The sequence below is a fragment of the Ochotona curzoniae genome, unplaced genomic scaffold (genome assembly GCF_017591425.1).
Source record: "Ochotona curzoniae isolate NIBS_2020 unplaced genomic scaffold, NIBS_Ocur_1.0 contig_3498, whole genome shotgun sequence".
Classification (NCBI taxonomy): domain Eukaryota; kingdom Metazoa; phylum Chordata; class Mammalia; order Lagomorpha; family Ochotonidae; genus Ochotona; species Ochotona curzoniae.
In genome coordinates this window covers 35,487,811-35,776,168 of record NW_024465885.1, presented here as the reverse complement: position 1 = coordinate 35,776,168, position 288,358 = coordinate 35,487,811, and positions in this window count along the sequence as shown.

Genomic DNA, 288,358 nt, shown 5'->3' with positions numbered 1-288,358 from the left:
TTTAATGTGAAATTCTCAAAAAATAACAAGGAATTAAGAACTACATAGATAGAGTTCAAAAATTTGCGAGAGATTTAACAGACGTAGTATTGGTTAATAAACATACTGACAGACAACTCATTGTAAAGGAATATTTGGTATCACAGGACTCATTGACAAGAAAAGCAATTTTGGAAGTTAATAGCACACTTAGCCCCATGGAGAAGAGTTAGGAACAGGAATGCAACTACTTTGCCATTTGTTTGAATTTCAGTTTCTTAAGTCCAAAGAACCAAACTTTAAGAGAGATATTGACAAAATGGAGAACATTGAAAGTTTAGGATGCCAACTTTGTGAGCAGAATTGGCAACATGACAGATGGAGCCTCCTTAAAGGAATTGTGGATATTGAATCTGCAGAAGAAAATACTCGAGGGGAATTTGAGAGCTCCTCTTAAACAGACCAGGAGCTTTCATGTGCAAGAGGCATTTGATTTGTTCCATAAGGCCCTGCAGTTTCAAACTGGAATGAAAAAGTGAAAACTCCAGAGAGCATGATTTTAGCTAAATATAAAGAGGGATTTGTTGCTGCTCACAGCTGTCCAAAGATATCTCAGGCTGACTCTGGAGAGGCAGAACCTCAGGCTGTTAGATTTTCTGAGTGACTGGAATTTTTCAGACATTGCTTAGGTGAGTGTATTTTGGGCAGGTTGTTACGGGAAATTGAGCTCGAAGATCCTGGACATCTCCATCTTTCAGCACCCGAGAGCCATTACAAAATGTGCTTTTATTCTTGTGAGCAGTAAACAAGACCATTTATCCTCTTAAGTAAGTTCCTTTAGTAGTGACATCCTGTGTTTTTTTTTCTCTTTAGACTTAGGGTTTGTAATATTCATTTTTAAAATTTTCCAAGGTAGCATAAGAAAAACGTTACAGTTTATGTGTGAAATACATATATAATATATTTTATGAAAGTTAATGACTTTTAAATATTGCTCTCTAGTTGTTAACAAGTTTGTGTTTCACTGGTATTAGCCAAAAGAAAAAGCTGAGGGCTTGCACTGTAGTGTAGCAGATAAAGGTGCCAGCAGCGATGCCTGAGTTTTGTTGGGATGGTGGTTTGTGTTCCCACAGCTTCATTCCCAATCCTCCTGCTGATAATAACTTGAGAAAAGAGGCGAAAGGTGACCCAAGTGTTTGGGCCCCTGCCACACCTACAGGAGACCCGAATCAGACGCTTAGATCTCACTTCATCCTTGCATAACCTTGATCACTGTGGCCATCTGGAGAAAGATCCAGAATACAAAAGAACTTTCTGTTTCTCCCAATGTCTCTCCTCTCTCTCACTGCAACTTGGATTTTAAAATATATAGATACTGAAAGAGTATCAATGACCAGTTTTCATAGTGAGTCTTGGTGATTGGACCAGCTGCTATGCATGTTCTCAGGTTCCTCCTGCACAGGCACCACCAGGGACTCCGGCACCATTCTCAAGGTCATGGTAGAAGCTCTGCTTTTTAGCTAGAACAGTTCACCTGCCTATAGGTAGTGACATGGTCTCCTTTAGCATCTAGGCATAATCAACTCTCCTACAGGATGCTCCTGTAAAAAGAAAAACTAATAAGTCACTTGGCATTCACTCCATCAGGCAACTCAATTATCCTATCTCCTTTTGCCTTTATATGCCAACAAGTTAACATTCAACAATAACTTTCTGTATAATGTTGAAGTTGTAAAGCAGACATTCTCTTTTGTGTCATTTGCTCTACATTTTTATTTTGTTTTCAATTGCCTCCTTTTTTACCTCTTAGTTTACCAATGTCTCTAAAGGTGTTTCAGCATTTTCTATTTTTCTTTTTAAAGATTGATTTCATTTGTATTGGAAAGGCAGATATACAGAGAGGAGGAGAGACAGAAAGGAAGATCTTCCGTCCGATGATTCACTCCCCAAGTGGCCGCAACTGCTGGAGCTGAGCCAGTCTGAAGCCAGGGGCCAGCATCTTCTTCCAGGTTTCCCACGCGGGTGCAGGGTTCTAAAGATTTGTGCTATCCTCCACTGTTTTCAAAAGCCACAGGCAGGGAGCTGGATGGGAATTGGGGCTTCTGGGATTAAAACTGGTGCCCATAAGGGATCAAGGCATACAAGGTGAGGACTTTAACTACTACGCTATCTCGCCAGGCGACAGCATTTTCTTTAGAAAGTAGGCAGATGCAGTATTTAGAGTTCATTCAGAGGAAAGATGAAATATAGTTTGAGTCTATTTATCTCATTAAATATATGGTATATTCTATTTATTGCCAATTTAGATCACCTTGGGCATTTAGTAAGCTAAATAAAATTCAATGGAGACTACACTAGGAAAATCCTGAGTGACAAAGCCAGTCAGCTTTTGCAGCTGACATTAACTTTGATTTGCAAACATAATGTGAAATTTCATTTGGACTATTTGATTTGATATTTATACTTGAAAAAAAGAAATGTAAGCATAAAATGTCAGATGCTACTAATTTATAATTATGTAACCAGGAATTTTTTAATTGGACACCAAGTAACCTTAATCTATCTTCTGTTTCTCCCACACTCATGTCATTGTAGATATAAAGCAACAAGGAACCCTTCCTTCAGTCATTCAAATTTGGTTGGGAAGTAAAGAACGTAACAATTACCATTCAAATAAACACTTTAAAATATTATTGTGATTCATTCTGTATTTCAGTAGAATAAAATTTCGTATTCTTGTATGTGTGTTATAAGACTTAAATGAAAATTGTATGCTATCAAAATGTCTAAAAAGTGAACTGTGATAGTTCAACAGGCAGAAATGATTTCTGTAGATGCATACAAAATTTAAATCTTTTTAGTTTAATAATAAATTTGCCACTACGACTTAATAAAAGCAAATGTGTAAAGTCTGCAAAAAAGATAATTAGAATCAGTAAGGCTAAAACAGAAAGTTTGAGAAAAATAACTCGTGGTACAAGCAGCATGTGGGAGTCTGTTTCACATTTTTTTGTTAATCTAAATTATTTACTGGATAATGAAATATTAAATTTTGAGCTATCAAATATTCATATTATGTGATCTTCAACTGCTTCTCCTTCACATACCTCTTGTCACATAGGTATAGAATGCATATTGTCAAAACGTGGGATGGGAGTTTCAAAGGTGAGTTGTAATTGGCGTGTATGATATGGATAGGAAAGAAGACAACTTGGGGATAACAAGCTGCAAGATACAACTCAAGTGCCCCATGCAATCGATCTCCCAGCTTTCCTGTTAAGTGATCCCTTCTCAGGGGAATGCTTGGAATATGTCAGGTAACCACTTTCCTTCCGAATCCCCAAAATGTCCATAGAAGCAGGGCACTCTGTCTCTTTCTTTCCCCCAAAACATGATGGACACAGAGGAGCCTTGGTCCTGTTCTAGGCCTTGTCATTTTAGGCATTTGGGGAGGAAATTAGTGAATGAAAGACCTTTCTCTCTATCTCTATCTCTCATTGCTTCTCAAATAAATAAAATGAATCTGCACATGTGTGTATGTGTGTACATGTATTTTCATACACATGTCTGAAAATGTAAACAAATGCATACATGTAAAAGATGATACATTTAAAAGTGTGATTTTTAAATTCTATGATAATCTTTCTTTATATGTGCTTCATAATTCTGTGAACTTTCTGCCAACTCTTGAAAGTTTAAAATTTAGCTAACTTATTTATTTATTTTCAAGCATTACAACTATGTGTAAATTCACTTCTCTGTTAGCCTAGATTCCTACAATGGCACATTTTCATATATTTAGGATATGGTATTGGTTTCCTTTTCCGGTCCATTTTGCTATGTGAGTTTTTTCTTTTTCTGAATTTCTGACTAATATTATTTCCATATTATTTCAGCATAAGTTACGATATTCAAATTTATATTTCACACTATCAATAAAATCTCTACCACAAGCAATATAAATTACTTATAAATAAGCCTCTTGTAAGTTCAAAAATTTGAATGAAGCAAGATCCTACTACTTACTCAAAACTTGAGTCCTTGCCTTGTCTTTCATGTCAAAGCTGATCTCATTTTAAAAAACATGAAAATATATAAGTAGGGCCCAGCGCGGTGGCGCAAGTGGTTAAAGGTCCTCGCCTTGCACGCCCAGGATCCCATATGGGCGCAGGTTCTAATCCCGGCAGCCCCGCTTCCCTTCCAGCTCCTTGCCTGTGGCCCAGGAAAGCAGTCAAGGACTGCCCAAAGCTTTGGGACCCTGCACCCGCGTGGGAGACCCAGAAGAGGCTCCTGGCTTCGGATCAGCATAGTATGGGCCCGTTGCGCTCACTTGGGGAGTGAATCATCGGATGGAAGATTTTCCTCTCTGTCTCTCCTCTCTGTATATCTGCCTTTCCAATAAAAAAAAATAATAAAAATAAATCTTTAAAAAAAAAGAAAATATATAAGTATATGCATATGTAATTACTTATATATGTGGACATAATTGCATATTTGCATACATGCATACATGTTGATATGATTTTTTGACATGCAGAAAAATGCTATAAAGCGGGATTCATATTAAAAATCTAGAACTTCTAAAATTACGTAATATGCTGCAAAAATCCTTTGACAATGTGACAAAGGCTGTCCATTAAGAGAAAGGGAGGGGCCTGGCACGATAGAGTAGTGGTTAAAGTCCTTGCCTTGCACGCGTCAGGATCCCACATGGGTGCCATTTCTAATTACGGTGACCCCCTTCCCATCCAGCTCCCTGCCTGTGACCTGGGAAAGCAGTCGAAGATGGCCCAAAGCCTTGGGACCCTGTACCCACATGAGAGACCCGTAAGAGCTCCTGGATCCTGGCTCCTGGCTTTGGGTCACCACAGGACCGTCCATTGCAGCTACTTGGGGAATGAATCAATGGACGGAAGATCTTCCTCTCATTCTCTCCTCCTCTCTGCAGAATTAGGAAAGATGGAAAACCTTCAGACTGTGAGATATTTTATCTGATATTGTGGGCTTTCAGAATCAAGAAAATTAGCTATAAACAAAGATTCTGAGTACTCACCAAAGAAATAGTGACCATGACCACAAGAAACTGAATATTAACAATGTGTAAATATTGAATTCCATCCATAGCCTCTAGAAAAAAAATGTCGGATTTTTAAAGGTTAAGTTTAGACAAGAAGACCTCACCAGCATTCTAGAATCCTGTAAGACAAAGTCATGTTAATTTAGGTGGAGAAAAAAAAAAGAGAGAGAGTAGAGAATTGAGGCACAGATTATACTTCAAAGGTGATGGATTGTGTATTTTCTTATTCTGAATACAATGTTAATCATGTGATTTTCCTCCAAGTGTTCCATAAAACTTTGTTTTACAGTAATAATAACTTTGGAATAATATTTCAGCAGAGAAGCACAAATACCACCATGCATGAGAACCTATAACAATTAGTGTCTGGTTTATTCAAAAATTAAGAAATATGATTCTTAGGAAAATTAAGCAAAACATCCAGAGACCTTCGCATAATCTGTATTCCCACAGAGCAGGGGCAAATCCTTAACTGGCACCAAGGTTATAAAGAAGTTTAATACATGGATCACAACTGTTGACCCCATGCATAAAAGGAAACTTGATGCTGTCAATTCTATGGATTTAGATAAATATGCAGTGACTTTTGTTTCTCATTTTAAGGTATTAGAGAATTTTATATTACTCTTTTTCGTTTTAAAATCTTTTATTTATTTTATTTCATGATAAAGTTCCATAGTCTGGGGTTTCTCTTCTGCTCTCCCCAAATTTCCACTCTTCCTACTGATTTCCCGCTTAACAATACAATAATATAATCCTTCATAATCAGTAATAAATTCATCAATCTGCTATTTAAGTGTATCCTGATATTGTATGTATGGGCAGTAGCAGAGTCCTGCATCCTATGTGTCTAGAGAGAGAGAGAGAAGGACAGAGTGAAAAAGAAATCTTTCATCTTTTGTTTCCCAAGACAAATGCCCCAATGGTCAGGGATGCAGCAGGGCACAGCCAGGAGAATGTTGCTCTGCAACAATCCACAACGTGAGCAGGACAGATTCAGCTGTTTAGGTGATCTGCTTCCTTCCCAGGCACGTGACCAGGAAACTGGATCGGGATCGGAACAATCAGTGCTGGAATCAGTCTTCTGAAAAGGGATGTGGGCATTGCAGTAGCAAGCCTAACACATTATATTGCAATGCCAGTGAAAGTCTGAGTAGCTGAGTAGCTCTTCATATCTCCTATGTTCTCTATAATCCATCCTACATTTTTTAAACTAAGTGACAGTGAGTCCTTAGAGATATGACATCTGTCAAAATTCAATCTCTAAACTTCCAGGCACCAAGACACTTATCCTTAAATTTTATAGTGTATAGATATCTAGCCTTTTGTAGAGCAGCCAGAAAGGACCAGTTCTGCAATAATAATAATAATAATAATAATAATAATAATAATAATAAATAAAAAAATTAGCACACTAATCCTCTGCCTGCAGTCCTAATGGTGCCAGTCTGCATATTGGCTGCTTCACTTCTGATCCAGTTCCCTGCTTAGATGTGAGAAAGCAACAGAGAATGCTTCAAGCTTCAAATCCTTGGTCCCTTGCAATCACTTGGGTGACCTGGAGGAAACAAATGTCCTCGCTCCTGGCTCTGTATCAACTAAGCATGGCCTTTGCAGCCATTTGGGAAGATCTTTCTCTCTCTCTCTCCATCTTTCCCTCTCCATCTATTTTTCCTTTTCTTTATAAATCTGCTTGTAAATAAAAATGAAATCAATCTTTAAATAAAAACAAAATGGCTTTCAGGGCCAAGGTAATGGTTCAATTGGCTAATTTCCCAGCTTCATCTCCTGGAATCTGCGAAGGTACGGGCTCACTCTGGTGCTCAACTTCCCATCCAGCTCCTGCCTGTGACCTTGGAAAGCAGTTGAGGATGACTCAAGGCCAAGAGACCCTGCACCAACGTAGGAGACCTGGAAGAATCTCCAGACTCCTGGGTTTGGATCAGCTCGGTTCTGGTTGTTTCGGCCATTTGGGGAGTAAATCGGTAGATGGAAGATCTTCCTCTGTTTCTCCTTCTCTCTGTAAAATCTGCTTATGCAATTAATTAAAAATTTAAAAATAAAAAGTTTTTAAAGTTTTTTTTCTGTAATGTGCTAGCTTGATTTCCATTAAGTGTGTGTATGAGTAAACATTTTGAGTATGTAAAGTGTAGCTTTCTGACTATTCAAAACATGTACATACATTTAAACATATAATTTACAATTCTAAAGTCACATTCTTTATTTGTTAATAAGCTGTATCATTCTTTATTAGATAGGTAGCTAGCATGATTTTTCTCTTTGAATTAGATTTAGCTGTGTAGTTACATTTTATAAGATTAACATAAAGCATTGCTATTTCTTATCAACTCATGTTTAATATCGAAGAAGGTATTTACAAAGAGTATAGTATTTTTGACAAGATTTGTGCATTCATTTGTTTGAAAGGCAGTGTTACAAGACAGGCAGAGATAAAGACACACACACATACACTCTCTCTCACACACATGCGCACACACACACACACACGCACGCAGTGGGAGGGGACCTGCACCTACTGATTTTCTTCCCCACACACAGCAGTGGCTGAAGCTAGGCCAGGCATAACAGGAGCTTATTTTAGGTCTACCATTTGCGAAGCAGGGGCCCAAGAACTTAAAACATCTTCCACAACCTTGCCAGTGACATTAACAGGAAGCTGGATGGGAAGTGAAGAGACTGAGACACAAACTAGTGCACATATGTGATTCTGGTGTCCCATGCTATAGCTTGCAGTTTAATCCAATATGCAGTTCTGGTCTTCGATGTTAATGTTAATTCTTATGCTTCAAGATGTAAAGGCAATATAGTAATTAGTACAAGTTATGTGGTTTCTGCAGCACATATTCACACACACACACACACACACATACTCACACACACAGTTCCTCATCAAAATCTAAAGCAAACGATAAGGAAATTAACTTGATTCTATTGATAAATTAATGTCTGCAATCAATACTTTTTTTTTTACTATGGAAGATGATCATAGATAGCCAATAAAATTCTCATTTCTGAACTTACATTGGAATGACATGGCAACTTCTAATATTTTTCTTTAGTACTTAGCTTAATTATTTGCAAGATAGATCTACACAGATAGCAGGAGACAGAACAAGTAAGCTTGCTTTCCCTGATCATTTTCCATTTGATCACCATGGTCACTGCTGTGCCCGGATGAAACCAGGAGCCTGGAATTGCTTCTAGGTCTCAAAAAGTGAGGGCCCCAATCTTCAAATCAAATCAACCAGGTGCTGGTGATTTAATCTTCTGAGCCACAGCACCACTCTTAAGCTCATATATTCTCACATTGATTTTTTAATAGTGATTGTTTTGAAAACACTGTTGTCATATACCATGAATTTTCCCACTAATATCATATTTTTCATATGTCACATAAATATCTAATTTCATATAAAGCAAACTTGGAGAATCAATCTTTCTATTTGAGTGATCATTTGCCCAAAATTATATTCTGACTTCATGTTCTTATAAATGATCCTCTTTACATGTTGAAGTGAATCTGAAGTTAGGAGGTGACAGAGAAAATGATATTGTCTGGAAAATTTTTATGTAATATGTACAAATGAAGTTGTGTGTTTTGATACTTTGAACTATAACTGCATTTTATTATTAGAATATTTTTCTAGAAACTTCTTATGAATCATCTAGAATAAGAAAAATATTTACTTTTATTCAGCCACAAACAGAAAAACAAATCATCTTTTAATGCAAGAAAAAATGGGGAAAAAATGTTAGTAGAACAATTTCTTTTTATTTTGGCTCATGAGACACATATTTTCTAAACAAAAGGATAAAATACTTGCTGATGTTTACAGGAACTTTTTGTAAAAAAAAATATTAAGGATATTTTCAAATATTCAAAGTGATCTTGAGAAGATAATGAATTCATGTGATGCGCAGCAGCTTAAATGGAAGCACACAATGGAAATGACTGTGGGGAGAGAAGGTGTTTCACCAAATTGGAGTGTAATGTTAATAGCAGTGGATATTAAAGAGATAAAAAACAGTATGAGGGGAAGAGTGGTAAGAACAGTAACTTCTATACTGTTGTGTATTTTATGTGTAAGAGAAGCAGAACTACATGAGGACCACTTAGTGCGACAGGGAAAGTGTGGAAACGGAAATGGTAAGCCATCTTAACCTAGCAACCAATAGTGTGACTCTACAAACTGAAGAGGAAGAAGGGATTATGTGCCAAGGTGCATGTAGACAACCAGAAACCCTTTAATACGAATAGAATGATCCCTTAAGGTAACTTTTGGCCAAGGTACAGGCATGCTGTGTGTCACATGAGGCAGTTAGAAAACACAGTCTTCTGACAAAACATGTCCTCCCATTGTCTTCCGTCAGACATGCCTGATATGTTAGGATGCATGCCCGTCATCAGGCTTGAGAGCCTAGCCATTACGGACATGGTAATTGTATACACTTGAAATTTTAACTTTTATTTTCATACAGAGTATAATTAGATATATTAAAATTTCCTTCCAGTACTAATTTTGTATGTGGCAAATTGAATTATAATTCTATTAATCTATTCTTTCTCAAATTATAGCTACATAACATACATGCAAAAAAAAAAAACAATAAAAAGCATCAGTGCATCGCTTCAAAGCCTGAGTGCAGATAATATAGCAGAATCCCTTCAATTAAATATTTAGCAATAGTGCTTGCAATAAAATTCTAGGCAAATGAGCTAAATGACTAAGGAAAATTAATATTAGTCTTATAATGCCCATGCTGTCTTAAAGATATATAGAAAGTCAATTTTTAGGGAACTCTCCTGAAATAAATGTTTATTATATTATTGGTATAAATCTCTGTAATTATAGTAGCATGGGATCCCCATTATCATTTGGTCATGTTAAATGGTCATTAGAGTGCCATGAAAACTTCAAACAGATAAAGCAATAGCAGTGACCTGAAAAGAAATCAATACAAACACAAATGTATTTTACCTAGTTGAAAAAAGTGTTAATTTTTGCACAAAACACCAATCTGTCAGGGGATAAAAAAGATTTTGAAATATTTAAGCCAATTTTGTTAACAGAAGACTCACACTTGCACACACGCACACACACACCCCACACACACAGCTCACTGCAAAATCACCGTCTGTCTGAATGGGAAACAGTCACCATCTGGATTCTCCTACAGTAAATATTGTAATTTCCATTTCAAAACCCTCTCTTTGTTTTGCTCTCCCATTCTGTAGTTTCACAATAATAAATTACCTACTATCATGGTCAAAATAAATCCCCCCACCTACTGATAATGATTGGAGAAAATAATGCTAAAAAAACATCACAGTAGATTGATTGCCCTCCGCTGTTTTGTGTATATGTGTTGCAAAAGAAATAATGGTATTCTAAAACAGAGAAAGATCAACATTTGGTTTTATTCACATCCAGGACATATTACTGCCAATTCTGCTATAACAGCAACTCGACTTCTGTGATGGTTATTCCATTATTGTACTGTTGCTCCAACCACAAGTATGTTAGATTTTAGAATTGAATTCTAGGTCAGCATATTACCAATACATAATAAGAAAAGCATCTTATTCACTTAAGAGTGATTTATTTTTTCCAAGGTATGTATTGGATAATAAAATGGCATTGATTTCTCTGCTATAACAGTTTCAGAGATTTAATGCAACAATATTTGGAAACAGTGTGAGCTTCTCAGCTAAGGCAAATAGAACCTTATATGGTCTATGGACATGTCTATGCAATTATTTTATTCATTTATCTTTAGTTTTATTTGCTTATTTGAAAATCAGTTCTGCAGACACAGTGTGAATTAGAGATGGAGAGGAAGAGACAGAGAGAGAGAATTTTCCATTCATTGGTTCATTTCCCAGATGGCCTGCCTCATAGGCTAGGGCCAGGCCAAAATGATTCCAGAACCCAGAAACCAGGAGCCCCACCTATTTAACTGAGTCACTGACAGAGATACAAGACAACAAAGTATTTAAAAAATCCTTGCTGATTTTTGGAAGGTATTAGCAGGAAGCTGGATAAGCAGCTGTGACATGAACTTACATTCGTTTGGATAATGTCACTGTACATGGCTGTTTTAGCTGCTACATGAAAATATTGGTCTATATGCAAAACAAAAAAGTGTACTCACTATACCACTTAAATATAAACAGAGTCAGTTACCTGAACTTTATTTATCATATAATTTCATTCTGCATTTATAAGCAATGTTCATTATAAAGATGTACAGGATTGGTTCAAGGTCAAGGATTTTCTTGTAAGACTTCCAACCGTAAATCCACCCATCAAGTATTAAACAGAAAAGCACACTGATTCCCTATTTATGACTAGATCATGTTTTGCTTACTTACAACCATAATTTCTCTAGAGTTAACACATGCAGGAACTTACTTCCTGAATTCGATAAAATCCATTGGCAGAAATTTAGATACATACACACAATTCCAGGCAGTCTTTTTTCAGCAAAGGAAGGGAAATAACTGTGTTTTAGAACAATTTTAGAAGTACTAAAAACAATACAAAAATATGAGAACATTTTCCTTTATTACTCTGTTATATTAGCTACAGTACGTGTGATTTTTAACAAACCTTGTTTTTTTTTTTTTTGTCAGTTTTATTTACTAGCTAAAGCCCATAGTTTATTTATTAGGTACAGTTAGCTTTTTTTCAGTGTTTTGCTTTGTATTTGTTTTTTTGTTTTTTTTTTTGTTCATTTGTTTTTTGCTTTGTGTTCTAGAATCCTACTCAGTAGATCACAACACGTAATTGTAATATCTACGGTAGGAAGTCTTACACTGCTTCTCTCATTATCCTTCAAAAGATTTTTTTTTTTTTTGCTAGCTATTTTTAAGTATTTTTTACATTTTTCTTTTAAAGAGATTTTTTTGAAGCAGAATGAGAGAAGCAGAGGGATGGGGAAAAAAGAGAGAGAGAGATCTTTTATCAACTGGTTTACTCCCTAAGAGGCTGCACTTACCAGAGCTGGACAAAGCTGAAGCCAGGAGCATCAAGCAGCATCCAGGTCTCCCACGTAAGTTGCAAGTGCTCATCAACTGGGCCATTGTCTTTAGGTTTCCATGGCATTTCAGTGGGGTGCTGGATTGTAGGGCAGCATCCAACAGTTGAAGAAGCACCCGTTTCGATGCCTATAGGAAACATGCAACAGCCCAACCGATAGTGCCACAAAACCAGCTTCTTTTGTTATCCGCTAGAGTTTGAACGATTTCTGTGTAAATGTGTTATATACTTTTCCATTGACATTTTTTTGATCTTTTTCTTATACTTAAGCAGAAGTTACAAATTTAGATGAGGAAAAATCACCAAGTACTATACCATCGATATCATCTAAAATTACTAATCATGATCACCTTCCGGAGGTAATAAAGTCATAATCTCTCACAGTATTGGTTTGGGCTGAAGGCCAGCCAGGAAAAGCCACTGTTCCTGCTAGGACAGGAGGTGAGCTGAGCAGGGCTGGCTCATGAACCGCCTGGTATGCGCAAAATCTGGCATTGGGAGAGGTTCTGATGGAGGAGCCTGGGCAACTCCTCTGGCATGATACAGACTCTGCAGGTAAGCGCAAGAAGCATGATAGGAAACAGCCCAGACAGGCCATGAAAAGTGTCCCACGGGCATACATTTGGCATGGGTCGGGGCAGACCAGGCTGAATCAGTTCATGTCATCCACTGGTAAATCTGAGCACCAGAAAAGAGTGTGGGTTGAACTAGGTTCAGTCTTGACAAAAAACAGTGCATGATATGGAATGCCAAGGTGAGGTTGCCTGTGCCAGATGGCCTGCAGTGCCCAACCAGCACATGTGAGAACAAGGAAGGGAGGAGGCGAACCAGCAGGGGGAATATGGCGGGGTTCCCTTACTGGACAGTTACTCCCACCAGAGAGTGTGAGCTGAGATGGGGGCAGACCAGACTAAGCAGAGCTACAACACCTGTGTGCCTCATATAGACCAGATAAGGGAAAAGCCAGGCTGGGCAGACTATTCCTACTGGTGCAAGCATAAATTAGAGTGGGTGAGGGTTGTTTGGGCTTAGCCACAGCATCAGCTGGCAGAAGCTGGCACTGGGGTCTAATTCTGTAAAGTCAAACCACAGAACCACCTGGAGAGTGCATAATCCGGGAGTTGGAGAGGCCTGGGTGGGAAATAGTGGTCTCCTCCCTCTTGGGTTACCACTCCCATGGGAGGGCACCAAAACCAGGACAGGGTTTGGGGTGGATGGACAGAAAGACACCCAACAGCATCTGTATGGGCTGCTAGTGGGGCTGATTAGATGGAACTAAACTAATACCTATTGACATGTATGATAGCTGAATGGGATGTGGGACAGACTGGACTAGTCTGTGACACATACTGGCAGACCAGGGTAGGGGGAGGTCCTGGTGGGGGTAATTGTGGGTCAATCTGACTGGGCTGCAGCTCCCACTGGTTTATGCGAGGGCTGAGTATGTGCTGGGCAGAACCAGGCTTGACTGCAACACCCATTGGTTGCAGTGGAAGTCGGAGCTGAAAACAGAACCAGCCCAGCAATTGCAACCTCCAGCTGATTGGGGCAATGCACTGTGCCAGGCCCTGTACTTGCTAGTACATACAAGAATCTGGTCTGGGAACACCTCAGACAAAGTTTCTTTTGAGATCTCCCCAATCGAAAGTCTGGACTCAGAACCCTAACCAAGAAAAACAGAAGACAGAACAAGTCAATTAACCACCTCAGTTATAAGTTGGCAGCGAAATACTGGGCAAACAGAGAGGCTCTATGATGGACTATGTCAATCAGTGGATTCTTTAACAACCTCATCATGCTTGGAGTGGTAATATTGACGGCGATTCATAACTTGTGAATTATTAAAACTACTTGAGCAAGAATGTCAGAGCATGCCCCTCTTTGGGGACCTAGGGTGGGAGAATGGGTCGGGCTTCTCCCTCAATACTCCCTTTACCTCAGATATATGAAGGAAACAATATGGAAATGATAGTCTTACCCATTTTCCTATAGCCCTTGAACCTTTTTACCCTGATTAACTATGTAAAGATTGCCAAAAATATAATTTAAAAAATGGAAAAAAAAAAGTCCCTCACAGTAGCATTGCTCACCACTGTGGTACCCCAATCTTACTTTACCAAACTGAACTATTGGGATGCTTGTCACAACGAACAGCCTGTGGTTCATATGCAGAAAGTAACAGTCTGCCTCTTGAAGGATACGGTAAATGTGCAGACTGTCCAACTACACTGTTCTCGAAATTTCTCTTCATACCTTATCCCTTGTTTATTTTTTTATTCAGTAATATCTTTATAATAATGTAAGAAAATATTTGTTGTAAACTTTATGCTACAATACTACAATTTTATTCATTTTATTTCTCAGATAATTTCTGTTCATAAAATCAGGAGCATTTTGAATTAATTTCTGGCTATTCCCCCTTTTACAGGAGAGTTTTAAAATCTTTTATATATATATATATATATATATATATATATATATATATAATGAAAAAAAAAGCCTCTATTTTTGTTGGTTTCATGTGTGCTTAGGTATAACATTGTTAATTTTCCAAGCAGAAAACACAGTTGGTCCCTCCTGCACTACACACTTGCTCACTGGTCCGTACAATTTTGTAGTTAGACTTCAATGATAATAACTTGATTGTCTGATCATCAGATCCTTTTCCAAAGTATTTTGCACTTGCTTAGAGTAAGCATACACCTCAAATGTGAAGAAGGGCCAGGCACTTCTCAAGTAAATTATCTTCTTCAGATTCTTTCTCAGAAATGTCCATGATTTTCACCTGTCAGTTACTCAGGTGTTCGAGGTTCTTTGTCATTTCCTTCTTCCCAGCCTTGTGAGAGTCTTTCTTCTCTGATGGTTAGTACTGGGGGCTGATGCTCTTACTAAAGATGCTGGAAGGTCACAGTAAGGTAGGAGCACTGATCCTTTTCATTCTCTAGACAGAAGGTTCACCATGTTGCCTGTACCTTGCCACGCTTTCTGCCCTGCCATCCTCACTGCTGGCCAGAATGTGACTTTTCTGTCATCCTCCCTCTTCAGGATCTTGAAATGGCTACAACAGATGCGCTGGCCATCTGATGGCTGTGTGGGGCTGGAAGCTCTTCCAGCAGTGTCTATCAGTAAATCACAAGGGCCTTCTGAATGAATTCTCATTTTGCAAAACAGCAAGTTTATGTTCATTACACTCTTTGAATCACATCTACCATTCTGATACAATATTTTATTTCCCTTTTTTTTCCTTCTTTATTTTCCCTTTTCTTTCCCTGATTTCTGTGTCTTTATATGCACATTTGAATATGTGAGAGTGCGTACAATGACACCTCGAGATAGTTTGATCAAATTAAAAGATAGGCTCATTCGGGCTAAAAGTGTGGCTCAACAATAATACCCCCTCCTGCAGCCAGGGCATCCCATAAGGATGCAAGATCTACTCCCAGTTGTTTCACTTCCTATCTAGATCTATGCTTATGGACTTGAAACACAGCAGAATATAGCCCAAATTCTTGGGTCTCTGCACTCAGATGGGCGTCTGGATCCTGGTTTCAGATCAGCTCAGCTCTGGCCATAATGACCATCTGGGAGTGAAACAGAGGATGGTAGATTTTTTTCTCTGTCTTTCCTTGTCTCTGTAAAATCTGCCCATTTTCATGAAGAAAATTCTCTGTATAGAGATCGATGGAGATAGATAGAGGTATGGATACACACTGATTTGCTGCAAAGTAAAATAAAATGAAATCTATGTGCAAAAAACACAAAGGTTGGCATTGTGGCTTTGTTTTGACTTTAGCATCCAAAACCAGATTGTTGCATTAAATCCCAGCCACTACACTCATGATTCAGCTTTCTGCTAATTTATCTAGTAACAAATGAGAAGATAATAAGTTAAGGGACCTTGGCATTCAAATGGAACATTCGATAGAGTTCCCATTTTCTGTATGCACCCAGGTCTAGACCTGGCTATTAAGGCAAGTTGGGGAATGAACAGACAAAAGTGGTCTCCTCTCCTTGTTTGCTCTTTCTTCTTGTGTTACTTTGTCTCTCTAACTTTCAAGAGACTAATTTTTTTTCTTTTCTTGCCAAAGATTAGTTGACTGTGTATGTGTGATTTCCCTTTTCTGAGGATTCTATTCTATTCCGTTGATCTTCTCTATTTCTGTACCAGTTAGAGACTGTTCCGATGACCACTGCTCTTTAGTATAGCTTGAGATCTGGAATCGTGATTGTTCCAGCTTGATTTTTATCCTTCAGGATATCTTTGTTATTAGTGATCTCTTGTGTTTGCTGAAGAACTTTCATATGTCATTTTCTATTTCTGAGAAGAATGTTGTTGGGATTTTGATTGGAATCATATTGAAGCTGTATATTTCTTTTGGTATGTGGACATTGCCTGCTGATCCAGGAACATGGTAAGCGTCTCCATTCTTTAAGGAGAAAAGTCTGGTATCTTCAACAAATGCTGTTTGGACAATTGGATAGCAGTCTACAGAGGCAAGAAAGGAAAACCCAACCTGTCAGCTTAAACTAAACTCAGCTCTAAATAGATCAAGAACATAAATCTGCACCCAGAAACCTTCAGACTGTTTAGAGGAAAATATAGGAAAAATTCCCCGAGAAAAGTCTTCTTTAAAAAGTCACTAAAAGCACTGACATTCAAAACCAAATGAACTATTGGGACTACATCCAACTAAAAAGCTTCTGTACAGTAAAGGAAATTATCAACACAACTAAGAAGCAACCAACAGAATGGGAGAAAAAATCGCACACTACACAGCTGATATGGAAATAATATCTGGGATTTAGAAAAAGCTTCATAAAGTCACTGATAGTAAAACAAACAACCCAGTGAAGAAATGGTGTGAAGGAAATGAACAGACATTTCTCAAAAGAACAAATTCAAATGGCTAATAGACGTGAATTAAATCTTCATGCTCTCTAGCTGTCAAGGAAATACAGATGAAAACAACATAGCTGTTCTATCAAACTAGTGTAAGGCTGGCCTACATTCAGAACTCCATAAACAGCCATCTCTGGCATGGATGTGGGAAGAAAAGTATGCTCCTTCAGTGCTGGTAGAAGTGTAGAGTAGTACAACCACTGTGGAAGTCCGCATGGAGAGAATTAAGAGAACTGAAAATTGTTCTACACTATGACCCAGCTATTCACTTCTGGGAATAATCGAAAGCCAATGAAATCTACATTTGACAAAGGGATCTGTAATCCTGTTTCTACAGCAGCATGGCCCATAGTAACAATGACATTTAAACAATCCAATGCCTGTCCAAAGAAAAGTAAAGGACCTGTGCTGTATCAACTCCATGGAATACTACTCAGCCATTGAAAAGAAAACAATTCTGCTATTTGCAACCAAAGGTTCCAATCAGATACCATTGTGCTTAGTAAAATAAGACAATAACAGCAATGTCAGGATACATTAAAGTAGCAGAATGTTGGACTTATCACTGTTTTCAAAGGAATATTCTGTCACAATAATATAGGGGGAAATTAATGCTGAGGAGCAAATTGGGGAAAACAGTAAGGAGAATCGCAGAGCCATGGAACTGCATCATAAAATCATTTAAAAAAAAGAAAAAAATAAGGAAACATAATAAAAATGTGCATGTCCAAAAGGAAATTATAGTTAAAAAATGGAAAACAATGCTTGTGAAAAATGCACGTTTTGAACAATTTATGCTTGCATTTCAAAATTTTGCATCCAATCATATTTACTTTCAAGTCATGGTCGATGAACTTGCTGAAGTTCTTTTCTAAGTTTGTGTTCTTGTATGTGTATATGTCTTTATGTGTCTGTATGTGTGTGCATTTACCCAGAATAATCCTTTACTTTCTTGTAAACAATGAAAAGAAAACATGATGAAATTCATTGGCATTGAAAAGCAGAAAATACAATGTCTGTTGTGCAAAGTAACCTACATCAATAAACAAAGAAAATAATCATAGATTTAAGAAAGATGAAGTCAGAATTATATTCACCAATTGTATGTCACACAATAAATTTTAAGCACCATTAGTGTAATGGTAAAATTAATGGAAGGGGAAAAGAAGGAAAATTTAAAAAGGAAAATTTCTAATGACCAAACCATGGTATTTTAGCAGGATGCTACACCCAATGCTAGAAATGGTGCATTTTCTGTATGTGTTTCCTTTTATGCTCCAACCAAGTTGGGGTATTTCTGGTTTAATTTGAAAATTCAAGAATAACATAAATTGTATAATCTATCCTTATTTAATTCCAGGAAATGAATTACAGTTCAAGAAGGTATGCCTTTCTCAGGATAAAGCTGGACGTGAGTAACCACTTAGCAAATTTTAAATCTCTGAGTATTTGCCGTATAAAATTCATACCATATTTCTCTTTTCCTTTGAGAGGGTTTGCTTAGGAAATCTGAAATGATTTGGCAGCATGGAATCCTTGAGGGAAGTAAAATATACAATAAAAAGGAAAATAATAAATAAGTGAAACCAGTGATTATATTTAATTTACAAAGTTCAGAATTAAAGTAGCAAAATACCCTAACCACTACTGACTAGACATGGGTACCAAAATAAAGTTGATCTTTCCTAGAGTTCCTTCAATATTTTATAATGCAAATATTTATAGATATTAGATGCTAATGTGCTAGTTTATTTTACTATGCATGAATAATTAGCAGAATTTTGAAGAATATTGAAAAATAGTTATTTTTAATGTATTTTAAAATATATTTAAACTTAGCAATTTATAATATTCAAGCAAGATTTTACAGAACTTTGTGTATTCTAGGGCAATCAAAACAGTCTTATAACTCTACCAAGCCATGTATTAACAATTGAAGAGTAGAATAGTCTTAGGCGGGTAAGCAGAGAAATTCCCAATAACTTAGCAAGTGGGGAATAACTAAACTCTACATCCTACTTAGTGAGATCTAGGAAGAGCGAAAATAGCCATTTATGGAGTTATGCAGAATAATTTTTCAACTTATCTCTGTATTATATTTTGGTAGACTTTCTTATCAAAAAAAAAAAAAAAAACAGAGTTCACACTATTCCCAGCAGCTATAGTCCATTATCAATGGATTGGAATTATAGATTGTTACGTAAATTATCTATATTGTGGCAAAATCAAATATAAATCCTACAATAAAAACCCTTGACCTTATACAAAGTAGAAGATACAGCGTGTTCAAGATGATGTAAAAAGGATTTGGTATATTTCATTAACTCAATGAAAATAACTATAGTGTGTAAAAATATAGATTTATTTAGTTTTGCTTTATTTCTTTTAATAGAGAAGCTGGATCATGTCAGCACCAAACCAGTTCACCACGATACTTAATTGATTATATATGAATATACACACATATATGTGTGTATGTGCATATGTGTGTGTGTGCTATTTAGCAAAATAGTGCCTCTTGTAATTGAGTTCATCAATGTTTTTGAAAACAATTAAAACAGCATTTAAAAACTCACAGCTGACACTAAACCCTACAAATGAGTTTCCTAGTAAACTCTTAGTTCATCTTACATTTATTTGCTCTTACCTCCCATTTCCATTCCTTTTTAATGTTTTGCTATTGATTTGACTTAATTATCTGAAGGGAACAATGAGAGTGAGTGAGAGAGAGAGTGAGAGCAAGTAAAGGAAAAAACAAAAATATTTCCATGTGCTATTTCACTCCCTACAAAAGTTTTATCTGGAAGCTCAGTTCCAGTGGCCAGGGATTTTCTTTTAGTCTCCAATGTAGATGATGTGGATCCAAAAACTTGAGAAGAACAGGAAGCATGGCAGCCTGAGCTTGAGCCAGGAATTCCAGTATTAAATGAGGATATCCCATCTAAGAAATTTCTGTTGAGCAAACAAAATGATCAACAAAGACAAGATGGAATCAACAGAATGGGAGAGGATATTTCCCCACTATACAACACACAGGGGACTGATATCCAGAATTCACTAAGAGTTTAGAGTTTCAGTGACAGCAAAGCACACAACCTTGTTAATAAATGGACTAAGGCAATGAGCAGGCAGGCTTCAAAAGAACAAATATAAATATGTCTTATGTAATAAATATTTATGACCTCCCAACATTTACAGACTTTCCAAATGATACTTCTTGGAGGTTGTCACCTTTTGAGTTATAGACGTAGTCACAAAAAATGTTTTATTAAAAACAAATAAAAAGCAAAAGACCGGAACACAGTTTTCTCTGTCATGTCAGAATGAAATCAGAGGTTTCTCCAGCTCCTGCATGTTGCACAAAGTAGCCAGAAGTCTAAAAAATAAAATTCTTGTGCCACCTTGCTTGTGGTATGCAGTAATAACAGCATAAGCTGAGCATTGGCATGTAAAAACTAAAGCAAATATTGAATGTGATTTTAGTTATATAAAGATTAATTTTCAGGCTTTGTATTAGCAAGATGAACCTTCAAACACAGTAAAGAGCATATTCTGAGATAGAACTTTTAAAAAGATAAAGAGAAATAAGAAAGAATGTCTAATAAATTAGATCTAAAGGTCACCAGAAAATTATGGCCAACATTTCACCAAGAATTAACATTTAAAATGGTAATAATGAAAGGGTAAAAATAAAACAGTTTTGCATATGACCATTTTCTTATCTAAGTGTCTTAAAACAGGAAATAAAAGAGCTGAATCATATTAAACTAAGTTTTAATGATCCTTCTAGAACAAAGTAGGTAGGTTTGAAATGTAAAATACCTCACCATGTTACTAGGACAGTCTTTTTTCATTCTCTTTATCGCTGTTACCCTATCTTTTGATCAGTCTCTGTCTCTTTCTTGCATCTCTCTTACATATAACCAATATTCACACATAGATATACTCTTTGTTTTTAAGCTTAGAATAGTTAGTATTATGTGACCAAGGATTTATACTTTAGCTTGAAAGACAGAATTAAGCAACTCATTGATTCAAGTATGTTGATTCAATACATACACATTTGCTATCAAATGTCAAGGCTAATTTAAGTCTTTAACAATGGTATGGGGTGAGCAGTTGGGGTAATAATTAAGAGGTCCTTCTGGGATACAAGTATTCTTAAAAAGAATATCTGCATTTGAGTACCAAGTGTCACATTGTAGAGGCAGCAACTAACGGTTCAAGTGGCTTGATCTCTATCATTCATATGGGAGATCAATATTAATATTCTGATTTCTGGCAAGCCCCTACAATAGAGGGCATTTGGGGAGTAAAAACTCCCAGTGAATGGAGGTCCCTTTTTTCCTCTGGCCAGTTCTGCTCCTCACATGAAGACAATTAATTAAATTTTAAGTATAATATTAAATGTGTGGGAAAATTTAATTACTATTTTTGAATTACTATTTCTGTTATTTAAATGAAGCAAAATTAATATTATCTGAAGGTTTCAATAGAGGAACAGGAGCAAAAAGGCAAAAAACAGGTCCAAATTATAGCAATGACTAATGATAAAGAGTGAAATGATGGTGCGATTTGAATTGTGGAATGACAAGGCTGAGTTTTATTGTGAGTGTCTTCTGAAGCAGAGATGTAGCTTATAAATAGCTTTTAGGAAAGGCTTGGTGGAAGAAAGGGGCACTCCCATTTGTCTAGAGCTTTCTAAGTTGAAATTAGAAGGGAAAAAAATTAGACTTTGATAGAGATGGAAAAGGTTAAAAAGTCTGCTGAGCTAGTAAATTAGGATGCAAATTGGGCACAGAACAAGATTGCAAAAAGAATATTGACCTGAAAGGGCAGAGGAGAGAGCTAAAATAAATATGGGCATAGTGGATGCAGAACATTAGTGGCACATGAACTCAGTGGACTTACTCAGGACAAAGACACATTCAATAGTGTTATGCCCCATAAAAATGCATATACAATCATTCCGTACAATTTCAAGTGCTGAATGGAATACCGAATTCCATAAAATCAATAAAAAAATCTCATTTAGGAAAAGGCTTACTCAGGTGCTTTGAATGGAGGAAATTGTGGGTTGAAGTACTTGCAGGTGGGAGTCTCCTTGAATACAGACTTCTTTGTTCTCTCTGTATTATCATATGACAGAATTTAGTAGAGGCAAGAGTCCCGTTTTGAACAAAATGTACCAGAAGTACAGCAGACTGAAGAATTTAGAAAGTCCATGACTCTGTGTTGGCCTTTTTCACCTTTTCTCTCTGAGAGAAATCCCCCATAAGCATTGTACATGGTTTTCACACTGTTACCAAACTTGACATTATGTTAACTGATTTGGCAGTATGTCATTCCATCCAGTTGGCTATGTCAATTGGCACCATGAGGAAAAAGCCAGCTTGTCCCTCATAGTTGCCTCCACATTACATGAATATAAAAACAACAAAAAACAAAAAATAAAATCTTTCTTCTCAGGCTCATTATGATTTTCAGCCTGTTTTAATATACAAAAGATACTTGTAATAAGTAGCTAGCGTCACAAATGGACTGCTGCCATAACACAATACTAACCACGTGATAATGATTTTTGTAAACAAGCAATAAACAATTGCCAAAAAAAACATAGGATCATGACAAATGAACAGATCACTTTCAGTAAACTATGATTCAAAGTGGAAAACATAATTTATTCGAAGCTTCAGAATTATGCAAGATCAATCAAGATCAATTGCTAAGAGTCTAAAGGACATTTTCTACTGTCACCATCATATAAAATAAAAACAAAGGAATAAACACACACACACATTACAGAAGGCCTGGAAAGCAAAGGGGTTGTACTCTTTGTCTATAGATTTAATTATGAATTGGTACATTCATTACTCAGGAGCTCTTTTAATATTGCATACGAGAATTAAAGAGGGAAAAATGATGCAAAATGAAAAGCAAAGTTTTGAGTTCCAATGCTCTACTGTCATGAAGACACTTGAGAAAGTTTCCTGCTGCACATGTATATAATTTCTGTTTCACAAACTAGTAAGGAGCATAGATGATAAATATAAAGTGTGCTCTCCTCTCTCTCTCTCTCTATATATATATATATACATATATATACACACACATATATATATTCATATGTGTGTAATATAATATTTAAGCTTTGATACTTGTGAATAACTTATATATACAAGGTAAAAGAAAAGTGAGGTAAAGGGAAAGAGAATTTACATACCCTTGGTGTGCTCCAAGAGGAGGTCAGAAATTTCCAAAGAGGGAAAACTTTTATGCAAAGAATTGAATGAGGGAGCAGGGGAGCTTTGACAAAAACATCAAGCAGATGGAGTGTTCTATACCCACGCACAAGGGCAACTTAAATTGTTGACTCAACGTACAGTACTATATGGCATCAGGTGTTCAGCCTGACAGTAGCAGATAAGCCTAGCCATGACAATCACAGGCTTTTGAGAACAGATTTTTTTTCCTTCCTTTTTCTTTGCTGTGAAACAAAAATGGAACAGACAAGGAAGATCTATAGAAACAGGAATGCAGCTAAGATCCTTCTGTTATGAAAGTAAAGACAGGGACCACACCGGGGGCTTTAGAGTGTTTGTAAAGAGAGGTAGAAAGTCATGAGGGGATTTGGATAAAGAGTTGTATGATGTACTAAGTATTTAAGAAAGACCATTTTGACTTCTCTGCGTAATGTCAAGCTAGCGCATTTGGAAGGAGAGCAAGTATGGAGCTAACAGAGCAGGTAAATGAGTATTCAGCTCTGAGGAAGTTGTCTGCCTTAGTGTCAAACCACAACAGACTTATTCAAATAAAACTTGGGCATATTTTAAAAGCATATCCATGTTTCGGTTGCATTGATTGTGACACAGCAGTAATAACATTATTTTTTCTGTTGTTTCTTTTTGTTGACCACATTCATCTGGATGAATGTTACCTTCTATTTATTGAAGTGGAAAATAGTGCTGTAAGAGAATCTTTATTTATTGTTTGATGGCTTATTTATTATTTAATATTTGATGGCTGGTGTTGGAAAGAATACAGTGTTAGCCTCAAGACGTGTTAAAGTTAAAATACAAATCTTTTATTGAAGTTGCAATTTGAGTTACAGTTCTCTGGGTAACCAGATGGAGAGTTGCATTAATTTAATCACAGAATATAGTAAGAAAGGTGCAGTGAAAATAATGCGTGCATGGAAAGAGACATTTATGGTTGGGTCTCAATCAGTATTGTTGAGTTGCAAAAATTAATACTATATAAAGGTGGAAATACAGTTTTTTATTGTTTTGGCTATTTGCACACAAAAGGCTCTTGAACAATGAAATCAATCAGAAAATAAGCTTGGTTTCTTTCTAATAACCAATATCTCAAGTATCAGAAATGAAGACATTCTTTTTCTTTTTACCTCAAACTGTAATGATAGTTATAAAAATAAAATTTAGATGACTTCTAGTAGTGCCAGCAAATGCAATAAGCACTATTTCAAAGGTAAAAGGTGAGGTTTTTTTTTCTTGCTATTACACTATTGATCTAGAATTAATAAAATGATCCTATTTTGTTTTGAAATATGAGTGTGTGAATCTGCGTGGTCATTCCCCATAATGTATTAGCAATGATTGAAGACCCGGCTGTTCTTCCCAATCATCCTGCTAATGGTGCCTGGGAAAAGAGTACATGACAGTGCCAGAGTTTCAGTCACCCACATGGAAGATACAGACAAGAGTTCCAGGCCCCTGGCTTCAGCCTTGCCCAGCCCTGCTCATGGCATTCATTTGGCCAAGACCAATTGATAGAGATTTTCTCCCTCTGTGTGACTCTATCATTCTGTCTCACTTTCTTCCTGTCTGCAATGATACCTTTCAAAAATGAATAACTCTGAATAGAAATAGAGAGAAATTATATTTAATTTATCAAATTTAATACTTTGACATGTGTAACTCCTACTCAACCACTGTTTTGACAGTGTATATAAAATGCTCACTTGATTTTAGTTCTTTTTGTTTATTCTCCTTTTGACTGAAATGAACAATGGAAATTGATTTTTAGCTATTTTTAAATTTTCCTTTTAATATCATTTACATAGCTTAGAGGAATATACAATCATATAAGCTTCCAATTAGGATGTAGAGAGTTGACATACAGAAGGTGGGTGAGACAAGACTTTGAGTTTTTTCTTTTTTCTTTTCTTTTGTTTTTTTCTTGGGTCCTCAGGAAGGAAAGGAGGGGGGGTCTCTCCTCACTAAGCGCTAGCCCACCCTGGTCTGCCCCCACACCCAGTTCACATGCGTTGCAATGGGTGCTGCAGTCTTGCCTGGCCTGGTCAGCCCTCATCCCTGGCTTTCATGCTTAGCAGCTGCAGCTAAAAACTAACAGAGAAGCTCCCCTACCAGATCTACTTCCAGCCCCAGATAACACCTGTACCAGCAGATGCCTCATCAAACCACAGCCCCAACTTTTCCCCTGCCAGTTGGTGCTGTAGCCTGGGCTGGCCTGGCCTGGCATCCTTTAGAGCTGGCTCCTATGAAAAGTGGTCCATCCTGTCTGGGCCATTCACCAACTCCAACCCTTGCACAAACAGATGGATTCTGCAGGCCAACATAGGTGACCCCACAATCCCTCTACAAAATCTGTCCCCAGATTAGGTCATCTCGCCTTCTGGTTCTTGTGTGGTCCAGTATGACATGGTCTAATTCCTGTTCCATCACAGGCAGGCAGAGATTATGCCTAGTCCAGCCAGACTTTGTCCCCAATTTGACTTTCATAGTGATTGATGTAGCCCAGCCCAGGTCTTCCATATAGGCAGATTCCTTGGCCTGACTTAGATACACCATCCTCCCTACACCCCCAAACTACCCTGTCTCAGTTCCTCCTTCCACCCACACGTACAGTGGCTCATCTTTGAAGCCCCTTGAAGTCACTCCTCCTCTTACAAACAGGTCTTTAGCAGCCTGCAATTCAATACCTTCCAAAACCCTCTTGCCTGGGCGATCTGTTGCTCCCCAACATTGTGACAGCAGTCCTGGGGATCAGGGTGACATGTCTCAGCCTACTGTCCTCCATTGTCTCTGCATATTGTAAATATACATACATATGTATATATATATATTAGGCAATTATTCTAGGTACATAACAGCCTAGGCAGTTTCCTACAGGTGGAGGTGAAAGTTAAATTCTAAAAAACATGCACTTCTGCATGTTTCCTCAAAAACCTTTTTCAACAGTGGATTCTGCTTAATGTTTGACATTCTAATATGTGTAATGTTGAAGGGTAACAGTTGCTGAGTTTGCGCTGGTGATCAATATGTATGGATAGAAACTGCATGATGATATTTTTTAAATAATCTTTTATGATTGGTGTGATCATTTTTTGACATTTCTTAACTGTGCCATTGTAATAATTATGCTCTTTTTGAGTCTCTTTTAAGAGACCAACAGCAGGATTTTTTTTAACAATATCTACATAGCTGTGATTCAAAAATTTATTTCAATATTGGAATTCCTGGAGTGATAAAGTAATGATTTCTGCTCACTTATATTGTTGTAAGTTTCTGTCAAATAAAATTGTTGTCATTACTTTATAGAGGAAGTCCTGAGAGTATTGACTTTCTATTACTTTCCCTGAGCAGAGTAATATTTTGCAATTTATAGATATAAACACAGTGAGTAAAATCACATGTATATTTCATAGGAAGTTAAAACTGTGTATTAATATAATGTACTTGGCGTGTGTTATTTAAGAATTTGCATACAATGACATCTTAGAGCCCACGATAGTCTAGTGGTTAGAACTTTGCTTTGTGTGCACCAGGGTGCTATGTGGACACTGGTTCCTGTTCCAGCACTCTATTTCCCATCTAATTCCCTGTTTATGGCTTGGGAGAGCAGAAAAGGATGGCCCAAAGCCTTGGGACCCTGTACCCACGTGATAGAAATGGAAACAACTCCTGGCTCCTGGCTTCAGAGCAGCTCAGCTCCTGAAGCTGCAGCTAAATGGGGAGTGAATCAGTGGAAAAGATCTTTTTAGTCTGTCTCTCCTTCCCTTGATAAATCTGCCTTTTCAGTAAAAATAAATATTTTTAAAGTGTTTTACAAAACATTGTTATTTTTAAAAATGGCATGCTTAATCTAGCCGTTGGGCAACAATGAAGAAATAGTTTGGGGATGAAAACCCATTTTCCTGCTTTTAGCATCTGTACTTTGTTAGTGTTTAAGCTGCTTTATTAAATAGAATCCATACTACTTCTTTGCTTGCCATTAATTTTATGTTCTTAGTGTAACAAATTTGGTGTTGAAGTTAAAAAAAAATCTAATAGGTGTACGATTATTTCTTCTGCAGCACCAAATAATCTTCTAAACTAGTGAATCAAATAAAGTTAATTGATTAACTGTTCACTTAAATTTATGGGCCTGTTTAGGCAATGAGATTCTGTATACAAATCACTTTGTAGTGCTTGGTTTCATACTAAGCTTCTCAGAGAATTTTATAAATGGATATTGATATTTCAATATTGTAGCAGTTTGCTAACACAATATCTGAAAACAACAAAACTAAGAAAAGGAATTTAGAAAGAGAAGAAAATTTAATTTCACAAATAAAAGAACATACACCCCTATTATGAGTGATTAAAGAGATCACTGTTTGGTCAGCAGCTTATGAAGAGCATCGTGACAGAACAGGAAAGCTAGGGAGGAATTTAGGGTTATCTATAGCTATCAAAGGCAGGTTTCTTTACCTCTCTAACTAATACAGCTGTGGTTGAATCCTGATACTCAATTTGTCATGAGCAAATCATTAAATATGGTGCCTCAGTACCAGCTGTGCAATTAGTGATCAAGAAAGGAGTACCTATTTTATATTTAATATGATATTTTATTTACATAGTATTTCATATTAATGGTCTAGTTTGTTGCAAAAACGATGCTGAGTTGTTGGTGTTATGAGTATTTCCGCATGCCTCCCTGCCTTCTTTTCTCTGCTTTCTCTTGGACTCCTTTTCCATTTCGTTAGTCGCAGTCGGTGATTCTGGGACTCCTGCACATCCGAGCTGATATTCATCCTATAGCAATTTGATTCCAGTGAAGAGGAAATCCAGTCACTTGTCAGCTTCTTAGTTCCACAGAATTCTATCAATATCAAGATTGGGAATGCAAATTTGATGGATCAGGAACTAAAGATAAACAAAACCAATATAATCCAGGGATAAAAAGCTATTTCACAACACAGCATGCAACACACCTGCTAAAGTCCTTACCTTGCACATACTAGGATCCAGATGAGCATCGGTTCTAATCCAAGAGGCCCCGTTTCCCATCCAGCTCCCTGATTGTGGCCTGTGAAAGCAGACAAGGATGGCTGAAAGCCTTGGGACCCTGAGAATCAGAAGAGACTCTTGACTGCTGGCTACTCATTGGTGCAGCTCTGGTTGTTGTGGCTGCTTGGGAAGTGAATCAGTGGACGGACGATCTCCATCTCTGTCATTCCTCTTCTCTATATATCTGACCTTCAAATAAAAATAAAATAATATATCTTTTTTCAAAAGCTAATTCAGCAAGTAAAAGGCAAATCTATAGATGCACGCAAAGTAACATAAACCCTAAGAATCCATGATTTGTGAGTTGTCCTTCTTTTTATAGTTTCAATTTTTCTCAAATAACATTTCATAAATCAGTTTGAAAACTTAGTAGTGTAGAAATTGTTCTCAACTTAATAATCATTCATTGCTGTTCCTCAAGCAATTCAAGCACATATAAATTTCATATAAATACATTTTATAGGTAAAAATTTGCTCTGCTGTATGGGTTAGCTTTCACATCTCCCAATGAACTAGGTGTTAAATGTTTGGTCTCTGAGTATAGACTTATTGCAATGGTTTTATCTATGAAATTAGCTATTCTGTATGGACATGATTCTAATAAATTAACTCTATGTCATTGTCTGGCACCCAAGCTAAATTCAGAAACATAAAAATGTATAAAATGTTGCAACATATCTTCTTCAAAAGAGGTGGAAGCGAATTTACATACATACACATATGAGCATCAGTTGACCCACACAGGGAGGTATTGATTGTGATTGCGTAATGGGCTCAGAAAAATGTCCAAAATGAGGACTTGGGGAAAGAAACAGAGAGGGCTCCTGGAAACACTTGCAGGTATAACCAGCTAAAGACGTTATGGAAAGAGAGCTTCTCCCTGGTAGTGGTTCTTCTCCAGGGATTCAACCAACTGGGAATTTTCTGATACTTAAATAATTACTTTTTTAAAGATTGTTTTTTGTAAAAGCAGATAAAATTTACAGACTGAAGAAGACACAGAGAGAAAAATCCTTGATCCAATGATGCATTCCCCTATATGCAACAACCAGTGGAGATGAACTGATCTGGAGCCAGGTGCTAGGAGCCAGTAGGTAGGATGTAGGGTCTAGGAGGTTTTTCTGTGTCTGTCACACAGGTGCAGGATCCCAAACCATTGGGCCATCCTCTACTGCTTTCCCATGTCCTAAGCAGGGAATTGACTTGGAAGTGGAACAGCCAGGACATGAACAGGTATCCTTATGGGAACTTGGCTTTTGCAAGTTAGCTTTAGCCATTGAACAATCAGATCCACTCATACAAATTTTATGCCAAAGTCAATATGAGTCTTTTTGCAACCTTTTCTCTTTAAATCCCAGAAGAAACATACATCCATGGGAAAAAAGATATTCTCATTGCCAAATAAGAGCATAGAAATACATGAGGAAGGAAGAGGTTTGTAGTTTCACCTCAGCAAGCCTGACCAGTTGTCTATCAACATCATAGTGAGAGGTAATGTTTTTTTCTTCGGAGATTTTCTGTACTGGGTTGCTTTTAACAGCCAGAGTGGAATTCAGTTCTCAAACTCTGATCTTGACTCAACACTTGATCCATGGTCTCTCTGCACTTTGGCATTGCAACCCTCAGGCCTCATGCTATGATCAAATAGGTGGCCATGTCCATAACAGACCTGTGAACCTCCAAATCCATGATTTAAAATGCATTTTGTTCATGTATAAGGACTTGTGCTGGTGTGGTTTTGATAGTGATGAAAATATGACTACTACAAGATTATCAGTCAGTAGGGAAACCAAAGGGAACTTCAATCAGCTATTTTAATGTGATCTTTAGTAGTGCATAGTTGGAAACTATTTTATTATTTTTGAGGCAGCATTTGGTTCCCAAAGAATCAAGATGGTGGAATAAGGTAAGGGCATGTTTAAAGGGACAGAGAAGTATTAAACAGCATGAATTAAAGAGGGCACATTCCAGGATATAGGAGAGAACAGAACTACAGCAGAGTTGAACTTGGAGACTGACAGACACAGAAAAGCTGCAAAAACAATGGTGTGCTGATGCAGTGACTGATACCCCAGCAGCATTCAGTGATCAGGTGGGAAGAGACTTTCACTGAGAGTTTGGGAGGTTGGGAGGTGAACCCAGACAAAGAACTGCCCGTCCTGTTGGTTTGTTTGATTTGACCATGAGCAGACAGAGGGGCAGCTCCCAGACAGGCAGTGCAGGGACAGTCTGCCCGCTAGAGCCAAATTGGGCACCATTATGTGCAAGGATTAAAAGGCAAGGATAGGACTGAGCATATGTTGAACTGAGAGTGAACTCATTTCTGACTAAGTTAACTGCAACAATGTAGAATCCTATAGGTTCATCCTAAGATTGGTCCAGGTAACCCTCAGACCTGATGGCCAGCAGACCCAGCACTCTAAAAGTGGCATGTTAGGTGCCATTTTGTACCGTGTGGCAAACATTTTAAGACTGCAGCAGATGCTGAACTCAGCAGAATTCACTGAGCTCAGTGCATTGCACTGGTCCCACACGAAAATAATACCAACTATGGAATCATACAGGTCAAAATAGGTCCATGTGGCCCTCAGTCCAGTCAACAGATTCTGGCAAGATTGCCACCAACAACAACCTAGCTAAATAGGACTCCTGATGTCTCCCTAATCCTGGAATCTGCTCCAGGATTAGCAGAATCCTGGAAGGGGGAGAAAGGTTGTACAACAATGGTGCAGCCACAGTAGTGTCCCAAGTGGTGGAGAGTGGTGAGCAAAGAGCTGGAGCTATGAGACAATGGTTGAAATCTAATATAGGAACCCAGACCTGGAACTTGCTGGGTAGAGTGACAAAAGTGACTGAAAAAAAAAAAAAAAGCTGTGCACCAACTGCAATAAATAAAATCAAACAATAGACCTGTGGGCGAAACAGCTTAGAAACCTGCCCCAAGGAGAAGACTCCGCTAACCAGAAGTACAATGGCCAAGAGCAACAGTAGAGACAAAGGCACAATGAATATTACCAAAAACTCCCAGGGAAAGGAGCAAAACCCTATGTCATCTGAGGAAGACAATGAGGAAATGGGGGATATAGAATTCAAAATACTTGTTAAAAAACTTCTTACCAGGCCCGGCGCGGTGACACAGTGGTTAAGGTCCTCGCCTTGCACGCCCGGGATCCCATATGGGCGCCGGTTCTATTCCAGCAGCCCCGCTTCCCATCCAGCTCCCTGCCTGTGGCCCGGGAAAGCAGTCAAGGACGACCCAAAGCTTTGGGACCCTGCACCCTCATGGGAGACCCAGAGGAGGCTCCTGGCTTCGGATTGGCATAGTATCGGCCGTTGCACTCACTTGGGGAGTGAATCATCGAACGGAAGATCTTCCTCTCTGTCTCTCCTCTCTGTATATCCGACTTTCCAATAAAAAAATAATAAAAATAAAATCTTAAAAAAAAAAAAACTTCTTACCAACAGCAAGAATCACATAAAGCAGGCATTCAAGGAATTTAAGGAATATATCACTGTGCGAATGAATCAAATGAAAGCTGATACACTAGAAATGAAGAACATAGTAAAAACAAATTAAAAGTGCAGTGGAAAGTCTCCAAAATAGAATAAAACAAGCAGAAGAAAGAATCTCAGGTTTGGAAGATATTTCCTGTCACCAAGGGGAAACAAACAAAAAACTGAAAGATGAGCTGGATCAGAACAAATAAAATATTCAAAAATTGAAAGACACTATTAAGAGGCCTGATATGAGTTATGGGAGTCTCAGAAGGTGCAGAAAGAAGTAGTGGGGTTAAATGTGTATTCAAAGAAATAATAAGGGAAAAATTCCCTAATCTGGAGAAAGAATTGGGAAACAAGATCCAGGAGTGGCACAGAACTCCCAACAGGCTTGATCAAAAGTGATCTTCATTACGACACATGATAATCGAGCTCTCTTCAATCGAGCATAAGGAAAAAATCCTTAAATGTGCACATGAAAAAATCAAGTGACATCTAAAGGAATGCCAATTAAATTCACAGGAGACCTCTCACAGGAAACTCTACAGGCAAGAAGAGAATGGAGTGACATATTCCAAATTCTAAAAGCAAAAACAAGTCAGCCCAGGATAACATATCCAGCAAAGCTTTCCTTTGTCTTTGAAAATGAAATAAAACTCTTCCACAGTAAAGAAAAGCTAAAAGAATTTGCTTCTTCCAACCCTGCCCTACAACTGATACTTCAAGATGTTCTCTTGACAGAGAAGAGCAATAACACCAACCAAAACCGAAGGCGAAGGTGAAGCACATCCCAGTAAAATGACAACAGAAGACTAAATCAACAAAGAACCCATTGCTAAAATGAGAGGATCAAACTAGCACGCATACATATTAACCCTGAATGTAAATGGCTTAAGTTCAATCAAACTTAACAGATTAGTAGATTAGTAGACTCTATAAGGGGTATTCCAGGGCATGTCCTGTTATGTTTGTGAGATGTTTCATATGTGCATATTCAGGAAACTGGCAAAAAGAGTGCTGTTGTTCAAATACTCCACCAAATGCCTCCAATCTAAGAAAAGTAGTAATTCTTCAATAAAATGGAGGCACTCTTTTCCCAATTCATAGCCCTAACTGAAAACTGGAGTGTCTAAGGACTCTGATGGTTCCTGAGGTAATCAACATCTCACCCTAAGAGTTTTAGACGCTATTAAGGATGCAGTAAGTGTGTTCCTGTTAGCTGGCATTGCAGCCACCTTCACGGACAACTTCTCGTGTTGTCACACTTTAATGTTACGGGACTTGATGCCGATCCTCGTTCTCCACGATTTATTTTACCATTAAAGTAATATATTATTATTATTATATCATATATTATATCATATATAATTATATCATATATTATTATCACTCAACCAATTTTTAGTTATGTCTGTTTTTAATTCAATTGATTGGAATGGATTTGTTATCATTCCTAGGTGTTTCCCTGAAAATAACTTCTCCTCTGTTGAAATAATTTACATATGAGATTAGCAAGTACTGAGTACTGTTGCTTTCTCATGTACAGGGTGCTGGATCAGAGGTGGCATTTACAGAATTTACACTGACATCCATATGGGGTGCTTGAACTCCTGTCTTACAAGGCCCTTGCCCTAGATAGATTGTGCACTAAAAGCTTGCCCCTATTTCTGAGAGAAAGAAAGAAAAAGGATAGAGAAGAAGAGAGAAGAAAAGAAATAACAAATAATCCAGTGCTTGTTTTCTTAAAAATATTATAATATGAGAAAAATGTTTTTGGGAATATGTGGGTACTTAGCATTAACAAAGAAAATCTCTGCTTATCTTAAATTACTATGGATCTACAAATGCAAATGATGATTTGAAGGGTCGGTATTGTGCTGTAATAGCCATATTGCTCTTTCTTTGCTACAAGAAATATGGCAGATTTAAAGGTATGTAACTTTGAACCATGCTCTGCTGTATCCCAACCCATAACCTTCTTGTAAGTATGCAATAGTGTTTGTGATAAACAATTGAAAATATTTTGTCATCCATCAGGTTTATTCACAGTCAACATATTGTCTGTTCATAATTCAAATCATTTTTAAAACTTTCACTCTGAAGAATGCTTTCAGAAGCTTCTTAGAAATACTTATTCTATTCTTGTTATATACTTTAGGAGAGTTTTCTCTCTAAAAGTGTGATTGGTTCATGGGGAAATTGCTTTTTTTCACTTTGAGTTGTTAATATCAACTCTTACTGCCAAGAAATTCCTCTTAGTGCCACGGATCCTGATTGTTTCCTAACAAATAAAGTGTGTGAAATAAATGGTGGCATTACATTTACATTGTATATTGGCCAAATGCAACCTTACCCATAGTGGTTTTAAAGCATTAACTTTGTACTTTCAAATGATGTGAGCAGTTTTCCTTGGAGTCTCATATAATTCAAAATCTACTAAGAACAAGAAGGCATATTTTCTATTTAAGGCAATTTGGTCATTCCTTTTTATAAGAGAGCATTCAACTTTCTATAATATCCTTTGGTAAGATGTACTGCTCTATTGTTTAAAAGATGACACTGGAAGCTAAAATCCCCATTTCCATTGGGAATTTCAAGTTAAAAATAATATATAAGCGTATATACGTATTTAGTTATAGCTCACTGATGCACATAACATTTTCTCCTTTACTAAGGTTTAGGTGCCTGACTCTTATTATTTCTATCCAAAATATTATTTTAATAGACATGATTTTGTCTCTAAGGATGAAAATGAGAATGGCAAATATAGGGACACATTTATTGTTACACGATTATTAAATTGCTGAGAAACATTTGAAAGCTAGTCAAGTTTTTTTTTTTTTTTAATTATTTATTTTTATGGGAAAGTCAGATTTACAGAGAGAAGGAGAGACAAAAACATTTCCCATCCACGGGTTAAGTGGCCACAATGGCTTGAGCTGAGCCAATTCAAAGTCAGGCACTTCTTCTGGGTCTCCCACATGGGTGCAGGGCCCCAAGGCTTTGTGTGGTTCTCCATTGCTTTCCCAGGCCATAGGCAGTGAACTTCATGGAAAACAAAATAAACGCAAAATGAATACCAAACTAAACCCATATGGGACCCAGGCACACGAAAATTGAGGATATAGCCACTGAGCTATCACACTGGGCCTGATCTGTCAGGTTTTCAAATAGAGCATTAATTAATTAATTAATTAATTTTCCATTTTCACTGAATCATTCCTGCTATTGCAGTTATCTTTTGACTATATTTTAAAAATTTTACATTTTTTTCTTTTCTTTAATGCCTCAGAGTTGGATGGAATAGTTAGATGTGTGTATGTGTGCCTCTGTGTGTGTGTGTGTGAGAGAGAAACCTTGATTTTATTGTGAACATGACTTTTACAAATTACACTACACAGCACAGCTTATTTACAGAAAAAAGAAAATGAGGTATGAAAGGAAAGTTTTCTATGCTTTAAGTAACAAAATGTTACATTATTCCAATAAGGCCACTTTCACAGTGCTGAAGTTCAGAGACACTGCAATAAGATTGTGTTAAGGCCTGCCAAATGAAATACTAGCTAAATAGTCTTAAGAAAGTCATTTCATTTTCCATTATTTAATTTTTCTACATATTAAAACACTACGTAAATATGTTCTGATTCATTGGGCCATGGTAGAGATTAAGTGGATACTTGTATGTAAGTAATTATATAGACACATACACACAAATACACATATTTATGAAAACACACTATTGCAATGTAATCCAAAAGCTCAACACTCAGTTGTTGTAGTGCTCTCTGGACTGACTTCAGTAGTGGCTGCATTAGTCTACACTCCTGCTGAGAGTGAAACACTGTACTGCATCACATCCATGCAGCAGGTGTTATTAGCAGAGTTCCAAATGTAGCTCAACCTCACTGGAGTTAGGTGGACTCTCAATGTCATTTTCAGTTGTATTTCCTTGATCGGTAGGGGGCCTGAACATTTTTCATATGTCTATTAGTCATTTGAATTTGTTCCTTGGGAAATGCTTACTCATTTTCTTGTTCATTTTTTCAGACTGCTGTTTGTTATACTGTCATTGAGTCTCTGAAGGTCCTTATATAACCTAGAGCAGTTCATTATACCCAAAGCAAATGAAATCCACACAGGAAAAAGTGGCTTGTAACCCTATTTTACAGTAACGCAATTTACAATAACAAAGACATGAAAACAACTTATATGCCTTTCGAAAGAGGAGTGGCTGAAGAGACTGCTACATCTATTCCATGGGATACTACTTTGCTGATAAGAAGAAGAGAATTCCAGCATTTGCAACAAAATTATTCCAACCGGAACCATTCTGAAATAATCCAATTCCAAATCATGTAAAACACAAGATCAATAGATATAGAGAAAATTTGCATATGCATGTATCACCTATAGGAACTGTATAATGCTGACTAACATATTGAAAATTGAAGATGCCAGATTCTAGGACCCATCTCTTCTTCTGAATAAAAGATGGAATTCCAATGAAAATATATTTAACTGTCAAATTAAACATATCTTGACAATCGGATGCTGGATATAGTATCCTTTTCTATAACTGGAATGTCATCAAATACTTAAATAGAAGAATGATGGATGGGTGACTGTTGTTGAAGGACTACGCTGTTGTGATATTATAGGGGAAATTGGGGAAGAGGGGGTGGGAAGGAAATTCATGAATATATATCATGAAAATAAAAAATATATGAAAGTATAATAAAAGATATTTTTATCATCATGCAAAACTGTTTTGAAATACAGTACATGGGGAATATTCAAAATGTTTATTGAAATAAATAAGAAAAATGAAAAATAATGGTAACATAGAAATTATAGATTGATAACTGAGGGACATTAATGATTAAATGCGGCATATAAGAGTGTGATTTTAATAGACTTGGATTCAACCTTGTTTGATTATGTTGATGGCCTTCTATGTTGTTACTTCTGTATAACTGTCAAAAGCTCTACATTATAGCTTCTGTTGAAATACATTGGGTTACACCACACAATACATCCAATCTGTTTCTGACACTTAATAAACACAAATTTGCTAGCTTTTGCACTGATAATTTACAACGATATTATATACAATTAGAAAAGTAATGTTACAGATGATTATGGAAACTGTCACATAAAATACCTACTAAGACAAAAAGCAGAATATGTTTTAAGCTTTAAAAAACAAATTAGGGCCTGGCGCCATGGTCTAGTGGCTAAAGTCCTTGCCTTGAACGTGCCCAGGATCTCATTTGGGCGCTGGTTCTAATCCCGGCAGCTCTACTTCCCATCCAGCTCTCTGCTTGTGGCCTGGGAAAGCAGTCGAGGAAGGCCCGAAGCCTGGGACACCTGGAAGAAGTTCCTGGATCCTGGCTTCAGATCAGCATAGCATTGGCCATTGAGCTCACTTGGGGAGTCAATCATCGGACAGAAGATCTTTCTCACTATCTCTCCTCCTCTCTGTATAACTGCCTTTCCAATAAAAACAAATAAATCTAATTATTATAAATTATTTACACTCATATAAGATAGTTTTTAAATAGTCCTACAACATCTGTGTCTCATCAATGCTTTAACATCATTATTAAAACTTTGCCAAATTCATACAAAAATTAAATCACTAAAGTCTTAATGATCTGCAACTATTTTATAGTTTACTGGAAATGACTAAATATTAATATTATTTTATGTGATCATTGTTATATATAAAACCACATGTTATATAATATAGATTATATATAATGTAACTCTATGTCAGCTAATCTATGTTCATTTATATTGTATTTGTTGAATTATTTATTCAGTAAATAAGTAAGCCTTTGAGTATATGCTGAAATTAAAACATCATTTCAAAAACTTAAATATTACATTGAAAAAATGTTTTTTAGATATTGGTCTTAACAACATGACAACATGTATCCAACATTCACATTAACAGAAATTACTCTTATTCACCGCTTTCTTTCTTATTATACTGCATGCTATCTTTGGAAACAACACAATTTTCTATAGGACATATAACATAATAGGCAATTAAAGGGCTAATCTGACACCAATCAGGCTGAAATTATAGCTGCATTCAACTAATATTATGATGACAAATCATAGTTAAAGAATTATTGCACATCAAGCTAATTGTCTTGCTCCACAACCAATTATGTCTTAATTATTAATATTGTCCTTAGGCAATTGTTAGTTTTCAATAGCAGGAAATCCTAAGCCCAGTGTTTTCTTGTGTCAGCTCATTATTCATCATAATAAATAACAAAATAATTTATGCTATGGCTTTTCATCCAGTCAGATGTTAGATGATTAATCATGAAGGTATTTACACTTCCTAAAAAAGACATTTTAACAATCTTAAATCTCTTTTGTGAGTTCTGCTGACTTACATTCATCTGAGTTCTTGCATATATCTTAGTTATTAGTTCTTATATTGTCTTAGTTCTTAGACTTATGTCTTCTAAGTTCTCATCACTTTTTTGCACACTCAGCAGTTTAACTTGTAATTTGAAGTTTGCTGATATTTCTGAATGCAACACAGTGCTTGTAATCAAGCTCCATATATTAAACAAAACCTAACAGCAAAAACAAAACAAGCAAATAAAACAAACAAAAAAGAACAACCTGGGAGAGAAGCTCAGTCTAGTACCAGCTACAGTCTTGAGTTGGCAAACACAACTTGCTGACAATGTTATTTCTTTCAAAACCACAGATAGGGCCCAGCACGGTGGCGCAAGTGGTTAAGGTCCTCACCTAGCACGCCCAGGATCCCATATGGGCGCAGGTTCTAATCCCGGCAGCCCCGCTTCCCTTCCAGCTCCCTGCCTGTGGCCCTGGAAAGCAGTCGAGGACGGCCCAAAGCTTTGGGACCCTGCACCTGCGTGGGAGACCCGGAAGAGGCTCCTGGCTTCGGATTGGCATAGTATCTGCTGTTGTGCTCACTTGGGGAGTGAATCATCGGATGGAAGATCTTCCTCTCTGTCTCTCCTCCTCTCTGTATATCCGCCTTTCCAATAAAAACATAATAAAAATAAATCTTTAAAAAAAAAAAGAAAAAAAAACACAGATAGCCTTTAAACTTCTCTTAATAAATAGCGAAGAGTTTTCAGAGTGAGATTGTTCTGAATATCATAGCAAAAATTACTTCTTTTAAATAACTCCGTGGTAAAGTACTTCTTGACAGTTTTTGTATAAAATGAGGCGTCTCTTTACTAAGTATTTATTAATTTGTATTCAAGGTTTTACCTGTTAGAAATGGGGCACTTCGGTGGTTTTCTTTCTTAAGATGGATGACTACAGGGACAAATTTACCGTGACTACCACACACCTGTGTATTTCAGAATTATGTAGAATTACATTTCTTTTGTTTTTTTTTTCCCATGCAGTAAAACAGTGACAAATGAGATAATTATTTTGCTTTCTATACCCCTGACTAAAAATGGCTAAATTTTATCCTGATAAGCTTAATTAGATATACCAATATCTATGTTTGTTTACTGGAGAATATATACATGAGGCAGCTTAAACTATCAACTATGTTCCACTGAGTTGAGAGGATCACATTCTAAGCTATTGTAGTAACTCCCAATCTTCATCAGACCTCATATTCATAATTGATACATGAGTTTAATAGCAATATTCCATGTGGATATGGACCATTTTGAGAGACATGAGAGTAGAAATGTTGCTTGGCCTGTCTTTATATATATATATATATTTATTAAGATTTATTTTGTTCTTATTGCAATGTCACATATACAGAGAGGAGGAGAGACAGAAAGGAAGATCTTCTGTCTGCTGATTCACTCCCCAAGTGACCTCAATGGCTGGTGCTGTGCCTTTTCAAATCTGGGAGCCAGGAACTTCCTCCAGGTCTCCCATGCAGGTCCTGGGTCCCAATGCCTTTGACTATCCTTGGTTGCTTTCCTAAGCCACAAGCAGGGAGCTGTATGGGAAGTGTTGCTGCTGGGATTAGAACCAGTGCCCATATGGGATCCTGTCATGTTCAAGGAGAGGACTTCAGCTGCTAGGCTATTGGGCTGGGACCTTGCTCGGCCTGTCTTTAACTGTCATTCTGTCCAATTCTCTCTCTAGACAGATAGATAGGTAGAGAGATATGGATATTTATATCCATATAGCTATATGCCTAGATATATAGATATGTATCTAGATATATAGATATGTTTATCCATATACATGTGTATATATACATATATGCTTAGTTTAGAAACCATAATTGTTATCATACATGAACAGGTGGACACATCAATAAAGTTTTCATGCCTAAGAGTGAGAAAGGCACCACATCCTTTACAGGAAGTACTATGATGAAATGAGCAAGGAGCAGGTGAGGGGAAGCCATCTAGAGGACTTAGTTTTAACCTGAGATCCATGAACAGAAATCAAAGAGTTGTGTTCATGAGAGCACTAAATATGTGTTTTCCCGAATAATCTCTTAAAAAATACTATTTCTTTCAATTTGTTTATCCAGACCATAAATCACAATAAAAACAAAAATGGCTCTATTTTGTCACACACCTAAATTTCAGATAAACTACTTGGTTTTACATAAAGTTGCATTTGCTTATACAAATTCCTTTATTGGTTTTGGCTAAAGACTTCCTATCTGTTGAAGGTCAGACTATTAATATTCCTAATGAAAATATGACTAGGAGTCCAATATATTTTATTATGAATATTTAGGCTTAATATACTTTGTAGAGAATATGCTCTTAAAATACAAATGCCAAGACACGTTAAATTTGTTGTTATTTTTCTATTAGTTTGAATTAGCTTATATCATTTTTTTCATGGAAGATAACAGAATAGAAATACCAGTAGCTGTCTTGATATCAACTGAATTTATAAACAAAATATTTTAAGGTGAGAAAATACAGGGAAATGTCTTCAACTTTGTGGTATATATCATGAATACCTTTAATATTAAAGACAAAGTTAAAGTCTCAGTGAAGCTATCAGATTCTACTCCAAGTTCTAGGAACTTGTTATTATAGATCTTGGTGGTGATTTTAAAAAAAAAGAAATTATGGGGCCCAGCATGGTGGTCTGGCGGCTAAAGTTGTTGCCTTGCGCTCACCGGGATCCCATATGGGCACTGGTTCTAATCCCGGCAGCTCCACTTCCCATCCAGCTCCCTGCTTCTGGCTTGGGAAAGAAATCAAGGAAGGCCCAAAGTCTTGGGACCCTGCACCCACTTGGAAGACCCAGAAAAGCCTCTTGACTCCTGGCTTCGGAACGTAGCATCACCGGCCATTGAGGTCACTTGAGTGAATCATTGGACAGAAGATGTTCCTCTCTCTCTTTTCCTCTTTGTATATTTGCCTTTCCAATAAGAATAAGTAAATCTTCAAAAATAAAAAAAAAAACAGAAATTATATTCCTCCAATCTTTCTGGAATAGCTCTTGCAATTCCAAGTGTGTGATACTGGCTCAACTTATCCCTCACTATTGTAAGCAATTGAGAGATGAAATATCAAATGAGATCATACTTCATTGTCTCCCTCCTAAAAAAATAAATTCAGGAATTAAGCTTGAGTATATGAGAGATTAAAATTATGACTATGCAAATGATGTTATAGAGAGGGAAGACTAATAGGACATTGGGGAAAAGCTAGGGAGTAAGTCAAATGTGATTGCCTTTTTTAAGCTGTACATAAGTAATATATAGAATATGTCCTGTATGTGTTAATAATATTGAAAATGTAAAAGAACACTAATAGAGTTACTGAATATCATTAAAACATCCATATAGAACAATCAAAATTAAAATAAAAATGATATGTAAGATTAGTGAATGAAGAGTTTTGGTTCAATTAACAAAATGTATACATCCTTTTGTATCCATGGTAATAATACATCCTAATAGAGCTGCCTATATTGGTTAAATAAACACATTTATGTATCAAGAAATGATGAATGAATAAACTGACAATTTTTCTTTAAAATATATTATGAAATTTTCAGGGATATATTTATTAAATTTCTATAAAATCCCAAGCAGAAAAATGTGCTTATATCCATCAAGAATATATTAAACTAATAGGGACAAGGTGGGTAATGCAGACAGAACATAAAGGATCAAGAAGGATTCCCCTGTGCCCCAAGTGGGTTTCACTTCAAGACATCTAAGAGACTAAAATAAGCACAGCAGCATGGTTCTGCATGATTCCTCAAATGCTTTCTCAGCCTGTGATGAATGGCTATCAACTATGCAGAAAAGCTCTACTCCAGAATGTGTGAGTGCAAAAAAGAGGATTTTACAATAATGAGGTGTAGAGAAACAAACGCATCTAAGGAACTGGAAATAATGAAAGCATACTTCTAAAATGTCAGATAGTGTGGAGTTTCATTAGCATATTATAATCTTTGTTATCCAAGATAGACTTTTACGTTTTTCCTGGAAAATAAAAGAGAATACACTTCTTTAAGGTTTGAAGAAATCATTAATTTCTGATTTCCCACTGAAGTATTTTTCTTGGTGTCAGAGCTATCATTTTTTAAGATACAAACAATTAATTCGAGTGCTTGTGATGTTCTGATAGGTCCCTGCTCTTTTTGTTATTGCTCTGTGTTTGCAAAATGAACAATGCTAGGAAAATATCAATATTTGGATTGGACTTAGGAGTTAACACAATCTCAAATGCTGATATAAAGAAATTGACACGAGAGCTCAGTTCTCCACAGGGCTCGAAACAATCTCAGAACATGCTTTGAACTTGGTTGTTGTATCTATCAGGGATGTGTAAAATCCACAGAAAAGAAAAGGTAGAAATTCTATCAACTCATTACAAAAAAAAATCATTGGTTATCACAACATTCTTTTCATTGCAGGCATACAGGAACCGTGTCTTTTTGTGTCTTTCAGCCTTTTGTACAATTGAAAGAGAGATGACAAGCTAATGTACCAGAATAATAATATTACAATATTATAAAATATTTGTATACAGTATTTTGTTTTAAAAAGTAGGGGTCTATGCTATTGACTTGAGACCCATTATATCTTTACATATATTTATTGTTATACCATCTTTTCAGAAATGATTTCAAAGGCAGGCCGAGTTACACAGCAACAGGGGCAGACACAAAAAGAAGGGAAGATCTCAAGTCTACTGGTTCACTCTCAAGATAGCTTTGGGGCAGGCTGCAGGGAGGACCTTCACCCGATCTCTTACACATGTGGCAGAGGATGGCAGAGGCCCAAACAGTTGGTGCATCCTTGCTGCTTTTATCAGCCCTGGATTAGGGATCTGGGCTGGAAAAGGTGCAGCTGGGGCATGAACGAGCACATAGTCGGGATGCTGGCATCTCAAGGAGTGGGTTTTATGCTTTGCCATGACACTGTCCTGAAATTATTTTCTGTGATTAAAAAACACTTAATTCAATCATTTTCGCCTATTCATCAAAGTGAATCCAGAATCAGGGACCCCATGCCTCTTTCATGTCCTCATTGAGCAGGCTATTTCATTGACTCCTCATGTGCAGCCTTAGCTAACATCGAGATCAAGCACAACTGCCTGTAATGCTGCTCAAGCCTAAGTGCATTGATACTCGCCTTTCTCCTTTCCTGTTGGACTTTTATAGGCTTCCGTTGCCGTTATCTGGGAATTTTATTTTTTCAAGGATCCTAAATGACAGGGGGTGGAGGAAGAAAAGGAGAGGGGGAGAAAGAGAGATTCAATCCCTTTTAAATGTTGTAGAACGTGGAATCAGAAAGGAATTTTTCAGTCTTATAGGACTAGCTTACAGAATTGGATTTCAACTTGACATAATTTTAAGGAAATTATTTGATTTTATTCTAAGCGGGTCACTTTGTGAAGTCAAATTTGGTTACTACAAGTGAGTAGCCATGGATGCAGATGCAAAAGTGCTTATGCTTGTCAGCCTCTCTAGTGCTGACTTAACCAAACTGGTGTGCGTGTGTGTGTGTGTGTGTGTGTGTGTGTGTGTGTGAAAAAGAGAGAGAGAGAGTGAGAGAGAGACAGTGAGAGAGAGAGAGAGATGAGAGAGAGATCATTCAGAAGAATGATTCTGCGATTATTTAGTTGATCTTGTATCAAATAGTTTGATTTACATAAAGATAAATGTATTGAAAGAAAATGAGGCATTCTGTAAAATAGACAAAATGGCTAGACTAGTCCCCTGTACTCATTGCTATAAGTGCCATATACTTCTGCTCAGGAAATGCATACAAAAGACGTCTCGCAGTCCCATAGATTAGTGGGTCTAATTTAAATTTGCACTGCTACCCACTACTACCACTTTTCTTGTTATGTTGCATGCTGTGTAGAGATGACATTTAGAAAAGCTTAACAACACTCTAAGGGAAAAAAAATGATATTTTTTTTGGTAATTGCTTTTGTCATTTTTGTTATTAAAAATAAAGCCATCAAAATCAAAGAAACAAGGATTGCATTAACCAAGACACTAAGAAGGGAATAAAACAGCTGTGTGAGTGTAAACTGTAACTCTATTAGGTTCTAATTTCTAGAGTTGGTAATAGGCAATCAAAATTTCATGAATATTCTTTGATTAGAGTTCCACCATTGTATATAGAACCATCTACACTCCTGAACAACCTTGTTGACTTTCAAGTACTTGGAATTATTTGCAATTATATAAGTGCCTAGAATTCTTTGTAATTACGTAAGGTATGGCAACCAATTTAACAGATTATCATTGTCAATAGCATTATAATTTTATTTGATGGATTTTCCCTCTTGAAGAGACTATCTATACTACAAACACAATTTATACAATTTATATGTATAGGATGCATAAAATAATCAGATTTTAATTTAGGTTTCATCATACCATGGATGCTGAAAGCTCTCAAATTAGGCAGAACAAAGAACAAATGCTTCAAATCAACCATCACTGAATAACAGGTTATTTTACCTTATCAACCTTCAAAATGATGACTTACGTCTTTTATGCTACTTGGAAACGATATAAAACATTTGCTCATATGTTCTCCAATGAACAATGTGATAAGTTGGCAGCTCATTAATTAATTTAGAATTTGACACCTCCATTTATCTAATGTTTGTGATTGCTTCTGCACTAATGCAGTCTCTTACATGCATTGCTTGTTAACTTTGCATTCTCCAGATACCTTGACAGGAGGAAATTAAAAATAGAATTTTCCAAAGGTTAGTTAATTACAGATAATAAATTTTGTTATGCAAATATAGGTTACCCTAAATAATTTAATTTTCAACAACCTGTAATAAACTGGCAGATTAAAACTTACCTTTTATTGATGATGTTAAATTTTCAATCAAACTGAAGGTTAAAGACTTATAAGAGCTTCTATCTGTATTTGATTTTTTTTTCAATTAGAGAGAAACTATCAAATTTTACATTCTTCTGGGTATCTTATTAGAGCTTTGATTCAAATACAAACTATAATATTGCCTTGAATAAAATTATTCCAATGCTTAAACTTTCTCTCAAGAGTAGATTTTATAATGAAGTATGTTTTTCTAAGTTTATTACTACCAAAATCTGCCTTCTTGTTGTCTACATAATATTATATCCCATCCTAATTTTTGTTCATCTGACAAAGTGTGAATAGATACCTTGTTCAACCTAAGAATTGGAATCTTTGCAATCTGAAAATATTGTTTTCTCTTTGACTCTCAATTAAATAACATCTTTGAAGAAGTGCCTGTGTATCAGCTGAGGGTAGCACTCAATATTAAATTCTGCAGCTTCGTCCCTTAAGATCCAGAGAGGACTCTATACAAACCAAAGAACCATACCCTATTTCATAAACAGCACTTAAAATGTGTGTGGAGACTCTCTTTGCAGTACTAGCCATATGGGTGCTATTCAAGCTTTTTCTTTTCTCTGTGTCAGGGAAAATGTTCCTCTCACAATGAGTATGTTTTCCTGTATGGGATTTCACACTCTCGGTTGAATGTATATTTTCTCTCTCACCTTAAATAAATACTGTTCCTAATAATATAAATGGCCATGTCATGTTGAAAATCCTTATCTCCATGAGGGGGAAAGATCCTGGACTCTATATAACCATTAGATAGAAACTACCAGGAGTGCCTTTCTGAGCTGTTGCAGGCTTCATTGTCCCAGGGCTAAGAAAAATGTCCCAAGGTCAGTTGGCTTAGTGCATACACCAACATAGACACTTGCTTGAACAACGGAGTTATCTAACCTGCCCTGTTTTCCCTCTGCTGATGAAATAATTTGACATCCTCAGTTGAATAACTATCACGAGTAATTCTTCAGGCATTTCAGCAGAAATGCGAGATGCCTTTTGCTAAAGTATGTATCTTGCAATGAGTGACAGCCACAGAAAACTTCATTTGTGAGTATAGAGAGTGCAAAGTTTCAACACATATTTATTTAAAAAAAAAGTTCTTCTCTTTATTGAAAAGTCAATTTTACAGAAACAGAGAAAGCAAGAGCTTCCATCTGCTGATTCATTCCCCTGATTGCCACAGTGTCCAAAGTTGAGCTTACCCAAAGACGGAGCCAGGAGCTTTTTCCAGATCTTCCAAATATGTGCAGTGTACCAAAGCATTGGGCCATCCTCCGCTGTTTTCCCAGGTCATAATCAGGTAAAAGGATGTGAAGTGGAGGAGCCAAGACATGATTCAGCACCCTACTAAAACAGTGCTTGGAGGCAGAGGATTAGAAAGTATTAGAAATGCTCAGGCCCAGAGCAGTGGCTTAGTGGCTGAAGTCCTAAACTTCAATGCACTGGGATCACATATGGGCACTGATTCTAATCCCAGCTGCCCGGCTTCCCATCCAGCTCCCAGGTTTTGGCCTGGGAAAGAAGTTGAGAATGGCCCAAAGACTTAGGGCCCTGCACCCACGAGGGAGACCTGGAAAAAGTTCCTGGCTCCTGGCTTAAAATAAGCTGAGCTCCAACTGTTGCAGCCACTTAGGGAGTGAATCAATAGACAGCATACTTTCCTCTCTGTTTCTCCTCCTCTCTGTTTAGCTGACTTTCCAATAAGCATAAATAAATAAAGAAAAATATGTCAAAACAAGTGTCTGAGCATAAATTTATGGAGACAAATGCTTCTCAACCAATGGTAACTTCTTTTGATCAAGTTACTGTTTAGGATTATACCAAATTTACATGCTGTTGTCACTCAACAAAAAAGCATTGTTAATAATAGTGTGAATCGTTGTTGAGTGCACATTAAGACATTGTATTGAAATAAATACCTTTTGACCAATATCCAGAAATTCCTTTTCTCCCATCACACACAAGGGCTGGTTAGTTTGAGTCTGTGTACTGTAGCAAGTGGAAAAGTCTCTTTGGCAAATTCCTGAGGCTATTTTAATTAATGGTCTACAGAAAAGAGAATACATGAGTCAAAAATTACAATTTTGTTAAGACAGGGAGAAACAGAGAGATTTTCTGTCCTCTGGTTCTCTTTCCAGATGGCCGCAATGCCTGAAACTGCAATGCTCTGGAGTCAGGAGCTAGGAGCTCCTTCCAGTTGACCCACAGGGGTCAGAGGCCCAAACATGTGCCATGTTCCAATGCCTTCCTAGGTACATTCAAAGAGAGCTCAAGTGAAAGTAAAGCAGCTGGAAATAGAACAACACCCTTGTCATATTTAAAGGCAGTGGCTTTACTTGATTCCACAGCAATACCCTCAATTAATCAACTTTTCTTAAAATATTAAACCAATTGACAAAGATTTATATTACAAGATTTTGTAGGGGCTGACACTGGGACACAAAGAGTTAACCTACTGTTTGTGATGCCAGCAACAGATCTGAGCAACAGTTTGAGTTCTGGAGCTCCATTTCCCTGCTAATATGCCTGAAAAGTCAGCAGACCATGGCTCAAGTGCTTTTACCCTTAGAATAGCATGTAGGTTTACAAACTATAATGGGAGTGGGAAGGGGATTGTGGGGCACAGGCTGATGACCTAACCTCATTTTGTAGGGTGAGAAGAAAGCAAACTGCATGAAAATTTGGAATGCTACCAAAATGAAATGAATTAGGTAGCTAGTTTTCTAGATCTTCTCTTTCTGTTGTTTCACATTGTTTTCAGTTTAATCTTGAATGATTAAATAGAATGTTTTAAAACAGCAACCACATGAATCACACACGCGCACACACACACAGACACACAGAGTACTTTATCTGTTTTCTACAAGCAGAATTTTATTTAACTTGTTTCTCTTTTATTGTATTGTTTGGTTCAATATGCATTTCTATCCCTACATTCACTAAAACTATCAGTTTAAACTTAAAGACAATAGTTATTTTATTCCCAAGGAGGTTTGCTGTGTATTCTATGAATTACTCATGATTAGTTACATATTTTAATGTTTTTCTTCTTAATTCAATCCTACAATAGGTGATGCATAGTTATTTCGAAAACAATGCAATATAACAGAACAGAAAACTCCACTCTTAAATTGTATAACCTACATACCTTGGAAACATTGAAGAATATTGCCCTGCCTCTCATTGCACACATATACCCAATCATCTAAAACATATAGATATAACCATTTATTGCTAATGTGTTTAAATATTATTTCTAGTGTCTGTTGAAAGATGAATTTATAAGGTGAAGTCTTACAAATTCAGCCAAATTAGTCTGTGTGGCCTCTTTTCCCACACCAACTCTCATCCTTTCCTATGATAAACCTTTTTACTTCAACCTGATTGACCTTGACCTGTCAAGGGAAATGAATTATTTAAAATAGCTCATATTTATCTAGACAGATTGCATAAGCAGCATATATATAAAGTGTTGCATGTATAAAAGAATTCATACTTTCATCATAAAAATATACTTCAAAATGTCTCTATAGAGAGAGGGGAAATGGAGAAAGGGAATGCATTTGTGGGCAGAGAGAAAAGTCAGTGATGTTTAGCGGCTATAGGCGTAAACTACAGTGGAATATTGTCAAGAGTAATTGTTTATGCAGTTGCATCAAAAGCACATAATATACCATCTCTACTCATCACTATAAGAGCTTTTAAAAATTAGATGTCAGGGTCCCAGCATGGTTGCCTAGTGGTTAAAGTCCTCATGTTGAACCTGCCAGGTTGCCATATGGGTGCCAGTTCTAATTCCAGTGACCCCACTTCCCTTCCTGCTTCCTGCTTGTGGTCTGGGAAAGCAGTCCAAGAGGGCCCAAAGCCTTGGGACCCTGCACCCACATGGGAGACCTGGAAGAAGATCTGGGCTCCTGGCTTCCAAGATCTACTTATACAAATTCTGATTTTATCATATTCATAATTTTTTTTCTTAAAATACATAACATTAAATCTACTTCCACAAAGATTGGATATATGATCGTCCTGAACATCTCATAGAAAGTATATGCATTCAAGTGAAAGCAAAGTAAAACAATACAACACTGAACTTCTGCATAATGAGGATTTACATACACACCAATGTGTTGACATAAAGGATTAATGCACTTGTTACCCAAAGACTATCACAACTTCATCAATGTCTCTAAAGCACATATGTGATCATATTAAATATTTTAGAAGCATAAAAGAATATCTGTGTCATAAAATAATGAAATGAATTTATGCTCCTGCTTGACTGTGCGTAAAACTGGCCTCACAAGGTCATTAATAAAATGGTGACCATATATTGATATTCTTGGTTCAATAAAACTCTTCAGAGACAGTTATTGTCTTGTGTTGAAAAGTTAATGCAATAGCTCCTTACTACTATTATTATTGGTTTTGATATTGATAGTTAAATCTAAAGGAGTTTGTAGAGGTGTTATTTTTAAAGAGTAATATCCATTTAATATTAGCAAAATCATTTTTTTCTTTAGCGTCTCTTTGTAATGCTTGGACATGTATAAAATACATTTATCCTGATAAAGTGATATGTGCTTTATTGAAGTAATATGCAAAAAGGAAACAAATGTTACTAAACAAAAAATGAAATTCTTTGTTTACTTTGTTTACTTTGTTGGGGGTAGGAGAGCTATACAATAGCAAATCAATTCTCTGCCTGAAGCTTCGGCATCTCAAATAGGTTGGTTCTAGTTCGTGCAGCAACTGCTTCACTTCCCATCTAGCTGCCTGCAAAAACCCGAGGAAGCAGCAGAGAATGACCCAAATCCCTGGTTCCCTGCATTCACGTGGGAGGACATCAGCGAGCTCCGGGTTCCTAATCTGAAATGTCCAAATTCCCATTCTTCCAGCCAATCTGGAGTGAACAGGCAGAGGGCAAATCTCGCTCTGTTGCTTGCTCCTGCATGCACTCTTGCTCTCTCATTCTTTGTAATTCTACCTTTCAAATTAAACAAATCATGAAAAAATATTAATGAGACAGAAAGAAATGGAGCTTCCATTTGCTAATTCACTCCTTCTATAGCTGCAGGGACTAAAGGAATGGGCAGAGAACACGATTCATGTCTCCCATGTAGGTGGATGACTGCTTGTACTGTTGTTTGCTGCCTTTCATGGTCTCCTTGGCAAGAAGCCACGTAAGGGAGCTAGTGTTGTGGTTTGCACTTGGGTGCAATAATGCAGAAAACAGACATATTAAATACTAGGCTGTTTACTTTCCAAATACATTATTTTAATAGTGAATTTTGATGAAATTTGTACATAATCTCTTTTTTCAATGGTTTAATATAGTTTTCATTTATAAAATTGTGCTTATTTAATTACATTGATATTTAGAATATGTGATTTTTCATGAAGTTTGCATTTGTAATCCACAATAAAGAATGATACATAGGATTTTCTTCACTTATCATTAATATAATGCATGGATAGAAAAATGTAACAGAAAACTTCAAACCAATAATCTGTGTAATATTTAAAATTTCTCTCCATAAGTTGGAATCAGGTCTGACTTTATTTGTATTTCCTAAAAAATTATTTTGTCCTGCCTATTCCACTTCCCATCTAGTTCCCTGCTTACGGCCCGGGAAAGCAACGGAGGATGATGCAAAGCTTTGGGACCCTGTACACATGTGGGAAACCCTGGAGGAGATTCTGGCTCCTGGCTTCAGATCTGCTCAGTTCCAATTATTGTAACTCTCATGGGAGTGAACCATAATAGATTGGAAGGACTCTCTTAGTAGTCTTCTCTCTTTAGATCTACCTTTCCAACAAAAATACACAGTTTTTTAAATGACGTGTTATTTGTGAGGATTAAAACAAATAAGCATGCACTCTGCTTATTATGAGATGGCTTTTGATTGATTTCAAGCTTGTACTCGTTCAATCTATTCAATAGTATTTTACTTTGTATCTTGTTGAACATATTCTTACCAAATTTTAGATGTTAGAAGGAGACTGACTCCATATGCTTATTTTGATGATCTAGGCGTCACGTTACCTAGCCTGTTCTTTGTTTCTGATGAATTGATCCTGGGACATCACCAGAATCTCTAGGTAAAATTTATGCATACCATTCTTCCTGTGAATCTCTCTCTTTGAAGAGACTATGAGTCATATAGAAACAGAGTCCACCTTAATGATTTCATTTACATTAATAATAGCTACAGAGACTATATGAAAATAAGGTGATACAAATAGACTGGTGAGTAGGATATTAGTAAATCATTTTTGGGTCACAGTTCAATCTGTAGCACCCTGTATTGTAGATGTTTATTTTATCCTTATTTGAGAAGAGAAATGATACAACTAACATATGAGTGACTAGCTCCAGATTGTATCCATAACCAATGGAGAACGGAGATTACAGTGCTGGGAGCTTGGCTTGTGAATCTGTATTCTAATAATCAAACATTTTGGCTCTCATTAAATGAAATAAGATGAGTGTCTTAGAATATACATTTTGTACTTAGTAAGTTACCAGCAAATGTACCTTTGTATTTTGTCTTAATTATGCTCCAATCTTTTTCCACGTCAAAATATGCTAACATTTTAACCTATTTATATGCTAATTAGCTGCAGCCCTTAATACAATTTTAACATGTATGTAGGTTGTATATATTGGCAATAGTAGTATTAATTAAGTACCGGCTTGTATTTTATTCATCAAAATCATATAAAGCAGATAAAGTAGAATTTTAAACTTTCTCTTGCCTTCCATGTTGGATTTTCAAATTGCTTTACTAATAATTCCACTCTTATTTTTTTCCTTATGTTATATACAATTAATATTTTTTTTAATTTAAATTTGTTGGTACCTACATCTTTTACATATTTTATCTTGCATTTTTGAATTATGTGGTATAATAATTGGGATTCCCCCCAAAATCCCATCCCCGAAAGAATTTTCCCCATTTTGCTACAATGGTATAGTCCTTAATAAGGAATCATGATTTAATCAGTCTCTCATTTAAGTTTACCCTGACATTGTTGGTTCAGACAATGTCAGACAGTCCAGCAACCCATTGTCTACACATGTCCAATAGTTTCATTGGGAATCCATCTTTTATCTGGATGCAGGGATGCATGTTACATTGTATCCCCACATCAGGATATGGTAGACCCCAGTACTCCATCACTATCAATTTGCATAAATGAGAAGCCATGAAGCAAGGTCAACAACAAATAATTCCATGGATGACAATTAGTTTTTAAAAATAATTGTATGCTTTTCATTGGTTATGATGTTGTATGCTTTGTTATACCTTGCAATACAGATATGCATCATCCCGTAACAAGCAATGAGGTTAGAACATTCAAAGCCTATAATTGGCACCTAAGTACTAGCACTAAAGATCATGCAATGATTATGCTTTTATTATTATCATTCATTGTATTTGTATTGTTGCTGTTTCTTTGTAGCCAAATCTTTGTTTGTTTGTGTTAGATGAGTTAGAGAGGATCCCACCATAATCCAAGCCAAGGATAGAAAGTGCTAGAAAGAACAAACCTTTTTAATGCATGGGGAATCTGAATCACATGGGATACACTGATCTCCTGAGAGTTTAACCATTTGAACTACTAGCCATAATGAAACATACATACTAATAACTTGGGTGCTGAAGCTTATGTGAGCTTTCACAGGTGACTACGCCAGATTTTTTTTTTCATACACTGTGGTCAGCAGTGGGTCATGTGTGTGACCACAGAGCCTAGACAATTGGGAGGTCCCTGCTTGACATTCATCTCACACTGTGTTTACCCACTTTCTTTTTGCTGTTCTTTTGTTTTTGTCAGGTTCTAATAGACATCAATTCCCTGTGGTGAACAATACTGTGAGATATTTGCATCTTTATGATTTCCGGGAGTGTTATGCAATGCATATTCGTACCTTAGAATGGGTTTTGGAAACTCTTGAAGTTATTGTTGGCATCAGAAGCCTCAGGCATATTTGGCAGCACAGAAGTCTACGCCTTTACCTTCATAGCTTGTCTAATTCGAGGTAATGGCCCACACAGAAAGTCAACTTTATCTGACTATACTGTACCGTACTAAATTAGTCATAAAAATGGAATGTGGAATAAAATTATATTTTCTATGAACTGGAAGCTTATGCCAGTATGCAAATATTGGTAAATAGATGCATTATGTGTGTCAAATAAAATGTATTTTATAATGCTACAGGGTCCTGTAAAATAAATAGATCTGTTAGGATAATAAAATGTTGGCAAAATAGAATAATCTGTCTGACAGGTTTCTAGTGTGCTTTGCTAAATTACCTTGACAAATTTGCAATAACAGGGCCTGGAATTTTCTAAAAGTTAATGATTTGAAACATCATAAAGGATACTTAAATTTTAAGATTCATATTAAATACAGACTCTCCAAATGTTACATTTTTGAGATTTTTTTACTTGGAAATAAAGGTTTGTTTATTGAATGTGACTATTTAATCATATTTGGAGACTGAAAATTGGTCATTTATATGCAATATTCAAAAATTTGACAGTTTGGATGTGTAACTGAGAAATATGTTTTTATTAATAGAAAATTATGATAGTATAGGTTTCAATACATAAGCATTAATAATTTTTATTGAACCAGAAAAAACTATTTGTATAATTATATTCTTTTAATTTTTTTTATAATTCTCTATTATGCAGTTTTGTAGATTTAGAAATTTTCCCAAATCCCTCCACTTTTTCCTGTCCATTTTCACCCTTGTTATTACAGTAGTATGGTCATTTAGTAACAGCAGTTTAGCATACTACTACTTAAGTGCATTATGGCATTGTAGGTGGAGATAATGGTAGAAAATCTATTATCATATTATCAAGATATATTTATTTCACTGGAAGTCCTCCTTTTGTTCAGGTATAGAGATGCACACTACAATATAATCTTGACTTCTGATATGCTTGTCTTCATTAGAGTTCATCTGTGAGATCTCTTGCATATACTTTTTTATTTATACATTTATTTGCTTTGCATTTTACATGAATGTTGCTTTATATCATAAGGAATATGGTATATTTCCTTTAGTGGATTGGCTTTTCAAATGACTTCTGTCGACAGCAGCACATGACAAAGAAGCAATTTTGTGCAATCTTATGTTTCCTTTTCCCAAACCACCATGCTTTAAAAATGACTTTCAGCAAAAATTCTAGATAATTTTCAAAATACAACAATAATCACATGTAATGTCAACTGTTAAAATCTGGAAATAATGAAACTCATAAAAGTCAAAACAATGATATCTATACATAAAAATGAAATATGAGAAATATTATTGGGAGGGTAGGAGTTTTGTGCAATATTTGACACCTCTATCCCACATAGGGGTGCCTGGTTAGCATATGGAGTCGTTTTACTCCTATCTAGCATCCTGGTAGTGTTCACTGAGATCATTTTGTAGTGGCTCATGTAGCAGAGCTGCTGGAACTGATTTAGGACATATGGATGCAGCTTCTGGTTTTGGCCCTGTGTATTGGTGACTGTTGTAGGCATCTGGGGAGTAAAACAGAATGAAGGTCTCTCCTCATCAATTTTTCTTGGTTTCAAAAAATTTTTAAATAAAAAGGCAAATAATTGATTCATGTGTTTTCTGCAATCTGCTAGTTACAATAAATTTTAAGGTTTCTATTAAAATATACATATGTTATTAGAGATATTTATTGATAGTTTACAAAGCAGATAAATATATTGCATATCGATTTGATGCTATTTTCTAATATTACACATTTATTTTGTCTTCTATAATAACAATCTCCAAATATCTAAGTTAAGAAAAATAATTTTTGGAGCATTAGATGATTAATTCAGAAAGCCCATGATACTAACCAGAGTTCCAAGGGAGACTGAGTAACGGATAAGGAGATATAAAGACTTTTCAATTACTGGTTCACTCCACAAATGATCACAATGCCTGTGGCTGAACTGATCCAAAACCAGGAACCAGGAACCTCCCTGCCTTCCCCCATCTCGGTCTGCCCCCATCTCTCATACTGTTGCAAGGCCCCAAAGCTTTGGGCCATTCTCCACTGCTTTCAGAGACATTAGCTGGCATGTGGCTGGAAAATGGAGTGACCATGACAAAAACCTGCACCTACATAGGATCCTAGCACATGGAAAGTCAGGATTTAGTCACTAAACCATCAGGCTGGGCCCCCAGAGTAGAGTTTCAATTCCTCTACGCAAACAGGAACAAAGAACAAACACATCAACAACTAAAAGATCACACAAAATTACCAGGAAAGCTATCATTTGTGACCTCTAAGGACTAATGCAAACTGCAAGAACTGCATTCTTGGAGCCAATACTGTAGCATAGCTCGTGAATCCCACACTTGCGATGCTACATCCCATGTAGATACTGGCTCAGTGCCTGGCTGCTCCACTTTTGATACAGTTCCCTGCTAATGGATCTGGGAAAGCAGCGAAGATGGTTCAGTTGTGTGGGTTCTTGAAGTTATTTCAGTCCAGTCTGGGGCAAGGCCTGAGAACTGGGCAAATGTGGGGATGAACCAGAGAATGGAAGACTCTCTCCCTGTTATAATGATTTTGTGATACAGTTAGTTGGCGCTGGGGTCTCCCTTCTGCCTCCCCCATGTCCCTTCCCTGCTCCTCTGTCCTCCTCTCCAGTCTCACAATAAACAATGATTAATGCTGAAGCAAATGTTTTCCAGTTTTGAAAAATCAAATCTATATTAAAGTACTCTCTTCATCCATGATCAGAAAGGCAAAGAGTATTTTAAAAATAGTTGTGAAAACCCAAACTTTCTGCACTCTTTTGTTATCATGCTTACTAAGATCTGTTATTTCAAATGAGGAGACGAAACTAAGAGGAATTGGAAAGATGGAGAAGGAAATAGATAATCCAGAGTGTGAAAAAGAAACACAAAGTTAAAGCTGAGCTGGGAAACTACTATTCCAACTTTTCTTTGGTAGTGTGCAATCAACCTTTCAGGGACAAAATGGTGGGAAGACCAAGTACACCAACGAACCAGAACATGTAGAAAATGGTGTAGGAAACTGGTTAAGCTTCTGGGACTAAGATGATAATTATGGCATTTGGAAAAAAAAAAGATGTAAAAGGACAGAAATGTCCATATTTTTTAAGTCTGTCATTGATAAGTTTTCACAACTGTAATATAAAGTCTGTTGCGTAGAGAAGCAACTTGATACCACATTTCTTAGAATACCCTTTTCCATTTGAAGGACAGGTGCAGCCTGTATTTTCAGGATGCAATTGAAATCTCAAGCTTCTAAGTAACATAGAGTGACTGATGGTTGTGCAAATTGAGGCTGTGAGGAGAGTAATAGATTTTCAGTGTTTGTAGGGAGACTTCTTGAAGATCACTCACTGCCACGTTGTTATCTATATGAGTATGGTTGAAATCCGCAATCCAATTATTCTTCACGTCCTGTGTCTATCCTTTGATACGCTGAGTAATAGTATGCCGTGTTTTTTCCCTACATGCTCTATGTTGTTATCTTTACGTAATGGAGTGTTAAGCCTGTGATTACAAAGAAAAATAAATATATTTCCTTGCTAAAATTAGGGGGGAAAGAGATTCAAAAGTGTGAGAGTTTACGGGGAATCCAAGCAGGAGTGAGGACAGCTGGAAAGTATCACTACACTACTAACCCTATCATAAAGTATGTGAAATATGTTCATTTTCGGTAAATGACAAAATAAAACACAAAGAAATGCATGAGCCAAAATTGATTGCCATTGAGGAGACTGTATTGTCAGAAAGCCAAGTCTCGGCTTTTGTGATTTATAACATCCACCCTCTTACAGAAACCAAATATGCATAATGTGGAGAGCTGAAAGGTTCCCTTAGAGCAGGAGACAATTATGATTATCCTGAAGGTTCAAGTCCAAATATTTGTCTGCAATAAGACAATTTTTGTAATTCCCACTATGTTTGATAGCATAATGTGAACATTATAGGTTTTGTTTATCAAACATTTGTGCGTAAACATGAATAATGGTTTCCCCGCTGATAGGCAGTATTGGTATACATATATTTCTCATTGAGATGGATAAGCAAATTCTACTTCTGCTTCTAGATATAATTACTTAAAAAAAAAAACACCTTGCACAGTGTATGACTGAAGGGTACACTGTACAAATAGGAAGACAAGCCCTGAGAGCACGTGGGGTTATTTGCATGCAGTTTGGTTTCAAATTCTTAGCAGTGCATTTGATTATTTGCACTCGCTGATGGCAGTGAATTTTTTTTTTCCTGCTGACAGAAAGAGTAATTGCTTTGAACATTAAGACAGGGATTGCTGAAAATATTCAATAGGTTTTCTTACTCACCTCTACAGTCTTTGCATTTCTTTTTACATGCATAAATAAGAAAAGACAGAAACAACCCTGGTAGTTGGAAATGAGATGTTGGTAAGGGCAAAAATAGAGGTTTACATGGAAGTAATTTCCTAGTTTTTCCTATAATTGTCAATTATAGAAATGTTTTGCTAGTTTTATGAACAGCACAATGATTATCCATTCTGAAAAGCTGCTCTGTGCTACTAAATCAAAATAAAATGCCAAAACTGAACAAAAACTAGGCATCAAATACTGGTGACTGTAGTATAACCAACTTGTATCATCCTCAGGCTTCTAATATTTGAATCTGCACTTCCATTGTGTATCTACTAGCTGCCTTCCATTACAGTATCAGCAGAATTTTGGTCTCCACATTCCACCATGTTGTTTTTTCTTATTGGTTACATTTCGTGTTGTGACACAATTTCATAGCCTCTGGAATTCCCCCAAAACCTCCTCATGTGCTTCCCCCGTGGTGGATTCATCCACCTTGTTGCAATATTACAGCTCAAATCCAGTCAAGATTCTTTCATTGCATAGAGTCCAGCATCTGATTGTCCAAATAAATTCAACGGTTTCTTGGGGAGACCAACTCAGGTCTGCAGGTAGAGCTGGCAGAATATCATCCCGACCACTTAGAAGTCCACCCTATTTTTATGGGAAGTGAATCTTGTCTGAGACTTGTCTGAGACTTGTCTGACACATGTTTGTCAGCCATCTTACCTGCTTCTGGAAATATTCAGTTTCTGTTTTCTTGTAAGAAGGACTATTTTAATCATATCTTTATGCTATTCTGCAAAAGACAGTCCTACGCCATTCTTCAGACATAATTAAATTTTCAAATCTTCTCTGTACTACCCTCCTTAACCTCAAATAATCAAAGATTATGGCATAAATCTTACTGTATAAAGCTATTATATTTAATGACTGCAATTTTATAATATTGAATTATCAATGGCTTAATGAGACCAGGTGGTTTATAATTTTGGAAGAAAGATCCATCAAATAATTTATTTTTTAATTCATGAGAAAATCGACTCACCAGCCAACATAACTGGGGATCCATTATAGACATGATAATAAAGGACAAATGGTAAATTCACTATGTAAGTGGTATTATGTTCTAAACCTTACATAACCTAAATATTGCTGAAATGAAGTAGGATTGTTGAAGAAGCATCTACTTTTGCTTGCAAAGAATCTTGGTATGCTATTTATGTTACCACAGTGTGAATTAATGTGCCTTAACCAACATCATACTAAAAGGGGAAAAACTGCTGATGGAAATGTGCAAGTCAATATGAAGAATGCTAAGACAATGGAAAATTAATCTATTCCACTATCTCACTCCTGGGAATATACTAAAAGGAAGTGAAATCTGCATGTGAGAGATTTGCAGACCTATACTTACACCAGCACAAAAAAAAAAAAAATATAAGAGAAGACATGGGATCAATCCAGATATCCATCAAAAGAGCAATGGATAAAGAAACTGTCATATATCTACTGCCTAGAATGCCCTCTGCCATTACAAAGCATGAAATTCTACCATTTGCAAAAATGTGGTCCCAGCTACAGACCATTATGGTTAGTGAAATAAACCAATCCCAAAATGACAAATAATGTGCTCTCTTTGCCATAAGACAACTCCATGGAAAATATAAAATAAATTGATATGTGGATAAACCTCCGTATCAGATATGACTAGCCTACCAGGAAGTGAAGATAAATTGTTGTGTGCAATTTTATTTTGGAATTAGATTCCCAATCAAACTTTTCAATATACTTTGACAACAGAATATCAGATTATCTACCATTGTCTATCCCTACAAAGTCATGATAGGTTTAAGCAGCATAATGTTGAACTTGAGACACTTAATGAAGGGCTACAGTAAGGTAATACTATGTGGAGAGCAGTGGGAAGCGATGGGAATGCATGGGAGATTTCCTAAAGATAGGCAACCATATCATGAAAGACAACAATAAAAAAAGAACACAACTACATTTTACCCACTCACCTGTTCCCCACTCCGGTCAAACTCCCTGCTGTTCTCCCTCTGTTTTTCAAAGCTGCAATTTTAACTCATTCTACATTTATTGGCACATTTTGCCACTAAGCATGATATCCAACAAGCAGAAATTGAGAAAACCATAGTTCTTTAGGGGGTACAAAAAACAGCTAAAAAATGACAATCATGTATGCATTCTTATCTGTGGGCCATGTGAAGGCTCTGAAGATATACAAGATGATAAAAAGGTTTCCTGACACTAATGACAGATACGATCACCATACATATTGCTAAAATATTGTAGAAATAAGAGATCATTAAGAGTTTTTCTATGTTATATTCAAAGTTTTTTTTTCCCCCAGTATGACGATTTTATACTTCTGGAAGTCACTGGAAACACTGAAGGCCTTCCCACTTGCGTTATTTTTAGAGGGTTTTCCTCAGGTGGCAATTCATTTACCTATTGGACAAATGTTGCAGTTGTTAAGTTTCCCCCACACTTCTTACATGTACAGGGGTCCTTCCCAGTGTGAAGTTTTTCATTTATTTGAGAATGACTGGAATAAGGTAAGGTGTGTAGGCACTGCCTACATATGAATGGTTTTGATAACATCTCACGGTGTCAAAGGTAATTGTAAAAGTTGAAGAGTTCTCACAATGCTTATAGTCCTAGAGCTTCTCTTCAGGGTGGATTGTTTCATGTATTTAAAGCAAAGGGAAAATTTGAAGACTTTCCACTATCGAGTACATAATAGATCTTCTCTTCAATATGAATGCTTTTATAAACTTGAAAGGAGTTGTAAGACTTGAAAGCTGTCCCGTACTACCCATTTCCATAGGATTTCTCTCCAGTGTGAGTTATTTCATGTATTTTGACTAAACTGAAATAAATGTAGGCTTTGCCTCACTGCTCAGAAACAGAGGAATTCTGGGCAGTGTGAATTTTTTGGTGATTCCTAACAGTATTCAGACACCAAAACGCTCTTCCACAAAACTTACATAGTAGGATTTTTCTCCAGTGTGAATTCTTTCATGTACCTGAAGGGTCAGGGGTATTTGAAGCATTTATCACAGCACTTACATATGTAAGATTTCTCTCTAGTGTGAACGCTTCTATGTAACAGAAATGAAGTGAAAGAATAAATGAAGGCATGGAGGTTTCTTAGTTCTTTCTCTGTATTGGGCAGTAAACGTGCATAGCCCCGTATTCATTTAGAGGAACTGTGTAATAGAGACTATCCTATTGAGTATTGAAGATACATTATAGTATGCATCTCTCCTCCCAAATCAAAGCCACACTGCCAATGAAACTGTTACCTATATCTTGACAACAGGATCCTGGAATTTCTGACATTGTCTGTATCTAAATCTCAAGATACATTTAAATAGAAGAGTGATGGACTCATGACTCTTTGAAGGACTGTTTGATTGTAATATTGTGGGAAAAGTCAGTGAGGGGAGAGGGAAAGGAGAAATCCCTGAGCCTATGGAATTGCATCATGAAATAAGTAAATATAAGTAAATTTTTACAAACGTATAAATGAAGGCTTCCCTACACTAACACTTCTATAATTAGGTTTTTCCCCTGTGTGTTTTCTCATGTTTTGCAAAGTTCCTGAAAGCAATGACAACTTTCCCACATTGTTTGAATACATATTTAGTTTTTCTTCACTCTGATGTTGTTCATGTCTTTGAAAGGAGCCAAAAGAAATAAGAGACTTCCCACAATGCCTACATTCGTAAGCTTTCTCTCCAGAGTGACTTTTTTCAGGTCTTTGAAAGCCACAAGGCTCTCCTCAATGTTTACAAACATTGCATGCGTCTCCAGTGTATCTTTTTCTATGTTTCTGAAGGGATCTGGATTAAATGGCGGATTTCCCACTGCTGATGTGTGCATTTTTTCTTCAGTGTGTAGTGCTTTCATGAATTGTGAATATACTGAGACAGCTGAAAGCTTTGCTACTTACCTCACCATGATAACATCTGGAACAACTGCGAGTTGCCATGTGCCTGTAAACCTTCGGAAGCGAAAAAAAAAATGATTTCCCACATTCCTTTCATTCATAAAGTTTCTTTCCAGTTTTACTCCCTTCACATACTTCAAAGAGTTAGAAGGAACAAAAGACTTTCCACACTGCTTATGTTTACATGCTTTCTCTATATATTCCTGAGATTTACGAGGTTTGAGTCAAGTTTGAGCTCTCATATGCTGGTTCACAGGTGATTAACACATATGGGGGTGTCTCCACGCATACTGCTTTCACTTTTTAAAATATAACTTATATTTTATTTGCTGGTAAGGCAGTTTCAGAGACAGAAATGGAGCAGAGAGAAAAAGCAAGAGAGGGAGATGAATAAAGATCTCCCGTCTTCTGTTTCACTCCCCAAAGGGCCACAGCAACTTGGCCAGGTCAGGACAGTCACAAGCTGCCTTGTTTCATGTGGATCACATGGGTGCAGAGGCTGAAGAACTTGGACCACTTTCCACTGCTTTCTGGCCTTGTTAACTGGGAGTTGAATCAGAAGTAGAGCAGGTAAAACTTGATCCAGTGCAGTAGTTTTATTACAATATGATGTGAAATTCATCTAATGTATTCTCCACATTAACAATATACATATATACTTAATATATATATATATATATTTAATTTATTACATTGTATTATGTGACACAGTTGTAGGTACTGGGATTCCCCACACCCCTCCCTCTATAGTGGATTCCTCCACCTTGCTGCATTGCCACAGTTCAAGTTCAATTGGGGTTCTTTCATTGCAAGCTTATATCAAGCATAGGGTCCAGCATCTTATTGTCCAGTTAAGTTCAACGGCTTCTTGTGGAGACCATCTCTGGTCCGAAATTAGAGCCGGCAGAGTGTCATCCCAACCAATCAAAAGCCCCAACATAACATCAGCAACAATACACAACATTATGGAATTAGTGAACATAGTATTGAGTAACACATATGTTAAAATAAAGTAAAATAAAATTTTAAAAAATTACATTTTACAGGTACTATTTTTCATATTGACATCATTTCATCTTAAATTCTTAAATCAAGGCAAACATGTGATATCTAACCTTTTGAGATTGGCTCATTTCTCTTAGCATTATGGTTTCCAGCTGGGCCTATTTGGCCACAAAGAGCTGCATTTTGGATTTTCTTTTTTTCTTTTTTCTTAATAGCTGAGTAGTATTCCATGGAGTAGATGAACCATAGCTTTCTTATCCAGTCTTCTGTTGATGGACATTTCGGTTGCTTCCAAGTTTTTGCAATTATTAATTGTGCTGCTGTGAACATGGGGGTCAATGTTGGTTTCTCGTGAAACAAGTGTTTTGGATATATTCCTAGGAGTGCTATTGCTGGATCATATGCTATGCAGATTTTGAGTTGTTTGAGTGTTCTCCATACTGATTGCCATAAAGGCTGTACCAACCTGCAGCCCCACCAGCAGTGGAGTTTTGTTCCCTTTTCCCCAATCCTTGCCAACATGTATTATTGGTATTTTCTTTTATGTGGGCCAATCTTACTGGAGTTAGGTGGTACTTCATCAATGTCTTAATTTGAATTTCCCTTAGTGTTATTACAATATGATGTGAAATTCATCTAATGTTTTCTCCACATTAATTATTTTCTTTTGGTTTTCTCAATCATGTGGCATCTTCAATTTTAAGGTCTTTTCATTTCATTGCTAGGCAGCTCAGATCCTTGATGCTTTCCAGCATCACAGCTCTGTAGAAGATTGTCTGGGAAGGATACAGCACAGCGCACTTTGCAAGGTGGAGTTCAACATTTATCCTCGGGGTCACAGAGCTCACTTCCAGTTTGTCATGGTATCCTAACGTGTTTCTATCTAGCTTCTGGAATCTACAAAAACCCCTCACACTCTTTCAGCAGGGCGACCAGATCCCAACCAAGACTGCACAAGGCATGACATTTTCACAAGGCCCTGTGTGATGTTTCAACTAGCTAATACTTGCCCTACAAGTTCCAGAATTCTATATGGGTGCCACTCATGTCCCAGCTAGCTCCCTGCTTATGGCCTGGGAAAGCAGTGGTCCTAAATCCTTGAGAAACCTGCAATCATGTTGGAGACCTGAAGAAAGCTCTTGGTTTCAGACCTGCTCAGCTCCAGCCAATGTCATCATTTGGGCAGTGATCAAAGGATGGAGAATTTTTTTTTTAATCTCTGCATCTGCTTCTCTCTAAATCTGCCTAAAAATGAATAAATCTAAGTAAATATATATTACCATGTTTAATTATTTCAATGACTTTTCTCCTTTTCTTTTTTCCCCGTTAGTATAACCACACTTAGTGACTATCATTGACTTACCAATTGCCTTTATCTTCCGTCCTAACTCTGGTGTCATTCAGATGTTTTCCCCTCTTCTAATGATGCAAATATGAACTGAAGCATCATGTGTATAACTGTTCTTCTGGTCCTATTTTTGTAAATATTATTAATGATGCCTAAAATAAAATTTATAAGCTGCTTTCAGTTAGAGTACTTATAAAAATTTGAATTTCTACTCTTTTCTTGCCATGTTCACACATACATTAAGTCTGAAAATTATCTCTGGTACTTGCATGGTCCAGTACTAGAATAAAGTTCAGAAAATATTTGTAGTTATAAAATAATTCTGAGCTGTTAAATTCTTTGGGTCTTGACTTTGTCTTATTAGCTTTGCACTTGTCATGAAATAAGTAGCATGGATACAGGGTCGCTAACCAGTTGACATCCTTCTCAGTTGTATGATAATAATTAATAATAATAATAAACCTCAATCAGAACACATGATCTGGTTTTATACAGGCAGTTTTCAAATATATGAAGAAAAGTGAACAGTCTCAAAGATGCCCAAGTAACATGCCTATAAAGATCCCTAAACTATTTAGCATCCAAGAAATACATATACCTGAAACACAGCAGTGCACACACAATTCTGAGGCCCATCTGTTTGATGAGATCCTTAACTCATCTATCATATAACCTCTTAGATATAATTTTTGGAATCATTTCTGCTGAATTTAAACTATTTTGTTATGGGCGCGATGCAGTAACCTAGCTGCTAAAGTCTTTGACTTGAACGCACTGGGATCTCATATGGGCACTGGTTCTAATCCCGGCAGCCCTGTTTCCCATCCAGCAACCTGCTTGTGACCTGGGAAAGCAGATGAAAATGGGCCTAAGCTTTGGGATGCTGCAGCCACGTAGGAGACTCAGAAGCTCCTGGCTACTGGCTTCGGATTGTCTCAGTTCCAACCATTGTAGCCATTTGGGGAATGAATCAGCAGATAGAAGATCTTCCTCTCTGTCTCTCCGCCTCTCTGTCTATCTGAGTTTTAATAAATAAACAAGTAAATCTTAAAAAAAAAGAGTTAGTGTACTCATCTTTATGCTCCCATGACACAGAAAAATCTTATATTTTAATATCAGTTTGTACAATATTTCTCAATTCCAAGTAAGTTATACTTACTTTTTAACAGGTCATATTATCAGCTTCAAGGATTGAGCCTTTATGTTTCCAGTATAAATTATGTAACAGATTCCTTTCTACCTGCAGATCAGTATAGGGTGGATACCTTTATTCATCACGACTGATGTGCTATTCCTAAAGAGACACCATTTCACTCACTGACAGCCAGATTTAAGTATGTTATTTGAAGAGTTTCTGAAGCAATTTCAAATGTGACTTCTCATATTTCTAGGTATCCATTGTCATCTCAAGGCTTTTTTTTTGTTTTCATATGACTATGACACCTTCAATATGTTAATAGGTCAGAATATAAAGACTTTGAATCCTGGTTAAAATTATGGATACCTGGTCTTATTCTTCCCATTCAGCTTCCATGAAGGGATTGATCCAGTTTACTTTTCCTCTTCTCCTCTCCTCCCCTCCCCTCCATTCCTCTCCTCTCCTCTCCTCTCCTCTCCTCTCCTCTCCTCTCCTATCCTCTCCTCTCCTCTCCTATCCTCTCCTCTCTTCTTTCCTTTCCTTTCTTCTTTTCTTTCTTTTTCTCTTTCAGTTTTTTTGTTAATAATTTGCTTATTTTTATTTGGGAGACAGGTTTACAGAAAAGGGTGAGCTTGCATCTGCTGGTTAACCCCTCAAATGGCTATAGCAGCCAGAGCTGAGCTTAACTAAAGCTGTGACCCAGGAGCCTCTTCCACATGTCCCATAAGAGAGAAATGTCCCAAGGTCTCAGGGCATCCTCTTATGCCTTCCTAGACCATAAGAAGGGAGCTGGATCATAAGTGGAACAACTAGGACACGAAATGGTGCCCAGATAGGATGCCAACATCTAAAGGTGTGAGGTTAGCCTGTTGTGCCACAGAGCTGGCCCATGTGGTAATATCTTACGCTATCTGACCAGGGATCTGATCTGTTTGGCAAAGACAATTTATGTGCTTGAGCCCAGATAACCACATATTTGGTCCTGATTCACAAACAGATACTGTTGAGGGTGTCCCCTTTTTCAAGGCTTGAGATGACTGCTAATCTGCCAGCCTTCTTGAAAACCACCATTTCTTCATTTAGCTCTCAGTCCACAGACAATCCTAAAGAGGCAAGGACTATGCTTGTTGATCATTGTCTGCCACCGACAGGCTCTACCTCACCGTGCTATGAAGTTTTAATCAAATGTTTGTGAAAGCATTTTTGTTTTAATTCACATGATATGTGACTTAGGCTTTGTTCTCTATAATGTTGATTCTGACAGATCTCAAATAAATTGGAATTAAGCAGCAAAGAGAAAAGCTGAGTGAAGGCTGTTATAAATGTCTCAGGTAAAATGTTAAATGGGGAAAAAAACATGAATATGTTTCCTACATCAACTACATCTAAAGAGTACATCTCAAAGAAGCAATGCACCGACCAGCTTTGTCCCTCACAAAGATATCCACAGCAAAAATTCTGTTGTAGGAGGTTCCAGCAAAATGGTGACCCTGGTTGTACTTATTTATATTTCTTAAATTAGAGATGTAATGGTGAGGATTTAGACATTTAGTTTTCGATTTATCAAAATCCTTGGGTGTGGGAATTTATTTTTCACTCGTAAAGAAAGTTGCTGACATGAACGCACATGCCTTCATAAGCCAACTGATGTGTGCCCTTTCCAAGAGGCGGGTGGTCTGAAGGACCTGCCTGGACTGGAGCAGTGGCATCAGGGGATCCAGTCACTGCATCTTGCTTGGTGGTCCAAGGCAGTCAGCAACTGTAGCACCTCCAGCACCCGTGAATTGGTGTAGAGGACAATAATCACCAGGTGTGACTCCCCTGGGCTTTGATGTCCCTCCTGTTTCTAACAGTCTTTACCCCCATGCCTTTTGATGTAACTCCCCTGTTCCTTGTTCCCGTTTCCCCTCCTCATATCCAATCGTCATTTCCAGCATTAAAAGCCCCAGCTCTCGCCTTGCTTGGGGTTGAGAAGTCTTCAGAAGCATTAGCTACCTTAAAAGTGAAGAGAAAATGAGAGTGGAGAAAGAAGAAAAGCAAAGAGGTTGAGAGAGAAAGTAAGAGGAAGAAAGCGAAAGAAAAGGAGAACAAGAAGAAGAAATAAAAGCAAGGAGAGAGATCTGCTGTTTCCTGGCTTGTTTCTCAAATGCCTGTCACAGCCGGAACCAGAAGCCAGAATGTCCATCTGTGTGGACCTTAAGTGTGAAAAGAAGCCGAGTGGTTTGGCAAGTATCTGCTGTGAAGTGAGTATGCATAACTGGAAGGTAGAATTGGAGCAGAGCCAGGACATGAACTCAGACATTCTGACATAAGGTTTAAGTTTCTCAAGCAGCTTGTAAACTGCTGTGTCAAATGCCTGCCACCTTATTTCTATGTTTATACAGGCTGTCAGAATTCAATTAACTAAATTTAGCAGCCAAGCATAGAACTAATTAAACAGATATTGATGTATTTTCTTCATATTACAAATATGGTTTTCCTATTTTTCGCTAATTGCCATAGTTAACTGAAGGTCCCAGGACATACATTTTCAGTTCTTGCCAGCAAGAGATTAACAGGGCATTTTCAAGCCTGACAACAGGAAGCAAGCCTTGTTGAATAAATGCAGTGAACTTGAAAGAGGTCTTCGTGCTTAAGGTCAAGTACATAGGGCAGTGTAACAAACAGTTGAGATTTCTTTATGGATTGATAGGTTGTATCTAAAGAATTATAGGACATTCTCTGTCTTAATTTTTTTTTATAAAAGTGTTTAAGTAATATAAATGGAAATTTGCAAAACAAAATTAAATTCAATGTAAGGCAAGTCATGAGGATTAAATTTTCATATTTTCATTTGGGCTATTACCCTGTCATTTTATGGTAATACCTATTATCTAAAGAGAGGATATTTGAAAGAATTAGTAAAAGACAAAGTCAAATTACGTTTTAACCTTTAAACTCAAAAGGGAAAAAATAACTCAAAAATGATCAAAATATATGTTGTAAGATATATACAACTGATTCATATTAACTTTTTTCTCTTTATCAAAAAGTAGGTATCAGATAATACATGAAATATATCAACATATTTGTGAACATTTAGTTATGCAGAGTACTAGTTTGATAAAATACCCAAAATAATGCCTGATTACTTTTATCTAAACAATTTTAAAAGAATTAACATTAATAATATACTAACCTAAGAATCTTCATATTTTCACTATTGCTGATGACTAAGTATGTGTGTGTGTGATTTCACATTATCTTGATTGTCAGCAGTAAAAATTTGAATTTGCGTAAATATTTTAGATAATGTGATTCATATTCTGTAACAACAACAAAAATTGTCAAATACACAAGCCACAGTGTGTGGTATGGTACGTGAGGCTTCCTCCAGTAACACCAGCATCCCTATGGGCAATGGATTTATCTGCTAAGTACTCCATTTCTGATTTAGTGCCCTGCCATGGCTGTTCAGAACCCTTGTGGCCCCAATGAACTCGGATGAAGTTCACAGCTCCAGGGTTTGGCTTTGGCCCAGCACTTGATGCTGCATCCACCTCAGGAACAGACAAGGGAAGGAAGACTCTTTCTCATTCATCTCTCTGTTTCTTTCTGTTTCCTTCTTCTGAAACTCTGCCTTTCATACAAATAAATATATCATTAAAAACGATACACCAAATCAAATTTCTAATGTTGAACTCTGCAAGATAAAATTATTTGAAATATATTTATTTCCTATGTATGGTAATGCATATGTTATATACTGTAAATATAATTACAACATATATTATACAAATTATATAATATATAAATATTGTGCATATGTCATATAATCTGCCACATTGTGCAAAAATGAAATTATGAAGTGTCTATATAGAACGAAGCTTAGGAAGGAGAAGGGTGTCCTGAAATCATTTCTTAGTAACAGTTGCTTTTCCAACTTTCCTGATAGGAGTTCTGGCTAATCAAAGGTCTAGAAGGAAAAAATGTAATCAACCAGATAAATAACAACAGCAACAAAATCTTTATTGGAAGGAATCTGAAGATAATAGATGAAGAAAATTTGGTGCAAGTGTAGCTCTCACATCGATCCAAGCCAAGCGATGTCTCTGTTAATGCAGGAACTTACTAGTTAGCTTTCAGTACATGGAGTCCATTAACAGATGTTAATTTTACTTTCAATTTTACAATCCACCCTCACCTTTGAGATGCTTAAATGCACATGATCATGCATGTTGACTACTAAATTCACCCATCCATTTCCATTGACAGTTTAAATCACTCTTAAAATGTTTCAGTGAAAATGTGCATCTTCCAAGCACGCTCCTTGCTCTTGTTTCTGCATTTGCACATATGCTGTTTGGTACATATTTTATAAAAGAAAATCCCACAACAAGATGTGGTATCATTAAGGGCAGAAATTGGCATGTTTTCATCTTTAAATATTTGGAGAATGCTATGCCTGTCTCTAAATATCTATGTAAAATGTATTATGCTTAACTTGGGCAAGCAAGAAAATTTTCCCATGGAAGTGATATTTCAAGTGTTCTTAAAGATTAAGTATTTATAGAGTTTGGCTTGCAGGGATGAGGTGTAACGGTATTTCAGGCAGAGTAAACGGTTTATGTCAATAGTTTCGTTAGTGTATACTGCAGACTTCAATATGGCCAATTTGATTATTTTAAAGACTTTGCATCCTAAGACTGGTTTATCTAATAATACCATGGTGTCTTATGCATTTACACTGTGCTAACTGTAACATGTTGACACTAAAATAATGGTGACTAATCAACTCATAGAAAAGCCTATATGAGGATCACAGGTCAAAGCTTTAATCTGTCATTATACACTGTTACAGGCTTAAAACAAAGTAGAAGTAACAATAATACGATAAAATGATAACAACAACAAAGTGAGGATTTAAGAGGGGCCTATCTAGAAATAACTAAAAATATTAATATGTTTCTATAACTGAATGTACCTCTTTTTAACATATTTTCCATAACAAATTTATGTTTTATTTGTTTTTCTCTCTTCCTCCAATGCACGGGAAAAGACTTGTGTAGTTTTTTGAAGTGAAGTAGATATCCTTTTGAAAGAAAAAGCTGATCAATACACAAAACTTGATCTAGATGATAAACATATGTCTTCTCAAAAATCGTGCAGTTGACCCAAAACTACACATTTATAGACGCAGCACAGTAGACTAGTGGTTAAAGTCCTCGCCTTGAATGTGCCAGGATCCCATATGCTTACCAGGTTGCTGTATTTGCTTTGCTTTTTATCCCCCAAGTTTTATTTTTTGAGAAGGTAGTATATCCACAGAGTGTAATCTGCAAAAGCAAGGGCACAGAGCTTTCTCCTCCCACGTCCATCCCCCAGCTACCCACTGTCACAGTCCCAGGAAATCAGGGTCACCAGGTTCTTGTGCGTCTTTCCAGAGCTACTGAACACACAATTATACACTTACCGGCTTTCCCTTTTTAATGTACAAATGGTAGCCTATCATAGTCACTACCCTGCACCTTGCTTTTCCTACCTAGTAATGTAACCTGGGAGATTATCGAACATGACTATTGGAGTGGTATCCAAGTTCTCTTTACTCATTCTTGTCTACCTTGAAGCTTGCCATGGGAATACACCATGACTTAGGGGACCAAAATCCTGCTGTTGGCACTCAGACTGCTTCCAACCTTTTGTTTGCACAGACAGCGCATCAGCATGTTAACCTTTCTGTTTGTGGAATCACAGCCCTAGAGGTGCAACTGTGGTTTTACAGCTTTGGAATCCTCTTTGGAAAGAGTTTTTCCTGGACATGGCTATTCACTCAAGGTTCATGTAAGGAGAAGAAACCAGGGATATATTTTCTAAAAACTTGAAAATCCCTTCATTCTCACACTGGGCCCATAAGAGATTTTTTTAAGATTTTTTTTTTTTTTTATTGCAAAGTCAGATGTACAGAGAGGAAGAGAGACAGAAGAGATTTTCCAAGTTATAACAATGGCTGTAGCTGAGCCAATCAGAAAGAAGGAGCAAGGGCCTCTTCTGGGTCTCCCATGTGGGTGCAGGATCCCAAGGCTTTATGCCATCCTGGACTGATTTCCCAGGCCACATGGAGGGAGTTAGATGAGAATTGGGACTGCTGGGTTTACAACTGGCTCCAATATGGGATTGTGGTGCTAGGCTACTGCACCGGACCCTATATAAGAGAATGTTAACCAAGAGAATAAATAAAAGGTGGAGATTTCTTTTTCAAGATTTATTTATTTTTATTTCAAAGTCAGATTTACGGAGAGGAGATTCAGAAAGGAGAGATATTCTGTCCACTAATTCACTCTCCAAGTGACCTCAACAGCCGGGCTAGGATTAGAGTCAATACCCATATGCGATCCCAGCAGATGCAAGACAAGGATTGTAACAATTAGGCTACCTGGCTCAAGTTGGAGAGTTTTTGAATGCTGTGATAAACCTGTGGAAAAAATTACTGGAGAAAATAACACAGATGTTGTTCAAAACGATTTAAAATTTAATGCTTGCTACTTTTGACTAGAAGAAGTTGCATCCCAACTCTCAATCAGGGCCGGGCTCTGCTTTTCTTTTCTTCCTCTCTTTCTTGATCTATATATATTTTTTTCATTTTAGTTTTCATTCCTTCTTTTCCTTCTTTCTTCCTTCCCTCCTTTTTCTCTTCTTTTAACCATCCCATTCTTTATTGTTTTCATATTATGGTGATAGTAATATAAATAGGAAACATTTCATATTGTTTATAGATACCATTCTGAAAATATGATTTTTCCATTTGTCCCTTTTATTTCCCTTTATCACAATCATTTCCCCCACTCTTCTTTTTTCTTTTCTTTTCTTTCTTTTTTTCTTCCTTCCTTCCTTCCTTCCTCCCTCTCTCACTCCCTCCCTCCCTCCTTCCCTCTCTCCCTCCTTCCTTCCCTCCTTCCCTTCCTTTCCTTTTCCTTTTTCCTTTTCTTCCTTCCATGCTTCCTTTCTATTTATTTATTTTTTTTACATTGTGGATTTTTTTTTCAATCTGAATGATTAAGTGCCCAATGTCATGCATCAGTGAAAAGAGAGTTAAAGGAATTTATTGTCTAAAACATTTTAAAACATTGACAAAGTGGAAAATACAACCGATTGTGTTAGTATTATACATATGGAAGATTGCCCAGGTGGAAAACATCAACATGCTAATGATATGAATATTCTCTCTTGCCACCCTTGCCCTTCAGGCTGGCTTCCACAATGCCACTTTGCCCTTGTTGTTTAACAGGAGAATATGGAAATTTGGTTCTTGCAGAGTTGTATCTATTGGCATTAACATTCAGCTTTCCCAACAGGTGAACTATGAATCTGCACCCCATCTTAAAATACATGAAAGCTGGATGTTGGTAGCCTTCATGTGAAAACCTTACTCTCCATAAACTCTAGCAAAATGCACATAAGGAAAGTATGCAATCTATTGGATGCCTTTTAAAATTTCACTGTGCCAATTAGCATCAAAGGAAGCTAGTGGATCTTTTAGTGATTTGCAGCAATTACTGCAGTAAATATATATTGTCAGTTGCTTATATTATGTGGATGAGAGATGAATGCATGATCTGAATACTGGATAGAACTAAAATTCAAACTGTTTTTCAAGCTGACCATTCTCTAGGAAATGTACCTCTGTTTGTCTTTTTGGGCTAACTGACCATTTAGAATTAATTATTTTGATTTGACTTTTAAACACTGAAGGCTTTATCAAACTTGGAGTAAGTTAATGAGCACAAAATGCTGTTTCTTTCCTCACAAAATACTTTTTAAGCATGTTTAAAATATTATTCTATATTGTATCTAATTTAAGGTAGACAATTTTAACAATTTTAATGAAATATTACTGCTGAAAATAGGAATATAGTAATTGTGCATAGACTTTATGTAAAATATAATATTTTCTCTAAATAGAAAGTTATTAGCTATATTTGATTACAAGAGAAGCTTCTGTAAGTTATATGTGAAATGATGAGCTTAAATAAGGTGGGAACCTATAACTCTGCAAAAAGAATTGGTAATATTATCAACATAAGGATAATACAGAACATTGATTAGTCCCTTACTATATAATTTACTGTATCCCATTGAGTATTATTGATACCTGTTAGATTTAGAATGAATCAATTCCATTTTAAATATAAGACACAGGAATCTGAGATATTAAATAACATGTTTCAAGATATTTGGAAAATATTGAGCAAGGTTGTGAGTATGGATGACTGTATCTGTACATTTGTTAGTATTAACTCCTGTCATACATTCCCTAACATCTCAGCTGTTCATTTGAAAATAATTCTAGAGGGGGATTTCAGGATTCCAGGCCTTGGAGCTGAGGGCAGCTTGCAACCTCCCACAGGGTGGCAGCTGTGGTGGGGTGCCCCCACTGGGAGGGATCCGTTGCTGGGTACTTGGGCCAAGGCCACTGCCGAAAGGCAGTGACTGACTCCCTAGCTTTGGGTGGCCAGTGCACCAACTGGTGCCAGGCTCTGCCTGCTGGCCGCCCAGCAACAAGCTCTGGGGATTTTATGATATGAAATAGCTGCTTAGGGACACCCATGAATAAAGCCAGCTTTAGTGTAAGTGAGAAATGAATTCTTGGTGATTCCCAGTAACTGGGTCAGGAAACTTTAGGGCAAGACTGGGACTGAGACCTGATGGTTTCAAGGGGAGTGTCCAAAAGATCTATTTGGGCCAGACTGATTAACCAGCCAAATTAGGAATCCTGAGATAGGCCATGGAAAGTTACCCACTGGCATACATTTGGCATGGGTCGGGGGCAGACCAGGCTGAATCAGTTCACGTCATCCAGTAACAAATCCAGACGCAGGAACAGTGTGGGTCTAGCCATGTTCGGTCATAACAAAAGCAGTACACAATATGGAATGCCAAGATGAGGTTGCCTGTGCCACATGTGACCGCAGCACCCAACCAGCACGCGTGTGAACAAGGAAGGAAGGGGCAGAGCCGGCAGGGGAATAAGGCGTGGTTCCCTTACTGGACAGCTACTCCCACTGGAGAGTGTGAGCTGTGTTGGGGCAGACCAGACTAGACAGGGTGACACCTGTGGGCCTCACACAGACTGGGTAAGGAAAAAGCCAGGCTTGGCTGACTGATCCTACTGATGTAATCATCAACTAGAGTGGGTGAGAGTTACTTGGGATTAGGTACAGCAGAAGCTGACAATGGGGGATAATTCTGTCAAGTCAAACCACAGAACCACCTGAAGAGCACATAATCTGGGAGTGGGAGTGTCCAGGGAGGGAAATAGAGGGCTCCTCCAAGTGGGTTACCACTCCCATGGAAGGCACAAAAACTAGGACAGGGCCTGGGGTGGCTAGATAGAGGCAGCCAACAACATCTATGAGGGCTGGATAGTCGAGCTGGTGAGATGGAGCTGAGCTTTAAAACCCATTGACATGTACAAGTGCCGAATGGGATGTGGGACAGACTGGACTGGTCTGTGACACATACTGACAAATAAGAACAGGGCAGCCCTGATGGGGGTTATTGTTTGTCCCTCCAACTAGGATTCAGCCCACACTGGTCTATGCGAGGGCCGAGTATGTTCTGGGCAGAACCAGGCTGGACTGCATCATCCATTGGTTCTAATGGAAGACAGGGCTGAAAACAGAACCAACCCAGCAATTGCAACCACCGGCTGACAGAGGCAATGGACTGTGCCGGGCCCTGTGCTTGCTAGTACATACAAGAATCTAGTCTGGGAACACCTCAAACTTTCTTTGGGGATCCCTCCAATCAAACTGCTGGAGTCAGAACCCTAACCATGAATAGACAGAGGACAACACAAGTCAGCCACCTCAGCTATATGTTGGCAGCCAAAAACTGGGCAAACGGAAACTCTAAGATGGACCATGTCAATTAGTGGATTGTTTAATGACTTCATCGTGCTTGGAGTGGCAAGATTGACAGCAATTCATAACTGTTAACTATCAGAACCACTTGAGCAAGATCCTTGGAGCATGCCTCACATTGGAGACCTGGGGTGGGTGGGAGACTGGGTGGGGTTCTCCCTTAAAATCCCCTTTTGCATCAGATATATGAAGGAAAAAATACGGAACTGATTGTCTTGCCTATCAGCCTGTAGGGCTTGAACCTCTTTAACCTAATTATGTAAAGTTTGTCAAATAAATAAACTAATTAATTTAAGAAAAAGAAAATAATTCTACTAAAATATACCACATAATCCGATTTTCTTCTAGTGAAGTTACTCTCCAGAGAAATTCTGACTTCCCATCTCTAAATATGCAATTTTTGCATGTTAAAAGTTAAATGTAGCTTTTGAGTTTTTTTCTCAGCCTACTAATGGTTACAATTTATAGCAATATCCAAGGCACATACATTTTAATTTTCCTATTTTTTCATAATGCTATTTTTGCCAAATCACAATTCTTTAATTCTTGCCTAATGCAAATCTTCATAAGCCAAATCTAACATGTTGATATTTTCAGAGACAAAATACTGCCTCGATTTGGAGATATCATCTTGAATTAACTTCATTCTTTGCAGAACTCGAGTTTCTTGGGACCACATTATTTAAATCCTTCTAGTAAAAACTATAAATTGAAAAAAGGCAAAATTAGGAAAAACTGGCCAACTTGTGCAAAGGGCAAACCATTTGAGAAGGATTTACAATCTGACTATTTAAGTTCTAAGACTCTGGGCAAGTTATTGAGACTCTTAATATTATTTTGCTAGAGCAGAAGTTAGATGTATTCCACATCTAGACATTCAAACAGCAGTTAGATATTTGTCTCCTGTGATTTGATTTATTTATTAAGAGTTTCCTGAAACTCTTTACAAGAATGTGGATTGTTATAAAGATATAGTGTTTTATAATTTGAAATCAAAGAGAACAACCTGGATTTTATAATGAAAGCTGCATTATATCAGAGAGTACATATGGTGTTTGTCCTTTTTTTGATTGACATATTTCACTTAGTATAATGTTCTCTAAATGGGACCATCTTGTTGTTTTTTTTTTATAAAGATACATATATATTTTTTTCATTGGAAAGGCGGATATACAGAGAGGAGAGACAGAGAGGAAGATCTTCCGTCCCATGATTCACTCCCCAAGTGAGTGCAAAGGCCGATACTATACCAATCCGAAGCCAGGAGCCTCTTCCGGGTCTCCCACGTGAGTGCAGGGTCCCAAAGCTTTGGGCCGTCCTCGACTGCCTTCCCGGGCCACAGGCAGGGAGCTGGAAGGGAAGCGGGGCTGCTGGGATTAGAACCGGCGCCCATATGGGATCCTGGGCGTGCAAGGTGAGGACCTTAACCACTGCGCCACCGCACCGGGCCCGACCATCTTGTTTTAAATGGCATAATTTCATTCTTTTTAATGACCAAGTAGTGTTCCATAGAGTATGTTACCATGATTTCTTTTACCCCTCCTCTTTGCATGGACAGCTGGGTTGCATTCACGTTTTTGCCACTTTAGATTGTACTTCGGACCCTAGTGAACCCTGAGTATAGGACAGAAAGAAAACGTAAAAAAAGATACAATTAAACATATGAGTAACTGTAAATCTTTTTCATTTCACTGTTTGATCTTCATAACATTTGAACAGTTTCCAGTGACCAGAAATAGAGAGGGTAAATGAACTAATGAGAGAGAATAATTAAATTTGATTTGAATCTGTATAGACATTTAGTCTGAGAAATTAGATTGTACTATAGATGGAAATGTTTGACTGCTAAACAGAATTACTGCAACGGTGCTAGGTAAAATCTGAAGTATCCGAGCCTCCAAATTTTAGCCTTAGTCTTTTGTGACTCATCATTCAAACTTTGAGAGTCTACTGAAAGCTGTGTACCTCCATTCTTTCATTGTATAGAAATGGAAGAATTAGCTCTTAATTATATAAGATATTTATTCATATGTGATGATCAGTTTCCTAGGCACACATTGATGACTCTTTTACATTGTTCAAAATTCTGGGATCCTGAGCTGCCAGTCCTATAGATATGAATATACACAGTAAGCAAGAGAGGCAACATGATGAGAGGGTAGAGAATATATAAAAACCAGTCAAACATCCATTTATATAAATGTTTCCAATTGTATCTAGCTCTGGAAATAAAGTAAATGCACACTCTGAAATGAAATGACTTGGAGTAATGTTAGCAACTTGTTCTTAAAAACTTCTCTCTGAAGAATTGAAGCTTGTAATGTACCATGATTTGTCTGTGTCAAAATGATTTAGCAATATATTGAATGAAGCAGTCACCTAGATTAGAGGTAAGGGTGAACTTAAATGTTCAGGAAGCAAATTTCTGACATTTCAGACCTAGATAAGAAAAATGCTTATGTTAGATCCTCTATATTATTTATGCAGAATAGTTATAATGAAGCAATAGCAATGTTGAATTTTACTTGTGGGATTCGTCAAAGGTGTGACCTGCAGAAACTTAGTTTATTGAATCACCAATTGAGGACAGGCGTATACTAATCAGGAATTGGTTCTGGAATTTATGAGGCCAAGAATTAAGTCTTTCTTGTTTTCTGCTGCACAATTCTGAAATGTATTATCAAAGTTGTTAACAGTATCAATACAGTCAAACATTGTGCTGTCCTGATGTTGCCTGGGATGGTTAAGTCCCACATTAGAGTGCCAGGACCAAGATGCATTTTTATCTCTGCTCCAAGTTCTTGTTTGCGTACCTGTGAAGAATCACTTTTTTGCTTGCGTACTCAGGTTCTTTCCATCCGTGTGGCTGATGTTGATGTGGGTCTCTGCTCCTGGATTCAGCCTTCTTCAGCAAGACTATCACTTTGTCACCGATACAGAGAATAGCTCAGAGTAAAACCAGCAAGTGACCCATTCAGAGAAGAACAGATTAAAAGGGGCAATTCAAGCAGAGTAAATAGAATGTTATGGATATCCTGAGGGTTAAATCTGAAAAAACTTAGGTGATGAAAACAGTGTGGAGGTATTGTGTAAAAGGCAATATACTCAATGCTATGTTTCATGTCTTGGCCAATGACATGAATACTGATATTAATTAACTGAGAATAAAGCAGAAAATACAGTAAAAAATTGTTGCTTGAAAAAGTGTTGTGATATCCTGAATTGAAGAATGAGCAGGTAAGAAAATCAATGCATAGAATCTATAAAAGAGTTGATAAAATAAGCCATAAGAACTTTCCTTGTTCAGTTTGGGTATTGAAACTAATATTACCAGCATGCAAAGCCCACAGAAAGAACAATATAATGTTACTAAGTAGAATTGTATAACAACTGAATGAAGCAGGTCCTTGTTGACTTTTAAGTTCACGATTCTGTAAGCTCGATATGTGATCTTCACTGGACTCCTCACCTTGCTTGGTCATGTACCATCTCTGCTAAAATACTTACATCTGTCAATAAAGCAGTTTTATTTCTCTCAATAACCTTCTTATCATCCTCCATTTTTTAAAAATACGAACAACTTTAAACTGAAATAATGCTGCTCAGATTTATGAAAATAAATAAAGAAAGAAATATCTTCTTTCTTCTGGTTCACTCCCAAAGTGGCCACAATGGCCGGAGCTGAACTGAGCTGATATGAAGCCAGAAGCCAGGATACTTTCCTGGGTCTCCCAAATGGTTTCAGGGTCCCAAAAATGTGAGCCATCCTCTATTGCTTTCTCAGTCCATAAGCAGGGAGCTGGAAGGGAGTGGAGCATTCAGGACATGAACTGGTGCTCATATGGGATCCTGTAATATACAAGGAATGGACTTTAGCCACTAGGCTACCGTGGCATGCTCCCCTCAACCCCCGCCACTTCCCCACATTTTTAAAAAGATTTATTTACCTGCTGATTTTTAAAAAGACTTATTTTTATTATTATTATTTTATTGGAAAGGTGGATATACAGAGAGAGACAGAGAGGAAGATTTTCCGTCCCATGATTCACTCCCCAAGTGAGCACAACGGCAGATGCCAATCCGAAGCCAGGAGATTCTTCGGGTCTCCCACACGGATGCAGGGTCCCAAAGCTTTGGGTCGTTCTCGACTGCTTTCCCAGGCCACAGGCAGGGAGCTGGATGGGAAGTGGGGCTGCCAGGATAGAACTGGCGTCCATATGGGATCCTGGGCGTGCAAGGTGAGGACCTTAACCACTTGCGCCACCGTGCTGGGCCCAAGACTTTTTTACTTTTATTGGAAAGACATTTTCAGACAGAAGAGTCAGAGAAAAATCTTCATCCACTGATTCACGCCCCTGAATAACCTCAATGACCAGAAATGAGCCAAGCTGAAGCTTAGAGACAGGAGCCTTCTTCCAGGACTGCCACATGAATGCAGGATCCCAAGGCCTTGACACAAAGAAGTTCAGGGTTAACACTTATGGGAAAGTGAGCAAAGAAGCAAAGTTTGATTAATGTAAAGAGTATGTACACACAGTGAAAATTGTGTTCTGGAGCTTTAGGAAACGATTTGCTCAGTGAAGGTTAGACAAGAGTACAGGCAAGGATACAGGGAGGCAGTGATGGCCTCAGCTTCTCTTTGCCAAAAACATCTTTGCCTACATTATTCTTATTTTTGTTACACAAAGAAATGTTAAAAGCAAGTAAAAAAAAATCATGCAAATTTTGTTTTATTGGAATGTCAGATAGGAGGAGAGACAGAGAGCAATCTTCCATCCATTGATTCACCCCTCCCCGCCCCCCAAATAGCTGCAACGGACCAGAGCTAAGCCATTCCAATACAACGCCAGGAGCCAACAGCCTCCAATGGGTCTCCAACACTGGTGCAGGGTCCCAAGGGTTGGGGCCATCCCCAAATGCTACCTCAGGCCCCAGTCAGGGAACTGAATTGGAAGCAGGGCTCCCAGGATTAGAACTGGCACTCATTTGGGATCCTGGCACTTTCAAGGTGAGGACTTTAGCTGCTAGGCTACCACGCTCAGCCCAGTGCAAAATGTTTCTTAACGATTGTTTATTTTAATTTGAAAGGCATAATTAGAGAGGGGGAGAGGCATGGAAAAATCATCCATCCCCTGGCTTATTCCACAAATGGCTACAATGGTCTGAGAATTGCCCAGAATGAAACTAAGTGCCTGATATTCCATCCAGGTTCCCTAATTATGTGCCGTTAGACATCTTACTTGGAACACCCGCCATTCTTTCCAAGGCTCCTTAGCTGGGAGCTGGATAAGAAATGAAGCACCAGGATCTCAAACTGGTGTGGGTGTGGAATGGTAACATTGGAAGTGGAGTTTTAATAGGTTTCAGAACAGTGCAGGTCCTAATAAGGTCTACTCTACAACCACTCAAGGTTAATTCAAGAACCTAATAATATTTTTTGTCTGTATGTATTGGTTACTTACATGAAGTGGGTAAATCTTATGTATTTTATGATACAGATTCACAAGCATATACCAAATCTGGCTAACACTTGATACCACCAAGTAGGGTGACTGGTGCACCTCGGCAATGAGCAATGTAAATACTAAAAATGGTCCTTGCCTGGTAAAACAATGTGAACAGAGGATAAGTCAATTTATTTGATTCTTATGACATCCTTATGCCAATTTAGTAATAAATATTTGTTTTTGAAGCTTCAACTTTGGCAGAATTCATACCAATGAGTGGATAATGCATACAGAATGTTTCTCTCTGAAAATAAATGCAAATATTGAGAATCAACTTACCATCTCATTCTATATATGGATATTATGTATTATACATACATACATATTTAAATTATCTTTGAGATGAACATTTCGAGTTCCTGTTAAGTACCACTTGGCTGATCCTGTGTTGGTGTGTGAATTCCAGTCTTGGTTTGGCTTGCCATTCTAACTCCTGCTGAAGAAGCAGGTGCTGACTCAAACATCCAGGTCTCAGTCATGCACATACGGAGGTAGATTCACTCACTTTCAGGCAAGAAGTGTATGTCCTGCCCAGTCCTGGCTGTGTCAGACAGCTTGTCAATGATCCAGCCAGTGGATCAATTTCTCTCCATCATTTCTTTTCACGCTTTCCTTTGTCTTTTTCGTCATTCAAATAAATAAATGAATCTTTACAAAATGTATTTACAAAGTGATTAAGAATTCAGAAGTATGGATAGAACTTAGATTTATAACATTATACACTTTTTATTATTCATCAAATCTGAAAATCAAGATAAACATTTTTGTAAGAGAAAAAAAGGAATTTTGTGAAGGAAAAATAGTAGGAAATTTAGGGCACTATTGCAGTACTCTTCTCATGTTTTTTAGAGTTTTTTCATCACTTGTTAAAAAGGACCTTTTCTAAGCCTTCCAATTTCATGAGGGTTTGAACATAAAACACTTTCAGAGCTAAAGCACCGACACTTGAATGTTAGCAGAACTTCAGAATATAAAGGGGAAAAACTTGCAACTCTAGGATAATGTCTGTAGTGCGATGCATGTCTTTGCCAAGTTTTACAGCAGCATTCTGATCTGAATTCAGGGCTGCTGGCAGTGAATAAAATGCTAGATGAGATTTGAGAAAGCATTTGTTTCAGCTACACACACCAACCAGAGTGTGTTGGCAACAGTGACTTCTACACATAACTATTAAAAGGGAATAAAAAGATCCCTGACACTCGGACTACTTGAAGATAAAGAATATTAACAACTAATCCTTCCTGAATGTCTTAGAGCAATTCAGTGGTGATTTCTTGAGAAGCATACTCTTAGAAGGAACTGTATTTTTTCTCTAAAGTCACCTCTGTATTCATTGTATGGGGACCTTGCCATATGGCTTATGTCCTTGGACTCAGCCTTAGGAGGGCATTCCAATATAAACCTTGATGTGACACAAAGAATCCAATCCATGATAATTCTAAAGACCCAATGTGAACCATCAGAGGAGAGTCATACACTCTCCATGCATGATCTTCCCTTCCAGAGCTGTCATTTTCCTCTAATGTTATGTCTATAAAGAATATTTATAATTTATAGAGAAATTATTTGATCTGTGACCTCATGAATCATGGGCCAATAATATTGGTGTTTATGTTTCAACATCTGCATTTTGGAAGGACACAAACATTCAGAACATGGAAATTTCATACAACACAGATTCAGAGTCTGGATCTAGACAATCCAAAAGAGGCCTTGACATGAAGAATTTTTTTAATGCAATTTTAAGTATTTCTGATTTCTACAATAAATGTACAATATGCATATGACTGCAAATTGATAATTATTAATGACAAACTGCATGCATTTATAGTATATTTCATTCTAAATGGAATTTTAGAATGTTAGAAAAAAATACATTTTAGAATAACACTTTGGAAGACTTTTAATGTTAGTTAATATTAAATCAAATTAGCTTATGAAATGATAAAGAATAGTCCAGCTGAGTATTTCTTGTGCAGATCAAGCTCTTAAGTGTAATTGTCCCATAACTTCTCTCTTTCTCTATCATCTATTTAAATTTATTTGAAGAAAAAAGAGATACATAGAAATATATCTTTCATCCGTTGATTAATACTCCAAATTTGTACATCTAGGGCTGCACTAGGCTAAGGCTTGGAAACAGGAACTCAAATTGCGCTTCTGACACGGAGTCAGAGACTCAGCTAACAAAATCATGTATTGCTGCCTCCCTGAGTGTTCTTTGGTAGAAATCTGGAATCAGGCATGGAAACAAGAGTTCAATCCTTGCAATAACAGAATACAGATGTCCAAGGCAGCAAGTTTAAGCATTATGCCAAATACTCGCCTTTCAACTTTATGAAAGCATTTTCCAAGCAGCTTCTACATTTTTTGTTGTTGTTTTGTTTCAATATTCTTTTGATGTAGCAGTCAATAGTCAAATGAGAGGCAGAATAAAACCGAAATCCTGTAAGACAAAATATTGAGTGAAATAACATAATATCCTGTTTTTCACTTCAACAGGTTTCACTGTAATACAAAGCAAAACGTTAATGTGAGTAAACAACTTTGTGTGTGTTTTATTTGTATTCCTGAGAATATTCAATTTCTTATGCAAGAAAAATTTTAGATGTTAGCTCTATAGTCAATGTAATGAAAAGTTATTGAAGCTGAATGAATCATTCCATCTCTTAGGTTGTAGGCAAATGAGTTGGTTGCATATGGAGTGTATTTTTACCTTCATGTGTAAGATTATGAATATATATTTTGGAATGTGAGTGAACCTTGGTGAAATTGAGATGTGTCTTTAGTTAAGGGGATTCTGAAAGCTGGTTTTGTGAACAGAATGATGGGTTATTTCCTGGCTCCTTGGAGTGAAGAACAGAGAAGCAGTGGTGACATTCCTGGAAACGAGCTACATGTTACTAAAGCCAGAAACCAACTTACTGACTTCCCAGGAACTGCATGTGCTCAGCTTAACAGTTGGAGGGTGTCTTCCAGAGGAGTCATCTGAGCACCGGGAGCCCAGAAAACCAACTAAGCTGACATCAAATCCTGGAGGCAGGCGCTAAGCGCAATCCTGTGGTTTGCATTTTCCTGAGGTTAGGTGACCCATGTGCTTTCTGAATCACAAGGACACATTTGTAACCTTTGTTTTTTGTAGGATTTTTCAGTTCCCATGTTCTGCTGATTAAAATGATATGATTTATCTTTTGCCAGTTGAACATTTACACATGGAAGGATTATTTCCATGCTCAGAATACGTTTTCTGAAAGGTGGCAATTGTGAATATAGCTCTTGGGAATGTTCTCGGTCACTTAAATTTGAAATGACAAAGTTGCATTTTAGCAGTTCTTTTTGTCCTGATAGTAAGGTTTTTGCTTTTATTTTAACTTCAGTGGAATTTTTCAAACTTTAAAAAGAAACATTGTTTCACTAGATGTTTTAAATAAAGAATGTGGCAGTCACTTTTCAGAAAATATCTGATTGCTGAAATTATAGATTTTAATTTTTGTACATAATTTGAGATAATTTTTCTAAATATTAACTATGATTCTTAATAGAAAGCATTTATTTACTTGTAGTAAACTCCTCATCCTTATTACAATACTCCTCTTCCTTTAAATCTCCTTTAAATTACATCAAATGATCAAGTGTGTCTCAAAGGAGCAACAGTTTCCTCTAAATTTATCAGTAAAATGACTAAACAGTAGAAGTAACAGACATTCAGGATATGTTGACCGACCTGACTGTTTTGTTACATTCTGATTTTCGCCTACCCTCACATGTTCCTCACTTATTTGTGTTTATTGCTATGGATTTACCTTGATGTAAAGTGTAATTCATTCTGGCCTGAATAGTCTGACAACTGTGTTCATTTAATCTTGGCCTAAACCATTTTGGATTCTTGATTTCGTTGCTGGCGGGTCTCTCAGTGAGGGAAGCTTTCCAGCCAGGCAATATACATCATCTGCCAATAGTTCCAACATTACTGTCTCTATTTCCAAAATTCTGAATATTTTTTTTTTGCCTCCTAATTCCATGCAGTTGCTTCCAACATTATGGCATAGTTTATATGACGCAACCTCTAGAATAAGCAAAATCAAATCATTCACAGTTCTGTCATTGCCTGATTCTGAATGTTTCTAAAAGGTATAATTCCTGGTAAGGATATTAATTATATCATACCGGATACTACACTGTGAGATTCCTAAGGGAATTTGTAGTTTCCCTACTACATTTTTTTTTTCCCCTACCAAACAAAACTAAAGGTACTATTTGTTTTCACTAACACAACCTACTATAAATACAGATATTTCTATAAAAACAGGTGTATAATTTCAGCCTAGTTCTGCTTTTCTGAAAAGGCACCCCTGGGGCCCGACATGGTAGCCTAAGAGCTTAAGTACTCAGTTTATACATGCAAGGATCCCATATGGTCACCAGTTCAAGTCCCAGTGGCCCTGCTTCCCATCCAGCTCCCTGCTGGTAGCCTGGAAAAGCAGTCAAGGATAGCTCAGAGCCTGGGGACCCTGCACCCATGCCAGAGACCAGATAGAGGCTCCTGATGACTGGCTTCAGATTGGCACAGCTCCAGCTGCTGTGGCCACTTGGGGAGTGAATCAGCAGACAGATCTTCATTTCTGTCTCTCCTCCTCCATTTATACCTGACTTTCCAATAACAATAAGGAAATTATATAAAGGTACTCCGGATAGCCTAATCACATTGACACTCACATGCAGTGTCTTAAGAGTGTCTATTTATGTTACATGTACAAGAATTTTTTTTTTCCCCTTTGGGAGCTGGTCAGTAAGTCTTCCTTCTGTCTTCCAATTATGGGTTTGAATATCAGCAAATGCCATGTAGTTGTATGTCCTGAGTAGTTCTCAGAAGGTATTTATTAGAGCTATCTTTTCTATATTTAATCATGGTTGTAAGCTCAGTATTGCTTTGTCCTCTAGTCATTTCCTTTAACAGAGCCATCAGGCAAAGGTATCATCTCAAACATGCCTGTACTGAACATGGAATAAGGCAGTCACTGACAGTCAAATAGGATTATCAGAGTGCCGCTTTCAGACAAGTGCACAGTGTTGGCAGAAATCAAGATGAAAGAATAGTTTAAACTATTGTATGTGTGAATACACACACATGCAAACACAATCTGCTTAATCATACAAATAGACACCAAACATCTTTCTCTCCTGACCTGCACATGAATAAGTTCTCCTTTTACACCAATTTCTTCCTTAGTCTTAGCTTGCACTGCTTCTGGATTTAAAAAAAAAAAAAGTTAATGAAAAAAAATCACACAATTGCTTTGACTTTCTGACAGCGTCATTAACATAGCAACACAACCATTTTAGAAGCCTGGCTCTGACGTTCCTCCTGAGGTGAATTCTCTGTCAGTGATAAGAGGCAATGAACCAACATCATTAAAAGTAGAAAGTACTCACAGAGCTATTGGAGTAGGATGATGCCAAGCTTACAGGGAAATTTGAAACCTTACTACTACATAGTTGTATTTAAACCAATACGTTTAAGCAATTCATATATTTGTTTAAATCTGAAAGTAATGATAAAATCGAAAAATCATTTTGTGAAAAATGACATTGTAATTACATGTATTCATGAAATTTCTTGATTGAATCATACCAATAGTCACAACAGTGTCTTCCAGGGACACTACGCTTTCTAATCATTCTTTGGATATACTATCAGGCTAGTTTTTCAATGGCTTATATTGAATGGCTTATATTGATGGCTTATATTTCTGTTCAACTCATGGTTAGCAATTATGTGTTACAGAAGCTAAAAAATCTGCCATTCAGGTCTATTGAATATTCTGAGTTGAAGGATCTTGAAAACTGGCAGATGCACAGAGATCACAGTGACCTTCATTAAGCATGTGCAGTGCAGGAGTGTGGAGCATCTCCTGTGTCGAGATGTGCTGGTTGTATGGAAAAAGCAGTATTCTGATTTCCAAAGATCAGGATTTGACATCCAGAGAATTTTGCATAAATGTAGGTCAAATTACTATTACCTTTTCAACTTTTCCATATAGCCTTGTTGATTTTTCACAATTTGCCAATCTTATCTAATTTAGTATTTTTTTAATATTTATTTTTATTGGAAAGGCAGATATACAGAGAGGAGGAGAGAGAGGAAGATATTCCATTAAATGATTCACTCCCCAAGCAGCTGCAATGGCTGGAGCTGAGCCAATCCAAAGCCAGGAGCCAGGAACTTCCTCCAGGTCTCCCACGTGGGTGCAGGGTCCCAAGGCTTTGGGCTGTCCTAGACTGCTTTTTCAGGCCACAGCAGGGAGCTAGATGGGAAATGGGGCTGCCGGGATTAGAACGGTGTCCATATGGGATCCCAGGCATGCAAGGTGAGGACTTTAGCCACTACCCTATAGCGCCAGGCCCAGTATATGTTTAACTGCAATGTTGCCTTTGAGTCTTTGTTTCCTTAGGAAGTTATTTTATTATTCTGATTTAATAAAATGTAGACAGTTTTCACTCTCCTGTTAATTTTACTATTAATCCAAGCAGGCAATTAAAAAAAATGCATCCTAAAATAAAAAAAAAAAGAATACTTCCTTTTCACCCTTAAGTATATGGCATTTATAGAAGTTACGGTGTTGCCATAAAATACATTGAAACAAAATAGGGATTAGCACATCTTTTAAAGGATAGTGAAAAGAGCATAATAGAAGAAATTTAACTATGATTCAACATGACAGTCTCTTGTCGAGTAATGGGAATATTTCTTTTTCTATTGAATGTTCTAGATTGCCTTTTGTTTTTCCTCTTATCCACTCGGCCTTTGGTTATGGCGTATTCTGGGTTGTGCGTCATCTCAGACAAACTGAAGGAAGTTGACGTATACAAACAAGGACTACATTTCCTAGAAAGAGTTTGTTGAGCACACTTTTAAAATTATTATTATTTTAAATTACGTTGCATTATATGACACAGTTCCAGAGGATCTGGGATTCCCCCAACCCCACCCCGTGCCCTCCCGCCATGGTGGATTCCTCCACCTTGTTACAGCATTACAGTTCAAATTCAGTCATGATTCTTTCTTTGCAGTGTATACCAAGCATAGAGTCCAGCATCTTATTATCCAGATAAATTCAATGGTCTCTTGGGAAGACCATCTCTGGTCTGAAGGTAGAGCTGTCAGAATATCATCCGGATCAATTAAAAGCCCCAGCACACTTCAACAACAATTTATGTAATAAATGGGCAGTAATCCTCTAAGACTAAATGTAATGACCCAATATGTACATATTCTATTGTATATGAGATAGTTTTTCAAAATCCATGCATAATCAGGAAACAATTAAGAAACAATCATAACAGCTGTTAAAACTACAGAGATTTGAAAATATGTAAATTTCAGGTGGAACTTCTTTGTCTTTCTCATAGAAGTAAAAAATACTTATAACTAAATTTTTGGTTCTCGCCTCTTATTCATTTTAAAGCAGCAGCTGTTGATTTATTAATTCCTTGTGTTTTTACTTTCAATCCCATTGTAATCAAGCATCTCTCAAGCTTATGGCCAATTTTAATTCTGCTTTGTTGCTTGGGATTAAATTATCCTGGGCATTAAATTTCATGACAAAGATAATCAAAAGTAAGACAACAGAGACTGCTCAGATGTCAGAAACCAGAAAATAAGCAACTAGAATACATGACAGGATTTTAATATTAACAAAGCTTTGGGAGACTATAGACATAAATTTGCATAAGTATCTTAATGAACTGTCACTAGATTTTTTTCCCCTTGTGATTGTATTATATAATCATAGCACTGTGACAAAGCAATACACTTTGACCTATTCTATTAAAAATACAAAATAATTCATTACTTGCAAATACAAAGTATTTTATACTATTCACAGGCACTCACATATACCCATATTCACAAGCAGCTCCCATCTGTATGGGTGGTAGGAGCTTTGTATTAACACACAAATTGTTTTACAGGAAAACTGAAGAAAAAACAAAGTATGTCTTGGACTCAAGGTGTTCAAGATAAAAGAAAAAAATAGGAAGGATATTTTGTATAGGCAATTTCACTCAGTTCTCAAAATAAATTTGTCATTTCGATGGAATTGTTTATGGTTTGCTGGTAAGACAAATGAGCACGAAAGATCTTAAGTAAGGCAGTGCCTAACACTACCAATGCAGAAGTTCTAATTAAACAAAGCAAATAAACAAACAAGAAACATGTTTTGCCTGCTATCATGTAATGATGACTACAGGCTTGAATATTTGGTCTGGTGATTAATGAGGCCAGGTCCAGGGCCTTGGAGGAGGAGAGGGTTGTCCAGTCTGAACCACACCTCACAGTACACTATCAGCATGCACCAGATGTGCTGGCTGTGTAAAGCCAGACCTTGGGATTGCCTGGACAACTAAGACAAAGATAGTTTCTCTTCTGTTTCTGTGTCAAGACTTAGGTAGTAAGAGAATGCAGGCCATGGTCCCAGAATAGGACAAGTATTTGAATACTCTCATTTAAGACAGTATTTAATCAGCCCAGACACCTGGGTACCACTATGCCCTTCCCTATGTTCAAAGAAATTGGGAAAATAAAATAAAATAAAAGCCCAAACACTTTTCCCCTAAAGTCAGTATCCAGTCTGTCAGACCAAGACCTACTCCATTATAGGGCAATGCTTTTCAATCTCTTTCCTTTGAGTAAGGATGACCTTGTTTCTTAGCTTTTCATTTTTTCTATACTAAGCTAAGGAAAGAACTGACTGAGTTTCAGGAGTAACAGTTAAGACACGATTAAGATGTCCTCATCTCATGCTGCAATGGCTGTGTTTTCAACCTGATTCCACTCCCAATTGCTGCTGACTGTGCATGCTCAAACGTTACAGCTGGGGGTTCCAGTACTTGCCTCCTTGACATTTGAATGGGTGACCTGGCCTAGGTTCTCAACTCTGGTTTCATTCATATTTCCCTCTTTCCCATTATTACTAACATCACCATAGTAAAAATGTTGTGTCTCAGGCATTGTCAAGCAAATCTGCCAGTTTTTATTAACTCTCAAAATGTATTTGAAAGATAACTGTATTCATATTGCATACATGCACATTCAAACACTCAGACACATATGGCAGGGAGAAGAAGAGAGAAAGAAGGTGAAAGATTGACTTCCAATGTGTGGGTCTGCCATCCAATGTCTCACAAAAGCCATGGTTGAATGAGGCTGAGGACTGGAGTAAGAAATTTGGTCTGGATCTCACACATGGGAGGCAGGGGTTCACATACCTGAGCCATCGCTGTTGCCTCCAGGAGTATGCAACCTCAGGAGCCTGGAATGGAGATGTCAGTGCAGGTCTGAAGCCAAGGATGCAGCCATGGACTGTGAAGAGCAGTGCAATAACTGCCGCAGCAAACACTGACCCTTCCAGTTACTCTTTAACCAATGCATTCTACTTAAAACGTTCAGTTCAGTTCAAGTCTACCATAGATAAGTAACGTGTCTGTGTTTAACAATGACTGGATGTTGTTGTAGCCTAATGATGATTCCAATCTCTGGCAGCAACCTTTAAAATCTTGTACTATCATTCACAATGCTTCGCTTGCCCAATCAATGCTTACAGTTTCTTCAGGTGCAATGAAAATAAAATCTTTACCTAGGAAAGAATAAGTTCTTTCTCATTTTTGCTCACATAGAACTTATGATTTGTGCCCATTTAGGAAAGGCTTCCTTGTTAAGTAGATGTTGGCTTATGTCGTAGTCTGAAAGGCTATTATGACAAGATATCATAAACCAACTGGCATCTAAACTGCTGAAATCTATTTCACATCATTCTGCATGCTGAGAAACTACAACCAGTTATTTTTTTCGGGTGAATGTCTGCTTTTTATTATTGTTTGTCCGTGGTTCTTTGCAGGGTGGAGAGAGAAAGCATGGCTTATCGAATACTCATAGGAAAACATGTACCCCATTTGTAGGAACTCCATTCATGATCTCAACCAATCCCAATTCCACTCTAGCGTCCTCCTCTTCATTCCCTCACTTGAGGTGTTTGTGTTTCAGCATGGGAACTTAATGGGGATAGAGCTTTCAGTCCCTAAGAGCTTTTCTCCTGCTATATGCTCAGGGGAAAGTTTAACACTATTCTTCATGCTTATGTGTGGGCATCCTCTCTCAGAAAGATATTCCCTAGATCTTGCAATTTAGAATAGAGGTGTTTGTTTGCTTGTTTGTTTGTTTTAATTCTGTTACAGTTCTTTAATTGTTATGTTTTACAAGATGGTTGCTAGATCCAGAATAACGTAACGCTGTGTAACTGGGGGAGAATTTAATACCGATAGTTGGATCTGTGATGCATCAGTAACAGTGTTGTTTGCAATGATACTGATATCCCAAAAAGAAGCCTAATTTTTACACTCTTCTCTTCTTGCAGCTCTGTTTCATTTCCAAATTTCCAACACTTTTCTTAGTTTGAGTTCTTTGGCAGGGTTACATAGCAAACCAAACATGAACTTTTAGGTGTTTGGAGCTAATTGAAAGAATCCTTTTCAAACAAGTTACAACAGAAGTGTGAAGCTCAGTGAACAATTCTGCTCTATATATTTTGTTTTAATCAGGTGTTAACACTAAATCCTATGGCTGTGGGGGCCATTTTAAATAAATTTGTGTCATTTTTAACATTATCTTTTTTTTTTCTTTTGTTCTTTATTTTTCACAGTCTTTACATAGTTAATTATGGCTCAAAGGTTCAAGGGCTACAGGAAAGTGGGTAAGACTATTATTTTCACATTATTTTTCCCCCTGTTTCTGGGATAAAGTGGGTGATAAAGGGAGAAGCTCCACCCAGTCTCCCACCCACCCCAGGTCCCCGATGTGGAGCATGCTCTGAGGGTCCTGCTCAAGTGGTTTTGATAGTTCAACAGTTATGAATTGCTGCCATTAAAGCACAATGAAGTAGCTGCAAAACCCACTTATTCACATAGTCCACCTCAGAGTCTCCATTTGCCCAGTTTTTCACTTCCATAATATGACTGGGGTAGTTGACTGATTTGTTCTGTCCTCTGTTGTGGTGCCAGGTATCCTCTGCAGGTTCTGATAGACTGTCATATCCTCTGTGCTGATGGTTATGCTCTCCACTGCTCCATCTGAGCCTCTGAAGAGGCTTGGCTCTGGCACTTGCACTTCATGGCAGAGCATGGGTTCTGAGTCCGGGAGTTCGATTGGGGAGATTCCAAAAGAAACTTTGTCTGAGGTGACCCTAGACCAGATTCTTGTTTGTGCTTGCAAGCACAGGGCCCAGTACAGTCCATCACCCCAATCAGCTGGTGGTTGCAATTGCTGGGTCGGTTTTGTTTCTAGCCCTGTCTTCCACTGGAACCAATGGGTGTTGCAGTCCAGCCTGATTCTGCCCAGCACACACTCTGCCCTCCCATAAGCCAGTGGGAGCTGTAGCCTAGTTGGAGTGATCCACAATAAACCCCATAAGGCCGGCCCCCTACCCTGGTTCCCATGCTTGCCAGTACGTGCAGCAGATTAGTCCATTCTGTCCCACATCCCATTCAGCTCTCACACATGTCAGTGGGCATTGAAGCCTAATTCAGTCTAACCAGCTCCACTATCCAGCCCACACACATGCTGGTGGGTGCCATTCTGTCCAGCCACCCCTGCCCCTGTCCTGGTTTTCATGCTCTCCAGTTGGACTAGTAACCCCAGAAGGAGGAGCCCACTATTTCCTTTCTAGGCCACTCCCACTCCCAGAATATGCACTCTTCAGGTGGTTCTGGAATTTAACTTGACAGATTTAGCCTCCAGTGCCAGCCCCTGCCAGCTGATGCTGGGGCAAAGCCCAACCATCTCTGACCCACTGTAATTTTTGCTTGCACCAGTTGCAATAATCAGCCCAACCTGGCTTTTTCCTGATCTAGCTCACCTGAGGCCCACAGGTGTTGTAGCCCTGCCCGGCCTGGTCTGTCTCCATTGGAACTCATGCTCTGCAGTGGGAGTGGTTGTCCAGCAGGAGAGTCCACATTCCCCTGCCGGCTCTGCTCCCTCCCTCCCTCCCTAGTTCTCCTGTGTGCTGTTTGGGCGCTGCGGCCACATCTGGCACTGCTCACCTCACCTTGGCATTCCTAATGTGCACTGGTTTTTGTTGCAACCTAACCTGGCCTGACCTACACTTTGTTATGGTGCTCAAGTTTGCCAGTGGGTGATGTGAATTCGCCAGTGGGTGATGTGAACTGGTTCAACCTGGTCTGCCCCCAACACGTGCCAAATGTATGCCAGTGGGTACCTTTCGGTGGCCTGTTCTGGACTGTTTCCTATCGTGTTTCTTGTATTTGACTGTGTTTACTAAAAATAAAACCTGAAGTATTCAGGCAGTATTTTCAGGTAAATTGCATAAGATCAATGGGTAAAGTGTGAGGCATGGATTCAGCCTACTAATTTCACTACTTATTTACAGACACTATTTTGTAAGATTTTTAGCTATTTACCATTTCTAGGAAAATCACAGGAGAGCAGCTGGTGCGTCAAAACAATTGCTCTGCTTGCACATCTGATCTTGAAATTCATATAACATGCACAGTCTCCTTTCCCCCATTGCTGTGTGCACAGCTCTATTCTAAATGACTGAAACTGCCCCTCGTCTGATCTGGAGTTTTAGTAGTGCCTATGTGGAAATCACTGTTTTAAGCTCACAATTTTATTTTGTCACATGTCAAATTATATCTGAATCCTGAATTTCTTTCGCTGACTCCAGTTATTCCCTTCATTATATCCAATTGGTTTTACCTTTAAATCCTGTTAAGTCTGATTTTTTTTGTACTACCTTCTGTGTTAAAAGCGTAATTTCAAGCTACCATAGCCACAGTAATCACTCATTTCTGAGCCATCCATACAAGTCTCTTTATTCTGTCCCTGCTTCTTTGCCCAAATTTCCACTAACAATTGTTCTAAAATGATGCTTTCTAAAATATGTCAATTCCTACCCATCTTCTGCTCACACATTGCTCTTAATTTTCCATTTAGCTCAGAAGGAGCAAGCTTAAAACATATTTTTAGCCAAAATATTTATTTAATTAAATACATTTCTTTTACTATTTGAGTAAAGCAGTCAAGCTACATGAATTTTCTTATTAATATCATCATATTAGTTATTTTACAATAAGGTAACTGTGACAGTAAAACATACTGTATAAGAGTTAACTGGTATTTTTGCTGCTTTTTTTTTTGTGTCATAGCTTAATTTTACTGATTATTTAAACAAAAACATTCTTCATATTACCTGGCAATTCTCAGAAACATACTTAACAGTTGTATAATATGCTTTCTTGTGTAATTCCATTTTCTTTTATGAACATTGCTTGTCCAGTGACACGCTTTCAATCATTCTTTCCATTGTTACAGCAGCGTTCAAAGTTTCTTGGTGAATATATGTCTACATAATGAGGAAATCAGCTACAATAGGATGGGACTCATGTATAAAAAGTGTGATTAAATATGTCCGTTTTTCTTTTTCACAATACCAACAAAAGTTACAATTTTATCTCCTATATAATGTTAAGTAATAATATTGTTCGAAGAACACTTCCATAAGAACTCAATGAACTTGGAAAAGAATGAAGAGGGAAGGTTATGTCATTTTTCCTTCCTGGTAAGTGTTGGTCATAGAATGGAGCTGGGTCCTAGAACAGGTTAAATTTTAGTTTCCTCTTTATAACCTTTACGCGCATCGAGGGTGCAATGTGTGGAAGTAATGCTACCATTTATGAAGTCCAATCATTTCTCAACTACCAGCAGTCATGATTAAATAAGCCATTGCATGAACTTCAGAGACAGCAGAGACTAATATATATGAAGGATATCAGCACCATATATTTCACTGGCCAATTTGTAACAAGGAAACAGAAATGGTAAATCTTTCACAGACTGAAAGTTCAGAAAAATCACATTGAAAGAATGCATATTTATTTCCAAATCATAAAATGCATTTTCTTTTTAAATAATTTTATTTTTTCTTTTAAAGCTACTTGATTTTCTTTAACAAAATCAGTGATAACCTAGGTTGTATTCCCATTTCTACCGCATCATTCAAAGTAAAGATTATGCCTCTGGCATTTGTTTGCTACAAGAGATTTATTTTTTTTCTAATATAGATGTTCATATTCCTATTTCTTTCGTAATAAAACCTCAAAAAGGTATATATTTTATTTTTCAGAAATGTTGAAATTTTGTCTACACCTAATGACAGCATTTCAGAAAATACATATTACAAAAATATACCGGCTCAATAATTTTATTATTAATTTTATTTAAATTTTTAATAATTCTTTAAAAATGTTTGAATTCTATATATTTAAATTTTAAATGGCATTCACAAAAGAATATTATGATTTATATGACAAAGATTTAATCTTCTCTTAAATTTGTAGCATGTGATATTTCTCCTTAGGCTGAATTTTACCTTCAAAGACATATTAAGTTATAGCAGTGATTAGACTTACACACAAGGGCTTCGAATCTTACGAATTTCCTCAAATGAAGAGATACATATTTTTTGTTTTAAAAATGCTCTTTATTTTTATGTGAAAGGACGATGTACAGAGAGAAGCAAAGACAGAAAGAGAGATCTTCTACCTTACCACTCAGCCTGAGTTGAACTGGTTGAAGGCAGGGAGCTCGCACGTGAGTTCAGGGTTCAAGGACTGAGCCATGAGCTGGATAGGAAGTGGAGCAGCTGTGAGAGGAAACAGCACCCACCTGGGATGCTGGCACGGCAGGTGTAGGTTTATCTTACTGGATCATGTCACAAGCTGCACAGTGAATTTTCTAAGCAACAACTACGCATTGCTGTGTGGCACCGCAATAGATATAACTGAATGTCACTGCGCCATCAATGTTGGTGACAAATTTTCTGTGGCTTTTGGGATGATGGGATGATCCTTATTGAAATAAGGAGTAAAAAAAAAAAAAAACATTTGTTTCAATATTATCTAGAGACAGACTGTCTGTACTAGACAGCATACATTTTTACCTGTTTTCTGCATCTTCATCCCATTTTAAAAAATTCCTGTGATTTTAGTTTGAGAAAAAAAGAGGCTACGCTAGTTTTCTTCACTGCCATGGTCAGTAATGCAATCTGAGTCATAGAGCTGTGCAACCATATGTACAGGGAAAAATAACGGATCATAATTTGATTTTTATTTTGCCACTGAAAATACTGGTTTAAGAATGAAAACTCCAGTTTTTCAAGTTAGAGGTCTCAGGTCACGGGCATCTAATGTGTATTTTCTTTTAAAGAATTGAATTCACATACACAGTACAGAATAAGTTCTTATGGCTCTTAGCCATGTTATTTCTCAGGGAATGAAAAAACACCTGAATGAAGATTCTACAAAAATGACCCTTCACCTTGGAAAATAATTCCCATCATATTGAAAAGCCATTTTTCCAAGGGGGATGCTGAGTATGGCCAAGTACCTCTGCTGCTCCAACAGCTTGCTCTGTCCACAGAGATCTTTGCCATTAGCCAGAATTGTTTGATGCAAGATGATTTTGGATGCCAGGATTCTGAACACTTCTTTTAGAGATATTTTAAGGAGATAATTGCATTTCCTTAGATACTTAACACTGGACAGTACTGCACCTCCCTGATGAAGGCTCCATTCTAAGAGTTCAAGGGTAATCAGAGCAGTCTGAATGGAACTTCTACCTAAGCACTGAAATTCTCTTTGCTTGTGAAGGGTTGCTTCTTAATTCAGGTTTCCCTATAGAAACTGACACTCATTTGCAGGAATGTTTCTCAGTATCATCTTTTATTTGCTTATCCCAGACTGAAGTCACCTGAACCTGTTCTGTATGTCCCTGTCTCATTCTATTCAACAAAAACAAACAAAAATACAGAGGAAGCTATTCATCTGTGATATAAAAATGTTGGACTGTCAAATCACTATTCTGTGTTTTTTTTTTGTTTGTTTGTTTTCGACAAGACAGTTTTCTACGTTCATTTTTGTTATTTATTTAAAAAAAACAGAATAAAACAAATTACATTTTCCTACCTAGAACCAAATGAATAATTGCCTCATTAAGTGTAACCGATTTCCTTCATTGATTGAAGAAAAAAGCTTTCATTACTAATTATTTAACAGTTAAGTCTGTAATGTATTTTCACGTTTATCTTGATTTCATATGGTTTTATTATGTGTAATAACATGATGAAAAACTGAGTCATTTATGAGACTGCGGTGACTGTATTCATTAAAGCAGTTGTGATTGGAAATTTGTTTCTGTTTTTTTTTTTTTTATCTGTTTTGTCCATCTGATTAAAACTGTTTTTATCGGGCCCAGCGCGGTGGCGCAAGTGGTTAAAGGTCCTCGCCTTGCATGCCCCGGATCCCATATGGGCGCCGGTTCTAATCCTGGCAGACCCGCTTCCCTTCCAGCTCCCTGCCTGTGGCCTGGGAAAGCAGTCGAGGACGGCCCAGGGCTTTGGGATCCTGCACCCATGTGGGACACCCGGAAGAGGCTCCTGGCTTCGGATTGGCATAGTATGGGCCGTTGCGCTCACTTGGGGAGTGAATCATTGGACGGAAGATCTTCCTCTCTGTCTCTCCTCTCTGTATATCCGCCTTTCCAATGAAAAAATAATAAAAATAAATCTTTAAAAAAAAAAAACTGTTTTTTCCCTGGCTATACCACAGCTTCTCAATAGGAAGGAAAGCATTGTCACTTGTCACAATTCTTACAAATAAATATTCTTACTTACAGGCAAGTTAGAGTCATGGAGAAAAGAAAACTGACTCCTAATTTTCATTGTTTTTTTTAGCCTTCTGGTATTCATTCACTTTTCTCCATCTCTATATTTTGTCTCTAAAAATTATTTTCCATCTCCGTATTTTGTCTGTAAGAATTCTTTTCCAACAATAAGAGCATCAACAAAACAGGTTGCCTACCATAATTATATCTCTTAGAGCAAATGTCTCTTCTTTAGCCACCCCTTGTTACCTATTTACTTAAGTATATCTTTGTAAAGGTTTATTTATTGATTGATCTGAAATGCAGAGTTGCAGACAATAAGAAGCAGAAGAACTTGTTCCATTGTTTTCTTCTCCTAACAGGGCAGAAAAACTGAGGCCGAGCCAGGGGGAAGCCAGCAGACGTTTGTGGCTTTATCCACTGCACCATACCCCTACAGCCACTGTCAGCTGACTCAGAAAGCGTCCCATGGATCACTCTCCAGTTATCTGACTCAGAATTTGGTTCAAAGTTCTTATTTTAAGTTTTTTGCTCCTTTGTAGTTTCTGAAAGTGATTGATATAAGCAGTATTGCACAATGCTTTACTTTAGGAAAAACATAGGTTTTGAGATTGTGAAGTCTTCATTCTGTCTTTAGTTAATGACCGGGCATTGTTAAGATTGCAAATTTTCCAGTAGATGTGACACAATACTCCCCCAATCCTCCTCATCCCCCTCTCCCTCCCTTGCATCCCCTACCCCCACCCCACTCTTCTTTGTCTTCCTTATCCTTCTCATGGCCTTGTTTTGATTACGTGATCTATTGACAGCAAAACATAGGAACCTTAACCAAAACCTCTTTGATGTATGATATTGTTGCTTCCTCGAACATAATGTATTATCCAAATATTCTGGGTCCAACTTTGAAATGTGATAGAAATGAAGACAATACATTGCTCAGACATGTATTCATACAGTTGAGGGGAATTTAACAACATTGTCTCAGAGAAATGGATCAAGGTAAACCCAACAATCTGAATTGGAATAGCAAACTGAATAGAGAGCTGGAAGACAGGGAGAAGGACCAGTGCAACTTGGACAGATGGCATAGGCAGAATTCCAAGATGCTCGTGGTAGATCCAATCCCTAGGTTTATGTATCATCTTAGCAGTCTTAAAGATGAATTTTATGAATCTTATTCTCAATAGTACTATAATTAACTGCATGCTGTATGGTACTTTTGACCAGAAAGATTATCTTCAGACCCAGCAACCTGTCCGATATCAGATAATCAGCATTTCTATAAAATGGCACTCAGTCTGCTTATCAAATTTATGTAACTCTGACCTTTTCTCCAAAGACATATTTGTTTTAATTTCACACAAAATAAGCAGTTTAGATCAGTTGAAACATGCTTCAACATTTGAGGTAAGTTTTTAACTGGCATTGGAATTAATCTAGAAAAGAATGGGCAAAAATCTCACTTAAAGGGCCTGGCATGGTCACCTAATGGCTGAAGTCCTAGCCTTGCACACACCAAGATCCCACACCAGTGCTAGTCTGTGTCCCGGCTGCTCTACTTCCTATGCATTTCACAGCAGGTGACCTGGGAAAGAAACAGAGGATACCCAAGCCTTAGGACCCTGCACCCACGTGGGAGACCCAGAAGCTTCTGGCTCCTGGCTTCGAACTGGCTCAGCTCCAGCAGTTGGGACCACCTGGTGAGTGAACCAGCTGATAGAAGACTTTTGTCTTTGTCTCTCCTTCTCTCTGTATATCTGCCTTTCCAATAAACACAAATATTTAAGAAAAAAAAAAAACTCATTTAAAATGATAAGGATGTCTTAGAGAAATGGAATTATAATTAAGCAAACTGTGAATAACTTAATTAAAATGTGAGAAGTTGTTTCCATTTTGAGTCCTATGAAGGTGATTGATGATAATCCAAAGTTAAATCACACAGATGTTTGCCTGCACCTGTCAGTTTATTATCTCCAAATGTAAGAAATGACCATTCATGATGTCAAATGACAGAATCGGAATCATTTGTGAAAATCAAAATAGGATTTCCTTTGTAAGTCATCATAATATTTTAAACCCAGAAAAGACTCTCCAGTTGTCTGAATGGGCTGTTCTGAAGCCTGGGTTTGGTTAAAAGTTTTTCTTCTTTTTTATTGGTTGATTTCATGCATTGAATCAAATTGAAAAAACAGCACAAATCAATGGCTGGGTACCATTCATACTGAAAATCACAGGGCTTTGAAAATTGAAGAGCAGAGAAAGCAATTGAAGAACAGCTATTAATACTAACAGTTTCAATGACTCATTCAAGAGATACATCACACTCCCACACTCATTCCCACACGGGAGATTATCTGTATGATGTTTCTGGATGCATCCTCACCGTATCAGCACAAGGAATCTCAGCCCAGTCAAAGTCACCACTTCATGGGAGGTAGAATCGCCATAGTCAAGAGTTTGGAATTATGACAACAAGTTAATTTATGTTCTTATCTTTGGAACTGTGTAAAATATGATACTTTAACTTATTAGATTTGCTTTTAATGTGCCATAGATTTGTTGTCAATATGCCAATAGAAGAAAAAGTAGTTTTTGTGAGCTGGAACGATTTCTGAATTGTTTCTGAAAGATCTACTAGTCATACAATTTATAAATTATCTAAATGCATTTGAAAAATTATAAAAATTATTCAAATATACTAATGTAAGTATATATAATTTTTACCAGATTACTCTAATTTTCTCCGTTAAGAAAACAATAGCATAGGAAAATCAGACATATAGATATAATATTTAAATATTAAGAACCTAAAGAAATGTTTTCTTAGCTAAATGACAAAGCTACATAAAATTATGTCTGTCAACTTTTACATTTATTTTGAAGTCTGTGAGCCTTTGCCACAGTGTTACTTCTCTTGAGACTTAAACTTGTGATAGAATGATGCATTTATTTTTTAACCCTTTTCACTGCCATATAGTTGATTGAAGAATTTTCCATTACCCGGTTTGTTCTTGTTGTTATTTGTTTGTTTAGTAAAGGCTTAAACAAAGACCTTGTTATTTTTGGTTATGTGAAGACATGAAGTTATTTCTATTTATCCCTTCAGTTGGTAACAAGTGGTTAAACACTTTCTACTAGTTTGTTTGTTTTTATTTGTTTTGTTTTTTGTTTGTTTTGCAGTTCCTGTCACGTGTCTCTGTTTGATTCTTCTCTCCATTGTTTGGAAATGGAAAGGCTAGGATAATTCACCACGCAGAACTGTTTTAAACATGCCTTTTCAGTAGGAGATATTCACACATATTTAAAGATGTAAATCTTATGCAGAGATTGTAAAATCTAAATTTTTTGCACCCTTTTGCTTAGCTATTAGCACAATCCTTCTTTAATTCTCAAGGTTGAATCAAGCATAGACAGCAGATGGCACTGTTTCTTCGTATATGTCAAACATACATCTCGGGGGGGGCAATCTTCACTTAAAACAGAAAGGAGACAAAAAAGGCTACCTGCAAGGAATATGCAGTTTTATTACAACATGGACATAAGTCTACACAGCCTGAAACATAATTTCTTTAAACACTATGAAATATGTCTTAAAATTAATCACTAAGAAGTAAAATATACTAATGCTCGATGGGAAAATAGAAATATATATTATTATAAGATGGTATAAATATCAAAATGTATTGCATGTACATGAGATATAAACAGAATGACAGGGTATTGACATTCACATTGGAATTGGTTTCCCATGATTATTTAAGCAAAGTTTTAAATTGTAGACAAAATATCTCTCTGGGACTAGAGCAGTCTAATACCTGGTCCTGTGGCACCACTACCCCCTGGGGGTTCCAGTTAGTGTCCAGGCTACTTCACTTCCCGTCCAGCTCCCTGCTTATGGCCTGTGAAGCAACTGAGGATGCCTGAAGTCCTGGGGATTCTTGCATACCCACATGGAGATCCACAAGAAGCTCTCAGCTTCCAGTCTTGAATCAGTTTAGCTCTCACCATTCCGGCAATCTGGAGAGCGAAATACGAGATTGAAGACTCACTCTAAAATAATGCTTTCCAAATAAAACTAAATAGATCTTTTAAACTACTCAACACACACACACTCACACACACACACACACACAAACACACGGAAGAAAATAAATCACTTAACAAAAAATTACTCAGTAGAAAAAAAAATCACAATTCCAATGGATTTTTATTTACTGTGTTGTTTCATAGTGACTTTTTCAGGGGAAAAAAAATGAGTATGAAGCAATCTAGAGGTAGGAAGAAACTTTTCTTTTGTAATTATAGCTCCAAGCCCTATTATATAAAATTAGACTATTGTGAAGGAAGAAGGAAACAAGTACGAAGGTTTTATCTCAATTTTGTAGGCAATGCACTTCACCTTAATACACTCTCAACTGATTGGACATGTATATTTTGATTCACACAAAAAACTGCTGAGGTTATTAGCTTTATCTTAGAATTTAAATCCAGTACAATCTTAAGCATCGAAAACAACTTCAAATTAACAACAAGAACAAAAATACTGATGGAAAGTCCATTTTCTGATCTTTCCGCCAGAATATGTTTACAGTTATAATTGGCTATGCAACAAAATCAAAGTCAATGCTCAGTAATTCACAAGTGAGGTTATGATTGAAAGGCCATTTTGGAAGGGTTGTGAGAAACAGGGGTGCTCATGAGTAGTGGTTGCAACTCATAAAAAGGAGACAGAACTTGACTCAGATGTTTCCTTAGGGATATATGTCAATGGATGCACTAAAAACGAATGCTTCCTTTTTTTAAAATAAGATAATAAGAACTATTTAATTACCAAATAAAATAGTTTATTAGCAGATTTAAGCCTGCAAAAATTTGATATGCATACATGAAGGGGTTTCAAAATTTCATGGAAAATAGAATTAAAGAAAGAAAAATTGAAAGCTCCTACTTGTTCATTTTATATTGCTGTAAACTATCTTAGGTAATCAGCAAAGAATAAAAGTTTTTCTCATTAATGACAGCTGAAGAGCTACGTTAATGAAAGTCCTTCCTACTGCTGGGGATTCTACACTTTTGAGGCAATATAGGTTATCACATAGCAAGTAGGATGCATATAAGAGAGACTAACTGGCTTTCATAAAACTATTGACCCATTTGTTCATGAAAAACCCATTCTACACATCTGAATTACTTCTTAAATACCTTCTTTGGCCCACTGCTTAGTAACTCACAATAGGGGTTAAATTTGAAATTGAGCTCTGGTGGGCCCATTTCAATCATAGCAGTGCACTTTTTGTAACAATGAACATAGTCAAAGTGATAACTATATCCATCATCATTTACACTTGCCATCTGTGTTTGTGTGGTGAAGGCACTTAAAATCTGTTCTTGTATCAAATTAAAAATAGAAAATATAGGGCTATTACACATATTTTCATGTTATACACTATATCCCTAAGATACATTCATTTTATAACCGAATAAACTCTTTTACAAACATTTCTTGATTTATCTTGTACCTGGCAATAGCCATTGAATTTGGCAGTTTATATGAGCTCAGATTTTTCAGTTACAAATATACTCACTTAGGAAAATATAGAATAAGTACTCGGTTCTGCCCTGTATGCCCTATTTGATTAGCCTAATTTGCTTGATACCCTGAACATATTGGCCTTATAGGTTTGATCCCAATCTCCTTACTTTCTCCCTTGCCATTGTTACAATTAAAAGAAAACCCTTGTAAATTATCACAGCAAAAGAAAATTTAGAAAGCCATGTATTTATTGCCCATCCTTGCTTTGTTTTATAACAAGGCATTGGAAACTGTTGTTTTGTTCTTAAATACACAACCTGGTATATAGTCCTTCCCACGACTTCACCTACCGCAATGCTCCCTCTAACATTATCTCCTGTGCCAAGCACATGAGCTTGTGCAGTTTTGCTCATTGCTTTATTTTTATTCTACATTTAAAATATCTTTTCCAAGAAATCCACATTGTTTTAACACTTTTTAAAAGAATACTTTTGTTTATTTTTTCCTTCAATCATGAAGACTGTAAGCCATCGTCGATGCAAAGGACTAAATACATTAAAAATATGTATTTTTGAAATTCATAAACAGAACCAATTAAACATGTATGGATATATAAAGCGATACTAAATGTTACTGAAAGTTTTAGCAAATATGATGGACTTTCTATACAGATTTTCGTCATTGTTTTCCATGATATCTTTTTATAGGTAAAGGAATACCTCCCTCCTGTTTCTTTTTTTCCCTAGCCATTTACCCGTCCAATCATTTTTTGCCATTTTATCACAATAGCATAGTCCTTTATAAGAGTTACAAGTTTAGGATTATTTTGTTTAAGTGTATCATGGCATTGTAGATATAGGTAAAGGAAATCTAACGTCTTGCTGTCATGTAGTTACTGATTTGTTTTGAAGTACTTGTGGCATGAGCTGCATGAAAAGAGGGAATTGACATGTGTAGTTACAGAGCCTGAGACATGACATTCTGTCTCAATGACGGAGACCCAGGAAAGTTAGTCATTTAACACAATCCAAATGTGGAATGTTGAGAATCAGTGCATGGTGTAAGTCCCAGTACAGAAGGAACACTGTCATGACACATGCTTGAAGTAGAGAAGGATGGATATCCTACCCCAAGAGGTTAGATAAAGGTTGTTAATTTGTTCTCTTCTATTTCTTTTGTGCAGCCCTCTACATATGTGACTATGTCTGACCTTATGAGAGTGTGATTCTATAATCATCCTGTGTATTTAGGTGATAACATTCTCTGGAAAAACAGTTCCAGACATGTCCAGAAAAATTTACATTCCAAAGTACCTGATTGACTCAAAACTAGGTATTCTGACATAAAAATTTAACTATCTCACAGTTGACTTACTACAAAATCAGGTAACAGCATTGATCCCCAAAAAAACTATGTGTAACAGAATAATATAAACATGTTAAATAGTAAATGATAAAATGTAGCAATACAGCGATGACAAATATATAGTTTCCATATAACAACAAAATTAATTTTGTTTGCTTTTTCTTAAAGGCTGGTAAAGCCTTTATAATGCCACAGCTACTATTTTCTGTGAGTTTATACAAATTAATTGGTAGATATCTCTCTCTCTCTCTCTTTCCTTCTCTCATTAGATCATCTGTTGCTTAGAAGTTTGTAACGGCAACCCCTTGTAGTCACTGTAGTATATCTTAGTTTCCTGGCTTCTTGGAAGAGTCATATCTTATGCTCAACATTTACCTGTTGATTGCTATAAGTTTTTTTTTGTTTGTTTTTTTGTCTTTCATAAAATCCAGTTTTACTGTCAGAATGTATTGGAGACTACAGAGGAAAAGTATCTGGCAGCAAAAAGTAAACTCTGTCCTTCCATGTCAACTTTTTCTACCCTTAACTTAAACTCTTTTCTATCCCTAAACATTTGAGTCAGTTTAACAACATTTGTTCTTCTTAGATATTTTCTCCTCTAACCATATTTATCCTGTCCATATTTGGTCAGGTTTTCAAGGTCATGTAGCATTTATATATCCTGAAAATACAGACTAGATATTTCTTTGAGATATTCTCTTGTTTAGTATTCTTCATAGAAAAATTAGTGATGTATTCTGATACTCCAATTAAAAAAAAAGTGTTCCTCAAAGAAATTTACAAGTATAGCAGTGATTTTTTAAATTTATTTTTATTTGAAATACAAAGCTATAACATAGTGATAGGGAGAGGAACATGGAGAAATCTTTCATGTACTGTTTCATTGCTTGAATGGCTGCAACAGCCAGAGCTGGACCAATCCAAAACCTGGAGCCAGAGATGTTCCTGGGTCTCACAGATGGGTGCAATAACCCAAGCACTTGGCCCGTCTCTCACTGTTTCTCCAGGCTTATTAGCAAGGATCTAATTAGTAATTATATTCTCAATCTAGTCAGTAAACTGCCTATTGAATACAGCAATGGTAATACAAAGTGCTTTATAAACTAATTTCTTTGTTGATAGTGAAACTGATAATTTGTAAATTTATTACATGTTTTATCATTTTGGTCACTTTATTAAGTACCAGTCAGGTACAACTTGAATTTCACTACAAATGGCTTGATTAATCAATCTAAAATTTATGTATCAACCTTCTTTGATATGTTGCATACTATATTGGGTTTGGGGAATAAATAATTATAGGTGTGACTGCTTCCTTTACATTAGAGAGATGAGAACTTATCAAGTGACTAAATGAGAATAAATTATGAAACACAATGATTGCAATCATGTATAGGGTTCTTTATATGAAACTTAAATGAAAGAGAGGTGATGTCTAGAAAACTTGGAATGGGTTTGGAGTTAGGCTTTTTCTGAAGGAAGACGAGGCTTTAATTAGTGTGATAGAGAAGACAGAGTATTTGCAAGGGCACGTTAGGAGAGGGAAGTGCGGTCCACAGGTTTAAACTGGAAAGGGTGAAGACAGTGCTGTCACAGGGCAGGGTTTTGTAGGAACAGGGACTTACAGATTGTGATCAGTAATGTCGTCTTCTACCATTGTAGAATCCGGATGTCATTAAGGACCTTAGAGAGATGTGACATGTTTAGACTGAAAGTTGGGCAACATGCAGAAGGGATATCAGTTGCTAGGAAACTGTTGCAATGTTTCCAATGAGAAGTTCGGATGGATGTGAGGTTTGTTTGGAGGAAATAAAGTTAGTTAATTTGAAAGATATTTAGGGGAATAAAATCAGCTACATATCTTAGTTGGTAAGAGACAGAGTGGTTGAGGTAAGCGTTCATGCAGAGACAGGGCTCCTTTTCCTTACAGAATTATCCTGGCTGGTGCTGTGCACTGATGCATCTAAAATGCCACAAATAAACAAATAAAAACATCACGTTGATTTATTTTGGAAGTATAATGTGCAGAGTAAAATCCCCATAGCACTGAGTTACTCACTGGGAAAATCGTATCAATGTAAGTGCAGTGAAGAATAAACAAATATGTGCAAAACAGTGACAGGTAGCAACAGCTCCATGATGAAGGCAGGTAGGGAAGGAGAGGTAGAGAGGAATTATTATTTGTGTTTAATAAATGGAAATCTGGCACTCATTTCTTTCAACCAATGTTATAATGATTGCACAGGAATAAAAAAGTTGCAAATCTCTCAAGGTTGCATGGTTATCATTCCTCATAATTATAAGTAAAGGAGATGATTATGTTTATTCATTTTTTTTCCTGAATCTCACTGTTGCTAACTATATGAGATTTTTTTTTCCTCACCTAATATCCTAAGCACTGCTGAAAAAAAAAAAAAAAGAAAAAGAAAAAGTGGAGTGTTCCTTTTCCTCAGAGAGGCAGCTTCCCTCTGACTGCTCTTTATGCTACTTAGCTGTGACAGAAAGCACATTTGTGCTTGCCTCTTAAGGGTGAAAAACAAATGAATAATTTTATCAAGTGACATTGTGTACAATATCATTTTTGTGTTTTATTTGTTGGGTTATGACAAGACACACTTAACTCAAAATTCCTTAAGTTGAATACATAACATATGGTCACTTTTGTGAATGGTGACCTGTTAACAATAAATATATTTAGGCCCAGCGCGGTGGCGCAAGTGGTTAAGGTCCTCACCTTGCACGCCCGGGATCCCATATAGGCGCAGGTTCTATCCCGGCAGCCCTGCTTCCCTTCCAGCTCCCTGCCTGTGGCCCCGGAAAGCAGTCAAGGATGGCCCAAAGCTTTGGGACCCTGCACCCGCGTGGGGGACCCGGAAGAGGCTCCTGGCTTTGGACTGGCATAGCATCAGCCGGTTGCGCTCACTTGGGGATGAATCATCGGATGGAAGATCTTCCTCTCTGTCTCGCCTCTCTGTATATCCGCCTTTAAAATTAAAAAAAATAATAATAATAATAATAATAATAAAACAATAAGTATATTTGTTTTAAAATACATTAAGTTATTTTAGGTGTTTATATGTTTAAAGAAATAAATTTCACAGATTAGACTACATGAGCAAAAGTGGGATTCATAGTTTTGATAATAAGAAATGAAAAGACAGCTCATGAGTTTAAAGGATTATAATGGCTTAAATAATCTTTCTAGCTTCAGAGATAGAACAAAATGTAATATTACCTAACAGAGAATTTTGGGGGGAAATCTTTAGAATACTGACATTTTTTACAATAGTTTACATGAAGCGATTTTTTTAAAAAGATTTATTTCATTTTTATTGGAAAGGCAGATATACAGAGAGGAGAGACAGAGAGTAAGATCTGCCCGATGATTCACTCCCCAAGTGAGCACAACGGACAATACTATGCCGATCCAAAGCCAGGAGCCTCTTCCGGGTCTCCCATGCGGGTGCAGGGTCCCTAAGCTTTGGGCTGTTCTCGACTGCTTTCCCAGGCCACAAGCAGGGAGCTGGATGGGAAGTGGAGCTGCTGGGATTAGAACCGGCGCTCATATGGTATCCTGGCATGTTCAAGGCGAGGACTTTAGCCACTAGGCCACGCTGGATGCAAACATACCCAGAGGTATAACCAAAAGAAGACCCCTAAGAAGACAGTTCTCCTCAAACTAACAGCAGCATTAGGGAAAATAAATCAATAGTGTTGACACTTCTATCTCAAAATTTTAGTTTTAAAAATTGTGAGAACATAGATTTATTGTAAGCCAACATCATCCACTGTGAAGCACTTTCTCATGACAACCTTAGCAAAGTTACAGATTCAAGTAAATGCAAAGTAAATGCTAGAGTTGCTGAAACTCAACATGTGGGTGTTGGTATGCTGGCATAGGAAGTTTAACCTCTTCACACAAATGCCCAGATCCCACATGGGTGCTGTATCCAGCCCCAGCTGCTCCACTTTAGAACTAAATTCCAGTTTATGCTCTAAGAAAGCAGCACAGGGCTGACCACCCACATGGGAGACCCAGAAGCTCCAGGCTGAACATTACAGGTAGGCCCAGCACCCAGCATTGTGGTCATTTTTGGAAGGAATCATCCGGTGGAAGATTCTCTGTGTGTCTTCCTGTCTCTCTGTCTCTCCCTAACTCTGCTTTTCCAGCATAAATAAATGGATTTTAAAAAAAATCTGTATTTCAAAATGTAGAAGAAGAGGTAGATGAAGAAGAAAAAGAAGGAGGGGGAGGAAGAGAAGGAGGAAGAAAGAAAGCAAGAAAGAAAGAAAGAAAAAGAAAGAAAGAACTCTCTCTTTCTCAATCTTCGAAAAGCACTTGACTTCATCTGGCTGTGAAATTTTCTAGCTCAAATGTAGCTTTTGCAACATTTGTGAGGTGAATCAGCTGAAGAAAGACTTCTCTCTCTCTCTCTAGTTCTTTTTCTCTTGCTGTCTCTACTTCACTGTATCTGTCCTTAAAATAAGTAAAAAATAATATTTATAAGCATTTCAATTTAATTTAAAATCAAATTTATGTCATTGTCTTAATAATCGCAAGTATTTGGTTCTCAGAGTTTATGCCAATAAATAAAATACTGAACTAATTGAAATAAAGTTAGTTGAGCTTGAAAAATAACTACACTCTCTTCCATATATGACTGTAATTTGCTCTCAGACCATAAATATTAATATTGGTGAGATATTTCCTACATAAAGTAAAATGAGACTCCTAACATTTATTTTGTAAAGCAGGTACTAAGGAAATAAGCAACTATAAGCCCATTATCAATTCTATTTTCTGCAGGGCTTCACCCATTTTTAATTTCACCATGGAACACAGTGTGATTTTTTTTTCAATTCTATCTACCTTTTTTTCCCATTTCTCTGCACAGTCATAAGCCACTTAAAAATCTAATGTGAAAAAAAAAACCTGCTCTAATTCAAACTTTTATTAATAATAAGATCCAAAGCTTTCCAAAATGAGAAATGTCCTTCTTATTATCCAGCCAATTGGAAATCTGATTTCTCTCCTCAGACCTAACGGAGGGTTAGTGTTTTGAAGATGGAAGTTGAGAGCAATACTGCCCATGCAGGGATAAGTCAGAAAGCCATTCATGGGCTGGTTCTAATGAGATTTCTGAGGAATTGTACTTTTCAGAGGTCCTGTTGCTGGAAAAATACCACAGTGGGAATTAATAATATCTTAGGTTAGTAATGAAAGGAATTTTATGTGAAAATTTTAAAAAAATAAAACCTTCCACTCTATAAAGTGAATGCTTCTTGAAGAAATTACTAGTGTGATATTTATGGAATTGCAATGAAATGGGAAAAAGTATATAAAAATATGATTAACTTTACACATTAAAAATAAGCAGCTTGACTTTTTTTCTTTACCTGTTGAGGACCAACTTTAGAAATAAGTTCCCCTGGAAGTGATTTTCGCTTGTGAAATGGTTAAAACACACACACACACACACAAATGTTTTCTTATCAATGGTTTTAGTATAAACAGTAAAACTGGCAACACAAAAGCAACAAATGGGACTGGTAAGATGGAATTTTCAGTTATAAATCACTGGAAAGTACAGTGGTGCTTTGGTCGTATTTTTCTAGGTGGAGGTTTATGAAGGGAAAACTTATGGTAGTTTGTTAGCTGGGTTGTTTCTGCTATCAATAAAGCAAGCAGATAATTTAAAATTAGAAAAAAACCCAGAAAATTAAAATAAACATTAATGAATTAAGTAAAAAATAGCATCGTGCACTTAATGAACATATGTAAAACAATGTTGTGAAGGGATACTTAATGAAGACTTAAAATCCAAAGTGATGACAGAATACAAACAGCAAAATAAGTATTTTCTTGTTTCTGAGTGTTTTTTAAATATGAGATGAACAGGACATCAATGGCAACAGGTTGTTGGGAAAGAGCAAACTATTGTGAACTTGCTTGAGACAGTGAAAAAGCGAACATTTGGAATAATATTGTTGAATAATGAAGTTTGAACATTTTTCATGAAGAACGTAAGTAGATTTCAGTAAGAAAAAGTTATACCTCTTTGGGCTTGTCCAAACAATGTAGGTCATGGACATTTTGCTCTACTCAAACGTGTTTGTAGATTAGGAAGGGTCTTAAGAATAATGACCAGAGTACTTATTAACCGCCTGAAATCATGTTTAATAATTAAGTTCAGGCCTGGCGGTGTGACCTAGCAGCTAAAGTCCTTGCCTTGAACGCCCCAGTATCCCATATGGCACCTCTTCTAATCTCGGCGGACCCGTTTCCCATCCAGCTCCCTGATTGTGGCCTGGGAAAGCAGTGGAGGACGGCCCAAAGCTTTGGGACCCTGCAACCTTGTGGGATACCAGGAAGAAGTTCTTGGATCCTGGCTTCGGATCAGCATAGCATGGGTCATTGTGCTCACTTGGGGAGTGAATCATCAGATGGAAGATCTTCCTCTCTGTCTCTCCTCCTCTCTGTATATCTGACTTTCCAATAAGTAAATCAATCTTAAAAAAAAAAATAAGTTCCTCTTATCACTGTCTATCATCTACTTGCACTCATCTTTGACATACATTTTATACAGATAGTAATATTTCACAAAAGGAGATTAATATTACCTTGAATTGTCAGGCTAGTCAGCACAAGGTTTTGGTTTGATAGACCAAGCAGAACAAGTATTTCCAGGAAAATGTGGCAAGAGTAAAGCAAAAAGAAATCACTGCAATATATTAATTAGAAGTCTTCGAAGGGTTCTTGGGGGAAATGTATATTACAAATAAATTATTAATGGAAGACAAGCATGTAGTACGACTTTTAAAGTGATATATGGAACACCTGTTTCCCCTCTCTAGGATCATGTTTTCAAGTCTAGGCTGTGTTTCACATCCAGCATCCTGCTATTGAGCATCCTGGAAGACAATGGTTTCATTGCTTGTATCCATTATCTTCATGTTTAGGATGTAAATGAATCCCAGGTTCCTTCCTTTGACCTAGCTCAGCTTTAGTTACTTAGGCAACTGAAGAATGAAGAAATAGATGAAAAATCTCAACTGTTGCATCAAAGATCAAAATGGCGGAGTAGGGTAAGGACACGTTTAAACAGATGGAGAATCCTTAGGGTGAAGCAGAAAGGGCACTTTCTAGGAAACAGAAGAAGACAGGCCAATGGACAAAGGTCATCTGGAGACAAAGGGACAGGGGAAAGCAGCAGAGACGACGGTGTGGTGTTACAATGACAACATATTCCAGTGGCAGTCAGCAGATGTTCAGAGTTCCACCAGCAGCAGGTGAGAAGTGGAGCTCCCTGGGAGCTCAGGTGGTAAACCCACACAAAGAGTGTCACATTCTGCTGATTTATTTGATTCAACAAGGAGCAGAGACAGAAAAATATAGCCCAAACAGGCAGTGCAGGAAAGGGTGCATTCCACAACCCAGACTCCACCATAGCCACATTGGGTACCATTTTATGTAGGGAGGCAAAGGCTCTGGGATGAGACTGTAGATACACTAAGCTTGAAGCAGACTCATTTCCAGCTCGGCTCATTGCATTGATGCGGCATCCTACAAGTTCCACCCAAAATACACCTGGGTAGCCCACAGACCAAATGACCAGCAGATCCAGAACTCAACTAGTGGCACATCAGGCATTATTTTATACAGTGGGGCACAGGCTTTGAGTCTGCTGGGAAAACAGAAAGCTGCACATGTGCTGAGCTAAGATCAAACTCACTTCATGCTCAATGAATGACACTGGGAAAATAATTTTTCCAACAGGGGAAATAATACTGACTTTGGCATCATACAGGTCAAAATACATTGTGGTGGCCCTAGAACTAACAGCCAACAGGTTGTGGCAAGAACAACACCACCAACAACCTAATTATTTAGGATACCTTGTGTCTCCCTAACCTTGGGGATTGCTTGAAGCAGAAGTGGGAGAAAGGTTGTACAGACAACGGTACAGGCACAGCACAGGATCATAGGTGGTGGAGAGAGACGAATCAGGATCTGGTTCTATCGATGTCATAGTGGAAGCCTAGCACAAGAATCCAGCCCTGAAACTCACTGGACAGAGTGGGGCAAGTGACTGTGAACAAGAACCTGAACCAAATGCAATCAGAAAATTAGAACTCTAGACCTATGGGTGAAACAGCTTAGAAACCTAATTTAAGGAGAAGAATCTGCTAAGTAGAAGTAAAAATGACCAAGAGCAAAGGAAGAGACAGGGCATAGTGAATGTTAACTGAAGGCTCCTATTCAAAGGAACAAAAGAATTTGCCAACCTCATGGTTAACTGAAGAATACACCAAGAATATGTGTGATAAAGAATTCAAAACACGTGGTATAAAACTTCTCATCAACAAGGGGAAAAACATACAAGAGTTCAAGGAATAGGTCACACAGGAAATAGCAACACTGAAACAAAAATCAATCTGAATTCTTTGAAATAGAAGTCACATTGGGACAAATTTAAAATTCAATGGAAAGTCTCCAAAACAGAATGATTGAGGCAGAAGAGAAAGAATTTCAGAATTGAAAGATATTTCTTGCCATAGTGGTGAAACAAGCAAAAAGCTGAGAAATTAATCAAATCAAACTAAGAAAGTATCCAAAAATTAAAGAACATTATTAAATGGTCAAATATAACATTTATGGGAGTTCCAGAAGGTATAAAAAGGGAAAAATGATTTTAAAATGTATTTATTGAAATGATAAAATAAATTTTCCCTAATCTGGAGAAAGAATTGGAAAACAGGATGGGCACAGAACCCCCAAAAGAGTTAACAAAAAGCATTTCACCATGCCATATGATAATCAAACTTTCTTCATTTGAGCATAAATTTGCACTTGAAAAAAGATAATTGACATATAGAGGATTGGCAATTAGACTCACAGATCTCCTCTCAGAAGAAACTCTACATTCCAGAAGAGAATGTAGTAACAAACTCTACAGTCCAGATGAGAATGTAAATTAGGCTAGAAGCAGGAGATTTTTTTTTTTTTTTGTATAGATGTCCTAAATTTGTCAGAGGGGTGATGGTGACAAGAAGAGTGTCCAAAATATGGATCGGTATAACGGAAGAAACTGAGAGGGAGACAGATCATGTGATACAAATTTTGGTTATGTAGATTTGGCTGTAGAAATGATATTCTGTAGGATTTTTGAGTAATAGCTTGATTTTATCAGAATAAAAAAATGAAAATGGCAGTCAAGATATGAGGGTGAGATTGAAAATGGCAAAGGAGGGCCTGGCGCGATACCATAGTGGTTAAATTCCTCGCCTTGAACGCCCCAGGATCCCAAATGGTCACTTCTTCTAATCCCGGCAGCCCGCTTCCCATCCAACTCCCTGCCTCTGGCCTGGAAAAGCAATCAAGGACGGCCCAAAGCCTTGGGACCCTGCACCCACATGGGAGACCCAGAAGAGCTCCTGGCTCCAGGCTTCGGATTGGCTCAGCTCCAGCTGTTGCAGCTGCTTGCGGGTGAACCTTAAGACAGAAGATCTTCCTCTTTATCTCTCCTCCTCTCTGTATCTGCCTTTCCAATAAAAATAAATAAATCTTTTAAAAAAAGAACGTGGCAAAGAAGGTTTGAAAAATATAGGTGAGGTACAAGGTAGATTTGGAGAGGGAAAAGTGAAATAGCTAAGGCTGAAGAGTGTAATTTTTCTAACAGCAGCCAAATCATGCTTAAGTTTTATGGCTCTGGAATTATTGATGCTTAAGTATCTTCTCTAGCATTAATGATATGTGAACAGATTCGAATTAATAAACCAAAACTGTTTTTTTCTAACCACATAAAATGAAAGAATGGAGAGGAAAATGGGCACAGGGGCCGTCTATCCTGAGACACATCAAGCACAAAGGACCAAATATATCTTAGCAAGTTTTATTGAGGCAGAATTCTTCTGTTCCATTGTGAAGAATCTAAAGAAAGCAAATAGAAATCATTCAAAATAGTGCACAAACATGAGGCTTTTATTCAACTTTCAGATTGGTTTCAATATTACCATCTAGATAAAATCAAATTTGGGGGGAGAAATATAGGAGAAACATACCGGTTACAATGCTGCTTTAAACTGATTATAGCTCAAAACAAGAACATGAACCACTACTTATGCAGGCTTCCTGCAGTGCTGAAACACTTTGGAGTTACGCCCCAGTCCTTAAAGATATCTTGAGAAACGTCGACCATATGTTACAAATTGCCTCTATGGATCACTTATCAAATAAATAATATGTTAGCTTTGATTATTTTCCTATATTTGGATTGGTTTGATAAGAAAAAAAAGTTACTATTGCATAACTGTAGCTTCCTGAGGCTCGACAGACAGACTTGTGCCATGCTTCTTTTTCACTTGCTACGCACAATAGCTTCATTCTGACTGTAGTTTGCACGCCATGGAGACGGCTTGCTTTGATTGCATAATAGAAGCTCATTTATTTTCAGGGTAACTACTGTTTATTTTAATTAATGATTTTTTTTAACATTTTACTTGCAAAGAGAAAGTTAATGGTCCCAAGAAGGGAAAAAAAAACAACTGAAGATTCTATTATTTTTCTCAACTTGATCTGAGGGACATTGGTTAATTTAGGAGCTTATTATCAATTATTCAGAAATAGGTTCGTTGTGGAAAATAAATGAGGAAGGGAAACTGTGATAAGAGTAATTAAATTTTCTTTTGCCTCTTACTTTCTTTTCAACTTGAGGGATTTTTAGAAAGTTTTTTTTTAAATAAGTATTAGTAACTTCGGCTCAAATTATTGTACTTCTGTGAAACCAAAGAACTGCCAAGTAACTTCTCAATGTGGATTTCACTAAGAGAAATCTTAAGAGAACTAGTGTTGGACAGCACACATTTTTGGACCAGCACTAATAATTTAGTTTTTCCTCTTTTGTTTTGCAATACATATATGTATATATGCATGCCTATGTATGTCAGGACACAAATGATGGGTCAAAAAGCAGTGATAAACTCAATCATTCTAATATTCAAGCTCTATTGATTTTTTTTATTCTTTTACTTGCTAAAGTAATTCATGAGTAAGACATATAATAAAATCGCTTCTCACACTTAAACACCAATTAAAAAGAAATAGATATGATGCATTGCAGGAGGAATATTTCCTGTTATGTATAAGAGTCAAGGTTATTTATGGCTTCATGGTTGTAACTATAAATTTTGTTTAAAATTTATTTTGCATTGTATAGTCTTCTGCATATAAAATAGAGAACAAAAATATTTTCCTTAAATTTTCAAAAACATATTTTTATGTTATATTTTTATGTTATGTTATATTTTTATGTTGTGTTATATTTTTATGTATTTCAATTCCAAACATCAGTGATTATTCTTTACAAAGCATACCTTACTTTAACTTAGTTGTGATAGAAATGTTCATTGTTCTTATTTGCAAATTCAAAATCCCAATGTACTCTTTAAAAAAAGTCATTATTGCGATAGCATAGGTGCTGAAGTCCTCATCTTGAACACTCTGGGTTCCCATGTGGGCATTTGTTCTAATGCCGGTGGACCCGCTTCCCATCCAGCTCCCTGCTTGTGGCCTGGGAAAGCAGTGAAAGACTGCCCACAGCCTTGGAACCCTGAACCTGCGTGGGAGACCCGGAACAAGCTCCAGGCTCCTGGCTTCTGATTGCCTCAGCTCCAGCAGCTGTGGCAGCTTGGGGAGTGAAACATCGGAAGGAAGATCTTTCTCTCTGTCTCTCCTCCTTCTGTATATCTGCCTTTCCAATTAAAATTAATAATAATAAAATAAATAAATAAATAACTCTTAAAAAAACCCACATTATCCAGTTTGAAGTACAAGCATCATTTTTTTTTACCATTGGTGATGATGATTTTAAGTTATAAAAATAGAAAGCAAAGCAACAGTAACTTTTTGACGCACTATAAGTGATAAAATAATAGTCCACCAATTGTCAATATGCTTTTTAAAATGCCTTTTCCTCTACCCCACTTTAGAAATTAAATATATGCCTGAATAAGTAAGCATACATATTATATTTTATTGCAGATTACTATTTTGAAATAGAAAAGCATTAAGGAATGTAGCATTTGTTCCTCTGATTTACAAAGCAGGTACATAAAGATTCTTCTGAAAGTAAAAGTCCAGAGGAATGGGAAAGTAGAGGTGGCCAAAACAAATGATTTATAACACGTGACCAGTTAGACACATGAAAATTAAACATAAAGCCGGCTGGAAAGAAGATGGCCGACCTAGGAGGAAGGCTGTGAGGGAGCGTCCAGAGAAAGAGGGATAGAAAGTTATAGAAGCAGCAAAGAGGAACAGCAGGGAATCGCAGGGAGAGGTCCGTGAGGCTCCCTAGGACAGTGTGGAGCCAAAAAGATCCACACAACTCGGAAGAACAGCGAGAACGGAGCAGGGCAAAGGTAGAGAAACCGACATCCCACTCCAGACCTGCTGAGTCACTTTTGAAAACGGCCTGACAAGAGACGCGGACAGCCCGGAGGCGGGGAGATCCGGCGGATCGTCGCCGGCGGGAGGCGGAGGCAGACTGCAGCGGCCGGACGTTTGGTGAGCGGGGGGGGGGGGGGGGTTTGACGTGGCATCCTCCGCATTCCTTGACCCCTACTGAGGTTCCAGCCTCTGAGAACGCGGGGCAGACAGACTGAAACTGTTGGGTTTGTGCCTTGGGAACTACGCACAGTGGTGTTGGTGGCTGAGGGGGCCCCAGGAAGGCGCCTCAGATGTTCCTACACTGAGGGGGCCAGTGCGTCTCAGTGCCCAGAGGCTGCTGGCGAGGATCTGGAGTCCTCCACATCCTGCCTGGTGGAAGGCGAGAACATCAGGAAGACCCTGGTCGCTGTGCCGAGTGGACTAGGCGGCCCCGCCTGCAGCAGCCACCTCCACAGCACAGGTGTCAGGTGTCAGGTGTCAGGTGTCAGGAGAGCTTTGAGATTTGGGAAGTGTAGCGCTGTGTGTCCCCGACACGCAGGTACCACTCCCATAGGGTGAACTGCTCACCCCTCGCCTCCCACCCCGCAGTTCTGAGCGTGGGTGACCCACCAGGAGAGCTCTGAAAACTCCTGCACCACACTGACACGGTGTGAACCTGCCGTGAAATTATAACAGGGTGCCTGGGCCACTCCTCCGCTAAGGGCCGGTGTGAGAGAGCCACACAGGAGCAGGGGCTCTGAACACCCACACACCACGAGTGGTGGATTCACTGCACAAGAGCCACGCCTGGAAAGTGCCTCACCCACAGTCCCGTGTGTGGGAGACGCACCAGGTGTGCTCTGAAAAACCTTGCAGTCCCTGACACGGAGAACGCAGGGAGAAAGCACATAAAACCTTCTAAGTCCTGTGGATTCCCGTGCAGGGGGCACACCCAGAGAGCGCCTCCATCCCTCCACGCCCTGGGGTGTCACACCTGTAGAAGAGGTGCCCAGAGTGTGCCTGGAATCCACTGGGCCCCCAAGGTGGTGCTCTACAGCCCCGGGCCCTGAGAACGCACCAACGGTGCCTTGAAAATTACCACGCTCGGCAACACCACGCCTGCAGGCTCCAATCTCTACAGGAAAGCACCTGACAGCCCCTCAACACACGGGTTCATTTGCCCCACCAGAATTCACCAACGCAATGGGAAAAACCACTAGAAAGAGCTGTGCTCCAGGTGAAAGAGCCAGCACCCCACCAAACATGGGCCAAAAGCCATTATCAATATCGGCGATGCGAGATGAAGACATGGAAGTGTTACCAGCAAAGGAATTGATGAAAATAATGCTAAAATTTCTCAGAGACGTGGACACAAAGCTGGAAGACTACCAGAACCGCATAATCACCGAAATACAACAAATCAAAACCAAACTGGATGCCCAAGAGAATAAAATTGAAAGCCTCATCAACAGAATAAATGCGGCAGAGGAAAGGATCTCTGAAACAGAAGACACACAAAATGAAAGTGCCCAGCGAATTAAACAGCTGGAGACAAACCTCAGCAAAACTAATAAAATGATGCAAGAGATGAAGGATTACCTTAGAAAACTGAATATTCGGATCATCGGCCTCCCTGAGGGAGTAGAAAGAGAATCTGGGATGCAAGCAGTGCTTGATGAAATTATACAGGAAAACTTCCAAAACACTTGGAACATGAATCCACCCCGCATACAGGATGGACAGAGAACTCCCAACAGACATGATCCAAAGAGATCTTCACCCAGACACACGGTGCTCAGGTTCTACTCCAATGAAGACAAAGAAGGAATCCTGAGACAAGTACGAAGTAGAGAAAAGATCACATACAGGGGAAAACCCATCAGAATCACTGCTGACTTCTCCGAAGAGACCCTACAAGCAAGGAGAGAATGGACAAAGATCTTCCAAGTCCTGAAACAAAACAACTGTCAACCAAAAATAATCTACCCAGCAAAGATCTCATTTGTATATGAGAACGAAATCAGATACTTCAATAGCAAAGAAAAACTAGAAGAATATGTCTACACAAAACCAGCTCTGCAAAGTCTCCTTAGAAATGCACTAGTCCCGGACAAAAAGGAGGCAAATCACAAACAAAGCTGGCAAATAAGAAGGTCTCCAAACTAAAAGCTGCACAAACAAGACAATTACATAGGCAACAACACACACACAACACAACCACATGGCAGGGCAAAATTGCAAACTCTCAATTTTAACTCTCAACACAAATGGTCTAAATTCACCAATCAAAAGACAGAGATTAATAGAATGGATCATCAAACAAGACCCAACCATCTGTTGCCTACAAGAAACGCATCTAACCAGAAAGGATGCAAAGAAACTGAAAGTGAAGGGATGGAAAAAGATATTTCACGCCAATAGACGAGAAAAAAAAGCTGGGGTAGCTATCCTAATTTCAGACGAAATAGATTTCATTCTAACTAACATCAAAAGAGACAGGGAAGGCCATTTTATACTGGTGAAAGGAATGATCCATCAAGAAGCAATCACCATCATTAATGTTTATGCACCAAATCTTAATGCACCTAGTTACGTAAAGCAATTACTTACAGACTTAAAGGAAGACATAGACACCCGCACAATTCTTGTAGGCGATCTCAACACACCTCTAACAACAATGGACCGGTCTACGAAACAAAAACTCAACAAAGAAACAACAGAGCTCACACAAACAATAGAACAACTAGACTTAGTAGACATATATAGAACTTTTTATCCTAAGGCCACAGACTATACATTCTTCTCAGCGGTGCATGGCACCTTCTCCAGAATCGATCACATGATAGGACATAAAGCGAATCTAAACAACTTCCAAAACATTAGTATCATACCATGTACCCTCTCAGACCACCATGGGATGAAACTGGAAATCAACAACTCAAAACTCCCCAGGAAGTATAGGCACTCTTGGAAATTGAACAATATGCTATTAAACGAACAATGGGTCAGAGAAGAAATTAAAGATGAGATCAAAAAATTCATGGAAACCAATGAAAACTCTGATACAACATTCCAAAACTTGTGGGACACCGCCAAAGCAGTGCTAAGAGGTAGATTCATTGCAATCGGAGCGCATGTCAAGGCCCAAGAAAGACGCCAAATACAGGAACTAACCACACACCTCCAGGATCTGGAAAAACAGCAGCAGAAGAGTCCCACGCACAATAGGAAACAAGAAATCATCAAAACAAGGGAGGAGATAAACCAAATAGAAATCAAAAAAACTATACATAAAATCAACAAATCAAAAAGTTGGTTTTTTGAGAAAATAAACAAAATAGACACTCCACTGGCCCGATTGACCAAAAAAAAAAAAACAAGAGAAAGTGAGAATCAATAGCATTAAAGATGAAAAAGGCAACATAACAACAGACACTGCAATCATTAAGAAAATAATTAGAAATTACTACAAAGAACTGTACTCCCACAAATTTGAGGACCACCAAGAAATAGAAAAGTTCTTGGACTCCCACCACTTACCAAAACTCAGTCTGGAGGCAACTGCAGAATTAAATAAACCCATAACCGAGGTAGAGATTGAAACAGTCATCAAGGATCTCCCAACGAAAAAAAGCCCAGGCCCAGACGGCTTCACTACAGAATTCTACAAAACATTCCGAACAGAACTAACCCCAATCCTCTACAAGCTCTTCAAAACAATAGAGGAGGAAGCAACCCTCCCAAACTCATTCTATGAAGCCAACATCACCTTAATCCCAAAACCGGACAGAGAACCATCAGAGAAGGAAAACTACAGACCTATCTCTCTGATGAACATTGATGCTAAAATTCTCAACAAAATCCTAGCCAATAGAATTCAAAAAATCATCAGACAGATCATTCATCCGGATCAAGTAGGATTCATCCCTGGAATGCAGGGATGGTTCAACATTCGGAAATCCATAAATGTTATAAACCATATCCAAAAACTGCAAAACAAGAACCACATAATAGTTTCAATAGATGCAGAAAAAGCTTTCGACAAAATCCAACACCTCTTCATGCTAAAAACTCTAGCCAAAGTAGGCATAGATGGGAAAATCCACAACATAATTAAAGCAATTTATGAAAAACCCAACGCCAGTATCATACTGAATGGAGAAAAGCTAGAACCCTTCCCACTGAGATCTGGAACAAGACAAGGGTGCCCGCTATCACCACTGCTATTCAACATAGTCCTAGAGGTACTTGCAGAGGCCATAAGACAAGAAAAAGAAATCAAAGGCATACGTATAGGAAACGAAGAAGTCAAGCTTTCACTATATGCAGATGACATAATCCTATACATAGAAAAACCAGGAGACTCAATACAGAAACTGCTAGAACTTATACGAGAGTTTGGCAGAGTGGCAGGGTACAAAATTAACGAACGAAAATCAACAGCCATAGTGTACGCAAATAACACCAAGATGGAAGAAGATCTAACCAACAGGATACCATTCAAAATAGCAGAGAGAAGTATGAAGTATTTGGGAATCAATCTAACCAAAAGCGTAGGAGACCTATTCGAAGAAAACTACAAACTATTTAAAAAGGAAATTGAACAAGACCTCAAAAGATGGAATAACATCCCGTGCTCCTGGATAGGCAAAATCAATATCATTAAAATGTCTATACTACCACAAGCAATATACATTTTCAACGCAATTCCAATCAAATTGCCCAAAACATTCTTCACGGAACTGGATACAATGATTCAAAAGTTCATCTGGAAACACAAAAAACCACGAATAGCTAGAACCATCCTGAAAAATAAGAGGTTAGCAGGGGGAATCACAATCCCGGACCTCTGGACATACTATAGAGCAGTGGTTATCAAAACAGCCTGGTACTGGCACAAAGACAGAAAGGAAGATCAATGGAATAGAATAGAAGCACCAAAAGGGAACCCACACAAATACAGCCAATTAATCTTTGACAAAAAGACCAATGATAGCTCAAGCAAGTGGGAAGGCCTCTTTAGTAAATGTTGTTGGGACAACTGGCTGATAGCCTGTAGAAACAAAAGGATAGACCCACATCTATCACCATACACTAAGATCCAATCTACATGGATAAAAGACCTAAACCTACATCCAGAAACCTTCAAACTCTTGCAAGAAAATGTAGGAAATACACTGCAAGACCTAGGAGTAGGTTCCGACTTTCTAAGAAGGACACCAAAAGCAATAGCAGTTGAGAACAGAATAAACAAATGGGACCTCATCAAACTAAGAAGCTTCTGTACAGCAAGGGAAACAATCAACAAAGTAAAAAAGCAACCCACAGAGTGGGAGAAGATCTTTGCACACGATATAGGCGATAGGGGGCTAATTTCCAGGATATACAAAGAACTTCAAAACAACCAAAAAACCAAAACAAACAAGCCACTCAAGAAATGGGCAAGGGAAATGGGCAAACATTTCACAAAGGAACAAGTCCAAATGGCAAACAAACATATGAAAAAATGTTCCAGCTCCCTAGCAATAAGGGAAATCCAAATTAAAACATCGATGAGGTACCACCTAACACCAGTAAGATTGGCCCACATAAACAAGAACACCAACGACGCTTGCTGGCGAGGATGCGGGGAAAAGGGAACCCTACTCCACTGCTGGTGGAGCTGCAAATTGGTACAGCCTTTATGGAAATCAGTCTGGAGAACACTCAAACAACTCGGAATCTGCATGCCATATGACCCAGCAATAGCACTCCTAGGAATATATCCAAAACACCTGATTTACGACAAACCAACATGCATCCCTATGTTCATTGCAGCACAATCAGTAATTGCAAAAACATGGAAGCAACCGAAATGCCCATCAATAGAAGATTGGATAAGAAAGCTTTGGTTCATCTACTCCATGGAATACTACTCAGCTATTAAAAAAAACAAAATGCAGTTCTTTGTGGCTAAATGGGCACAACTGGAAACTATAATGCTAAGGGAAATGAGCGAATCCCAAAAGATTAGATACCACATGTTTGCCTTGATTTAACCTGTAATTTATTGTTTGGTTGTTTGTTATTTTTTGAATGTGTCATTGATGCTGTCTCAACCCAGATGTTTCGAAGAATGGAACTTGCATTATTTTTAACATATTGTTTACCCAATACTATGTCAATTAATTCCATAATGTTGTATATTGATACTGAGGCCTTGTTGGGGCTTTTAACTGACCGGATCTTTACTCTGTTAGACCTATCTTCAGACCATAGAAGGTCTCCCCAGGAGGCCACTGAACTTATCTGGACAATAAGACGCTGAACTTTATGCTAGGCATGTGTTTGCAAGCAATGAATCTCAACTGAACTTGAACTATGGTTATGCAGCAAGGTGGAGGAATCCACCATGGGGGGAGGGATATGGGGAGGGGTGGGGGGAATCCCCAGCGCCTATAAAACTGTACTACATAATACAGTGTAAGCAACAATAAAAAAAAAAAAGCAAAAAAAAAAATACATAAAGCCATATAGAGAATTACAAATGTCATTTGAATATAGCTAAAAATTTATGTAGAAATATATTAGATTTTTGTGTCGTCTCACAATTTTTATTCATTGTTATAAGTGAATTCATTATTTTATTTAATCAATTAATGATTGTTTAAATTTTTTTAAAGATTTATTAAAAGATTTACAGGGCCCTGCACAGTGTCCCAGTGGCTAAAGTTCTCGCTTTGAATGCGCCAGAACCCCAAATGGGCACCATTTCTAATCTCAGCTGCCCCGCTACCCATCCAGCTCCCTGCTTCTGGCCTGGGAAAGCAGTTGAGGACAGCCCAGGCCTTGCATTGTGAGGTACAATTTTGTTGGGACCCTTCACCTCTATGGGAGACCTGGGGGAGGTTCCTAGCTCCAGGCTTCTGATCACAGCAGTATCAGCCATTGTGGTCACTTGAGAAGTAAATCTTTGGACAGAAGATCTTCCTCTCTGCCTCCTCCTCTCTGTGTATCTGACTTTGCAGTAAAAATAAAATAAATCTTTTTAAAAAAAGAAAAGAAAATTTGGATTTACAGAAATATCTTCCATCCACTGGCTCACTTCCCAGGTGGTTGCAATGGGAGGAGTGGAGCTGATCCCAAGCCAGGAACTTCTTCCAAGTGTCCCGTGTGTGTGCAGGTTTCCAAGACTTTGGGTCATCCTCTGCTTTCCAAGGCCACAAGCAAGGAGCTAGATGGTAAACAGAGCAGCCGAGACACCAATCATTGCTCATCTGAGATCGTGGACTTACAAGGCAAGGATTTAGCCACTAGACTATTGTACCTGTCGCAGTTGTTTAAATGTTAAGCAGATACCGAGTTTTTGAAAATTCCACATTGTAATACATATGAAAATAGTTCAAAGCAGATTTAATTTATAGCCACGAAACAATCATTTCCAGCAACAAAGGAAAATGCCCTTATGTAAAAAGAATGCATAAATAAAATTAATTGAGTAGGCATGGGAAGTTATTAAAAAACAAACCACAGCCATTTTTCAAAAATGGAATGCAGTCCACTTTTAAGAGAAATGCTTTGCTGCGTAATTTTTTCTTTTTTTTTTTAAGGGAACAGCAAGAGATTAACAAAGGCTTGTGAAACTTCCGGACTTGTTCTTGCTCTAATCCTATAACCCCAAGGCAATCAGTCAGCCAACTCCCTCCCTTGCTTTCCAGAAGTTGAAATATCACTTCCAAACAGATGAACACATCTCAAGAAACGCTTCCTAATAACAAATTGGGCCAGAAAAACCTTAAACTGACACGAAAGAGTACAAAAGAAAGATTGCCTAAGCAGATGATTTAAACTCCCACCAGCAGATCCAAAGAATCTTGAAAAACAAGTACTTGGTTGAAGCACATGTTGAATGGCATATTACACATCAAAAAAGAAATAATTTCCTCAGTAGCAATGCGTTGTTGGCAGCATCCATATTTTGTTACATACTTTTATGCAATCAGGGAATATATAATTCAGATAATATGTTGGGTTTCTGTAAATTATTTGCAATATTTTGAAATTCACAGACCCATAAAATTTTTAGAAAATTGACTATTGGGAATGTTAAACAGTTAACAGTTTAAGTTACATTTCAAAAGCATAAGTGTTACACAATGTACAAATCAGACTATTAGAAGTGATAACAGTAACTATAATACAAATTCTCTCTCTCTCTCACTTTTTTTCTTACTTTTGCCAGTTTTCCAACTAATTTCTTATTCAATAGAAGTTTCCGGATTCAGCCTCCCTCACCCTGTGTGAAACTTCTCTATCCTGAGACTGATTTAGTCACTTCCCTTCCACCATGATAATATGGGAAAATGTGTGTCAGATTTTTAAAAGATAATTATTGGTTTGAATTCATTAAAAAAAAAAGCAGATCGGACTAATATTATACATTTTTCTATAATTTGCAAGTTGTGGTAACAATTACTTTGTCCCTTTATACATTTGATGCACTAAATCTTGTGAAATTAACTGGAAAATGCAAATAGTAAAATTTATTTTTATAAGATTGATTTATTTGTATCAGGAAGGTGGCTTAGATTCATCGAGAGCATGTATGCAGAAAGATCTTCCATTGGCTGGTTCACACCCGCAGTGCTCTCAATGGGAAGATTAGCCAATCTGAATCAAGAAACCAGGAGCTTTTGCCAGATCTCCCACACGAGTGAAGGATCTCAAGGTCTTGCCTTTTTCTACTATTTTCACAAACGATAAACAGGAAACTTGATGGGAAATGGAGCAGCTAGCACATGAACCTCCACACTCACATTGGATCCCTGTGTTTGCATTGTGAGAATTCAGCCAATGAGTCACTATACTAGGCCTATAAATGTTCATTTATTGTTCCAGAACCAACTATGCCTTGAATCTACACTACTGGTTGCTGACTTGGCGATTCCATCTTCCCAAATCAACATAAAGGGAAATTGATATGCCTTTGACACAAGGAGCTTTAATGAAGAAAATTGCACAGCCTCCATCTGATTTCAATTCCATCCCAAGGAGTTAATCACTTTTTTCAAAACTAACACATTGCATTGCCTGCTTCCTGTCCAACACACTGCACCCCAACTAAGCACTAAACTCAATTAATTGTGTAAAGTCACATAGCTGATTTTTGTTCAGCTTTGAACAGAAGCAGGCATAATAATAGTCAGGAATATTTACAAGACCTTAAACTTTGTGGAATTTGGAATTAATGGCCAGAACTAAGATGTTTCATTTTATATGATCCAGAGTTCTCATCAGCTACTACCACTAATAACCCATAAATATTCTGGACTCTAACTAAAGATATTCCTTCTGTATTTCATAGATCACAGTGCTGGGAGGCCAGACAAAAATCTGCATGAGAACCCGGGATGGGGAGGGTGGAGTTCTGTCAATGTCTTTGATAACTAGGACTGTTGGAAGTGTTACAGCAGTTGGAATGCTATTCTTACCTGGAGTATCTGTAGTACTATACCAGTATCACTCTGATTTCCCACCCTCAACACCTGTATCCCACTCTGGAACATATGTGATGACCACATTTTATGCTAGAGTACCAGAACTGTAACAGCACTGATTTCTTCTTAACACACTAAATCTGTTAACTGGAATCGAGTGGATAACCTGCCAGCATCCCACCACTCCAGATCATACTTCTTCATAAAAAAAAAAAATTCTCCTGCATACTTTATAATCATCCAGTAGGACTGAGAAGAGGTCCTTTCACACCCAGAGCTAGGATTGGGGCTTTGGTGTTACAAACACCAGCACCAGTTACACTTTCCCATCATGATAATAGGAACGGCACCTCTACACCATCATCTCAAAGCCACAGATAGCTGTACCAGAAGATTCAACATCACCCAGATTTCAATCCTGACAGGGATGCACAGCCATTTGTCTTGCAGCATGGAGAAGGAGGCACAGGCTGTTATATCTCCAATGTAACAAACACCTCACTATGTGGAGATAGAAGATACAATTCTGCAAATCCCATATTCAACTCATAGTCACTTTTAACCCTGTAAACAACTGAACATTAGCTCATGGTGTCACTTATAGACACAGCAGAAAAGATGGTTGAAGGAAAAAAAAAATCACCTGGCAGTTATATTTCTGGTAACAAATCATTAATAACAAAATATATTTGAGGGACTCTTAAAAGAATGGAAATGAGTCTATAGGTAAATTTCTCAACAGAAACTACCCATGCCAGAATACAGATTGATTTTATATTTACAGCTTGGGACAAGAAACAAAAGAAGCAGAAGCAAAAGAGAAAAAAAAATGTGAAGGAGAAACACCAATGAAGATCATCATGTGTGGTGAGCTGATCATCTAGAAGTGAAAAAAAAAAAAGAAGGCGTTTCCCAGGTAAGCATAAATTGGGGGTATTCACCACCCACATACCAGCCTTAAAAGAAATGTGAAGAGTCATATGTCAGAAATAAACATTGAGAAAACATATGACATTGCCACATTCAGAGTAGGAATAATCAGTGGCTAATCAACAAAATGGCAGTTATATAATCTTATCTATTAATACTAAGCAGGCATGTTGAAGGACGTGAATCAAATTTAATTAATTGATTAACATTGATAAGCTTAATTTAATTTAATCTTGCAACTAAGATATTCAGATTGAATGATTAAAAATGTATCACCCAACTACAGGCTGGTATTCTAGAAATTCATTTCAAAAGTAGATTCATGTAAAGTGAAAGTGCAAGAGTGAGATTTTTCCTATACAAATGGATACAAAAATGAGGAGGAATAGCTATTTTTATACCAGATTAAACAGATTTTGAATCAAAAAAAAAACTTATAATGACCAAATTATCCCACTCCTGGGAATATACCCAAAAGGAAGTAAAATTTGTATATGAGAAAATATGCTGCAGCTCTATATTTACAGAAATATAATACACATATCAAGGACATGGAAATAACCCAAATGGATAAAGAAACTGGTTAAAGCAACTTTGTGGAATACTAATATGCTATTACAAAGAATGAAATTCTATCATTTGCAACAAAATGATCCCAACTGGATACTATTATGCTCAGTGAAGTAAGCCAATCCCAAAAGGAAAAAAAATACCATATTTTCTGTTTGATATTGGGTAACAGTAATGCAAAATGTAAAAGTAATACATATATAGCAAACATGTTTATGCATATATTCTCATAGACGAACTGTATAATGGAGATTAACATATGAGGAAGTGAACATAAACTATAGCTTAGAGCTCTGCTCCTGAGTAAAAGCAGGATTCCTAATGAAATCCTTAAACATATCTTGGCAAGCTGAACCTCGATTTTCCAATTTTTCTATACCTTCGACGCTGTGATCCCCTTAAAGAGCAGCATGCAGCACTTACGGCTGTTGCTGAAGGGCTATTCTGTTGTGATAATATGGTGGAAAATGGTGGTGGTGGGAAACACAGAAAGAAGAAGAGGAGGTGGAGTTGGAGAATCCCTATAACTACAAAACCATATTATGAGAAATAATAACAATAATAAATATCAAACAGATAAATGTACCCTGCTACCAAAACAAGAAAAAACATAAAAATATACAATACAATTACACATTAATGAAAGAGTGAAAGTCGGTTGCTTTTCACAGGCCTTTAGCTGGAACTACATTACAAGTTTTCCTGGGGCCTGGCAAGATAGCTCAGCGGTTAATGTCCTCACCTTGAACACACTGGGATCCCATATGGGCGCTGGTTCTAATCCCAGCATCTCCACTTCCCATCCAGCTCCCTGCTTGAGGCCTGGGAAAGCAGTCGAGGACAGCCCAAAGCCTTGGGACCCTGCACCCGCATGGGAGACCTGGATAGAAGTTCCTAGCTCCTGGCTTTGGATCTACACTGCACCAGCTATGGTGGCCACTTGCAGGACTGAATCATTGGATAGAAGATCTTCCTCTCTGTATCTTCTCCTCTCTATACATCTGCTATTCCAATAAAAATAAATCTTTGGGAAAAAAAAAAAAGTTTTCCTGAAAAATAATTATACCACCTTCTTTCAGGATCAGGAACACTTCCTTTTAGCAAATGCATATTATACTTGCCATTAAATGTATTGTTTTGTAAATAAATGAAAGATTTGTTCTTCATTTTTATCTAATCTAAAACTTCAAAAGCCAATGTTGTAAACATTTTTAAAATGCCAAGATAATTTTATTTATGAGATGCTGTTATGGGCACAACGTGACGGTTCAATAGCTAAATCCTCGCTTTGCATGCACCGGGAATCTATATACGCACAAGTATAAGTCATAGATGATCCACGTCCCACTCAGCTCTCTTGTGACCTGGGAAAGCAGTAGAGGATGGCCCAAAGCTTTGATATCCTGTACCCACGTTTGATACCTTGAAGAAGCTCCTGGCTCCTGGCTTTGGGTCAGCTCATCTTCAATCATTGCAGGTCCTTGTGGAATGAACCTATGGATGGGAAATCTTTGTCTCTCTTCTCTGTAAAAGTGCCTCTCCAATAAAAATAAATGTTTAAAAATATATAGATGTTGCTAAGATACCATTAATTTATTGTAAACACATGGATTAATTTCCAAGGTTTATATTTTGTTCCATTACTCCTTCAATTTTGGTGCCAGTAGCAAGTTGTTTTGATTAACTAGTATGCATTGTGTCTTGAACTCAGAAGTTAAGCCTCCAACTTTGTTTCTATGACTCTTCAGAGTCTCTTTTTTTTCTGTATGAATTCTCGCATCTACAACTGAGTGATCTTTGAGGAACGAGCTGATACCAGTGTTTGGACGAATGGTGCTGACACAATACGATCTACATGTGCAGAAATTTGACACAAGACCTCTACCATATACCCTTCATAAAAATCAAATCTAAATGGATCAAAGAAATGATCTATTAACTGATACCTCAAATTATTCCAGGGAATTACTGGGCAAGGCGAAACATGAAAATACTGATTCATGTTACCATGTCTCCATTACTACTAACACTCTGTTATTACTGTTTATCTCTAGCTTTTACTTTTCTTTGCTTCAGCATCTCAAATCTGTCTACTTCCTTCTGCCACTCCTCTCTGTTCATCTTTCACCCGCATGACCACAATAGCTTGGCTAGTCGTTTGACTGTTGCAATTACATATCTCTCCTCCAACTATTATTCTTGTGCACACGCATACTGGCACATGTATTTCAAACAGTGAGCCAGACACTTTTCATGCTGTTTATAATAAGGAATATATTCTAATCTTGAATTACTTTTTCATAACCAATAAGGACAGGGTTTGAACCTGGTTAGTTTCTGTTTTGGGGCCATTTACTCTCCAAATTGCTGTACGTGTTCATTTTGACTACTTCTTGACACACTTGAATTCTATGTCAATAGGAAAACATATGTATAAATAAATAAATAAATAAACAATATATAAATATATACATATATATACCTATGGAAATAAAGGTTACATAGAATGGTTATGGGAAATTAAATTTAAAAACATATTTAGGGCCTGGCACAGTAGCCTAGGAGCTAGAATCTTAGTCTTGCACACATCCAGATGCCATATGGGCACCAGTTCTAATCCTGGCAAACCTGCTTGGTGTGGCTGGTGCTCAGGATCTGTTGCATCACCAGACAAAACAAAAAGGAATCTGATGTATCAACGAAGCAACAAGGAGTAGAACGGACTAAAGCTCTACATGTTACACCACAACACCCAGAACTTCCTGAACATTTTGAAGAAGCTTTAAGCTAGAATAATTAAAACAAGTTACATCTTCACTTAACCTAGAAACTAATTTTATGTTTTTGGATTTCTGTCATTTTTTGAATGATCAAGCATAGTAATAATGAATACATTTTGCATTTGGATATTGCCTAGATTTATGAACATTAACAAAAATATACTAGTTTATGCATACAAATACATAATTAGATTATGTGTTTTATCATCAACTAAAAATAAAATTAAAGGTACGTGGTACAGAATGCAGTTTAAGAGAATTATACTGCAAAGTTTCTCATGTTAGGCTTTTCAGATGCCTGGGTGAAAACATGAGACATACCAAAAGAACAAATTATGCATGAGGCCAATCAACTACAAACAAAGTATCTTGCAGTGATGGACCTTGTTTGCATGGAGAGAAAAAAGTGTTTTTGCCTAGAGACTTACGTACAAATCTCCCCGAATGACTCTACTGAAACATGGTTTGATACAAATCTAGTCAAATGCTGAGAACTATATAAAAATTACACATAGTTTTTCTTTTGCTTTTACTAGTTTACTAATTTTAATATTATCCAGAATAGAAAATTATGCTTATCTGCTCTAATAAATGCCTACAAAAACACTAATTGTATTTTTATTATAACTTTTACATATCTAAAAATATTGTGAGGATTAAAAGGTGTTGGAGGGTGAATGACCAAGTCCTTGTCTCACAATGGATAATGAAGGTTCAACTCCTCCCCAAGTAATTTTCCCCATATTTTTGTTTGTTTTATTTTTGTTTGTATAGAAATTCAAAATACAACTTTCAGGGGTAAGGGATATACTTGATAAAAAGAAGTATTGTTTATGTCAGTTCTCTTCCACTTGAAACCTTTGAGTATTTGTCTTTGCATGTTTCTCTGACCAATTAAGATTTACAGTTCGTGCTATGCTAAAATGAATGTATGTGACCATATTACCATACTTAGAGTAAAATGTATTTTAATAACCCATTACAACAATGAACAGTCTAGAAACTATAGTAACTTAAGGAATCAAACTTCCTTTTAAGAATCATATTATCTGCAAAATAAAAATGAATATGGACCTGCATGTTGGCACAGCATCCTGATTCTCCACCTAGGAGGTGCCAGTTTCTGTCCTTTAGTCTTCCCTTTTGATACAGATCTCTGCTTGTGGTTGCTTTTTTCAGCATTTTTACTAATTTCATTTCAATATCATCTTCTTTATTCTTCTATGTTAAGCACATTTCTGAAGAGTGGCATTCATTATGCTGACTTATAAACTAAATTTTAGACATTTGTTGATCAGCTAACAATGAAATAAAACAGATGTTTTCTAATTACACATTGACCACTTAGAAAGTCTTACTTTAGTTACATAATTGATTATATTCATTTGATAGCGAGAAAGACCAACAGAGAACTCCTGTCTGCTAGTTCACTCCCCAAATGCCCTTGCAACAGCCACAGCTGGGGCAGGCTGAATGCAAGAGACAGGAATGTAACTGGACCCAGGTGGAATATGAGTGCCAGGAATCCATCCTCCTGAGTCATTACCTGCACTAACAGGGAGTGGGAATTGAGATTAGACCCAGGACTCAAACCTAGGCACACTGACATGGGGCGTTCCAACTAGAATCTAAACTGCTGTGTCAAATGCTCACGCTGAGAATGCCTTCTCTTTGGTAGAGTAGAAGGTGGAAGGAAATGCTTAAGGATAGGCCAAGCATGAAGACATGAAAAACAGCAACAGACACCTGAAAACAGATAATCTTGCTTACACACAAAATTAAAGATTGGTAAAAGCAATGTCCAACAGTGGTCATTTCCTTTCTGAGAGCGTCTGCTCAATTTACACTGCCTGTTTACATTTTTGTCATCAAAGCTGCTGTATTACACTTTTTAACTTAAAGCAATATGTCTTTGAATTATTGATTCTTGCCAATAAGCTACTTTATCTAGATTGTTTCTATGCAAATGTATTATATAAATCAAATAACATTAATAACAAATTGACACTTTCAATTGGTCAAATGTATTTGTTGTCTTTCTTTTTAGAAAAATTATTTAGATCTGTATATATGTTCATGATTAATGTAGATATTTGCTTTGACAAAAGTATTGTTTTATTCTTTTGCTGAAAAAGCACTGAAAGTGCCTTAATATTGATTCTCTTCACAAACAATATCTGGTGTTGACACAAAAACCAAATTAAATATACTTTGAAGTGAAGTAAATTATATAAAAGCAACAGTTCAGCCATATTTGAAATCTCTGGGGTCAGTAAGGCAATTTAGATTCTTCTTTCTGGGGAGTGCAGGAAAATGAGAAAGGAAATTTCACCTGGCCACATATGGAACAAATCAAGTGCACAATAATTCTGTTTAAAAGCATATGCTATTGGGCCCAGGGCAGGGGCTAAATCCTCACACCGCATGCAGCAGGAATCCTCATGTGCACCAGATGATGTCACAGCTGGTCTGCTTACCATCCAGCCATTGGCTTATGGCCTAGGAAACAGTACAGTATGATCCAAAGCCTTGGGACCCTTTGTCCACATGGGAGATCCAGAAACTCGTGGCTCCTGGCTTCTGATCAGCTTATCTCCACCAGTTGCAGCCATCTAGGGAGTAAACCAGTAGACAGAAGACTTCTCTCTCTGTTGCTGTTTTTCTCTGTAGATTTCCTTTCCGATAAAAATAAATAATAATAATAACAACAAAAACACATATGGTATTGCTATCAGTGTGGTGGTGTGATAGGTTATTCCTTTGCCTTGCAGTGCTACTAGCCCATATAGTCCATGCGTATAGTCCTGGCTACTCTATTTTCTATCGAGCTCCATGTTTGCTGCCTGAGAAAACAGTGGAAGATGTCTTGGGTTTGGGGCCCTTGCACCCATATTGGATGCAAACTGTACCCGGCTTTGGATCAGCTCAGCTTTGGCCACTGCAGCCATTTGGGAAGTAAAGAAGTAGAGTAAAGGTCTCTTTATTTCTGTCTCTCCTTCTCTCTATAAATCTACTTTTCAAATAAAAATAAATCAATCTTTTAAAAGTAAATAAAAGCATATACTATCACAGAGAATGAGGACAGAAAAGAATGTGCTCTGATGCACCATTGGTTACAGTTTTCAAGACTAGGAATGTGGCTGACCTGCTATGGGTCAGGAATTGCATTTTTTTTTTTTAAGATTTATTTATATTACAAAGGCAGATATACAGAGAGGAGGAGAGACAGAGAGGAAAACGTTCCTTCCGATGATTCACTTCCCAAGTGAGCATAAAGGTCGGTGCTGTGTTGGTCTGAAGCCAGGAATGAGAAAACTCTTCCAGGTCTCCCGCTTGGGTGCAGGGTCCCAAGGCTTTGGGCTGTCCTTGACTGCTTTCCCAGGACTCAAGCACAGAGCTTGATGGGAAGTGGAGCTGCCGGGATTAGAACCGGCATCCATATGGGATCCCGGGCAATTCAAGGGGAGGACTTTAGCTGCTAGGCCACGCTGCCGGGCCCAGGAATTGCATTTTTTACACTTATTCTCAGCTCAAATTATAATGGTTATCATACCAAGGAAGAAACATTAAAGTAAATATTTGTTTCAAGTACTCACAGCAAATAATGGAGTTCTAATGAATTATTTTTGCAGCCATGCTCATGTCTCATAGGTATTTAGATTCTGATGTTCACACCCTATCAATGCAATTGACTTGACATTACCACCCATTGCCGCGGCTACAATTTCTCAAAAGATGAATTTGTATAGTCTGTGCCAAACTTGTGTTATACAGGAGAAATTACATATTTCATGCGATTCACTTATCAAATAATTGATTCCTATCTTTTGCAACAATAGATGTAACTGCAAACTATAATGCTTAGTGAAGTTAGACAATCCCAAAAAGGCAAATGCCAAATGTGTTCCCTAATCTTTTGAAACTAATATGAACAACACAGAGAGATGCAATCTGCATGAACAAAATCGACACTCTGAGATTTGATTACTGTTTAAAACCTTATCGAAAATATTTTTATTTTTTTTTCTACATACTTTTCTTGACTTCTCTTCCTAACAGACACTGAAGCCTGTCATTATGAAGTGAACTCAAAGTAGGTCAATGTCAAAAATTAAAAAAAAAAGAAGGAAATAGGAAGAAAGTGAGAAAGTGGGAAAGCGAAGGTTAGGGCAGGAAGGAAGTATCACTGTGCTCCTGAATTTGCATCGTGAGTATATGAACTTTATTAACCCTGCACAGTAAAATAAGAAAAAAAAAAAAAGAAGCAAAAGTGATGGGACAAATCATGTCAGTGTTCAAAACTTTTCCTTAATCTCAGATTTCAAAAAGTTTAAGATACCTTTAAATTATTTCATTTTACCTCTCATCTTTACAAAGTACGCATACTTCTGATAAATAATTCACAAAGCTATTGTTAAAGCCAACTGATTCTATCTCAATAATGAATCAGAGGCATACCCTAAGAAGTGGGAGTCTTTATTTAACGGCTCGCAAACTCTTATGTAAGTGGAAGAGGGGAGCAGACCCAACGGGCCACCCACCCACCGTTAGGGGCTTTTAAGCTCACACTGGCATGAAAAACTATTCAGTCAACTAAGTTAGCATTGGGCCAATGTGACGAGTATTCCTGTCTTTTCAGGACTGAGCACTCTGTCCTCCCAGGGTTACAAAAGACCTGTGTTTTGGCCTGGGGTGTCAATGGAAACTTTGCAGCTGGCAGCTAATCTAAAGATAAGGGGAAAGTCAGCCATCTGCAACTCGGTTGCCAGACCTCAGAAGGAGAAACTAAACACTGTCAGTTATGTTACTGTGTCTCTGTATAAACTTTATTTATTATTATTGTTATTACTAACTTATTTTGATAACCTTTACAAAGTTGCTTAGGGCACAAAGAGTCAAGAAATACAGGAAAGTGGGTAAGACCATTGTTTGCACGTTCTCTTGAGCAGTGCCTTTGGAGCATGCTCCACATCTGGGATCCTGGGATGGATGGGGCTTCTCTGTCTAAACTTTCACATCGCCATATCTGGGGTGCTTTCTGTGGGCCACCACAGTATATTCATATACAAAGTAGAACCTGGGGCCTCGTGCAGTGGCCTAGCAGCTAAAGTTGTTGCCTTAAACGAACAGGGATCCCATATGTTCGCTGGTTGAATCCGGGCAACACCGCTTCCCATCCAGCTCCCTGCCTGTGGCCTACGAAAGCAGTCGAGGACGGCCCAAAGCCATGGGACCCTGCACTCGCGTGGGAAACCCAGAAGAGCTCCTAGCTCCTGGCTTTGGATCTGCGCAGTACCTGCTGTTGCGGTCATTTGGGGAGTGAATCATCAGATGGAAGACGTGTCTCTCTGTCTCTCCTTCTCTCTGACTTTGTAATAAAAATAAATAAATCTTTAAACAACAAAGTAGAACCTGGTAGAAAATGTCATGGGAATGGGCATCCTGGATATGAGTGTCTCAAGAGACAAGTTGATAAAACAGCTGCTTTCTTCCTCGTTGTTTATTTACTAATTTGTTGTTTATTTATTTATTTATTTATTTATTTGTTTATTTATGTTTTAACCTGGACCTTCTGTATGCCAAAACCAAAGTAACCAAACTGAATTCTCTCTTTTGTCAAATTTTGTTTATATCAACATCATCAACAGATCAAGTTGCTGCTTCTGATGCTGGCATTCCTTATCAGAGCACATATTTGAATGCTGATTGTTCTGTTTCTAGACCAGCTCCTGATTAATGTACCTCTGAAAAGAAGAGATGACAGCTCAAGGATTCAGGTCCCTGTCACACTGGTGCAAGACCCATGAATCCTCGTTGCAGACTAGCCATTGCTGGCTATTGCAGCCATGGGGGGAGTGAATCAGATGGAAGATTCGTTTCTCTTTCTTTCCATCTCTTTTAGTCATATTGCCTTATAAAAAAAAAGGCTAATTTGATTACTTTTGAACATTAATGTTGAAAGAATCATCAAGCAACCACCACAAGTTATCAAAAAGGTGAAATTTCCTCCAGTTTTCTCACAATGGATTATGAAAAAAAAATGTGGGAAGCTGTGCTTCATTAATTGTGAAAAATGTTATACTAATAGGAGATACTGTAATAAATAAATGGTTTATAAAGTGTGGTTTAAAAGTTGTGACAAATACTTCAGACTAAGAATTTAACACAATTTTTGCTCTGTAAATGTCAAATTATCATGAAATTGAAACAAAAGTTTTAAGGATGGTAGCAATTATTACAACTCAGGATGCATCAAGAATAATCCCCAATGTCTTCAGTTTTTAAATAAATGCGTTCTTTCTTGCTCTCTTTTGGATCTCTGAGACTCAGATTTTTCTTTTTGCTCACCATATTTCAGTCTTCTACCACAGGAAAAATAATGTGAAAAGCAAACATCTAATCTCAAGACAGTGCACAGCTCATTCACTTTTGTTTTCCTCTGTCTATAAGAGGCCCCTACTCAGTTTCAGAAAGAAACGGATGCTGGATCCAATCTGTATACTTTAATAGCTTCTGGCATTCACAGTCTCTCAAGCTCTAATCTCTTTTTAGAAGTTGCCTGTCCAAACAGTTGAGGCTTCTGGATTCAGACATTCAGTATTCTAAAACCTCCTGGGCTTTCTGCTTCTCCTCAGCTTTATTTTCTTCTCTGTTCTAGGCATTGGAAACAACTCTGTGTCAATTTTTTGAGCAGGTGAAATATTTTCTGTCTAGCTTTAGAATACACGAAATATATATTACAAATGTCTTTTGCATTTGACTGAACACAGGGTTTAGGAAATATGTACAAGCCACACATGATCTTTCTGCTGGCATTGCCAAATAAACATATTGACATAGTTTTTATAATAATAATATGTCTTATTTGCAAAATGTACCATGATAATAGTTTGTATATTATGCTATTGCATTATGCTACTATGTTAAGCCATGTGCAAGGTATTTTGTAGCATTCACACAAGAAATTTGCAAAATGTTATTCTTGTAAAAATTATTTACAAGATAAAAGTATGTTTCATAATGCAAGTAGAAAAGCAATATGTGGATTTACTGTTATTGGAAAAAATGCAACTTTTAGGGAAGACAGCTCTGCAAAAGGAGCACTCTAGAATGGGAATGAATAAAATGTTTTTTTAAATCTTTCTGGAACTACAATGTGCAATATGGTATTAACTGGTCACGAAGGACTAAAACATTCGGACACCACAATTCCTAACTGAGATGTAACTTCAGGTATAACATACAAAATGGTTTTCAACCTTAGCCTAAAAAATATTTCAAATAATGTCTTGATAATATTTCTCCTGGTTAAATATTTAAGCAATATCTGAATATGTTGAATTTAATAAAATGTACTATCGTATTTAATCTCAATTTTGCTTTTGGTGTTTTAACAACGCTACTAGAAAACTTAAAATTCAATTAAATTGTAATCTACTAGATAACAATGGTAGTATAATAGATATTATTTAGTCAGTTCAAGTTAACTGTTAGTAGAGCTATATGTGACTAAATTGAATGCAATTATTGCCATGAACTAAATGTATAATCCAAAAAGTCTATACCCATTTTAATATTATTTTTGGATGAAGTATTTGGGATATAGTTTAGGGTATAAGAAGTTATAAGAAGAACTCTGATAGAATTTATTTATTTATGAAAAAATAAATAAGCTGGAGAACTGTATCTTTTTTTAGATTTATTTATTTTTATACAAAGTCAGATATACAGAAAGAAACAGAAACAGAGAGGAAGATATTCCGTCCAATGGTTCACTCCCCTAGCAACCGCAACTGCTAGAGGTGTACCAATCTGAAGCCAGGAGCCAGGCACGTCCAAGTCTCCCACGCAGGTGCAGGATCCCAAGGCTTTGGGCCATCCTCAACTGCTTTCACAGGCCAGAAGCAGAGAGCTAGGTGAGAAATTGAGCTGCTGGAATTAGAACCAGTGCCCAAATGGTTTCCTGGTGCTTTCAAGGTGAGGACTATAGCTGCTAGGCCACCATGCAATGCCCCAGAGAATTCTATTTTTTTCTGCCATTTGAGATTCATTGGAAAACTCTGAGAAGCAAGTATTTATTGTTTCAATCATCCAGTCTATGCTGTGTTTACTACAATGTATGAATGATTATGTTTATAGTTCATAGAAATAAACAGACACAAACGCACCCAAACACAAATGCCTAGTAAAGAAATCTAAGGTTTACTTATTGTAAAAGAAGATTTAGACACAGGAGAGACTGAGAGAAAGATATTCTGTCTGCTTGTTCACTCCCCAACTGGCTGCAAAAGCCAGAGCCTAGCTGATCCAATGCTAGGAACTAGGAGTTTATTCCAGAACTCACCGTGGGTGCAGAGCTCCAAGTCTTTGGGCCATTCCCCGCTGCCTTCCCCAGCCACAAACAGGGAGCTAGATGGTAAGTGGAGCAGCTGGGACAGGACTGGTGCCTGTATAGTATCCCACCAGGAGCAAGTTGAGAATGTAAGTCACGGAGCCATTGCACCAAGTCCTTACCTTGAATTCTTATCCTTTGATATTCAATTTTCATTTCCTTCCCAAAGCACACTATACTAATTCTATTTCTGTGGCATGAATCGTCAATGGGTTCTTTTATCTTTTTTTCTCTTCTCTAAAATATTAAAAAACTGTATTCAAGTTAGCAAGAAGCTGAATAAAAAGGTACAATATTTTCACCGTGTTCTTATCATGCTTATAAAATGCTATGTAAATTCACTTTGTCACATGAAAAAATGTATTATCACATGAGAAAAAAAAATTGTTACAATATTTTAAGGTCATGTTTCTTTTCTATTTTAGGAATACAGTCATACATTTTAATATGCATTATGTATTTGATAGCATAAACATGCGACTTTTGTAACGATATTGAGATCATAATCCAAAAACACTTTAGAGGCTAAGTTTCACCTTTAAAAATTCTAATGTATAATTGTTTTTGTTGTTTATATACAATTATGCTACTATTGCTACAACAACAGGAAATGATAATGTTTCTTCCCAACTGTTTTATTACTGTCTTTTTGTCATAGATTGCATTGATGAAAATGCTCTATAACTTTTTTTTGGAGTCTGTGACTCATATCACAAAGTAACTTACTGATTGATTTTTATCAAGTTCATTTTCTAAAACACTGCTTTTTTCATAATGTCTAATAATTCTAAAGTTACTTTAAAGACATTAATTTTTCAAATTCTACTATGAATTTGAAGAGATCAAATTTGTATCATTTTAATCATAGTTTTTTAAGCATTGTGAACTGAATGGATTTTTATTTAAATATGTATGTATGTATTTAGGACACAGAGAATCGGTTACAGTAGAAACAGAGTTCATACTCCCATGCTCTTGCTCACACTGCCCAACAGTGGTTGGGACTGTAATGGAGCAGAATCCATAATTCTGAATTGCAATCCACACCTCCTTCATGGGTGGCAGGTGCTGAACCATCCAAGTAGGCCCCTCTAGCCACAAAGGTCTGCATGAGCAGGAACCTGGAGCTAGGAGCAGGCACTGAGGATTGAACCCCGTACTCTCATATACAACAGGGATGTCTTAATCTGCACTCTGTCACCACCTGGTTTGTTTAATCTGCAATCACCTAGACTTGCAGCAGTGATTCTACACTCAAATGTGAAACTGATGGCTGGATTGGTATCTGGAGCCTGATGGGATATACTCATGCAGCCAGTTAACTTCCTCACCTAAGGAAGTTATTCCCAGATCTCCTGTATTCAAGGTCACTGAGGTATCTGCCACCAAATCATCGTTGACTATGGGTGAAGGTGGTGCATAAGTGTTCAATCAGAGCATTCACAATCAAATCAAATTAGCACGCCTTACCAGCAGAAACATTTATAGTGCAAAAGTTTGTTTATATAATTTGTTTAAAGCCACCATTTAAAAGAAAGAAAAAAAATCAAAGTAGCATAATCCCACCAAGAGCAGATCACAGCAATCGGAAAGTGTTTTGTAAAGCATTTTCTGCATGTTCAGTTCCTGGATACTTCACTCCTGACCTAACTGCGAATGCCTTCCCTGGGTGGCAGACAATGATGGTGCAAACACTTGGGCATGTGCTACTGTCACATGAGATCCCGACGGAGTTAAGAAATGTTGCTTTCAAGGATCAATATCAAGTGAGTGGTTAATGAAATCAAATGTCTGCATTATATTTTAACTCTTCTGCATGGTTTTATAAAATAATCCATATTCAAACAGAAATAAAAGTTAAATTTCATATTTTTCTCCTCGAAAGAGAAGACTCTGGATGATTTTATCATGAGCACCTCAGAAAGATTTACTTTCAAAATATTTCAAAATACTGACATTTATTCACATGAAGTAAATGTTTTTTTTACTGTTTTAAAACTACTTTAGAACGTTCTCCACATTTTTTTCTTTTTTTTTAGAAAGAGAAAAAAACCAACTAATCATAATTTCCTTTGCTATCTCCTCCCTTTATTTTGTAGTTAACAAAAATAGCTACACTTTTCCCAGCTGTTGAGGTTTTTCTTTGAATACAATCAGCAATAATGAAGTGGAATCTGAAAGTTCTTTGGCACAAGTTATTAATAAAATATGTAGAACCTTAGATGTGTGGTGATGATATCCAACAGGGGATTTTAGTCTACAATACCACAAGTGTGCTTTCTTTTTCCAGGGTAGAAATGAACTTCTTTTTTTTTTTTTTTCTCTAACACTGTATCATATGGAAGCAAAATATTCTAAACTGTATGAACGCTGGCAAAAATAAAGCAGTAAGATATAGGGAAATGCTAGGAAAAGAAAAAGGAAACAAAGAAACCGTAATATTATCAACATCTCCAAAAGATTGTTGAGGTTCTACAAAAATATGAGAAAGATTTATTTTAAGGCCAATGCAGGAGCCATTCACATTGTATAAAAATGTCTTCTAGCCTAGAGTAGTCCCTGAAATAGGAAGATGCATTGCTGTAATTCCACTCATAATAGCCTAAAGTAACAGGTTAGCATCGATTCCTGCCCCCCCCAAATTAATAGCATATATAAATAAAGTTAAGGAAAAAAATACATAGTTTTGATACTATTGCTGCTCATAAGTACTCTTTTAATTAAAAGCAAAAATAAAAGAATATGCATACATGAGGTCCCAGACTGGTAGCGTAGTTAGTGACTAAAGTCTCACCTTGCACGTGCCAGGATCCCGTATGGGCAGCGGTTCCTAGGAAAACTAGAGAAAATCACCTTTGACTCACACAGAGGCTGATGCTTTATGACATGTTTGAATCATCATAAGGCTTATTATGTATTTGGTCTGCACTAGTACCTTGGAAATAATAGTACAGAAGTCTGTGCTTCCTTTTATAGCAGTTAAGAGAAAATTTGGGTATGGATGAGAGTGGACTGTGCTGAACTGAATTTGGGATTTCACTATATATGAACTGAAACCCAGGCATCTGTGTCTGGCACATGAATTAATAGGATAGTTATAGGCACTGTTTGTTCACATAGGGCTTGAACGTATCTCAAATGTATCCTGGCATCAAGAATATAAAAGGAGTAGTAATGTCAGACATAGACATTTATTGCAATGGCATAAGAAATAATTAGATCACTTGGGGGAGACAATTGGTTATCACATTGGCAGTTTTTTCCTGCTCCTGTTTAAGATCAGCCGTTTCTCAGAGCCTGTATTTTTCCTTTGCACAAAGTGGCAGCTCTGGGAAAAGCGGAATGAGTCACAAGAAGAAGAAAATAGCAACATCACTCCTCCTTGCTTGTGACTTCTTTACCTATACCAAAAAGCTTTGGAGATTTTTGTTCAGTAATCTTTCTGGAAGATCAAGGGTGGAACAGCCACCTTCCTGTAACTGTTGGAAAATCTGACTAGAGAAGGAATAACAATGATAGTAATAATAATAGTAGCAGTAATAATAATAGTAATAGCAATACATCTTTACTAAGTAGCCCAGTGGTTGCGCTGAAGAAGCTAGAAACTCATCATCCGTCCTTGATAACTGCTTAAATATTTTCATGACCGCTATTTGGATTCTGGAAGATGTCAATTTGAGAGTCAGAATTATAATATTTGGGCACAGAGTAGAAACGGTAAGAATTGTGTCAGGTAAACAAGAGCACTTATCGTTGCAATCCTGGCACTGCAGAGGAGCCGAGGTTCCGTTCTGATACCTTCCTCCAGGAGCTGGTTGTTCCTATAGATACAGAAAGAGCTCACTGGGTTGTTCAGTAGTAGTTAGCCTAGGACTGGTCAATTTTCAATGACTGTTTTATCTAGGAACTCTGAAGAATCCTTAGTCTGCTCTTGGAGCTGACTAGTGGTTTGGGCCAAGCTGCTTAAGGCAGCAGGGAGACTTCTTAAATGATTTAAAGCCTTATAGTCAGTTTTCCTCCATCTGCCATTATTGTGGTATATTTGCCTGCCAGTGACAATTTCCTGAGGAGGATAGGTTCACCGTGAAGTGAATAGCCTTAGCGTCTCCTATGGAAAAAGTGTACATCACACCAAAATATTTACTTATCTTTTACTTTCTGAAATATAACCTTTAATTGATCAGTTAGCTTACAGGAATAGGCAGAGCTATCCTCTTGTTGAAACTGTACAGAAGTAAGGAGTTAAGTTTTAATGCTTCACAAATATACTCAGCTAGAAAGTCCCCGTGCATTATGTACAACGGAAGGTGATGGAACACCTGCTAGGGTCTCTGCCATGTAGGCTATAACTGCAAAGAGGACAATTCAAAGAGATTGTCCATCATCCCTCAGGTCCCACAATCTTGGTAGATAGCTGCAATGGCAAATCCTGCCTGGACAACCACACTCTTAATGAGATTACTGCCAATAATCAAACTCTCAAAATATCCAGATTGGCCAGAGCTTCATCTTGTAAATCTTCCTGAGAGCAAAAAACACACAGTGATGTCTACACAAAAATAAGATCAGGCCCCAGTAGCTTCAGATGGTGGTAGGGTAGCTGAATTGAAGATGAGACATACTTGGTTAATCCCTGTGACTCTGAAAGGAAAGCCTGGTATTTAGTAAGAGGTTGTGTTAATAGTAATTTAACTCTTTTCATCTGTGTAACTCGTGATACTTGGTGTACAGGTTAAAAAGCCTGGGATGAAATAATTTTTTGTGATTTTTTTTTTGTGATTTTCTGTACTAAAAATCTGAAAGCAACAACTGGTTGCAATTGCTTCAATCATCATATAGTCATCGAGTACAGCTATTTGGAAAAGTAGGTCACTGGTCATGAAAAGAGACCCAATTTTTCAAGTGTATGCCTTTGGACTATTGCCTCGCTTTTAGTTGCCAACAGGTGAAAGGCTTATATAAATTAGAAAAACTCAATGTAGGAAGCCATTGTCATAATTTCTTTTATCCACAGAAAATCTTGATGTTTTTCTATACTTTCCACAAAGCCTCATCTAAGATTTTTCATTAGTCTGGAATCCTGGAATGCAGATCGTGCTGAGACCTGCAGTCCCTAGAAATGATTTTTGCTTGTTTCTCGTGACCCGGCATTTCCGATGGCTTCCTTCTGCTTAAGGGAGTGAGAGGCATTCCCTAGTATGAGAATATATCTAAAGTAGGATACAACAGACTCGGCGACTTGCATTTTATTGAGGGAATATTATCCCTTTTTCTCTTGCTTTGTTTGGAAAAGGATTATAAATCTTTAATTACATAACATAAAATACCAATATGCAGTGCGTTATTCAATTCATTACAGGCGGTATAAATAGGTCATGCCTCTTTTTTGCCGTTTTAACCAATGTGCAATATTGCTTCTGATGTTCAAATTTTTTTTTTCTTTCCTTAGTAAAATCTCCTGAATTATCATCTGAATCAAACTTGCTAATTTGTGTATTTCTTTACTGTTCACATCTTTAGTAGAAGATTTAAAAAAAAAAAAAGCTAAACCAAATTAAAACTAGGGCTTGAAGAAGCAAGGGAGACTCAGCATTGTTTCAGCTGGTTTTTGAAAACGAATAAGAAGAGTGTTAGACAGTTGGAACAAATGGGCTCATTCACATTAATCTAGTGTTCAATTTGGTGTTTCCAGAGGGAATTCTGGTAGTAGAACCTGCAGTGCTTCTAAAAAAATTTGAATCAGTGACATGAATTTCTGCTCATAAGGCATTTCTCATCATTTTTATTGCTTCCTACACAAGAGATAACGTTGGAAGTTATTAAAAATTATCTCTACTCTTGAATAGTTTCCCAATGTCTACAAATAAAGTGGCTAGTGAGTATTGCCAATATATATATTTTTTCAAAGGCTTATTAGTTTCTTCTTAAAGATTTGTTTAGTTTTATTGCAAAATCAGACATACAGAGAGGAGTAAAGACAAAGAGGAAGATCCCCTGTCCAAAGATTCACAACCCAGGTGACCTCAATGGCTGGAACTGCGCTGATTCAAAACCAGGAGCCTGGAACCTCCCCTGTTCTCCCACTTAGGTGCAAGGTCCAAAGTCTTTCACCATCGTTGACTGTTTTTCTAGGCCACAAGTAGGCAGCTTGATTGGAAGTGGGGCCTCCAGAATTAGAACTATAAACCCAGCACATTCAGAGGTAGGACTTTAGTCCCTAGGCCACCGTGCCAGGCCAGGCTTATTTGCTTTTGGAAAGGCAGATCAGATTTAAGAGAGGGGGACAAACAGTGAGACAGATCTTCCATGTGCTGGATCACTCCCCAAATGGCTCTAATGGCTAGAGCTCAGCTGACCCAAAATTAGGAACTTCTTCAGGATCACCCATGTGGATGCATGTCGCAAGGCTTTGAGTCATCCTCCATTTCTTTCCTACAGTGTAAGTAGGGAGTAGGGTGGAAGGTGAAACAAGTGGGACAAGAACTGATACCCACATGGGATCCCTGGCACTTGCAAGATGAGGATTTAACTGTCAAGTCAACGTGCCAGGCCCATCTTTTTTTTTTTTTTTTTAATTTATAATGCCTATGCTAGAAATTTCCCAATTTTTACAGAATTGACCAATGGTTGGACCCATAAGAAGGGATGTAAAGTTAAAACAGTCTGAGAAAGGGGAGAATAAAAGATCTTTGAGATCTACAAAATGGAAAAGAGGAAGATGGAAAAAATCATGAGTCATTTTCATTCAAGTCAAGACAATGTAACGTTGATGTGATCACTAAAATAATCCCGGAGTGTTATAAATTGGAGGAAGTGTAGAGGATCCTGCTCTTGTATTATAGAGTAGAGCATTTCTTAGAATATCCTCTTTCAGGTCTGCACAGCATCCTAGCAGTTAAAGCCCTCTTCTTGTACATACTGGGATCCCATATGGTCGTTGATTCTATTCCCTGTGGTCTAGCTTCCCATCCGGCTCCCTGCTTGTGGCCTGGGAAAGCAGTTGGGGATGGCCCAAAGCTTTGGGACCCTGTACCTGTATGGAGACCTGAAGCAGTTCCTGGCTCCTGACTTCGGATTGGCTCAGCTTTAGCTATTGCGGCTGATTGGGGAGTGAACCTTGGGACAGAAGATTATCCTCTATCTCTCCTCCTCTCTGCATATCTGCCTTTTCAATAAAAATAATAAATAAATTAAAAAAAAATCCTCCTTCATGTCCAGGACCACATGCAAGCATGTTATTCTTAATGTTGCCATAAACGTGTGAGATAGCATTACTCTACCAAGTTTTAGGGTCCAGGGCAGTGGCTTGGCAGTTGATGTCCTCATCTTGAATGTGCCCGGGTCCCATATGGGCACAGGTTCTAAACCCGACAGTCCTGCTTCCCATCCAGCTCCCTGCTGGTGGCCTGGAAAAGCAGTTGAGGACTGCCCAAACCTTTTGGATCCTTCACCCGCGTGGGAGACCTGGAAGAGCTACTGATTCCTGGCTTTGTATAGACACAGCTGCAGTTGTTGCAGTCACTTGGGGATGGAACGGTCGGATAAAACAACTTCCTATCTGTCTCTCTAGGGCAATGCTCTTAGATGTCTCTCAAAATGTCTCTCTTCTTTTTACTCTTCTTGTACCTGATATCTCATGAACAGGAATATAAATATATCACTTTTTATTCAAGACTTAGGAAAGAAACACCTATTATGCTTTATTTTCTCATGGTAGTGGTTTCTTGTTAGGTCATAGTGTATAAACATGATTTAAATGAAAAACATAGTGAATACATCGTATTGTTATGCTATGATGTTTATAAATCCTACCTATGAAATTAAACTTTTTGCAGAGCTATGTAGAAGGAAAAAGTCATATGAAGAACACAGTATCCTTAATTTCTTGAAACTTTTTCTTTACTGACAAATTTTCTCTTTATTTGCAATTGGTGACTGTCTGATAAAAACACAATTTCAAATCTTTATCTATATTTATACAAAAATACTGACACTTAGCTATCCCTCATCCCATTGAATTTTATCACAGCTTAAATTTGTTTCCTTTTTAAGCATCTATATTATTTTATACAAATGCATGAGAGGTTTACGCAAGGTTATGCAAATATATATTATAAAACCATCTATGAAGTTCAACCTTTTTGGGCTAAAACAAAATTACATTTTAATTTGCATTTTGTTTTGAGTTGTGAAGTATACCTGTTACCGAAGGCCATCAGAGATTTACGCACCTTGAAGTACAATGAGAAAGATGTGAACTTGGAACCAAAGTTCTTGGGGTGATGTCACATGACAAATTGTGCTTTGTAAAGCCAAGCCCTAAAGGCCATGCTATGTGATTAAGTTCACTGTTAACAAAATCAGGCCATACGCGCGTGGACTTTCTCAAGCCAGCTAGCTCAACAGGTTTGCATACTCAGAGGTGCAGTTGAATCAGACGCCTTCCTCCGGGGCCACAGTAATCTCCTCATGGCCCTGGAGACATTTGTGCTGCAGTGCTTTCCTGGAGAATACAAGCTAGGCAAAGGCAAGGATCCTTCTCTCCCACAGCTTGCTAGAAATCTGGTCCTCACTTTAATCTTGTCTCAGTCGTTTTCCCTTTCTTAAGGGAGCCTTGCCACATGAATCATGCTACTTGTACTGTTATGCATACCTAAACAGAATTCATATATACATAGGCACACATGCACACTTATATTCATATACCTACATTTAATGAAGTATGTATACATAATACACATATGTATTATATATGAAAGTTTCAGTCAATGCTTTCCTTCCCTTTTCCAGAAAGTTTTAAGATATTGTATATCTTAGTATGTTATTTATTCAAGTTTCTGAGCAATCAATCAGGTTGAACTCTGGCCATGGCAAAGCAAATTTTAAAATATTAAAAAGTGAGACCAACCAAGCCCACTAAAATCTTGGCCACACCTTCAAATGGGTGACATAAGAATTGCATAGCCATTTCATAACTGGTTGAGAGACCACCAATGGGGAACTTCTTCCCCACCGACTCCTGCTTAGACAAGGGTCAGGGAACAGAATCCGCCAACCTGGGATGTCTCTCCCTCTCTCCTTTCAAGAGGCATTCCACCTCCTGGCTCTCTTCTGGGAGGTGCTTTCCCCTGACGTTTTCTTTCTATGCTCACCTGGTCCACTTTGCAAATAAAACTTCGTTGTCTGCAACCAATTCCTGGCTTGTAATTTCTATACTAAGATGAGCAAAAAACAAACAACAACAACAACAACAACAAAAACACAGAAAGGTTCCTGCAGTAAGGTCCAGGAAATCTAAAGTATGCAGGACATGAACAGCTGGGGATTGAGAGATGTGATATGTCAAATTGATATGGAAACTGAGAAACCGCCGATCTCAACTGTATCATTGTGTTTGAATCAGAATGGAGCAAAACAGGTCAAGGTTGCAAAATATCACGTAGAACACATAAAAGAAATAATGACAAAATAGTGTTTGTAATAGACTTTAAAATTGTATTTGAATGAACAGATTCCCAGGAAATTTAAGAAAAAATTGTCCTTCTGCTTATGTGTGTTTATCTTAAATTATGGAATTTAGCCTTTTCAGTGAATGGGAAAATATTATCTGTTTCTTAAGATAATCATTGCACTGCACTAATGCTATGAAGACTTAATTGGAAAAGTGAATTTCACTAACAAAAGAGTGACTAAGACAGAATTTCTATATTTAGGCATTTTCTCATACATAAATTTGAAGTGCCTTCATGTTTGATGCTACCATGCAGATATAAGTTACAGGTAAGGGCTGGCATAATGGCACACCGGGTTATTTCTTTGCCTGCATCACCAACATCATAGTTGGGCTCCAGTTTGTGTCCTGGCTGTTACACTTCATCCAGCTCCAGCTCTCTGCTAACAGCCCAGGAGAACAGTGGAGGGGAACTCAGTCCTTGGTCCCTTGTATGCAGGTGGAAAGACCAGAAGAACATTCTTGCGTCCAGCTCTTAATCAGCCTAGCTGTGGCTGGTTCACATTTAGGGTGTGAATGAGCAAATGGCAAATCTCTAAAACTCTCTCCCTTTCTTCTCTCTCTCTCTCTCTCTCTCTCTCTCTCTCTCATGGTCTCTGTCACTGTTCCTCTCCTTTCTCTGTAACTGAAATTAAATAAATAAATATTATGTATGTATATATATGTGTGTGTGTGCATATGTATACTATCAATTTATATACTATAAATCATATATGTGTGTGTGTATTAAAGCCTTGAGATCTCAAGGGATTGGTTTAACTAAAACAATGGTTTTCTTAATAACATTATTATTATTTTATTTGTATAAACACTACTAGAAAAGTCTATTTTCAATCATTCAGAACACGGGATCCAATGTAGAATATTTTCTTCATTGGGATATAATTTAAATTGGAACACTGTTATAGCAAAATGATAATGAAAACACATTTTTAATTAGCATTGAGTTTGAAGGAAACTAGATTAATTTAATAAAAATAATATGAAAGCAAGTATAGAGGAAGATCATATCAAATAGGACACTTCAGGATTCTCTTGGTCTGTGTTTCCTTAAAATGACATAACTGGGAAGAACAGTAAAACCAGAGTCAATGCTCTCATGATGATGATTCAGCACGACATTCTCTGCAACCGTGGGACTCATTGTGATCTAAAGGGACTAAACGTTTCCTAATCCTGTATTCTATTTTGGATGTGTTCATGTGCATCAGAAGACACATATAAAAAAGAAAATCATAGGTAAGCATAAGCATAGCGGTTGAGTTTAGCGATAAAGATGCAGCAAAGGACATCAAACTCTCACACTGCACTCTCTGAGATCGGTATACTGCCCTAGCTAACAGCTTGAGATTCCAGCTTTCTGCCCATGTAGGCTCTGGAGAGCAGTGATGACCAAGTCATTTCAGTCCTGCCAACACATAGATTGAGTTCCTAGCGCTTACTTCTGCACCAGCCCAATCCTGGACATTGTGGGCATTTGGGGAATAAACTGATGGATTGAAGTTTTGTGTCTCTCTCTGTAACTCTAAAACAGAGAATACTTTTATTATTTTGGTGCAAAAATAGTAAAAGCCATATCTTATTCTTCACAATATGTATGTTTTACACGTATTTTGAACATCTTTCATGTGGAAGTATTTCAGCAATTGCTTTTTTTTTTTTTAACCAAAATATAAACTTCTAAGAGTACCCTCTTATATTTGGCTTCAGTTTCTCGAGCTAAGATGTTTGAGAGAAAAACAAAGCTTGGGGGAATGATATCAAATACAAATAAATAAATAAATAAATAAATAAAAGAATAAAAACAGCATGGATGAATTTTAAAGGGAGATATTTTTAATTAGCTTTATATAACTGGGAAAATTCCTAACATTGAGAAATCCAAACTTGATTTGATTGAAAGGATTTTTTATTTCTTTTTTGTTCCAGTGACTTGCAACTTCCAAATAAGGCAATAATATGAAAAGCCTTGGAATTTAATGACAAATGGTTTTCCATAAGAAAATAATAAGATTAAAAATGCAAACCAGAATTTCTTTTAATGGAAAGGTACAGATTGAAGCAAGGCAAAAATTAAATCTGTTCAACAAGAGTTGTGCAAATGCAAAGAAATCATTACAAGATACAATGATGTATGATACAAAAGTAATTGACATTTTTTAAGTCCGATTGCATTTTGCTATATGGAGACTTTCCTTGTAGCTATGATGAATAATGTAAGACAATAGGTTTTTGCTGCTTTGATTTTATCTTTATAACATTGAAATGCAGTCTTTTACTTCTTTTTTTGAAGGTAACATCAATCTAAATGATTTTGCTTTATTTTCATCCCATTTTATTTTATTATTTTATTTTATTTATGTGTTTATTTTTGTTGGAAAGTCAGACACACAGACAGGAGGAGAGACAGAGAGGAACATCTTCCTTCTGCTGATTCACTCCCCAAGTGGCTACAACAGCCAGAGCTAAGCCAATCCAAAGCCAGAGCCCAAAGCCTCTTCTGGGACTCCCACGTGGGTGTAGAGTCCCAGAGCTCTGGACCATCTTAGGCAGCTTTCCCAGGCCACAAGCAGAGAGCTGGGGAAAGCAGGGCCGGCAGGATTAGAACCTTACAATTGGCACCAATAGGGACCCCAGCACTTGCAAGGTAAGAATTTTAGCCACTAGGTCACGCCTCTGGGACCTCCTCCCCTTCTTTGAGATAGTATTAAATAAATAAATAAAAGTAACAGGAGCCATCACAGTTGTATAGTAGGCTAAGCATCTGTCTATGCTGCTGGCATCCCGTATGCACCTGTCTGATTCCCAGGTGCTCTACCCTGGATCTGGCTCCCTAATTTTTGGCATTGGGAAGCGGCAAATAAAGCTCAAATCTTTGGGCCCTGCATGAACATGGGAGCTTCTTCTAAGAAGCTCCAGTCACTTGGCTCAGCTCTGTCTGTTGAAACAAGTTTGGGAGTGAATCAGTGGATGAATGAGATCCCTCTCATTCACGCTCTCCCCTTTTTATAATTCTGCCTTTCAATTAAAAACAAAACAAATAGTAATGCAATTAAAATCTAGTTTTGTAATGTGTTTCTAATAATCATTTAAACGTACATGTCTGTAAAGTAATGCGTGGTTATGGAAAACTGAATCAGTGTGTGGACGCAGACAGAAAACCTTCAAACCTGGGAGAAGCATGGACATTACTGATTCATGTAGTAGTTCCCAGTCTGGCTGCACTGTGGAAATGAGAGGTAACTTTGTCTCGAAATGTAGATCTTAGGCTTGTTCTAAGGCAGAGTTACTACTGAGTGAAGGTTGAGAAATAGTAACCGTTTTGGAAATTGAGTCGCATACAGTTTAAGATTTAAATCAGCATTAATCAACTAAAAATATCATATGTGTAATGAAAGTTAATTTTTTGAATTAAAGCCCTTTGTTATGGTTTATACCGCAAAAGATTTAATATTATGAACTAATGTGGCTATTGGCTAAGTTCACAAAATTAACTCATTCACATACTGATTTTTTTTCACCAAGGGGTTGATTGTTTTCTATATCTGCCACTGTGCAAGATTAGGGGTGCATGTAATTATGCAGCATATGGAATAGCTGAATGCATTTCTGGCTAAGCTACTTCGTATTCTTCTTAATGCTACTCATTATTCTGTTTGACTTTAATTGTGTTCTTAGGTGGATATGTTAAAGATTCATGATGCATTTAACTTAAATCAAGACTTACAGAGATGTGAACATAAAAAAGAGAGTTGAAGCTATAATAGTTAAGGATTTTGCTTTTTCCCTTTGGAGGGAGAATATTCTGAGGATTTTATGTGGAAAAAAATTTACTAGTTGTATTCAATCTTCTGGTAGATGTGTTAATATCCCATATCCTTGCCATAAAGCTGTTATTATGCCTGCCATCCAACTTGGAAATATATAGTGAGCTGGTGTGCAATGAAAGCTATTATCTAGTTCAATACTTTTGGCCTTAATCGAACAGGGTGTGCACATAATATCTGCATTGCCCTGGGAAATCTATCAATCTGCTTTCTGTTTCTTTATCTAAAACTTCCTATTTTATGTCAAATCAGATGTCAGTCTTTTTGTAACATGTGTCTGTGTGGAGGTACAAGAAGTTTTGTGCAATTTATGAAACATTAAGACTCTAGGAAGAAATATAGCTATTATTACTTGCATATAAACAGTTCTAGTGACAAGAGGTTAAATGCTTTTCTACTAATTAAACTAATTAATTTTGTTGACTTTATACCAATAAAGAATTGTGATAATGATAAAAGTTACACCACTGGTATACAAAAAGAGACAGTTGGATCAGTATTATGGTCTAGAAGGGATCCCAGATGATTCCCTGTTCAAATCTTGACTTCTCCACTTTATTTTGGCATCATGCTACTGTGTCTAAAAAAACTATCTGAATAAGGCCCAAGGGCTTGAGTCCTTACCCCCTAACCCCCTGACTTTGGAAACCCAAATGGATTTCCCAATACCTGCCCTCACCTGTCCCACAATTGCCATCTGGTCTTTTGGGGAATGAAAAAAGTAAGTGATACTTAGTTTCTCATCTAGAAATGATAATGCGGGTATCATTGTTTCCAGTTGTTGCTTCTCCTGACAGTTTTTGAGGTAGAGAGCTTGCACAATAGTATCAGCACTATGTGAACTAAGCACAGAATAAGTTAGCCTATTCAAACTGCTATGAGCTTCACTCAGATTGAAGAGGCATTAAGTATTGCCATGCTGATTTAATTTTAAAGAAATGATAGATTTTTTAAAAAGCCAATCCCATAGTAGCTCTATAGAAAAGAATCAAGGAAAAAAAAACAGTATTTCTAAGCATTGACAGCTTTTATCATGTATTTCCTAGATGTTATTATTGTTTTGAAACAGCATGATGTCAAAATATGCTTCCAATTTAATAAAAAAAAATTTTTGCAGAAAAATACTGAACAAATGGTATAGAAGATTTGTATCTCCCTGTACATACTTTGTTCTCCTCAGCTGTTAAGTGGTGCTGGAACTCCAGGGATGCATATTTTTCAAACAAATGGACAGAGTTATTGTGGCAATGGGATTTGATGGAACAGCACATTCGTTTCTTTGTTGATTCAAGATGCATTGTTGTGGTTAAGGCTATTTCATTGTCTTGAACTCTTTCACGGAGTCAGTGAGATTACACACCTGATATAAATAACTAAAGATGATTTAGGGTGCATTGAACTGCTAGGAAAATAAAGTCTCAAACAAAAGTGCTTTTTAATTTTTATTTTATTTTATTATTATTTTTTTAAATTTCAGGCCAGATGCCTTTGCTGAACACTGCATATGACCAAACCAAAAATGATGATTTGTTCTCATGAACTGTTTCTTAACCTTCAGAAACCATTCTTTCATCTTCCCTCTTGACTCACTTTTAACAGTCCAGGAAAAAGAAAAATGACCTTTACAGGACAAAGTAGCAAAATCGAATTAGTAACTTTCAAGAATTTAAGATGAAGCATGTTTATAGCACTGTTTTCATTTGTAATGCATTTAGGGTGTTTTGTTGTTATTCCTTTTTTTTTTTTTTCTGTTTTGGTCTCATTCTTTGATTTCTAGATTCTTTCTTGACAGAGCGGCAGATTCAACCAGTTACCCGATCGTTGCATCTCACTAACAACACCTCTATCAGATGATTTAAAAAGTCACCAGAGGGAAGCTACGTGTATGTTCTGTGAGTCTCATAAAGGGAGGAGCTTCCACTGCACTACCATGTAATCAACCAGACCTAGCCTCTTAGACCTAGACTCCATCTTCTGAGAAAAGCCAATTTTATTCATTTATCTTTCATTTATTGAATTCCCAATACTCTTTCAGGTACTGGGGAAAGACTATCTCATGGAATTTACAAGCTACCAGAGAAAGATCAATAAAGTAAACAAATTGAACACTTGCATTTTGGTATTACGTGGTAAGTAGAAAACAAAAGAGATTCAGGGCAAAAGAATATGTACAGTGTCTGTGTCCAGCGTCTGTCGAGCTGGAAGGATTGATTGGGAACGTGTTCTTATTGGAAGAGCAATAGGAAGCAGGTAGGATACTGGTTCCTGTACGCAATTCGAGTTTAAAATGGAGAGGCGTAGATTTGACAACTGTAAAGACTAATTTAAGGAAATGCCTCCTGCTACAAAACATCAGCTCTTGAATCCATTTAATGGCCCATTAGCTTATCTTTTCTTTCTTTAGTCAAATAGTCTTATTTTACGAGTAATGCGATGAACATATCTTTTTCTGTAATGAAATTTACCTAGATTATGTCTGGAATATTTCTTCTTATTTGCATGTGGAGATATTTTAGAGAAAGTCATAAGTAACTGAAATAAAGCATTGAATGATGTGTGTACCATCTATCTGTTCATTTACATAATGTTTTTTGCTAAATGCAATCATGTTTATATACTCTTTCTGCTGTTATGATTCATTTTTTTCAAATTCGCCATTTTCTTTAAATAGACAATTTCATTACTTCTTCATACTGTTTTCCATTTTTTTCCAAAGAGAGGTAAAAATGAAAAAAAAACATGTATTGCATATCTGGGCAGAGAACTATTCTATATTTAGCCCTTGCTATTAAAAATTATACATTATTGGGCCTGGCGGCGTGGCCTCGCGGCTAAAGTCCTCGCCTTGAACACCCCAGGATCCCATATGGGTGCCGGTTCTGATCCCGGTAACTCCACTTCCCATCCAGCTCCCTGTTTATGACCTGGGAAAGCAGTCGAGGACGGCCCAAGGCTTTGGGACCCTGCACCTGTGTGGGATACCTGGAAGAAGTTCCTGGATCCTGGCTTCGGATTGGCATAGCATGGGCCGTTGCGCTCACTTGGGGAGTGAATCATCGCATGGAAGATCTTCCTCTGTGTCTCTCCTCCTCTCTGTATAGCTGACTTTCCAAATAAATAAATAATCTTTATAAAAATATTATACAGTATTTGGCACATAAGAACTCACTGAAAATTATTAAAGTGTTAATACGATGTCTACCTGTGTATGTATGAAAGTACTTAAAAAGAAATTTGCTGGTGAAATGAAATTTAAATAAAAATTATTGATTTTGTGATGAAGCAAAACTTATAATACATGCATAGAAGTTGTCAAACCACTAACAGAAAAATTGACGGCAGACAACTTTATATCTCAAAACTTTTTATATTAAAATCATAAAATTGTACATAATTTTTTGAAGGAGTTATAGAGGCAGAGCAGGAGGTAAAGTAATTTTCCATCTTCTAACTCTATAATTTACCACCAGATTGGAAGTGGCAGAGGTAATATCAGCAACGGTGCACATATGGAATGCTGGCATTGCAGGAGGTGGTTCAATTTCTTACACCACAACACTCACCAACATATGATTTTACACAGACATTTAGATATATAAATGCAAATAAACAAATGTGAATACAAATATTTAGATGCATATATAAATTCAGAAATATTGACCTTTCATTGTTGGATCAATTAATTTGGATAAGAATTATATTACTCATTTAAAGATGAATAGGAAAAAGGAACAAACATAATATTAAATACTCTCATAAACACTTGGATGAATGACTCATAATCAGAAGAATAACAAGAACCTTTCATTCTCTAATTTCCTTTCCAAATTCGCTCAATAGCCAGGACTGGGTCAAGTTCAAACAAGCAGCCAGAAAGTTTATCTACCAAGTAGTGACTTAATCTATTGCACCACGATACTGTATTGTCCATCTGATATTTGATAAGACTGCTCAAAGTGGACTTTTTCATTAGAATCAAAGATAAAAATAGCAATGTAACAAGACTTATCAATGGAAACCACAAAATCACTGATTGTCAGTGTGTGAATTTGTCCCAGCAGTTGAGAGATAGCTTCGATTGCACAAATCCTCAATTGGCATGCTTGAGGGCATGATGGCCACACTTCTGAATCTATCTTTGTGCTAAGGCATCTGTGCCTTCATTCAAACAATAATGTTCCTCATACTCACGTGGGAGACCTAGATGTGTGTTCCTCTGTGATTAGGCTACCTGAACCTTGTCTATTGTGTTTAAAAAGACTACAAGAAGGGCCAGGCGCGGTGGCGCAGTGGTTAAGGTCCTCGCCTTGCACGCCCGGAATCCCATATGGGTGCCGGTTCTAATCCCAGCAGCCCCGCTTCCCTTCCAGCTCCCTGCCTGTGGCCCCGGAAAGCAGTCGAGGACAGCCCAAAGCTTTGGGACCCTGCTCCCGCGTGGGAGACCCGGAAGAGGCTCCTGGCTTCGGATTGGCATAGCATCGGCCATTGCGCTCACTTGGGGAGTGAATCATTGGACGGAAGATCTTCCTCTCTGTTTCTCCTCTCTGTATATCCGCCTTTCCAATAAAAATAAAATAAATCTTTGAAAAAAAGAAACAAAGAAAAAAAAAAAGACGACAAGAAGATTTTTGTGTATCCACCAATTCTGTTTTCATTGCCTCTCTGTCCCTCTTGCCTTCTCTGGCTTTCAAACAAAAACAAACAAGCAAATAACTAAATGCCCAAAACACCATTCATTACCAATATATGTTGGTGATGTATTTTATTCCAACTAATTACCAATATTAATTACCAATGTATGTTACTAATAAAAATGAAAACATTCAGTGTTTTCTCAGAAGAGAATGTGAGGATTGTGCCTAATCGATAGATTTCTAAGAAATATTGGATAATATATCAAATCAAGCAACTTCTGTTTAATATCACAGGCCACAGGGATCCCCATTCCTCCAGATTTATTTTTCATTTTAATGAGAAAGTAGTAGAAATAGGATATGTGCCCCTAAACATCGAAAGTCCCAGGTCACTAAATAAGAATGTCTGTTTATCAAAGCAGCCAGTTTGTATGAAATAGAAAATAATGAAAGAAATAACTAATACACTAGAAACTCTATTCAGGTTGTTTTTGCTTGCTTTCTTTCTTTTGTACCAAAGGCATAGCTCGTGAGCTTTCTGTCTTAGCCCTGCTATCTTTGATTTCTACTCTGTTGTCTCATCCATAATGTTCTAGCAAAGATAGCTGAACTAACTCAAGCATTTTTAGGAGAATATAAAGAATTATCACAAGGAAATAAATTTAAAAGTGTATTTATAAAAGCAAAATTATGCTATGATGGATTAAATGGTGATCATTAAAATATTCTCCATTACTGTTTGACATGTTCTTCATTATTTAGAATAATGTTTTTAAAAAAGGAGTGTGGGGCCCGGCGCAGTGACATAGTAGTTAAGGTCCTCACCTTGCACGCCCGGGATCCCATATGGGTGCCGGTTCTTCCCTTCCAGCTCCCTGCCTGTGACCCGAGAAAGCACTCAAGGAAGGCCCAAAGCTTTGGGACCCTGCACCCGAGTGGGAGACCCGGAAGAGGCTCCTGGCTTCAGATCTGCATAGCATTGGCCATTGCACTCACTTGGGGAGTGGATCATCGGACGGAAGATCTTCCTCCCTGTCTCTCCTCTCTGTATATCCACCTTTCCAATAAAAAAAAAAAAATAAAAATAAAACTTAAAAAAAATTAAAAAGTAGTGTGACATCTATAAGATTCTTATGTAAGGGCCAGATGTTGATTATATTCTATTTTTTAGATAATTAATTAATTTGAAAGTAATGGAGAAGGAGAAATAGAGTTATGGAAGGGTGAGACACACAGAGAGAATTTCCCATCTGATGGTTTATACTCCAAATGATTGGAACAACCAGTGATAGGCCCAAATGAAACCAAGCATAAAACTCCAATGGGTCATGAGTAGCAGAAACTCGAGTAATTAAGCCATAATCAGCTGATTTCCATTGTAACATGGAGCAAGATTAGATGCCCGTTTGCTGGGACTTGAACATGTGTTCAAATATGGGAAGTGGGCTTCTCAAGAGGTAGTTGGAAACAGCTGAGCCAAACAACTGCTTCTAATTATGCTTTTAAACTATTGGAGGGCCAAAAATTATCCTGCTTAGTTACTAGAAGCATTATATATGAGAAAATCTCGAGAGAAGTTAAGGCATGGAATATTTGGAAAAGACCAGGAAGCACAATCTTATTTTGAATCATATCAGCCGTTTTTCTAAAAAAAGATTGATTCATTTTTATTGGAAAGACAGCTATACAGAGGAGGAGACACAGAGAGATCTTCCATCTGATGGTTCACTCCCCAAGTGACCACGACTGCTAGAGCTGAGCAAATCTGAAATCAGGAGCCAGGAGCTCTTTCAGGTCTCCCACGTGGGTGCAGGCCCCAAGGCATTGGGCCGTCCTCGACTGCTTTCCCAGGTCACAAGCAGGGAGCCAGATGGGAAGTGGAGCCGCTGAGATTAGAACCAGTGACCATATGGGATCTGGCACATGTAAGACTAGCACTTTAACCACTATGCCATCACGCCAGGCTCCACATAGGTCATTTTACTAAATGCATGTAATTTTTCCAAGAGATGGTGGAAAGCAAAACTTGTTTTGTTTGAAAAACAAGCCATAAATCTGAGGTACATACCTCACCCACAGGCATGAAACATTAGAACACGTATCAGTGAGTCTTACTGGATGCAGCGGGGTGACAGCCCCCCCAGCAGAGGGCAGGAGGGACTCCATTTTGGTCCCTTGACTAAGTTTCCTTCATAGCTAGCCACAGCTCTCTGCTTCTGCAAACATACTTCACTAGCGGAATGATTTACAATGTGCTTTGGATGATTTATAGTGAGAACCACCTAAGATGGCCTGAATATTTGTAATTTTCACCAACTAAAGTGGATTGGATGATTTGTATTGCACGCCAACCACAATGTCATCCACTGATTGGATGGTTTGAGAAAAAATAATTGCTGGTTGTCTTGGCCAATGAGAGCTTAAATGCTGATGATTCTGGCTGCAATGAAACCGTTAAATGAATCTTGACTGTGGAACGTTGGACTTGTGATGGTACACTTCAATAAAAGAATGACAGACTTGGGCTTGGCACTCTGGCTCATTGGCTAAAATACTCATCTTGCAAGTCCCAGGATCCCATATGGGAGGGGGTTTATTTCTGGCTTGTCTACTTCCCATCCAGCTCCCTGTTTGTGGCCTGGGACAGCAGTAGAGGATGGCCCAAAACCTTGGGACACTGCACCCACGTGGGAAACCCAGAAGAAGCTGTGAATCCTGGCTCTCAGCTTCAGATCCGCTCAGCTCCAGCTGTTGCAGCCATTTGGGGAGTGAACCAGCAGATGGAAGATCGTTGTCTTTCCTTCTCTCTGTAAATCTGCCTTTGCAACAAAAATAAATGAATCCTACAAAAGAAAAAAAGTGGTGAAGGACTATAATGCTTTTGCAATATAGGGAAGCATAGTGAGTGGAAGGTGGTGAGAGTGAGAGGGGAAATCTTTGACCGTAAATAAACCGTATCATGAAGATGGAACCAAGCAATACATTTCACTGCCATCGACCGTGTGCTGTAGTGGTCCCTGGAGCGCAGCAGGAGCTGCCGTCGGCACGCTTGGGCACATGGAGATAGCTCATGATTTGGGATTGTTTCCTATTGTGAGACTACACATAATTTCTTCATTATTTTAGGATTGAGAAATGCAAAATCCAGTAGCAGAAGCATGTTGCCAAATCTCTGCATGAACCCTGTGTGTGCTGATGAAGAAAGATGGGGTATTACAGAGACAAGGCTCGAGGTACCATTCAGGCTTTATTTCTCCAGGAAATAATTATCCATGCTATGGTTTATGTAATTCAATTCAAATACCATAGGGAGTCATAATCGTTTAATTAAAAGCTGTGGAAATCAAGTATGATAAATGAGATCAACCAAAGCGCTGAGATTGTCTTAGGACAGGCAAGTGTGGCGATGTCTTGTTGGACCTCATGCATGCTATGTCCTTATTACCAACTCCACAAGTAACTGAAAACGTTCTTGTAAGATATTTTATGTGAATCCAGGAGCCCAGAGACTCCTCTGGGTCTTTCACGTGGGTGCAGAGTTCCAAGGCTTTGGGCCATCCATTATTGCTTTCCCGGGCCACAAGCAGGGAACTGGATGGGAAGCAGGGCAGCCAGGATTAGAACCGGTGCCCATATGGGATCCCAGAACGTGTGAGTTGAAAAATTTAGCCACTAGGCTATTGCCTTGGGCCCAACTGAAAACACTTCTTATAATTGTCACAAATCACAGAAGAGTCAGTGTCTTCTGTCACATTATTTATGAAGATTTTTACCAGTTGAATTGTTGAAAACTATTTACGAAACTAATTGTCATTGTCATTGAAAATAATGTTATTTGGAACACAGCAAGATGGTTCAACTGACTAATCTTCCCTTTGCAAACACTGAGATCCCATATAGACACAGGTTTGTGTCCTGGCTGCTCCACCTCCCATCAAAAAAACTGCTTGTGGCTTCGGATAATAGCAGAGGATGATTCAAATTCTTTGACTCCTGCCTCTATGCAGAAAACCCAGAAAGAAGCTCCTGGCTTTAGATTGGCTCAGCTACAATAACTTATTGATTGGAAAGACAGATTTACAGAAAGCAGGAGAGACAGAGAGAAAAGTCTTCCATGCACCCATCCATGCCCAAATTTCGACAGCGGGAGTTGAGCCGATCCAAATCCAGGAATAGGAACCAGGAGTTTCTTCCACCTGGGTGCCGGGCGCCATCCTCTGCTGCCTTGCCAGGCCACGTGCAGGGAGCTGGATGGGAAGTGGTGCAGCTGGGACATGAACCAATGCCCATATGGAATGCCAGTGATTGAAGGTGAAGGAATGTCTAATTGAGTTATCATGTCAAACCCTAAAATAAATGAATAAAAAAAATGAACATTTATCCACTGACAATTCAGGTGAGATGAATTAACATTTCCTGAGGTCGGGGTGGGAGAACGATTGTACTATGAATCCATATCAAAATATTTTCACGTATGCCTGTATTTATCATTAGTTTTACTCAGGTCAAAATTACTTTTAGTGAACAGAATGTGCCTTCAGTAATGTATACGATACAGCTCATGGAAATGTGTTTGTTCATTTGTTTGGTGTCATGCATCTTCAGCTCTATGCACGTGAACAACATCACCCAAGAGGTGGCCCTGCAGCTCTGCTCCATAGGAAACCACCCGGGACACTTGTATTCTGTGTTGAAGCTCCAATTACAATAAGGATGCTCCTCTCTGACCCAACTCACTGCTAATGTGTTTCAAATCCAGCGCAGCCTGGCTCAAGTGCTGGGTTCTCTATCACTCACACATAAGACCTAGCTTTAACTCGCGGTTCCTTGCTTCAGCCTGCTGTGGGTTTTTGTTTGCCATTTGTAGAGTGAACAAGCCCAAAGGAGATTCTCTTTCCTGGTCTCTTTCCCTCCCTGGCCCTTCTCTGTCACTCTGCCTTTAAACAAACGGAAACATCTGAAAGAAAATAAAAACACCTAATAAATTATTTCACAAGCTAGGATAAATCATTTTGTATTTTAGTTCAAGTGTGTATGTCTTATGAAAGTTTAAAGCAATTCATAAAAGAAAATTATATAAATTTCACTGAACAAAAATAAGTTATTTTAAGTCATGAAAAGAGCACATAGACTCTTGGCAATTCATATCTCTGATAATGCAAACATATCTAGATTAAGAGCTGTATTCAGTAATAATAACAAAGAAAGCTGATTTGGGCAGTCAGTCATGAAGAAAACATGTGAGAACAAATATGATGTACATATATATACACATACATGTATATTTAAGATTTACTTCTATTGAAAGGCAGATTTGGGCCTGGTAGCGTGGCCTAGTGGCTAAAGTCCTCGCCTTGAACATGCCAGGATCCCATATGAGCGCCGGTTCTAATCCCAGCAGCTCCACTTCCCATCCAGCTCCCTGCTTGTGGCCTGAGAAAGCAGTTGAGGACGGCCCAAGGCTTTGGGACCCTGCACCCTAGTGGGAGACCTGGAAGAAGTTCCTGGTTCCTGGCTTCGGATTGGCATTGCATCGGCTGTTGCGCTCGCTTGGGAAGTGAATCATTGGACGGGAGATCTTCCTCTCTGTCTCTCCTCCTCTCTGTATATCTGACTTTCCGATAAATAAATACATCCTTATAAAAAAAAAAAAAACAGAAAGAAAGGCAGACTTACGGAGAGAAGGAGAGATGGAAAGATAGACCTTTGATTCCCTAGTTCATTCTGCAAGTGGCTGCAATGGCTGAAAATGAGTTGATCCAAAGTCAGGAGCTGGGAGTTTCTTCAGAATATCCAACATGGAAGCAGGCTTCCAAGCATTTGGGTCATCCCTCTCTGCTTTCCTAGGCCACAAGCAGGGAGCTGGAAGGGAAGTGGAACATGAACTGGGGCATATATGGGGTCCCAATGCACACTAGCTGAGGATTTAGCCTTTAGGCCAATGTGCTGGGCTGGCATATAATTATCTTATACATTTAAAGCTCAGTAAAATGTCTACACTGGACAAACATTTTTAATGTAAGTGTCTTTTTTATTGATTATATTCATCAACAAAATAAAATATAAGGAAAATGGCAAAGAAAGAATTTGTGTAATCTGTTAATGAAGTGTGTGTATATATATACATATCTACATATATCTACATACATATATACATATATTTACATATGTATTTACAACATCCCTCTCCACCCTATTCAAACTACCAGAATGCATATAAGCAACTCAAAATAGCTGCTAGGCATATAATCAACTGAAAGAATCAGTAATTATTTGTGTGCTAAAACAAATCATGTGGTACCTAATAAACGTAAGGGAAACACTTTCAATATTCACACCACTACCAAAACTATTAGAATCAAGACACAGATCTAACAGAAGAAGCTCTACAATCTCCGGGAACATTTTTGAAATGATGAAGGTTGCAACAAAGATCTTCCTAAATGAGTCAAGTTTGTGCGTGGGGAAATGCACTATTTTCCATAAAATATTTTTTATTGGGTAAATCTGTGAAATTAAACAACATTATCATGAAATTAATTCAGAATTTACTAAAATAATCCTAATGATGAGTAAGACCTCAACACAAGCATAGAAGTGGAGAGAAAGTGTAGAAAGAGATGCAAGCAGCTTGCGACTCAGAAGATAAAGATCATGGAATTACATATCAGAAGGAAAAGGATTTGACAAATGATATTTCCACCTGGTACGGAGTAGGAATGCTTCTAACATGTCATTGAAGTATAACATGTGGTACAAGTTTTGTCTGGATAAGAAGTTTTGTTACTATTTTTTAGTATGACGTCTCATTAGAGAAACTCTAGTCTTTGGGGGTTACTGATTTTTCTGCATGTACTCAGAAGGTCACTTGTTCTGCACCACTAATTGGTTATCATGGTGAGTTTAAAACATATTCTGACACTGATATAGTTTTACATTTCTGTGGTTAAACCTTACCTGCTCATGATTTACTCAATGTAAGTAACCATTGGGTATTTTATCCCAGAATTTTATATTTGTGAGTAAACTGATTTGTCAGTAATTCTCTTTCCTGATAGCTTCTCTTTTTCCTTAGTGACAAATCAAACAAACAAACACTAGTGTCTTAAATGCAGATGAATAGTTTTCTTTTTATTCCGAATCATTGAAGCAATTTAAATAAACTATAACGTAAATGTCCTTTGAAAAAAAATATTGGATTCTTTTATCCAGAGCTATCTGGACTTGAAATCTTCCCTGAGATAAATAAATTTTAAAAATATGACTGTTTGCAAAAATATACAAAGAAATGGCAATAGCAAGGGCAGAAATACAAGGAAGTAAAGAATTCAGTAGTATTAAATGTAAAAACGTAAAATACCAGTTCCTAGATGCAAATTTATTATTTATTTTAATTTTGCAGCAAAAAAAAAACAAATTTTACCTAACATGATAGTGAGTTTCACAAAGATAAGCATTATTCATTTTGGCACAACTCTGTATAGATTGAATTCTTTCCAGAAAGTTGTTTCAAGATGAAAGGGAGAAAAATAAATCCATTCAATGAGCCATGTAATGATACCAGATCCATAAACTTCATGATCTTTCTTAGGTAAGAGTATAAATTTTATACTGTACAACGTTATCAATATATCATCCAATTATCAGAGAAAAGCAGAGAAAGCCCTCCACAATATAGGGGCATTGGTAAAGATTTGATAGAAAATTCACAATGCATCTATATTCTCTCCTAGTCTGAAGGGTTCCTTGAGAGGAGTCAGCTTTTAATCTAACTTAGGAATCTCTAAAAGTAATCTGGCATGCCTTTCTGCACAATTTAGAATCGTTTTCCTGTTCTACTGTAGAAGTCTGATCATAAGGTATCATGATAAAGATCTTCTCTAATCACTACTATGATGAGTTCTATGTGTGTCCTGTAACTAGATGACCCTTTATTTCTCCAAATTACGGAAGCGCGTGTGTGTGTACGTTATGATTTCACTGAATGTTCCTTCTAATCCATTCTGTCTTTCCACAACTTCACAGACTCACAGTCATGTGTTAGTCCATTTGATAGTATTCCACAAATCTTGAATACTATTTGCAATTTTTCTCATTTTTTTTCTTTCTTTCTTCTGTGTGTGACTGAGATATTGGCAAAGATTGGTCTTTTTCATTTTATATTAATTTTCTTTTCTATTTCTTTTCAGTGTAGTTTTTATTTGACATTTTGGAATCTTCATTTATAATATTTCAGCTTGATTTCATTTCAACATCTCTATTTCATTGGGAACTTGTATTATCCATGTCAAAATGGATTTCCTGAACTCATGAATTTGCTTCTCTTTGCTTTTGAGTAGTCTTATGATCATTTTTAGAATTCCTTTTCAGGCATTTTTTTCCAATGTTTTTGTCTTCATGTTGTAATACTGAAGAGAAGTTGTAACCCTTTGGAGAGTCATATTGTATTATTTGGTCATTGTTCATGCTTCTTATGTGTTCATTTTAGGCATGTGTGTACCTACTTCTTAATTTTCTCCACTGATGACCTTTTTTCTTTCAAAGATGCCTTTTTCCTTTAGTGGGCTATCTGCTTTTTCAGTGCATATTCAGAGATGTGCACTATGTCAGATAAGAGAGTTCTAGTCAAGTCTTGGTTGTGGCACAAGTGCATGTGATAATACTCACACTGAGTGTAACAAATCTCCTTTATTGTCAGCAGCAGGCAGGGTATTAACTCTGGCCGGTTTGATCACCATGTCACCTCCTGTCTGCTCAGATCAATGCTCAGAGACAGCCCACAGTAACTATTCACCCTATTCATATATGTGCAAGAATACCAGAGAACATCTGTGTGCTCTTAGTATGAGCACAGAACCCTCTGCCATGACCAACTGCAGCCATTCAGGGAGCTCCAAGCCTCTTCAGCCAGCCACAGGTATTAGCTTGAGAAAACCACACTCCATGTTCCATCTTGCAATCACAGAATTCCCACAGTCATAGTGCAGAGATCCCACAGTGACAGGGAGCAGGAGAGCACAGCGTTGTGGAGATGCCATCTCCTCCTGATGACTATCACAAGGGTAGAAGCATAACAGAGGAGCCACTGGGCAACTTTGGCTCTCGAGTGTGATGTGCTATAGGAGTGGGGGAAGGGAATGAGTAATGTGTTTCCTCTATCCCAAGCATGCCAGGTGTCTCAGTCAACTCCCTAGGCTGAAGCAGCAGTCAATGAGTAACAGTGGAATTTCCTTTCAACTAAAACTGAAAGCAGTGGGACACGCAGCTGTTTTTCCTTTGCTTGTCATGATAGCATGACCATTCAGAGCTGGCATCTGGCTGATTCTGCAGTGGACTCCGTCTTCTGTCTTGTTATCCCAGAGTCTTCATTTTATTTTCATGTCTTCACCAAAAATCCCCTTCTGTCAGGCTTTTAAAAATATCGTTCTTCTTTTATGAAGTATTTCAGAGCAACTGAAGTTAGTGTGGCCAAATGTTATTCAAACACATTTTCTTTATCAATAAATCAACTGATGAATTCATTTAAGAGGCAAGAGGGCACAGAGAGAGAGAGAGATCTTTCTCTGGCTCAGTCTCTGAATGTCAGCCTCAACAAAGCTTAGATCACAGATCTTATTCTTGGTCTTCTGCTTGTGTGATAACGATCCAGGTACTTGGCCACCACCTATTTTCTCTTAAGATGTGCAGCAGTAGACACTTGAATCAGAAGCTGAGTAGAAATTCAATTTCCAGGAATTCTGAGATGGGTTGTTCTGCAACATTTCTTAATTAACCAGTTAGCTAAACACTCTTTAGAGTTGGTCTTTTTTTTTTTTTTAACAGCACATTCACAAGAGCGTCATGAAACAATTGTCCCCATTCTTAGACAGATGTTGAATAACAGAACAATGAAAGAACATTTACCTATGACAATTGTACATGAAATATCCACTGCAGGTTTATTTCTAGCAAACATCAAATTATAGAAAAATCAAATTCTCCTCAGCGAGTAAATGGATAAAAAGTGTAATGTATACTTACAACATAGGTTACTTCTTAGCAATAAAATAAAATAATTGCTTATGGATACAGAAATGAAGATGAATTGAAAAAGGATTTCAACAAGTGAAGAAGGAAAAAGACATCATTCCCTTGAGAAAGAATATGTATTTTGTGATGTAGTTGATTTTCAGTTCTAAGTAATAGAACCTGACGCATATTGACAGAAAGCTGATCAACAGTTGCCACAGGATGGATGGAAAGAGGATTTGGAAGAAGAATGAGAAAAGAAGAAGCAGAAGGGAGCTTTGGGATTTGTGGTTCTGTCATTATCTTGACAGTGATGACACTTTCACAAATACATGAACGTTCTTCAGGAAGTTGCACTTCAAAAAGTTGCTGGAAAACTCAAATAAAAAACAAGTTTATTTTTGGTGCAACAGATTTTAGAATCTTTACATATATAATAGGAAATACCTGTTATGAAATAATCTGTGCATGGATTTCAAGAAATTGAGTGTGAAAATAAATGCATCTTTTAATTGATTTTTTTTCTAGGGAATTTTTGAGATTGCCCAGAAATGGAGGAATTCTATTATAACTTTTCAGTCAGGGTTCCATCAGCTAAAAGTCAGCAAGCCTGTTACTGACATCTGGTTGGCATGAGACTACGGTAGTCAATTTTCAATGTCAAGCAGCTATCTTGCAGTTAAAAGTGAGTATTGAACAATGCATGATCCTCCAACTTGTGTGTGGAATCTGGTTGCTCTACGATCTTGTGACCTTCATTTGATTTTTCACGCTGGATGCCAGTGTGACATTACATTGTTTAGCTGTGTTTCATTTATTTTGTTTTATTTTCATTTGGGGGAATGGAAACCATGATTACACTGTATTTAGATTTATGGATGGATTATTACATTGATTGAGGGATCAGAGTTTCTTAGAATTAGAGGCTGGGTTATAATAACTACAGAGTCAAGATGAACTTGTGATTAAGGTTCTTATGCTTTTATGTTATTCCTTTAGTTTAATGAATTAATGTTTACAGACAAAATATAAGTTGTATAAGGTTTTTGAGGATGGAAAAGGCCTGCTCCAAAGCATTTGGGGCTACAGAATTGGCATCGCATTTGTGTCAGTGTTCTTCTAAGTGTATATTTTAAGCATAGCAATTTAAGTCAGTTGAAAGTAGAATAAATATTCAAAAAGCTAAATCATTGAAAACAGTGATATTTAGTCTATTCTTCAAGTAGGTGAGCGTAATAGGTCTAATATAAATCAACTATTCTGCACAGCCTTGCCTAGTGGGGGAAAACAGTTATACTGGATAAAATTAGATGACTTCTCAGATGTTAACAGTCTAAAAGAAAATCATTGCCAAATTTCTATGGCTGTCTCTAAGAACTTTTAAACGTGTTTATAAATCCAGAAAATACAACAGCAAAAAATGGAATTGAGCCATTTGGGCAAAAGAATAAAAAAATAAAAGAGAGATAAATCCAATATAAAGAATCATCCCATTCAGATTAGAACTGTATCCTTTCTAAACCAATGCTCTATTGAATGCACTGTTAGAGAAACTCACAGAAAAGAAAAAGTTTTTTTATAAGAGCTTGGCATCACTGTAGCAGACCATGTGTGTGTCCTTGGGCTATTGCCAGTAGGAGCCAAGGCATAAAAAAGGGAATGAGACTAGCCTTGGCAGATGGCTCTAGGAGGCAGCAAGGGTACTGAAATCTGGCAGCAGAAATAAAGGCTGCAACACATTAAGTGAGTAAGAGCAGGGCTTGGGACTCCTTCCCAACAAAAGGGACTTCCAGGTAAATTAGTCCTTCTGGAAGCTTGAAGTGAAGGAATGCTGATTTTGCCCACCCACTTAATTCAGAAGCTCTCATAAGCATAACTTTCCCAACGAGCTTGTGAACAATCTCACTGGGCCTAATACATTCTATCGTTTGCTGAACAAAATCACCCCTAGATAGACCTTTTCTGCAATTAGAGACCTTGTTGATCTGTAGCGCAGGTGCAGACTAGACCTGATGGTTTTAAAATGGCTTTGCTGCCACAGGACTTTCAATTATGTTCTCCCCTCTCTGAATGAACCTAATTAGCGCAGTCATGCTGCAATTATTCCGGTGACAACTGGGATATGCATACTTTCTGGTATGCTCACCTAAGTAAAAATCAAGATCTGCTTTTTTACTGGTTTTACAAGCTACATTTAGCTAATGAAAGTGCATCTATTGACGTTTCCTTATATTTTATTCTAAAGATTCTACTTATGCATGGGAGACGCTTTCTCTTCTTTACATTAAAACAGTAGCCATGAATGTTGTTTTCCTCACACATGATTTTTGCATACAAGCATGTATCCTTGGGAATGTGTGCATATGTGTGTGTAATCTGCAAACCAACCCAGGTCTGATTTTGAGCCCTGAGCGTCACGTAATTAAGAAGAATAGAAACAATCTGCTCCTACAGCCTTTCATTCTAACATGTCTGCATAGATAACTGGACGTGAGACCACTGGGTCTTTTTACACATATGATCTTCATTTTACTCCTTTCGTCTATGTTGAATGTAATATGTGAAAATTAACTATGCATTTTCTTTTAATATAAAATACCTGCATAGCGTTGGGAGATTCAGAGATTTTGCAAATATTCTGCTTTGGTTTTAGGATGTTTACTTTGATTTTAGAGATTCACAGCTAGCAAAAATCATTATTTCTCTGCATGCTAACTTTCCTCTAAATTTCACTCTCCTGTGTAAACCATAATAAGGATAGAGTATTCAGTCACACACTTCATAATTAAGCTACATTTAATTTGCTTGTCCTTTGTTGCATATTCATTTATAAAGAAATACTGTCTTACAGAAAGAAATATAACTAATATGTACTTCTATTCAACGTTATATTTTTTAGTTTCTATAGCCTTTTTGATAAACTATTGTTGTATAATTAAATTTGTGTTCAGAAAAAAAGGCCACATCAGTCTAGCAGGAATCTCTGACTCTTTACACAGTTGTACAGCAAAACTCCCTGCTCTGATTTTGAATCAGGTAGAAAGATGTGCGAGTAACCAAAGTTGAAATTTGCTAAAGAGTCTTAGGTCTAACTGGTTATATAACTAAAGCCAGTGTATTCTATTTTATGTGCACTTTAATAAACCTGGTGGTACAAAAGGAAAATTCATTATTAAAAATAGTACAGCGTAGATTACAAACTGATAGACTTAAACCACATTTTTCTGGGAAGAATGTAAGAAATTTCTGAGCAGCCACATGAAGGATTATAGCCTGCCATTAACTTACCTCAGGACACATTGATCTTCCCCTTTGCAATAGCAACTTTTTCTAGTTTTTCTATTAGATTCTTTGACATTATCATCATGCAAATACTTCCATTCCTAGGATTAACAAACTCCAAAATCAAGGAGACAAATTACCCCAAAACATGTTCTTCATAGTCAACACAATTAGTAAATAGTCCAGGCCTCCAAATAGATCCTCGTGTTATGAAAGCACCGTTCCCTTGATGTAAAAATCACTGATCATTTTCCATAGGAATAGTGCACAGCAACTTGTAGTATAGTTTCATAAATCAAGTTATTCTGTGAAAAGATCAGATATGGGTAGAAATTTGTTTCGACATAGTGATTTTGATGTCACTTATACTCCCTGCAACTCTTATCAGAACTCTTGGTTTCCAGTCCTGCTCATGCCCTGAATTCCAGGTATCTTGTGATTTGTACCGTGAAAGACAACAGGAACAGATAAACAGTGTCCCTTAATTTACTTGGATACCTAGATTGAGTTCTGGATTTGTGGTTTCAGTATGAACCTGTCTGGAAAGTGAACCACAGGATGGCAAGATAGCAGAAACTCAATCTCATTCTCTCTCTCTCTTTCTGGGTCTCTCTCATTTTACCTCTCACTCTCTCTTTATCTCTGTCTTTGTCTATATTTCTTTACCAAGAGGTAAAATTACTTATCTGGAAAACCTAATGAACATGGTAACAAAACATGGTTGCATTAGCAACAATAATATCATTTATCAAGTACATATAAAATATTGTGTATAAAGCTAATTCATACAAATTTTAAAATTGTGGACAATTGTGTAACTTCCAGGCAGTGTTCCAAGTGTTTTACATATATCATACAATTCAATCTTCAATCAAACATATTAGGAGAGTATCACATTATACACATGCAGCATACTTAACATCACCTCCAAACTGCACAGTTTGCAACAGCCAAGCTAGTATTTAGTCTTTTAAAAAAGTACTTATTATATTATTATTCTTTAAATATGTATTTATTCTTATTGCAAAGTTAAATATAAAGAGAGGAGGAGACACAGAGAGGAAGATCTTCCATCCAATTATTCACTCCCAAGTGACCACAACGGCTGGAGCTAAGCAATCCAAAACCAGGAGCCAGGAATTTGCTCCAGGTCTCCTATGCAGATGCAGGGTCACAAGGCTTTGGACTGTCCTTGACTGCTTTCCCAGGACACAAGCAGGGAGCTGGATGGCAAGTGAGGCCACAGAGATTAGGACAGATGACCATATGGAATCCTGGTGCATTCAAGGTGAGGTCTTTATCCACTAGTCCATGGCATAGGGCCCTTATTTTATGTTTATTGGAAAGTCAGATTTACAGAAAGAAAGGAGATGCACAGAGATAGAAAAGCACTGTTACATTTATTTTTAAAGTAAGTGATCTGAAAGAAAGACAGATGTAAAAAGTGGCCTAAAATCAGATTGCCAAGTTGGAGATGACTCTGCAAGTCCTTTTCTGTTGAAACCAGAGTGCTTTCTGCCTTATGTTTCTTCATATTCAAAATTCTAAATATTTTAGATTGCAAAGAAAGGAGTGCTCATATCAGGTTAGGGCAATAAAGGGATGTTTGCTGATTACTTCTTGTCTAAACTGAACCCAGACACATGTTTTGCTGCTGTTGTTGTTGTTTGGTTTGTGACGTGCAGAGCTGCATGGTTACAAGAGGAAGCAACAGTGCTTGTTCTAAGTGTTGTAAGATCTAATGGTTTTGTGATACAACATTAGTTTTGTATACCACTGTTTCTTACAAGAGTAATAAAACAAAGTTTCCAAGTTTGACTTAGAGATTCAATATTATTAAACATACATGATTTGAAGTATACAGATTTTTTAAGCACACTTCTGTTAGCTTTACTTCCTGGAATATTGTAATATATCTTTATCATTCAAGACAATAGACTATGAAGTTAAATATTAAATATAAAGTAATCACAATAAGCAAGTAAAGAAAATGTCAACACCTGAACTACAGTGACAGAACTGAGGCTGAATCTGAGATGAAAACAAAAGCTTCACATTTACAGAGCTGCATGGCAATGACTTAATTGATCTCATTGAGCAGGTACAATGATTGATTTGAAGGATACAGTCATCCAAGTATCAAGACCAGAATAGATTTGGTGGATTTTATGAGTTCACACATATGTCCATCTCTTCCAGAGCATCTGATTTGGTTGTATATAATTGTTTGCAATAGTTCTAAATGATTCTCTGTGTGTCCAGTGTAGATGTTGTTATGTTTCCTTTCTTGTCTCTGATACCATTGATACATATTGTCTCCCTACTTTTTTTTTATTTTTTTGATTACTTGGGCTAGTGATGGGTTTATTTTGTTGATTTTCTCAATAAGCCAGCTCTTAGATTTATTAATACAATCCACTAAAACTATATCTAGAAGCAATTAACAACTGAAACAGACCTAGAATATGAATGGAGATTGAATTTGTAACTTATGCACTCCCAACCAAGAAAAGTCCTGGATCAAATAACTTCACTGATGAATTCTACCAAATTTTTTCAATAGGAAATTACTCCAATCCTCCACAACATTTTCCAAACAGAAAGGGAGACAATCCTTCCAAACTCTTTCTGTGAAACCAATATCATCTTAATACCAAAGCCAGATAGAAAAACAACAGAAAAAGAGAATCACAGACCAATATATTAGATGAACATATAAGCAAAGATCCTCAGCAAAATACTAACCAACAGGATCCAACAAAATCACGTCAGGCAGATCATTCACTCAGACCAAGTGGGATTCATCCCAGGCATGCAGGGGTAGTTCAACATTCATAAATCAATAAGTGATTTCCATCACATTAACAAATTGAAAAATAGAAACCATATGATCATCTCAAGTGATGCAGAGAAAACATTTGATAAAATCCAACACTACTTCATGCTGAAAACTTTCAGCAAGCTAGGCATAAAAGAAACATTCTACAGAAAAATTAAAGCAATTTATGCAAAATCAATGTTAGCTGTACAAGCAATGTTGGGGCACACTTAAATAATAAACTGAATTATAATCTGTTATGAAGGACTGTATTATTGTAAGAATACTGGGAAAATCCATCGGTATGTGGGGTTTTGGAGGAGGGGAATCCCAGACCCTACATAATGGTATCATAAAATTCAAAATATAATGAGTAACTGTCTTTGACAAACCAAACAAACAAAAAAGACAAGAATAAGGCCCTTCTTTCATAACCTAGCCACAAACTGCAGTATATTTTGGAGTTGTTAGGTTCCAGCACAGAAAACGTAAAGAAATTATCAAGAATTTTATTCTTACTCTTTAAAAAAATGGCTCTTGATACTTGTTCATAACACATCTGTAAATTATTACTGAGCGGGAAATTCCTTTTCCTTGTAGTTGATTTATAATGATAAATATATTTTTTCTCTGAAATATATGTTTGATTGCTTTGGACAGATGTTTCTTTCAAGATGCAATCATATAATCTAAAAAAAAACAGAATTAAGACTAAATTTAATTTAAAAAAAAAAGAAATATATATGGTCAGTGTTTTCCAGAATCAAAGTCAGCCTATCATTGAGAAAACCCATAAGACTCACATACCATGGAATCATGTTGAAGTAAAATATTCAGTACAAATGGTAATAATCCTATGTACTGCTGCTGCGCACGCTGGAAGACAGAAGATGACGCTGTCCAATTAGGGAGACATAAAAGTATTCAAGGACTCTGCTCTCAATTTAGGCTATTTTCAACTGCTGGTGGCATTTTGGAGAATAAATCAGAGGTAAGCTCTCTTTACTGCTATTTGCTATTTAAATAAAAAAGTTTAAACATATGTTAAAAATGTAGTCTACTTAATTTTTTTTCTTTATTTATATTTAAAAGTCAGAGTTTCAGAGAGAAGAAGAAACACAGAAAGAGAGCGTCACTACCCAGATAATCACAAAGATGAATCAGGTCAAATCCAGGAGCCTTGATCTTCCAAGACAGCCAAAGGGATTTAGGGACCTACACATTTGTACCTTTCAGAAGTGAATGGCGTGTTATTTAGTTAAGGAATAAATATATGCTAATGAAATATCTGAAATTCATGCAAATCCTTCTGAAAATCCAGTCATGGTAGAGTTTTACAATAAAGATAATTCAAATTTTTCGCAATTATTTGAAACAAAATAGTGTTCTAATTATTCCAAATATTTCTTTATTTTGTATTTGTATTTAAAATCTCCTGGACAGACAAAGAAATGCTTTTCATAATCTGTTAGAACTTTAGTGGATTAAAGACAGAAAGTAACAATTTTTTATTTTGCAAGAAAAGAAATCATTGGGAAATTGTAATAAGTTGATCTTTTTTCCTCTTTTCTTTTTCTTAAAATTCATGTGCTTACCCTCAATTATCAAACAAAACCATTATGTCAATTATTTAAAAGAAGCAGATATTAGAACAACTGTTATTCTTATATGTGGAACAACCTGGACTTTATGACAAGCCAGAACTCATATATGTACGCTATCAAGGTTTTATTTTGTCTAAATTTTTCTGGAAATCTGTCACTGTTTTACAAATATATTCTAAAAATGCATCAAGCCCTTTAAAATTCTAAATTGTTAGGGAGTCATTAATTAGTTATAATGGAGTTGCAGAGTGAAAACATTTAGAAAAGGAAAGAGCCAGAAACAGAAATAACATTGAAACTGGGTGCCAGAGGAGTCCTGTCTACGGATGCTCACACGTAGCTTTTATTTTAGGGAAACTTTTTCCATCACTAATGCTGACATACGTTCTGCGTCATCAGGAGATCTCTGTGGACCAGGAGGGTGAAGGACAAGATAGTTATGTACTTATCAGTTCAAGAATGTCTGTCTTCCTCTGATGTGCTGTCAGCTCTAGACATCATGTGGTATGGCCTTGGGCTTGCCGTGTTTAAACCAGACCCCAGGAAGCTTGTATTGTTCTCTGCTCATATTTTATCTTTTTCTTACATCCTCTTTTACAAATGCCTAACTGGTCAATCAAAATCTTGATAAACAAAAATGAAAAATAACAAAATTTAAATGTCAAAGGTATATATCTACCTGTTCAAAAATGTATTTGCATTGGGCAAAGTATTGAAAAACTAACGCAATAATAATGAAAATTGTGTGAAGGAAATTAAAATTCATTTCCTTGATTTTGCAATCTAGAAAAAGGAAGCCAGCAAAATAACGTCTTACTACACCAGACTACAGAAGGTAAATGACAAATTCAGCCACATATTCCGCAACATCACTTAAACTAAGAAGTCAATTAAGCAGAACATTAAAAGTTGATGAATCAAACAGTGGCATAAAACAGCAATTAGGAAATAATCAGTTAATGAAGTAAAATGACAAAGCAGAAGTCATCAAATGACAGGAACATAACCAGTCCATTAATGAGAAGTGACAGTGAAGAATAGAAATGGCAAATAGAACAGCCACAATGACAGAAATAGGTTAGATTCACATCGGTAACTGGATTAATACGCATGTAGAGCTGAGGGTAATTTTTAGGCTAACTTTTATATTGTGAGACACATAAAAACACAACATTAACTTTATTTTACTCTATAGATGACCTCCAAATTATATGCTTTCCCATTCATAAAGTTATTTTCTAAGGAATCTTTCTTAAATAATTAATGTAATAGTTTTTAAAATTAATGCATTGATTGAATAATATGTAAGGAGAATATACAATAACTATTAGTAAAATTCTATTTCTTCCCTACAAGTCCATATGAAACTGCTCCTACTGACACAAAGATGGTTATTAATGAGACAATGGACATGTTGCCAAGATGAAACAAGCTATGTCTGAAGTACATTGAAGTAATTAAATTCTTAATATTTCTATATTCCAACAGGCTTTTATGACTGTAAATATTTGGTAAAACCTTCCTAGTAAGGAAGATTGTAGATATTAACAATCAGAATGGTTGGAAGAAAATTTGTTTCATGAACATTAGCAATGTAAAATTGCATACTATATACTACATTTTCAAAGTTTCAGGTATTGCTGCTACAGATTTGCTTACAATTCTATACAACACATATTTAATATTTTAAATGTGTTTATTTTTATGGCTTAGATAACTTCCATGTCTTTTACACTCATCTTACACAAACATGTTACCCCACTGACAAATTAGAAAACGCCAAAATGTGAGGTGTTACAGTAGATATACCTGCATGGATATACTGTTATTGTTCAAAACCCACAGTTTAGCATCAAGATGTTAATTAAATAAGTTTGTCAAGTATATAATGTCATGTATTCACAACTGCTATATTAGTCAGAACAGTTTTATTACCTAGAAATTTCCTAGTGTCTTGGTGTTTCATACACCCATCCCTACCGCTTTCCTCCAAGCCCTGGTAGTCACTATTTGCTTAACCCTTTCAGCAGGGGAGTCACTTCCAAAATGTTATATGGCATGGGTTTTAATACATAGTTTCAATTGGAAAATTGCATTTAATATTTCTGTGTGTCTCCTGCAGCCTGTTGCATCATTTACACTGAGCAGTGAAGAAAATGTCATTGTTTGGATGTACCACATTTTCAAAATTTATTCATTTAAACAAAGATGACTTGGTCCTAAATTTTCCCAATTCTAAATAAGGATTTCCAAGCATCAATTTTACTAATTTTTTCAGAGAATAAGCTTTTGGTTTCCTTTCTGCTCTAGTTTATACAGTTTGTTTCTCATGTTTACTTTGATGTATGTGCATGCACATTCCATGCTTTTTTTTTGTTGTTGTTTTCTGAAATAGAACCTTTAGTAAGTGTCTTTATATTTTTCTCTTTTTCTAATATTTTAATTGGTGTTACTGGTAAGCAAGAGAGGGAGAGAGTGCAACCTGGGTCACTCTGCAAATGGTTGTGAGAGCTGAAGCAGTGCCTGGCTGAAGCCAGGAACCAGGAACTTCGGGCTCTCCCTTAGATGGGCAGGAGCCCACACTACTTGCACCATCTTACAATGCTTTCCCAGGCTAATTAGCAGAGCACTGGATCAGAAGCATAAGTGGGTCTTGAACCAGTGCCCATTTGAGGTGGTATCTTTTGCAATAAGTGGCTTCTGACACACATATGTCCTGGTCCCTAAATTATATAGTGAACATTACAATCTTTCCTCTAAAAGCTTGCTTTTACTATGTTTCCTAGTTTTAAAATTTTTCATTTGACTTCAAAAGTATTTTTTTCAAATTCTCTTGAATTTTCTCCCTTCTCTGTGTTATTTGAGCATAATCTGTTCAACCTTCGCGCATACTGTGTTTATTCAGTTGTATTTCTGGATTTGTTTTCTGCTTTAATTCTGTTTTGATATGAAACTCATTTTCTCAAATTTATTGACATGTGTATTATATAGCAGAATGCGGATTATCTTGGTGAATGTCTGATGACAACTCAAAAAGAATGTATGGTCTGCTCTTAGATATAGTCTACAGATGTCCTATGACTCTTCTTGGTTGAGATTTGTTCCATTCAGCTCTGTTATTACTCATTTTGTGCCTGCTGGTTCTAGTCATCCAGTTATGATTAAGTTGTGAAGATGATGTCAAGTGTAATAAGGATTTTTTCTATTCCTCCTTGTGATTTTGCCATTTTTTGTCTATGGGAACATATTTTGATGCTTCATCATTAGCTACACACATTTTAAGAATTATTTTCCTTTGGTGGAAGATTGCTTTTTATAACTATGCAATAATATCCATTTTCATTCTTGTTATGTCTTCATGCTCAAAGGACATATATAGATACTTACATATCATAATGGATATCAAAGTGTTTTGCCCAAGAAAGACTCAGCAGTTAACAACATTTCAGTAAGTGTTTTTAAATGCCCTCATACAAGCATACATAATCAAATATGGTATCAGTGTTATTATTTTGAAAAGCTGTGTGGTAAATCAATTAATATTTTAAAACAAGTTTGTGATGAATTTCTACCATTCTGTGTTATATGTATTATTCATAGTTTATTTTTATCTGTGGAAGTTTTTATCACTTTTTCAGCTTTAAAGAATAATTTCAAAATTAGGATTGTGGACTTATTTTCCTTTTGAGAAAACAGTGTTTGAGTCTTTTTTTTTAAAGAATTATTTTTATTATTTTTTTATTGGAAAGGCGGATATACAGAGAGGAGAGACAGAGAGGAAGATCTTCCATCTGATGATTCACTCCCCAAGTGAGCGCAACGGCCAATGCTATGCCGGTCCGAAGCCAGGAGCCTCTTTCGGGTCTCCCACGTGGGTGCAGGGTCCCAAAGCCTTGGGCTGTCCTCGACTGCTTTCCCGGGCCACAGGCAGGGAGCTGGAAGGGAAGCAGGGCTGCATATGGGATTAGAACCGGTGCCCATATGGGATCCCGGGCGTGCAAGGCAAGGACCTTAACCACTTGCGCCACCGCACTGGGCCCCAGTGTTTGATTCTTAAAGATGTTTGTACCATTTGGATTGTTTCATGACTATACATTTACCTGTCTTGATATTCTCAAAAATGTTCTGAACCTATGGCTTGGCATCTAACTTGGATTTGGGAAAATGTCCTGCAGCATTGCTTCAAATGCTGCTTCTGTTTCTGTGTCTCTTTCTGATAGTCTTATCACACAACTAATATTCTTATCACACCCTTATTAATTAACACATAATTTTATATATTTATCCAATTTTTGCATTTTCTTTTCTTTCTTTCCATCTTCATTATTTTTCTGGTAGTTTCTATTTATGTGTCTTCAATATCAGAACTAGTTGCTTCAGAATTTTCTAGCTTCCTCTCACGCCAAAATCTTGTTTCTATTGCAATGTTTGTTGCTGTTGTTGTATCTCTAGTATTTCTATTTCTATGCTTTCTTTTGAATTTCTAAGCATCCCCGTATTTAATCCATTGTGTTTATGCATGTTCTACACTTTTTTCCCATTGGCAACCACGCAGCACCAATCACAGTCGTATCTAATTCCCTTTCAGAAAATAGTCATATTCTTGCGATTTTTGTCTCTCTTTCTGCTGTTTGCCTTGACCATACATTTTCTTTTACTCTCTGTATGTCTTATATTTTTGTTACTATTATTGAAAGTTAAATATGATATACTGATGTCATTTAGTAATGTGTTATTAATGTGTGCAAAGGTCCTATACTTATAACTTGTTATATTCGTAAGCCTGTACTGGTCTCTGAACTTCTCAAATGGTTCTTGGCGTTCGTTTTGTTTTACTTTCTGTATATGTGACCTGTAGAAGTCACTGCAGCTGGGTTTTCACATTCCTCAGGTTAATTAGATAGATATTGATACTCTCAAGATTAGTTGCAGGTAATAAGAATTCACTTTAGGATAAGACTCGTTAAAGTAATGTGTCTCCTTCCTATCAGGGTCTCCCGTCCCGCGGAAGAAATCACCCAACACTGGATAGCATCTCAGAGGCTCTTTATTCAACCCTTAAGTTAACCCTTACATCTGTTAATTCCGTTGCGCAGAAGCCACTTCCCCCAGTCCCTGGCTTACATATCAATCCTATCCAATCAGCTTAAAGATCACCAAAGCACACCAATCAGGGCAAAGGGCCAATCACATGGCAGGACATTGTCAGTGCCCCCAACACCTTCCCACATCACCATTGTCTTCCCATGAGAAGAACCTGGTAGAGTTCATGGAGGTGCCATTAACAAAACAATGTCCCAATAATTAGATCTCCTAATATTTTATCCTGTCAAATTTGTTCCCACTGAAATTCCAGCAGTTCCACAAAAAGAATCATGTTTTTATTCTCTAACTTCAGGTCATATAGAAATTTAAAATGTTAGTTTTTTTCTTCGGTAAATTGTGATTCTTTGGGCCTCCCTGCTCTTCGATTTAAGGGCAAAGGCGTGTTTGGCAGTTTCTGTTCTCTTACAGATGCAAGAAAAGTATTAATTTTTCAGGTTAATAATATTTTTCCTTCTTCACTTAGACAAAAAATGAAAGTCAAAATTATGATACTGTGCTTATTCTCAATGATTGATATTTATCTCACCTTCCTCAAATTACATAATCCTGCACTGACAAATAGCAAATATAAATTTATTATGTGTTATGTGCTGGCTTGGGCTACTTTGGAAAAAGAAAAGTTGGTGTCTGGGGTAACTCATTCTTTTGACAGTTGCCATAAAATGTTATTTTATGATGCTAATTTCACTTCCTCATTATGTGAAGGATTTCACCATCAGAAATTTCCTTTTTTGAAGTGCAAACTGTAAAAATCTCAATTTATTCCCACAAAATTAAAAAAAAAATACCACAGAACATATTATCCTCATGATCAAGGACAAAAAACAAATTCAAATGAAACAAAATGGATTAATTTACCTAATGCACACCCATGTACTACAATTCAGAGATGTGTGGCTTCTTCCTCACCTAGATTATGATTTGTAATATAATGCATTATTATATTAATATAATTCCCTTTTTCTCAAAAACTTGCTAATCCCAGGTTCATCAAACCTTATTTATCATTTACCTGCATTTAAAGTATTATATGTTTGCTTTACTCCATGAAACTACAACAAAAAATATTAATCAAATACTGTTGATGAGTTGATAAAATAATTTGCAGAGGAGCCGGGATTGAAAATGAAAACCCTTTAAGATCAAGTAACTATTAATTTCTGTGATATAACTAACCTTGATATACAATAAAGCAGGCCTGCTACAACCTTGATATACAATAAAGCAGGGTGCATTGGCTAAGTCCTCCCGTGCAAACACTGGGATCCCATGTGCATTCCGGTTTGTGTCCCTGCTGCTCCAATTTCCATCCTGCTTATGACCTAGGAAATCAATAAAGGATGGCGCAAACCCATGGAACCTGCATCCACATGAGAGACCCTCAATGAAACATTCCTTGCCTTGGATTGGCTCAGCTCCAGCCACTGAGGCTGTTTGAAGAGTGAGAGAGTGGATGCAACGTCTTTGTCTCTTCTCTTCTCCATAAATATATCTGTCTTTCCAGTAAAATAAATAAATCATTAAAAAAGAAAGAAATGCAATATTGTATATTGCAGGTTTACTGTTATTCATTACAACATATTTCTTTTCTTGGAATTACATATAATTTAATTGAAATAATGTATCTGTTCACGAAGGGCAGCCTTTCTGTCTCTGTACCAGGGACGATACTAAGAGCAGTAGTGTGAAATGAAATGGCCGTTTCTATCTTGAAGGTATAGTCTATTTGTATCAATGGAAATATATAATGTTGATCAAGGTGCATGTTGGCACGTTGTATGTCTTTTGAATGAAAAATGCATTAAAATAGCATATGGCATGTATGGTCATTCAATAATGAAGACTAGGTAACTGAGAAAAGACAAAAATGATATCAATTATAATAGAAAAAAATAAGTTGGTCTTTACATTTTTAGGTATTCTAGCCTTTGCAAAATCTAGCTTAAATTTACAATATCAGAACTATTTAAAAACTTTATTTCAAAAGAGACAGATAAATTTTTGTCATTTTTTCATATTTTCATAGTGGCTAGATTGTTAAATGTTCAGCCACATGATCAGCATATTCCCTTTCTCTGTCATTTCATTGCAGAAATTAGTCAATCTCATTATTACACTCCATCAAGGCCAAGATTCATTACATATTTATCATAATATATTATTTCTTAATTATTATTATGTTCAATGAAATGATTTTAAATATAGAGATGTCCATTCTACCTCCCCATTGTTGCTCCCCAGAACCTTTGCCACCATTTCCCCCCATATATTAAAGTAGTACAGTGTTCAAGCAACAGTCACAAATCCAATATTCTGCTATTTAGGTCTATTATAGCATTATATGCATAGGCAATGATGGAAAGTCTAGTATTATGTTGTGAAAGTATATTTCATAGTTTCATTAGGAGTTCTTTTATTTCAGGAGTAGTGATGCATACCACAATGTATCTTTAAATCTCAGCATGCTAGTAATCTGATGTTTAGAAGACGTGGCTCCTCTAAATCTCACCAGTGTTTAACCCCAGGATATTAAAATTGATGATTCATAATGGCTGATAGTCTAGAGTAGAAAATCTGACCTAATCGTGCAGCCTGAATTTGGGGCTGTTGGAAAGTGACTGGAGTGAACTGAGTCACTGAGTGCAGTCCTGTGATTGTACCAAGACACCTGTGTAAGGAGAGACACAAAAAAGTGGAAAAAGACCGAGCTCCATGTGTCCTTCCTTCTAATGGACCTGCACGTGTTCCTTCTTTCAAACCTATTGTACTGGATTGGATTGGATCAGCCTCATATTAGAGTGCAACCTGCAGAACCGAAATAAAGGATAGTCCCTCTAAAGAAGTCTGATACATGTGTTTTAGTTAGGGTAATAAAATATTAATAATGCATTAAATAAAATGTAATAATGAATAAATCATAAAAAAATGTACTTTAAGTATATGCCCAATCATATTGAGTTAAGAAATAAGCAGTTCTCTATTATTTATCTTATGCATTTCATAGAAAGCAAGAATTATGAAGGCAGAATTCCTTTATGGTGTTTTCAACCATCAGGTGCCCATAACAACCATGGTTGAAGAAAGGCATAGCTGAATGTCAACAGCCCATAAAAATCTTGATATGAGCAACCACTTGCTGCTTTCTCGGCTATGCCTGAACAATAAATTAGAATTGTGAGGAGAAATAGGGCTATACTTTAGGCATTTTGTGTAGTAGACATTGTGTATGCTGGAATAAATGTCTATAATAAATTGATGCTTTGCTTGTATGTGTGTATGCTAAAAATTACATTCTAATGTAGTAAGTAAATTAAAAGTGCCATTATAAATACCAACCTAAACAATCTGTATGAGATAAAGATAATCCCTGCAAAGTATTCTGTGAGAGAGTTCCAGGGAGACAGAGAGGTCTTCTGTCCACGGGTCCACTCAGCTCAACGGTAGGCAATGGGCCAGGCCAAAGTTAGGAGACAAGAACGTCATATTCATCCTCCAGATGGGTGGCAAAGGACCAAACACACCTAGATAAAATATCATTGCTTTATCGAGGCCATCATTAGGGGCAGGATTAGAAATAGAACATCCAGGACATGAAGCTATATGTATTTGTGTTGCCAATGTAATAGGCAGCAGCTTTGCCTACTGCACTGCAAAGCCAGCCTAATCTCAAACATTTTGCACATCTTATGTTCTACTATGTTTCATTTAATTACTTTTATTTTGTGTTTGTGTATACTATTTGCTTTAACTATGTTTCTCATAAAATATTTTTCTACATTTAGCTCTTCTATACGTGTTTGTGTGTACTTGATTATGTGGCATGTTCAGATAAGTTTTATTCATATTCATTTAAATATCATATATAAGTTCGATCACTGTTGATGTACAATGTACTATTAGGAGGTGCCTTTAGCTATTAATGAGGCTCAAATCAATAGCCTGCCCTTTCATCCTAGAACACTAGAAAATATAAACAAATTTAACCTCTATTAAGTAATTTGAGGAAAATGCTGAAGACAACAGCTGAAGATAATAAGTAGAGAATTGATGAAAAATATTGAACTAAACTGGAGAGCTTTTGTTTGTTTTTGGAAAAGGTTAGGTATTGGCAAGCCCTACATAGATTGTTTTATGCAGGAGGATGGAAATTCAAGCTATTAAAAGAAGCCATTAAGGAATAGACATTATTTCTGATTTTACAGAAGAAAATATTAAATTGTTATAGCAAATTGAGTTTAATCCCAGCTATAGTTATAGCCTAGGTTGCTTTGTGCCCCGGCATGTGTTACACTGTTGGAAGAAAAGCAACCAACACCTGGCAGACATTCTTGGCCTGTTTATTTCCAAAATTGTGTTAACAAGCATGGTTGCTTATTTTCTTTTCCATCTGATGATTCATTCCCCAAGTGACTGTAACAGCCTCAGCTGAACCAATTCAAAACCAGGAGTCAGGAGCTTCTTCTGGGTCTCCCTCATGGAAGCAAGGTCCCAAGGCTTTCAGCTGTCCTGGACCACTTACCCAGGCGACAAGCAGGGAGCTTGATGGGAAGAGGTGCTGCTGGGATTAGAATGAGCACTCAAACGGGATCCTGGCGAGTTTAAGGCAAAGACTTTAGCCACTAGGCTCTCACGCCAGCACATATTCTCCTTTATTAAGCTAATTGTTTTAATTGTCATTGTTGACCTTCTTAATGTACTACGTATTTTCCATACATAGTCAAAATAAAGGACATATTCAGTAATTTATCTTCTCGACTTTTCTACTAAAAGGATATGATAAAGAATGAATAAATGAAATTTTTTTCTTAAATTTATACTCACCAGTAAAAACTGCTCTTTTTAAGCTTTGTGTTTAAAAAGCACAATATGGCCCAGCGTGGTAGCCTAGAGGCTAATGTCTTCACCGTGCATGTACAAAGGATCCCATTTGGGCACCTGTTTGTATCCCGGTGGCCCTGCTTCCCATCCAGCTCCTTGTTTGCTGCCTGGAAAATAATCGAGGACAGTTCAAAGCCTTGGGACCCTGCACCCAGATGGGAGATTCGGAAGAGGTTTCGTCCTCCTGGCTTTGAGTCAGTTCAGCTCCAGCTGTTGTGGCCGCTTGGCGAGTGAATCAAGGGTCAGAATATCTTCTCTATCTCTCCTCTTCTCTGTATATTTGTCTTTCCAATAAAAATAAAATAAAATCCTGTAAAAAAAAAAAGTCAAAATAGTGCTAGCTTTAGCAACACATATACTAAAAAGCAAAATCATTTAACTGAGTTTAAGTTGCAAGTTAATCAGTCAATAATCAGTAAGTAATATGGGCCTGGTGTGATGGTTTAGTGGCTAAATCTTCACTTTGCATGTTCCAGGATCCCATATTGGTGTCCATCTGTGATCCGGCTGCTCCACTTCTCATCCAGTGCCCTCCCTGTGGTCTGGGAATGCAATAGAGGATGGCCCATAGCCTTGTGACCCTGCACCTGAACGGTAGACCCAAAGGAGACTGTTGGCCTTTGGCTGTGTCTGGGAGCTCAGCTCTTGGCAGTTGAGACCACTTGATGAGTGAAGCAACGGATGGTTCGTGTTTCTGTTTCTCTGTAAATCTGCCTTTCCAACAAATACAATCATTAAATCTTTAAAGACAAAAGTTACTATGCTAAACAAAAGGTTTATAGTCCCATATCTCACTCACAATTTTTTTTAGATTTGTTTTATCATTATTGGAAAGTCAGAGCAGAGAAGAGATGGAGAAAATCTACTTCCTAAGTGGCAATAACAGCCTGAGCTGAGCTAATCTGAAGCTAGCGGCCTAGAACCTCCTCCAGGTCTCCCACACAGGTGCAAGGTCCCGAGGCTTTGGGCCATCCTCGACTGCTTTCCCAGGGAACATTAATCAACATTTATTTGGGTCTCACTCTAGATTGTGGTGTTTACCTGAAACAATATTATATACTATATTTTATTTTTTTAAGATTCATTATATTTTTACTGAATTGAGATTTTTGCTACATTTCAAATATTAACTTTAATATTCTTATACAAATATGTATTTTATTAAAGATATATATTGAAAAATAGTGGATAGTAGTGTGTGTGTGTGTGTGTGTGTGTGTGTGTGTGTGTGTGTGTGTTGCTTCAATTTTTTGAGAAAGCCACATCTTCATCAGGCTTTATTGAACAAAGTATTTTTTGCAAAATAATAACCACTCACATACTGCTAGTTTACCAAATGAGTGAATGTGTATAAACTCTTGCCTGTGAATGACTCACCCCCAAACCTCCAAAACAGCTGAGGTTGGGCCAGGCAAAATCAAGGAGCCAAACGTTGCAATGGGCATCAGGGAATTAAATACAGAATACGTAAGACATTATCTTCTAGCGCCAAGGATGCATGCTACTTGAAAAAAAAATTAACCAGAAAGATACTACAAATGCAAGGAAAACACGAAGTTATGCCAAAATAATGAATGATTACATTGAAATTACTCAAGCTAAAGGTTGGAAATTCAGCACACCTTTGTATTGATATGTAACTGTTTACTTAGAATCAGTTAACCTGAAAATGAGATTCAAAAAACATATCCTTCTTATTAAAAAAAAAAACACAATTATAGCTCTGAGCTTCAATGCACCATGATTGTACACTTTAGCAGGAAATGGGATAAGCTTTAGATTTCTGTTCACTGATTCACATATGTAATAAGATTATCTAGAGTTTGGGGTAACATGTCCTGTTACTACTTATGCTGATTATCTGATAGCATGATCTTAACACAGATAATTACGCTGTGACGTTTTAGTTTTATTTTAATCTGCTTGTGATAGTTGCAGGAGATGGTGCTGCAGAGACAATTGAGGCAAACAGGTTTCTGTGGCAGCAGCAGCAGATGGGAAGTGAACTGCAGGAGTGTAGGTCAACCTCTCCCCTGGTGGGAACACCAACTTCTATGAAAGAGAGCCAACATCTGAATTCCTTTCCTTACATATCACATGCCGCATGACACCTTAAACAGAATGTATGAATGTGAAATTGGTCCTCTAGCTTTGCTGGTGATATCCATGTGGAAAATGCAAAGCATTTCACTTGTAAATATGCATGTGCTTGGGGGCTCCCTTTCCATTTGAACTTTTCCCTTACTTCATTTCAAATTCTTTGCCATTCCTTGCTCTCTGGAAGTGTAAAATTATCCTAAAATAGTGTTAGTCTAAGCCTTTTCAGATCCTGTGGAAATTGCAACTAATGTTTCATATGCACACATCATATACAATATCATATACATACAAAGGTTTATGTAGAGGTTTATATATGATCTAAAGCATGTGGGAAAAAAAGAAAGAAATATACCAGATGTAAATAACAAAAGGAGTTTGAAGAAAGAGAGAACTTCATGTTTGGGTTATTAGAAAATGTTTGCTCCTTCTCATAACTGTATCATTTCAATCTCGGGAAAATGATATGAAAGCAAAAAATATATATGTTAGCTATCCAGATATTTCTTTCTTCTAAATAAAGTGATGCAATAAAGCTGAAGTAGCAAAATGTTCTTAAAATCCTTTTATACCAAGTCTATGATCCTCATCAACAACAACAACAACAAAAATTGCAGCGAAACTTTAGAAGTATAATACACGAAGCAGTTGACATTTTAAGGAAGTCACAGATGGTCTCATGGCAGAAGAAGTATTTTCTCAGAAAATAACAATCAAAATACAGATGATCTTCTTGAGCTCAGGATGTTTTAACCCAACTCTACAGACTGGGATAACAAAAATAACTTTCCCTTAATTCCAGTAGTTAACCAAGTGAGAAGAAAGAGTCAACGTGGTTCCTAGTGCAAGCTCTTGTGTTGTCTTGCAGAAAGCTATTTGCCATGTATTCTCATGTAAACAAAAGATAGAAAGCATATTCTTAAGTATTTTTGCAATGTAGGAGCCCCTTATCATTTCATGAGTGTTCCCCACCGTAATGTTACCAAAATTACTTCCTTTATACCCCATCTCAAATTACTGTCACACAAAGGGTTGAAATTCAACTTAATATGAGGGGTGGGGAAACAATTCAGCTGATAACAAAATACACTTTTTTTTTTATTAATTACATTGCATTATGTGACACAGTTTTATAGGTACTGGGATTCCCCCCACCCCTCCCCAAACCCTCCTCCCATGGTGGATTCCTCCACCTAGTTGCATTACCACAGTTCAAGTTCAGTTGAGATTCTTTCATTGCAAGCATATACCAAGCATAGAGTCCAACATTTTATTGTCCAGATAAGTTCAACGGCTTCTTGGGGAGACCATCTCTGGTGTGAAGGTAGAGCCAGTAGAGCATCATCCCAATCAATTAAAAGCCCCAACATTACATCAGCAACAATTTATAACATTATGGAGTTAATTGACATGGTATTGAGTAACCAATATGCTAAAAAAAATGCAAGTTCTTACTCACTTCCTGTGACTTCATTGACATTTTCAGTTTTAGTTTATATACTTGTAGTAAATATAGGAATTCAATCTAGTCAAAGGGAACATTACCATTCAAATAGTGGCATTGTATTTTGAATGCAATATAAACAATATTACAATTATTTAACTATATTCTGTTTCAGTTTAGGAATAAAGGCTGGGTATGGAAATAGTGTGTGGCTAAATCCTTGCATTGCATGTTCAGAAGGCTCATGTCCTGGATGCTCCAGCTCTTAAGCAGTTTCCTGTGAGTGGCCAGGAGAGCAGTAGAAGACGGCTCAATACCTTGGGAAGCTGCACCCACGTAGCAGAACCAGAAGTTCCTGGAACCTGGCTTAACCTGGACTCAGCACTGGCAGTAGCAGTCAGTGTGAATTGAACAAATGAACTCAAGATCTCTCTGCTTCTCCTTCTTTCTGTAAATCTGAATTCCCAATAAAAATAAATATTCTTAAAAAAAAGAAGAAAGGCAAATATCTGGCATACTGAGATGAAAAGACCTCATCTAATCACCTAAAACATTTATGTTATAATGTGTAGTTTTAATTTGCTGGTAATTGGACTTGATAATTGTGCTCCTCACCATTAAATTTAATTACATTTTTATTCCTCGAACTTTAAAACTTTGGAATGTTGTAGGTTTTCCCAAAGCATAATGGTGTCCTCCATCAACTTCTTTCTCTCCAACCAATTAGGTTTATCACCCTTACATAAACATAAGATACGAGGTTACTAAGGAAGTGCTTCTCTACTCTAGGTCCCTAGACAATGAGAATCAAGGATTTTTATTTCTAATATTATTTTTCTAATGAGAACTTGTATCAAAATGGAAATGCTATGAATTTTGAGTTAATTTATCACTTGGAGGAAGTTTGGCAATGACTCCAACAAAAGAGACACCCAAATCCCAAAATCCCTCTTTCCGTACCATCATATTCAATGGCACACTATCTCACTTTTGAAGAACACATCGCTGCTGAACTTTTCAGCCTCTGCTTTCTCCTGAAAGAAATATGTGATGCCCTGAGACCCTTCAATCTAGACAATTGTAGCAACACTTCCCAAAGTTCTAAACTCTTGTCTTTTTTGGTCACCCAAAACCTCCCAACTTGTATTTACTCAGATTTTTCTATTAGGACAAAATATATTGCTATTTGAGCTGAAACCCCAAAGTGGTAATTTAAGATAATGATGGGTTATAAAATTGATTCAATAATGGGAGTTCCTTGGATCTCGAGAAATATGCTCATAAGAATGATTTCTTATGATCACCTTGAATTCTTGTGACAGAATTGTGACAAATGCCTGTTTGACACACACCACTATTTCCTGGCTCCCCATTGTTGTGTTGTATCTGCTTGTTTTCTGTGATAGCTATCCATCACTCTCCCAGCCAATGATTCAATCTCATCTTAAACTTGAAAATGCAGACTTGAGAAATTGGAGTGAACTTCCTGTTCCTTGCTAAGTTAGTTGTTTGATGCATTTCACTACAGCCACAAAATGCTGAGCAGTGCCATTATCTATCATGCAGTTTACATGAGTCTATCTCACACATTTTTGTCTTTTTTTCATTACCTTTCTTCTTTTCTATTTCTATTGATTGCTTTGCATGGCCTTGCTCCTAAATGTCCCCAACAAGAGACTGCAGGGTTATTGTCTCTTACAAGCACCTACGTTCTGCCCTTCTGGTTCCCAGAACACATCACCCATACAAGTTCCCAGCTAGAGCATGTAAACAAGCTTGTGTACAGGAGCAGTAGACAGTTATAAGCACTGTGCTGCAATACTCTTTTTAGTTTGGATTTTTGTCCCAGTAAGATCTACAGACATAAGATCATAATGAGACTTTCAACCATATCCTCCTCCTACACGTGTCCCCATCCTCTCTCCTTTCTATTTTTTTAATTGTTACTTTCCATTTATATTATACTTACAAATTTAACCTTCTAGTAAACACAGATCTCAATTAGTAATATGTGGAAAGACCATTTTTCTTTTAGGCAAAGATGAGGACTTAAATAATAACCAAATCTCAAAATATCAGTTTTGCTCCAAGGCATCAAATTTCGGTGAGAAATACATTTATATTTTGAGGCTGCTTTATTTTATACACGTGATGGTTTATAGTTGCATTCGCTTTGTTGCAAAGGACAGAGAATTAAATTATATTTTTGTGTGAGTAATATTCCATAATATATATACAACTACATAGTCAACAATCCATATCTTACCTATTGTGAATTAGGCTGCAGCAAATATATGTATAACAATAATGTTCTTCCATCTTATCTGGTAAATCCCCAGGAGTGGCACTCACTAGATTATATGATAATTCTATTTTCAGATTTTTGAGGAAACTGTATGCTGTTTTTCTTAATGGTTGTTCTAGCTTACAATTCCATACAGACTAGTGTAATTTTCTTCATATCTGCACCAGCATGCCTGTTTTTTCTCTTGTTTGTTGGTTTGTTTTCAATTTAGAAGATAGGGATTCCACCTTATGTGAAGAGAAATCTCTGGAGTTTTATTTCTATTTTTCTGTTGGTTATTGATCTGAGCGTTTCAATTTGTGTGTTGGCCATTTTGAATTCATCCTTTGAGAAGTGGTCATTCTTGACTGGATTATTTTGTTGATGAGCTTCTTGAGTTCCTGAACAAGGATCCTGAATGTTAATCCTCCATCAATTACAAAGTTTGCCATTATTCTCTTCTCTTCTGTTAGTTGCCTCTGTGCTTTTGGTTTGTTTGTTTGTTTGTTTGTTTTTGATGATTTCCTTAGCAAGACAGAAGTGTCTCAGTTTGATAGGACTCCATTTGTTTGTTTTGCTTTAATTCCTTGTGTTTCTGAGGTCTTGGCTAATGCCAGTATCTAGCTCCAGCAGGCTATTGGAGTTTTGTTTTTCCTGAGTGAAATATACATCATCTCTGAGTAGGAATTATTTGATTTCCATCCTTCTCATTTTTATCATCTTAATTTCTCTGACTAAACCTTCTAAAAACGTTTGACATCCTTGATATATTTCCATGATTTCTCTTTTGTATTTTTCTATTTAAAAAACTATTTTGTTTATTGAATTTGTGAGATGCAAGATCTGGTTTAGTAATCAAATCTGTTTCTTAATAATCACAAGTATCCCAAAAGATAATTTAATCAAATAATGTTAGCACATCTATTTGATGGCAAAAGTGTCTGTAAGAATGTTTTAAAAATGTGCTTGACTTAAAAATGCAACATAAGCATGAGACTGTTTTCTGAGATACACATTCCTGCATATGTGGCAAATCATGTGTTTTATTTTAATCAAAGTCATCTCACAACAAAATGATAAACTGCAGATTATGACAGTTAAGAACCATGCATTCTACAGGACGATATTATCTCCCAGTTCTCCATATGTCATGATCGCTAATGTTTTATAACTTAAGAAATATTGACAGCATTGATTAATTTATCCTTTAGCAACAGTATACATTTATTCCTTTTTAAATTGTGTTTGAGTATAATTTTTTGGATCATTATAACATTAATATTTGATCTTTACATCTACTGAAAAGGAACATTACTGAAAATGAATATTCATGTATATTACTAAAATTAATTCAAAATTGTTAGACCATATTGATTAATTCAATTTAAAATTCATAAATGATTATCATTACCTTAGAAAAATCTAATGTCAATTTCCTTGGAATTTAGAGTATTGTGAAAATGGTGATAATGAACCTCTTAGCAGTCTCAGGTGTGTTTGCTTAATGCTTTTTCCATTTGGTTGTTTTCCCATTGTACAACTCTTACCTGGGTCACTGAGTCACTTCAGTGTAGTTTACTCCACAGTCCTTTGTGGTGAAGAGCCCCAGTTGCTAAAGTGGAGTTTTAAGTGGAATAATCAAGAGTGATTAAGGGATGCACTCTGCATTCTACCAGCCCAATTCTAATCAATATAAATCTTTTCCCCTAACTTTTGATCCTGAAAGTCTGTAGAGTTTGTATTCTTATATATTTATGCTTCCATTTCCTTTAACTTAATATTTAAATTCAATTAAACTGTTCATTTTTTTATTATGTAACTCGTTTTTCTGTCCTATTTTTGTGGGTAGTAATCAATGGAGAACTATCACTGGATAAGAGAAACTGACTCAATGAAGAAAACTGTTGCAACAACTTACTATTCCATTGGAGATAATGGACTGCAAACATTCAGTGGCAAACTGGCTTAACATTGGAATCTTAGCAATCTCTTTTAAATTTTTCACTTGTTAAAAGAATTATAGTTTGGTTTATGAAATTAAAATAGACGATCTACATGCATAAGTCAAGCTTACTAATCTTGGACAGCATATTGGTTTTTGTAAATTAAATAAACAAGGAGCAAGTATCTAAAAATGAATTTGAAACAAATCAATACATTTAATAAAAGCCATCTCAGTAGTTTTATTTTGGAATATGTACCTAGCATGAAATAGAACAGAATATGGCAGGGTAAAATTATCCGATTTAGTGATTTGTTCCAGATAGAACAACATCCAGTTAACTTAGAAAAAGTTTGAGTAAACCACATTTGGTATAACATTTTTGTGTAAATACATTACTACTGAAATATAATCAATACAAATTATACCTTTATATGCAAACATCACATAATGTTTTACATGCTCTCCACTCAAGATTGTCTCAAACTCACTTATGAATTTCCTGAATGCATAAATTTATAAACTATAATAGTGCTTGTAAAATTTAAAAGTCAATATTAAATATTATTTATTGTAATTAATTTGTTTGAAATATGATTTTTCAAAACTTATTTTTTATTTTAAATTTATTTATTTTTTAGTAATGTTGTATTATGTGACACAGTTTTATAGGTACTGGGATTCCCACCACCCCTCTCACGAAATTATTTTATTCATATAAACTGAATAATTTTGCAGCAGATTTAGAAAAATTGTAATCCTCCCCCTACAAACCTCCTATCTACCATCTTCATAATTTTTTCCTTTGCCTTTCCTTTCCTCGCCTCTCTCCTCTTCCCCTCCCTTTGCCTCCTCTCCTCTCCTTTCTTTTCCTTTCCCTTCACTTCCCTACCCTTTTACATTTGTTTTCTCTTTTTGTTTTTCCTTAAGCATACACCAGGTCATACTCTTCAGTTCTCTTCAAATTAAAAGATTTAACACTCCATTACATAAAACTTTAATAACTGGAATGTAGGAATGAGAGAAAAACTACCGCATACAATGATCAGCTCTTGAAGTGTCAATCCTGCTCCAATATGAGAGACCCAAAGAAGCTCCTAGCTGGTTCTCCTGGCTTCCAATAGGCTCAGCTTTGGCCATTGTAGCTGCCTGGGAGACAAAAGAGTGGCTGCAATTCTTTCAAAGCATGGTAATAGCAATATATTTGTTTGTGGTTTAAGAGCAGTAAAGATGAATAAGTTGAATGTAACACATGGTTTAAATAGATGGTAGAGATTAATACAACAAAACATTCATGGATTCAGTTACACTCATGATATTATCTGATACAGTGTCAAATAAATGACCCAATAGATACAATGCCATATATTAAAGCTTAATATAGCACTTCAAGGGACGTCTTTCTCTACAAAGGACTACACTGAGAGACAAAACATCATTATTATTTTTTTTAAGATTTAAAAAAATTTAAAAAATTTAGAAAGCAGATCAGATTTATGGAGAGAGGACAGCTGCAGTTTCCTTCCACAAATGGCTGCAAAGGCTAGAGCTGAGTTGATCCAAAAGCAAGAGCTTTTTCTGGATCTCGCACATAGCTGCAAGGTCTTAGGGCTTTGGACGCTCCTCTACTGCTTTTCTAATTAACAGAGTGGCTTGGACAAGGACAGGTGCCCATATGAGATCCTGGTACTTGCAAGGTGAGGATTTAGCCACTGAGTCATTGCACTAGGCCCTGAGAGATGCATTCTTCTGGAAGAGATGCATTTAAGTTAAGGAAAGCAGGTAAAAAGAGCTTGGAGTAAAGCAGCTAAGCAATAAGTAGAATCCAGAATATGAATAAAATATTTTAAGATTTTCTCTGTCTGGAATACCAAAAAACACTAGAAAAAGTTTTAAGATGACAGAGACTGGGTTTGCATCTTAAGTTATTTTTTAATTGCACTAATGACACTTGTGTATTTAATAATCAAAACTGATTTAGCAATGGCTTCTGAACCAAACTAGTAAATCAACAGCCTGCTTCTTTTGCGTTGAGAGTATTATGATTTTCTAAGATTTACTAGCTGACTTGTGATTTAGGGCATTGAATTTTATTCTATATAAAACTTAGTTCATGAGCTTTTATTTCTGGAAGGTTAGTGTAATAGTTATTTTTAAATATTTATTTGTAGTCTGTTTAAACTATAGTGGTTCTGATACCCAAATGATGGCAAATAGTACAATCAAGTATCTGACATGATGAAGTAACATTTTGTGTCATGTATGTACCAGAAGTTAGTGCATGCTCCATTAACTTAAAAATATAGGCAGTATGAGGCTGGTACAATGGTTTAAATGGCTAATAATCTATGTGCAAGTTGCAGCATCCCACATGGACAATTGTTCATGTCCCAACTGCTGAAGTTTCCATCCAGCTCCTTGTTTATGGCCTGGGAAAACAGCAAAAGATGGCCTGAAGTTTTGAGATCCTGCAAACATGTGGGAGACTGGGAAGAAGTTTTTTTTATCCCTTGCTTTCAATTGTCCCTGCTCCAGCCATTACAGTCACAGGGAGAGTGGGATAGAAGATGAAAGATCTTTCTGTTTCTCCTTCTTTCTGTAAATCTGCTTATGCAATAAACATTATTTTTAAAAATAATTTAGGGGATATAAATATAAATATTGGGGATTCTAATGATGTGGCTTAATATCTGTGTTTTGAACACCTTGGCCATTTGAAGGATTTTCTATTTCTGGGACTCCTCTGACACTTCTTACATGTATTCCCAAATCCTTTGTTTTATATACATTTGTTACTTCACACTCTGATTTTCCTCTTACCGCATTTTTTTCCCCTCATTCTCATAATCCTCATTTAGTTCTCTATTAGTTTAAAAAAATTATTTGAGTGAAAAAGAGATTAAAAGTACAATAAATATTATCTATTAGTCGACTCCCTTTCCAGATACCTGCAATGATAGAGCTGGAAATTCAATCCCAGTCTTTCATTTGGATAATCTGATTTACATATTTGCATCATCAACATCTCCCAATGTCTGCTTTAATGGATTAACAGGAAGATGGACTCAAGAGCTGGGATAGAATGTTGGAATTATGCCTACATACAAAGATGTAAGATGGGACTTCCTCACAGCTGTTAAAAGCCTCACCTCCTGTGACTCTTTATGGTGAAGTATCCAACCAAGAAATGTTCTTTTATTGCTTTTTTAAATTTCCTATGTGTGTAATTCATCCTTTGGTAATCTCATCTAGGTGTTGCTGCTATTGTTGTTCTTTTGATTTTTTTGCTTTAAGCTTGTTTAATCATCACATTTCATCTCCAATCTTTTCTCCTGAATGCCAAATTTATATATCCAGCTAAAAGCTGATGCAATATCTAGTGAATATTTTAATATTACATTGCTGGCTCTCCACCCAGAGTTTTTCTTTTGGTGAATAGGAGAATATCTCTTTTTCTTGTTAAGACATGATCTTAGATAAATGGCTTTAAGTCCTATAGTTATTACTGTATGAATTCTATTTAACAATAACAGTGCATTATTCATGGCACCATGATTATAGATCCATTGTATCCTGTCTGGACATTGTATAACTTACAAGTGATTTTGAACATAGCACTCAGAGTGACTTTTAAGACAATCATCAGCATATATCACTTTTCAAATTTATTTGCTTTATTGTAAAGGCAGATTTGCAGACAGACAGAAAGGGAAGATCTTTTAATCACAAGAGAATCTACCAACTGTTCAATCACCGGCCAAATTACTGCAATAGCCAGGGCTGGGCTGGTCTGGATCCTAGAGCCAGGAGCATTGCTGAGTTCAGGGACACAAGGTTAACAGCCATCCTCCACCTGAATGCAATAGATAATGGCTTGAAATGTTCAATTCCTGCCACCATAAGAGAAGAGACTTGGATAGAGCTCCCATTTCATGGCTTCGGCTTTGTGTAGTCCTCATTATTACAGGTATTCGGGGACTAAGTTGGACAATGGAAAATCTCTTCGTCTCTTCATTACATTCTGTCATTCTGATGTTAAAGTAGAAATCATGTTTAAAATGAAGTAATGTATTTGTGTTCTCAATGTGTTTTACATGTGTGTTTCTACATAGAAACATATCTTATCAAAAATAATTACTTGTTTAATTTAAAATTCAAAGTTGGAATGGGCGGAACAGACAGAAAGAAAGCAAGGTACTAGCCACTGGCTCAATCCTCAAATGGCCACCACAGCTTAAACTGAACAAGTCCAAAGCTGAGAGCTAGGAGATGTTTCTGTTTATCCTGTGTAGGTTCAGGGTCCAAGGTTACGGAGCATCCCTTATTGTTTCCCAGTCCTTTAGCAAGGATCTGGATCTGAACTGAAGCAGCAGAGACAAGCCATTGCTCATACAGGGTGTTTGTGTAACAGGTAAAGATTTAGGCTGCAATATCATATGCCATAAACACATTTTATTTTTCTTTCCTCTTTTAAAAAAATTATTTACTAGTTCTTAGTAGAAAAGTAAATTTACAGAGAGAAGTAAAGATTTAAAAAATAAAAACTTGTGTGCCTACAATGGCTACATCTGAACTGATCTGAAGGTAGGAGTTACTTCTGGAGAAGTTATTTCAGCTCATTTAATATTTTCTAGTTGTATTTTATTGAAAAGACAGATTTAGAGAAATAAATATAGAGAGAAGGAGAGGGAAACATCTTCCATTCTCTCAGCTGATTAAAGCCAGGAGTTTCTTCCAGGTTTTCAACATGGGTGCAAGGTCCCAAGGCTTTGGACCATCCTCTGCTGCATTCCAAGTCTACAAACAGGGAGCTGGATGGGAGAGTATGATAGCTGGGACATGAAGCAGCGCCCATATGGCACTGGAAGTGGAGGATTAGCTGTAGGTGCCATTGTGCCGGACTCTATACTTTCTAATTTCTTAATGAGAGGCTGCGATGTCAGTAGTTATACACAAAAATGAATACCAGATAATTGGTAAATGGAGAACCAACATTCCAGAAACTGTACTTGAAAGCTTACTAATGTAAAGAGATGATAGTTTCACTTTTTAAGATCAGCAAGTATTCATATAAATTATATAATGTAACTTTCAGTGATGAAATGAAACAGTTTCATAATAATTATTGATATTGTATGTTTAGTCTCTTTCTGTTTAAATTAAACTACAGATATTCTGTATTTCACTTCTTACAGGTATTTTATACGTCCTACCTTAACCTACAGGGAAACTATCTTTACCTGCAATGAAAAATGAAGTAAGGGCCCGGCGCGGTGGCGCAAGTGGTTAAAGGTCCTCACCTTGCACGCCCGGAATCCCATACGGTCACCGGTTCTAATCCCGGCAGCCCCGCTTCCCTTCCAGCTCTCTTCCTGTGGCCTGGGAAAGCAGTCGAGGACGGCCCAAAGCTTTGGGACCCTGCACCCACGTGGGAGATCCGGAAGAGGCTCCTGGCTTTGGATCGGCATAGTATCGGCCGTTGCGCTCACTTGGGGAGTGAATCATCGGACGGAAGATCTTCCTCTCTGTCTCTCCTCTCTGTACATCCGCCTTTCCAAATAAAAAAAAATAATAATAAAAATAAATCTTTAAAAAAAATGAAGTAAAAGTTTTAATAGTAGATACTCTTTTAATATTAAGTTGCCTAAATAATTACTAATAAGATGATCTTACTAATGCATAGCTAAAGAATTATACATCATGCTTTCTTTAAGATTTATTCTGTTTTATTGAATAGGCAGATCAGAATCACAGGAGAGAGACAGAGAAAAAGGTCTTCCATTCATTAACTGAACCCACAAATGGACACAAGTCAATAGCTGTGCTGATGGAAAACCAGGAGCTAGGAGCTTCTTCTAAGTTTTTCACACATCTGCAAGTTCCCAAGGCTTTGGTCCATTCTCCGCTGCTTTCCCAGGAAACACCAGGGAGCTGGGTGGGGAGTGGAGCGGCTGGGTTACAAACCGGTGTCCATATGAAATGAATCCGAGTGCTTGCAATCTGTGGATTTATCCACTGAGACATCACCCAGAGTTCTATGCTCAAGTTTTCAATCCTGATTGCTTTTCGCTGATTAGTTTTTAGCACATTTAGCAACACCACTTTTATTATTTATAGATTTTTTAAAAATTCCGAGTAAACTTGGATCATTCTGCTTTTTAGTTGCTCAACTTTTATCAGCGTTTAGCCTTTTTATACATATACAAAAACTAAAAAAAAGAGAAAGGCGTATGGAAGGAGGGTGGTTAGGAGAGAAAAGAGGAAAAAACATCATACTGTTCTTAGAACTGAATTTACAACATTAACTCTTAAAAACTAATCAAATATTGAAATATCTTTAAAAGGAAATATTTAAACTGTAAAATATTCTTTAAAATGTAACATATGCTGTAGTGTAGCAGGGATACACTTATGTTTGCTGGTCTGAATCGTGGATGTGAAACATCTGGTCCAGCTCTGCTAATTTTCATGGAAAACCATTGAGATATGGTGTAATTCCCTGTATCCCTGCTACCCATAGATAAAGAATAGGGAAAAAAAAATATTTTGAGTATTGGCTTCAACTTGGTCATTTTGGCCACTTGGTGATTGAACCAGCAGATGTAAAATCTCTCCATAGATAAATAGATAGATAGATAGATAGATAGATAGATAGATAGATAGATAATGACTTTGTTTTTTTTTTTCCCTCTGTCACTTTGCTTCAAATAAAATCAGTGTGTCTAAAATAACTTACTAAAACAGTATTTGGGAAATATTCATGTAATATCGCAAACACATTTCTTTATACATTTTAGCTCTCTGTAAAGCACACATTTAGATCTTAATGATGTCATTCGGGAGGCAGAGAGATGTCATACAAGAGTACTACCATTATCAAGAAGTATAGGAAATTATAATGTAGAAGCATTCCTTTGCTTATGTATCCATTTCTCCACTCATTACTTCTCTTCTGGATTTTATTTTGTTAAAGCCTGTGTGTGTATGTGAGCCATATGAGGACAGGCCACTTTAGAAGCTTCATTTTTATAAACTTACAAAATAGAAGCCATGAGTAGAAGCAGCCAGCTTATATTTGAATGTCATCTTAAAAATCACATATACCAATTCGGAGAGGATGAAAAAAAATCATCAGAAATTGCTGCTTTATTCCTAAAAATCAACAGGGCAGTGCACAGAGCGACAAAGCACATATGAATTTTTAAAACAAAACGATGAGGAAACTCCTGCTGAACTGAAATCCCTTTACAAGTGTAGTCAGCAAGAACGAAGGCTTTGGGTGTCTGGACAGGAAAAGGTACTCCCGGGAAGACTTTGTCATCCTTCCTACAGTAGAGCAGGGAATCAATGTCCACTGATCCATTGTCCTTTGGGGAAGATTTCAGCATCACCTGTTTTACAGGATAACATATAGACAGCACACAAGCCTAAGGGAGACAAGGGAGGCTGGCAGTCTCTCTACTGAGGATCTTTTTCCCATTTCCATGTCTAAGGTTTATCTTATCACAGGGTGACTTGCTGCTTTATTAAGATTCTGCCTCAGAACACAGCAGATTCCTGGCTATGTCTTTACATTTCTCATCGTCCATTTAAATTAATCAAATTTACTAACCTATTCAATATTGCATATTATCATCAGGGTGAAACCTAACACAGAAGAAAACAGCTAGACAGTGGAAAATACAATGCTATAGAAGCAAAAAAAAAAAAAAAAGTGAATATGGAGGCTCCATGAAATATACTAATTAAAATAGAATATTTTGGGCCCGGCGCGGTGGCGCAAGTGGTTAAAGGTCCTCGCCTTGCACACCCGGGATCCCATATGGGCGCCGGTTCTAATCCCGGCAGCCCCGCTTCCCTTCCAGCTCCCTGCCTGTGGCCTGGGAAAGCAGTCGAGGACGGCCCAACGCTTTGGGAACCTGCACCCGTGTGGGAGACCCGGAAGAGGCTCCTGGCTTTGGATCGGCATAGTATCGGCCCGTTGTGCTCACTTGGGGAGTGAATCATCGGACGGAAGATCTTCCTCTCTGTCTCTCCTCTCTGTATATCCGCCTTTCCAATGAAAAAATAATAAAAATAAATCTTTAAAAAAAAAAATAGAATATTTTTTTAACTCAGATTAAAAATGAAAGCCGCAAGGGGATTTTTCCACAGAGTTTCATGTTTTGAAAATAAACATGATATTCAATAAGAAACGAGTAAATGCTTTAAGAAAATAGTATATGATTTAGGGCCTGGCACGATGGATTTCATAAATTTAATCTAGTATATAATCAGAAATACCTGGAGATGCAACAATATAAAAAGATGGATTTACAGTGGTGATGGAGATATCTTTTTCAGAGGTTTCAAAATAATTTAGAATGAATTATACATTTCTAAAAAGAAAGTTAAGAGTACATTTATCTAGACACAACTTAACACTATTAAAGCATAAAACATCACAAAAATGTTTTAAAGGTTTTCATTTTCCAAAACAATCATCTAGCATACAAAAGCACTGAAGTGAGGTTTTCTATTACATTCTATACAACAACATTGCAAGCCAGGTTACATTTCAGCTCCAATTTCAAGTGATGAAATGAAAAGAACTTTTGAAATATGAGACCTTTCAAAGTATGCCACTACGATAAAATAGTATAGGAAGTAATAGTATCCAAAAATTTTTCAGAAGGCAAGATTGAATGTGAAGCAACAGTAAGAGCTGATATGTTTAATTATTGAAAGAAAAGTTATTACAAACAGATTTTAGTGAATACCTCTAAAATCGCAGGTAAAAAGTAAACCATTTAAAATGTAAATAAATGAGTGCATTTTTCGCAAAATATAAAATCATTAATTATTAGAAATAACTAATTGCATCACTTATTAAAAATATAAAGTCCATGAGTTTTCCTGAGTTTTGCAGAAAATAAAAACATATGAGTGTACCATAACACACATATCAATAGTTTATTAGGTACAATGACATTTCATTTTTTAATTTAATTTGAGGCACACTCTCTAATTTAATTTAGGCACAATCACACACACTGAGAGAGACAGAGAAACAGAGAGAAACACAGATATCTTTTAGCTTCCAGCTCACCCCTCAAAAGACCACTATAATAGAGGGTGGATCAACACCAGGGCAGAATCGGAACTCCATGTGGATATCTCATGCAGATGCCACAGGCCCGTGTTCTTGTATCATCTTCTGCTGATTCTGCGCCTGTGTTATTCAGATTTTTGGAAGAATGAACCAGTGTTACAAGAGGAAGCATCCGGTGCCTCACAGTACCAGCACAGGACTGAGGCCGACAAGTTACCTTTCAGTTTTCTGATAGCAGGACTTCGATGACCGTGTATCAAGTATCGTTCAGATTTTCACCTAGACAAATTCCTAGATATAGCTTCAGATGTCTTCTGTTTAGATCGTGTGAGAAACGTTTGTAAGGAAAGTATGACACAGATGTCTCAGGAAATGGAGGCTCTTTGAATACAAAGCTTTAAAGTATGATATGATATCCTCATTGAGTTGTGTTAAACACATTTTGCCCTCCAACAACTTCAACCACTCATTGAAAGAAATAATTTTCTTTCATTTTAATTTTCGTAGTTAAGATACAGACAGCACATCACATATAAGTTTAGACTCTACAGCATGCACATATTTTGGAATACTGAATCTCCCAAAACATGACATCCAGGGATCCCAGAATGACTGATACCTACCCTGATTCTTCTCACCAGATGAGATGTTGCTCCATCACTCATGGAATTTCTCCAATGGGGGCAGGAGACGTAGTCTGAAGCCATAGGAATTGAATCATTATGGAAGATACCCTCCCTCAAACTTGTGCCACACATGTGTGCACAGCATTGCCTGCCTCCTTACCTCACTCTTCCTGGATCCAGTTGAATAGATTATGAATAACCATCTCGGCCTGTCCTGTCAAGAAATAAATAGGAAGTGTTGATTCAATATTTTAGAATATTAGTGAAGTGGTCAACATAATTGAACCAGAACAGCTGTCTTGCAGAATCTTAAGAATCCCATGGTTTAAATTAATATTCTGTAAATGAGCCACAGCTTAATAGAACTGATTTAGGGTTCTGAATAATTTTCTCTTTTCAAACAATTATTTAATGCCACTGATCAATTTTTTCACAGAAAATTGAGGAAACACTGTTATAGTGAACTCAGCAACTTCACTAACAGTTAATAAGCAGAGCTGCTCAGATAGCCACAAACAAAAGGACTCATACAGAGTTGGTTCTGTGCCAATCATGAGAATAAATTATTTCCAGCAGCTTCTGTTTAATATGGAAAAAGCAAAGTTGCAATAGTGGCTTAGGGTCCCAGTGTGATAGCATAATGGTAAAGTCCTCACCTTGAATGTACTGGGGTCCCATATTGGCTCTGCTTCTAATCCTAGCAGCTCCACCTCCCATCCAGCTCCCTGCTTGTGGCCTGGGAAAGCAGTTGAGGACAGCCCAAAGCCTTGGGACCCTGTACCTGCGTGGGAGATGTGAAAGAAGTTCCTGGCTCCTGGCTTTGGATCTGTACAGGACCAGTCATTGCAGCCATTTGGGGAGTGAATCATCTGAGGGAAGATCTTCCTCTCTGTCTCTCTTCCTCTCTGTATATCTGCCTTTCCAATAAAATAAATAAAATATTTTAAAAACTAGTAGCGTAGGGCATAATAAGGATATTCATTTTTCAATTACTTTGTTTCAGATTACAAAATAAGAAGAAATAGACTATTTGATCATTAGAGACAATTCTTATCCATATCATTTTTCTGTCTAAACTTGTAAATTATTGCATGAAGTGAATATTTTGTTAATGTGGAGCACTTCATGAATTTGTGTGTCATTCTTGACCAGGTAGGCATGATGGCCTCTGTATCATTCCAATTTTACTATATGTGTAGCTGAAGTGAGCATGAAGAGAACATTTTTTTTAAGATTTATTTATTTTCATTGGAAAGTCAGATATACGCAAAGGAGGAGAGACAGAGATGAAGATCTTGAGTCTGATGATTCACTTCCCAAGTGACCTCAATGGCCGATGCTATGCTGATCCAAAGCCAGGAGCCAAGAGCTTCCTCCAAGTCTCCCAAGCAGGTGAAGGGTCCCAAAGCCTTGGGCGGTCTTTGACCACTTTCCCAGGCCACAAGCAGGGAGCTGGATGGGAAGTGGAGCTGCCAGGATTAGAGCTGGCGCCCATAGGGTATCTCAGTGCGTGCAAGTCCAGGACTTTAACCGCTAAGCCACCGTGCCAGGCCCTGAAGAGAACGTTTCTATGAAATTAATATGTGAGAGCAATTCACTAAACTAATTGTCTTACCTTTCCACATTAATAAGCTTGTATAGGGCCCCGGCGCGGTGGCGCAGTGGTTAAGGTCCTCACCTTGCACGCCCAGGATCCCATATGGGCGCAGGTTCTATCCCCAACAACCCCGCTTCCCTTCCAGCTCCCTGCCTGTGGCCTGGGAAAGCAGTCAAGGACGGCCCAAAGCTTTGGGACCCTGCACCCGCGTGGGAGACCCGGAAGAGGCTCCTGGCTTTGGATCAGCATAGTATCGGCCATTGCGCTCACTTGGGGAGTGAATCATCGGATGGAAGATCTTCCTCTCTGTCTCTCCTCTCTGTATATCCGCCTTTCCAATAAAAAAAATAATAAAAATAAATCTTAAAAAAAATAAGCTTGTATAAAAACGGTCTTTATTAATGTGTATATGCCAGTAATTGGGTCCATTCTGTGTGGTCTACTAAACAGAAGAACACAGTTCTGATACTTTATGATCAATGCTAACTTGTTGACACAATGTTCCGGAGTCAAAGGAGTTTGATATTAAAAGCTGCCAAATGATTGACAACCTTTTAAGTGCATCATTCCAAGACTTTAGGAGAACAGGGAAGAAAGGCAAAGAGAAAGATAAATATTCGCATTTACAGCAGTAATGATCACATTAATGATGATTTCTGTTTCACGCGTTAATCCCCTTGTAGGTTTTTACTCCTGAGCACTGTGAGTTCAATTTTAACAAGAGATTTGGAAGAAATCTTCAGTGCAAAACATTCCTGTCCCAGACTCTCCAAATGAAAGCCTTCGTGGCATGCAAGTTCAGATCATTCTGTTGAACAAGATCCCCAAATCTTAATTTAACGCAACATTATCTTAAAAGTTTAAACATTTAGAATTTTTTAAATTAGTTATGGATGAGAATGAAGCCACAACTTATTCTAGAGGAAATTTTGTTTATTCTATTGAGACATCTGTGAGATCAAACTTAGTTTTCCGCTTCTAAAATAATGGAGGGGCAGCTCTTGGATAGACAGTCCCACTCCAGAAACATAAAATAGCAACAAAAAGAGAAAAAAAAAACTTTGAATTAAGACCAAAAAAATATAAGGGGATCCATGCTAAATCTTAATGCCGGGGAATAACCTTTTTTATCCATTTTTTCACCCTCAGGGCACACGTGGATTTGGGCCTAACTTATTATTCCATTTCCCTCAAAGTTTTGAGAGTCTAAGGTTAATAGACTGCTTGTAGTAATGACATTCTATACGGCCAGGTCTTGAGATAATGCAAGGCAAAATATCAAAACCGATGTGAAGTGTGGATGTATGTTTTTCTCTATGGGTCGCTTTGACTCTTTTTTTTGTTTCTTTGTTTTTAATTAACTAATTTACTTTTTTGGAAAGACTTTACAAAAAGCAGGAGAGACAGAATGGTAAAGATCTTCCATCTGTTGGTTTGCTCCCCAAATGGTCACAACTGCCAGAAATGAATCTGATAAGAAGCTAGGAGCCAGAAGTTGCCTTTGTGTCTCCCACATGGATTCAAGGTCCCAAGGGTTTAACCCATCTTCTGTTGCTTTCCCAGGCCATAACGAAGGAGCTAGATGGGAAGTGGAGAAGCTCGTATATGAACCACTGCCCATATGGGATGCCAGCATCTCAAGGTGGAGATTAGTATGTTTAGCTACAGTGCTCACCCCAACTTTGGCTCTTTTATAAACCCATCAGGATTCAGTCTTGAGGTCTCTACCTAAATGATTTACATCTTTATGAATTCCCACATGTAGCACCTCTAAATTCTGTGGTTCTGTTAAGTTCCTGCTCTTTTTCATTGTATTTTTAAAAGATGTATTTTATTTATTGGAAATTCAGCAGACTGAATGATTGTCAAAAAGTCCTTGTATCTGTGGCTTCACAGGAGCCCAGAACTCCATGCAGGTGTCCCACATGGGTCACACAGCATGGGTCCAAAGGATGATTACTTTTCCCCATATTTGATTTATTTTGTTTCTGATGATGTTTACATAATTGAGAAAGATGCACTCCCATGTGGACCACCAGTTAGGATGGGAAGAGTTAAGAATAGGGGAAAGTAGGTAAACAAATTGGTTCCAAACATCTGTTAATTTGTATCTGCGAAAAAAGGGGGGAGAAGACAGCCACTGGCAACAGGCTGACCATACCTATAACCAAGAATGTGAGATGGCCAATCAATGTAGTCCTGGGGTCTCGATGTGCAGCCAGTTCTGAAAGTACTGCTTAAGCGGGTTCACCATTCTGGGATGCTGCTGATTTTGATGCTCCTTCTAAGATCCATTGTATACACCAGTGTTTATATTCACCCAGATCTCTGCTGTAGCTGCTTTTCTTTTTTTTCCCCCCTTCATTGAGTTAGACATACTCTGCAGACTTCAGTGATCTGTCATATTCCTGGTCCTGAACCCTGATTTATCACATCGAGGTTAAATTTTGATAACTGAAACTATAGGGGTATTAAAGCTCAATCCAAGCCCCCAAATCCTCAGTCCACCCTCATTCATAGCAAGGATTTGCTAATTTCAGTACCTAACAAGCTTCTGTGAGTTCAAATATGATGTCTTCAGCTTTTTTAAGCTTGCCACAGAATATAAGTGGTTTTACTGACCTGGTTTCACTCACATTCAAGGATTTACTGTGCCTAATTCAGACATTGCAGCAACTATGACTCCATGTTTGGCTGAATATTTCCTATTAGGTTATTGGCACCAGCTCCACCAAGACAACAAGTATTTGCTTAGGTCTGCAGACTATCTGAAATATATATATTTTTTAATCTCGGTGGAAGAAGGCAAAAGTAAATAGATTTTGAGTTCTGCACGAGTGAAGATTTATGACATGCATCTTCCACAGTGGAGTTTCAGATTATTTCCCAGCAGATTCGTGTCACAGCTACAGTATCTAAGTGGTTTGTCATAGGAGCAGTAGTTTAAGATGTTTCTGAGATATGAATCTGAAGTCTTCAAGGGCATGTTAGCCATTTATTTTTACATGTGTTGTTCCCCTATGTACTGAAACTCTGAGACTGCAATGGAAAGTGATAGCACTGGGAATCTTTGCTGTCATTCTCCCATCACACTGGTCAAGTCTATGGTTTATTTATTCTACCCAGACTAATCTTATAAAACCGGCATTTATTTATATCCTCATTATTTTCTTCTGAGATTGCTATTTCATATTCTGCCTCTTGGTCCAAGTTGAGTATTCTTCAAATTTTTAAATTATGAGTTTCCCTTTAAATTCATCTTTAATTTATTTCTTTCCTTTTACATCTTATTATATGCAGTGAAAAAAAGTCATGCAATATGATAAATGGTTTGCTGCTTAGATATTTATTTTGAGAATTATTCCATTTTATATCACTGTTAAATTTTGCCTTCACAGAGCGTTTGGCCATAGGAAGATTCAATCAACTTGTTTGCAACTCTGTCCCAGGAATAGTCTTTATAGCAAGTGCTAAGACCTTGTTCTTCATTTCTTTTTGAAAGCATGTCCAAGTTTCTTTTATCATGTACATTCTTCCAGCATTATAATGATAAAAAGCTAAGTATTGCCTGGAAAATTTTAGGCATTCCCTTTAGTTCCTTGCTCCTTCTCGAGACTTTACTAAGAACATGTTCCATGTTCCATTTGTGGTAATATGAGAGAGAATCTCAAGAAAAATGGGAAAAATTGAATTAAATGTTGATTTTAGTTTGCAAAATAATTGTAAACATCATTTTTTGTTCATAAGTATGCATTAGCATGAGATTGTTGCAGGTCATTCAACAAGACTCTTGCCTGCTTTTCCAAATTCCTTTAACCTTGTGCCTATCCTTCAGCTTCAAAGTCACTCCATTATCTGTGAATAGTCTCTCCTGCAATAGTTCCGTTGTGGTACTGCTGTTCTGTCTTGGTTGGTGCGTTTGGTATAGTCACAGTAGAACGGCACAAACTGGGATATTTAAAATGTGATTGACTCAATTACAGTTCTAGAGGTTGAGGTGTCACAGATTCAGACTCAGATCCTAATCAAGGCCTCCTTGAGGTAGCATAAAATGCTAGAATGCAGTAAAGCAAGAGAGTGCAAGGAAGACCAGCTCACTCGTATGATGGCATCAATTGCATCACCCATGACACTAGAGTCCTCTTGACTTAATTAACTCTGAAGGCTCCTGTCTGCATTGTGACAGAGGCAATCACATTTCAACAGGGGTTTTAGAGTCGGAAACCTGCAAACCACAGCACATAATGGCCGGGTATTGACCAATTGATGCAGCTGAGAATATTTTGAAAACTGTATTGATAGTAAAATAATCTCTTAGAAAACCCATGGAAATGAACATGGTAGAATAAAAGCAGAAACAAATTATGTAATATATTTAAAACTCTATGTCCATGATGGGGAAAAAAGCATGTCACATGCATAGCCAGGAGATATTTTGAAAGGTTTACAAAAGTGATTTACATATAATTGCCTTCCAAACATACTTGTTTTGTGAAAAGTAACAAAATGATATAAGAGCTTACCTAAAGGAAAACTTAAAGAATTTAAATGCCCTTACTTGCTGAATGGAAAAACATTTTTTAAATGTGTATAAAAGAATAGCAATAAAAGTAGAACAAATATGTGCCATTTTTGTAGCATAGTTCTAAACATTGGGGCCATCTGGGAAATGAACTAGCAGACATAAAACCTCTGTTTTATTTTTCTAACAGTGAATTTCAAATCAATCAATTCAGCAGTAGTTTTTAACTAGAATGAATAATAACATGGTGGAATGACAGTGAATAATGAAAGAAAACGTGAGATACAACCAAAATACATAATGGATTATGTTTATATTTAAGATTATAAATTTTGGAGAAATGTGTGATGAGATTGCTTGCTGTTGGGGAATTGACTGGAAAGCACCTATGGTAACATTCTATGATTACAGAACTACACTAAATTTTGGTTGAGGTGGCAACAACACGGCCTGCAATTGATAAGCCTCAATTTATGTAAGATTTCTGTTGTTTATTGTTACAAAAATGAAGCATTCATCGATTGCATTATTATGATTGCATTTATTTAACAAAATGTCAATAGATTAGCCACTTTTTGCATTTTACAGAAACAATTGGCCCCTGCTTCTTGTATAAGTTTTATTGTTCTGATCAAACTCCTAGCAAATTTATGTTTACTTAAAAATAGTGAGAACTTGAATATATCTAAAGATAATATGTATTTCAACTGATGGCTAGCATTTTCAAATGAAAATTCTTATTTCCAATTTTTAAATCTACTTTTAATTTCAAGTTGAAAATTATGTGTCTGATTCTTATTTCAGTTTCGGTATTGAGGTTGTTGGATTAATCGTGGAGAATCAGTACATATGTAAGAGTAAGTATTATTAAAATGAAATCTGTTTCTCACTCTGGTTTTTATATTTGTGTGTGTGCAAATATTCCATTTTGTAGTAATTACGCAAATAATTTTAGTAGTAACTCTTTTGCTCATTTTATTCTTTGGCAGATTTTATGAAAGTTTCTTTCTCTTGCTAATCCACTTCATTGAGAAAATGATGATGCCTTGCTATCAGGTGTGAAAATTATATTTCCGCTGCCTGTGATTTAATTTATGTGGATTTACTTTTCCAATATGTGATTAATAAAGCACTTTATTCTGTTTCATGCTGTATTTAAATAAGATGTACACAAATTACTCTTTACTGATGAGCAACAAATTCTAAGTCACACTGCTTTTTCTGGTCCCCATGAGAGAGTCTACCATATCAAGATTGTATCAGGCAGATATAGAAATCTGGATAAAAAACACATGATATTGCTAATTCCAACATTATGAAATATTCTTTTTCCTATTAAATAAATATCTTAATTGAAAAGTCAGGTTATCAAGGTGAGAAATATCACTATACTCCTAAATTTGATTTGTGAAATCTGTGAAATGTGTTTATGTAAATAATTTACAAAAACAAACACATGCATAAATAGTGTTGACAATCCCCATGCTCATTTGGATATAAAATTACTAAAAACAAAACAAAATAATACTCAGGATATTATAAAACAAGCATGACAAATATAAGCTAATGCATGAGCTTTTTTTATAAAGTCATAACAATACAACTTTTGTGTTTTAAGGAAAGACAATTTGTTCTAAAGATATATTGTATTTATTTAAACTGTAGAGATAATAGAGAGAGGGACAGCTGAGGAACTACATTTATAAATTTCTCAAAAGATAATGCGTTAGATAATATTATAGGGGTAATCTGCATAATTTGAATGAAATGTTTATATTTGGTTATAGTACTATATAAATGGGATCATAGAGACAAATGTGTCTGGTTTGTTTTAAATATTAATTGATTCATAGGTATGTATATTGTCTTTTGTCTCTACACAGATGAACATCAAGGTCCGCTTTTCCCACTAATAATGAGTTTGAACTTTTGAAATAGTTTCAGACAAAAGTACCAGCTGTTCAGAGCACCACAGGCCTGTTTTGAATGCCCTCTCAGACACAAGGGCAGAGAAGACAGCTTCCAGCTGCACACAGCAGAAACACTGGCAGATGTTGCTATTGTTCCTCAAGCTACTCCTGGAGATCACACACCTCCAAAGACCGCAGACCTGCGTCTCCTAAAGCGTTAGGCAGAGACAAGAAATGTAATAGGATAGAAAACACTGTCTTAAATTGCCTAAATGCAGACAGTAGAAATAGAACAATCAGCTGTCTTTAAAACAAAATAACATCTTATTGAAAATATTCTATATGATGTAAACAGCTTTTATCTTGTAATTTTTCATTCAGTAGATACTGTATTCACTGCTATTTATGAACATACAAAAACATACATAAGTATTCCCTCACTTAGTTTTGATGTTCATCTCTCACCTGGTTAGCCAATTGATATTATTTTAATGCAATTCAATTAAAATGTTATTTAAAATAGAATAATGAGGCATAATTTATATTTTTCTGGCATATAATTAACATTTGAAAATGTTTAGATTTCATCAAATGTAAATTATGCACCTATTCATTTAAATGACTTGGGCTATTTCCTATCATTACATTTGGAAAATCTTGAACATATTTTAATATTCTGTCGAAAATCTAATTTATTCAGTAGTATATTACATACATAATAATTATTTCTGTGATAATATTTTCATTGAATGAAATGAGAAATGGTATTTTATTTTGTAAACTACATCTCAATTAAATAGTCAGATTTCTTGAGTTTTAAATATATTTCTTTCATGAGAATATACAATGTTCAGTTTTCATGTGAATAGTATTTGACAATGTCTATGTTCTTTCAAACCATTTTTAGATCACCTTAAATTTCGGTAACACTTGTGCAAGCTTACATGTGAGATGCTATTAAGCTGTATTGCGTTTATTAGAAATGTAGACTTATTAAAATGAAGTTATAAGTCACCAAATAAATGGCTCTTACAGGTTTTACAGTAGAAGATGTATAAAAATAACTTTTTTATTAAAAGCAGGATAGCAACATTTAGGAAACACCTGCATACCAAATAAGCATTTTTAATAAAAATAAAACAAACAAAAATTCACGATATTACACTTTCTGAATCACAAGTGCATATATTTTCCAGTAGTTTAATGTTACCTTTTGTTAATGACTTAAAAATAATACTCAGAAAATACTTGGCTCACTGCCACAATCAGGGAAGTTAAGGTTAACTGGAAAATATAATTCCAAGAGATTTTCCAGTGGACTCTCTCTTCCCACTTCCCCAGATTCCCTCCCCTCCACTCTGTTCACCCTTGTAGGGTCATAATGTGTGTCCACTGTGAATGTTCCCAAGTCCAGCATGTTTCCACTGGGGTGTCTGCCAGCCATAGAGGAGACTAACATTTCGTTGCAGGTTAATTCTTGTATCCTGATGCCCTAATATAGGTACAGTGAGGATTAGGTCTTTATTGTTTATGGGAACTACCAATAACAGTGATAGAGGCAACATTAACAATCTCAGGTGATTATAAATAATCAACCTCTTGTGGATGGTTGATGAATGAATTACATCACAAGCTCTTGCTACATTAGTAAATATGAAGCTACATTGAGTAACGTACAGTAATATTTACATACGATATCTCTAGATTTGACATCACATCATATTATATTACAGCAAACATGATACCTGACCTTTTGGGATTGGCTAATTTCCCTTAGCATAATGGTCTCTAGTTTGGCCCATTAGGCCACAAAGTAATATATTTCATTTTTTTAATGGTGAAGTAGTGTTCCATAGTGTAGATGAACCACAGTTTCTTTATCCAGTCTTCTTTTGATGGGCATTTAGGTTGCTCTCATGTTCCTGTGATTGTTGCTTGTGCTGCTTAAACATTGGGATGCATGTTGCTTTGTCGTGTAACAAGTTTTTTTGTATATATTCCAAGAAGATGTATTGCTGTCATATGGTAGGTAAATTTTTAATTGCCTAAGTGTTTTTCATACTGACTTTTATAGTGGCTGCACTAGCCTGTATTCCCACGAACAGTGGAGTAGGGTTCCCTTTTCTCACAAGATCTCCAGCAGGTGTCGTCGGTAGTTTTCTGTATATGGGTGATTCTTTCAGGCATTAGGTGGAACCTCAGGGTTGTTTTTGTTTGAACTTCCCTTATTGCCAGAGAGCTTGAGCATTTTTCATGTGTTTGTTAGCCACTTATATTTGTTCCTTTGTAAAGTGTCTGCCCATTCCTCTTCCCCTTTCTTGACTGGTTTGTAAGTTTTGATGTTATAGTTATTCTGAAACTCTGTATATTCTAAAAATTTGCCCTGTGTCTTCTTTGTAATGTGCAAAGAACTTCTCCCTTCTGTTGGTTTCTTTTTTTTGTTGATTGTTGCCTTGGCTGTGCAAAAAGTTATTAGCTTGATGCTTAATTTTGGCTTTGATTCCTTTACCTTTTATTGCTTTTTATTTTTCTAGAAAGTTTTGCCCATGCCTATATCTTGCGGAGTATGTCCAAATTTGATGGTCTCGGGGTGTAGGTTTAGATCTTTAATCCATGTAGATTTGATCTTTGTCTATGATGAAAGATGAGGGTCTTGCTTCTTATTTCTACATGCTATTAGCCAGATATTCCAACAGCATCAATTGAATAGACCTTGCTTTTTCCTGGATTGTCTTCTGTTTTCTCGACAAATATTAGGTAGTTGTGCATGTGTGGGTTTCCTTCTGGGTTTTCCATGTTACCCCATTGATCTGCCTCCCTGTTTCTCTACCAGTACCAGATATTTTGATCACCACTGGCCTATAATATATCTGGAGATCTGGGTTGTGATCCCTCTTGTTAGGTTCTTGTTCTTCAGCATGATTCTGGCTATTCATGAATCTTTTGTGTTTCCAGATGAAACCTTTGTGTGATTTTTCCCAGCTCTGTGAAGTACGTTCTTGGAATCACATTGAATGTATGCATTGTTTTTGGTGGTATGGCTGTTTTGATGATATTTATTCTGCCCATCCAGGAACAAGGCATTTTTCCTGTTCTCTCTTCTGCTTCATTCTGTCCCTCTCTCTTTGCATTCTCCACTACACCAACCTTCTGTGGTCTGGCGTCTTAACCCTCCTCCAAGACATCTTTATACAAAATGCAAAGACACAAAATCTTACACAAGATTCATATTGCAATTTTTCAAATTACCAAAAATAACTGAGGTTTTTAATTATATCAAGTGTGTTCCATACATTATAACTTGTGTGGATATTGATGAACAAAAGAGGGCTAGGCACAGAAGCCTATCGGTTACATCCTCACCTTGCACGTGCCAGGATCCCATATGGGAGCAGGTTCTAATCCTGGCTGCCCTGCTTCCCATCCAGCTCTCTGCTTATGGCCCTGGGAAAGCAGTTGAGGATGGCCCATAGCTTTGGAATCCTGTTCTTTCATGAGAGACACAGAAGAATCTCCTGGCAATAGGCTTCAGATAGGCTCACCTCTGGCCAGTGTGCTCACTTGGGGAATGAATCATCCAACAGAAGATCATCTTCTCTGTCTCTCCCCTTCTCTGTATATCTGACTTTCCAATAAAAATAAATAAATCTTAAAAAAAGAAAGAAAGAAATTTGTAGAACCAAGTATGAAAAGTTTACTTGCAGTATTTGTAATTTGTCTATTTAAAGTCCTTTGGGATTTTGAATGTTTTCAACATTGACAAAACAACCAAATAAGAAATATACATTCAACGACACTTTCGTTTCTAATACATGGACAAAAATACTTGCTGAATTTCATGCTTTACTCCAAATTTAATAAATATTTTTCAAAGTCTTTGTGATATTTCATTGTCATGCTCTGCCAAATTAGGCTGGCTGACTTTTTTTTTTTTTCTAGATCAACTCTTGTGTAATCAATAATTGCCAACAGGTCACAGTGAAATTACTCCTCGGTGAGTTACACTGCATTGGGTGTTTCACTGCATGGGGATTAAGACGTGATCTTCCAATTAAAATCAACTAACCTTGGAGTTGTGGTGTTAATATTATCAATTGATAGGAAAGATAAACACAAATATTCATTGTGTGACTATGATAGATCTCAAATTTGATTTCTTGTGTCCTGTAATTTAATTTTGTCCAGCAAATTAATTTTCAAATACCTAAGGTCCTCTCAGATTCCTTCAAAGTTATCGTATAGGTCTAAATTTGATTTGATAACTTTATAATGGAAGCAATATATGCTTCATATAGAAGTTAAAAGCTAGAGTGTCCTGAATCAAGTCCCAGCTGTCCCATTTCTGAGTATCTCCCTATCTATAGCCTAGGAAAGCACAGGGGGATGGCTCATGGCTTTGGGTCCTTGGAACCACCAGGAAGACCCAGAAGAAGCTCTTGGCTTCAGATCCACTTTGCTCCAGGTGTTTGCCCGTTTAAAGAGTGAACCAGTAGTTGGAAGATATTCCTCTTTGTTTTTCCTTTTCTCTGTAACTCTGTCTTTCAAATAAAAGTAAATTAATATTTTTTAAAACAAGGAATGTAAATGAAATAGTGAAATTATGGCACTGTTACTCCTTGTTAATTTGCTCGCTCTTTTTTGCAGTGAAATAATTGTTAGCCTATAGCTCTCTTATAAAATTTTCCAAGTGCAAATGGTAAAAATATACTCAAGATAAAACACCTGGCTGTGACATTAAGAATGGTAAGAGGAGAAAAAAAATATTTTAAGCTGTATTCAGAAAGAAAATCAAGAGAGCAAAAAAAGGAGAATGGAATACACATAAGAATAACAAATTGCAATTTGGTATTATTGCCATATTTGGGGGCATATTAAGAAAATCTTACAGTTGGCTTAGCACCTTGATTGTGAATGCAAATCCTAAACATCATAAAATTTCTCAAAGTCATTGTCTAACAACTTCACAAAACCCCTATAACAATTTCCCTCATTAAGGCAATTCTTGAAACTTCCATGGGATCTTTGTATACCAGAAGATTTTCAACACACAAATAAAGCTTCACTAGCTAAATACCTTCTCTTTTATGGATCAAAAATAATTTATAATACATAAAATAGATATTTTCAGAAATGTCATAAAATATGAATGGCGTTAACAAACAATAAATTTGAAAGTTATAACAAAAATGTTTAAGCACAGATGAAATTATAACTGCAGAGAATCATAAAAGCCAGAGAAAAAACACCATCATGAGAAAGAAAATGAGTGGAATTAAACAGTGCAAAGGATTGAGCAGGATAAGGCTGTCAAAAGGACTATTAAATGTATTAGTAAAAGCCTGCTTACTATCTTTGATAGAAAATCAATATTGTAGTCACAATGACATTTTGAGCATGAATACTGGTTTTATAAGAATAGGGAATTACATAGATAAAATCAACAAATTGTTAGTAAATAATAAACATTTCTCCGAACTTTCAAATAAAGTGCTTGGTGACTTTTATAATATTTTCAACAAAATATTTATAAAAGAGTTTGGTTTCTTAAATGATATTCTTAATATAATAAGTTTTGAATGTCACCTCATATTTTGTGACCTTTAGATTTATTGGAACATATGCTTCGTACTAACCACTTTTTAAAAGATTGAATGTTTTCTTTTAATACTACCACCTAGCATTACATTTATAGCATTGTGCAAACAAAATGTCAAGTTGTCTCGAAACATTTGTTTCTTTGCAAACCTGCTTGTTCCTAAAAATGGGAAAATACCAGAACCCATAGACACACATACACACACACACACTAAACAGAAATGTAAACAGGAAAGTATGGCAATACACAGTTTCTAGTTTTTAGAAAAAAAGCTAAGGTCAAAAATATGTAGTGTAAAAATCAGTTAAAGAGTGCAGATATGAAAAGAAAATTAGATTCAATTTAACTAGTCAACTAATTGTATCTAATCCTACCACCAAGGCATGATTTGACTTCCATCATATATTGAATTACAAATGGGTTTAACAATAATTGAGTAAAGTTAGTTATTATTTGTTAAACAGCACCTGAATAAAAGTGAGTATTAAATGGAAATAAAGATGCTGTTCTAGCAGGAGAGCAAATTCCTTCTTAAGAGTTAGATGTCATGTTGTAGACATTTAACAGCAAATGCAATGTGATTCATCATCTGAATTCTTTGTAAGTAGAGACACAATCTCTAATGCGAATAAAATAGTCACCCTGACATTAAAATGCACACTATTTTTCCAGATTGTGTGGATTTGGAAGTAAGCATAGCCTGCAGCTGGCTCAGGAAGCAGCTGACATAATCTCTTTGTAAGGACGATTTGAGAAACAAGATAATGGAGAAGAATGATGACTGTAGCAGAAGTTCTGGAGGTAATGGAGTTTTGCCTACGCATTGGAAAACTTTTAAATGTATAAAAGCTTTGGATATGAGTTTTATCTAAATCATTGTCTTTACTTGCTTATTTTACATTTATTTATTTTATTATTTTATGGTACAGTTCATAGGGTTTCAGATTTCCCTTCTCCCAGCTCTACCAAGCCCCCACATCTTATTTTCCCCATATATTACAATAGTCAAGTCCTTCACAAGCACTCATAGATCATCATTCTGCTATTTAAGTGTATACTGACAATGCAGTTATGAACAATGGTAGGGTTCAGCATACTACTATTAAGATATATTTCAGAGTTTCATTGGGAGCCTATCTTTGATTGGGTAGTGGAGGTGCATACTGCATTGTATTTCACATCTGAATATTAGAGTCCCTATTAAAAAGTTACTTTACACACACCCCCAAATGAAAAGCCATAAAATAATACTAACAGGAAAAAAATAGAAATTTATAACAGCATGAGTTTAAATAACATGATGTTGAATGACCAATGTGTGGATAAATAAATGAAAAAGTTATTAAAAATTGAAGAAAATGATGGTTGTGTGACCTATGAGACACTGAAAAAATTAATAAAAGAAGAAAAAGAAAACTTAACTTTTTTGAAGAAATGAAAATAAAAACAAAAACATCAAACCCCTGAGATGTAGCAAAAACAGTATTGATAGGGCTATTGATCTTGTATTTTGTATGAAGGTTGCTTTGTATTGGAAAGAACATATGATATTGTTTTGTTTTGTTTTGTTTTGAATTGACGTATTTCACCGAATGGGAGCATTTGGTAGTAAATGGTAGAATTTCATTCTTTTAATCCATAGAGTGGATGCAACAAAGTTTCTTTATCCATTTCTCCTTTGATAGGAATCTGTGTTGTTTCCCTGTCTTTTTTATTGTAGATTGTGCTACTGTGTATGATGTTACAGACCCCTTTCTCATATGCAAATTTCATTTCCGTTGGATGTATTCACAGAAGGGAGAGAGCTGGGTGATACAGCAATGGACTTCCTCTACCCATAGACCAGCTCTGCCGTGGATGCTCTAACTTTGAATATTGAGAGTGTAAACTCTCCCCAGTGATCCCAAATTTGGCCTTAAATTTTACTCACTCCTTAATGAACTTTGTTAAGAGAATATGTATTTTCCTCAATTATTTCACTCTGTGGCTCCAAATAACTTTATCTGGATTTCACATATAGCAAATAAAGCAAGGCCATTTTTTTTTTTTCTAAACAGCAATTGCTGCTGTTAAATGATAAAATTCAAAACACTGTGCCTTTTAGTTTAATCCATAAGAACACTGTCTTCCTATTTCTTTCTCATATCTAATAATTTCAGATTCTTTCTTCATTACAGGTTCCATTTTCCATGTGAGTGTGTATGTGTTTAAGACTTGTAAATTTTGCCAGCAAAACAGTCACAGTGGGTTACTTCACAACCTGAATGACTGAAAGAGAACCCAATGAGTCAGAGGAATCTTGTGTGATCTGTTTACTTTCATTTTCTTTGCAAGGTAGGAAGACAGAGATTAAATGAAATATTATCCCTGCTGGGTTACTCCCTATGTGTTGGCCATGGTTATGTCCAACTGATACCAGAATATAGGAACTCAATTTGGATTCCCCATGTGGTCTGTAGGCGCTCAAATAGTTCAGCTATAACTAGCTATCTTTCATTAAATGATATGGATAAAACTGAATACAAAATGTGGGAATACAAAATAGAATCAGGAATTCTTATACAGGATGAGGGTGTCCCAACACTTTTGATGGTAAGTTGATTGTATTAAACTAATTCTAGCCATTGTGTTGTAGATAAATTTATTACAGATGCTTATTTGTGTTTTGTTTCTCTATTAACTTGGGTGGATACAATTATATTGAATTTGTTGAATGCCTATTTTACAATCAGTGTATCACATATTACATTGCCAAGGAAAAGTGCTGATTGAAGATCCTGATATTGACAAGGCTTACTATATGTCTCATCATTCCTATAAAAGTAGAATATGCTATCAAATATTCAGGTATAATATTATATAGAACGCAGTAACTTGCAGTGTTTGGATACTGCTTTGTAATAGTTTATATTAAACAGAAACCTATAAACTCTGTTTTTTTTCTTTAGTTAAATAGAATTATTTCAGAAATATTAAGATAAAATTTAAAATATTGCAGCTTGTAGTTATGTCAAATGATTTACCCACAATGTTTTCATTTTAATTCACCACAATCATTGTATTATCTACTGTAGCACTCTAATTATAAATTAGAGAATGATTTGATGAAAAAAACATCAATTATCTCACCACGAGTAGCCCAACCCACAGTATGAACAAGGTTGAGAACAGTGGCAACACGCAATTTAAAAAACAAAAAATGAGACTGACACAAGATAACGATAATGAAAGGAGGGCAGCCAGTGGGAAGGCCTGTTCTCAAAAGAAGCTAGATTGATCCAGAAAGCTTACTGCCTCAACCTTTTATACAACTGCTTGCAATGTCATACAACAAGAATTAATGTGGAACAACTACTGAAAGCTGTGCCCCATATTGACATTAACTAGCTAATGCTTGGTGATCAAGAAACAGCACAAAGATCCAAGAACAGAAATCAGTATTTGATTGCATCATTGCTCAGCTGGGGACCCCTCTCTGCAGGCTTTGGTTTTGATGTTGGCGAGCTGTCTGTGGACCACTGTGCACAGAGTTTGGCCTTGTTCTTCAGTATTGATATTAAGTGAACTCAAGATCCCAGAAGATCCCAGGCACAATTGTTCCTCTCCTCCTTGTCCAGTTGTGTTCTAGCTTTTTAAAAACTTTCCTGGCAATGTTGGAATATATATTTTATAACTGACCATTTGAAAATTATTCATTCTAAAAATTCTCAGAAGATATGGAGATGATTTGTTAAATTATATACAAATGATCTATCCAATGGAGCAGGATATAATGAATGTCTATAATTCTATTTGACATTTCTGTTGGTTCCGTTTCCATTGTGGTTAGATGGGGCCTAATACTTACTTCCCAGGTTCGTGCCTCTTATTTCAAAACATTCTAAGTACAGGAAGAGTAAAGTTTACAAAATGATAAAGGTCAGTTGAACTGTGAAGACATCATAGACACACATGAGCCATGCTCAAGGATAGAGTGAGCCAGGAAAGGAAAAGGAGAGAGAGAGAGAGAGAGAGAGAGAGAGAGAGAGAGAGTTCTACCTTCTTTCTTCTGTATAGGAAAAACACTGACTCTTGCTGTTGCCAGGCTTCCTCTGAGCCTGGACAAGGATGTGGCTGTAATGCTACCTGCAGGTTCCAAGTGATGGGAGCATGCGATTTAATTGAGAGGTAGATAGGTTGGTAGGATTGCATGGGTCGCAAGGGGCATGGCTTCCAGCTCATGACCCTAATCTAGTTATGTACTAACCTCATAGTGTTTTCAAATAATATAAAGTCCATGATAAAATAAATGACTAATTCTGACATAAGCAAGAACATGTGAGAACCCACATTCAATGAAATTATTTCTTTAACAAATTTGTATAAAAATCAGATTTAATATATTTTATGGGCATAATTTTAAGAAGATAAACATACTCCTTTCCACTATCTTTTCCTCTATTTATCCACATCCTTCCTTCCTTCCTTTGTTGAATCTCTAATATTTGCAAAACATAGTTTCAATGCATGCCATATTCACATGCTTAATATATCTTGCTAATAGACTTCTGCTTGTTAAGTGGAATGGTGCAACTACCAGCAAAGGGAATTATAAATGTTGCATGATCAGTATAGAAGGAGGACATGTAATTTTTTCCTTGCTTTATAGATGAGGGTATTTTAATCTTCTCTTCATCCAGGTGCATTTATTATCATTGTATTTGACTTAACTATGCCATCTCATCCTCAAATTATAAGATTAAATTGTGGCAGAGCTAGAAGATTGAAATGATGAATGACAAGAATTAGGCAGAGCTTTTTTTTTTTTTCTTTATTAATTGCATTGCATTATGTGACACAGTGTTATGGGCACTGGGATTCCCCCACCCTTCCCCGAACCCTCTCCCCATGCTGGATTTCTCCACCTTGCTGCGTTACCACAGTTCAAATTCAGTTGAGGTTCTTTCATTGGAAGTATTTACCAAGCATAAAGTCCAGTGTCTTATTATCCTAGTGGGTTCAACGATTTCTTGGTGAGACCATGTGTGACAGTGTATATATGAGTTTGTGTGAATGGGGGTGTGTTTACGATGAACAGATCATTTTACTCTGGCTTTTGCTTTTATTGGATATTTCATACTCAATATATTGGTTGCTATAACAGTTTTAGTTTATATTTTTAAATACTATAATTTCCACAATACGTATTTAGAAATAAATGCAAGTACTAAGATATATCCCTTGTGAATTTTTGGCAACTAAGCTGATAATGGTGGTTTACACTCATCATAACACATGGACAAAAAGGAGATTGAAGCTATTGTTATTGGGGTCTGGGATAAACTACACAGATTTAGTTTTGTCATCACAAATTTTGATACGATATTCTGGAGTTGTTATCTGTCGAGATGGGACCTACGTTAGCTAGCATTTTGATTGATGATTTTGGTGATTACAGAAGAGGTTGAAGTGATACAACTTCAACAGGTTAAATTTTGTTATGTTACTCTCATAATAGAAAGTGGCTAAATTGGAAAAAAGCAGCTTCCTGAGCCTATGAATTATAATGCTTATGCTTTCAATTGGCTTCAATGTCTTAATGAATCAACTTATACATAATCATGTGGATTCTATTTTCTGTAATTCTATTCAATTTCTTCAATTAGTCTTCCAACATTGGTGCACAAAGAATACCAATATTTTTTTCAATTTAGTGACGTACTTAATTTCTCTTTTTCATTAACCTTCCCATTCAACCGACTGACTATACCACTTACCTGTATGCAAATAATAATTAATTTTAAATATTTTATGATACTTTTATAATTGGTAACAGTAATAGCAGATGAGATAATGTCAGAAATCAATTAAATATCCCATTTATAAAGAAAAGACAATCTCACATATTTCAGTTAAAAATAAATTCAATTGCTACTTTTAATTTTTTCAGAATATTGTTTGTATAGTGATTTCAAAACCAGGTTAACCTAATGAATTTTGTTACACTATGAAACCTGTTGTGAGATTAGTTTAATTTCCATTCAAAGCATTTCTTACCTCCGAGCCTTAAACTTTTAAAAGCTTTGTCTGACATTCAGACCAGCTTTCAGGATATCTTCTGGGAATATCTTCATGTTGTCTCTCATTTATATAAATACATGGATAATGGTACCAAAAACTAATTCAGTGCTCCTTTCTTTATTTCTGGGGCATTTCATTTTTGGCAAGGTAATTATAATTTACAACGAACTGTCAAATTATTGCTGAAAAGATTTGGAATAACGACTACTAAAGTTTTCAAAATTCCCTTTATAATTAAGGCTTCAATAGTGAGCTTTCACTGAAACATTCATTCAATAATTGTTGCAAGAGAGAGTAATAACATTCAGATAATTGGTTCCTGCTGTCCATATATGAGATTTCTATGTTTGAAGCCCTGCCTTCAGTTTCATCCTGTCCTTTCTCCAGCCGTTTAAAGTCATTCAGTAAATGAATCATGAAACAGGAGATTGCCATTCTTACTTTCTCTCTCTCATTCTGTCTCTAGTGTCTATCACCTATAGACAAGTATATGCAAATAAAGGCATCTGTTTAAGCGAAGGGAACATGACAGAATTTATTCATGTAATTTTCATATAACTAAAGATGCTGATTTTGCTTTTTCTTTATTTTATTTTAAACTATTTAAGGTAATACTGAACATGAAATAATTATGACAGGGGCCAGCACAGTGGCTCAGTGGGCTACTCCTCCACTTTGATATTGCAGAACACAATTTGGGCCTCAGTTTGTGCCCTGGTTGCTCCGCTTCCTATTCAGCTTCCCTATTCAGCTTGGGAAAACAGTGGGGGGTGAATCAATACAATGGGACCCTACTCCAATGTGAGAGACATAAAAAAGCTCCTGGCTTCAGATTGGTTGAGCTCCAACCATTATGGCCACTTGGGAGGAAACCAGTGGATGGAAAACCTTTCTCTCTCACCTTTTCTCTGTAAATCTGCCTTTCAAACAAAAGTAAATAAACCCTTTAAAGAAGAAATAATCATAAAAATTTAAGAGTACAAAAGGACTAAATTTAGTCAAGCTATATCTTTTCTTAAGATTTATTTATTTTGATTGCAAAGTCAGATACACAGAGAGCAGGAGAGACAGAGAGGAAGATCTTCAGTCCAATGATTCACTCCCCAAGTGACAGCAATGATTTGTGCTGCGCAGATCCGAAACCAGGAGTCAGGAACTTCCTCCACGTCTCCAGGAGGGGGCAGAGTCCCAAGGCTTTGGGCCTTCCTTGACCGCTTTCCCAGGCCACAAGCAAGGAGTTGGATGGGAAGTGGGGTAACCCGGAATAGAACCAACGCCCATATGGGATCCTGGCACGTTCAAGGCAAGGACTTTAACTGCTAGGCCACGCTGCTGGACCCAGATTGTATCATGTTTTTGTATTTCAGATACTAGGTAACATATGACGAGTTATGTGGAAGACAGATGAAAAATGATAAAGATAGAATGGTAAATATTCTAAAGTATCTCATTTGCAGTAAAAATTATATATGATGGAATACATTTGAATATCTTTATATATCATTTCAAGCTTTGCATGATAGTTAGGTTGCAGAAATCAATCTTTATGCCCAGGAACATTCACTTTACAAATGTAACATAAGCTCTCATAAATGTTTTATTGAAATGAAGCTGGTAATAGATGATGACTAAAGTAAACTCATGAAAGATAAATTACCATGCAGTCCAAAGCATATTATACAACCACTGTCTTAAGATTTGTTTTTATTTGAAACTCAGAAACTCAGACAGTAGGGGAGAAAAAGGGAAAAACTTACATCTGCTGATTCACTCCCCAAGCCACAATGCCAGAACTGAGCTGATCCAAAAGAGCCTGGGGCCTCTCTTGGGTCTCTCATGCAGGTGCAAAGTCCCAAGGTGTTAAGCCATCCTTGACTGTGTTTGCAGGCCACAAGCAGGGAGCTGGATGGGAAGTGGAGTTGCCGGGATTAGAACCCGTGCCCATATGATATCCCAGGGTGTGCAAGGCAAGAACTTTAGCAGCCAGGCTACTGAGCCAGACCCATGCAACTACTCTTACTAATCTAATAAAATATGTATAAATGTCATATTTAAAGTAAGTGTTATATGTGGATTTCTATTTTTAATTGTAAATCATGTATATATTAAAATATATTTAGAGATTTTCTACTAATTCAAATATGCAAAGACAATAGATTTTAATTACTGTTTAATTCATTTAGCAATGTTTTAAAAAAAATCTATCCATTTCAGGTATGCAAAAAAAATCTTTGAAAATGTAACTGTTATACTCAAAGCATCCTGATATGGGATCTATATCTATATATAACATAAATACTATATATATATATGCATGTGTATATATATCACTATCTGTATATATATGCATATGTCTATATGCATATATAGACCTACATATATATTCATATAGATAGAGAGATAGAGAGAGAGAGAGACTGTAATTCACACTGTCTAGTGAGGGTGAATTTGAAAACCCTTCCATTAACTTGTTGAGCATTATGTGGCTTTGTTTGAGAAATGTCAGGGTGTGTTGCCACATCCCAAATGAGATATTTATCTTCATGCTGCAGAATTCCTTGAACTCCTCATCTCCCACTGCTTGAGTTCTTCAGCGCATTGATTGCTTTCACTGATGTGAGGATTTTAAAGTTTCTGACTTATTTAAAAGACAATCATAAAAAGAAAAAGAAAGATGGAGGGGAAGAAGGAAGGAAAGAGAGAGAGGAAAAGAAACTTTTTCTTTGACCAGTTCGTGTCCTAAATTTGGCTGAAAATACTGGGCCAGGTATAAGGTAGGAGGCTAAAATGCCACCTGGATCTCCAACATACCAGGGAGCTGGATAAGAAAAATGGTGGCTTAGGTTTGAAGCTGTGACCCTATGGGCTGCTGGTATTAAGGACAGAAGGTTACCCCGAACCCCACAAAAATAATTGTAATACAATTCTTATATCTATGATTTTTGTTTGAACACTTAGATTCAAATTCAAAATGCAAGTGCCAAGACAAATGTTGGGAGTTTTAAATTTTGTTTCTTCTACTTACTTCTTAGTGTCAAGCAGTACTTAAGTCTTTCATCAATTTCGAGTTAGCCTCACAGTGTTCAAAAAAAGTTTCAGTTTTATAAAGGAGCTCAAACTATACTGACAGGAGAGAATGGAAAGATAGATTCCACATACTCAAAGACTAAACTGCCAGCCAAGACTCTTACACTAGAGGAGGTGTAATTTATGTATGAAAGTCGAATAATGACCTTCCAAAGCAAAGAGAAAATGTAGAGCTTGTCACTGCTTGGCCTGTCTTACAAATGATACTTAAGGATGCTCTACAAACAGAAACAGAGAAACGTATCCATCGTCTTGAAAGAATGTGAAGACAGAAAATCTGACAAAAAGTGCAAAGGTGATAAAAACAAGCAGCAGGCATTTTAAGGGAAAAGAGTAGAAGTAATTCATTACTTATCACCAGTCATCTTTCATGTAAATGAATGAAATTTTGCAATTTAAACATATATACTGGCTAAATGGAGCAAAATGTGCTTACTTAAAAAAAAAAAGATACCCACAAAAAGAAGCTAAAAGAGTGGAAAAAGTTATCTCACACAAACAAATAAAAAATGAGCAGAGTTTCCATCATAAGGCTGCAGCGCACATACTGTTTTCAAAAGCGCATGTAAATTTCTATAGAATAAACGATATACTAAGCCATAAAATAGTATCAACAACTTAAAAATAATGAAATTATATCATGCATCTTTTCTGAACAGCGCTGAAAAGCAACTGGAGATTAATAATAGAAAAGTCCTCAAACTGTAAAAACATGGAGTATATGTGATGTTACAAGCAAAAATTTAAAAAATCCATAGAGATGAATGAAGAAAAAAATGAACATAACAAAACTTTCAGACTGAACCAAAAAGAAGTGTGAGGATGTTTGGGGACTGAGTGAACTAGTGGATGGAGGATATTTCTCTCTGTCTTTCCTTTTTGGAAATCTACCATTCTAATAAAATTTTTAAAATCTCTATGTAAATGAATTAAAGAAAATGAATACCCATCATAAAGACTTTGGTTGGTTTTTGGCAAGTTACATATTTAAATTTTCTCTTAAAAATAATGTCTTGCATAATAACCTTAAAATCATTTTACAATTTCTTTTATTGAGCATCTTATATTTTTATTTATTCCAATTTCCAGTAAACTCCACTTTCATAAACAAAATGTCTTAAGGCTGAAAAAAAAGTCTGTTTCCATTGGTAAATACATATTTTTTTTTTTATGTTAGGGTTAGGGATTATTTCAATTGTTGGGATATATCTTATAAAGATTTACAGCTGGAATCTGTTAGTGTGTCTTAAGGTTATTTATTTTCATGGGGAATATGACATGGAGACATTTACATGGTAAAATGAAATACCTAGAGATATTGGGAAGCTGTGGATGATGTAAGTACCTACTGAGAATGTGAAATCAGAAAATGGAACTTTTGGGTCATCTAGTACTGAAGGTGAATTGAAAAATATTATTAATTGTCAGTGTTGTACTGCAGAAAACTTTTAAAGGACAGCTTATGCCATACCATCACACTTAACTCCTCCCTTTTACAGAATGCTTCTTTATTGTATCAGTGCATCTTATATCTTTTTTTTTTCAATGTCAATTGCATTTATAACAATCTCAGGAACAAATTATGATCATATTTTCATGAAAAAAGCAATAAATGAATGAAAACTACTTTGTATTTACTCTGAGCATTATCTGACTTGCATGCACAACTTTGAAAAGTGACTACTCATAAAGATTGAATGTTGCATTAAATCTGATTTTGTTCCTTTAATTTAATTATATATATATGTGTATATAAATTTCCATATAGGTAATATCTGCATATATAGATATATTTTTCAATATTTTGGAGTGCCAGCAAGAAAATTTTCGTGTGTTGGTAAAAATTTTGTGTTTTGTGTAAAAGTATGTAGTTGAAATTTGAGCTAAAGCCTCTTCTAAATATAACTCTTGGAATATGATAACTATAGAATATTAACCATATTTTATCAAATCATTTTTTAATATTTGCAGTCACTATAGAACATTGAATAATTATTTAAATGTTTTTATTGGCATCTAGTTATTTACAAAATAAACATTCTGAATATTAAAAATATATATTTTGTTTAACTATTTTGTTCCAAGTATTAGGCAGCTAGATGATGTAAATTATCTACTAAAATAAGGCAAAGGAAGACGCGAGAACTTTATCAAGTACAAGAGGCAACTGACTAATTAAAGCTGAGAACTCACACCAAAGCATTGAGTCCAAGTGTTGTACCTTTTTTCTTTTTTAATCACAATAAGTAAGTGGTATCAGAGGGCTGAGATGTTTTAGCAGTCGATGCCAACACGTGAACAGGAAGTAGTATTTAGAGATACACACTAATGACTATGCTGCAAACAAAAAAAGAAAAAAAGAAAAAAAGACACAGGATGTGTGTGAGATCTGTGAATTTAACTTACGGACTGCAGAAACTTACAAAAAGGCTACAGATAAAGGCCAATATTACATCAAAGCACAATGCTAAAAGCTAAGATAGTATTGAAAACTGGGAAGGTTAGTTACCAAAAAATGATAAGGAATCAGCAAGATCACTGTTTTATTTCTTAAATAAACATCCAAGAAAATTCTTCAGCTTAGAAGCATGGAAGATTAAAATTGGTGTAGCAACATCCCTATAGGTGCTGGTTCCTTTCCTAGCCACCTCACTTCATCAGCTGTCTACTCATGGCCTGGCAAACCATAAGAGTATGGCTTTAGCCTTTGGGTCCCTGCATCCATTTGGGAGACCCAAAAGAAAGTCTTAGTTCCTGGCTTTAGGTTAGCATAACTCTGATGCAGCCACTTGGGGAGTGAACCACCATTGGGAAGATTTTTCTTTGATTCTCCTCTCTGTAATATGTAGTGCTTTACATATGTATATTTAAAATATTGTATAGAAAACTCAGGGTCAGAATAGGATAGAAGAATTTCATGGACCGGAAGGTTGATAGAAAAAATTAGATCAAATCATCTAGATATAATTTGAGTTAAAAGAGAAATATTATTTCCTTCACCAGTGTCAGAGGGTTGTGATCTAATAAAACATAGTACACGCTTTCAAGATTTTTCTTAAAAGCTCTGCAATTTTAGTTGCTCCAAAATACTCCTTTTTGGTAGTGTCTTCTCAGACTGAGGAATAGAGATGTACTTTCTTGTCATGTGATGCCCATGTGTATTTAGTGGACAGCTGTGAATAAGTAGTAACACTTTTACTTGATATAAATGCTTGATACAAATCATTGGTGAGGAGCTGAAGTTGCTACATTTTATATTAGAAATTGGGTTGTCGTTAAATGAAGAATAAGTATCTTGTTTTCAATATAATCCCAAATAATCACTAAAGCTATGAGTACATTTACTAATTATTGGGAGTTTTCCTTTTTAGCAGTGATTAGAATGACAAATACACTGAGCTTTGTCTTCAACATTGTTCATCTTTCAACTGTTCAGAATGGCACTTTAAACACAACTGTTTTTCTAAAGTCTTTGTTTTAAAGTGTGAGCTTTAAATATTGTCAACTCCCAAAAGAACAACCCACCAAAACAAATTATCATGCATAATGTAAATTTTATCCTTTTCACACATTTAAAAAAGAATTACTCAGGATAAATTTAATTTTCTTCCCAACATTGTTTTCCCCATATTATGAATTAGTCATTATAGAATAATTTAATGTAGAGAAATCATTTTATGCCACTTATGTTATAAAGAAAATATATAATCCTTACATTTTGCTTCTCAGGCAAAGAATATTTGAACTTAAAGATATTTTCACAGAAGCAAATGGAGACAGAATGATCAAAATCAACCAGTTTAGAAAATTATGAAGTACAATCACACTTCATTAAATTACCTTTGTAGTAAATAAGTTGGAATCACATATTTCTGTAGTTGGATAAGCAGTCACATCTGTGAAGAATCTAAGCTAGCCATGAACAGTCAGCCGGCCTGCGACCAGCACTGGCTCGTGCATACACTTGCAGGTGCACTCACCTTTTCTAGAAGACACTTCAGAGTCTCCTTCTAGTCCACCAAAACTGCCTCCCATGTAACAATGGGAGCACTTACCTGGCCCAACCCATCTGACCTTATCTGACCACCCCCTCCAATCTTATATACCTCCAGCTCTGCTGGTACCATTTATTGAAAAAATAAATAAACAACAACAACAAAACTTTGGTTTTCCTGATGTATGTTCTTTTATCATTTCTGAAAAAAGAAATCAGTTGATTATGTATACAAAGATTGATTTCCGAATTCTCTATGCTGTTCAGTTAACTTATTTGTTAATCTTAATGGCTGCACCATGCCCTTTACGATTGCTTTGCAGTGTTCTTTGAACTGATTGTGATGGACACAATTTTAATTTTGCTTTTTTTCATATTTTTTGATTTTAGATCAATTTTATGACTCTTCTTATAGTTTTGAAAGGTAAACCATTGGTACTTAAAGTATTGAACTGAATCTGTTAGGTTGCCTTAGAAAATACAGGTATTCTATTGCTATTGATTTTTTCAGTACATTAGCAAGGGATATTTTCTAGTTTTCTTTCTGCAATTCTAGTAATTCTGTGTATTCATAAATGACACTATAGAGATAATTTACTTTCAAAAATATCCCTAAATATTTAATTGTTCTCTATTTACTATGAATAGCGGAGAATTCTTAAATTCTTAAAATTCTTTCAGTGAGATCATGATTGATGTATAAAATACAAGTATTTCATATTGATTTTATATTCTGTGACTTATCCGAGTTGGCCTTACAGTTCTGACACTCTTTGGTGGGAATTCTTTGGTATTTCCATGTATGACATTGGTATTTTGGCTTCCACCTTTTCTTTTTATTTTAACACCTGAATTTCTCTAAACTTCCCAATTAGCTTTGCTAACAATTTCAATGTTACAGTGAATAGAGGTGTTGAAAGTGGATATCCATCTTTTGTTCCAAATTGGGAGCGATGATTTCAAATACTTACATATGGGAAATGCTAGCTGTTGTTTTGCTATATGTAGCTTTCATTTTGGTGATATTTATTCCTTCTTTTCATTATTGTTTTACATTTTTAATCATTCATAAAATGATTACATCAAACAAATACCCGCTACACCATTTTTGCCACAGTCCACGGGAGCCAAAACAGAAACCAAAACAAAGTTCACATCATCTGTTGAACAGAGAATGAGTGCTCAGCTCTGGCCACTGCAGCTATCTGGTGCGTGTTTCAAGTTCTAGTGCCCCAAATTCGTCCTGGAGACCTGGAAGAAGCTCCAGAGTTTTGGCTTCAATCTCATCCAGTTCTGGCCATTGTGGACATTGGGGTGTGAAAGAGCAGATGGAAGATCTCTCTGCTTCTTCTCTCTGTTTTTCTGCCTTCCAAATACAATTGGAATAAAATTTAAAAATATATATATGCTTTAGAGTTTCATTGACCCTATCAACACATTTTAGAAAAAAAAGTATCATCTTTGTTTTCTGTGATTTTATATAAACAGCAAAAGATGATATCAATGGGTCACATCCATGTTCAGTTGGCAAAACAAATAAATAAGCAACAACAACAATAACAAAACGTAATCCAAGCCATAGAGTTTGGTTTGGAATTGTAGCAAACATTACCAGCAGTTTCCTGAAGGTTTCTGATCTTGATTTTATTATTATTATTATTTTCTCGTGCATTACTTACAAGAGAAAGGAGCTCTTCCTGGAGACACTTTGAAGTGTTTGATGTATCAAAAATCTATAAATCGTATTCACAAATATAAAAGCTGACATTTCTTCATCATCTTCAGAGAAGAAAACGTCTCCCAGCTCTGGAAATATTCACAAATGTGTTTGAAAGCAAAAGCAAGCCCAAAAAATGTACAAATGACAACAAGAAATAAATGTGAAAATAGCATATGGGGTCTGCACCTTAGCCTGTGATACCATAATTCCAAATGCATGCTGGGAACCACTTCCGATCCAGCTCCCTACTTATTACCTGGGAAAGGAGAAGAAGATGACTGAAGGCCTTTGTCCCGTGCACCAATGGGAAAGATCTGGAAGAAGCCACAGACTCCAGGCTTCAGACCAACGTAGCTCTGGCTGTTGGGGCCATTTGAGAAGGGAATCATCAGGTAGAGGATGTGTGTGTGTGAGTGTGTGTGTGTGTGTGTATCACTCTGTAACTGTCCTATTACACACATACATATATATATAATATGTATATAATATAGGTTACATAAAATAACACATGCCCTGTGCAGTCGCATTGTGAGGAGTCTGATGAGCCAATAGGCCTCTGTTCCCTATGTTTTGCCTCCTTTGGGACGAGGAGACCCGGCTGCTGGGTAGAGCCCATGCTGGGGTGTAAACTGTACCGCCCTGAATACTAGCTTCATCTGAAACCCAGAAAGGTTCAGGGAGTTCCATTGCTGCTTCACCGGATCAGATTGTCACCTTGCATCTCTTAGGATTTTCGTCTGGAGGAGACAAAGGGACGATGCCTGACATGCCAGCTTATCGTAGGAATGGGGGGAGTGGGCAGCCTGTAACTCCCTTCCCACCAGGAATCAGATTGCCCTTTGTGAGTGAGTTTCCCTCCCCCCCCCTTTGACTCACATGCCACCCCTCCCCATAACTGATGCATAAAAAAGATCACTTTCACCATTTTTTCAACTCTTTCCTCCCTTGAAGACCCCCACCTCCCATTGTCACAATGATAGAAGACCTTTCTCTTAAATCTTGCTTTGCATACTGAAAAATCTTATTTTATGTGAGCAACGAAGCAAGATTGCTGTCTGTCTTTGAAGCTGAGTTCCTTGCAGCAGTATAGCACGTTAATTCTATACCTGTGACATTGGTATCAATATAGGCATTAATTCTTGTCCCAGTGCCACACTTGGAAAAGGAAAAAAATTACAGTTTATGTGCAGTGGCTTTTTGCTAACTGCCTTCTATGATCAGACTTTATAGCTCATTAGCAGACTTAGTAAGAAATAAAAAATGCTTTTGGGCCCAGTGCAGTAGCCTAGTAGTTACAGTCCCCACTTTGCATGACCGAGGATCACATATTGGCTCCGGTTCTAATCCAGCAGCCCCCACTTCCCATCCAGCTCTCTACTTGTGGCCTGGGAAAGCAGTAGGGGATGGCCCAAAGCCTTGGGACCCTGTACCCGCATGGGAGACCAAGAAAAGGCTCTTGGCTCCTGGTGCAGCACTGGTCGTTGCGGCCCTCTGGGGAGTGAATCATCGAATGGAAGATCTTCTCCTCTGTCTCTCCTTCTCTGTGTATCTCTGACTCTGCAATTAAAATAAAATAAATCTTGAAAAAAAATAAGAAGACTGCTTTTAAATGTTTGTTTAAACGGCCACATAAATAGCATCATAAGAGCCTCCCTAGAGATGTTACCGCGGATGGTAAAAATGTCCAAACTGACGAGGATCACATGTGGCTGTGCAAAGTGGGACAACAGCGCTGTTGGATTTACATTTTAAGTATATGTAACTAGAATGTATCTTCATTGTATGTCACAGTCCCTCGAGTGAGCCCGAGAATTCAGACTCTCACGCTGCTCAGAGTAGGAAGGAATATCAGATCATTAACTGCGAAGTAAATCAGTTGCTTCATAAGGTTTTTATTATGAAATACCAAAGGGCATTTTGAAGCCTTTGACACCCAATTTACACATCTCTTTCTGTATACTCTTCTCAGAATTACTGTGACACAATGTTAAGTACATGTTGTGTACTTTCTCAGAGATAATTTTGAATGTGAAACTATAAGGGGCTATGTGTACTAACAGGTAGATGGTGTCAGGTCCCTGGTGGAATAAGCAATGCGGGCAGTCTTTTGAAAAATGTCCAGTTTTATTGCCAGGATAGCAAGGAAGTTGTGAAGTCTTAGAGTTAGAAATGCTTATTTCTCCCCAAACCTGCCAATCCTACCTGATCAGATTTTCTGGGCCTCTCTCTTGAAGGCCTCTTTCCTGACTGTTGCAGTAGGATTCTTAGGAAGTCTCGCTTTGCTCCTTGATTTTTTTTTTGTGTGTGAAAATTATTCTCGCATGTGAGGCAGCGTCAAGGTGGTCCACTCTCCTTGTCTACTTTTCTCTGTAACGATAGTTTTAATGAGTCAGAACAAAAGGTATAAAGTAGGATAAAATCGCTAATGAACAATAAGCACATTTTGAGTAGCCATATTTTAAGCTCTAAATATATTCAGTAACATTTCTTCATTTTTTTCAGCCACTAATCATTTCATCAACTGATTCTGCCAAGTTTTCTTGAAGTATAAAGCTCATTTTTTAAAAAAAAATAGACCTTTTCATTTCTTGTAGGTAAATAACTGTCAATCTGTTCAGCTAATATCCATAATTGTGGGCTTGTTTCTGATTGTCTTGTCAGATTCCCTACTGCTGTAATTGTATTCATTATTCAATCTATGAGACAAGAATATAAGCAAGCCAATGGAATAGCACACTGTGTGATGAGATAATGATCTCCAGCATTGAAAATCATGGCTTCAAGGTCTTAATGTTTATTTTCTGAAGATGACTCCGTTTTATTACAATGTGTCTGTTGCACTTGGGTTACTGTCATCATGTCACTGTGGCTGTGAGTCATATGTCTTAGAAGAATGAAGAGCTGAATAAGAGTTGGGTAAAATAAGGCAGATTATTTAAATTGATGTGTTTATTATTTTCTCAGAAATATAATCTTGAAAATCAGCAAGGTGATCTTTGGCACAGTTCAACTTCTCCTCTGTGTATCTGCCTTTCCAATAAGGATACATCATTTTAAAAATGCCTATTCTATAACTTTTTTAAAGTGAGTGAGAATGAGGAATCCCAGCCTTCCAGCTCACTCCCGCAGAATCAGCATGCATGCCTGGAAGGTTCAGCATGGCCACCAGCAGGCTGAGGGACTCCTGCCGTGAACTCCCTGCCACCTGGTCACGTGCTGCTCTACAGCGCTTTTCCAGAGAACTACTTCACTAATTGCTTGTTTTGGAGTATTATCTTTCCGGTATTATCAATGTTTTGTCACTCACAGTGATCGTTCTTTACTGTGTCAATCAGTATGAAGATAGATCTCCAATAGCCAGTTGGGAGATATTGTGTGTTTATGCCTCTAATGCTTAAAATTGCAGAAAAAAAAAAAATAGGAAACTAGGATAAATGGAATTGAAAGTGTTGGTGGGATTTCCTTTTTTTGTTGTTGTTGTTGTTTTTAAGTTATTATCTAGGAAGTAACACCATCTAATTTTACATTTGTTTTGTCTGTTTTGTCACCGCTATATTATAGTAACAATTGCTGTTTGTGGTGTTTTTATTCTTTATGAAACACACAGAAACTTAATGACACTGAGATATTTGAGCTCCTGAAATGACGGCAACAGCCAAAACTGGAACTCATTAAAAATGGAGCCTAGAAGATTCCAAATGTTCAGGCACATGAGCCGTCATGCACTGCCGCCGTCAGGAAGTCAGACAGGCGTGCAGCTCATACAGAGAGCACGCGATGTGAGACGGGCTACGAGTCCCACCTACCATCTTCACATCTCTGTCAGCCAACCACGCTATGTTTATTCATTCCTAAGCTACCAAACTATAAACCTAAGAACTTTGTTAGAATTCTGAAGATAGAGTTCCTTAGGAAATTAGTTCAAATACAACCCAAGGTGATTTTGCTAGCACAGAGACCAACTCAATATGTAGAAACTTTTTATATGCTAAATTTATTTGTCACAATTATTTGGTAGAGTTAAAATTGAAAGGATTTACATGTGTATGGAGATGTCGTATGAGCTACATATTGCTAACAAAAATGAAAACTGCATTTAATTAAAAATGTGAATCCTACTAAACGAAAACTCTGTTCAAATGAATTCACCAGTTTCAAAAAAAATATTTTGTTCTTACCTGTTCTCTTTTATTATATCATTTTATATTCCCTTCTTTTAATTTATTTTGTTACTAAAATATATCCCCTTGAAATATCTCTCCTCTTCACACATAACATGAACACACATTTTGATACTAAATGGTTTTGAATTTCAATGTTCCATTCTTACATACTCATTTATCTTCCAACTCAATGTGTCACAATGTCGTCAGGCTTGTGTCACAATATTGCACTCAGTATCATGATATATTTCTAAGTGTATGACATTTTATGATACTCCATGTAAGTCTTCAAAATAAAAATAAATTGAATTGGGCTTGTTATAGCTCTATCAAAGAAGGATCCGTTTGGGAAAAAATTGTGATTGAGAAGATAATGGGCAGGGACTTATTCCAGATTGCCGTTTTGGGAATGGTGCATAGGGATGCAGAGGGATTTGTTCTTGAACATTATGAATGTAAAACATGCGATGATTCCCATTGCCTTTGGAAAACATGAAGGTTTACTTCCCTTACAGATTTGGTTTTCAAAGTACATTCTTATCCCTGATAAATGCATATTTATTTTGACTGAAATTTTCACACACTACTTTTCTTACATTTTTATTTATTTTTACTTGGAAGGCAGATTTACATGGAGAAGAAAAGACAGTGAAAGATCTTCAATCACTGTTTCACTAGCCAAACAGCTGCAGTAGCCAGAGCTGAGCCAGCTCGAAGCCAGGAGCCAGGAGCTTCCAGGTCTCCCATGTGGTTAGAGACTCAAGGCTTTGGACCGTCCTCGCTGCTTTCTCAGATCACAAGCAGGGAGTTGGACAAAAAGTGGAGCATCCAGGGAAGAAACCGGGGCCCATATTGAAGGAAGAGAATTATCCAGTAAAGCTATAGTGCCTGTCCCAAATTAATTTTTTGTGCTTTCTACATTTGAAGCACTAATTTTGTAATAGATACATATCTGTATCATCTATGGATAGATAGATCATCAAAATATTAATTCTTTTTTTTTAATGTATTCATTTTCATCAGAAAGCAAGAGAGGAAGATCTTCCCTCTGATGATTCACTCCAAAAGTGACCACAATGGCCAGTATTGGATCAATCTGAAGCCAGGAGCCAGGAACTTCCTCCAGGTCTCTCACATGATTACAGGGTCCCAAGGCTTTGGGCCATCCTTGATTGCTTACCCATGCCACAAGCAGGGAGCCTGATGGGAAGTGGAACTGTTTGGATTAGATCCTGTGCCCATATGGGATCCTGGCGCGTTCAAGGCAAGGACTTTAGTAAATAAGCCACCATGCCAGGCCCTCCAGTAATTTTTAAATATAGTTTAGTTTATGCTGTTTTCATGTCTTTCTTTTAAGGTTTATTTTCATTGGAAAGGCGGATTTACAGAAAGGAGAGAAAAAGACCTTTCAACGGATTCACCTCATTTCCTCCTCATAATGCTCACAACATCTGGATCTGATCCAGTCTGAAGCAAGGGACCAGGAGCCACTTCTGGGTCTCCCACATGCAGGATCCGAAGGCTTTGGGCCATTCTCCACTGCTTCCTCAGGCCACAAGCAGGGAGCTACCCCAAAAATGGGGCAACCAAGACACACTAGCAGCCACTTGGGAAGTCAACGGACCAGAAATTTGAAGATTAGCCAGTTGGGCCATTGTGCTAGACCTTCGTGTGTTTCTTGATTTATCTGACATTTCATTGATCTTTAAAATTATTTCCTTCTTTTACACTCATGGAACACCTCTCATTTTCCCAGGAATTGGGAATGAAGGAAACCTTCTGACTAGGTGACTACAAACCCAGGTAAATCTGACGAACAACTGTGCCTCCCATAGACCCATAAGTGTAAGAGCAGTTTGTTTTCTGATTTCCCTAGTGTTGCCAATACAGGTACTTCTACCATTTACTCTCCTTTACTCTGATTCTGACAGTTTTCTTTACCCAGATTTAATGATTAAACATAGATTCCCACATTTATTTCTTACGTCACTAGTAAAATGCTAGGAAATCCTCTCCTTATACAAGGTTCTGATTATCTTCATATAACTGCACATAAAAATTATACTAAAGTTTTTCTTCTTCATATTAGCAAAAAAATACAAAAATGAAGTTAAATTACTTTTGTTATCACAGTATAGATGATATTTAAATATAGTAACACTTATTTAGTTAATAAAATATACCGTTTATACTCATATTTTTATCTCAAATAATCATAATTTTAAACTATACATTTATATGAAATCAGGCTTAGAGAATTTTTTTTTGTTTATCTATTTATTCTTATTACAAAGTCAGATATAGAGAGAGGAGGAAGAGAGACAGAGAGGAAGATCTTCCCTCCGATGATTCACTCCCCAAGTGAGCGCAATGGCCAATACTATGCTGATCCGAAGCCAGGAGCCTCTTCCGGGTCTCCCACGCGGGTGCAGGGTCCCAAAGCTTTGGGCCGTCCTTGACTGCTTTCCGGGGCCACAGGCAGGGAACTGGAAGGGAAGCAGGGCTGCCGGGATAGAACAGGCACCCATATGGGATCCTGGGCGTGCAAGACAAGGACCTTAACCACTGTGCCACCGCGCCGGGCCCCAAATAAATGTATTTTAAAATAGGTGAATTGCACGTAAGAAAAAGGCGATGATTAACACAGATACAATGAAAGCAACACTGGTCCAGCCACAGTAATCCTGTTGGTCTTCTAGATAAACATTAAGTAGATCTATTTCATCTAAATGACCTCAAAATTGATCTCTTATTTAGCCGTGCTGTTTTGTGTATGTACTTCAAGAATTCAAACTCCAGGCTCTCAGGATGGGCCTCTCATGCCTGGATCCCAGACTCCAGCCAACAAGTGCAAGTTGTGAGCTGCCCCCGGGCCTGCCCGGCTCCAGAGGCTGCTCCCTTAGGGTAAGTACACCCAGGGGGGAAGTGTCAGTGACTGGGCAGGTCAGGGGCCCACACGCTGCCCTCATTGGGCGGTGAATGGGATTGGGGAGGGGCATGACCTTGTTCCTGGGGGTTTAAACCTCCAGTAGCCTCCCAGCTGCTGGTGGGTCTCAGGACAGGGCATCACATGCCATTTGGTGCCAGGTTCCACCTGCTGGCTGCCCAACCGGGACCTCTGGGGCTTTGGTTATTTGAATCTCTGCTTAGATAGTTCCAGGTTGAACCCACTGTGCTTCGAGGAAGTGAGTCAATCCTAAAGATTCCCAATGAGAGTAACTCTTCCTTTGAAGAACTTGTAATCACTGAACAATGCTGACCACCAATCACCAGTCCATGCAAAAGCTATGGCTCAGGGCTTGTCCAGCAGAATCATATCCTGTTACCTGACATAATGATGGATCAGGAGAAGGGTCACATTATGCAAGGCCATTAATTAACTAGCACTTGAGGACCATATCTGGGGGTAGATTCTGTGGGGGATGTGTGGGTCAAACCCTGTAGAAAATCTAGCCTCACTGGTTAGCTCAGAAGTTGGGGTGGTAATGAACTAAGCTAGGTGTGACCAAGGAGCCTGCCATCAATCACAGGTAAAGGAACCGACAACAGTCTGGACTGGACAAGGCAGCAGCATACGGATGTGCATCCTAATAGGGTGTCAGGTGAGCTGGGTTTCAACGTTCACCAGCTCATACAAGGCCAAATGGAAGGCCAGACTGTGTCAGGGACTGGCCTAAACCCAATGGCATGTATGAGAACTGGGTCTGGGAGTGGATTAAGTGGAGGAACTTGGGAAACTCCCCTGGTGAGTCCCAGCTCCTGTTGCTGAACATGTGGTCCAGACATGGGGGTTGGACAAGCTGGGTATAGCACCTCCAACAGCTGGCTAAAGTGTTAATTGGTAATGGAACAGGGGGACCGGGCAGGACTGAGCAAACCTTAGCCCACAAGCAAAAATAGAGAATAGGATGGAGCACAGGTCATGCCCAGCTAGGTTCTTGCACCTACTGGTCTGCGTGAGCCAGGAACGCTAAGCCACAGTGTCAAAGGCAGAGGTCTGGACAGTTGAGGGGCTGAGCCAAGCTCAGTCAGAGCACTCACTGGCATGTGTGTTATCCATGGCCAGAAACAGGTCCGGTTGGGGAGCTAAGGGGACAACCCTTGCTCGGTTTCCCACCAAGGGGCGTGTGGGCTGGAATGGGGGCTGCATTCTGATCAGTATATGGTTGTAGTCTCCCTTGGCACAAGTGTGGACTGGAATTGGATGCACTGAGCTGGGCAGGATTCCAAAACCCTTCAATGTTCTGGAAGACAAGGATGTGGGATGGACTAGGCAAAGTCTCAATCCCTACTGAGCCATGTGTGAGCTATATGTAGGTATGGATGAGCCATGGCTTGGCTGAAACATCCAACAGCAAGCACCAGTTTGGGTTGAAGGCCAGTAGGAAATGCCACTGTCCCTGCTAGGACAGAAGGTAAACTGAGTAGGGCTGGCTCATGGACCCACTGGTATGTGCAAAATCTGGCACTGGGAGTTGTTCTGATGGAGGAGCCTGGGCAATTCCTCTGGCAGGACACAGACCCTGTGGGTATGCGCAAGAAGCATGATAGGAAACAGCCCAGAACAGGCCATGGAAAGTTTCCTACTGGCATACATTTGGCATCGTTTGGGGGCAGACCAGGCTGAATCAGTTCACATCATCCACTGGCAGATCTGAGCACCAGAACAGAGTGTGGATCAGGCCAGGTTTGGTCATGACAAAAACCAGTGCACAGTATGGAATGCCAAGGTAAGGTTACCTGTACTGGATGTGACATCAGTGCCCATCCAGCACACATGAGAACCAGGAAGAGAGGGGGCGAACCAGCAGGGGGAATAAGGCAGAGTTCCCTTCCTGGATAGCTATTCCTACTGGAGAGCCTGAACTGGGATGGGGGCAGACCAGACTAAGCAGAACTACAACACCTGTGTGCCTCATGTGGTCTAGATCAGGGAAAAGCCAGGTTGGGCTGATTATTCCTACTGCTGCAAATAAAATTAGAGTGGGTAAGGGTTGTTCGGGCTTAGCCACAGCATCAGCTGGCAGAAGCTGGCACTGGGGTCTAATTCTGTCAAGTCAAACCACAGAACTACTTGAAAAGTGCATAATCCGGAAGTGGGAGAGGTCTGAGAGGGAAATAGTGGGCTCCTCCCTCTTAAGTTACCACTATCACTGGAGGGCAAGAAAACTAGGAAAGGGGCAAGGGTGGCTAGACAGAGAGGCACTCCAAAACATCCGTGATGGCTGGATAGTTGAGCTGGTTAGATGGAACTAAGCTTTAATACCTGTTGACATGTACAAGAGCCAAATGGAGTATGGGACAGACTGGACTAGTCTGCTACACATACTGGCAAACCGGGGTAGGGGCGGGACTGGTGGGGGTTGTTGTGGGTCACTATGACTGTGCTGCAACTCCCACTGGTTTATGCGAGGGCTCCAAATGTGCTGGGCAGAACCAGGCTGGATACAACACCCATTGGTTCCAGAGGAAGTTGGGGCTGAAAACAGAAACCATTGCAATGGCAACCACAAGCTGACCGAAGCAATGGACTGTGCTGGGCCCTGCACTTGTTAGTACACATAGGAATCTGGTCTGGGAACACCTTAGACAAAGTTTCTTTGGAGATCTCCCCAATCGAAATGCTGGACTCAGAACCCTAACCAAGAAAAGACAGAAGACAGAACAGGTCAATTAACCATCTCAGCCATATGTTGGCAGTAATGTACTGGCCAAATAGAGACTCTATGATGGACTATGTCAATCAATGGATTCTTCAATGACCTCATAGTGCTTCAAGTTGCAAGACTGGCAGCGATTCATAACTTGTGAACTATTAAAACCACTTGAGCAAGTATCTCAGAGCATGCCCTACATCCGTGACCTGGGGTGTGTGAGAAAATGGGTGGGCCTTCTCCCTTTATATACCTCTTTAAACATGTGGAAGTAATGTGGAAATTATAGTCTTACCCACTTCCATATAGCCCTTGAACCTTTTCACCCTGATTAACTATGTAGAGATTGTAAAAAATATAATCAAAAGAAGAAGAGAAAAGAAAAGAAAAGAAAAGAAAAGAAAAGAAAAGAAAAGAAAACTAAAAAAAGAAAAGAAAACTGTTTTGCAGGAAAAAGAAATGACTTCAAACTCTCTCTGTGGTCAAATTTAGAAGGTGAGCCACTCGTGCGCTTGAAGAATGAATTTATGAAATTGCTCAGAACACCATCCTTGAGCTGCTAGAGTAAGTTGAGCTCTGTAATGAGGCAAGTAAAGATTCAGATTTAGGTGAGTCCCTAAACAAGGAAAGATGATGGGAAAAGGAACTCCACTGCTTTTACAAACTACTGTCATTCTTTAAAGCATTGCAATGTTGTGACTTATGTATTTTTCAAGTTGAAATATTGGGTTATCATAGACACTATTAAATTACAAATGAACACTTTATGTTGTTTGAAATTATAATTACATCTAGTATGATTTCAGAGAAATTAAATAATATCATGGAAGATATTTTCATTTGAAAATCAATTCGAGATGTTTCATTTATTGTTTTGGAGCTGGATTATCAGGTGTTAGGAACTTTGTGAATGTTGTTGAATTGGTACTAGCTCTGGATTTTTATTAATTCTCTTTTTACTGTTATAAAGCTGGCTCAGTATATATCATGTTAATAGACCTTTGTTCTTCAATTATGAAATGACATTGTGCAAAAAATGATAGAAAAAAGTACTTAATCCTTTGAAATTTTTTTTAGATGTATTTATTTTTGTTGGAAAGGCAGATTTACAGAGGCAAGGAAATACAGAGAGAAAGCTCTATCCATTGCTTCGCTCTCTGCATCTGACCACAACAGACAGAGCAGAACCGGTGTGAAGCCAGGAGCCTGGAGCTTCTTCTGGGTCTCCACTGTGAGTGCCGGGAGCCAGGGCCTTGGCCCATCATCTTCTCCAAGGCAAAGCCAGGGATCTGGATAGAAAGTGGATCAAACCAGATATGAACAGGCTCCCATTCAGGATGCCGATCATGCAAGGCAAGGATTTAGCCAATGAGGTATCATTCTGAGTCCCAAAAATGTGTTTAATTTTACGGTTTTTAGTTCACATTATTAAAATTATGAACAACTTACTGAATAATTTTTTAAATATTGGGTAAGACTTAATATACACATTGGTGATGTTAACAAAGTTCTTTTTTCCATATTCAAGTTGATGTCACTTTTGAAACAATTTATTTTGATATATCCACTTTTAAACTCTCTTGGGTAGATTTTAAAAAAAACTCGATTAGCAATGTCACTTTTTGAGCAAATTATTTAACACATATATTTAGAAATATACTTTTTATAATTTGTGATTTTGAAACATATAGTGCATTACAGTCAAGATTAAATAATATTATAGCAGAAAATTGCTTTCCCATTCCATCGAAAACAACTAGTGAAAAAAATTCTTTAGAGTTAATTTGGTAACCATCTTTGTGGTCCTGTTGCTCTTCATGAAATAAACTGTTATTGACATAATATCTTAAATAGAAGTCAAAATTAATAGAAATTGTATGGGCCTAGATATGCAGCATGACCTACAAATGATTAATTGGACCAATGATTTTGCCTTTCAGTAATTGTATTTCTTATGCTCTTGACAAAATGTTGCACACAACACAAGATTTAAGTTGACATCAGAAAGGCATCATCCTAGGGAATCACTAGGACAGTTATGAACATCAGTTATGAACATATAATCAAAATCTGCCCGTTTGACTTACATTTGTCATAGTCTGACTTTAGTTTGAATCATAAACATCTCAGATAAATGGAAGACATTTCAGAAGCAGTTTTACATGTGTTGCACCTAAAGCATTTTTTTTTTTGGCCTGAACAAGATGACCATAAATTTTTATTTCCTTCTCTTCCTATATGACTTCTCGGAAGCAGATTCCTATCAGTAGTGTTGGGTGTGTTGTGCTGCTGTTGGATGTACAGCTGACTTGCATCAGGGTAACTGAACAGTTAGTTGCAATGGCTGAATTGAGTGCAGTTCCCCAGAGGATCTGAAAATGTGGACATAGTGTCTGATTTCAACAAAGATTTTAAGAGTGAGGGTGTTGGCATTGTAACCTTCAAACTGAATTGCAATTGTTATTACCATTGACAATGTATTTAAGAAATATATGTATTTATTTGACACAGAGTACATGAGTGATGGAGAAAGAGACAGAAAGCAAGAGATCTAACATGCATTGCTTCTCTCTGCCAATGGCAGTAATAGCTTAGGCTTGTGTCAGTCAAGCTCAGGAGCCAGGAGTTACTTTTAAGTTTCCCCTCAGGTGACAGGGGCTGAAGGACTTTGGTTATCTTTCACTTGACAGTAGCAGGAAGCTAGATAGAAAGAGAAGCTGCCAGAAATCTACCAAGGAAGTTATGGGATGCCACAACACAGGCTGTGGCTTTCCGTGCTGCTACACGATGCTGGGCCCTGTAAGATTTTCCTTGATAGAGAAACTTGTCATTTGTAAAATATAAATAAACTTATAGTTATATTACTGACAAATTTTAAATGCATATGCTTATAGGGTAAAATTAATTTTTACATAGAACATAGAAACCATAAATAATGGGAATGTGCATGTCAATTATATAACAATTTTGTTATGGCAACAGTAGTTTACTATTTTCAGTATTGAAACTGCAGAGTGAAAAATTAACTAAACCATCCATATCCTTAATGTTGTGCAATTCTTGTCATTGCTACTTACAGAGATTTTGCAAACTTTCAGTGACATTTTCATATTGCCAGCACAAGTTTTCATCCAACCATATCTTAAGGGAAACTTAAGCTGGATTAATAACTTCATCAGGGCAGTACATATGAGATCACAGACATTCAACTGGCATACTGTTTTCAGGTATTTCTCATCAATGCTCAAAAGTTGAATTGCTCGTTCATAAGATCATTCTATCTTCACCTTTGTTTAAGTTAATTTCCTTACTATATCTTATAATCACTTCCTAAGAAATGTAATCGTGGATAGTATAGACAGCTTTCTTAATGCAATTGTTTGGCTAGTTTTTTTTAGAAGAATGATATTGCTAATATCTTCATGTGCAATATATGTTTGTATGTATGCTTATACACATTTATACGTATGTATAGATGTATGTATGTATATTGCCAGGACAGGATGACTCTAATTTCTTTTATTAGTAGGTTATCAGGCAGCTGACAGTTCTGTTTGTCCCCTCAGCTATAGGAAGATTGTTCTGACACAACAAGCATCCGGAGTGAGTATTTAGTACAGAAAAACATGCAAATCCCACACAATATCAAAGCTCATGCTTATTCAGTGGGATTTTGCATCTGAAAAATAAACAATTTTTTGAATTATTCAAATAAATTATCCCTTTAAAAATATTATTTATTTGAAGCAAACCAGAAATACTTTTAAAGACAAATGAAAAAAAAAATGCTTTCTAACAGAAGGACATTAGCTTGGGAACTTATCCTCTCAGGAATAGAAGACAAATTTTTCATCTGCGATGTTTTAAAGAATAGCTGTAAAATCCAAACTGATGACATGACTGATCATTTAACTTTGTATTTTGGAATAAAATGCCATTATGTCTCTAGAATTTGGAGAAAAATATGGATAATAAGAAGAAACAAAAAAGAAAAATTAATTAATTTTGTGAATTGTGAAGGACCATTTTACATCATATCGGTTATTTTAAGTTGGCATTAAGGGGGATGGTAAGCCCAAGCAAATTAATTTGCAGAAAAATTAACACACTAGTAAGATGAATACAGAATTAGTCAGAAATATTAACTGCAATTTATTGGAAATATTCAATCTCAAACAATTTCTACCAATTTTCAGATTTAGAAATTCTGATGGCGTTCATCTGACAATATTGATGAAGTCACCATACTCCACTATGACAGTGGACAGTTAGCCACAACTTAAAAAAAAAAAAGGGATTTGTCTGTTTTTATTGCAAACTCAGATATATGAAGAGAGGAGGAAAGACAGAGAGAAAGATCTTCCATCTGATGATTCACTCCCCAAGTGAGCGCAACAGCCAGAGTTGAGTCGATCCAAAGCCAGGAACTTGGAGTCTCCTCCAGGTCTCCCACTGAGGTGCAGGGTCCCAAGGGTTTTGGCTGTCCTCAACTGCCTTTCCAGGCTACAAACAGGATGGGCAGTGGAGCTGCTGGGATCAGAATCAGCATCTCTATGGGATCCTGGGGCGAACTCAAGACCAGGACATTAGCCACCAGGCCATCATACTGGGCCCCACAATGTTTGGTTGTTTGTTTGTATGGTTAAAGTTGTATTTCCACAGAGAAGAAAAGATAGAAATATCTTCCATCTGATGTTTCATTTCCAGGTGACAGCAACAGCCAGAGCTTAGCTGATCCAAATCCACAAGCCAGGACCTTATCCCAGGTTTCCCATTCAGGTACAGAGTCCCAAAACTTCGGGCCATACTCCACTGTCTCCCAAGCCACAAACAGTTGGAGGGGAAATGGAGTGGTCCAGGTACCAACCATATGGCATCCCAGGGTATGCAAATGAGGACTTTAGCCACTAGGCTGCTGTTCTGGGCCATGCTTACCACTCTTTAAATTCAATAATAAGATGGTCCTTTTCCAGCTCCAACCTAGACTAAGGGTTTTAAGCATTGAGATCTTTCTTCTGAGACATTCACTATCTGTTGTCCAAAGATTTTATAAGGTAATACACATCCAAATAATTGCTTTAACAGTTGACTCTGACTAAAAAAAATATTTTCCCCCTTTAAAAGACGTCAGAATCAAGATGGCAGAATAGGGTAAGGACACATTTAAACAACAAAGGTGAAGCAGAGAGGGTGTATTTCAGGAAATAAAAGAGGTCAGGCCCGTGGCAGAACAGCATCTGAAAACTGATGAACAATGGAAAGCAGCTGATACAACAGTGTGGTTTTGCGGTGACATGATACTCCAATGGAGTCAAAGAGCAGTGATCTGAGCTCCACCAGCAGCTAGAGCTCCTCTATCAGCCAGGTGGGGAGGAGAATTCACCAGGGGCTCAGCAGGTGAACTCAGGTAAAGAGCTGCCCAGCCTGTTGGTTTGTTTGATTCTACCAAGAGCAAAAACAGCAGAAGATCTTAAACAGGCTGTGCAGAAATGGGGTGTATTTTACAGCCAGAACCCCACCAGAGCCACATTAGGTGCCATTTTGGGAGGGAGACAAACTCTGTGTGATGGGACTGTACATGCACTAGGCTGGGAACAAACCCATTTATGGCTCAGTGCATTGCACTGATGTGGTGTCTTACAGGTTCCACCTTAAAACAGGTCTGGAAAGTCCCCAGACCTAATGAACCTTAGTTCTAAAACTCCACCAGTGGCATATCAGATGCCATTTTATAGAGCAATGCAACTGAAATGACAATAGTGAGCAGCAAATGTGCTGCTTTGGGAGCAAACCCATTTCCTGCTCAGTGCATTGCATTGAACTCACAGGGAAAATATCAACTTGCACATCCTACAGGTCAAAATCGATCCAAGTGGCCCTCAGACCTAACAGCCTACACGTTCTGGCAACATCAGCACCACCAACAACCCAACTATTTAGGATCCAAGGTGTCTCCCTAATCCTAGCAACTGCTCAAACTGAAAGTGGGAGAAAAGTTGTACAACGGTGCAGCCACAGCACAGGATCACAGGAAGTTGTGACAGGTCAGCCAATTCCTGGGACTACAGAGATCTTTGTGGAAGTCTAACACAAGTGCCCAGAAACTTGTTGGGGGGAGTGGCACATCAGCAAGCAGTTGAATTGAAAGTAGAGGAGCAAGGAAATGAATTGTTGTAAATATTGGATGCCTATGTTACAGGCAGCAGTTTAAACCATTGAAATCTCTGAAGTTAGTTAATAAAAGCAAATGAAATAAGAAATCTATTACTTTTTACATGGTAACAGACTACTTACATTAATATTTATGTAAGTATTAAAATAAGCAAAGACGCTGATGGTCACCCAGTGTGTGTGTCTGTGGCTGGGTAGAGAATGTTTCCACTTAATTGGAGATTCAAGCTTAATCATGCTATACATTTTCAGCCATAGTCCCCTATATTACAAAAGATATGTATTAAAAATTCATGGAAATTTCAGTAGACATGGCATTTTATTTATGTAGAGTCAGCAATAACACAGAAATACATAATATTCAATGAGGAAAATATGTTAGATGGATCAATTTTGGCATGGGGATTACATATACGTCCTGGTATTAATGTGCATGAATCCAATAAAAATGGGCTGTGTTGGTATTTATTTTAGCATGATAACAATGCAAGTTAAATTTGTATTCACAGAATAAAACTGAACTTGATCATATAGAAATATACTAGCTATTCCTCCTTGAAAAAGTTCAAACATGTACATCTAACTTCTTGGTGTTCAGCTAAAAAAAATCACAGAAAAATTGCCTTAACTCATATATAAGTTTTGAAATTTGGAGTTATATTTGTGCTGTTTGACTACTTTTAAAATGAACCCCTCATCTTCACCTAAAACTTTTCATATGTTCTAAGTTAATGATTTAAAAGCTTCTGATATTGCATTTTTATGAATATCTATATTTATCTTCATCTTACTGTGAGATATGACTTTTTTTAAAAAAATTTAAAATCTGGTTAGTGATCTAACATTGTTTTGGATTTCCCGTCAGCGTACTTCTGGGATAAATACACAAAGCAAATTTAATTTTGACTATTAACCTTAGCAAAGATTTAAAACCTTTGTTTCACCATAATCACCACCATACATATGAGACGACAATTTAGGAATAGGAACATGTGGGATCATTAATAAATTTGACCCTTCCTCTTGACAAGGGCAATGCCATTCTGTTATGCAAACAGTTAGACTTGCCAACCTGCTTAGAAAATAGGGCTAGTAAAATTATCCCTGGATAATTGCTCCAAGGCACAGAATGTGCACGGGGATTAGCTAATTGAATTGTTCCAGGCATGCTTGAGCAAATTCACTATTGAGGTTTCATGTGTTCAGGGATTAACTGTGTTTCCTTTTGTCAGCCAAGACAGATTGCCAGAAAAGGAGTATGTGTCATAAGGTAAAACGTGCCATCTCCCTATGGGTTGGTCCAATGCTAGCGTAGTGACAACTGAAGTTTACAGGCAAGGCCACTGTGTTCTTGCCTCATTGGATGGCTTTTGTAATGATAAGGAAACAAAAACGCTATTTTCTTCTGGTTAATTATTTGCTACCTTTTCAAAACATCTACAAGCAACTTATTAGAAATAACATGTAACAGTTTTTGTATATTTCCATTAATTAAATGCAATGCTGAATGAAATTATGCTACTGAATAATTCTCCTGACAAAATAAATCATTTATTTATTTTTATCTATCTGTTTAGTTAGTTAGTTAGTTGTTCATGTATTTATTTATTTTTGTGGAAACCAGGGTTGACTCTTAAACACAAGGCAGGCACAGAGAATCTGTTTTTATTCCGTGTTTTCCACAGAGGGGAAGGGGTTCATCCTTGAACTTACAAAACTGCATTGTGGAAAACAATAAAAATAATTCAAACATCACATATTTTCATTGATTAGTGCAATTAATATACAATATACAAAGTAATTTAATCTGTATGGGAAATTGATATTTTGAGATTGGGTTATTATTGTAGCCCTTGTGTACAATTGTAATTGGCACTGATGGAGCATACTTTTTTTTTTTTACCGTGTTATGACAGTGGTATGCTCCCTCACTGCCAATTACAGTTGTACACGTAATCTCAGCCCCTTCGAGGTATGTGATGTCTGATTGCTGTGGGAGACCTGGAGGAAAACAATAAAAATAATTCAAACATCACATATTTTCATTGTAGCCCTTATGTATATGCCTAAAGGTTAGTGTTTTCTCAACTTTTGCCTTGTTGAACTCTTTATTGAAAGGTTAATGTTTTTTTTAAGATTAACTTATTTATTTATTTATTTATTTATTCATTCATTCACAAATCAGATATACAGAGAGGAGGAGAGAGAGAGAGGAAAATGTTCCTTCCGATGATTCACTCCCCAAGTGAGCATAAAAGCCAGTGCTGTGCTGATCTGAAGCCAGGAACGAGGAACCTCCTCCAGGTCTCCCACACAGGTGCAAGGTCCCTAGGCTTTGGGCCATCCTCAACTACTTTTCCAGGTCACAAGCAGGGAGCTGGATAAGTAGTGGAGCTGCCGGGATTAGAACCAGTTCCCATATGCGTGCATTCAAGGTGAGGACTTCAGCCACTAGGTCATGGCACCCGCCATGAAAGGTTAATCTTTTGATTATAAGGTAAATGGAAACAATGTCATCATAAAAGCTAAAATCCGAAAGGAAGGAGAAGCCATTGTAGCAGTTAAGAGGAAAGACACAGGGTGAGAAGAATCACTGTGCTGTTAACAATGCGTATATGAAATACATGAAATTTATTTACGTAATAAAATAAGACATCATATAATAAACAATTAAATACAATCCCAAACGAGGTCATCATCATTTTGAAAGAAAGTATTATTATGATGATGATTATTTATTCTGATTTTTGCTTAAAATATTGTCCAGCATCACGGTATAAACACGTTTCCATCTGCAGCGCCAGCATACTAGCACAGAATCTAATCCAGGGTAATACTCCTGGGAAAGCAGTCAGATATGGTCTGTGTAGTTAAGCACCTGCTTCCCACCTTAGAAACCTGGATGGATTTTGAGGCTCCTGTATTTGGCTTGCCCTGCTATGCCATGGTGCTCATTAGGCTGGCAGAACAGTGGAGGAAAAAAATCTGTCCTTTTTTTTTGCATCTGCTTCTCTATCACGTGTAAGTTCATTTTCAATTAAAAATTTCAAAGTAAATTAAAAATTAAGTGCAAGACAAAACATGTCTTACTCTTGAAGTATTAATATGCATATACTTTTATTAATACTAATAAAAAAACGAATTGAATATGGGTTATCATGTGTAATATTTCGTGTAAAATGTGTGTTTTATCAATTTTATACTGCAATGAAGTGTATAGTCATGTAGTTCTGATAATTTAGAATGTAATTAAACATAAAAATATTGAGCATGATAATGAATTATACAGAGGAGGGGACAGAGTAACCAAGGAACAGTAGGAGAAGATAAGACTTATTTTATTAGCAATATTGATACTGCTTGCTTTTGAAATGGCAATGATGACTTTCACAATAGAATTCATTGTTTTCATCAAGATAGAATGCTTTCCTGCATTGTTTAAGATAAAAATATGGATTTTATTTGTATATTTTTTTCTAGTGTGATGTGCCACATTTAATTTTGATATGGTGATCTGTCCCTACAGGCAAGAGATAATCTAACCAAAATATAGCAACAAAAATATTGCTTATAACCGATATCCAGGGTATAAAATGTTATCTAGATGAATTCACATTTTGAAATAAACTCTATTGTTTGAATCTCTACTTAATATGTAACAGATTTGATTCAATTCTAAGAACACCATGGCATTTCCCTCTTCGCACTTCCCTTTCTTCTAATATCCCTGCCTCTTCCTCCTCACTGTTTGATGTCTGATAGAACATACTCTTGAATAACCGTGTTTTTTTTTGCTACTTGCTTTTTGCTGAATGTGTTACATAATGGAGCATCACACATGTGATTATGAATTGAACCAAAAAATTGACATATAAAAAAAAGGAGAGAGGAAGGAAGGAAGGAGAAAGAGAGAAAGAAAGAAAGAAAGAGAGAAAGAAAGGAAGGAAGGAAGGAAGGAAGGAAGGAAGGAAGGAAGAAAGAAAGAAAGAAAGAAAGAAAGAAAGAAAGAAAGAAAGAAAGAAAGAAAGAAAGAAAGAAAGAAAGAAAGAAAGAATAAGAAAGAGAGAAAGAAAGAGAGAGAGAGAGGGAGTGAGGGAGGGAGGGAGGAACAGGAAGACAAGGTGAGACCACCAGGGAAAGGAGGCTGGAGGAGAAGTAACACTGTGTTCAGAAACCTGCAGCATAAAATAGGAAATACATGGCATTTATCCTCCTTACATAAATAGAATAATAAAAAAGAAAAAATATCCTCCTGGTGTTTATGTTTTATTTTTCTTCCTCTGTCTGACATTAATAAGGCAAAACAGTGTCCTCAATCCCACTGTGTTCTAAAAATTAAGTGAGTTTTCAGAAAGAAGCTCATCCTGCATGGCTCATTAGTCCCTTAAGTTTCTTAAATTGCTCTTACAGTTCCACATGCAGAGATTTCCTGAAAGTCACTTTGATGCCCACCTGGCTCTAAAAGCTGAAGTTCAAGTTACACTTTTCACTATCCAATTCAATTCATTTAAACATGAAATACGTAGCAATATAACGCTCTTGATTTAAATAGAAACAATTGCACTTTATAAGTGTAAATTCTACCATCTGTAGGGCGTATACAGAAAATATTGTGTATTTGACTATGTGACATATTATACATTTGACTATCCATGATACATCAAAATAAAATTTAAAACTCATAATGATTAAAGCCTTCATTTCATTTTTTGTGGCATTTAATAAGTAGTTTTGATTTGACACATTAGAAAATGCATACTCTTGCACAAATGTTGAATTTAAAAGAAATTTAACACAAAAAACACTTATTGACATAAAGAGATAAAGTTAATATTAAACTCATTACACGTCAAGTAAAGCAATATATTTATTAAATATTTTAACAATCATATATATTAAATCAGAGATTCTGACAACAGGATAGAAATACAATTATAAACCTTTCATTATTCCCTCCCATAAAATATAAAATACAATATTGGATAAATGTTATAAACAATAGAATACATTGTCATTGAAGGAAATGGCATGTGACATGCTACTAAACTTTCCCTAATTAATACAATGAATTAGATTATTTAATATATCTGGTTTTATTATGCTTTTATTTGGCTAAACTATAGTTTCTATTTAAATTTTGAAAATTGACACTTCATAAAACATTTCAAAGTATAGAAGCTAGAGGTTGCATAAGTAAAGCTTGCATTTTGAACAGGATTTTTCAGCAAAATAATGTGATAATTAACAGTCAATGTCCTGTACCATGATGACATACATTGTTAACAAATGTTATGGTTTCTCGTAAGATTATAAATCTTAAAAAGTAGCTATTTTAAAAACTCTCAGTACACGGTGAAGTCCTATTACTTCTACAGATTCACCAATTTTAAGTAGATGTAAATATTTTCTCTTCTTTTTATTAATGTATGACTATTTTATATTTTATCTTTTTTTGTGTTATTTGCTTTCAAGGTATATTTTGAGGTAAAACCAAAATAACACATTTCAGATAGTAAAACACAGAGGTGGTTTCAGTAAAAAAAAAAATGAAATAATCTTGATTTACAAAATTATATTCAATTTAGAAATACCAATCACCTCTGTGGTTTAGCAGAAGTTGTCAGAAAATGTTATGACACGTTTTATTAGTCTCTTTGAGATTTTTTTTCTGTTCACTTGAGGATCAGATACAACTGGCAACTCATTTGAACCAACGACACTTATTAATCACTTTTCATTATTTCAGTTATGATGTATGAAGGCTTTCATACTTGTGAGATTTCAAAGGTTCCTAAAACTGATGATTTTCATTTCCTTATTGAAAACTTATTATGCAAAGATCTGCTGAGAAAACAGCCACCTGTGTCCAGTTAAACAGCTTCTGAATGTCCAAAAGTCTTCACTGGGGAGATAAAATTCATTCACTTCCTACTTCCAATTACTCAAATGCAGTGTTTTTCAACAAAATTTGTCTCGGGTATTCTTTTCATCAATATATGCTTTAATGAATTAATTATTTACATTACAAAATAATCACTTGTTCTGTATGTTGCTCCTGTAGAATATTGTACTGGTTAAGTTTAGGCAGTTTTTATTTCACAAAATGAAGTTAAATTTCCAAACATCCATTGATAAGAAAAAAAAAGTTGCCATTTATCATCTTTTAAGGTTTCCATATTTAGTACAAAACAAATTTAATATGAAAAAATACAGGAAAGTTAGGAATATATTAGGATGAATGAGTTCTGCGCCAGAGATTAATATTATTTCAGTGACTTTTGTCATTTTTATCATTATTTATTTTAACACACAAAATCTAATGTAAATGAATAATGACAGGCACATAACTTAGCAGTTAAAACATTAACAACCCACAATTGAGTATCTGAGTTCAATTCTCAGATCTGTTTTGTGACCCTAGATTTCTGCCCTTGCAAATCTGAGTAAACAAACAAACAAACAAACAAACCAATATTAATGTCTTAAGTAATCGGTTTCCTATCACCCCTGTATGGGAATTCAATTCCCAACTGGGATTCAATTCTCAGCTTCTAGATTTAGCCCTGATCAATCCCAGTTGTTGTGGCCTCTGCAGAATTTGAGAGTAAATCAGTACATGGTTACTCTGTATGTATGTCAGCAATTAAAAACTAAAAGGATTTTGTAAACAGCTTTAATAATATTTTCACATTACAATTGGGGATTGCAATTTTGCCCTGTTTTCTTTATCTTTCTGTATGCAACTTAATATATACAATTCTCAATATTCTACAGTAAAGTCCAGTTTTAAATAATTTCTGACTGTTAGCATTACATGAATATCAACACTATGCCTGTTTTTTTTTTTAATTTTCAATATTTGAAATGCCATATAGAATGCCTGGAAGCTTAAATAGTAACCAAAACAATAAAAAATAGGAGAAATGTTTGAACATGGCATGACGCTTTCAAACTAAGATTGATCAAGCATAACTATCATATTTAATATTGCCTTATATACTTTGTTTCAAGGCACCTTTAACCATGTTCATTTAAGCCAAGTAAAAAGAATTTTATTAACCATTTCACTTACATTGAAAATTTATTATTGAATCTTGTTTGCCATAGTATACCCAGAGTACATTAATTATACAGTACTATGAATTTAAGTACAATTAATATTTACAAAGGTCAGGAAACTCTGGCATCCAAAATTAAACCAATAATTGAAGATAATTAGACATGCTTAGCCATCTGGAAAAGAGATATTTTATAAATTAGATGGGAGGCTTCATAAATATGTTGACACATTGAGCAATTTCAGGAAGATATCAATAGCTGTAATTAAGTAAATCAAAATAAACTCAAATATGTTTACTTTTCATCGTCTTGGAGTGAAACAGAAGCTGTTTTGATGGCAGATTTAAAAAATGGAAAACAAAGCTTTAGCAAAATTTTCTTTTATATTAAAATGCAGAGTAGAGTGATTCTTAATTACTGGTTTCAGGAAAATAATAACACTGAAACTCAGTAAAAATTGTGCAATGTTTAATTCTTTAACAGATTAATGTATCTCTTTTTTTTTAAAGATTTATTTTTATTATTTTTTTATTGGAAAGGCAGATATACAGAGAGGAGAGACAGAGAGGAAGATCTTCCGTCCAATGATTCACTCCCCAAGTGAGCACAATGGCCGATGCTATGCTGATCGGAAGCCAGGAGCCTCTTCCGGGTCTCCCACGCGGGTGCAGGATCCCAAAGCTTTGGGCCGTCCTCGACTGCTTTCCCGGGCCACAGGCAGGGAGCTGGAAGGGAAGTGAGGCTGCTGGAATAGAACAGGTGCCCATATGGGATCCCAGGCGTTTAAGGCGAGGACCTTAACCACTGTGCCACTGCACCGGGCCCCTAATGTATCTCTTAAAATGAATGTTCTTATTATGACCTTGTTCATATAGGCAATATTGCAAAGACTGTTCTGTATGGAATAAAAGTATTACATTATCAATAATCCATCATGATATCGTAATCAATTTAATAACTATTAATTTTGATGAATTATGGAGACTGAAACCGTTGTTGGCACATCTGCATGTTTTAATCCAAACAGGATTGAAGATATAAATCAAAATTGTAAAAAAAAAAAGTGCTTCAAATTAATTATGCATCAGCTAGATTATCAAATTTCATATACATTTATGAATTTAAATTTTCTATTTAGAAAAAGGATCAGGTCACCCACTAGCACACACAAGAGCTGGGATTAGGAGCAACCCAGGCCAGGTAGGCAGGCAACACGTATCCATGTTTGTGTGGACTGGGTCTGGGGACAGGCATGGTTGGGGCACCCACTAGCTTTCACAAGAGCCGGGACAGGATGTGGGCTGTATATGGCTGAGTCCGGGCTGCAATATGCATCAGTGTAGCTGAGGTGGCCGTGAGCCCTGCCAGTCTATGTCAAAGCTCCCACCAGCACACACAATTGTGTGGCTGAGGACATTCTTTGTCATGGAACTCTAAGAAATCCTTTACTAGGCTGCAGCTCTTATTGGTGTCCATGAGAGCTGGGGCTGTGGGCAGACCGGGTTTGGCGAGGCTAAAGCACCCACTGGCATGTGTGTGAGCCAGTCTAGAAGCAGGCTGGACTGGCTGTCTCCAGGCTCCAGTGATGCTTGTAAGAGACAGAATAGGAGTGGGACAGACTGGGCTAGGCTGGGTGACATGAGAGCTTAGCCAACAACTCAAACTGTTAAGCTGCACTCACCATGTTTGAGTTTGGGCATTCCTAAATTTTGTCCCAATCATTCAAAAATGCCATCGTTGGCCCAGTTACTGTTAATAAATTTTCCTAGGCAAGGTCCTCTTCTGCATTACAAGGGCCCCTTCCCAAGACAACTACCCTGAGAAATGTCTCCTGAACTGTGTGTAGTTATCAAGATCACTGGCCCTTTCAACCAACAGATTTCACAGTACTCTCTTTTTCATCCAAGATATTGACAAATTCATCCAAACTGCCTTGTTCTCAAACACCAGAAACCTTTCGTTGCCAGACACTGCTTAACTCTCTTTCTGTGTAGTTCTTTCGCAGTCAGCAGCAGCAACCCAAATTAACTACAAGAATCTCTTAAAAACTCTCAAAAGTGCCAGACTGGCAGACATTCACTACTTGGGAGAATGAGCCAAAGAAGGTAATTGCATTCAGTGAATCAACTCAATATTGTTTAGGAAGGTGCTGATAATGATGGATGTTTGACTTAAGACAACTGGATCAAATGCTCTCCTGGCTACCTTGATTTATGCCCCTTTCTCATCTTTTGTAACTTTTTTTTCTTTACCTAGAGCTATTGAACTTTTTCATTGATTCTACGGTCCAGAATATTTCTCAGATCCACGTTGGTAATATTTTTTCTCTAAGGTGCTGACCTTCAGCCACAGCTCCGATGATGCCGGCTTGGGAGAGGGAGAAACCCTTCCTGGAAACACACCTTCTCTCAGCCGAAATCGCCATGCTAACAATCTGCATCCCCCTTCCAAGCTTCTCCTTAACCAAGGGCTCTTGCTAGGTAACACAGACTGACGGTCTAGAAAAGCAGTGAAGGATGGCTCCAGGCCTTAGATGCCTGCACCCAAGAGGGAGGCCAGAAAGAAAATCCTGGGCCCCAGCCTCAGTTCAGCCTTGGCCATCGATGCCATTTTGCGAGTCAATCAGGAGATAGAAAACAACTCTCCTATTCCTCTTTCTCTAAAAATTTGCCTTACAAAGCGTGGTGATTAATCTTAGAAAAAAAAAATGATTCTTAAAATAGCGTTAAAATAACCTTACAATAAAATACTTTAGTTTTACTTCTAATTCCAGAAATGCACGTTGCTTAAAGCTTTAAAATTTATCTTAATAGTGAGCCTGTCACAATAGTTAAATGGCTAAATCCTCAGTTTGCTCGTGCCGGCATTTAGGATGATTCTTATCACAGCTACTCCGTTTCCCACCCAGCTCTCTGCTTGTGGCCTGGGAAACCAATATAGACTGACCTAAAGCCTTGGGACTCTGTACCCATGTTGGAGAATTGAAACAAGCTATTGCTTCCTGACTTTGGATCAGCTCAGCTTAGGGTGTTACACCCAACTGGGAAATAAATTTGTGGATGGAAGATCTTTTTTTTTTCTCTGTTTCCTTCTATTTATTGTATTAAAACTAATTGAATCAGGGCCTAGTGGCTAAAGTCCTCATCTTGAACATGCTGGGCTCCCATATGGGCACCAGTTGCAATCCTGGCATTCCTGCTTACCATCCAGCTCCATGCTTACGACCTGGGAAAGCAGTCGAGGGGGGTCAAAAACATTGGGAGCCTGCACCTCCATGGGAGACCCGGGAGAGGAGATGTCAACCTCCTGATTCGGAACAGCACAGCTCTGTTGTGGCTGTTTGGGGAGTGAATCAGGGGATGGAATATCTCTCCCTCTTTTCTCTGTACATCTAACTTTCCAATAAAAACAAATAAATCTTAAAAACAAATAATAACTGAATAATTAAAATTTATTTTCATTTTACTTTAAGGTTAAAATGCCCAATCGCTTTGTACCAACCCTTCACACACATACATATAGAGAGAGGGACACAAAAAGTGCGCACAAGATAAGAAAGAGTCTTAAAGATTGCCAGAGGTAGAGAGAAAATGAGTGAAAGATTTCCCCATCCACTTACTCAGTCCTTAAATACCTACAAAATCCTTCCTTCCATATACTCGCAAGGACTCAGGCGGCTGAGTCATGAGCTGCTGCCTCGCAGCATTTACTGTAGCATGAAGCCAGCAATGAGTAACTTGAATGCAATATGTGATGCAGGCATCCCACGTGGCACCTCAACTGTTAGAACAAATGTCTCCCCACTTCATTTTTCAAAGAGTGCCTATACATCTTCTTACCACCTGAAGAATTCATTAGCTGGCTAAGGCATCTGCCTGATTGATAGAATAATTTCTTTAACTTTTCACTGCTTCAACTTTTGTCCTCCTCCCTCCAGATCTGCATTCAATTCTCAATGAAGCAACAAAAGTGACTTACATTATGTTATTATCCATAGTACTAATCATTTTTCACCTCGTCAAGATATAAATCCAGAACATATAAAGTCTCGTAGACCCAGTGATGTCTTCCACTAAACACCATCCACGCCACCAGCCTTGGCGCAGGTGGGACTTCTCATGACATCTTCTCTTTGTTCTGCTCCAAGCTGCGCTAGCTGTCCTGCCGTTTCTCAACTATGATGTGCATGTTCAGACCTTGATCCTGCTAACATGCGATGCCTTCCCTCAAGTCATGCTTCACTCTCACCCCATCCTTCTGCTCTGCGCTGTGTCATCCATGAGCCCTACACTAGCCACAAAGCTACAAGCTCCCCATTATGCGGCACTGTCTCCTTGTTTCTTTGCTTTCATGTTTCTCAAATTGAAGCACACTCTACCAACAATAAAACATTTGTTGGGTTCAGAATAAATATCAGTTGGATGAATTGACACATGAATCTGAAATACAGTAATGATCTTTCATACCAAATCCAGGTGAAAGAAACTTTGTGGGCTACTAGTCAGCCACTTGCATTTTTAAATAAAATTTCAATGAAACAATCGTGCAAATGATTTGCAAATTGTCCAAGCAACTTTTGTATAGCCATAGGTTGACTTATCCTTGTGAAGTTAACAGAAAAAAATATTGACTAGTGCTATACAGTAACTTTTAATCAGTGCAATATAAATATTGTGATCTTATTCTTTTCTTTCAAGTAGTCAGACACAACTATTATTACAGGTTTCTGTGTTTTCATTAAACAGTTGAAATTGGATTTTGATAACCTGTGGGATCCAAGATTTATAATATATCAAGGAATGTTTTTAGGACTTAGAATTTTCATAATAATATTTTATTTACATACAAAGGAAGCTTTAACAATTATATAAGCATTGTTCTAGGAATGTTCCTTTATATACCTAATAAAAATGCTACAAAGCGCCACAGGGTATCCCCTCAATGGAAGGAGTTAAAGCACCATTTAATAGTAAAAAAGGAAGCAATTTGGGTGGAAAAGACAACATTTCATCAATTTTTTAAAAAAAAAAATCTTTCACTTTTCACAGCTTATGTGGAGTGAAATGTGAAGTTTAGTTCCACAAAGCAATTAAATATTTAATGAAAACACTAATTGTTAGGAAATGCGTGCATTGATTGTTTCTTAACCAGTTAGTAATTTCATATAAAAGTCATAAATTAGGGATATAATGAGCACCACAAATTACTGTGCCCCATGTTGCACCTCATTATCACAAAATTTATTTGTAGCCATTCACATTTCCTATGATTTTGCAACCTTAGTAGAAGAAAGGAAACTTAAATTTAAATGGGCTATTTACATCATTTTTCTAAAGCTGCTCAAAACTTCAAGCTGTAAATTTTTGTGTTCTGTAAGATGTCTGTGATAATGCTCGGAATATAATTAGGGAATGCATTTTGCTATTTTTCTGAGAAGTCACTAACATGATGATAAGTGGGATAAAACAGAATTGGAGTAAAATATTAAGTAATTATATATTGGTATTTTGGAAACATATGCCTTCATTAAATAACCTGATGTAATGAAGGAAATATCACTGTGTGAGATTTGTTATTCCAAACTTGTTTATTTTGTTCTTGTCATCCTGTTTTCAAGTGGTTACATCTGAGGTTGTTTTTTTCACTTCATGAAATATCAAATGATTCTATTTTTGTCTAATGTTAGAGGTTCAAAAGCAGGGTTTTTTTAATGCATTAACTCTTTTTACTTAAATAGAGGAAAAGAAGAAGAAGAAGAAGGAAAAAAAAGTTTCCAAATTTCTGCAAATGTGACAACGCATCCACTCTGAAGCCAGGAAGCACAAAACTTTATGCATGTCCCAGTGTGGGTGTTGCAGGGCTTACATGTTTGATCATTACTTTCTGTTTCCTGTCATGCGTATTTGCAGAAGATCATCTCAGTACTACACCAACTTCACTGCCCCACCGCCCTCTCATAGTTAATCACTACTCTGACACTAACATCAGCTAATTTCTTGAATTTCATGATGCTTTCCTAAAATTCAGCCATTGCCATGTTTTAGACCTGGGATGTTCATTTTGTGCAAATTTCTTTTTTTTTTTTTAAGATTCATTGTATTTTTATTGCAAAGTCAGATTACAGAAAGAAGGAGAGACAGAGAGAAATATTTTGCGTCCACTGACTCATTCCCCAAGTGACTGCAATGGCCAGTACTGTGCCGATCCGAAGGCCAAAGCCAGGAGCTCTTCCAGGTCTCTCATGGGAGTGTGGCATTCCAAGGTTTTGAGCCTTCCTCGACTGCTTTCCCAGACCACAAAGAGGGAGCTGGATGAGAAGCGGAACTGTTGGGATTAGAACCAGCGACCATATGGGATCCCGATGTGTGCAAGGCGAGGACTTTAGCTGCTAGGCCACCGTGCCAGGCAAATTTCATTATTTTATTTCCCATGTAGTTATTTTGTTTTTGAAATTGTGCAGTTTTTCCTTACATGCTGTCATGAAACATGGGACAGACGGATTGCCAACTATTTGGTACATTTGAATGTGTCTCAGAAAAAAAATGTGATTAAATTATGTAAATGTTGCTAGATTCTTCTAATATTTGGGATAGGATAATTGCCTCCTGATATTACTTTTGTCATCAGCCATTTATAGTGAACTGGTCATTCTCTTTTAGGTATCTAATTTAAATATGTATATTCAGTTCAACTCTACACCTAAAGTAATTTTGCCTTTTTTTAGGATTCATTTATTTTTATTAGAAAGAGATTTACATTTTCATTTTGTCAAATTTGACAGGATTTTCACATTATTTCCTCCAGAAGACTTCCTTTCAGAACCTTTAATTAACTATTTTTAATTTTTATCGGGGATGGAAGAGATAATAGAATGAGTGTCTGTCATAAATATTCATTTGTTGGGTTTCATACTGCGTGTAAGCATATTGCATGCATTTTTAAGTGAGTCCTTTTACTCTCTTTTTCTCTACATGCTAGTAGTATATATGTATTTTTTTTATCTAATTGAGGCTTAGGCTTGTGAATGAGAGGTGCACTGAACGTATGCCATTGTGAAATCTTGGGGAGGGGGAAGAAAGGAGGCATTGGGGTGGGCAACAGAACAGAAGAGAGGATGGCAGAAGAGGTATCACTTTCCTCCCTAAATTATATTTTAAAGTAGGTACAATCTGTTTACTTCATATGAATAAAATATTTTATTTTAATATCTGTATTGCTGTTGAAAAGGCAGACTTACATGGAGAATGTGAGTCACAAAGATTTTCCATTATTGGTTCAATCCCCAAGTGATCACAATGGCTGCAGCTGTGCCCATCTGAAACCAAAACACGGAAGCTTCTACCAGCATTCTCATGTGGGTTGAGGGTCCCAGGGCTTTGGGCCATCCTCTACTGCTTTCCCAGGCCACAAGCAGGAAACTGTATGAATAGCAGAGTAGCCGGGACATGAGCTGACACTTTAAAGTATAAGATTAGCCAATTTAGCCCTTTCATGGGAACTTAATAAAAAAGGAATAAACAATTTTCTCATTGACATTGGTGATATTGCTTGCTTTAATTTTTTATCATTTTTGTGTCAATGATGTGGACTTTCTCTTCTTATGCTAATCAGTCTGATTAGAAGAGTATGCGTGACTTCATAGAAAGTGTTTGGAAGGATGGTCTCCCTTTCTAGTGTTAGAAAAGCTTGTGTGGAATTGGGGTAAGATCCTCTTGAACCATTTTGTAGAATTCAGCAGTGAAACCACCCAGTTCAGTGCTTTTCTTAGTTGGGAGGAATTTAATTACTGATTCAATCTTGGTTCTTGTTATAGACCTTTTCAGATGATTAAATTCCTCATGATTCAGTTTTAGTAGATTTTGTGTGTCCAAAAATCTGTCCAGTTTCTCTAGGCCTTTTGATTTGTTGGCATATAGTTGCTTGTAATAGGTCTCAATGATTCTATGTGTGTCTGAGGTATTTATTTTTACATTTTTTTCTTTATCTCTGATATTAACTCATATCATACAAATATCCCACTTTCTTTTTTTTTTTTTTTTTTTTTTTGCTTAGTGGGACTGTTAATTATCACAAAGAAGAGCTCTTTGATTCATTCATCTTTTGTATTGTTCTTTTGGTATCTATTTGGTTTGTCTTTTCCCTTATTTTGGATATTTATTTTTTCCTGCTGTTCTTGGGATTACCTTGCTACTCTTTTGCTAGCTCCTTCAAGTATCTGTTTAGTTCATTTTATTGATGCTTTTCTTTTTTTAAGATTTTTTTTGTTGTTGTTGTTGTTAGAAACTCTGATATACAGAGAGGAGATCTTCCATCTGATAATTCACTCCATAAGTGAGCACAACAGCCGGTGCTGTGCCAGTCTGAAGCCAGGAACCAGGAACTTCCTCCAGGTCTCCCACAGGGGTGCAGGGTCCCAAGGCTTTGGGCCGTCCTTGACTGCTTTCCCAGGCCACAAGCAGGGAGCTGGATGGGGAGTGGGGCTGTTGGGATTAGAATTGGCTCCCGTATGGTATCCCAGTGGGTTCAAGGCGAGCACTCTAGCTTCTAGGCCGCAGTGCTGGGCACTTGGTGATGCTTTTCTAACTTGTAAACATAACCATTGATTCAAATGAATTTTCCTCTTAAGACTACCTTTATCATGCCCCGTTCGTTTTAATAGGTAATGCTGATGCCTTTATTTCATTCAAGAATTTTTTTAATTTCCCCTTTAATTTCCTTTATAATTCATTGTTCATGTGGCAACATAATATTCAGTCTCCAGTTCTTTACATGTCTTCTGCTGTATTCTGAGCTATTGAACTCCAATTTCACTCCACATTGATCTGAGAAAATGAATGGTATAATTTTAATCATTTGTTTTTAATTTGCTGAGGCTTGTTTTGTGGCCTATCACATGGGTAATCCTGGAGAAAATTCCACAAACTATTAGCAAAAAGAGTGTATTCACAGATGTTAGGATGAAAGGTTTTGTAGATATCAGTTAAGGCTATTAGTTTAAATGTCTGGGGTAGCTCTGCTTTTTTCTTGCTGAGTTTCTTCCCCATCGATCTGTCCCTTTAATACCAAAGCCCAATAGAGATGCAAAAGAAAAAAAGAAGTACAGACCAATATCCCTGATCAACATAGATGCAAAGATCCTCAATAAAATACTAACCGGAAGGATCCAACAGTACATCAGGCAGAGCATCCACCCAGACCAGGTGGATTTAATCCCTGTCATGCTAGGATTCTTTAATGTTCACAAATCAATAAATGTGATTCCCCACAGCAACAATTAAAGATAAAAAACGCATGGTCATCTTAATAGATGCAGAGAAGACATCCAAAAGGAATAGAAGGAAATTTCTACAACACAAGCAAAGCAATATTAGGAATCCAGCGTGGTGGCCTAGCAGGTAAAGCCCCCGCCTTGCACGTGTCTGAATCCCATGTGGGTGCAGGTTCTAATCCTAGCAGCTCTGATTCTCATCCAGCTCCCTCCTTGTGCCCTGGGAAAGCATTGAGGACGGCCCAAAGTCATGAGACCCTGCACCCATGTGGGAGACCCAGAGGAAGTTCCTGGTTCATGGCTTTGAATCGGCACAGCACCAGCCACTGCAGTCACTTGGGGAGTGAGTCAGCAGACCGAAGATCTTCCTCTCTGTCTCTCCTCCTCTCTGTATATCTGCCTTTCCAATAAAAATAATTAAATCATGAAAAAAGCAATATTAGAAAAACATGTTGCCAGTATCATAGAAAATGGGGCAAGACTGAAAGGTTTTCCATGAAGAATTGGAACTATACGAAGATATCTATGTTCACCACTGCTATTCAATATGGTATTGAAAGTCCTTGCCAGAGCTATTAGGCAAGAAAAAGAACCTGAATAACTTCAAGTTGGAAGTGAAGAATATAAATTATACCTGTTTGCAGATGACATGATTTTCTTTATAGTGCAACCAAAAGATTCAATCAAGAGGCTATTGGAACTCAGAAGAGAATTTGGCAGGGTGTCAGGATACAGAATTAATGGCATAAATAAACACTACCACTGTGCACAAATAACTCCTGGGCTGAGTAACAAGCTGTAATTACAGTGCCCTTTAAAATAGCAGAGAGAAATCTCGAATACCTTGGCATTAACAACCACAGATGTGGATGACATCCACACTAAAAACTACAAAATATTTTTAGAAAGAAATAAAAGAGGACATTAAAAGACGGAGAAACCTAAGGAGGTCATGGTTCAGCAGAATTGACATCATCAAAATGTCCACATTAGTGAAAGTGATATACAGATTCAATGTGATTCCAACAAAAATCCTAAAAGCATTCTTCTCAGAAATAGAAAGGAAGATAGAGAGGTTCTTCTGGAAATGCACGAGACCTTGAAAAGCCAAAGCTGTCCTAAAGAATAAAAATCAAGCTGGAGGAATCAGAATTCCAGACCTTAAGACATACTACAGAGCAGTGGTCATCAAAATGGCCTAGTATGGACAAAGAAACAAAGAAAATCATTGTAATAAATGAGAACCCCAAAACGCAGCCCACATTTGTACAGCTAATTAATGCTAAACATACTGGGGAAAATCTGGTCTCTTTACCAAAATCTCTCGGGACAACTGGATTAAAGCTTGCAGAAGTAAGAATCCCACTTGTCATGTTACACAAAAATCAGCTATTGGTTTAAGAACTGAAATATGCATCCAGAAACCATTGAACTGTTAGAAGCAAACATAGGGTCCAGCGCAGTGGCGCAAGTGGTTAAGGTCCTCGCCTTGCACGCCCGGGATCCCATATGGGTGCCGGTTCTATCCCAGCAGCCCCTCTCCCCATCCAGCTCCCTGCCTGTGGCCCGGGAAAGCAGTGGAGGATGGCCCAAAGCTTTGGGACCCTGCACCCGCGTGGGAGACCCGGAAGAGGCTCCTGGCTTCGGACCAGTATAAGTATCAGCTGTTGTGCTCACTTAGGGAGTGAATCATCTGACGGAAGATCTTCCTCTCTGTCTCTCTTCTCTGTATATCCGCCTTTCCATTAAAAAAATAATAAAAATAAATCTTAAAAAAAAAAAGCAAACATAAATAGCACTCCTCAAGATATAGGAATTTGGAAAAATTTCTTGTAAAAATTACAAAAAACACTGGTAGTCAAAGTCAAAGAAATGAATGGGCGTACATCAACGTAAAAGCGTATAGGTACAGTAAAGGACACAGTAGTCACAGTGAGGAAGAACCAGCAGAATGGAGAAAATCTGTGTACACGACAAAACTGACATGGGACTAATACAAAGGATTAAAGGGAACTTCAGTAACTCAATGATAACAAACAATCCTGTGAGGAAGTGGGCGAAGGAAAAGAACAGAAAGGAGGACAGAAAGAAATCTGCATATGAGAAAGGGATCTATCTATATATTTATGCTATAGTTACATTAGCACAGCCTAAAATAGTAAAAACACAGAACAAAAGAGGAATGGATATAGAAACTGTGCTAAATCGACTCCATAGAACACTAGCGTATTGATAATTCCAACAGTGATTAATTAAATGAAAGTTTACCATTTGCAGCCAAACAGTGCCAACCAGACACCATTATGATCAGTGAAATGAGTCAATCCCCGAGGACAAATATCATGTTTTCTCCGATATAATGCAACCTTCATGTAAATCAATGAACTGTTCAATACATTTTTTTTTGCTGCATGTCAGGAGTTTGAGAATTTTGCTTTTATTTTCACTCATGAAAACAAAGCATCATACATCACACAATGGTATATTTGCTTTAGGAAGGTCTTTGAATTTCTTTTTCTTTTCTTCAGTGACACATTGGTCACCAGTAGCGTGTAATTTAATTTCATGCTCCTGTAAAATTTCCTTTTGTTCTCGCAGTCATTGGTTTAGCTTTATGTCTTTCTAATGCCCACATTGTCTCAAACGAAAGCTAATATGTTCACTATGTGTAAATAGAAATTGAAATATCAATTCAAATTTCAATTTCTTTTCAAAGCAATTGATAAAACATTAGAAAAAAGTCAAGCTTCAGGATGATATCATATTTTATAGCATTTTATTTTAAATTAAAAATATTATACTATTTGTAAATACAACTTCTATTTCATATACAATTTATAACTTCAATTCTTTATACTGACAACATTTCTGTAAATAGAACATTTTTACTCAATTTTACATTTTTCTTGATCACTTTAATGTGCAATATCCTAACAAGTCACACATTATTAATCAATAATTATTATTACATTCTATTTAGAGTTAATAATTTGTGGTAATAATAATTAGTAATTATAATTAGTACTAAATTTCACATATTTTCCTTTTCTATAAATTTATGATTGATCTTTTCCTGACAAAGAGTTATCAGTTCATCTCAGAATTCATAACATTGAACAAAGAGCTAAAGTTTAATTTAATAATGGGAGATCATGAGGACAAAATAAATACAAATTATTAGCAAACCCTTTTTAGAAGTCTCCTGGCCATTTTACAAACCTTTATTCATTTAATAAATATTTATTATTGGAATAAAGATTCTGAAGACTTTATTCTGTGGGCAAATCTCACCCATTTTAAGACTTTGTTGAAACAGTTGTGTTCTCTTGTTTAGAGATTATGTAAGTTTGATTGGAACAAAGAGAAAGCTGAACAGTTGTGACAGAAATTTTTATTAACCACAATCTATTTTGAATGGATTTTGAATATTTTGAGTGTAAGAACTTTGATAACAGAAGTGCTTACATTTGTTTGATCTGTGGAATTCATGTATATGAATATTTTTAAATCTAGCACGTGTACCTGTGTAAATATGATACACAGTTCTGTAGTCATATAGATATATATTTCTTTTGCTCTGATATGTACATACGTATCAATGTGTGTGTATATGAATGCATGCATGTATATGTGTTCAAATATATATTAGCATGTTTGTATAAATGTTCTTCTAAATATATATTATGCATATACACATATTGTTAGGAATGATCACCACAAATGCACAGGTCAGACTCAGTGAGTCACATGGGAGTTTTGTTTTACAAGAATAAAAGGCTAAGGGGGCAGAGGGGAAAGCAACTAATAAATTGCTCCCAGTGGGAAATAGCCCACTGGGACCACTTTCATTTGGCGGCATGACCATGTGAGGGAAATGGCCACCCAGAGTATACAGCACTGGCTGTTATTCATGTTAGATGCAGGGGAGAGCAGATAGTATCCGATCCTCACTTTGTGCAAACTCGTCCTATCTCATCATACAGGTTTTAACCTCTTGTGCAGACTCAGCATTCCTGTATGGAAGTGTCTGCTTGACTTTGGCAGAATGCTGGAGTCACCTCTGCTCAGCCCACTATTCCAGCCTTCTGTCTTATGCAACTGATTCACATTTCTTGGATCTAAAATGTGGCTGTTCTGGGTTGGCATAGGCTAGCACATGGGTGAGCAGTGGCTTGGACTGGCCTAGAAAGAGTTGGTTAGAAGATTGTCTAATGAGGCCTTGAGAAACAGACAGGGTGTGAGAAGAAGAAACAAAAACAGTAAGTGTGATTGGATGAAAAAACATTCCATTTGGGTAGTGAATCATTGGACAGATGATTTTCCTCTTTGTCTCTCCTCCTCTCTGTATATCTGTCTTTCTAACAAAAATATACCTTAAAAAAAAGTTAGAACATTAATACACTTCCTACTTGAGACAATGCAACAGAGTCAGACCGATCTTAATGGAGCTAACTAGAAGATGTAGTAAGTAATTATATAAAATTCATTTAAAAGGAGACGTTCCAATAATAGGTGTATTTTAAAACTGTGATGCTTTAACAGAAGATCAGATTTTAATTCAATGCACATAATACTTTAAAGAGTATTACCAATCATACTACACGTGATTTTTTCTTTCACAACCTCTTTCATCAAGAACACATTTACACGTGTGTAACCAGTCTCCATCTTAATATAAAAGCTAGTAGGTAAAAGCACTTATCCACTATTTAACAATGAAAATAGGGAAATTTAAAAATTGGATTTGAGTTCAATTCTATACCGCATATTTTTTTATATAAATATTAGGTTTTTGAAGAATGTTGTTAGCAATAGCATCAGAGTCACATTTAATCTTGAACAGAAACAGTTCACAGAGTACAAGAAGTAAGTACTGTTTAGATTTAGAAAATATCTATCTCAGGTAATGACAGCTTGTAAGAGGCTTAAACTCACAACCCTGGCTGAAATATCCAGAGTCCAAAGTAGATGGATTTGTGTAACCCAAGATTGTGTATAAGACGAATCATGAGAACTGAGGAGTGGAGACGAACACATTCAGGGTGATGAGTTACACGCACCAATACCAGCAATAATAGGCTGCTGTCACTCCGATTGGTGCAGCGTGTGGGGGTCAGCACGGACTGAGAAACTATGAGAGTTTTCCTTCACTGGTAGTCTAGGTCGGGGTCCAAAGATGTGATTGTGGCAGCTCAGATTCCCAGCGCGGAGAGCAAAAAGGAGCTCTTCGGACAGTGGGGGATGAAAGGGAGTTTGGAGGGCAAAAGGCAAGATGGCAGATAGGGTCCCAACATGTGAGACTGCCTGACTGGCAATCTCCCATGTGGGTAGAGGAGTCCACCGGGGAATCCATAGTCATGTTGTGGCCTCACCTCCTATTTGCTACAGAAAACAAAGAAAGCTTGGAGGGAGAAAAGGAATTTGCAGCAGATGTTGCACTGCCTCGGGCTTGAAGCACTTGGTCTGGTGAGCACGTGGAATAGAGTGGATTTACCTTTGAGATAGTACAAAGCCTGGAAGTGGGGGACCTCTTTTCGTTTTCTCATGCACCAGCAGTAGTTACCTAGATTCCAAAGTATACAGGGTGCAGAGGGCCATTATGAAACCACTTGGAAGTTTTCTAGTGCATATTGAAGCCAATCTACATTTCATACACGTATAAGAATTTTTCATTTGAAGTAAGCAGCTAATTGTAGGCTTTTTAAATTGGCTAGGAGACAGCCAAGAGGGTATCAGGAGGAATGCATGAGGTGGCAGACCCTGTAGTTAAAGAGGTTCGGTTAAGACTGACTGACACATACACTGATGCATGGAGAAACAAGAGCACCCACAAATGTCTCTAAGTCATTGTGTAGGTAACCCTCATTGACTACCTCCACTCATTACTTCCACTGAGTCAGGGTCTTCTAAGGTCCCATAAAGAGGGTAATGTGTGTCAGAAGTTGTCACAAGCACAGGAGCCAGTAAGTACAATAGGCCTGTACCTGGATCCAGGATCTCATAGCAAGTGGAGAATAGATTAAATTCTGAGATAGTAGAGATAGACTGGATGTAATCTGGGCAGTGTGATAATATTGAATCATTCTCAGAGCCCAGGGGTAAAGGAACAACTGAGTGAGTGCCCCTCCATGCAGCAAGGACACTATGGAAGGTGGAATGTGACATGCTGGAGCATGGGCCTGGGTTTTGTGGATGTACAGAAGTGCAAAACAATGACAATTTTCTTATGTGAAGAAGAAGCAATGTAGCTATATTTATAACTCATGCATACCATTCTTGAACAAATTCAAATTTAAATGATAACTTGATACCTCAGTGATTATAACTCACTCTATGTAATACAATAATTGAAATTTTGAAGTATGTGCTTTAGTTGTACCTTATCAATGTTGTTTAACCTCAAACATGAAGCAGAATGAATAAAAGAAAGCTAGAATTTCATTGCCTCATAATAAAATGTGAGAGATTTTTGCTAGATAATTAATAGTTTTAATGAATCTATAAAGCAAAACATGAGGATAATCATATTTTATCCAATAAAGTATATCTTTCATTATTAAGTAGCTGAAAATTACTTCTATGATATAAATTACCAGCTATGTGTAGCAATACAACAAAAACGTTTTTATACTATTCACATAATTTTTTAGAGAATAATCAGATTTTATCTTACTGCTGATAATTTTAGCAGCTATGTTATTATAGTTAAAGATTTCCCTGCATCAATTTGGGAGAGCAGCTGTGTTTATCATTTTGACATGCAATGTCATATTGATTTGATGCCGATTTTTGGAACTGAGAAAAGAAACTCCATTGGTATATATACTTACTGAATACAGAAATAATTATTTCTCCACTGATCATATTACCCACAGCTATTTTTCTAATTTGACATGTGAAAGCTAACACACCCATGGTGTCATGGCCATGTGAGGGAAACGTCCACCCAGGGTATGCAGCATAGGGCTTTTATCCATCATAGATGTGGGGAGGCCCAAAGGGATCAGCTCTTCTGTTTGGGCATTTTTGTGATATGTCATCATTGTGGGTTTTGAACTTCTGCACAAACTCAGAATTCCAAAAACATTCCTGAATTGGCAAAGTGCTGAAGTCACCTGTTCTCAGACCAATACATATGGTGTTCCAAAAACATCTTTTGAACATGTATTTTCAGGTGCGAGGAGAGAGAGAGAGAGGGAGAAAGAGAGAGAATGAATCTTCTTTCCACTGTTTCCCTGCAACAGTTAGGACTGGCTTAGAAAGAATATACATCTTCTAGACCTGCCCTACAAATAGTTCTCAAAGACATTCTCTTGATAGAGGAAGGAATATCATCTACCAAACCATGCCTTTCTACTTCCATATCGAAGATGGACTCACAATGGAACTGTGAAATATATTCTGACAATAGGTTGCTGGCCTATCTGCCATTTACCTGCCTGCAATATCAGGATAGACTTAAATAGCAAAATTATGGACTTATGATTATCTATGAATAGCCATACTATTGTAATAACAGTATATTATTGCAACGATATTGATATTATTATATATTATTATAATAGTGTAATAATACAAGGGAAATGAGGCAGGGGGCAGGGGGAAAGGAAAACCCCAAAGCCTATGGAATTGTCATCAAATAATACAAAAAAAGTAAAATAAAAGAACAACACTTTGTAGTGAGTGTTAACATCATCTAACTTATTCAACAATAAACTGTTCTAAGAACATGAATTATTAATAGGGAGTATTTACCACTTATACCACCAATTCAACAAGAGGAAAATCAAATCTCAGAGAGGCTTACCCTGGATTACTGCAAGAATAAGGCAGAATTTTGTCTGAATAGTCAGGTTCCAAAAAGCTATATTGGTATTCATAAAAGATGCAATTGAGTTTTGTTGTTATTGTGATTGTCATTTTGTTTCTAAATAAATCATTTTATAGGTTAGCTTAACAAAGGGACTGACTCCATGTCCAAAATCATAGGTAGTAGGATGGATGAGGTATTCTTGATCTTTCCTAAAAATATATATATATTTGGAAATATGCAAAGATGGAAACTAAAATTATTTTGATGTAACTCATACTGAGCATGTAAAGCATACAGATTGCTTGCTGGCCCTTCGCCTAAGACCAAGTGTGGAAAACATATGGGGTATTTATGTTCCTTTAGGAAAATAATGTATTTGTTTCAACAGATATTCTAAAATGTAGATAAATACAACACAGCAGCTGAAATCTAAGCACAAAGATTGTTTCAAGCAGCTTTTAAGTGTTTTGTGTGCATTAAAAATTAGTTTTAGATTCACTAATCTTAAAACTGTATTCAAATTAAACACTGAGGTAGATCATTGTCATACATTTCAAATATATTTTGACACCTATCTACTCCATCCATCCTTACTCTCTCATCTGCCAAACACATTTTCAAATATTTAAAAATGATCTTAAAATGCCATCTTTCTGTGGACTACCCTCAATTGTTTTTTTGAAAAGAAAGCATCTACTCTAGCTTCTTCTTTTAAAATTCTGAATTTTGTTTTTTTTTTAGCATTTTTTGCATAACTGAGAGGAATGTATATGCACTTATAGCTCTGATTAGGATGGGGAAGAGCAGGTAGGGAGAAGGGTGGGTGTCACAAATGTTTCCTGTTTCCTTCTGTGTCTGCAGGGGAACCTGAGGAGGGAGTACCACACTTTGGATGTGCACTAGCACCTGGGAATAACCATCGGATGACACCCAGAGCACAGATTTTGGGGAAAGAATATTCTGATAGTGTTTCTTGCGTAGTTTTGAGAGTTCTGAGAAGTTGTTGGTTTCATTGCTCCACAGTTGAGGAAATCATTTCATGATACATTGACTGACAAATTTTAAATTGGGCATCCACAGACCAAGCAGTATGCTACAAACTTGGTCAAAAGGATTGAAAAATGAAAGTAAAAATATTATTCTTTAATTTGTGAAAGTACAAGCGTCTCAACACTGGTACTGTTTTATATAGAAGAAAATCTATCAGAATCTACCTCGGAGAAACTCTTCTGAATTTTTTTGAAAAATATTTTAGAACATCCAGATTTCTATCTGGTTAGAGATATTGTCTTTTGTTGTTGCTGTTTGTATATGGAAACTACTGAAAGCACACAAAATTACAACTTTGGCAAATTTATGGATTGTGTATCACATTTTTTCTGACCTCAAATTGAGCAAAAATACAAAACCTGTTAATATTCTATTGTTAATTATGCATAGGTACACCCCAAGTCCCAGCATGAACTTGGCATCATCTAGAATGTCTAATTTGACATGGTTATGAAAAATACTTCACATGAGAAATATTCAAGAAGGCAGTTCTCCAGACTTCCAAGGAGTTGAACCAAATGCTTTCTCAAGTGTTTGTTCTAATAAGTTATAAGACCTTTTAAAATGCTGCTGATAAAACATATTGTCCCTCTTCCCATAAAAGCTCTTTTTGTGCTAAACTTTGTTTATGTAGTTTGAAGTCATTCACATGATGCATGCTGGGTAATACTGTTCTTCATCTAGTTACCCAAGAGTTTCACTTTAATAAAATCACTGGTTTGTCTTTGAATTACCTTTGTTGATGGCAAAATGTATTGTTTATTATTTCAGCCATAAAATATAATAACACTGAGCCAAAAATAAATTATTTTTTTGTAAATGAGTTCCAAAATAAATTGAGCATCAGAGGATAATTGCTATTCTCTTGAACCTGAAAGTTCTGGAGTGGAGTCAGTAGACATTTGGGTTAAATAATAAAATTACCGTGCTTTGTTTTTCCTGTATCTGTTGCTCCCTCTAAAAGACAGATTGGCTTTTATTTGGAAAGTTGATTTTATTTGGCATTTTATTTTACATCTTATTTCTCAGCAGATAAGTGTGATCGAAGTGTCATTTCCAACCATCTCAGCTGAAGCAACGTATAACTCAACAAGAATAGTGTTAAGAATATTAAAACAAAATGTGACAATCGAACTAAATATTTCCAGCAGCAAAGTTATAATCAATTACGAGGTCAGCTATTGCATATACTATAAAATTGTCAGTGCTAGTCTCTTGTCATCTACATCATTGTTAATGTAATATATGTCATTAAAATTGTATATTTAATTTAATTAAAAAACAAATGCTTATTTTTATTTGAAAGAGAACAAATAAAAAATAAATATACATCACCATTTTTAATTTCTTTTTGTTGGTTTGTCACATATGTCATCGCTACATTGAATTTAATAAAACATTCCTTTAACAATAGAATTTATAAATCCACTTTAAATCCACGTATGAATGTGGAGTATTAGTGTGGAAATTAGATGATAAAAGAAAAATAATGTTGTAATAAAATATAAATAGACAAAATTCAAGTATTAGGAAAATAGTCCAGATTAAAAATGAGAAACAAATCCAACAAAATTATTGCACAAAGAGAATTCATGAAAGACAATTAGTCAATAAAGTCATTTTCAACTTTGCAATTAGGTTATTGTAAATAAAAATACATATTGGGTATCAAACCGCAACCATTCAATTATTTGAGCTAATTGTAAAGGCAAGTGCTGAAAATAACCCATAGTACAAGAATTTCCAAGCGTTGCTTCTCTATGCAAAACACTGCAACTATTTACCATCATGATGTGTTAGTTTTATTACACTATGTAAGTAAATTAATCATGCGATTTCCAAACCCTCTACGCATTATTGATTCATATGAAATACAACTCTCAATTTTGACAAAAATTTAGACAGCTATGTGTAGACTACAGCATTTATTGATGATATTCCAAAAGTGAAAATACAAATATACTCCAAATGAAGAAAGCAACGCAAATGTATCATGTGCTAATAACAGGGCAGCATTCCATGAAAACGAGGCCGTACCTGAAGAGCTGCGCATCGCAAATGAACTTAAACGCATTATAGCCAGTGAAACACTCTCTCTAGCTAGTTTCTTCATCTATGTGATGGTCTGACCTACACAAAGTTTGGGATACAGGTCTCAAATTCATGCTGGGTAAATGAAGAATCAGAGCAATATTAAACGGACAATTTGGGAAATCTCAGGTGATGGTATATGACTTTATATTGATGCTTATGAATATCATGAACTGATTTTCAAAGCTGAGAAGCCTGAGCACTAAAATTGCTGAGTGTTGCTATACGGACACTGTGGTTGGATAATAACGGTGGGAGACCCCACTTCAGTACAGGCTGATCCGCCATTACACTCCCCCTCCGTGATGTTTTTCTTTGTACAATAACATGCTTCAATCTGCAATCATACTCATTAGGAATGTTTTGGTTAAATCTTGCTAGCTAGAGTTAAATCTTCTGAACACATGTTTTTCTAAAATTGTCTCCAATTCACATTTCAATTGAAAATTATTTTCAGATATAGAATATCATATATCTGTATTTTCTTCTCATTTTTCTTTCTATTTATACAAAGAAGGTTAAAATTCAGCAATTTGTCAGACATATTTGATTTTGTTAGAAATGGGTTAAGTCAATCATGTCTTTCTATATGTCCAGCAGCATTTTCTTCATGGGTAGATTTTGGAAAATATCTCTTTTACTTCCTTCTAAACTCTTTTGCATGAGATTGAGTACAACTTTTCCTAATATGGTAATATAAATTACATATTTTTTCAGGTTGTTTTGTTACATTTTTAATCTAAGCATCAATTATTTGTGACAACCACAGACGCCTCCTAGTAGGCATCCCTTATAAACGTATGGCCCCAGAGTTCCACACAGTATACAAGTTATAAAGTCTTGTTGTTAGAAGTATATGAATTCTTATAAATTGAATCTGTCTTCCACAAGATAACTAAAAATTAACATGTTATGTTAAATACATGCTTTGGTCATACAGAGTAGATGGTATTCTCTGAAATGACATTTTGCCCAGTTATTAATTCTGCAAATTTTTAAGAACAGAAAATGACTTCAAATTAGTGATAATAAATCTCCATACAACAAATACATCTTCGTATGATGTATTAGTATTAGCAGCAATACAACGCACTATTGGTCCATTGTACTAGAGAAAACACAATCCTTCATCCTCATTTAACCCTCATCAAACTAACTCATTTTTTAAATTTTTATAGGTCATTGTATAGAAATGTTTGAAACATTGATTTTAAGACAGCTGTTTAAAAAGACAGTTTTATTTCATTTTTTCTCCATAAAAGACAGCAGCTAAGGAAACAAAGATCTTTTATATATAAATTTTAGGGAAGATTACTCCTGAAGCTGCGTAGATATTGCCAAGCATGCTGATGTAAGGCATCCATCCCATGCTGCTTTAGTTCATTGAGGAAATGTGTCTCTATAATATTTTCCATAGTAATCTTCACAATGTCTACTTGGTGTTGGAAACACAATTCACTTTAATGTAGTTTCCTCATTTGTTGCTAAAAATATACAAGAAAGGGTCTATTGCAAGTTATCTTGCAGAAACCTGGTGAGGGAGTGGCAAAAAATAAAATGGGGTGACAGTGTCGTTGGTTGCAACTGACAACGTTCATTTTCAGAGTGTCAGTACTTACACACACAGTAAAACATTAGTTCAAACACTATTCAGGCTTAGATCATGTGTGCAAGCAGGCGTTCAAGGAAAGCTAACAAAGTGCCTTGGTCAAAGTGCTATTAAACAGGTAATAGATAACGTTCACTTTCTGCCCTTGCTCAGCTGACTAGAGAGAACACAGACACTCACATTTTCTCAAGGAAAGCATGGCAACACTGGCAAGGACTCACTGGGGGCAGTGTTCCTGCTGGGCAAGGGGCCCTTCAGCTCTTCTGGGAGCCTCTTCTCAGCAGGTTCCCAGCCTTGCTTCAGACTCCCCAGCTTATCTTGTTAGATGCTTTCCGACAGTACATTTTCAAAAAACAAACAAAAAACAAACTTTGTTTTCTTGCTAAACTGAGGTAACAAATTGTTTTACATGAACAATGATCAAATGAATTTTACATCGAAAAGAATGAGAATTATTCGTTTTGAACAAGGAACAGCAGGAGACATAATGGAAAGTGATGCCTGGAAACAAACAAGCAAATGACAAAACAAACAAAAAACGTTGCCATAAAATGTTGCAATGCTTTAAGTACTATGATTTGAAAGAGAGAAAGAGAAGGGCTAACACTTTATGGATGCAAACGAAAGGGTTAATGTTCTTTACTGAAAGTATCTAATTGTATGGCAGCCATTGTTCTAGATTGTGAAGCTCACTCTGATTATTGGTGATTGATCATTAGGGGTGCTCTTCTACATCAGTTTAATGCTGTGGAATTTTTCGCAGTGCTGGAATTTAAAACAAAGTAGCATTTAAAAGCTATGCCTTATTTCCTGCTTTTTTCAGTAAAGAAATTAAATATCAATCCAAGTTAATAAGGTATGAAGGCAGCAATTTTATAGCATCAATTTGTCGTGAAGGCTTTTAGCAATAACAGTGTTAGATTTTGAAGGCACGCTGCAATACTGTTATCACTGCTTCTTTTTCCATCTGTAAAATGACATGATGTATTTTAGTATCACACCTCAAATAGCAACTTACAGGGGTGCAAGCTGAGCTACTTTGTATAGTTCATAACATATTAAAGACACTATGCTACTTTCCTTTCTTAATTGCCCACATTTAAACAGATAATTCAAAATTGTTGATACCAAAATACTTTGTGTTTGGGTGTGATTTACCTTGTTCTACATAAACATTGGAGCTTAAATGGGAACACTATAGATCCAATTAGTCCATCCCCAAATTCTTTTCAATGTCTTTTTTTTTCTGAAAAAGAAAATCTTCCTTATGATGATCATGTTAAATAATTAAGTTTCCAAGTGTTATTGTATTTGAGAAAAATATTTAGTCAATGTGAATACAACAGCTGAGATCAAAGAGCTCCACAGCATGTAAATGCACTAAAGATTTTGAATTGTTGGCTTTAAAATGAAAAATGATATAAATTTAACTTCAATAAATGTTTACAAAAGAGAAGCAAGTGCACTGCTTCGATTTCTTGCCTTTAGCTAAATCTTACTGTGTAAACAGTCCATATCACAGAGTTAAACTGAAGGTAAACAAGTGCAAGAATGATGACAATGGCATACCTGAAGCTTATTATTATTGAGTTCACAGGAACAGCAGCCAAAATGTAGGGAAAAGGGGAAAATAAAACACAAATAACACAGTTAAATGAATCTTGTGTTTCTACTATTTGTTATAGATAGTTCTGTACACTTGAATGGAATCAATACAGAGCAGCGAGAGTGCTGAGGGTTAAGAGGACAATTCCTGTGTTGCATTAGCTTGCTAGAAGGCTACATCAATGCTCACACGTCCACTTACCACCAGGTAAGGAAAGCGCTGTTGCTGTGCAATGGTGTACTGAAGACTATTATTATTTTTTTTAATAGCATCTTATCAGAGTTGTATGAGTCTCTAAGGCAAGCATCATTTGCTTAAACATGTCCTATTTTGCTAATATTATTTAATATTTTAAAATTTAACATTTAACATTTTATTTTACAGATAAAAGCTCAGGTGGAAAATGTAGTATCGTTGCCTGTATCCTTCATGCAGTTTCATTGAACCTACTATTAAAACCTTCACACGCATTCTCAGCACCTTCTCAAATTCCTGAATTCCATATTTGTATAACCATTAACCTTTAGTTCATCCATTACTCATTGATTAACTGAATCTTTAAAGTTTTCTCCATTGGATTTTGTGTGTGTGTGTGTGTTAGTGAAAGTGTGTGTGATGTCATAAAGTGAGCCTTTTCACTTCTTATTATGCTATGAAATTGATCTTGCTGCCTCAATGAGCAGTCTATCACCGTTTAGTTACTTCCTGTTGTATAATTGTACCACTGCATTTTTGACCACTCTCTAAAGAAAACTGGTCGTTTTATTTTTATGACTGCTAGAAATTCAGTGATTTTGTGCATTTTTGTGGAGCTTTGCTTTTACTTATGCTTTTAGTTCTATAGATTATAAGTTCAAAAGCACTAATTTTTTTATTTCACACTAAGTTCATCTTTATTTTTTAATGCATATCCAAACCACATTTTAGGTAATTTTCAAAAGTGATTGTTTCATTTTTCATCTCTGCCAGCTTTGAACCAGCAGTTGTTTCTCTATATGTTCAACAACATTTCCTCCCTTTGTGAAGCTTTATTTGCTCTAAAATCTATTTAGTAGTGTAAATTTGTACTCTTAACTCACATTTTCAAAATGAATTGTGATGTTGAATGCACTTTAACGTCCTTATTCACTATATGAACACTTGGTGAATTTTGTGTTTGCACATTTTCATATTTGCATATATGATTCTTCATCCAACATATTTTGCTTGCTCTACAACTATTTAAATGGTGTTTAACAAGACAAAAATGTTTTTATTTTATGTCAAATATGTTTTTCTTTAGGTCTATGCATTTTTTCTGGTACAATTATGTAGGGTCTGGGTTGTTTCTTATCTAAAACCTTTTATAATGTCCAAGACTTTAGGATTTTTACTCAGCATCAGGATCGCTAAATCATACAACAAACCTGTTTCTATGATTTTTAAGCATTTTCACACTGATTTCCACAATAGCAGTACTAATTTTTATTCCCACCAACACCATTTAAGTATTCGCCTTTTTCACAATCTTGCTGGCCAATTGTTACTCTCTCTGTTTTGGATTTTGCTCTTTTGACTGGGATGAGGCGATAATAAATTATCCTAAAGGCTAGTGATAATGACCACATTTGATATGTTGGCTGCATAAAGACAATGTGGAATGCTTACACAATGGAATCGTATTCAGTCATAAAAAGAGTAAAATTCTACCATTTGCAGCAGCATGGATTGACCTGGAAGACACATAAGGAAAGGAAAATGTCACATGTTCCCTTTGTGTACGAGTTAAATTTAAAAGAAGGAAAGTTGGCATGTATGTGTCTCTATTACTGCCAATGCAATTTTGTAAAACTTTGCTTACATGTTTGTGAAATCAATGGTGAAGAATGCTCCACTACCGTAGTTTAATGTTCTTTGATTACTTAATGATTAACTGTGTATGTGTGAAATTGTCAGTATTTTCTTCAGTTGTTCTTTACATTGTCTCTGTTTTCATCAAACTGTTTTGCTTTGAATTTTTTCTTTTGATAAATCGTTACTTAGTAAAGTGTTATGCCTTTTATTGAGCTAAAAGTCTAGAGCAGGTTATCTCAAAATGTAAAAAAAAACATCAGATGCTGGGACACTGCAGAGAGGGAGGGAGACTTTTGAGGTAGTGGGAAGAAGGGGAGAGTGGGAATATCATTGTATTCTTAGAGTTGCATCTCATGCATTAAATACAGATTAAAATTAAAATGTGAACAATTAATATTTAAAAATGAAAATAAAAACAAAGCCTGCCTATCATGAAGACGTTTTTCTTGTTGGAGTTTTGTAACTTTTACAGCTAAATACCATATTTTGCAGTTCAATTTTTGATTGATTTGATAAGTATTTAAGATGTGAATTTTCATGAGTGTTTCTTTTGCTCCCACATGCTGGATTTTTAAGTTTTATCAGCAACTTTATTTATTACTGTCCTATTACTCTGTTAATATGTTGGGATGTTTGTCAAAAAGTAAAAAAAAATCTTCAATGCATAAACTAAAACACTCACTTCAAATTGTCATCTAAATATGGAAGAAATTAATAAAGCTTTGTTTTTTCAATGTGTACTTATTTATTTTTCATTTGAAAGACAGATTTTATGGAAAGAGTAGAGTCTGAGACATCTTCGGTCTATTGACTTTCTCTCTAAATGGCTGCAATCACCAGAGCTGAGCTTACAGCAAATTGGGAGCCAGGAGTTTCTTTCTCTGCTTCCACATGGATGCAGAGATCCAAATCCTTGGGCCAATCTTCACTGCTTTCCCAGGCCATGAGCAGGTGGCTGGATTGGAAATGGGCATTTGGATCACAAGCCAATGTCCACATGGGATGCCAGTGCTGCAGACAGAGGATTAGTCTGATACACAACCACGTCAACCCAATGAAATATCTTAATTGCAAAAAAAATCACCAGGCTTGTTTGTTTAACATGTATTTATTTATGTTTTCTTGCTTGACTGTTTATTTTGGAAATTTGACTTACAGAGAGTATGTGAGACAAAGAAAAAGATCTTCTGTCCATCAGTTCAAGTGTCCCCAAGTGGCCACAATGGCCCGAGCTAAGCCCATTGGAAGATAGAAGTCAGGAGCTTCTTCCTGGTCTCTTACGTGGGTGAAGGTTTCCAAGCTTTTGGGCTGTCCTCCACTGCCTTCCCAGCCCACAGGCAAGAAGCTGGAAGGGAAGTGGAGCAGATGATATATGAGCAAGTACTCATATGGGTTCCCAGCACAGGTCAGGCAAGGAGTGTAGCCACTAGTCTACTACCCCAGGCCCTAGACCCTGTGCTTTTACTGGGAAATTCTATCAATTCTTTAAATTAGAGTAAATACCAATGATCTATTATCTTTATTTAATGAAGCCATTATATAGCAACATATCCAAAACCAGATAAGGAATATAAAGGGTAGGGAATTAAAGACCACTATATTTCTTCAACACAGATATAAATTCTTACTACATGAAGGTGTATAATGCAGTAATAGTTAAAGGAATTTTATAACATTACAAAGTGGGATTCACTGACAGATGAATGATACGCTTATTATATGAAAATAATGAATGTAATTATCTCGAATAAGAGGACAGAATAAAGCATATCTAATTATACAGGAAAAGGATGAAAAATTAAGATTTAATCATGCAGAAATAGAGGACTTTTTCAAACTATATAAACACATTCAAAAAGCTTTGCATCTCACACCGTACTTAAGGATGAAAAAGACTTAATGGTAAGAGACAAAATATTCCTTGTACAGAAAAAGAACAGGGCATTGATATTAATTGGTCTTACTGAAATGTAACATTGTTATGGTAATTTTAGCCAAACATAAAAGAAAGAAAAGTCATACATGCTGGAAATATATATATAAAAAAAATAACATTGTCTACATTGGAGATCACCTGAAGACTCACATTGAAAACTCAGAGGAATTTGTTAAACCACAAACGCAAAACGATTGAGGACTCATCAACTTCTATGTGACATAAGATCAGCATAGAAAATCAGTTCACTCAATATTAACTATTTGCACAGTAAAAACAACACCGAATACACGATACCATCCACAACTAAAAAAAAAAGAAACCTTAACAAAATGTCATGAATTGAAAAAAATATATTGCGGATTACAAAATTAAAGCTCAACTCATTTTATTCTCAATTCAATTCCTGTCAAAATCCATTAATGTTTCTTGTAGATATAGAAGAGACCATGCTAAAAGTAACACAGGAAATGTGAAAGGATCAAGCAACTGTGTTAAAAGATAAAATGGACAAAACTTAAGAGTTGCAAACAATTACAGAAATTCTGAGTGTCTTATGTTTGAATGCATCTAGATTTTAAGGGTGCCTAGGACAAAAGGAAAAACTCAGAAATCTCTTCCTGTAGTATCCATGGATGTGTCAGGTGGTTCAATTGTTAGTCACCATAATCATCCATGGATGTTCAGGAGCCAGCAGCTTCATGGGAGACACTCATTCAGGTTGCAAGGGTCCAAACACATAAGGTCAATTTTGTTTCCCTTTCCCAGGTCATTATAAGCAAGCTGAAGCACAAGTGGAGCAGTGGGGACAAAATACCAGTGTACACATGGTGACTGCTGATGTAGAACATGGTTTTACTGTCTGTCTACACCAAAACAACAGCCTCTCTAGTGAGTCTCTTAAGCACAATATAAAGTTGTATCATGCAATTTAACTTAATTCTCTACTCTTTGCCTTTCGTTTGCTTATTTAAGTAACATCAGTTAAATGAAAACATTGATATATTTAATGGATTGAGACTACATTGTCTGCCTAATTTTCCTGTTGTTAATTTTCTCTTTTTATCTTGGGTAGCATCCTAAGAAGATGCCTTCAGAGTAGAGAAAAGTGGAAATCAGTAAAATGAATTTGGAACAAGGAAATAAGAAGTGGCAGCCATGGTGCTTTATCATCCACCAAATGCAATTCAATAATTTATTTCCAACATATGTACTGCATTTGCATTTTTACATTCTCATTTTTACTTGTCATAATATAATTATTATATGCCAATACATATATAATGGTATAAAGGCACAAACTAGCTACACATCCACTTATCTGAGCATCAAATGCATTCTTCAGAATATAATCTTTTTCTTTTTTATATATTTTATTATGAATATTTTTTTACCATGATACAGATTTACATGCACATGAAGAGCATTCTTCTCTTTATTTGTTTACCTCCTGCTTCCCTATGCCCTTCTCCTATTATTTGTTCTCAAATTATTAAAATAGTGGAGTAATTCAGGAGTAGAGATGCCCATATGTTGGAGAATACCAAATAACCTATTTTCATTTCCATAGATTGTTCTTTTCCAACATAGCAGTTAAATTTTGATTTTAGTAATTTCATTCCTCCATTGTAGAATTCCTATTTTATGATTTCCATCTAGTAATGGGTATCTTCTACATAATAATCTATTGTCACATTTTCTTAGGCCAGTGCAGCTGCTTTCTAACTATTTTTCTTTTTAACTATTTTTCTTTACCTATGTATACACTCTATACTTTCATGTTTGTTTACTTGTCTGATAACTCTTGCTGACAAGTGGACATTTAAAAACCACTTTGTGGCTCCAGTGTCATTGCTAATGGTTAATCCTCTGTTTGCAAGTGCCAACATCTCACATGGGTGCCATTCTACGTTCCAGCTGCTCCCATCCAGCTCCCTGGCGACTGCCTGAGAAAGTAATGGGGAAGGACCCAAAGCTTAGAACCCCTGAACCAGCATCAAAGACCCAGAAGAAACCACTGGCTCTTGGCTTTGGATGACCTAAGCTCCAGCTCTTGCAGCTATCTGGGGAGTGAATTAGTGAATGGAAGATCTTTCTGTCCATCTCTCTTTTTGCAATTCTGACCTTCCGATAAAAATAAATATTTCTTTAAAAAGTGTGCTATTAGAGATCAAGTTCTTCCTTTCCTCCTAATGTACATTGCTGGAGCACATTGTTACTTCTCATATTAAGGGGCACTATTTTTTAACTCTCTGTCTGTATTATGCCAGGCCCGAGGAGTCTTTTTGTAATAAGCTTAATGGTTAGCTAATGACAGAATGGAGATTTCCTTAAATGCTTGCAAGACTAAATCTCACAAACTTTGTTGAAGCATCCCTGTGCTAAGTTGAGGCATACATGTAATAGTCTCATGATTACATCTTTAATTAGAATTCGTTTTTTTTTGCATTTATAGAATTGAAAAATCATCAATAATTAGGATATTCCTTTCTCATGCCCCCCTTATTATATACATAGTCCCATTTATATATATGAATTATCTCTCCATTCATAGGAATCTGAAACAAAGAATAAAGTACTATTTGGACATCTTAACTTATAAATTACCATTTAGACTAAATATTTTCTTGCTTTTGCTCTAATTGATCCTTAAGAAAGATGTTAAATTGTTACATCTGTACTGGCACATCCCTCAGATAGTCACAACTGCTGTAGATGGGGTGTTCCAAGGCCTGGAGTTAGGAGCTTCTTCGAGGTCCTGTGATTTAGGTCTCAGATTCTACATACATACGCTGCCACTTCCCCAGGCACATTGGAAGACAACTGGATCAGAGCTAGAGCCTACTGGCACCCCAAGAAGAGCCCGTTATGGATGTCAGCACTGCAGGTGGCAGCTTTACTCTAAACCAATGAGACAAGATAAAGAACTATAACATTCATTTTTCTCTTTGAGACTTTTTTTTTGCCTTGAATTAATGCTCCTAAAATTGTTAAAATTTCACTTCAATGGTAACAATTGTAACATAAATAATTTCAAGACAATTTTATTGTTATGCCAATATTCTCATTCTATTATGATCATGTTCATGCAGGAACAAATAGGTTTCTGGTAGCAGTCTACGGTTCATATGTGTTTATGTGTGTATGTGTGTGTTTTATGTATTTTTCCATCAATATTGATTAACCACTATATGATATTATACATGGTGCTATGGTATAATATAAACAAAGTGATTTTTTTAAACTCATAAGTTTAAGATTCGGATATTAATTATTAACAAGACTAAATTTTTAAGAAATATTGTGGAAGAAGGAAGTATAAAGTTTGGAACATAAATCAAACTTAATTGAACAACTGATAAATACTTTAAAATGTAAACTATCCTTATATATGATCAAAATTACAAGGATATAGATGATAAGGTATTGCTATTCTGCAAGCAATTAGTTTATACAAAGGCATTCTATGGGGAGTTACTCAAAAAAGCAGACTAAAGGAAAAGAGAAAACATGACTATCTTTTTAATAGTTGGTATGTGGGCCAAGTTTTATTTTTAAAAGTTAAAAATATTTTACTCATGCCAGCTCTGTGGTATAGTAGTGGAAGTTTCCGCCAATGGCATTGACATCCCAGTTCAAGTCCCAGCTGCTCCACTTGCAATCCAGCTCCCTACTTATGGCCAATGAAAGCAGTACAGGATGGCTCAAGTCTTTTGGGGAGTAAACCAGCTGTTGGAAAATTTGTCAGTCATTCTTTCTATAAATCAATCTTTAAATATTTATAGATACACACACATATTTCAGCAAAGTAACATAATTTCAGATACCAGTTTGAGAATGTGCTCTGGTTGTTCAATAGAGCATTAAAATATAGATTTGAATCCAATAAAGTGACTTCATTAATATTGAACATATTTTAAAATATAAATAAAACCACATATAATCCAAGCAATATATTTACTTATGAAGGATACTAGTCTATTAGCTGTATAAACATTTAGTAGCCAGTTTTTTAAGTTTTAGGACAATTTTATGGTAAAATTAAAGTTTAGTGTTGAATTAAGGCAAGTTCAACAACAAAATGTAGGAGAACTTACTTTTTGAGAATGATAGCATTATATAACATTTTTCAATTTGTATTGAAAGAATTAAGGATTATGTAGATACATAAGTTTGGTCATATAAATAGCATTTAATTATTTAATCTAATATGAAAAAATACACTTAATACACAAATGCTGGCTATACAATTTATTCATATATAATACTTATATATTATTTAAATTATTATTATTCTAAAATGGTATTCTGCATACAGTGATTAATGCTTGAAGATTGATACTGTGTTTTACTTTGAGCATGCTATTTTAAATAAAATAGTGTATGTTATATAATATATTACATAAAAATATTCAATGTGTATTTGTTGTTAAAAGGACAAAAAAGCAATCATTTTGTTTTTTAAATTCACTAGTTCTTAGAGCAGAACAAAACCATTTTCTGTAGTCTAAAAATGAAAACTGTTTATCTTCTTCCTTGTATCCAAACTATATTTCACAGCTCATCACTCAAACAGACAGTTTTCAATAACAATAGAGCTAGGATTTTCTCACTGGCAAAAAGCAAAATAGGAGCACAGTGGCCATTGGGTACTGCCAGAAAGAGGGATTGCACAATAATCCATCAGATAAATGGAAACATAGGACTCACAATTTTGAATTTTATGAGGCAGATATTATGTTGAATGACGGAAAATGCTAGTGCTGCCTTTTGAAATAATGATGGAATCTACAGAACACGCGGTCATAACATAGCATAGACAGGTTTGGAAGAAACAACTGTAGTCAAATTTTTTAATGAAAATTTTAAGCATTTTTTTCATTTTTACATGTAAGAAAAATACATATTTAAAACCAAGCAAACACAAGAATTTCCAATTCCATAAGCATATTGATACAGATTGAAATCCTCCAAAAGTTCACAAATTCAAACTTTAATCCTCACTGTGATTGTAGCTGGAAATAAGTCTTTTGAACACTAAATGATAAGATGGCAAGGAGGCTTAATTCAACATTATTGATCTCTTTAATTAACAGGAGGATGAGGCACCAGAAATCCAACACACACACACACACACACACACACACACACACACACACACACACACACACCTTGATGCCATCTCTAATGCGAGGAGAAATCTAACCTGCTGATATCTTGATTCTTTTGTCTATAACTACAATAGCATCGATGCTCTTTCAGTAACCAAGTCTGTGGTGATGGCAAGATAGCCATTTAAAAAAATATTATACATGTTGAAAAAAATGTGGTTATAATATGGAGAAAACACTTAAGACAACGTTTTATGTGTATTAGTCTGCCATAGGTGCCACAATATAATATCAGATTGTTGGGACATTGTATCATTATTTAATCACTGTCTGGATGCTCAGGATAAATATGTTAGCACTTGTCTCATGACTCTGTCTTTGGCTTGCACATAGATGCCTTCTGACTAGCAGGTGCTGTAAGGTCAGCTCTCTGAGTGTGCGTATGTCTGAAATCTCTCCCTCTACCTTCTCATCTAAAATCTAATCTAAAAAATAAATTAGCCATGCTGAAAGAGAGTTCACCTTAACAGATTTATTTTCACATAATTATCTCCTCAGAGGCTCTACTTCCAAAAGCAACCACTTTCTCAGATACTAAAGTATAGGGAATGAAGTAGGAATTTTAGGTTCAAAAATTACCTCTTCCAAAACAGTTACTTTCAAATACCTGGCTTTCAAAAATGGGATTAAAAAGCAAAATGATAAAAGTTAGTTTAGTATAATTTAATAGCAAAGTACTGTTTACCAGAAGTTATCACATGGAAAACATTGTGTTTACACACTATCATAGAGAGAGAAGTTGGTCTAAAAAGGCAAATGCCATATTTTCTCTAATATATGATTGTTAGAATTTAATTTAAATGTACAAGAATGAAATACCCATCTTGTGAAATGACTGTCATTATTAAACCTTGACTGTGGCCTTCCTGCTGGTTATCTGTTACGTATTGTGGTAGGTTTGAAGCCTGTGGATTTGGAATAGATTAAAATTATTTTTTCAAAAATCAAAGCAAAAAGATAGGCAGGAAGTAAGAGTGTGACAGGAGGGAAAGGTGGCAGTAGGAAACACAGTTATCTTCTAATAATTGTACTTTTTCATAGTTTTTAAATTTATATTTATGTTTGCTATATTTCCTTATAAGGGAAACATTTCAAAATAATTTAAAGTATCAATCAGGACTTGTTCAATTTGAGAAAACAAATCTATTGCTAGTTTTTTTAAGAAAATAACTTATTTTTTAAGATTTCTTTATTTTTATTATTAAGTCAGCTATACACAGAGAGGAGGAGAGACAGAGAGGAAGCTCTTCCCTCTGATAATTCACTCCAGAAGTGACCATAATGGCCGGTGCTGGGATGTTCCGAAGCCAGGAGCCAGGAGCTTCTTACAGGTCTCCTACATGGGTGCAGGGTGCCAAGGCCTTGGGCCATCCCGGACTGCTTTCCCAGGCCACAAGCAGGGAGCTGGATGGGAAGTGGAGCTGCCAGGATTAGAACCGGTGCCAATATGGGATCCTGGTGGATTCAAGGTGAGGACCTTAGCCACTAGGCCACCATGTTGGACCCTAGAAAATAACTTAAAATGGCAATACAAACATGAAAATACTATTACAGAATGTCACGGGAACTTGTATTCATTTCCGTTTGTTTTTTTTAAAGATTTATTTATTTCCTTTAGAAAGGTAAATTTACAGAGAAAAAGGAGATACAAAGACAAAGATTTCCCTTCCACTAGTTCACATCCTAAATGGCCACAGCCTTAGGTGCTGAGCTAATCCAAAGCCAGGAGCAGGGAACTTTTTCTGGATCTCCCAAATCGGCTCAGTGTCCAAGGCTTTGGGCTGTCATTTACTGCTTTCCCAGATCACATGCAGGGAGCTGGATGGGAATTGGGGCTGCTGGAATATGAACTTGTGCCCATGTGGGATCTTGGTGCTTGGAAGGTGAGAACTTTAACTACTAGGCTACCACAAGGGCTCCAGTGCTGCCATTTTAACATACCATATTATGTTATCACCTGTGATTCTGGCATTCCATTTGATCATCATTATTTCAAGTCTTTGTTTCTCATCTTCCAATGCATTTGCCTGCCATGAGCCTGGAAAGGCAGAAGACTGTCCAAGTTACCGGAACACATCAAAGGGTGCTGTAAGCTATCACAGCCTGACTGACCCTACTATCCAGCTAACTCTTATGGTGGTGGGTGTTACTGCTTGTCCAGCTGGGCCTGCACCCAGCCCTGGCTACCACACTCACTGGAGGGAGCTGCAGCTAATCATAGGGGTGTACACAGTCTCCACAGTAAGCTTATTTCTATCCCCACACCTTGCACTTTCCACTAGGGTCTGTAATCTGGCATGAAGGGACTTGCCCCCATTCATGGCACTTGCCAGGCAATACTGTGAAAAAGTCCAATCAGCCTGCACTTATTTTGGCTCATACATGCATTAGTGGGTATGGTCACATTTCATTTCATTCAAACTTAAATTCAGAAAAGATATTTAGATAATTTCAGAATAGTGTGATACACAACACATGTGTTGTAACTTGCTTTCTTGTAACACATGATGGAAAAAATGGAATTTGAGTTTTGTGAAGCTAATCTGATATTCAAGGACACATATATCCTTAATTTTTATTTGTAAACTGTTAATAGAAACATTTTATAAGATACTAAATGATATTTCTAAAAGTACATAAGTATTTGACACAAAACACTAAATTATAATTTTAGATTGGTATATATTTGTTACTGTTT